General features: G+C 36.5%; 1 long non-coding RNA gene across 1 annotated transcript; it reads left to right on the top strand.

Moving 5' to 3' along the window:
* The first annotated feature begins 67,834 nt into the window (after positions 1-67,834).
* On the top strand, positions 67,835-217,140 carry LOC134538258 (uncharacterized). Its single transcript, XR_010076113.1, has 3 exons — positions 67,835-67,996; positions 171,393-171,480; positions 216,919-217,140. It is a non-coding gene; the product is annotated as an uncharacterized LOC134538258 (long non-coding RNA).
* The last annotated feature ends 1,167 nt before the right edge of the window (positions 217,141-218,307 follow it).

The following is a 218,307-nucleotide window of genomic DNA, read 5'->3' as shown; positions in this document are numbered from 1 at the left end:
TAGTTGATACTTCTCACGAGTCAGCAGCCAATGAACAGGTGTCATTTTCCCGAGTATTTAGAGGACTTCGGATTCTATCCTAGAGGTCATTGAACCCGCGATTTTTTGGACTGTGCTTAGTAATGACTGCAAGAAGTTAATTTAAAGGGTTAGGTTTAGGTAGGTAAGTGACTTTTTGTGTCACTTTTATTAATAATATTAATAATGATATTTTATTTTAAATCTTAGGAGCGATTTTGTCCCATTTGGAGTTGAACGAACCTTTTAAGTAGGGACCGGAAAAATTCGCGGGTTCAATGACCTCTAGGATGAATTCCATAGTTCTACGTACACTCGGTCAAATGCCACCCACACATTGGCTGCTGTCTTGTGAGACGTTCCAGCGTAGCAGCCTGTGATTCGATAAAGCTTTGGTTGGGTGTTTCTCATTGGCCCAGAGTCACCCAGGTGAGTTGTGAGCCAATAGCAGAGGCAGCACTGAGGTATAACGATTTGTATTTTCGCCTATCGCGAAATGAATCCGCGAATTTTCCCGGTCCCTACTTTTAAGTCTCGGTCCAACGCCATGATAATTGATTATATTTTCTGTTTTTCGTTATTAATCTTTGTTAAGGGCTATTTCTAATACTTTAACTCGATACACTGAAAAAAACAATTTTTGTACCTTTCACAAGGATAGTTCTTGGAAACTCAGTTGCCAACAATATCACTTGTACAATTTCAAGGCAGAGCTTTGTACCATGTGAAATTTTAGAAAACTCTGCCTAGCAGTTTTACAAGCGATATCTGAGTTTCCAAGAATTTTCATTGTAAAAAGTACAAAAAAAGTTTTTTTTTACAATGTACCTCCCTTGTATTTTTTTTTGTTCTTGCACCAATAGTTTTATTTAACAGATATTGTCTTAGTGTCATATGAATGTGAGTGTAAAAAAAAGGCGTGCAAGTATTTGTTTTTACACTAAGTGAATATCCGTGTGAAATATTTGTGGCAGAGCGAGAAATGCAATGGAGATGTCGAGTGGACAGTTTTGGAATTAATCCTTAAGAAAGAGTAATGACGAAAAATAATAAAACAAAAAAAAAGAGGGTTGTCTGTAAAGTCGGTTTACGGACGATAATTTTACGTGATATCGTCATAGGAAAACATTGATGAACAATTGCATACTTTTGAATTTTCAAATATTATTTACAGTTTTTGCAAATTTAATTTAAATAATTTGTTTAAATATAATCGCGAACAATTAGCTAAAAAGCCCGCGTTAACCTGTTTGATATTATACAAGATTTTCTCGCACGGTGGTTGGCCGGTTCTTGCACGCTCGGCTCAGGCGGGACGTGACAATTTTTTCGTGCGTGCAGCCCGGCGTTCATCGATTTATAAGACGTTATCACGTCAAAAAAAAAAATTCTCAGCGTGGCGTGTGAGCTACCTAGGTTTTGCCAAGCCACAGGAAGGTCCATATCTGGAGAACAACGTCTTCAGACTTTCGGAAGGACTGGGCGCCTTCCGTATGCGGTGCATCTCACAGACTACCTACGCACACACAAAGCGCGCGCACAAACACCTTCACACACGTACCGTGCATCGATCTGTGAGACCCTTCTCCACTTCTTCCTTTTTTTCCCTTTCTTTTCATCCCATCTGCCTTCTCGGCGCCTCCCTCCCATAGTCATCTTCCTTTCCCCCTCGCACTCTTCTTCTTGATGTTTTTTTTTTACCATGTTGTCTGCCGTGGTCTCCGCGGGGAATTTCCGTGCCTGCATCTCATTTTTCCCGCCTGTGTGTGTGTGTGCGTGTGTGTGTGTGTGTTGAACTTTGCCCCCACACCGGCGCCCCGACAAAGGAAACACTGCAAGCATTATTACTTGGAGCGCAAAGTGTTTCAAATGCTAGTCCGGTTTCTTGCGGTGCCAAATTTAGAAAGAAAAAAAAGGGAAAAAAACATGATCGCATGGCCGTCGATACTTCGCAGATGGAGAGATAGCTATAGAGGAATAATAATGTGCCCATAGAAAGTGAGCCAGTATGCACGCGAGTGAGTGTTACAATGCGCAATTGTTAGGGACCGGAAAATTTTGCGGGTTCAATGACCTGTAGGATGAACTCCATAGTTCTACGTACACTCGGTCAAATGCCACCCACTCATTGGCTGCTGTCTTGTGAGACGTTCCAGCGTAGCAGCCTGTGATTCGATAAAGCTTTGGTTGGGTGTTTCTAATTGGCCCAGAGTCATCCAGGTGAGTTGTGAACCAATAGCAGAGGCAGCACTGAGGTATAACGATTTGTATTTTAGCCTATCGCGAAATGAATTCCCGAATTTTTCCGGTCTCTAGCAATTGTACAAGCACGGAAGTATGCAAGTACGCAAATATGCAAAGTGTTATATTAATATAAACATGCCGTTGAGTTTTCCCGCTCTAGATTGTTACAATTTGCGTTACCTACACTTTTCATTACGCAAAGTTTCCGTTACTCTGTTCAAAACTTCCATTTACTGCACAGCTCAAAGATAATGTAGCCCTATACCCAGCACACGTTTGAACGTTTGACAACAGTTCGTAAATTAACACTTTAGGGGATGAGTCTTACAAACTCCACATTTGATCAGTAGAGAACAGCAGTAGTCGGGTTATTATTTTTTTTTTTGGTGCCGGGCTATAATCCACAAATGTATGCGTAATCAAGTGACTGTGTTCATTGGCTGTTGCCACGTGTCACCTTCTCCTGGGTCGTACTTGATGCGGTCCGGTGTTTTACCGGGTGTTTATTCATTGGCTTCCATTCCCTCAGGGCGTGTTGAATAACCCTGTGATACAACGACCAGGGACTTTCAAGTGTACAAACATTTGCATTCTAGACCGACGCTAAATAATGATGTGGATTTTAAAGGTCTCTACTCATTCGGCCTGTGTCCAGTGTCAATCAGAAGTCACGTGTATATTTTTAACAACTTGATTGGTGTAGCAAGTTCTTAGAGATTGTTTGGAAGTAAATTTTTTTCAGAAATGCATGCACTTTCAGAATGAAGGACTTAAATATAACAGCCATAATAGTGAGAGAGAGAGAGAGAGAGAGAGAGAGAGAGAGAGAAAATAGTGCTTTGTAATATTTGAAAACGGCTGCTGATAGCATAAATAAAGCTGGAAACGGTTATAATTTATAATGCAATTTAACACCGTGGCTTCATTTCTCGTAACTTTTGTGGGCTCCAACGTATTTTCATGGAAGTGTTCCATACAAATCTTTGCATTCCGTTTCAATTTTGTGGAAATTAATCATATACTAATTATAAAATTAATTTAATATTTTGTCTTTTGTGCAAGATGCCAACAATTATTGACGCTTAGCCGTCAGAACTGAAAACCTGAGATGTTGCAAACATGGGCTAAGTATATTTGTTTGAGTATGATAGAAAAAATACACACGCTTGCTTTAAAAAAAATAATTTTCAAGAAGCTTATTTGAGACCGAACATATTTTTAAGTTGCTTATGTCAAGAAATGTATATATAACAAATTTTGAATTTGACCATGAACATTGAAAAAAATACTAAATGATTTTATAATCTCGACAAATCATCTGCTGAATAAGCCTCCATAAGTACTCCATGTGCTCATTAGCCACTGACTCGTAAGAACTGTTAACTATGGTGCTTCCGATCAAATACTTCTTTTGTTGGGGCTTTTTCATTGGCTCAGGGTCCTTCAGATTAACTGTGATCCAATCACAGAACCACAAAAAGGTAACAGTGTTTCGTTCTTTATATATTAGCCGTCTATGTTAGCATGTATGTACAGTAGAGTAAATTTGTCAGCTGGCAGTGTTTATAAGCCACAGTATTCTCACAGAAATACAAAAAAAAATGTAATTTATATTAATTAAAACTATATTTATTATTCTCTAATTACTATTTTATATTTATAAGTTTTTTTTACTTCAGTAAAAATAATTTTTAAAGTATTTATTTTCAATAAAGTCATCACATGTCACTAATTTTATTTATTAGTCATTGTACATAACATATGACATTAATATTGTTGTAAAATGAATTTTTTATTTAATTTAGCTGGCCCTCGGAAGAAATTTAAAAATTATATCTGGCCCCAAAAATAGAAGGAAAAAAAAACAAGCCACCACTCGTCTATGATATGAATGTTATGGTAATCCCTAAGCTATCACAGGTGTTATTATTAGAGACAGGAAAAATTCGCGGATTCCTTTCGAGACAGGCTGGAATCTAAACTCGTTTAGCTTAATGCTGCGTCAGTGATTAGACTGCAATTTACCTGAAGGACTCTGAGCCAATGGCAAACACTCAACAAAAGAAGTATCGAATCATAAGAATCGCAGTAAACAGGTGTCCCGAGTCGGTAGCCAATGACCAGGTGATAGTTGCCCGAGTACATAGAGAATCGTGGAGTCTATCCTAGTGGTCATTGAAACCGCGAATTTTTCCAGTCCCTAGTTATTATTAGAGACAGGAAAAATTCGCGAATTCATTTCGCAATACGCTAAAATACAAATAGTTTTACCTCAGTGCTGCCTCTGCCATTGGCTCACAACTCACCTGGATGACTCTGGGCCAATGAGAAACACCCGACCAAAGCTTTATCGAATCACAGGCTGCTACGTTGTGACGTCTCACAAGACAGCAGCCAATGAGTGGGTGACATTTGACCGAGTGTACGTAGAACTATGGAGTTCATCCTACAGGTCATTGAACCCGCGAATTTTTCTGGTCCCTAGTTATTATGTATTAGGAAAGCATTTACGTAAAGTAAAAAATAATTATTGCGGACGTAGTTTCCATCAAAGTAAAGAGCGGCAGAGGAGAAGGAAGGAGAAAACTCGATTAGATGAAATATATCGCCACTGGAGTGCCAAAAAATATTAACTCTGTCACGAAGCGGCTGTATATTTTTATTTATGATTATTAGTTCCACCCCTATATCATTATAGCTAGCACTGTAGCGTAGTCTGATGGTTTAGAAAACTGTCGAGAAGATACCCAAATAATAATTTATTTTTAATAAAGTAAGGAGTATACTGTAAAATAAGTATTTTATCTTCTCATTTTGTAGGGGTGACGACAAAAGTATCGTACAGTAAATTGGCGTGCGATAACAGAATTTATTTACAGCACTATTTGAAATGAACTTACAAACTCTCGAGCTAAGGGGGGGAAATAAACACCAAAGCTGCGAGTTTTTTTTTTTTTTTTCATTTTCATGGCATTATGTTTGTTTATGATATTACACTACACATAAGAATTTCACTGCGTGTTATGATGCAAAAATATTCGCCATTTTCATTTTACAAGCTAGCTGATATCTGCAAAAAACCAGTTAATAATTTATAAACAAAATGATTATTTCTAACTAATGACGTCATAGTCACTCTTGGAAAAGTCGTTTCCTCTGTTTCCGCAGCTGGCAAATAAAAATTCTTTAGATTTATTTTTTAAACTATTCTTTGCAAAATGCTTGAATAAAAAAATATATTTTACCAGTTTTCTGTGCCAGCCAAAATATTTTTGTCAGAATAGACACCACTAAATATATTATGATAATTAAAAAAACAATGTGCCCCTAAGTGGCTTGTTAGTGACAGAAAGTTATTGCTGTCATTTATAAGTGGTTTCGTTAAGGTTACAAATTTACTTTGCTGTCACAGCAAGACTTATTGGTCACGTATCCTACATTATATGTGTGTATATATAAAGGGCACAAAACTATTTTCATTCCACTGTGTGATTGGTGAAGCCTACCCAAGTGGGTATCTGTGGTTGTAAAGTGGATTGATAGGTGTGATGTCCTGAATTGTGGGCACGCAGTATTCTCGTAGTAAATAGGACAACTATTAAACTTTTAAATGCGTATAATTGAATCAAAGGCGTAACTGAAGTACCTATGGTGCTTTCAAGAATCTTTACGCAGAGTTATAAAACTAAAAAAAATGCATAGGTACATACTCTAAAAACTCCCGTGTTAGCCACTTTTACCCCCTCCGTTCCCAACAAATAGATCCTTTTTAAAAGCTAAACCCGAAAAGTAATAAAAACGACTATGCCAACCTCAATATTTTTCTTTATTCTTTTTATAACTAGAAAGTACTATAAACTGCAAATATTGCGTTATTTCTGTTTCCAGGCTAGAATCCACAAAAAAAAATGTGTTCGCAGATTCGGTCAGATGTTCTCCTAAGTGTTTGTCATTGATAGAGACCTGCAAAATTCGCGGATTCATTCGGTGATAGGCTAGAATTCAAACACATATACCTCTTAGATAATTTTGCTATTGTCTTACTGTTCATCTGGACGAATCTCAACCAGTTATAAACCCTCAACCAGAGAAGGATCGAATCACAGACAAACCAGCTGAGACGACTTACTAGTCGGCAGCCAATGAACTTGTGTCATTTGTCCGAGTGTACAGGGGTATGTGCAGTCTATCCTGAAGGTCATCGAAAACGCGAATTTTGCAGGTTTTTTAGTCATTTACTTATTAGTGCTGGTACAATAACCAGGGACGTTCAAGTATACAGATAATTGCAGTTCAGACTGTCGCCGAATGATAGAGAAAATATTCGCAGGTCTCTTGACATCACTTGTGTGTATCTCGAGCAGTTATTTCTGTGCAAACATCTTAGCTCTCGGCATATACGACATTTTGTGGCAGTAACTCCGTGAAAATGGAACGGAAGTCCACAAACGGAAATGTGGCACAAAGATGGCGGACCCACGCGTTGCAACATGAACCCGTATATGGTCACTTTCGTAAACATTAGAGACATACCAATTATATTGGTGTGCCAAATGACACTTGTTTATAGTTAAACTACATTGGAATGTATTTGGTAAACTAAAATGGTCATAATAAAAAGTAATCACACACTTTTAAAATACCTAAGAAACGTAGAATTACAATCATTATCATAAATATTCTCCTTCTATATTCCCAATGGGTATAGAGCGGGCATATTAACCTCAAGGGACGTAGTTCAGATCTCGTCACTGAAAAAACATTTTATATTTACTTTTTTAATTGCATTACGTATAGTATAATAATAAGATTGGATCATCTCAATAAGGATAAGGCTTGTTTGTAGGAAGTATTTACATAATTAATTATTTCAGGTTTTTAAGCAAAAACAAATATACAAACATATGCTTAGTGACATAACATGTGTTAAAAAAGGTTTCGGGTTAATATATTAGTAATGCCTAGGGGCAGGCACTTTTCGATAAAAGATATGAACACTTATTAGACTGCAACAAGGTATACCCGCACCTGTGGTTTCTTACTTGTGATTGGCGGCCGTCTGTGAGAGAAGTCGTTGCCTTGTTTGACCGAGCCACTCAAGGACGCGTTTACTTCCGCACTGAATCGCTGTGATTGGTGTTGTTACAATCGTCGTGTACCTGGGAGAAACTCACCCAATCACGAAACACAGACGGTGCTACAGTTTTTTAACTTTCATCGAGTCTCGAAATCTTTCCGCGAAATCTGCATGCCCCTAGTAATGCCATAAAGTATAACTTCCAACTTGTGCGGAAACTTTATGGTGTTAATTTTTTAGTGAATTTCAATAATAAGGGCAGTGTTTTAATGAAATTCCTTGTCGAAAATCAGGTCCAAAACCCGGAATTTTATCGGAGTCGTATAATAGTAGAAAATTTTAAAATTTCCGGTTGTTTCTGGCTACTAATTGCTATCTGCGTTAGATTGTGGCAAGCAACGTTTACTAATCAGGCAGAGAATTCTAGCGGCAGGCTCAGAAGGTATGTGGGTGATTCGCATCCAGAAATTTTGGTATCTGAAGAGCGACTATTTTATTTATTAAGTTCAGCGTTACTTTAAGGAAAAGTTTATTTGCAAAACGAACCAAAAAAAAACACGAATTTGCTTATTAACCTAGGTCACATGTTTTACAAGAATCACTGGCGAGTACTGAACGACGCGCTAAAAAAAATTTTTGTCGGGTTGATTTCGTGGAGCTCCGCACATTAAAGGTAGGCGAGACCTTAACGACGGAGATGATATCAAGTTGTGAAGTTTTTCTTCTGTCGGCGACGCCTTTTCATCCCCGTCAACAACTCGCAGACCGCGTCTTCTCTCGTTCCGCCGGCGAAATCGACGCCAGTTATAAATTTTCGGTCTTTTTTTTTTTTTTTCTTGCACAACCCTCATCTCTCCGTGTGGAAGGTCTTCAAGGGAGTCAAGAGGGGCGGGATGGGAAGAGGGGCGCTCTCTTCTACCCCTCCCCCCTCCTTTTCCCATTTTTTTTCTTCTTCCAGAAAGCCGCGTGTGTCTGCCGAAGACAGCGAGGAAAGAAGCGACGCGGAAGACCCTGTCTTTCCAGAGGCGGGCGAGTCGTTACCCGCTGATGGATGACTGCTAGATACCAGCGTCTGTTCTCTGGGATATCAAGGGGGGGGGGGGGCGGCGGAAAAAAGGGGGGGATGAGGAGTTTGGGGGAAGAAATAATATATATACGGAAAGGAGGAAGGGAAGTGTAGGGCGTCTCGGACGGCGAGTGATGGCGGCAGAGGCGAACGAACGGCAAAGAAGGAAGAAAGAACCGGCGAGAAATCTCTCCCCGGAGAGAACGACGCACCGCCGCCGGAGGAAGAAAGAGAGAACAGAACTCGGGAAGAAGGAAGGAAGAAAAAAATAACTTTCCCGGGGCCCGCTGAAGAGGAGGGAGGGAGAAAAATGAAGGAGATGAGAAGAGAAGGAAAAAAAATATATATATGTACATATAGGTGTGATTAACACCTTCTCCTTAGCCCGCGGCGAGGAGGCCCTGCGTCAACACCTTCAGCGGACAAACTTTTCCTTTCGCCGTTTCCGTGAGTTCGCGCCTTGTAAAGGTGCTTTCCGCGCCGACGTGTGTGCTTGCAGGAGCCTTAATTCCACGCCGAGAAGACGCGTGTGCTTGCAGGAGCCTTAATTCCGCGCCGGGAAGACGCGTGTGCTTGCAGGAGCCTTAATTCCGCGCCGGGAAGATTCGTGTGCTTGCAGGAGCCTTAATTACACGCCGAGAAGACGCGTGTGCTTGCAGGAGCCTTAATTCCACGCCGGGAAGACGCGTGTGCTTGCAGGAGCTTTAATTCCGCGCCGGGAAGACGCGCGTGCTTGCAGGAGCCTTAATTCCACGCCGAGAAGACGCGTGTGCTTGCAGGAGCCTTAATTCCGCGCCGGGACGATGTGTGTGCTTGCAGGAGCCTTAATCCCACGTCCGCAGACGCTACCGACGGCCTGTACACATCAGGAACTCGGAAAAAAAATTCGCGCTTTCGTTGACATCTATAGGATGGACTCCGCAGCCGTGCATACAGCTCGTTCATATACGTCTCCGCCGGGCAGTCTGTGATTCGACCCTTTCCCTCATCGGAGGGTTTCTCTCATTGGTCGAGCCAATAGCAGATGCAGCAGTACGGCTGTTGGACCTGATTTCCGACAAGTACTTTTATTAAAACACTGCCCCTCTTGTTGAAATTCACTAAAAAATAAACACTATAAAATTTCCTCACACTTTGGAAATTACACTTCTATGACATTACTAATATATTAACCTGAAACATTTTAAAACACATGTTATAACACTAAGTATTTGTTTGTATAATTGTTTTGTTCTTAGCTGACTGAAATTAGTCTGCAAATACTTCATACAAAAAAAACCGTATCATTATTGAGCTTATACAATCTTATTATTAAATTATATGTAATGCAATTTAAAAAAGTTAATAAAAATGTTTTGTTAGTGCCGAGATCATGTAAGTATTTCAAGTTCATCATATCGCAACAAAAAAAAAAAGAACCCGCCAATATTTCCTGTATATAATCATTACAAGCCACGGGGCAGCTAGTGACGCCCGGCGTACGGCGTGAGTGGGTTTCTCACGGCTAATCTCGAAATTTTTTTCGCAAAAAATACGTGCCCATAGTAATAGGTAAAAGGGTTGGCGCGGGGGCCTAACTAGGCATGGAGCCTTGCCAAGCTTAGGGCCTTGCTAGGCTTTGGACCCTGCTAGTCGCGGGGTCTTGCTTTGGACATGAAACACAGAAAATAATCATGGTGTCAACTAGCAAAACATTCAAAATTTTTGTTAAGACTCCTGCAGAAACATTCTAATTAATTCTACGAAATTCTGAAGAGTTAACTAGTCATATAAGGCATAAAACGTTTTTTTTTTTTTGGCGAATATTGTACGTGGATATCTCAGAAACTATGCGAGATTGCGAGGCAACGAACGGAGTCAATATTGTGGCACATTTTGCCAGATATTATTTTGTATAGAATCGTTTTATCACGAGGACGCATAGTTTTTCGAGATATAACGGAAACACAGAAAAAAAAGGACCTTGTATGTATTCTCCTGCTCCCCGCTCACCGCCTAGGAGTGGGGAAGTTTAGTATGTTTACCTCCTAACTAGTCCAAACAAAGTCCCAAATTAATAAATTGTGATCCATTTCCCTCTACAACTCCCTTTTGAGCATTCATGGACTAAATGTGTTCACCTAGAAAAACAGAACTCGGGAGTCGAAATAAGGCGTGGTTTGTACGAAGATTCAGGTGTATAAAATTACGAATAACTCAGTTTCTTTGAGGAGAAAAGTCGTAAATTTACTGTAATTTCTTAACAGTGCGGTGGAGACGCATCACATTTCAGTAGCCAATGAGCAGGTGGCATTTTCCCGAGTACGTACATGACTGCGTAGTTTATCCTGGAGGTCAATGAAAGCGCGAATTTTTTCCTGTCTCACCCATCATATAACTGCCTCTACACCATCTGTGGGTTATCGGTACCGAAATTTTGTTCCTTAAGTCATTCTTTTCGTTCAGAGAAAGTTATGGGAGACAATACTGTCCTAACCCCTACCTGCTCCATCTTTCTTTCTCTCGTTATCACCCACCCTCTCCTCCCCATCTTTCTTCTCACTATGTTCTCCTCCTATACAACGAAGTATTGTTTCTGAAGACTTTCTTGTTTCTGCTGCGATTACAATATTGTTGTTTCCAGGCAGCGCACAGACACTGCCCGAGGGCGTATCTGCTGTTGTTCCTGTTACTGTTCTTTTCATGCGGCCCTTTTGCTCGTCCGTTGTCCGTGGCTATTGTTCCTTCATCCAAGGGCTTATTCTCAAAGAGTGCGCGCGTTAGCAATGCTCCGTTCGCTTTCAACGTCTCGAGAAAGGCAAAGATGAAATGTCAGTGATTAAAGCTAAAAAATCTCTGGAAGTTTCCAACTTACATATTTTTTTTTTGTTCTCCCCGTCCTTTTTCTCATCAAAAATAAATGCTCCGTACGCATGGTCTACCTACTTGGTGGAGAATTCCTGCTGAAACAGAAATTTAGAGCATCGATATAATGATTATTTTATTTTATTTTTAGCAGAAGTGAGCGATTGATGTTATGATGGTTCCTAAGATATTTTGGCTCATTCATTTGAAGGACGCTTTTAATTAAAAATACAACACTGTATATGTACCTAAATTATTCCTCTTAAAGTGTATATTGTTAATAATTCAGCAAAGTGTATCGTTGACTTGGAGCCATCCCCGCAAAGTTATCTGTACTTTAAAGTTTCTTTATAATCCTTTAAAAAATTGAAAAATAAAATGGAAATAGAAATACAAGCACAATGTTTGAAGGAAAGTCACGAATCCAATGAAATAACCTTTAAGCATCTTAAATCCTTGAAGTTAGCTCATAGAACATTCAGAAAAATATTTACAGGTCATTTATGCGTAACTTAAAATGCGTTTATTAGCACACAAAATGATTGTAGCCTACTTGTATGGTAATAAAGGCTTTAATTTAGTCAGGCTTTAGCGAGATCGAGCACGAGTGTTTATTTATAAAAGTTTTCTTCCCGGTTTTCAAACAAGAAAATTTAAGGTTGTTAATTCTAAGGTGCTGATTAACAACCACTTGCGATAGATATTTCGTAGATCATTGTTGCAAGAATTACTACAATAACTAGAGGCATGTATTTTCCGCTAAAGTATTTTGCAACTAGCTGAAAGCTTATACACCGTGGCATCGTCGTGTTTCGTGATTGGATGAGTTTCTTTCAGCTTTCAGGTGCATGTCTACTGTCTGAACACCAATCACAGTAATAAAGCGCGGAAGCAAACGCGTCCTGAGTGGCCCGGCCAAATAAGGCGATTGATTCTCTCGCATACGGCCGCCAATCACAAGGCAGAAACCACTGGTGAAGACATGCCATAATGCAGTCTAATGAACATTCAGTTTTTCTTTCGCGGGAAAATGCCTTCATTCAATGATAATTCAGCACCCCTTATTGTTGATAATTCGATGGTTTTAGCAAAGAAAAAAAACAATGACATATTTAACACGTTCATTCAAGAAAGCGCTCTTAAACTAATGTATGTTCAAACTTAAAATGGTTTCTGACATATTAAAATTAAAGTTTTTAGTTCCGTTTTAACTTATAAGCTTACATGCCTAATTTGACGATGCCTTAACGATTGCACCCAGAAACCTAAAAACAACTTAAAACTAAAATTCCAAAATTTTGTAGACACAAGTAGTTTTATTCAAAATAGACCCTTGCTAAAAAAGAATTCTTGGTTCAAGGTACTATCAAAGTGTACATTAGAAAATTTCATGCAAGCATTAATCCTGCCCAATTGAATGCAGTCATTACGAAAATGAAAGAAGAGAGCACCCCACATTTTTAGTTATACAGAGATGTGGTGCATTATTCGGCTGTTGGATGAGAAACTTAATTATAATTTTATTTTTGAATTTCTAGTTTATTCAACGATAAAAACGAGTGTTTTTTTAGTTGTTAAAATATAATTTTTTAAAACTATATGTTTATTTTATTATTTATATTCTCAAAATTAAATGTCGCCAGTTGTCATTACCCATTTTGTACTTCAGTGTTTACCACAGGACATAAGCCCTACACACTACCTCGGAATTGCAGACATTAATTAGTTAATAAAAATTAAGACAACAATGGTTTTAGCTTGCCAGTTAAAAATTATTTAGAAATTAAATAAAAACCGTTTATGGTTTTGAAAAACTAATTTAAAGGTAATCGGATCTAAATTTGTGAATTCTAGGTAAAATGAAAGCTCTTTACGGGCTTTCAAGTACATGTATACAGACATGAAACTCGGCAGGGATATTCGGATATTCTTTATATTCATACACATTAACTGAGCACTGGGTTTTCATAAAATCAGCCTCCAAGGTGGGGTTACGGGAGGGTTAAAGATTTTGGGGCTTGCAACCCGCCCCCCCCCCCCCCCCCCCATGGCACATTTTCCACCATGAGCCGATCTTTTGGATCGGAAACACTTCAAATTGAAAAAAGCATTGATTTTTAAAAATTTAAAAATTTTTGCTTTTGGACCCCCTCCCCCCTAGGGGCACAGTATCATGCAAAATTTCAACACATTAGGACATAGAAAAGTGGGTAAAAATTGAATGGATAGATTTTATTTCATAGTCCATTCATTCATAAATACAGGTCAAGCAAATAAAAGCGTGGCAAAAATGTAAGACAAATGTTATCAAGCACCCCACGTTTTTAGTTATACAGAGTTGTGGTGTATTATATATCTCTTGAACAAAAAACCTAAACTTAAATTTTTTTTCAATTTTTAGTTAATTAAACGATAAAAGCAGTTTTTTTTTTTTAAATTTTAACTACAAGTTTATTAATATTAGACTTGACTTCACCAGGAAATATGTTATACGTTCCACTTGAAGCTTCGGTTGTGATGCAAATCTTCGCGTCTGACGTGAAGCTTTGCATTTGTTGCAAAAATGTTAAATCACTAGAAGCTTACGATTTTCTCGTGGAAATATTTAGTTTATTTTTGTGTGATGTATAATTTTGCTTGGATAAAGTTGGTTGCTTAAAAAAAATTAAAATAAGTCTCTCCGTTTGTATTTTATGAATTATCAATATTCATATGGTTCATAGTTATTTTATAATTTGATTTAATGATGTTATAAACAGAGGCCACTGGGAAATCACTAGAGACCGGAAAAATTCGTGAATTAATTTCGCGATAGGCTAAAATACAAATCGTTATAACTCAGTGCTCCCTCTGATATTGGTTCACAACTCACCTGGATGACTCTGGGCCAATGAGAAACACCCAACCAAAGCTTTATCGAATCACAGGCTGCTACGTTGGGAAGTCTCACAACACAGCAGCCAATGAGTGGGTGGCATTTGACCGAGTGTACGTAGAACTATGGAGTTAATCCTACAGGTCATTGAACCCGCGAATTTTTCCGGTCCCTAGTAATAGGTACAGCTTCGCCGAGAACAAAATTTGCAATTCGATTCGACTACGCAACAAAAAAAATTAATTAAAAATCCCAGTATTCGCACAGGCCTAGCTTGGCACAATGTTAAATCTAAAATGTACCTCGAAACATGAAAGCATTCACGTGGCGCGCTGTCACTTACACCCTTACGCCGTCCACGTTTCGACGCTCCGAACACGTATAACAGCTCCGGGTAGACATCAGGGCTCTTAAACGGTTCGAGCGCATCCCGGTACAAAGGGTTCGTTAAACACGTTTCCTGTTAAACCGATGGAAGTTTTCGAAATCTTCAACCTGCCTTAGAGCTTTTTATCACTTCTACCCAACGTAGAACAAAGCCTGCGTACTTTCAGTTTCATTTAAGGTCTACTCTACCTAACATAATAAGTAGAGACCGGAAAAATTCGCGATTTCAAATCCCTAAAGGATTGACTCCATGATACTCTACGCACTCGTGCAAATTACATCTGTTGATTGGTTACCGACTCGTAACACCTGTTGACTGGAATGATCGTGATTCGCTAATTCTTCTGTTAAAGATTTTTCATTGGCCCAGAGTCCTTCAGATAAACTGTGGCCCAATCACTGAAGCAAAATAATGTCAAAAGTATTTGGACTATATCCTATCGCAAAATGAATCCGCGAATTTAACAGGTCTCTAATAATAAGGGACCGAAAAAAAAATTAGCTGATTTCTTTTGTTATAGATAGGGGCGTGCATATTCCTCGAAAATATTCCGAGACTGGCTGAAAGTTAAAACACTGTAGCGATTACTGTGTTTCGTGATTGGGTGAGTTTCTTCCAGGTGCATGTCGATAGATAAAACACCAATCACAGTAGTTCACTCCGAAAGAAAGCGCGTCCTGAGTGGCTCGGTCAAATAAGGCAAAAACCTCTCTCGCAGACGACCGCCAATCACATGGAAGAAACCGCTTGTGAGGCTATGCCTTGTTGCAGTCTAATAGGCGTTCAGATTTTTCGCAAAAATTGCCTGCCTTTAGTTATAGGCTAGAGTTGGAAAAAAAACACTGACCTTTAAACTGCTTCTGCTATCGGTAAAGACCAGAAAAATTCGCGGGTTCAATGACCTCCAGGATAGACTCCAATATCCTCTACACACTCGGGCAAATGCCAACTGTTCATTGGCTGCTGACTTGTGAGTCGTCTCGACTGGGTGGCCTGTGATTCGACACTTCTATGAGTGAGGGTCTCTAATTGGCCCTCAGTCCTCCAGATTAACAGTGAACCAATTGCAGAAGCAGCACTAAGGTATAATCATTTTAATTGTAGCATATCACGAAATGAATCCGCGAATTTTTCAGGTCTCTAGCTATCGGGCATCAGTTGTCTCTGGGCCAATAAAAAAAAAACACCGAACAAAATAAGTACCAAATCGGAAGCAGCCCGGGAAACACGTAATTCCAGTCATTAGCAAATGAGCGGGTGGTATTCGTCAATGGTATTATAGTATTTTGAAGTCCATGCCCTCCAGGATATACTCCAAAGCCACCTGCTCACTGGCTACTGCCTAGTGAGACCTGTCACTGTGTTCCTTTTGAATAGAAACTAATTTCGTCAAGGGTTTTTCACTGGCTCAGAGTCCTGTGGTCCAATCACATACCTAATAAATTAAAAGGTAAACGGGTTTGGCTTCTAGTCCACCTCGAAACGTAATTTGATAATTTTCGGATTCACTTAGTGCCAGAATTTACACGTCTATATATACTCTTCCTCTTGGGTGTTTTTTTTTTTTTTTTTTTACGGTAGAACCTACCCTTCTTTGGAGTGGGTTGTTGTAGATTCTGACACTACTCTGCTTGCTGGTGAGTTGACTGCCCCACAGTCGTAGAGAAGGGAATGTCCAGTGTTGGCATTCTTCCTTGCAAGTGAAAGAATCCTCCTGAATTTTATCGGGTATCTAGACAGGTGGTTCTCAATTTTTTTTTCAGCCAGTAGAACCCTGCGATCGACATTTCTTTTGGCGGAAATTCCAACTCTTTCAAAGGAAGTTCTTTGAAAAATAATTGTGCCTTCTTTATGTGACATTCGTAGAGATCGGAAAAATTCGCGGATTCATTTCGTGATAGACTATAGTCCAAAAACGTTTGCATTTTTACTGCGTCAGTGATTGGGCCACAGTTTATCTGAGTGACACTTGGCCAATTAAGAACATTAAACAAAATAAGTATCGAATCACTAGCGTCCCAGTTAACAGGTGTCACGAGTCAGTAGCCACAATGAGCAAATGTAATTTTCCCGCGTGCATAGAGGATCATGGAGTATATATCCTACAGGTCGTTGAACTCGCGAATTTTTTCCGGTCTCTATAGACATTCGTCCCGACTCACGGAGCCCCTGTGAACATGCTAGGGAACACCTTTTGGGAACCGCACAGAGAAAAATGTTTTTGGTTGAATCAAACAAATATTTGTTTATATATGGCGAAACAAATATTTACTTGGTGGAACATAATATTTTGTTAGTTTAACCAAACTCGGTAAAAAAAAAAAAAAAAAAAAAAAAAAAAAAATAATTCGTTACACCTAACCAAATATACATTTGAGTTAGTAAAATTATTTTTTTTTGGGACAACAAAATCTTTATCTACTAAAAAATATTTGTTTGAATTAACAAAATATGTTTATTTCGCCATATCTAAACAAATGTTTTGTTGAGGCAAACAAACATTTCTCTCAGTGCGCTGGTCTGGAGGCATCGCTGGGCGGGTTTGGTGGTACGTTGGTCGTCCCGCCGTGTCAGGGGTCGAACCAGAGACAACCCCTACCCCCCCCCCCCCCCCCTTCTCCACGATCCTGCGAGGCCGGTCAGGGATCCGACGGCCGCCATGACCTAGTGTCAGGGCCCGACGATTGCCCATAAGCAACAAAAAACGGTTTTTAAAGAGGCCGGAGGGGGGGGGGGAGTTCGTTTCGCCGCCAGGGGGTGGCCAATGGCTCTCATGGCCGCCCGGGCATTGTCGGCGCCGTCGAAGGGTCGTCGAACAATTGAGTCTCTCTCTCTCTCTCCCCTCCTATTCTACCCCTGCTCGGTGACGTCATTGGCACGAGTGGACCAACGAGGCCACGCCCAACTTCCACTCACTCTCCTTCCCCCCATCCCCCCCCCCCTTTTTTCACAAAAATCCACTATTATTTTTTTTTCCGACCAAACAGTTCGTCGACTTTTTTAAGACTCGTTCTCACACGACCTGTAAATTCATTTCGATTTCTCTCTTGCATTTGGTTGTTGGGCTCAAGAGCGTATCCAGCTCAAAAAAAAAAAAAAAAAAAAAAAAAAAGGAGGGAGGATATTTTGAAATTAAAAAACAAAAAAAAAATATTATTTTTAATAAACATTTTTCATGGAAGTGAGAGGTCCGTTGTGTCATACAATAACGAAAAGAGCATAATTTATCAGTAAATAATATTTTCAACAATAGTCCGCGGCGATACGTTACAAATATTTTCTATCTACAGCGCTTTGCTCCTTGTTTTATTTATTTTTCGCCACCTGGGAAGCAGGGTTGTTTTTCCCCTTGCCCTCCTTGGTTTAATCACACGTCTTATCAGCAAATATACAATAGAACGTTATTTGCGAGGTGTGAAAAATTGCGTTAAGTTATCACAATAATTAATACTTAAAATAATTTTTACTGCTAGACCTTTAAAAAAAATAGTAAATACATGTTGGGAAAATTTAAAACGAAAAAAAAATAAAGGCTATAGAATTATAGTGTTTGATTGATTAAAGTAATGACAGAAACATATTAAAAATAAACAAAATGGCGTCTGAGGCCAAACCTTAAACCGTTTAATGCTAAGTGATTCGTCACTAGAGATGCGGAAATTTCGAGCATTCATTTGGTCGCAAGTTAGAACGCAAACCTCCACACTCCCGCACTGTGCTCGTGATTGGACCGCTGTTATTTGGACACGCCCCTTCTGCGACCGTGATCCAACAATGCCCAGTCGGGAGAGAAGTAAGCGAATCTGGCAGTGCCAATTAACAAGGATAAAAAAGATTCTCGTTTATAAATCAACCAATGGGAAAGAAAACATGGGTTTAACACACACATGACTTTGAAATCTACCCTGAGGCCAGACGAATCCAAGCAATTTCCGGGTCTCTATTAATTGCATCCATTTCGGAGACCACGCGAAAAATTAGCAGTTTCGAGTGAAGGAAAATAATTTTTTCTGCTGGTCCATTCGCTTGGTTTAGTAATAATAATACGAAGAATTAAAGTAGGCTATTTAAAAGTGTTTCATAAATGTTTCAATCCACTTAATCATGCTTTAAGATAATAAATAAAATAAAAAGTTTGATTTTAATATCTCTAGTAGTTTTCTACAAAAGTTCACAAACATTATTCTAAAGCCCATTTACATTTGTATTTTAACGTAAAAGGTACGGTACACAAAATTACGTTTAACTGGTGAAGTTTAAAATGTAGCTATAGTTTTAATTTTAATGCAAATATTTTTAAAACAAATATAATATAATTTAAATACTAACTAAATTGTGGGGAAAAAAAACTTTGATAGCGGGATTTCAACTGACACAAAAAAGAAATATTGTATAGTAGCCTATGCATTTAGGTTTATGTAAAATTACTAACAAAAAAAATGTCCTCAGTTTTTTTTTATTTCCTCAAAATACATAGCTATACATGCAATAATACCATGTTCTTACTCTAGAATTTTATATTCTAAATATGCAGGTACATACAGGCAATGTTACCATTACCCAAAACGTTATTTTTATAGTTCTCTATTTAAAGAAAAACAACCCTCTAAGTTGATAAAAGAACAAAAACGCTTTGAAACAAAATAAATTTGACCCGGAAATGATAAAAACTACTGATAGTAGAAACATTAATTGAATACAAACGCTAAATCACACATATGAATATAAAATGACTGACAGTTATTAATACAACAGCATGTGACAAACCACGGTGATTATTTCTGGGCTTATAGGGCGCTTGAAACATTAGTACGGACATGCGTGTATTTTTCGCCAAACCATTTCGAGACTAGCTGAGAGTCAAAACGCTGTAGCATCGACTGTGCTTCGTGATTGGTTGAGTTTCTTTCAGAAACAATAATCAATCACAGTAATTCAGTGCGGAAGCAATGGCTTCTCTTGCAGACGGCCGCCAATCACAAAGGATAAACGTCTGGAGTGGGCAAACCATATTGCTGTCTAAAGGTGGTTCAGAATTTTTTTTTTTTTTCGCGAAAAATTCCTGTCCCTCAAAATTAGATCTTAAGAACTTTATGACTGCCACAAATATCTCATTTAAGCATATCTCATTTAAGCACAAAGTCTTGCACAAATCAGTGATTCATTTTAAATGTTGAACGTGATTGTTAAACATAATTGTTCTACGTAAAAGCGGATTATTAGGGCCATGCATATTTCGCGAAAAGATTCCAAGACTGGCTGAAAGTCAAATCACTGTAGCATCGTCTGTGTTTCGTGATTGGATGAGTTTATTTTAGGCATATGTCGTTTATTAAATCACCAATCATGGTAGTTCAGTGCGGAAGCAAACGCGTCCTGAGTGGCTCAGTCAAATAAGGCAACAACTTCTCTCGCAGATGGCCGCCAATCTCATGGATAGACACCTGCAAAATTCGCGGATTCATTCGGTGATAGGCTAGAATTCAAACACATATACCTCTTAGAAAATTTTTCTATTGGTTTACTGTTCATCTGGACGAATTTCAACCAGTTATAAATAGGGACCGGAAAAATTCGCGGTTTCGATGGCCTTCAGGATAGACTGCACATTCCCCTATACACTTGGGAAAATAACGCAAGTTCATTGGCTGCCGACTTGTAAGTCGTCTCGTCTGGTTTATCTGTGATTCGATCCTTCTTTGGTTGAGGGTTTATAATTGGTTGAGATTCGTCCAGATGAACAGTAAGCCAATAGCAAAATCATCTAAGAGGTATATGTATTTTAATTTTAGCTTATCTCCTAATGAATCCGCGAATTTTTCCTGTCTCTAGTTATAAACCATCAACCAAAGAAGGATCGAATCACAGACAAAACAGCTGAGACGACTTACAAGTCGGCAGTCAATGAACTTGCGTTATTTGCCCGAGTGTACAGGGGTATGTGCAGTACATCCTGAAGGCCATCGAAAACGCGAATTTTGCAGGTCTCTACGTCATGGAAGAAACCGCTAGTGCGGAGACACCATGTTGCAGTCTAATAGGCGTTCTGATTTTTTTTCGCGAAAAATGCCTGCCCCTACGGATTATAAACATATTTACAGATGCTGACCTCTGGGATTCACTGCGCAATACCTAGGGACGGGAAAAATTCGCTGGTTCAATGACCTGTAGAATGAACTCCATAGTTCTACGTACACTCGGTCAAATGTTACCCACTCATTGGCTGCTGTCTTGTGAGACGTCCCAACATAGCAGCCTGTGATTCGATACAGCTTTAATTGGGTGTTTCTCATTGGCCCAGAGTCATCTAGGTGAGTTGTGAGCCAATAACAGAGACTGCATTGAGGTATAAGTATTTGTATTTTAGCCTATCGCGAAATGAACTCGCGAATTTTTCCGGTCTCTAGCAATACCCTATAAACTCGGGCAGATTCCATCTGATCAACTGATCATTGGCTACTGACACGTGAGAACTGCCACAGAGAAGCTAGTGATTCGATACATGTTTTGTTGAGTGTTATTCATTGGGTCAGAGTCCTTCAGAACAACTGTGGTCCAACCACAGAAGCCACAAAAAAAAGTTAGACCTATCGCAAATTGAATCCGCAAACTTTTTCGGTCTCTGTACATTAATATTTTTGATTTGAAAACAAAAAAAAAATACAAGTTTATATTATAAAGTATGCCTGTCAGTTCAATTTCTGATTTATTTTCAGTCGCCGAGAGAAAAACTTGTGAAACAGGAGTGCCTTCGCCAATATTGGAATTCTTAGAAATGTTAAAGCTGTTTTGAAGTAGAGATGAAAAATATGTATATTTGTGTGTGTGTATATGTATATTCCATGGAATCATTTATTTTCAGTCTGTTGGTATTCGTAAAAAATTGTATAAAACATCATCTGGCAATGTGGATTAATATATTCAGTAAAAGTCTCTTTTCCGTAATGATTCTCGGAGGAAATATAAACGAAATAACTTTCGACCTGAATCGACCAATTTTGCTCGAGAACGAATTGGAACTTTCCATAACACAAATCGTTTGGCTTGGGTGTGCTTTCACTTACTAGAGTTTGACTTTCAATCACTTTTAGTTTCATAAGCAAAGCCTCTAACAAATTTCTTTATTTGGTTATTATATTTCATTCTGTGATTACTGGCCATTTTTTTGTACTCAAATTCCAAATAACCAGGCCAAAATCGTGCACTGTTATTTAAATTTCCTAGCCGAATATTTGATATATTTTATGCTTAATTTTATGGATGCAAAAAAAAGTAATTTAATATAGCATAACAAGTCGAGGGTTTGATATTTAGTGTATTTAATTAATTATTTAAAAATAGGATTTTTACTACAAAATAATTAGAATAAGCACTTTTAATATTATAGTGGGGCGTTTATTTACAAATTGCCGTGACTGTATATCAATAAATGGCTTCACGCTCTTCTGATCAGAGCGTGTAGTAGGCCTATGTTAGTACAAATTCAAACGATTTCTCAAAATTTGTAGCGATTTCGGTACGAAACAACGCAACGAATTCTCTTGTTTTCAACAATGCTACATGTCGCCACCAAAAGAAAAAAAAACTACAACTGAAAAACTATCAGATTTGAATTATACCAATTATTAGAGACCTGCAAAATTCGCGGATTCATTTCGTGATATGCTACAATTCAAATAATTATACCTTAGCGCTGCTTCTGCCATTGGTCCACTGTTAATCTGGAGGACTGAGGGCCAATTAGAGACCCTCACTCATAGAAGTGTCGAATCACAGGCCACCCAGTCGAGACGACTCACAAGTCAGCAGCCAATGAACAGGTGGCATTTGCACGAGTGTGTAGAGTGTAGTAGAGTCTATCCTGGAGGTCATTGAACCCGCGAATTTTGCAGGTCTCTACCAATTATTAATGTCATGAAGTGGTATTTTACCCCGTGAAACACATTTTCAGCTGAATTTAAAACAATTCACATTGTTATTTGACATATATAATTTGTTTTAAGATACTGCAGAACAACAGTGTCACATTATACATTACGTATTGTACGCAGGTGGTCTGCAATAGTAGCTTCTATTGCCCATAAATGCAAGACCTACCACATATATATATGTGTGAAGTATTACATGACCTGAGTTTCACACGGATTAATTTCACGATACGCTAGAATCCAAATACTTTTTTTAGCTGCTTCAGTGATTGGGCAACAGTTTAATTGAAGGACTCTGGGCCAATGAAAAACCGTCAAAAAAGAAATACCGAATCACGAATACCCCAGTCAATAGGTGTCACGAGTCAGTAGCCAATGAGCAGACGTAATTTGCCCGAGTACATAGAGGATCATGGAGTCTATCCTATAGGTCATTTAAATAGCAAATGTTTCTGGTCTCTAGCGTTTACAGACTTTTACAGAAGTAAGGCAAATATATTTATCATAAAATTATTTGTTTGATAAAAAGTGTCATTGTCACTTACTAGAAGTTATTTTCTTTGGTTTTTCACCACCAGTTGACAGATACAAAAAAAAATTGTTTGCATGGTCTCATTTCCGATTTACTTATTTATAAAAAAAATCCGTTAAGCATGCGAAGCCAGGTATAAGATGACCACCTGACTGGGCTACCAAACGGCGTTTTGAGTTCTATGCGTCAAGACACCATTTACAAATCCGAACAATAGTATAACTCAAGGGTGTCTGATTACAGATAGCTAGAGACCGGAAAAATTCGCGAATTAATTTCGCGATAGGCTAAAATACAAATCGTTATACCTCAGTGCTGACTCTGCTATTGGTTCACAATTCACCTGGATTCCTCTGGGCCAATGAGAAACACCAAACCAAAGCTTTAGCGAATCACAGGCTGCTACGCTGGAACGTCTCACAAGACAGCAGCCAATGAGTGGGTGGCATTTGACCGAGTGTACGTAGAACTATGGAGTTCATCCTACAGGTCACTGAACCCGCGAATTTTTCCGGTCCCAACAGATAGCTTATAAGAGCCATTGCAGTTTCCTATACAATAATCGTTCATTCTATGGTTTCGTACTGACATGTATCTTCAGCACAATGAAAAAAAGAAAGAAAGCTAAAACGTGTGTTTTCACGAGAACATTTTTAGGTAAAAAAAAATTGGTACACAGTGTTGTGAGTAGTACTGGGTCATGTTTGGAGCACGTGTGTATCTTTAATGTTACTCCATATGATTGTAGGGTCACAGCTTAAAGTGACATTGAGCGGCTTTACCGACAGAGTCGAAAAGTCGTGCAATACGCCAACCATTCTCGCTCTTAGAGCTTTTATATTCTGTGCACTCGGCCAGGTTGTGCCGAAAAGCGTTCGTTTGAATCGCTAAAAAAACTAGTGATGGGGGAATCCTAATTTTCTCGAATTCGAACCCCAGTGAGTACCTCGAATACGCCCTTAGAATCCGAATCTAAGTGTGAATGGTCGAAAATAAAATAACGTTTGAATAAATGAAAAATACTAACTAATTTTTCTAGAGACCGCGAAAAATTCGCCGGTTCATTTCGCGATAGGGTACCGCTTCTGCGATTGGCCATCATTCTATCTAGGGGGAACTGTGAGCCAATGGGAAAACCTAAACCAAAAAAGTGCCCAATTACGGACAACGTAGTTGAGAGTTTTTACGAGTCAGCAGCCTACGAACGGGTGTCATTTTTCCCTGTTATGCAAAGGGCTGTGGAGTCTGTCCTATAGGTAAAGCCACTGAAATTTCGCGGATTCATTTAGTCGCAAGCTAGAATGCAAACCTCCACACTGTCGCACTGTGTTCATGATTGGACCGCAGTTATCTGGACACACCCCTCTACGACCGTGAGCCAACGATGTCCAGCTAGGAGAGAAGTAAGTGAATCAGGTAGTGCCAAATAACCAGGATAAAAATGTTCTTGCTAATAAATCAACCAATGGGAAAGTAAACATGGGTCGAGCACACCTATAACTTTTAATTCTATCCTGAGGCCAGAGAAATCCGCGAAATTTCCGAGACTCTACCTATAGGTCAATGAACACGCGAATTTTTCCGTTCCCTAATAATTAGGGGTAGGAATTTTTCGTGATAAAATCTGAACGCCTATTAGACTGCAACAAGCTGTTTCTTCCATGTGATTGGCGGCCGTCTGCGAGAGAAGCCATCGCCATGTTTGGCCGGGCCATTCAGGAAGTATTTGCTTCCGCACTGGAGGGCTGTGATTGGTGCGCCGACAGTAGACATGCATCTGGAATAAACCCAGCCAACTAAGAGACACAGACAGTGATACAGAGTTTTGACACAGCTGGTCTGGAAATCGTTTCGCGAAAATTACATGGCCCTATGCATTCCCCTACGCGTTAGAAGCTTCTCTTCTTTTTTGGGTTTTGTTTCGTTTCATATTACTGGCTGAGAGTCATCGAAGGCGTGACAAGAACATTGCGGACCAATCGTACGAGAGAAACAGATGTGTGCGTGCTTCAAGTCCACCTTGCTACCCAATTAATTCCCGAAATACACGTGCCCCTAATGTTTGGAAATATATAAAATTCTCGTTTTTCTGTTAATCAGACAGGACACCAAAGCTATGTGATATAGTCGTTTTTTTTCATTAATGTTTAACGCCTGTTTTAAAATTTACCACGTTTTACATTTTACCAATGCACACGATTCGATCTCATAAAACCTTGCAATGTCAGATCACGTAAATTTACCCGCGAGCTAACTGTACAGCGGTGTACATTCTACCTCGTCTCTTTAAACTAACTTTAATTTTGCGGGTTCTTGCTTAATCATCGCGTCGTTAACATTAGCCACTTAAAGACTCCTTAACTAGGCAACCGCTTGCAAAAAAAAAAGTGGAAAGGAAGGGGAAAAAAGGGGGTGGTGGAGGAGGGGTAGCGGACAGAAAAGATGCGTGGCGTGCGCCAATTTCTTTATTTCCTTGCAAGTGCTTTTCTCTCTTTATCCCTCTCTCTCTCTCTCTCTCTCTCTCTCTCTTCGCGAATGCACGTCGCCGGTTGCCATGGAGATGAAAATAGATTTTGGCTGGCAACGTGTGAGGCGAGATCAATGTGGGAGCGAAGCTGGCGGTAAAGAAGAAGAAGAAGTCTAGCCTCTTCCATCTCTCTCTCTTTCTCTCTCTCTCTCTCTCTCTCTCTCGTTCTCCCTCGCGCCATCTCCTTTCCTACCGGCGGCCGTAGACTCAACGCTGTCTTAAAGAGCAGGGTTCGTAACGAAGGCCGCGTTTAGGCTCGTCGGGATGCGATTTTTGAGTCCTGAAACGCGCTCAGAAGGACAGAAGAGAGGGTTGATGGGTGAGGGACCTGAAAAAATTCGCGGTTTCGATGACCTCCAGGATAGTCTACACAGTCCTCTGTATACTCGGGCGAATAACTCCGGTTCGTTGGCTGCTGACTTGCGAGTCGTCTCAACTCCTTTGCCCGAGATTCGTCACTTCTTTGGTTTGAGGGGTTTCTCATTGGCTCATGGTCACCCAGACGAACAGTGAGCCAATAGCAAAAGCAGCTTAAAGGTATATGTGTATGAATTTCAGACTATCGCGAAATAAATCTGCGAAATTTTCCGGTCTCTATTGATGGGTGTGTTGAAGACGGGGGAGGGGGGGGGAGGTACCATGCTAAGCTCACAAACTCAGTAGTTCCCATACTTACACGCCCCACATTGATCATTATTCCCCCGTCATTACCATTACTGAACAATTTCAACATGGCGTGTGCCTCCCTTGTATTTCTTTGTCTTGCAACACATATTTTCGAAACGATTTTTTCACTAATCGTGAATATAATGGGTGTAAAAAAGTCTGGGAAGTGATCGTAATTATCATCAGGTGCGCGACTTTTGACACCTTTTGTCATATTAGTAGAGACCGGAAAAATTCGCGAATTCATTTCGCGATAGGCTAAAATACAAATCGTTATACCTCAGTGATGCCTCTGCTATTGGTTCACAACTCACCTTGATGACTCTGGGCCAATGAGAAACACCCAACCAAAGCTTTATCGAATCACAGGCGGCTATGCTGGAACGTCTCACAAGCAGCAGCCAATGAGTGGGTGGCATTTGACCGAGTGTACGTATAACTATGGAGTTCATCCAACAGGTCATTGAACCCGCGAATTTTTACGGTCCCTACATATTAGACTTATTGAACATCTGTTCAAAATATTGGTAACAGGCCAACAAATGCATGGGGAGTATAGTGATAACATTTTTTTTTTTGGAATTAAGGAATTTATACCAAATAATTTCAGAGAAATCGTTTTACGTATCGAAAAGTATTGCAGTGGTTGTAGCAATTTGTTCATTTAAGCATTATACAGATTCTTAATCACACCTACTTTTTAAAATGAATTTTACATTATATTAATGAAATACTTGTTTAGCTCTAATTTCAAAGGCCTATTTCAGCCTTGTGAAGCACATATAAACATTAATAGTGGCAGGCATTTTTCGCGAAAAAAATCTGAACGATTATTGTACTGCAACATGGTATATCCTCATCAGCGGTTTTTCCTTTGTGATTGGCGGCCGTCTGCGAGAGAAGTCGTTGCTTTATTTGACCGAGCCAACTCAGGACGCGTTTGCTTCCGGATCGAATTACCGTGATTGGTTTTAGCGACATTAGACATGTACCTAAAAGAAACTCACCCAATCACGAAATACAGACAATGCTATAGTGTTTTAACTTTCAGCTAGTCTCGGAAATATTTCGCGAAAAGTGCATGCCCCTAAACTTTATAGAGACCTGTAAAATTTCCGGATTCATTTCGCGATAGGATAGAGTCCAAATACTTTTGACATTATTTTGCTTCAGTGATTGGGCCACAGTTTATCTGAAGGACTCTGGGCCAATGAAAAATATTTAACAGAAGAATTAGCGAATCACGATCATTCCAGTCAACAGGTGTTACGAGTCGGTAACCAATCAGCAGATGTAATTTGCACGAGTGCATAGAGGATCATGGAGTCTATCCTTTAGGGATTTGAAATCACGTATTTTACAGGTATCTAGACATTAATTATGGATATACATATATAAACTGGAAAAATTTGTTGTTTGGTGACCTTCAGGATAGACTACACCTTTTTTTGTATACTCGGGAAAATAACGTCAGTTCATTAGCTGCTGACTAAAGGGTTATCTCAACTAGTTGGCCTGTGATTAGATGCTTCTTTGATTGAGTGTTTCCCCATTAGCCCGGAGTCGTCCAGATTAACAGTGAACCAATAGCAAAAGCAGCTTAAAGTTGTATGTATTTAATATTTTAGCCTACCGCGAAATGAATACGCCAAATTTTCCTGGAATCTACATATATATGTGTGTATGTTATACACATACACATATAGATATTAGGCCAGATTCAGATTCATCCGGCATGCTTAATATAATTCGCTATTTTAAAAAAAAATGCCAATTTTTATCGTGAAAAATAGTTTTGCTTGATCAATACTGCCATGGTCTTCTCTAGAAGTTTATTTTATGGGTATTTGTTGCTGGTAAACGCTTACAAAATGTAAATAATAGTCTCATTTTTAAAAAGTTTCCTCGTACAAATATAAAATTGGCAATAATTAAAGAAAAATTGATCTCTTGTAACTCATTACTAGAGACCTGCATAATTCGCGTTTTCGATGGCCTTCAGGATGGACTTCACATACCCCTGTACACTCGGGCAAATAATGCAAGTTCATTGGCTGCTGACTTGTAAGTCGTCTCGGCTGGTTTGTCTGTGATTCCATCCTTCTTCGGTTGAGGGTTTATAACTGGCTGAGATTCGTCCAGATGAACAGTAAGCCAATAGCAAAATTATCTAAGCGGTATACGTGTTTGAATTCTAGCCTATCACCGAATGAATCCGTGAATTTTTCAGGTCTCAACTCATTACACGTGATAGAAGTGAAACTTCTTTGGAAATTCAAACCTCGACTCGTAAGCTTATATCGTAAGGGGTAAAACGGCAGAGAGAGAGAAAAAAAAAGAGAAAGAAGACAAGTTTCTAAATTAACATGAAATTAACGAAATTATTACTCACTTCAAAATAAATGCTCAGGATATTGAATATTACTGATCAATCAATAGTGACTAATTAACAAAAAATATTACTCACTGTTCAAATAATCACACCATAAAATGTTATATTAAGATTTTCAGGATGAAAACGATTCTAACTACAATTTTAAAACGTTTTAAAAAGTAAATCAACTTCGATAAATTTTATTCTCAACCACATTTGTAATATTACTTAGTATTACTCAGAAAAACCATTTATACAATTTGATAACAAGATAACACAGCGTGGGAGTTTTTGAATTTCATTTTTTTCCCCGAGTATTTAAGAATCCTAACATTTGCATTTATTAGAAATTTTATGAAAATAGAAAATAAATTTATAAACATGAATCAACATAATTATTATTCACGGGAGGAAGCGTGCGATGCGCGAGCCAGTGTCGACCTTAGAGCCATGTCAAACCTCGCGCACCCGCGGCCAGTTGCTCTCGCTGTCTTCACTGAAAGAGAAAGAAAACGGGTAATGAATAGGGGCAGGAAATTTTCGCGAAAAATTCTGAACGCCTACTAGACTGCAACAAGGTATACCCACACCAGCGGTTTCTTCCTTGTGATTGGCGGCCGTCTGCAAGAGAAGTCCTTGCCTTGTTTGCACGAGCCACTAAGGACGAGTTTGCTTCCACACTGAATTAGTGTGATTGGTTGTTGTAACAGTCGACATGCACCTCAAAGTAACTCACCCAATCACGAAACACAGACGATGCTACAGTGTTTTAACTTCCAGCTAATCTCGGGATCTTCTCGCGAAATTTTCATGGCCCTAGTAATTGAATAGAGACCTGTAAAATTCGCGGTTTCGATGGCCCTCAGGATAGACTGCACATACCCCTGTTCACTCGGGCTAATAACGCAAGTTCATTGGCTGCCAACTTGTAAGTCGTCTCAGCTGGTTTTTCTGTGATTCGATCCTTCTTTTGTTGAGAGTTTATAACTGGTTGAGATTCGTCCAGATGAACAGTAAGCCAGTAGCAAAATTATCTAAGATATATGTTTGTTTGAATTCTAGCCTATCACCGAATGAATCCGCGAATTTTGCAGGTCTCTAGAAATGAATAGAGACCGGAAAAATTCGCGGTTTCATTTCGCGATATGCTAGAATCAAAATGTGTTTAACCTTTCGCTGATTCAGTGATTGGACCACATGTTGTCTGAACGAATCACAGCCAATGAATAATCCTCAACGAAAGAAGTATAGAATCAAAAGCATCCTAGTTAATAGTTGTCACGAGTCAGTAGCCAATGAGCAGATGTAATTTGTCCGAGTTCATAGAGGATCTTGGACTCTATCCTGTAGGTCATTGAGTTCGCGAATTTTTCCGCTCCCCAGTAATGAATAAAATAAATATTAGTTGTTTACTTCATATATATATATAAACAGAAACGTACATATTTTGGTCAAACTGTTGCGACTACTAAGCCTTTGCCATTCTCAGGTGCTATCCATGTTCAAAATCTCCATTATCAGTTTATATTTCAGCATGTAAGCATATTAAAATTTCCTTGCTACATGGACGTTTAAATTGCCATACGAATGTGGGGTGAATTCAAACAATACAAGTAATATAATTTCACGTTATTCCAACGGAAAGTACCTACAAATACTTCAGGAAAATTCCGTAATAAGTCAAATATAAAATGTCAACACAACATTACATAATCAACAATATAATCACCACCGCGAGTCATTTTCGCTGACCACCGAGTTGAATACAAATATAATAACTAGGCAACGAAAAAAAAAATCGGATGGGCTAGAGTTGAAAATGTTTTCCTTTGTGCAGCTCCTGTCGGGTCACGATTTCTCTCAAGGTCACTGAGCCAACATAAAACAGTGACCACAAGCAGTATCGAATCACTATAATATCAGTATAACGGTTATAGCTTGGGACCGGAAAAATTCGCGGGTTCAATGACCTCTAGGATGAACTTTATAGTTCTACGTACACTCGGTCAAATGTCACCCTCTCATTGGCTGCTGTCTTGTGGAGGTGTCCCAACGTAGCGGCCTGTGAGTAGATACAGGTTCAGTTGAGTGTTTCTCACCGGCGCCAGAGTCGTCCAGGTGGGTTTTTGAGCCAATAGCAAGAGGCAGCACTGAGGTATAACTATTTGAATTTCAGGCTGTCATGAAATGAATCCGCGAATTTTTCCGGTCTCTACTCATTTAACTACTGACTCGTGACACCTGTTAACTGGGACGCTAGTGATTCGATACTTATTTTGTTTAAGGTTCTTAACTGGCCAAGTGTCATTCAGATAAACTGTGGCCCAAATCACTGATGCAGTAAAAAGGCAAACTTTTTTGGATTCTAGTCTATCACGAAATGAATACGCAAATTTTTCCGGTTTCTAAGTATCACTTATATATATGAATAGAGACCGGATAAATTCGCGGATTCATTTCACGATAAGCTATAATCCAAACAACTGTACCTTTATATTGCTTCTCTGATTGGCTCACAGTTTATCTGAAGGACTTTGAGCCAATTAAAAACCTTCAACCAAAAAAGTATCGAAACGAAAGCGTCCCAGTTGACAGGTGTCACGAGTCAATAGTAGAGACCGGAAAAATTTGCAGATTCGTTTCATGATAGGCTAGAATGCTATCTAATGTACTCTTCGTTGCTATTGTTATTGGTTCACAGTATGTGTCGCGGACATTGGGCCAATGAGAAACCCTCATCCACTTAAGTATCGAATCACAGGCAAGCAAGTTGAGAACTCTGAAAAGTCTACAGCCAATGAACAAGTGGTATTTGCCCGAGTATGTAAAGGGCTATCGAGTCCATCCTAGAGGTCATTGAACCTGCGAATTTTTCCGGTCCTTAGTCAATAGTCAATGAGCAGGTGGCATTTCCCTGAGTGTGCAGGGGGATTGTGGAGTCCATCCTAAAGGTCGTCCAAAGCGCGAATTTTTCCAGTCTCTATATATGAAGGAGTTGTCTGCCAAGAACCAGGGTTTCGCGCCGACGCCGGGCCGGATGAGGTCGCCGACGACTGTCCCTCCGCTGTTCCACCCCGGGGCCCGACAGCCGACACATAACCTACCCCCATCCCTACCCGCGCCTGCGCCAAGGGGTTGACACCCCTCTTCGCATCGCCACTCGAATGTTGGCGTGTGTTTGCGCGCCATCCGTTCCGCGCTGCGACCGCCGACAAAGGAGGACCCGGGCCAGGCAGGGCCTCGCGTTTCGATAAGGTGTCGAGCGCGCCGAAAGAGCGAGGCTACCCCCCTTCCCCTCCTGCTTACCTCCGCGCACCGTCCTCCTTACAATAGTTTCTGTTTCAGGCATAAATTACCGAGCGGCGGATATATATGCGAGGCCGCGAGTATGTTTTGCATACGTATGGCGGCAGCGGGCCCCGCGGATGCCAAGGGGGATGATAAGTTGGTAAGGGGGTAAGGGGTGGTCCGCGGGTAATCGCAGGGGCGGCGTGGCGGGGCAGGTAGCTGAAAGCTTCTTTTCCCACACGTGAACACACCCGAGCTTCTCTCTCTCCTTCTCTCTCTCTCTCTCTCTCTCTCTCTCTTTCTTGGCAAGTCTCGCCGCTACCAGACTTCCAGTCGTTCGTCTCGGAGACTGCCTACATCTCGGCGGTCGTCGGAGATCAACCCGCTTTATTATTATTATTTTTTGGGTTTGACTAATGTCGCGCCAATCAAATCATTATTATTCGAAGGATGTAAGAGGAAATAAAGTGAAATAAATAAAAAATTCAACACTGATAACTATAGACCTGCAGAATTCGCGGGTTCAATGACCTCCAGGATAGACTCTACTACACTCTACACACTCGAGAAAAAGGCCACCTGTTCATTGGCTGCTGACTCGTGAGTCGTCTCGACTAAGTGTCTGTGATTCGACACTTCTTTGAGCGGTGGTCTCTAATTGGCACTCATTAATCCAGATTAACAGTGAACCAGTGGTAGAAGCAGCGCTAAGGTATAATTATTTGAATTGTAGCATATCACGAAATAAATTAGCGAATTTTGCAGGTCTCTAATAATTAAAAGGTGTTATTTTCCCCAGTACTTAGACGGTGGCGTTTAACTTTGAGGTCAATGAAAACGCGAATTCTTCCAGGCCTTACTGATAACTAGGGTCTGGTAAAATTCTCTCTTTAATTGTTCTCTAGGGTGGACTCCACAGTCATGTAAGTACTCGGCAAAAAGTCACATTTTCATTGTCTATTGTATTATGATACTTCATCATTGGGAGATCTGTGAGGCCTCCACACAAACGGCTAGCCAATATTAGATGCAGCAAATTGGTATAAGTATTTAAGTTTTAGCATGTCTCGAAAAGAATCCTCGAATTTTTCCTGTGTCTGCTGATAACCTCTAAAGTTTACTAGGTCAATTTTTCTTCTTCTTCATACCTATCCTGTTACCATGACCCAAGATATTGTACTTCAAACAATAAGTATTTGTGGCAAAGTTGAAGCATCGTGCCTGGAGATAACCGGTATTTCAGCTAGAAAGTATAAGAATTTGGTAGTCATCGACGCAGTGTGTTGATGTTTTGCACAGTTGGTTGGATATTTGGCAATGGTCGACAAAACGTGCTTTTTTTTTTTTTTTTTTTTGCAATTTTCTGGACCATCATAACTAGGAGCGTGTATTTTTCACTATTTTTTTTTGTGAACTCTTATTAGTTTGCAAATCAGTATTCCCACACCAGCAGTTTCTTCCTTGTGATGGGCGACCGTATGCTACAGACTTTATTGCCCTTTCTGACCGAAGCACTCAGGGTGCTTTCGATTCTACACAAAATTCCTGTGATTCGTGTGTTTGAAGAAAGAAACTCGACCAATCACGAAACACAGATATTGCTAAAATGTTTTTTCCACACAGATAATATCAAAATCTTATCGAGGAAAAATTTTGGTCCTAGCCATAACAATAACAAAAAGGTACAGAGTTTTGAGGAATATGTTGATGCAAAAATTTCCTTGAAATTCATGTATCTCTAATCATACGTTTTCTTTCACTTAACACATTATTTTTACATTTCGCCGTACAGCCATAAATGTTAATGTTCAAGTACCAATATTTATTTTGTTTCAGGCAGTGGAATTAGCTGAAGAAGAGTTGTAAGTAGATAGTTATTTTTTCATGAAATAAATCAGGAGAGAGAGAGAGAGAGATGTATGATCATATTTCACAGCATATTTGTAGACACGTGCATTTGCATTTTGCAATTTGTATGAACGCAGAATAATAAAACGAACGTTTTGTGAGCAGTTACATACATTTCAGCTAGACGTCATTGAAAATATGAGTAATATCACTTTAACTATTCCTTACACATCATGGTCAACCTATGCCATTGTATGCCGTTGGGTAACTTTATCTTAACACAAATAAAAACTGCAGTACCAGCCGTTTGCCAGTATATAATTATTCGGTTTGTGTTTCAATATGTTAATATGCATTCAATCACGCAATGGATTATTTTTCAGTATCCATACCGGTATGGAAAATAAGCGACATTCGAAGATAATGTAACTGATTGGAGGTTAAGTTTAAAGAAAATACTAGTCCAAACCCGAATATTTTTTTGCATTACTGACCTATAGCAAAATTAAACATTATAAGTTAATTTTATTCAATTTTATATACGTGATGTGACGTGTCGGTGATGAAAGCCAGAAAAATTATTTATGCGTTAATTTTAGTATATTAGATTCCAACTACCGAATATAATTTATTTTTATAGCGATACAGATGTAGGAAAGTAAAACAATACTTAGGTGAGTGTTAGGAAAAGCAAATTATTATTTTTTCTAAACAACCGAAATCTAACCACACAAAAAAGGTGAGCCTCATCCGGTTCAACTAATAATCAAATCTCAGGAATCTTCTCGGAGTCATTTCGTGTCAGGCTTAAAATTCACATGTCTTACGTGTACTACTCTACCCACTTTTGCTTTCTTATTGGTAGGGGCAGGCATTTATAGCGAAAAAATCTGAACGCCTATTAGACTGCAACAAGGTATACCCGCAACAGCGGTTTCCTCCTTGTGATTGGCGGCCGTCTGCGGGAGAAGACGTTGCCTTATTTGACCGAGCCACTCAGGACGCGTTTGCTTCCGCGCTGAATCACTGTGATTGGTTGCACTGACATTAGAACATGTGCCTGAAAGAAACTCACCCAATCACGAAACACAAGACAATGTTACAGTGTTTTAAACTTTCAGCTAGTCTCGGAATCTTTTCGCAAAAAAAGAACATGCCCCTACTTATTGGTTGAATTATTAATGCAGAAACTCCCCATCTTTGGAGTGGGTCGTTGCGATTCTAACACCCCACTGCTGGCTAGTGGTTGACTGGTCCACAGTCGTAGGAAGGGACTGTCCAGACAATTATTGTCGTCCGAATCATCAAGGCTTGCAGTCTATACCTAGGGACCGGAAAAATTCGCGGGTTCATTGACCTCTAGGATAGACTCCACAGTCCTCTACATACTCGGGAAAATGACACCTGTTCATTGGCTGCTGACTCGTGAGGCGTCTCAACTAGGTTGACACTTCCTTGGTTTAGGGGTTTTCCATTGGCTACCAGTTCGCCAAATAAAATGTGGGCCAGTCGCAGAAGCGGTGCGAGGGTATACTTGTTTGAATGTTAGCCTACCGCGAAATGAATCCGCGAATTTTTCTGGTCTCTATCTATACCTCGCGACCAAAAATATTCCGCAAAATTTCTGGGTAGGGGGAGGGGTAAGGTGTTTCTTCCAATAAAATATGCCGTGCCACACTGGCAGAAGATTTTGACCGGGCACTTACGTGTTAAGGAGGGATCTTAAGGGGCCTCCCTAGTAAAAATGTTTAGCGCGGTGGGCCACTGGCCACGTGCTAATGCCAGTGGTTGGGCGTGGCGATATACCTGAGCCTGTCGCCTGCGCCGCGGTGGAGGGGGGAGAGGGCGTTTCAGCGAGGGGGGCGGAATAATGGGAGGGTTGTCATTGTGTGGACTTATACCTGCGTTATCTGCGAACAAGATCGTGGTAAGAAAGGTGACTGTTTTTCCCTTTCGCTACATTCAACCAAAAGATAATGTTCTCATATTGCCTTGCTTGCTTCCTGACAGTGTTTATTAACTTGAAACATTAAATTAGTGTTGCGATCCAGTCCATATCCATTAAATGCAAACAATCGTCAATTCTGTTTAAAACATTTATTTTTATTTTTTAATTATGTTCTACATAATTAATAGATTTACATACATTACAAAAAATTGTCACCAAAAATTGATGCGTTAGCTTGTGTTTTCAGAAAAAAAATTGTAAAAATTGTTATAATTAAAAAAAAATTTACAACGTTATACTTTAGAACTGACATTTGTGTGATGAATGGTTTTGCACGAACATTATGCTTTCATTCATAAAAGTCTTCCGCACCGCGACGAGAAATCACGTCCTACTAATAGATTGAGTAATAAAACTGGGAATAAAATGATGAAAATAATATTAAATATTTTTACTCTTAGACACAAATCAACTTTTGAAATCGCAATAACGACAAACAAATTTTTAACTTACTTCCTGAAGAAAAAGTGCATGTCAAACTCACTTTAAAATTCTGTAGAGAAAAAAATGTCAGGAACAAACAAGTGATCCCACCAACGACACATCGTCAACTTTGTATTCTAGGGTTCACGTCGTATTTAGTTACACTAAATATTACAGCATATTATTATTTTCTGGCACTTATTACATGTTTAGCATTTTATTTTTTTAATATTTTTTAATGACTTTAACGTTGCATAATATGATGAATAAATATACACGAATGAACTGGAATCCCGTTCCGAGTTACATACAGACTGTTTACGAGCAGTGTAAATTTCTTAGCTGTTGCAACAGCGGCCTACAGGTGGATTCAGACTGCAGGCTTAGTCAGTCATGCTGAATCCACCTGAGTTCAGATTTTATCGAAGACAAGTGCGGGTGGTATGTAAGAACTCAGTGTGCACTGACTGTTGTGCTCAAGGTGTCAGTGAAATGTATAGCTGGAATCACGGGCGAAAATCTGTAGGATTCCCTTGAGGCCCGCGCGATAACGTGAAGATTTTGCAAATCCAAGCGGGCCCCCTCCGATGGGCTTTTTTTTTATTTCAGGGAGGTTCGGGCCACCCTGAGATTCTCCCCTCCTCTCGGAATGTACACATGCAGCTGGAATTAATTTTTAGCCAAGTACGTCATTTGGTGCTGAATTTAGGCTGTCAAAGAAGATACGAAACATGGCTGCTTTGATAATTGACGATAACTCCTTTTTATTGTGAAATAGTACCCATCTACAACGAAATCCCTACATATACCACCACTACTGTTGGGGATTTTCTATACAAACTATCAAAATAATTTTGGTTTCGTCACTGTCACTAGCTGTTATTGTATCATACGAAAACATGTTTGTTTTGTGTATTAATTTACGGTATTCATCTCTGTCAAAAAAAATCCTTTTCGATAATAAAGTGTAAGCAAGGTAGAATATAAGGCTAATTTTAAAATAAAAATTTAATAAAGTATTTTTTGCTTGCAGTAGTTCAAATTTTTGAATTAATTTTGTTGTTTGTTAAAAAAACCCTTCTAAAATCAAAGAAACTACCTACTTCCTAAATAGTTAAATAGCGCTTTAAGAGTTCACACGCTTTTATAAATATTTAAACGCCAACATTTCAAATGTAGGTTTCACATAATGATAAAATCTTATCTATTTTCATGGTTACGCCTAATGGAAATAATACACAACAATTCGTCATAAATGTGTTTTATGCTTTTAATAACTACTCTACACATGAGCAAATTTCGATATACATAAAACTAAGGAACTCTGCATTACATTTTAAATCTGTGTACGACACTAACAGAAATTGAAGCATAAAATAACATTTTTATTTTTTAATTAATAAGTATTTCATCAACGTGAGCTATGCTTTCATCTCAATGAAGCCACGCTACATAGAGGAAGTGCACATGTATTCAGTCATAACAACAGACCCTGCGGATCACCGAGTAAACTAATGAATAGAATTCATAGCATTACCAGGGTTTTAAGACATATTTTCGCTTCTACTCAATCGCAACATCTCACTTAGCATGTATAATGATATTGTTTCAGTAAACATAACATAAGACATATTCGCCCCATGTACAGTAGAGGAAACTAAAATGTTTGGAACACTGTAAACTAATTGTATTGTCATTTCTGTAGTCGCTCGAAGCGGCAAACTATGTATTATTGTTCAATAAAACGAAATATTGAAACAAACAAACAATAACATTACGTTCAGACAATTCGTTTCGTGAAGTGAATGTAATAAAATACACAAGACAGTTTCTTATAAATACACACACCATTACCAACACACAATCCCATAAAAATCATATAATATTCCATGTCGACTTAAAATTATTATCTATTATTCACCATGATAATTTCTTGCGGGTAGCCAGCAGCAAAGGGACACAATTTTTATTCATTTAATTAACTTTGACCAATCTTGTAAAACCTGGCATGAGCAAAGTAAGCTAATTCACAATTTTATTTTGCGTCACAATATTAAACATCAACTAGTAATGAATTAAGAGTTTGCTTCGCTTGGTAGAACATCAAGTTTCTGAACAAGTTGTTGACTTTCCTGATGATCCATCGACAGTTCGTAAACGGTCTCATCGTCGGGATGTCGATCTTGGGACCTTTTTCCTCACCATAGACCCGTGGTCTGTTCTACCATTCGCACAGCTATCCCAACCTATACAAATAGCCGAGTGCTACTACTCCCGTTGCTTCTATCATGGAGCTCGCCCGCAGTCGTACTTCCCTATCCAGCCTGCGTAATACACGCGTCCTACCTGCTAGCCGCCAAGAACGCGTCCATTTGTGAAAAAGCCTCACCCGCTAACAAATACTAACTCATTAATTATAATATGCAAAACATAAAAACATTACATATGCGATAAAACAAAATTTGCTGCTGTCATAAGCCGAAGAAAAAGAATCAAGTTGAAATACCTATAACATAGACAGATAAATCTAAAATAGAGTTATCGATAGTAATGTATGTCATATTACACTAAATACGTGTTCTTACTAACAACCGAATTTAAAAATAATATAAATTACTTTTTTTTCTTTTTCAACCATAACCGCATAGACGAAACAATAATTTTGATAAAACATTTTGTATAATTATACGACAGGACTAAAAGTACATTGTACGTAATAAGTATTTGCTTATAGGAATTAATGCTGCAGAATATACTAATAGATTCAAATGCATAGAATTTAATATATTTTGGAATTTATTTGGCAATATGCATGTACAAAAGATTGAATTTGAAATGAATTATCTATTTTTAACTACAAATATAATTTTATCATTTCTCACTTTCATTCAAACTTCAGAGTGTCATTTTCAACAACAAAATAGCCACAACTTCACTTAAAAATATTTTAACTTGATACTTATATTGTATAACTTTTGATGAAATTAAATGTTAAGAGTTTCATTTAAGTTCGAAAGGAAACATAAATATTACGTTCAAAATAAATAACAAACGTTTTGTCTAGTTAGGAGTTCCGCGTCATGCAAATAAAGGAAAGTTAAACTTTTCAGTATACGGCTGCAATAATTATAGAGGAAAATGCTATTTATTCATTACATTTAATTCCCGTTTGAAGAAGAATAAATCGAAAAGTGCTATACCGAAAGTATAAAGTTGAAGTTCAATATTGCTTGTCAAGTAAGTTCAAGATCAAAATAAAAAAGAAGAAAATTTGTTTTCTTGAATATATTTTTTTCAGAAAAGTATACATACATACAATATTTTTTAAAACTAAAATAAACGTTTTTAGTCCTTGAGTATAAATTTACTGAAATATTTTTTTAGTTAATTAATTTTTTCATGCGAAGAAATATTTAATTGTTAAAATCACGAGAACATAATTTATTACGTTTATGTATTCTAAAGCTTATGTTAAAGATTGACTATATGCTATTCAATTTGCCCAAGAATTTTACTGCAATAGGAGAGCATTGCAAAAACACAATTTAACTAATAGGTAGGCCTATTATCACAATAAGTTATGTTCATAAACTATATTAAAGCGAAACAAATATTTATCATTTAATGATATGCAACTTTTTCCTTTGAGGTAAAAATTGAGGTATATTTAATGTAATAAGTAAATCCTCTCATAAAATTTACTGAAACTAATATTCTTCATTGTCCGTCATATTATGATTCCAAACAGTTCAAATCAACTGAAACATGAAATAAAATAGTAAGGTTAACCATGAGGTGTGGAAGAAATTAGAGAGTGCTTTGTAAAAAGTGTTAAAAATTTCTTATGAAATATTGTAATTATTATGTTCGTACATAATGTAATAAAAAATTCAATACATGAAATTCAACACATGGGTACTTTGTATTGCAAGTTATTAAACATACCTATATTTTAAAAACACATGTGCGTATCTAAGTCGAATTGTTATGTAATACATGATGAACAATAACATTACCAACACAACTTCCCTTCCAAATAACTTTCACACAAAGATAAGGCCGCGGACAAATTATACACACTGGTCGCACGAGGAGCTGAAATAAGTCTTATAAGAAAGCCGGCCGGAGTAATTCTTTTCAAGCCAAAGCTGAAAGTAATGGATGTTGTTTGTCTAAAGCAGGCAGTGAAATTACATACAAGTTTACAGAATAGCCATATAAGATCTTTGACGCTTCTTATCCCGTCAGTGGACTGTACGCGAAGAACCAACTGCATCATGGCCCGCCGCCAGTTATATACTTACGTATGAATACACTTGTAAACGATGGTTTGTATACTTATGTAGGTTGCCGACATCGATAGGTATTCTTTGGCAGCTCGATGTGGATTCATTCGAACACGTTTGCGCTAAACACGACATATTTTTACATAAGAGTGACATCGCGCACTGAAAAAAGTTGCAGGTCTGTAACGCAACAGTGATGCAAATATTACATAGTTCGAACATTTTCTGGAGCACGACATTCACTTTGGGTAATGCTAAGCTACTTGATAGGTACACTTTACCCGCTTTAAAAGTGATAGCTTAAAAAAAAGTGTACATGGAAGCAGACTCAGCCATATGTTTATTGCTGTTGTGTTTGTCATAAACCTAATAAGTTCAATACGGCCTGTAAGTAGAACCCATGTTTTTTTACGACTTGTGTACAAGCTGTGGTTGTAAAGCGAATTTATATTCTTAGTTAACAAACGTCTATCATAACAAATTTGGAATAAGGCTACCTTAATTTTTTTCTAGAACGAAAATATCTGGAAATAAAAATCAAGGAAAAAAGCATGAAAGATTACGGATTTTTTTTCCAACAACAAATAATTTATGGTTTAACTGCTTTGTGTACTATATAAAAACATAACAAGATTTCAAAATTTTACATTTTTTTTTTACTATCCGTTATAGTTATGTTTTGTTTTAACTCATAAATATTTAAGTTGATTGCCAACGTCACGAGTGTACAATAATTTATGTCACACTGCTCCGGGTTGCAGGTAAAGTAACAGGCGTGAAATTTGATTAGAAACGCGTTCATTTAATTCAGGCCCTTTAATTGGGCGTGACGGACAATGTGCCAAATATGTAACAATTATAAGTAGGTGAAGTATTAAACAAAAAGAACTTGAATGCAAAATAATGCATCTAAAAAAAATAATTTGCAAGGTTCTTTCATGGATGTTGTAATGTATGGGCAATATTTACTTAATTTTTGTTTTTGGATAAATTAATTGTGGTTTGTAAAATTTTAATAATTTTGAATAATTGCTGTAAAAAATTTATTTCCTGTCCTTATTAATTAATCGAGCTGTAGAAATAAGTTTATCTGAAAATTTACGTCATCTTCATTAAACATTGCCACTATTTATACTTTTTAACTTCCAAATGGTTTTTGAATTTTGTAATTAATAACGTACCATCCATTATTACATATGTGAGCGATCGGTCACTGACCTCATCTTCAATACTCCTCGTGACTCCTGCGCCAGGAGGAACATATATATACTCCTGACTAGCTTATTTAATATAGATCTTCCCTTGTTTTTATTTTTTATTTATCATTCCATGAACATTTTTAAAACAGAGAAGACCATCAGATATCTATCTAACCAAAAAGCATAGAAAAATAACATTTAGTTTTCAAAATATGATTTTTCTTTTAGTTTAAGATACATTTTATATAAACCTACATTTTTAAGTATGAAAACTTTTGTAAATAGTTAACCATTTGGTTAATACCAGTATAAATTTTTCTTCAGCGTTGTAAGATGTGTAAGATCATTTTGGAAAACTAAAATAATTAAAAAAAATATTGGGTAGTATAATAATTGTTTTTTGAATATTTATTAAAAATAGAAGGAAAACACTGAAGTGTATGTTCATGTTAAAAGTTAAATAAAATTTTTGTCGAATTAGCTAGCGAGACTGTAAAGCCACCAATAAATAGTTTGTAGGACAACTTTCAATGTGTTGATTGATTAGTTTCAATACTTTATTTCGTAATACATGATCTAGTATGGTAAGCTTTAGGATATTTGTAGTTTAAACAAAAGCAATGTTTTAGAGATACACGAATATAGTCACAGAGTAAGTCGAGCACATGGTACTGTGGCGAGGCACACTAAAAGCAATTCTGAGAATTTCTTTCGGTCATGGGATTATCTTTTACCGGTGCCGGTTGTGGGTTGTCTCCCTCTCACGCACGCACGCACACACAGGTAGCCTGCCTCCCCCCCGGGCCAGGGTCCACCACCACGCTACCTGTGCTGTGGCTGCGAGCTGGCTTCGCCGAGCGGCAGCACGAGACGGTGGAAAACTTTCAAGATTTGCAGAAATTGCGGAAAAGATATCTCGGAATTCAAAGCGATGACTATATGTTTTAAATACATGAATTTCTTCAGAAAAAAATTACATTTTTTTCTAGACTTGTACTTTTTTTCTGTCATTCTCCTAAGCAGTATAAAATGGCCCCAAAGTTGGACAAGTTGGTGATTTTTTATTTCATATTTTGATAGAAAAAAACATAAATGTAAAAGTATACAGACATTTCGTGTAGTATCTTCTCGTGGGTGAAAAATTTTCAGATTCGTAGTGTCGATCAATAAAGTCCCATCATTATTTAAAAAACATAGTGTTCCGCTAACTTCTGAAGCTACTAGGGAGGCCCCTTAAGAGCGTACACTCGCATGACGTGTTCTCTCTCCCCCCCCCCCCCAAACAAACCTTTGCGATGGAGTGCAGGCATGTTCCCCTCCCCCTAATTACACAACACTATGAAACGGCTGCAAGCAAGACGATCCGCCATGTTGCCTGCACACACGCGCGCGCGCACACACACACACACATATTCGCGCGTATAAAGATTAGGGTGGTTGGAGAGGGGAGGCGAATGTGTGCCGTATTGATCTGACCCCGCCCCTCCGGCTGCTGCGAGTCTCGCATGCCCTCCCGCGCTTTCCCGCTCCCCCCCCCCCCCACCACTCCTTCACCCTCCTTCTCAAGCCGCTCCACCCCCCCACCTCTCCCCCATCTATACTCTGCCACTCCCCAGCACAACATCCGTGGTTTAGACTCAAATCCCCCCTCCCCTGACTAACCCCCTCCTCCTGCAGTTCCCGTCACTTCCTGCATCGGCAACACTGCACAGCAGCCGCATCCCGCCGACGCCGCAGTTTGGGGCGACAGTCACGCACAGCCTTAAGATCGCTCCGTGGGGGCTTTAAGGTCGACGTGGCTGAGCGCGAAAAGTACACACACGCGTACACGCACATGTAAGACGACCAGCGTGGACCAGCAATGGCTAGAGACCTGTAAAATTCGCGGATTCATTTCGCGGTAGGATAGAGTCCAAATACTTTTGACATTATTTTGCTTCAGTGATTGGGCCACAGTTTATCTGAAGGACTCTGGGCCGATGAAAAAATTTTTACAGAAGAATTAGCGAATCACGATCATTCCAGTCAACAGATGTTACGAGTCGGTTACCAATCAGCAGATTTAATTTGCACGAGTGCATAGAGGATCATGGAGTCTATCCTTTAAGGATTTGAAATCGCGAATTTTTCCGGTCTCTAGCAATGTCGTTATGTCCTTGAAAAATTTTTTTTGATCAACTTTTATTCACCCGAGTGTGCAGAGGAATGCGCAGTCTACCCTGAAGGTCGTTTAACACGAGGATTCTTTCAGTCTCGACCCACGCTGCAGAGATAAGAGACCTATATGTGTATATATGTATGTGCGTGTGTTCTGAATTCCACCGACAAACTTCTACTGCAGTTTCACCACGACCAAATAAGTTAAAAAACTCTCGCAGCTGCTATACATCTTTGAAGTCGTAGCTAAACAACAATTTAAAGTAAATAATAGAAAATGCATTTGAGATGGAGCACTGGGCGTTTGGAAAATGATTTTATCCCAGGAAGTTCAACACCCACCACGAATTTGTGTCGCCACAGCAAAGTTATTTCATTGATATAATTTGGGGGTGGTAATACGCCAGAAAAAAACACGTGGAAAATAGGGTGTTAACCCCCAACAATATTCAATTGAAATGATTTTGCTATAGTGAAAAAAAATCGCGTTAATTCTGTTATCTAGGAGGCTCGTGATTCGATACTTCTTTCGTTGAGGATTATTCATTGGCTCTGAGTCTTTTTGATTAACTGTGGTCCAGTCGTAGAAGCAAGGTAAATCTTATTTGGATTATAACCTATCGCTAGGGACCGGAAAAATTCGCGGGTTCAATGACCTGTAGGATGAACTCCATAGTTCTAGGTACACTCGGTCAAATGCCACCCACTCATTGGCTGCTGTCTTGTGAGACGTTCCAGCGTAGCAGCCTGTGATTCGATTAAGCTTTGGTTGGGTGTTTCTCATTGGCCCAGAGTCATCCAGGTGAGTTGTGAGCCAATAGCAGAGGCAGCACTGAGGTATAAAGATTTGTATTTTAGCTTATCGCGAAATGAATTCGCGAATTTGTCCGGTCTCTACCTATCGCAAAATTTATCCGTGAATTTTTGCAGTCTATATATATATAGGCCTACACATAATTATATTTTTAAGTTTTTTTTTCTCTTTGAATAGCAATGCTCTGAAATCAATAATTCTAGTTAATTTGAAACGTTATATGTGTGCTATCTTTAAATGATTCATGCAACGGTGAATTTTGATTTGATACAATTTCTTTGATATATACGCCATTTAAGTTTTTCACTGTTTGTCATGGGAAAAAATTTATAAATGTTGTCCGTCTGTATTTACTGTTATTGTGGAAACTGTCTCTTCATCGTCAGCCCATTGCGTTTGTTTGTGCTGTTGTTATTTTCTTTTCATGACCAAATTTCTTACACGGAATTCTTGGAGGTGTCTGATATGTAATTTTAAATGTGTTCGTCTGTGATGTGGTTGTTGTGTTGTCCGTATTACCTGTTTAGGTCCATCGTTGGGTTTATCTGTTTGACATCAGTTGATTTAGGCTTGTTTTCTGAGGGTTAATGCTTTCATTTTTTTTTAATTTTGCATTTATGAATTTTTCCCATGACACTGTGTGTACTGTGTGTTCAGTTTGTGTAAATTGCTTGTCATGTGTGTACTATGTGTCCATTGTGTGTTTTCTTTTTTTCTTTTTATGTGTGTCGTTTCGTTAAATGTGCGTAGTCAAATCTGTAGTAGCTCGGAATATTTACTCGGTTCAAAAACCTCTTGGTTACAGCACAAAACTGCAATGGCGTCTGTCCAAGAAATGGTATTAAATCAGCAATGTGTGAGCGCTGTTGCAGGTCCAAGCTCGGAAGCCGCGGATGTAACGATTCGGAACGACCAGAGGCACTCGTTGGTCTGGTGACGTATCTTCGCTGAAGACGTATCTTCGCCTGCCCGAATCTGATCCTGCAACATCCAGACCATCATCACGAGAACGAGTTCGCCAACGAAGCCAACACTAATACGCTAGGGCCATGCATATTTCGCGAAAAAGATTCCACGACTGGTTTAAAGTTAAAACACTGTATAGCATCGTCTGTGTTTCGTGATTGGGTGAGTTTATTTAAGGTACATGACGACTGTTACAACACCAATCACAGTAGTTCAGTGCGGAAGCAACACGTCCTGAGTGGCTCGGTCAAAATAAGGCACTGGCTACTTTCGCAGACGGCCGCCAATCAACAGGAAGGAACCGCTGGTGTGGGTAGGCCCTATACCTTGTTGCAGTCTAGTAGGCGTTCAGATTTTTTCGCGACAAACGCCTGCCCCTACCAATACCTGATCAGCGGGGAATTGCGGAATCTGTATTATTTTTAACAGACAGGAAAACTTCGTAGATTCATTTTGTGATACGTTAGACTCCAAATACGTTTGTCTTCATGCCGCTCCAGTGATTGAACTAAAGTTTATACTTGAAGGAACCCGAGAAAATTAAAAATTAAAATCCTTCAACACGAGAAGTATATCAAATCACAATCATCCCATTCAAATGTTCTCACAATTTGCTATTTGCTAGATTATATAAAGTCTGACCGACAGAGGTAATTGAAACAGCGAAATTTTCCAGTCACTAGTTATTTTCCTCATGCCATGATGGAATTCACAAACGTGTGTCCATTGGCTGGTGTTGCGTGTCGCCTTCAATCCGGGTTGCACGTGATTCAGTCAGATGTTTTCTCAGGTGTTTTTGTCATTGGCTCCTAGATCTTAATGTACGTGTCAGATAACCCCTTGGTAGAATGATCATTAGAGACCTGCAGAATTCGCGAATTCATTCGGTGATAGGCTAGAATTCAAACACATATACCTCTTAGATAATTTTTCTATTGGCTTACTGTTCATCTGGACGAATCTCAACGCAGTTATAAACCCTCAACCAAAGAAGGATCGAATCATAGAAAAAACCAGCTGAGATGACTTACAAGTCGGCAGCCAATGAACTTGCGTTATTTGCCCGAGTGTACAGAGGTATGTGCAGTCCATCCTGAAGGCCAACCAACCGCGAATTTTGCAGGTCTCTAATGATTATCTAAGATATATATATATGTTTGAATTCTAGCCTATCACCGAATGAATCCTCGAATTTCGCAGGTCTCTACTAATTATCATTGATCAGGGACGTTCAAGTGTACAAAAATTTGCAATCAAGACTGTCACCAAATAATTATTCAAATGTTGCAGGTCCCTTCCGTTCACCCAGCGGGTCTTCTGCGTCCATTGAAGACCAGAAAAAAACTAAATTGTCGAAGTCAACGTTGAGTGGTGGATACGAAACGTTTCGCCGTCCACAACTAGGCCTACCTTTTTTTGGGACGCAAGGTTTACGTACAAATCAGTTCCCGATGCCTGCGCAACCACTGTATGACATGTTACGTAACAGCTCGGCGAGATGGACTCTTGTTTAAAAAAAAGGGAGGGGGGTTGAATAGGTGGTTGGCGTTTTTCGATGTAAGTTAAGATTAACGTTCAGGTATAAGATGAAAAGCGTCAAAAAGCCCAAGGTTAGTATAATGTAATCTGAACACATACCTATATTGTTGCAAGACAAGTGTCCAACCTTAAAATTTTTACCCTAAAAAAAGTGATAGAATATCAAATGATCATCAATCTACTGTTATTTATTTTGTTTGGTTTTATGTTCCATCCAAAAACTGAAGGCCATTAACAGAATAACAAAAAATAAAAAATGAAAAAAACACTGTAAAATGTTATCTTCGTAAATTCACCTACATTGAACATGGATATACAAGAATAATTTTGGCACACTGACAAAAAAAATTCAAAAACTGGTTGAGAATTCAATAAAAAGACTCTTCTTTGTCTCACTTATGTGTTTGCCCTGATTACAACGAAACGCATAACTTAGAACATTCTACACTTAACATTCAACCGTTTTTACGTTTGTTTGCGAGTATTTAAAATGCCTCCGCCGATTGAGAATCCCGCCGACTGTGAAAAACGCGTTGTGATTCGTTTCCTTAGAGGTAAAGGCGCGAAAACGGCTGAAATTCCTGAAATTCATCGTCAGATCAGTAAAGTGTTCGGAGCAAACTTCAGTGCAGGCTTCCTGTCAGCCATATTGAATGCTCATATCGCCTCCTGATGGTACCACTTTAAATTCCAAACAATCAGTTGTAAGAGGTCACCGCATTTAAAAATAAAACAAAAGGTGCTAGAAAGCAACACTATCTGCAATGCAAAAGATATCCCCTAGGAGGCGACATGCATGCACAAGATGCATAAGAAATTTCCTTGTTAAACAAAAGTCCTTATAAAAATATGCATGTATGCTTAAAGTGATCGTGGCAGCTCAGTTTTATAGGCATAGACTTTTATGTTCAGTAAAACATATACTAATAAATATATTATGGGGTTAGGGGTATAAAAGGTATAGTGGTACATGTTTGCTTATAAAGATAGAGGTTATAGACATACTATGTCTATGAAGTACGCTAAAAATTTATAGTAATATTTATAATTATAGTGCTAAGTCGGAGCTGTAGGCATATAATTTTATTAAATATTTATAACTGTCAGTTAAATTGTTAAAAATATACACAGCCTACTTATATATAGCTGCGTTATGCATACTGTCTTAATTAAACATTTATAAATTTAAATTTATTCATAGTAATACAGTAATACCTATAAAGAGAGCACTTTGTTATAGGCACACTGACTTTATTAATTATGTTATTTTTTATTTCCTGCTAAATATGTATTCATAGTATTTTAAGAATGCTTATAAGAAGAATTTTAGATTTTGGTTGTAGGCATACCATGTTTATTATATAGTGGTATATAATAAATACTACTGCTGATAATTACAAAAACCAATGCTGGCTGAAACAAGGATAGAGTATCAAGCACAAGTGGCCAGAATTTATTTTGTAATAATTTATTTTTTTATTAAAATTCCTTAAGATCTCATGGCTGCCTGCATCAGACACGTCTGGACAATTAATAATAATGAAAATGGCTGTTGGTTTGACTGGCATGTTATACCAGTGGCTGCGAGTGTGTAAGTGGTATTCAGGCAGCACGAATCCCAGTTCGCCATTGGTTATGGAGGAGTGGGGATATGTTTACTCTTCTTGACTGATTCACGAGTTCGGCGAATATTCTTGAATATTCGATGGCATCCATACCAGTGCGTGAGTGTGTGTGTGTGACACAAGACTGTATCGTGTTACACATCAGTACGATGTGTGTTGCAGTCGTTTTTATATGTTTCGGGAACTTGGTTATGGAGGAGTGGGGATCTGTTTACTCTTCTTGACTGATTCACAAGTTCGGCGAATATTCTTGAACATTCGATGACATCCATACCAGTGCGTGAGTGTGTGTGTGACACAAGACTGTATCGTGTTACACATCAGTGCGATGTGTGTTGCAGTCGTCTTGGTACGTTTCTGGAACTTGTTAAGGCATGGCGTAACATGTAGTATTGTGGTTGCGCAGGCATCAGGAGCTAATTTGTAACGAGGCGACGTCAGACACGTGGCGCGCAAGTGAGTAGAGAATTCAAGAGTGTTCGGGAACAGGCTGCCCGGATGAGGACAAACAAGCGAGTGAGTTAGGCTGCTGTCGAGTCAGATTACAGTGACAGGCGTGAAGAGTAAACTGATTTCAGGACAGAGTATTAGTTTTTTGGACAGAGTATTAGTAGGGACCGGAAAATGACCTGTAGGATGAACTCCATAGTTCTACGTACACTCGGTCAAATGCCACACACCCATTGGCTGCTGTCTTGTGAGACGTTCCAACGTAGCAGTCTGTGATTCGATGAAGCTTTGCTTGGGTGTTTCTCATTGGCCCAGAGTCATCCAGGTGAGTTGTGAACCAATAGCAGAGGCAGCACTGAGGTATAACGATTTGTAGTTTAGTCTATCGAGAAATGAATTCGCGAATTTTTCCGGTCTCTAAGTATTAGTATGAAATATAGCAACAATATGCTTGTGTGGCAATTGGGCTATCCTCTAAAACTCGTAACAACATGGTTTTCAGACTCGGTTTAACGAGACATGCAAATATTCCGCATTGGCGTGGAAAATATATTTCAATATCACTTTATCGTTAGGTTTTTTTTTTTTTTTTTTCAGTGCATACACTCTGAGGTGTATGAACGGCTCGTACACATTTCGCGTGCATTCTTCATCGCTGGCGGAAGGCGGGCCTCATTTCCCCCCACCACTGCTCATTTATTTCACTCGGGCTGCGAGTTAATGGGGTGCCGCAGCGCGACTATGAAGGAGGGGGGGAGGGCGTAGAAAAAAAAGGGGGGTGCAGCGAGGAAATAAATGGCGCGGGCGTAAGGAAGACGTATCCGGGAATGAAGACGCGGCTGATTGCCAGCGCATCCCTTGCGCGCAGGGGTGCCAACCTCGGCGGCTTGAAGGGAGGGCGAAAGGAAAAAAAAAATCCGTGAGGCCCGGGACCGAGTTCCGATATGCACAATTCACATTCGTGCGCTCTGTGAGAAGAGATAGGCGTTCTGTAACTCAAATCCAGATAGGTACTCGTTGCTAGTCCTACTTCATTGGACATTATTAGAGACCCGTGAATTTCGCGGATTCAATGACCTCCAGGATAGACTCCAATATCCTCTACACACTCGGGCAAATGCCAACTGTACATTGGCTGTTGACTTGTTAATCGTCTCGACTGGGTGGCCTGTGATTCGACATTTCTATGAGTGAGGGTCTCTAATTTGCCCTCAGTCCTCCAGATTAACAGAGAACCAATGACAGAAGCAGCACTAAGGTATAATTATTTGCATTTTAGCATAACAAGAAATGAATCCGCGAAATTCACGGGTCTCTATACATTATTAAACATGTGTTAATGTATATATATATATATATATAAATATATATATCGGACTTTTTAAACGCAGATTCCACAAAATAATAAAACACCGGATGCTTCACAGTTCAAGATAGACTAACTGGACAGTTTGATAAAATAGTCATACTCCAAACTCCTAGATACGTGGGAGAAGATATATAGAGAATTTTTCTGCTATAAACGTAGCAAGTCGATTCATTGCAAGTTCATGTGCAAAGTAATTTAGCTCAATGACCATAAATTCACCGAATATGTGCATACATTTAACACGACACTCGCATGATTAAAAAAAACAAGGTTTCTTCTTAAATTTGGCGTGAAAAATTTTCACAGTGTGATATCAAGGGTTTTACCAAGTAAGGTACAATAGTGTGATCAATACTAAAAAATATTTTAAAAAAAATTGCTCAAGTCGGCCTATTTTTAAAATCTTTGAATAAATATTCTCATAATGATAAAATAAATGTTACAATTAAATTACGCCTTGAAAGTTAAATTTTGTCTTGCAAAAAAAAAACCTGTTCTTGTCACGAGTTTTATTTAATTTTAAAGTAAAATAATTTTCCAAGGATTGAGGTTTTTTTTTTTTTTTTTGTGGTGGGAACCACTGCTGGGTAATTATGACTTCCTAGCTTCCATAAATTTATGTAATAGATATTTCATGATAAAAATCTGGAAATAATAATAAAAAAACAATTTTATAATCGCCTATGATACTGATACTTTAACCCGATGACGATGAGACATGGGACGAACGGTTACTTGTGTTTGTAACATGCGAGTGGTAACTGCAGGATGAACTCAATACTTTCAGTTTGACTTTTTTTTTGACCCTGAGTCCAGGTGGAGAATGATATATTGCATGTCATTCTACTTGTCTCTCGAATTTGACAACGTGAAACAACGGTGGCAGAATTATACGCAGACCATTAGTGCTACTTTTGATATCTGTCAGATTTGAGACAAGTTGAACTAAAATATATGTGTTTTTTTTTTCTAAATGAAACAGACATATTCATGTATTAATTACAAATATTTGTACATTTGTGCATTTACACGAGAACAACTGTTATCACTATAAAATAGTGTTCGCAGTAATACTAAGTTTGGATTCTTAACCCGAGCATTTATGCTTTGTGTTGTCCCAGTACCGCCAATAGTTATGTATTTTTAGAGACCGGAAAAATTCGCGAGTTCATTTCGCGATAGGCTAAAATACAAATAGTTATACGTTATACCTCAATGCAGCCTCTGTTATTGGCTCACAACTCACCTAGATGACTCTGGGACAATGAGAAACACCCAACCAAAGCTGTATCGAATCACAGGCTGCTATGTTGGGACGTCTCACAAGACAACAGCCAATGAGTGGGTCACATTTGACCAAGTGTAAGTGCAGAACTATGGAGTTCATCCTACAGGTCATTGAACCCGCGAATTTTTCCGGTCCCTATGTATTTGGAAACCGTTGCAGTATTAACCGCTCGATTCATAAGCACAGTAAAACCAAATAAAGTCAAATTATTCAATATTCGACTTTATTTTCTATGATTTTAAAAAATTACGTTCGAATCACACATGACTTTAAAAAAAAATTATGCGCCAATATTAGTAAGAAATAACCAGTATTGTCTCCTAAAACGTATTATATATATGCATATATATACCTATAATTGCAAAATTACCTTAGCCATGTGTTCTACAATGTTACAATATATTTATTGCAGTAGGCTATTTAAAACTATTTCTTGGCAACTAGTTTACAAAGGACAACTTTTGTAAAAGTACAGAAGTTTTTTTTTCCTGCGTACATGTAAGAGAATGAATTAATGAACGAATTTGCCAGAACTGCTGCCTTTCCGCAAGTCATATTCTGATAGTTTGTGGTGCGACGTTTAACACACGTTCTATCGCTGTGTAATCTATAGTTCCCGGAAGATGCCTATCGCTCACTCTAATATATATATATATATATATATATATATATATATATATAGTTAGGGACCGGAAAAATTCGCGGGTTCAATGACCTGTAAGATGAACTCCATTGTTCTACGTACACTCGGTAAAATGCCACCCACTCATTGGCTGCTGTCTTGTGAGACGTCCCAACGTAGCAGCCTGTTATTCGATAAAGCTTTGGTTGGATGTTTCTCATTGGCCCAGAGTCATTCAGGTGAGTTGTGAACCAATAGCAGAGGCAGCACTGAGGTATAACGATTTGTATTTTAGCCTATCGCGAAATCAATTCGCGAATTTTTCTGGTCTCTATATATAGTTCATAAAGTTCATAAAGTTCATATAGTTCATAAAGTTCCTACACACGTTATGGCAGATATTAACCTCATAAATTGCACGGGGAATTAATTTACCACGGCTTTATGATATCTTCAATTTAATAGGCATTTTTAAAAAATTATTTACTCTAATCTGGGAGTTACGTTTTCCGTACCTTATAACTAGAGACCTGCAAAATTCGCGGATTCATTCGGTGATAGGCTAGAATTCAAACACATATACCTCTTAGATAATTTTGCTATTGGCTTACTGTTCATCTGGACGAATCTCAACCAGTTATAAACCCTCAACCAAAGAAGGATCGAATCACAGACAAACCAGCTGAGACGACTTACAAGTCGGCAGCCAATGAACTTGCGTTATTTTCCCGAGTGTACAGGGGAATGTGCAGTCTATCCTGAAGGCCATCGAAACCGCGAATTTTGCAGGTCTCTACTTATAACGTCCATACTGTGTTAATGGATGGTTTAGCTATTAATAAAATGGAAAAAATTTTGGATCTGGTTTCTGGAAAAAAAAATAAGGAGAAATTTCTTGTAATTGTTACGGTTAATATCCCATACATTTTTATTGGTTAATAACTTCTTTTTGGTACATGCTTAGTAGAGAACCTAGGAATTTTGCGGATTCTTTTATTTTGTGCCAGGCTAAAATTCATAGTCTAATGTATATACTTGTTTTATTATTGACTAATTTCTTGTGAATGTAGAACTTCCCCTTCTTTGTAGTGGGTCGACGTGATTCGACGACTCTGCTGCTGGCTGGTATTTGACTGGCCCGAAAAAGGTAGAGGGGATGCTCAAACAATTATGAATCAATCATAAAATCAATGCAAAGGTATACATGTTTACAGTCTACCTTGCGACCAAAAGAGACCGCGCACTATCCGGGTCTCTGATGCTAGGAAAAGTTACCAAACGTTTATAATAGCGCTGTACTGTACTGTACTGCACTGAACATCCCAGACAGAAGCATAGTGGGAAGAAGGAACCAAAAAATAAAGTAATTTCCGTGACTTTTTACCAATTCGCAAAAAAAAAAAAAAACGTTGTGTAAATATCTGATGTCAAAAAAACCTGCAAATAATAAAAAAATTAATTAGAGTTATAATGATGAATTCAAGTGAATATTTATTAAATAAAATCAACGAGGGATAAAAATAAAGGAACAGAAATGGCACGAGGAACAGAGTTTTGGAAATCATGCACTGCTGTTGATTAATTAGTAAATAAAATTATGCATAATCATTACGTCCGCTGCAGAGAACGAGCACTTGGAAACCATTTCGAAAAAGAAAAAAAAACTTTGTTTGAATCAAACAATTTTCATATTAAACAATAATTAGTGACTGGAAAAATTCGCGTTTTCAATGACCTCTAGGATAGACTGTGGAAGTAATGTAACGTACCTACTTGCGAAAATGTCACCTGTTCATTGGCTACTGCCGGGAGATACATCTTCCCCGGGTGGTCTGTGATTCGACACTTTCCTGGTCCAGGGTTTCTAATTGGCTGAGAGCCTCCTACACCTTTGGCGAGCCAATAGCAGCAGCAACAGTAATACGGTAAAAGTATTTCAATATTTTGCTATCGCAAAAAAAAATCCGCGAATTTTTCCAGTTTCTAAAGATTATACCTAAGAAACATATGAATATTGCTAGCAACAAGTTTATTTCAATCATTTATATTCACAGCTAATTGACTTATGACTATGTTTTTCTTTATAGCAATACTAGGTTACGACTTCGTTAAAGACGATGCAAGTATACTTACATGTTAAATAAAATTTTTGGAGCAAGGTTAACTTAGCAGTGCTGTCTCACTAAAAAAAGGGGGGGATATTTTTTTCCTTTATGTTGCTATCAAGCCATTCGCTGTGACGAAATAAAGAAGTTGTTTTATTCGCGAGGTAATTGCGTTGTTCAGGGGTTTCCCCGTTCGGTCGTAGCCTGCAAACATTTAAAAAGACAGGCGTTAATGGGTTGTTGGGCGAATGAGGAAAGAAGGAGTGGGAATTGTGGGTTGTGGGGGGGGGGGGGGGTAGGGGAATAGAAGTTCGTAGTTAAAGGATGAGTGGTTTTGTCGGTAGTATTTGCAAATCGCTCGCACCAGAGTTTCCGCGGGTAATGAGAGAAGTAATGAAGCAATTGATGGTTCAGACGCGGACCACTATCTACTGGTTGTAATACCTCACGACCCTTTTACAACCTTTCCTGTTCCCCCCTACCTTTTTTTTTTACTTTCCCAAAGTTTCTCCCCCCCCCCCCACCCCCCGAACCGCACCCAAACCCCTTCAAGGCGTTGTGTCTCGGGTCATCTGCCTTTCTTTCCTCCCCACTCCTTGCCTCCACGACGAGATGAACTCCAGTTTTAAATAAAAATAAATTAAGGCCCCTCCCCTCCACCCACATTCATCCCCTGACGTAGAAAGTGGAAGGAGGGGGTTGGGGGGTTGGAGAGGGAGTTTGCCAGACAGTGGAATAAAAAGACGTCGTACAAGACGCCCATTATCGCACCTGAAATGAAGTGGAAAGTCGGTCCTCGTTAAAACAAAACAAAAAAAAAACCTAAAAAATAAAAATTATAACGAAAAAAAACTCCGGGAGCGCAATTTTCATCTAATTCCGACAGTGTGGGGAGGTTTTTTTTTTTGTTTCATCAGCTGGCATTAGCGGCGTAAACGCTGCAAGCAAAAGTGATTTAAAACTCCCACTTCATTACATGGTGTGTTTAAAATTCCCGTGAGATTATATTCCCTTCTCCCCCCCTTCCACGCTATCCCTAGGGCACATTATTATGCTTCTCCCACCTTATTACTTATTCGTGTATTTTTTTGTGGTCATTAAAATTAAAAAGAAATTTAACAGTAGCATTGTAGCAGTATATAGTTCAGAGAAGAGTACGTAGCATTCATTTTCGTAATGTGACCACAGATTCTCATTTACGGAAGAGTAAATTTAAAAGAAAAATAAACTGAAGTAAATATTTTAACAACAAAAACAAATGGGTATAGACTTAAAAAACAGAATATATTTAAATATTAAATTTAATGTATTTATACAAATATATATTGGTTTATCAAATATCACATATTTATTGCATATGTACAAGTTATACTGAAATGTAAAATGATTGTGCAATACGAATGATTATATATATTTGTGTTCCGATTTTAGCCATGTTAATCTTTCAAGAGTATAGTAAAGGACATAAGACACTTTATACAAATAAACAATATTTTTTTCCGAAGGTCAAAAACCTGATATTGGTATGTATGATCGTCCGACTGAGAGTTTGAGTAGCTAATATGAATTAAATTTACCGCGATCTGGAGTTTCAAATAAGTAAATTAAATAATTTTCCAATCTAATACTGTAATACCGGCGGTCAATTCACTATTCAATTTTATTTTGTCACCGCCAAGTAATACTTAAACTTTTTTTTAATTTTTGAGGTTATGTGTGTTTATTTTCTTCGGTTGATGGTTGTTTGGACGTTGATGCTGAAGGTTATATTTTAATTTCAAGAGAATTTTGTAATTTAGTAGAAAATTATTTGGATCTTATTACTCATGTTTTCCCAGACTTGCAAAAAAAATTTGAATAGTGATCAGTGGTTGTGAGCAAGAGCAATATGGGCGCCAACAAAAGATATCGTTAATAAAATCAACACTTATATTTTAAAAGAGGTGCAAGGGGAAATGAAGGAGTATTTGTCTATAGATACAATCATGGATACAGAACAAAGCACATCATATCCTGCGGAGTTTTTAAATTCACTCGAACTTACGGGTGTACCCTCACATAAACTTCAAATGAAACTAAATGTTTCAAGGTTATATACCAAGTTATGCTCATACGAAATCTAGATGCTCCTCGACTATGTAATAGAACGAGGCTTCGGATCACACAATTGGGGCAGAATATACTTGGTGCCACTATTTGAACAGGTGTCGGTAAAGGGGAACGTTTTATCATACCTCGAATTTCAATTATCCCCTCTGATCTACCGTTCCAATTCAAAAGAGTTCAGTTTCCTGTCAGGCTTAGTTTTGCTGTTACCATCAACAAAGCGCAAGGGCAAACATTGCAGGTAGCAGGGGTGCATGCTTTTCCCATGGCCAACTATATGTAGTCTGTTCGCGTGTGTCCAATGCACGAAATATACACATATTTGCACCGGACAGAAAAACATATAACATAGTATACAGGAGCATCCTAGAATAATACTCTGATTTAAGCTCTTTTTATAGAAAATTAATTTTATCATACGTTAATACTTTTAACTTTTTAAAATGTTACTATTTAAATTTATTTATTTTTGTAATAGTGAAACATATTTTATTAAAGCATGTTTTCAGTTTTTTAAGCTAAATAGTAGCTATGTTAGAATTTTTAAATACTGATGATCCCAGTCACGCAATTAAAAAAAAAAGTTGAATTCCGGAAAAATATCCTCCATTTAATACTTACTCCTTTGGAAATCAGGAATTCTGTCATTAAATGTATCAACACATACATCAATTATAATTTTTAACAAGAGTGCAATATAATATTATGAAACAATTTTGAGTTTATACTAAGAATTATAGGTAACCAGAATAAAAAAAATATTATTAACAACATTTAAAATAATCATTAAAACATAAATATACAGATTTAATCTCGTGTTAAAGAAAATATGAAAATAATATACCTATCCATTGAAAATTAAGTAATAAGTACTACATACGGTAAATAGTCTAACTACAAACTTGTTGGTATAATTGGGTGAGCACAAAACTAGAAAATACCTCAATCAATATCTTTCATAAAATAAATAATTGTCTACATCATCAATGTTGTGCACACTAAAAGTACTTAACTATTCACTGATTGAAAAAAAAAATTGTTGTTGGCTGTTCTGCACACACTTAAGACAATAATAATCTGTATAGCTGGCTCACTCGTTACCCTGTTTAAAATTTTCACCTCCAATTTACAAAGAACGCTGGTTACAAATGATCCAGGGATATTCGTAAATTTCCGGCCATCTTAGTAAATTTACGGACGCTGAGTTAACTTATTTTGAACATGACTGGCGGCGGAGTGAGTGGTCAGTGTAACCATTCACCACCAGGGGCGCTTGCGTCCCTGGTCAAATATTCCAGATACAAATAAAATTCAAAGCGTACCACGAGTCCAAGTGCCCAACCCCCGCATGGTAGACTCTTTCTACTCTGTCCAACACTTCATCCAGACCATCCTCTGTCTCCTGTAAATTCCTTCACGTAATGCATGCCAATTTGCATCCCGCATGAATGTGCCCAGGGTTTTCCCTGTGTCTATGCAGGTTTTACCTGGGCCCAACATATTTCTAGTTATAGTCTAGATTTAAGAGTGAGGGGAGTAGTCATGGCGCCAATCGCTGCCATGGCTGGCCAATCCCCTCCTAGCACATGATGCATGCGACCCTCTCCCTGCATGGCTAATCCCAGCACGACCAGGCGTATAGGCTTCGGCCTGAGACGCACCTAGGTCCCTCCCTAACCCGGACCCCTCCAAAATACACTTAGTTTTAGTTAGGTTAGGAAAAAAATCTTTGAACATGAATCCAAAATAATACTCTTGGAACATTAACAAAACATAAAAAAAAAAAACTGGTGAAGTCTACAGCGAGAACATTCTTCTTTGTTAAGAACGAAGCATATAACTTGGATGTCGCAATACGACAATGTTTCTACGAAACTCAGTTATTTAAAATCAAGAACACTTCGTTTATTTCAGGTGAATTATTCTTTGGAAAGTCCGTAAATTTACAGTTATTTCTATCAGTGTACAACTCTATTTTTTTCGTTTTAAGCTGGATACGTTCCTGAATAGGTGCTCATGTGGGGTTGTTTTGTTTGGTTTCTGTCACGAGAACGAGACAAAGCATAATTATTCTGTTAGCCTTCGAGGCTTAACCGTCGCCCATCCACACGTAAGCTCAACCACATGTAAATGGTTTACAAAAAAAAATCTCACAAAAATAATAACAACCCTCATACAATATACATCTCTCGCCACCAGAGGCTGGCTTTGCATACATTGTTTCATGAATACACTGCAAAAATAAAGTGTAATTTTACACGAAATCTATGTGGCAGCAGATCTTTTCTGACGTAGGTGTACACAGTAAAATGTTTTTTTTTTTTTGTACTTTTACTAGGATAGTCCTTGGAAACTCAGATGCCATTAATATCACTTGTAAAATTGCAAGGCAGAGCTTTGTACCTACCATTTGCAATTTTACAAAGCTCTGCCTTGATATCGTTGGCTACTGAGTTTTCAAGGATTGTTCTTGTAAAAAGTACAAAACATTTTTACAGTGTAATTTTCTACCTACATACAATTTTTACTAAAAAATAAAAATACAATAAAAACGGTTGGCGTATTTTTTTACTCTTTGACATAAATTTACATATTTACCACGTCCGTTAATTTTACTGCATCTTTGAGTAAATCTACATTAACAACAGCTTGAAGCTGTTAGTGAACAATGTGTACTTTCAAGCGACTGTTAATGTTATCACTAGAGACCTGCAAAATTCGCGGATTCAGTGACCTCCAGGATAGACTCTACTACACTCTACACAGTCGGGCAAATGCCACCTGTTCATTGGCTGCTGGCTTGTGAGTCGTCTCGACCGAGTGTCTGTGATTCGACACTTCTTTGAGCGAGGGTGTCTAATTGGCCCTCATTACTCCAGATTAACAGTGAACCAATTGCCGAAGCAGCGCTAAGGTATAATTATTTGAATTGTAGCATATCACGAAATGAATCTGCGAATTTTGCAAGTCTCTAGTTATCACTTTAATTGAACAAGTGAACACGTCTGACCCGAGCGACATAACAGAATATCTATCCGACGAATTTATGGTTGTTGGTCTAGCGACTTAACCTCTCGTCCATTGTGCGCACTTATAAATATTTCTGTAATGGGCATAACACTTTCGCAAACAAAATATATGGGGATTTGTCCGTATAAATTGATAGTTGCAAATTTACCCTGACAAATATTTCGCACTATTACGATGATGCATGTGTGTGCCTAAGTATAGATTAGACTACTGACAAAAAAAACAGGACACTGATTAATTTAACACTTGTTGTAGGTGAAATTTTATCTATACATCCAAATGTATAATTCAACACATAAATAACACGTAAATAATTGGTATACGTTTGTGTATTGAAGCATATATCATAAGTTTTCAGTCTTTTAGAAACTACTTTTTTTTGTAAAATTACACCAACTCTACTAGTATTTTTTCTCTTCAAAACTACACAGCAAAAATATAAAATTTCTAGGGATTAGAAAAAAACCGTGGGTTCAATGACCTCCAGGATTGACTCCACAGTCCTGCACACTCCAGCAAATGTCACCCGTTCATTTGTTGGTGACTTGCGAGACGTATTCACTGGTAATCTCTAATTCAACACTGGTCTTGTTGACGGATTTTCATTGGTCCACAGTATTCCGCACAAAATGTGAGCAATAAGCCCAAGTAGCACGTGTCTGAGCTTGCTACAAGCTTGTCATATGACTTGAATTAGGCTTGCCGTGCAAGTTTGTCATGTGTAAACTAGTTATCTTGAATGAAGCTTGATTCAAGCTAACACACCTATCGTGGCAAGCTTGATTCAAGTCTATTTTGCTATCTGTGAACAGACTCAGCACCACTGTACCAACATTTCCATTCTAGTCTATCGCGAAATGAATCCACAAAAATTTTCTGGTCTCTAAAAATTACTAAAACTTTGTATAGGCCCTACGTAATTTTACGAAAAACATTTTTTACAGTGTACTGCATGAAGCCGCCTTTTTGATCCAGCTGATGGTCCATGAGATTTTGTGGGACACTGATATGCAAAAAAAAAAATGGATTTGAAATTATATTTGGTTAAAATATATAAACAGGTTATTTAAAATACTTATATTTGTAAATAGCTGATTGCAATCATTTAAACGTGTATTTGGACGAATGTAAAAACACCATACACGACATAGTAATTGTTTCTGACCTTTAGTACACTCACATCCACACATAGCGACTTTATTCATCAACCACTATATATGTTCCATGTATCTAATATACGTGGAGTTTAAATAGCCTCAATGAAAATATAAACATGTATATAGGACTGTACTAAAAATTGATTTTATTTTGCGTTTAAAATATAATTTTGAAAAATTTAATCGAATTAAAAATAATATTTAAACTTAATGTTCTCAATTATTTCTGGAGAAATAAGGTTGAAAAAATCGTTTTGGTATAACCCATAAGAAGAATGCTTATTTTTTGACACTTGTGGTCCAGTTGTAATAATTGCGTGCAAAAAATATTGTTGGTTTTTTAATAACTTAATTGCAGTCACTTTTAAAAATATTTAATACAATACATAATACGTTATTTATTTCAAGAATCACATACTGATTTGGTAAACAACAATTACGTAACTTCTAACTGTAACAATATATGTGGCCAATGTAGACCTATAGCATTTATATGTCATTACAAAATAGTTCCAAACATCTTAGTTTTCAGTGTTAAGGAAATTCTATTTTATTTTTAATTCTGTTGCTTTCAGTAATTAACGTGTTGCACGATTTTAAGTAAGCAACTCTACACCTGCATGTAGAAATTTTCACATGCCTTTTATATGTATTTTTGTTTAATTCAAAATACATTAAAATAATATTTTTCTTTAGAATTTTGGATTTTAAAATAAGCATTGCCTGCCTACACGAGAAGAGAATTAAGTCCACTTTAACTCTATACTTCTGTTTTTTTTTACTACTATTCAAATTGCTTGAGAAGAAGGAATTAATTAATTTTTATGCTAATGTTTAACAAGGCGGGCTACTATAATATTTAAAAATAATATTTAGCTAATAGAAATAATAAGAAAGAATATGTACTTTTAGAAAGAAAAGTAATGGCTCAAAAGAGAAATATAAATAAAAATTTTCTGCGAGTGATGCCAGATACCAGCAAAATAAACTTCATAATATGAGAAATGAAAGTATTAATTGAAAATTAACATCCTCTACGGTTGCGTGATATTATTAAAATGAATTTTTTATCATATTATTTAAAATAATTTTTCGTAATTTTTTATTTGCGTTACGATTTAATTTTTTTAACTCCATTTATATTTCATTTCAAAAATATTTAATTTTGTCACGTTAATTATCATGCATACCTGTGTGAGATACACAAAGAAAGAAAACAAAACAATGTACTTAATTAAATACCAAGTAGAGACGGTTCATATTACCTTTACAGTTTAGTGTTTCAACTGAATCACCGTAGCCAAACAGGGTGGAACAGTGTTTCTATAATGTGACACCAGAGGCGCTCCTGAACAGCGAAGTAAGTGAAGCTACCCGTTTCACCCAGCAGGTAGCAGTCTGTGCTGGGCAACAACATCGGAGACTGGCAGTATGATTCCAATAGTCCCTGTCAAAACATGTACAATGGTACAATGGAGTATGCCAGGGACGAATATCTATAGGATTCACTAGGGTCATTTATTTATTTATTGTTTATTTATTGTTGTTGCTAATAGCACAGTACTAACATAATCACATAAAAATAAAACATAGGTTTCATACATCCAATACTGACAACATTATAACATCGTATACATACAAAATCACCTTGGTATACATATATACACCATCCGACTTATAAGTTGGTATTCAAGTCATTGCTGTCTTTTGCATAACAAATAGTTTCGTAAGTGTTTCCTGAAAATTTTTAAATGTGGATATTCTCTAATGTAAACTGGCAGATTGTTGTATTCCTGGAGACCTTTAGCATAGATTGACTGTTGAGCTGAAGCAGTCCTCCTATATTGGAAATGGAACTTATTGCAATTGCGTGTGGCATAAGAATTTACATTTGAATTTTGTTCTAACCTATTGCTTAAATATTTTGGCAAGACTCCAATATTAATCTTAAATATAAAAATCATACAATTGTAATAAAGAAATTCACGGACACTTAGCAAACACAATTCCTCTAGCATAGCATCAATTTTCTCGTACCTATCTTTCAACAGTATAGCTCACATTGCCCTGTTCTGTAATACTTGCAATCTGGCTTTGTAGCTTTGATCTGCAAAGTGCATGGCAGAAGCACAGTAGTTTAGATGAGGTAGTATGATGGAATTATACACTGTTAATTTACTTTGCCTAGTTAACTTATGCTTCAGCTTCGTTAATATGCCCACCTTACATGGGTGTCGCAAGGATATATTTTTTTTGGGGGGGGGGGGGGGGGGGACTTCAATTGATTTAGTTGTTGAGGAATATCCATCCCCTGGAGAAAAAAAAAGCAGGGGGTCCGGGGGTCTCCCCCGGGAAAATTTGGGGTTTGAAGGTGCAAAAAGGTGGTTTTTAGGCATTTTTCTTTCCTAAATTTTCTGATTATAGTTGGTTGCAATATATAATTTATTTTTTATAAAAAAATATTTTCAGAGAACACATTTGTAAAAACACAGTTAACATATCTGCTGGTGCTATATCCACACAAAATCATTAATTTAAACATCAGGAGAAACTACGAAACTACGAAACTATGTAGGGGACGAAATTGAAGACTTTTATTAGTGGGGGGGACGTGTCCCCCCCGTCCCCCCCGGTTGCGACGCCCATGCCACCTTACTAGGTGTGTGTGTGTTACGGAGGAGGGGGGGGGGGGGGGGCTCGTGGCCCAAGAGTTTTGCGCGTGGGTTTAAACCTGACACAGTCATCTCTGAATAATGTGCTCGTATGTTGAACACTGCCCATATATGTTGGCCTGTGTGCATGCAATAAGAAGAAAACTTTAAAATATACAGAATGTTTTCCGTTACCCACAGTTTTTTTTGACATTTGAATTTATCAACCCCGTTTCACAGTCAGAATTTTGCAAGCGCAAGCGGACTTCCTCAGGGAGGGAGAACTTATTTAAAAACCAGGGGGGGGGGGTAACCTCCCTTGCAAACCACCCCCCTCCCCCTTTACCAGATCTACACCCATGGAGTATGCAGCTCGCAAATTTTGTTGTTGACGTAAGATTTTTTTAAAAGCATACATTCTATTTTTATTATTATATGTTTGTTAATTCCCCTTAAAAAAAATTCTGGATGAGCTACTGATCACGCGTATTGTGATAAATTAACTCGAACTTGGATGCCAAGTTACAAAGATTGAAGTGCTAGTTAGCACTAATTTTTTTATATTCGACACAAGTCTATGTCCAATAATCATAAGGTAATCTAATAAAACTTCGTAAAAAAAAGTCATTTGCTCTACTATAGAGGGGTAATGAATGTGATATCGCCCACCTAACCCAAGAAAAAAAACAACTAAAAACTGGAGTGATAACAAAAAAAAAATATTATGTGGAGTCCACGCGCGACATGTCCAACTTATTCCTTATTAGTAATAGATAGAGATAAATTACTACTATTTTTTAATAGAGAATTGAGAATAGTCAGGATGCGGGTATGATCTCAAATGAAATAACTCTTTTCCACACAAATAAATAAATTTGTAGATTCTTTGGATGAAAAAAAAATGTACTAAATTTATTTTCTCATACATTTAAAACAAACTTTGATTTTAAATAATGCTTAAACTTGAAACTTGCCGATAATTAGGTAGTTAATGCAACTTTAACTAGTTGTCCAACTGGACGTGTGTAGACTGAGGTAGGTATCTGGCATGTGAAAGTGACAACATGGCACACGAACAGGACCTAGCTCAATGCTTACTTTGTTAAGCCACAGTCACCCACAGCTACTCTCAGATTGAGAAATATTCACGCCTCTTAGTTTAACTTAACATATTCACACACACGTGGGCTCGTAGCTAGAATACGTTGTATGATTTAGCTAAATCAAATATTAATTCGTGACAAATAATTACCCATGTTAAATAAAGCGTGAAAAACATCATACTAACAGAAATATTAAAGTTACACAGCTAAAACAATACTCACTTAACAGTGTTTAACAATACTGATTTACACAAGTAATTAAATAAATAATACAAACATGAAAGAACAATTTTTATTCTTGCGAATATGGCCCGTGGCACGGTTTACAACAATAAGCTCAAACCCCGTTGTGTTGCCCTCTGCTCAAACACTCCCCTTACTAGATGCCAGCAAGTCGTGGTGGCGTCAGACGCAGGCGGGTCCCTACTACTATGACCCGCCTATCCCTGCAGCATGGCGGGGTTCAACCTGAGCCGCACGCCGCCACGTGGAGCCCGCTCAAGGCTGCTCCAGCGATCGCCGCCCGCACCAACGGCCCTGGAGTGGGGATACGCCCGCTCGACACACCACCCCCAATGAACAACCGCACATATATGCAAGTGCGCATGCGCGCGATGGCACGAATGCTCTAATGCACGAGTGGGCAAGGGCGCGAGGTGTAAGGGCGTGAGTGCGCAAGACGGCAAGAGCACACAAGTATGCTGCGTCATTTCTATAGGCCTACCTATCCCTGCCGTCTCCTCTGTCGGTTCCCCCACCACGTACCTAACTATTCCCCTCCTCCCCGGTTCCCCCCACCACATACCTAGCTATTTCCCCTAATGCGATCGGAATTTTCGTAACGCTCGAAAATTGCAAAGAAGTTTCACTTCAAAAATATCTACTCTAGGTCCCAAGATGCGAGTTCAGTATTTTTTTTGTGAAAATATAATTGTGATACTTGTTAAAACATATGTATTCATGACGTCAGAAATGCATTAAAAATTTTTCTAAAGAAATGCTCATATAATAAATTTTCAAACTTCCCGTTAAGGCCAGTTCTAAAATGGCATGGAAAAGGAAACGAATCTCTAGTAACATTTCACTATCGCGTTTGCCGCTTCCACAATGCACGTAAAAGTAACAAACGACAACCAATGAGATTGCATTTCAAGGTTACGGACTATTAATTTAATTTTTTTTAAAAAATGCTTCGAGATCATAGCACGGGCCGCAGAATTTACACACATATAAAAACAATAAACTACAAAGTAATAATAGAACACTAGAATATTCTTGTTCTTGAAACAATTTTTTCATATTTAGAACAATAGTAAACATGGCTACCAAATACTCGGCTTCTATTGGGCGCACGGAGCGATGTAAACGGAAGAGATCAGCAATGATAGGCTAATCCGTACGCGTGCATTTCCGTCAGCGTGCTATCGCAGAAACTCCGTCCCGTGTGATCCGTCTCCTTTTACGTGATCCGTCTCAGTTTCCGTGTCATTGTAGAACGTTGCTAAACTGGGAGGTACATCACCCCAAAACACACAACCCTCTCAAAACTCGAAGTTGAATCTTTCACTGAACGAAGGCTTACATCGTATTAATGTTGTGCTGCATTCTCAATAGCACGCGCACAGCACATCAGACGCACGGAAGTTGAATATACACAAACATATAGAAACAGGCACATTTGAAAATAGCACACGCACGCCGAGCGCAAAGATGTCGAACTTCTTAATGTTCTCTGTGCTGAGCGCCGATTTCTCTTAACGGTTACTACGTCAGCGACATTTCAAAAGTAAAGAATAATACTAATTAGAATATGTATTTATTTACGAGGAAATTCGTAGTTTATTATTCCGAAACGTTAAACGTATTATTTACAAACGTTAAAAACACAACGGTGAAATTAAATGCTTGGATGTAGGCGAAAAAAAAAAACTGTTGCTGCTGACAAAATTCTAACATTTGAAACTGAAAATTTCAGCAAAGTAAATGAGGGGAATATATGTTGCAATAATTCGAACTGCTGTGCTGTGTGTGATTGCAGCTTCGACTTCTGTGCTATGCGTGTGCAACGGTGCTATTTATATTCTGTTTACCTGTAATAGCTAATGTAGCCTAGACTTGGTTAAAGGTTATAAAAATACACACATATTATTTTAGAATAAAAAATAACATGGATGAGGTGTAAACAATATGTAAATATTATTGAAAAGCAAAATCATTCGTGACACTCTTAACTTCAATTGTTTCATTTCTGGAAAATATTTCTGTGAAACATAACAATTCCAAAAAAGCAGTGGCGTAGCCAAGGGGGGGGGGGGGGGTTAGGGGTTAAACTCCCCCCCCCCCCCTTAGCACCAAATCTTTAATTTATTTCTTATTCATCACTCAAACAAATATCATATTAAAATTAATAAAAAATTTAACCTTACAATATTTAAATTTAAGAACCGAAAACTGCTAAAATAGCACTATTTTATACCTTAAAATCCAAATTTTCACGGGGGAGGACCCCCGGACCCCCCGCTTTAATACGGGGCATGCTTCTTAACACCCCCCATACAGTAATCCTGGCTACGCCATTGCAAAAAAGACATTAAGTGGCCGTCAGCGTAAAAGCATCAAACATTTGTCCGTCAGCGAGTTTACAGCAGTTATATCCCAATCCGTGAAATATAAAATCATAAACACGGTGTTGGTGTCCAAGTGGTTCATACTAACTATAATCTTGAACATAAAACTTAAAATCTTAGACCCCTTTACCCGATCCCAAGACTGTAAATAGGTAGGCTACATAACCAGCCATAGCCGCAAAATAGTCAAATAGCCTAGTGTTTTGGGCGTATGGTCCGCACAGAGACTTCCGAAAACAAACTTTGTTATTAGGCTATGAATTTTATGAAGGCGTGTATAAATTCTTATGTTTATCAAGTTTTGGTTAACACTTATATGAAAAATTCAACAACGCTACGATTGTCTTGGTTATGCGCAACGTGAAAGTATGGCCACAACCATACAAGAAAGTCTATTTAAATTTCACGTATTTTTAACTATTTGTATGATAAATATTTATGTAAATAATTTCCATTTTACATTTGGTACTGTTTGAACGTAAAAGTGTAAATAACATACATGTGTTTGTATTGTTGTAAAGTATGTTATGACGTCACAGGCGTCAGTATCGTTAGGCTGCGTTTAGAAAGCAACGTAAATTTAAAAAAAAAAGTTCTTCCCTGACCAGTGTTATTGTTGTAAAGGTTAAGTGACGCTCCAATTACGTACGGCTATTAAAATAGTTTAGCTAGGCATCCTTAGGTTTGAGACGGCCTAGCATCGTGCCAGAACCCTAGTCATTAATTAAATAAGGAGGTATCTGACGGTACCTTAAGCAGGAGTGTTGTTTTTAAGTAAGCAGATTCGGCTTCTGTGGTAAGTCATACCATATCCTGTTAATGGCTGTGGCTTAGTGACGCCATGTTAATTAAGTAAAAATATGTGTAGACCAAAATAGATGTAATTCCTTAACTTTGAGTACTTTTCTATTGATTACTACGTGATCTGAACGCTCAGGGTAAAAGTAAAGATTTAAATAAGCATAGCGATAACTTTTTCAATCTAAGTATTTAAATAAAGTTGTATTATCTCTTATTTATCTTGGTCATATATGTGTTAGTGTGTGTTTCGTTCTATGTTATCGTTTCAATTCATATTCAACGCTAATTCAACATAGATTTTAATGTATTAATATTTTTATTGACTGAATGGATTTTTTTTTTTAAGAATTAGTAGTTTTGTGTGAGAGCTACGCATCTATCCACTTACTAGGAAGTATTATATGCCTGCCTATACGTATAGGTAGTACACAAAGCTGAAAAAATATAGGCATACAATTTAAAAATAATATCAATGCTTCCTCATAAAGATATCTGGTTTGATGAAATAATATCTTATGATTCCAAGAAAACATATACTATAATATTTAAAACTTATAAATTACAATAAACTAATACGTTGTCAAACTCCTACTCGTGATCGATTATCCTTTCGCTTTCGCTTTAAAAACACGCTTGCAGCACTATCTACCATGAGGAAAACCAACTAAATCAATACGCCGACAAGCTTCGCTGAACGTACGGGCAAATATTGTCAATGTTTTAAATAGTTGATTAAATCTTAAAACCCAACGTATGCTTTTGAAAGGGAATTTGTGTAATTTATGTTTTACAAAATACGACTGTTAAATATATATTAATTAGCGAGTTTTCTAAATAACAATTAGCGACATTAGTCAATTAATGTTGAACTCTTAGAGAATGCCAATACTCGAGATTCTAAAGAATCATTACCTAATGAAAAAGGTGGATTTATAACACAAATCAGTTTGAAATATTATGTACTTAGTATATTCACATGTAGACAGTTCAAAATAAGTTCCGTTCAATCCTTTTTGCAACTCTTTTTAAATTACAGTAGCTGAATATAAAATACAAAACTTTTTTTCTAATTTGAAGTAGAAACGACATTTAATTACTTGAATTAGCATAAATAAAGCTTACCAATTATATTTATAACTTATTGTATTATATAATACGTACCACTCATACTTGATGAATAAAATAACATTATTGTTGTTTTAATATAACATTTTTAAAACAATAAATGAAAATCTATATTAATAAAAAACAAAATGTTTTAAAAATGACACGGCATTAATATATTTCATTAGACTTATAAATGATCATTTTACTGTAAAAGTTAAGTAGGCTTTAAAACATTGATGACACCTATTTTTTAAAAACCAAAATATTTAAATAGTTTTGAATAATTAGATTTACTGGAGATGCTAAGTAGGTATTAAAGCATTGATGAAACATTTTTATTTTTTATCAAAATAACTTCAATAGTTTTTTTTAAATTATTACCTATACATTAAAGACAGATACACATTTTTTCCTACAAAATAAGTATTTTCTTCATTGGTTTCTATAATCATAAGAAACTTTCTAAAAAAAAACTCATTAACCAGTTTAAAATGACTGAATTATGGCCACTGGTTATGCTAAATTAGAGAATAGCCTCCTCTATATTCACGTAAATCATAATCATAAGCAGTGGAATTGTATGGTTCTACCTTTTATATGTGAAACCTTTTATTTAAGAATTTCAGGTTATGGAAAAAACACGTAAGGGATCTCATACAACCTAAAAACTTGTTTCAAAACATAATTTTTTAAAACATATCCTGGGATAGAGTAAAATCTCCCCCCCCCCCCCCTCCTTCCTTTTCCGAGAACCACAGGAACCGGCCTATCCGAAATATGTGCTTATGGCTTAATTCGGCTCCCCCCCCCCCCCCCCCCTCGTGCTTTCATAAATCCTGAAATCCTGACTACGTCCATTGAACCTTTAAAATATTGAAGAAATATTCGATATTTACAGGTGAAATTTCCTTCTCATATTTATTCTGATATCTATTTATACCTCACTCGCAGAAATTTAAGGGTAATAATAGTGTGTTGTTAGTTTCAAACATCCTTGAATGATGCAATAGACACAATAAAATGTCAGGTCTTTGTAATTTTTTTATTTAAAACAAAAATGGCACATAGGCCTATTTATTTATTTTTAATGCGCATTACAGATGCCAGTTGTTTGTATATCTCGTTTTAACCTTTAATAAAATTACGCTTACCTCCTTTTCACTCCAGCAAGGAGCAAATTAAAAAAAAAAACGCGAAACCACATGCTTCTTTCTTTTAGATATTGCCAACTTTCATATAACCCTTCCCTTTACCACATCATGCAGAATATAATTTGAGGAAATCGTTAAAATGCACGTATCTTTATTTTAAATGTAGCTTATAAAAATTATTATTTTTTTACTTTCGTATCGGTGGATATGAGACATGTTAAGACTTCATTAGCATACTAAAAACGTCTCACAGCTACTCTTTTTTCCCGCAAAATATGCAAACAAAAATTTTTCGTGTTCATTTTTTGTTAAAAAAATATATATAATTATGTTAAAATCCACACATCTCGCTAGAGTATTCAAAGGTACCCGTGTCCTAATAAGACAAAATTCATCTCGTCTTTACAAAATCTCAAAAACTTCACAAAAATCAATAATTTACCTATATTCAATTTAGATTAAAAAAGTTATTTTTCTGATCTCATACTTAAGTGGATTCTGATATAAGCTTAGTTTTAGTTAAACTCCATCTATGCCCATTTCACTCATTAAGAATTAAAAATGAAAAAAATTGTCACACTTAGAATACTTTATGTGATCCATCTTGTTATGCCCACTTTCTTTCCTCCCACTTAATCAATTGTTTTATATTATTTTCTTTACTAAACCTAAATTACCCCATTTTCCCATTGGAAAAAAAATGATGAAAAGATGGTGGTAGATTTTTTTGTTTAGCATTGCTACCTAAAATCTTATATCCCACTTTTTTAGCTTCTAAGATGTGGTTTATTTTTTATAAACACGAAACGTAACCACTCTTCACCTCATTACCAAAATTATTTTCAAAATTAAAAAAAAATATGTGTAAATAGGTAGTTGATGTGAATATATTATTCACACAAAATCTTCTTCTTGGTTAGCTACGGGCACATATTTTTTTTTTACTTTAATAAAATAATTTGTTTGGTTGTTTATTATTAATTGCCAGTATTTTCCTCCTGTTAAATTAACATATGATGATGTATTGTATTGTAAAACCGAATTTAGTGAAACCGTTTTTATACATGTTAATTCTTCATTCTCAATAGCTTCAAGACTGCTTGATTAGCTGCGGTGAATTTTTTTTTTTTTTTAGTATAAAACCACATCCAACCCGTTTCCACGCCTTTATATTATGTGGTATTACAAAAAAAAATATCCTTTCCGCACAGTCTACATGCGTAGGTAGATTTCAAAGTACTATTTATTCTGAAAATATTTTGGAAACTTCTATAAACTCCTGGAACTTAATGAAGCCTAAATAACATCCTATATGTTCGCCAATATTAAAAAAAATTCCATTTAACATGTTCTCATAGTCCAGGCAGCGAAAATATTTTGAATGTTTTTAACTTAATGCATCCAGCATTGACTGTTTTTACGAATTTCATATTATGACTACTAAGGTAGCTATGCAATTATTTTTGACTTTCAGACATTATTTTTCATCACTTGCACTAATACGTAGTCGTATAATTTTTTTGACAAATGTTTAAATTAATTTTAAGATGGTTATTAATTAATTCCGACGAATTTGATGCTTAGAATTTTTTTTTTTTTTTTTAGTTTTAACGATAAAAGTTTGTTCGTTTCATCAAAAGTAGTTTCAGCCAAAGGTTTTAGACAAAGTTTAGGAATTTAACAATTGATATAATGGATTTGATAGTATATCTATTTAAAAAGCAATGCTATTTTTCTTCCTACCCTTGTTATTTCCAACCCTTGCAGTAATTATTTGTTATATAAAATATACTTAAAACAAAAGTTTTAAAAAATATCTGTAAAAGTTAAACAAAAATAAACATTAATTCCATAGAGTACATGGCAGCGAAGATTTACTATATTTTTTCAACCCCAGGATTTTTTAACCCTTGCAGCAATGGTTTGTATTTTCAAAAACTGTTTCCGACAATATATTTAGGTAAACATTATAAGATTTACAAAACAATTGAACGGATTTGATAGTGTACCTACTAACGGAGTAATTACTTTTTTTTTAATTCCACCCCTCATTTTTTCAACCCCTTACAGCAATGGTTCGTCTAATCAAAAATTGTTTCAGACAAAATTTTTAGATAAAAATTATAATATTTAAAACTAATTAGAATGAGTTTGATGGTTTGCCTAAGAAGAGATTTATGCTTTTTTTTGTCATCCAAACCCCGTTTATTCCTCCCTAGCAGTAATGGAGTAATGGTTGGTCGTATAAAAAATATTTCAGACGAATATTGTAGATAATAATTTAAGATTTTACAATAAAACAGATAGGATTTAATAGTGTACATGGTAAGGCAAATATGACTTGATGCACTCCCATTGCACAAATCTCTCAAAGATAATAAGGCAAATATGATTTTTTAAAAATAAATCCTTTAATTTTTTTAACCACTTGCAACAATGGTCCGTCTTACAAAAAAAATTGTTGGTTATATTTTTAGATAAAAATAAAATATTAACACACAATCTGTACACATATGATGTGCCTATGAAGGGAGTTATGATTTTTTGTCCTTGAACTCATTTTTTTCAATCCTTTGCAGTTATGCTTGGTCGTATCAAAAACTTATTCAGACAAAAGATTTTGGTATTACTCCTGCGAGTTATAATACGTTGAAACGAATGTGATATTTGTCAGATTATGGGAATTACAGTGATTTTTCTATTTTTCAAAAAAATATTTTCCCATTTCTACCCCTTTGGTCGGAATTTGCCCATTAAAGAACGCAACCGTAATTTTCCATTACTAAATTTTAAGCATCAGTTTGGAAGTGATTGTGAAAAATTGCGGCATTTAACGTATCATATATATATATATATAACTTTATATATATATATATATATATAACTTTAGAGTTGACGATGGTTTTGGGGTCTATGGACCATAAAACGAAAAACTATATAAAAAATTTTCCGTAAGTCACACCATGGTAACGGCTACAATAAGTAGTATTTCTTTGAAATATACCTAAGAAAAACTTATAATAGAGTTTGGAGTGTTTAGTTGTTTATAATTCGTACCCTACACATAACCTCCCAGTTGATTACCTACAGTGAGTAGAGGTTGAATTCAGAAAATGCAAAGAATACAGTATCGTAAGTAGGCCTAAGTCTGTGTGCAATATTTATATGCTGAATTTCTTACCTACTTCTCTAGTAGATTCAAGGATATTATTTTTTATCCATAAATCCAATGTTGTCTGTTTTACACTCCTGGGGTAGAATTTCAAAAAAAAATGTAAACAGAAGTTAGAATTTTATGTATGAGTCTTATTTATAGCCTATATGATAACTTATGTTTTATTAGCTTCGGAGATAAGATTGATTAAATGATTAGAGGTATAATTTCAATGAAGGCTTCAATAGCGTTTAAGTAAGCTAAGGACATAACTAACAAAAAAATTTCATAGTAATCCGTTTATTACTTTTTGAGTGACGTCGGAACAGACAGTTAGTTGAACGGACACAGTTTTTGAAAAAAAACTAATTTAGTCCTACATAAGAAAAATAGTTAATGTATGCTTATAAATATAATAGGCTATATGTATACACACAAATATAAATATACACATTAATATATATATATATATAGTTTTTATATACACACAAGATGAGTCTGAATTTGACCGACACACTTCATCACGACAAACTAAGTTGAAAACACTTTATGACTTATGGTAAGTGTTCCTCAAGGCTGGCTGGTATACGTCTTTGAAGTAGTGGCAGACCATATTTTATATTGTAAATTATATATACATATTTTTAAGATTGGTCATTGATCATCTGGAATATTTTTAATTGAATTAAGTTCTACAGCCACCGTGGATTTTGATGCCGCAAAAAAATTATTTCACAAAAATGTGTCACAAAAACATCTGGAAAATAAAGGTGTTACACCCGATTATTTCAATTAAACAAATTGGCTGCAGCCACAAAATTCCTCCGCTGAAGAAATCTAATATATATATTTATTATCTAGTTTAAAATTGTAAATAAGATTAGAACTATTTTAGTGAATGATCCTATAAAGGTGCCATATTTGAATAACAAGAGGGTTTTAAGTATTGTTGTTTATGTGAGTTTACTGCTTATGGATAAATCAACCATAAAGAACGTTAAATGAGTGGAGTATTTTATTTGAACCACGATTGGAAAAAAAAAGGTGGGGGGGGGGGGGGGGGGTTGCTGTAACACGCTCCGTGTGATTTAGCGTTTGCGGGGGGAAAATATTTGCGTAGTTACAACTTCCTGCATAGCCCAGAGAGCTTTGAGAGCATTAGAAGAGCAACGTGAAGCCATATGACAATCCGCGCGTGAACTTCGTGCTCCACGGAAGGAAAGAGCAGTGCGCGCGCTTGAAATCGGCTACAAGGCGTAGGTACATTATTATACAGCGTTGTATTTAGCCACGAGGCGAACATTATTATACAGAGTTGTATTCAGCCACAAAGCGAACATTATTATACTGCGTTGTATTCAGCCACAAGGTGAACATTATAATACAGCGTTGTATTCAGCCACAAGGCGAACATTATTATACAGAGTTGTATTCAGCCACAAGGCGAACATTATTATACAGCGTTGTATTCAGCCACAAGGCGAACATTATTATACAGCGTTGTATTCAGCCACAAGGCGAACATTATTATACAGCGTTGTATTCAGCCACAAGGCGAACATTATTATACAGAGTTGTATTCAGCCACAAAGCGAACATTATTATACGGCGTTGTTTTAAGCAACAAGGAGAACATTATTATGCAGCGTTGTATTCAGCCACAAGGCAAACATTATTATACAGCGTTGCGAACGCGTTGAGGTGAGAAGCAAATGAGATTAGGTGTGTGTACTTCACAGAGTTTCTTTTGTAAACATGAGTGGTGAATTATTTTGCTCACAAGATTTTTTACATTTGCAATTTTTTTATGTAAACTGTGTTAAACCTTTGTGTGACAAATTGTAATATTTTATAAAAGAAACCATTCCTGCAATTTTGCTCCTGGTAAGGATAAAAATAAATTATCTGTTATGTAAATAATATTATACCATAAGTGCCCAATGTAGCAAATATGATACATACCTGGATTTTATAATTATAACGATGTAAAAATTACCAAAAAATTTGAAGTTACACTTTTTTTTAGCTAATAAAGAATATATGCATTAAAAAAAATTCTTATGCAATTTTAATACTTTTGGGCAGCAAGGGGTTAAGAGGCAGTCATTTAACAAATAATACAATAAAAAACTCATAAGCATTACTCTTATAAATACAGTATAACATAAACTTAAGACGACAAATATAAAAACATGATTATAATTAAATAATAATTTAATTTCATTGATTTTTAAAAACAGTGTTAATATTTTTATACATCTTCAACATTAAACATAATTTATTAAGTCTTTAATTGATATCTTTCGTTTAGTTAAAGGGTGCAGATATTTTTTAACAAGCGTTAGAATTATTTGTACAACGTTTTGTCAATTCGTGACTTCTGTGGCTGGTTCGAAATAACTGATGTGTCCTGTTTTGTTATAGAGAAACTCTCAGTCGAATATTTCAAAACGTTCATAGATGTGGAAAACATTAAAAAACAATTCATAACATAAACAGCATCTATCACTTTTCTTCTAAACTGCAGTGTATGTCAGAGCATCAAGGGTTTTGTTACAGTCGAATTGCTCAGTGGGGTGTTTATTAAAAATGTGGTAAACAGCTTTTTCTGATAGTTTCAAGTCTATTTGAATCATTAATGATTAAGGATTTGCATATGACTGAGCCATATTCTCATTTGTTCTTAAGTGAAATAGATACTTAGTATAGGGTCAGGAGAATTGACCAAATAAGTAAGATATGATATTTTATCAGCCCTACCGTTTTTTTTCACACTAGCAATTATTCTATCACCATGACTTTGAAAGTAAAGTTTCGAATCTTAATAAACACAATAACGCATACCTTGCGTTCATTGAAGCATATTGTTATTAATTACATAAATATTTTATAGTATGCGTCTTCTGGGAATACATTATCTAATCTTATCTAAATTCAATTGCATTTACTTGTTACGCATCATTCTGTTACATTATTTATATCACATTGTATGAACATACTTGTTATTCTTACAGCTGTGTAGACTTTTAAGTCATAATCCTAGAGCAAAGCTTTGGAGTACTGAAGTACACTGATTATGTCTTTAAGGAATAGGTATATCAAATAACATAGGTAATATGTTTCCACCTTTAGGTACATCTGAGGGTGCACTAAAGGAAGACGAAGAAGTGTTCCCAATCATTACATAAAATGGCATTTCAATTAAATAAATATGAAATCAATTAATATAATCTGCACTTAAACTAAAATTAGTTAATTTATTTACTATTAAATATGCTTACATGTGTGAAAAGTTGTCATATTGTGTGTTTTGCTCGAATCAACAATTTTCAAAAATATGTGGGAACATTAGATGTTTTCTTCTCATTATTTTCCTTACTTTTACAAAAATTAAAAAAAAATGTTGAAAGTTTACTTTACTTAAGAGAACCGGTGTTACACATAGTGGCAAATAACAATAGTTATTTAACAATAAATACCAAAGTTTGGTATTTATAAACTGACAATTTTAGTAAGAGGCATATACTCAAAGTTCATATAATTTACTTTCAAAGAAGTGATAAAATTGTTTCTCAATTTTTGAAAAATTTTCAGTCTTCAGTGATAAAGATGCTTCAACACATAAAAAATGATATTTGTATTTATTTAGCCAAATGAAACCAATATTCACTCTCTGTTTTGGTCAGTTTACATTCACAAAATATGTCTTGTTGAAAAACATATCTCAATACTTTAAGGTGAAAACTAAAGTGCTTCAATTAATTTCTCTTTTTTTTCACATTGCAAAATCCCGGCTGAAGTTCAGTCCTTTGTTCATCCAAAAGTACAAAATTTTGAGGAATAAAATTAGCTTTTGAGAAAGTTAACTCATGTATAATATGTATTACAAGTGCTATAAATATTACAGTTTGCAGATTTTTCATGAAAGTAATGTGGTAAGCAATTTAATTTTGAGCGTCAACAAAACAATTTCCTGTGAAGAATCATACAACCGATATTTTTAATTAATCTTATTAAGTATTATTTACTTCTCAATTCCCAAAACTCTATAAAATATTAAACTTCACATATCAGTGACATCAACTATACAACAAGACTTTTTTTTCAGAGTTATTTCGCTGTCAAATGAAAATTTGTAAGAAATTGTAAATGAAAAAATCATACACATTAATCAATGGAATGTTTTAAATAGTACCTGTAAAGTCACACTGTACGGAAGTTAATTGGAGACAAAATTGTTTGAGATTTTTGTAGTTTGATTGCATTATACTTTTTTCACTAGTTTATTTGTTTGGTTGTTGAATGTTCCCTTAGTTTTATGTATTTTTATGAGCTGAAACACATACTGTAGTACAGTATGTATTCCTTTATTTATAATTTATATTTATAATTTATTTACTACGCCATTCTCTTGCTGCAGTCCGCTCCGAAAATGCACCTAGAAACTTATATAGCGGCCACTAGCATGCTTTTAACTTCGCAACCTACATGATACCCACAATCAGTAATGCGTTAAATTATGAATTACAAGACGCAACATGCTATTGTTATTACTAACGATTCCTATCAGTGAAATATACTTTTTTTACCATGTTGTGATCGGAATGATATCGAATATTTGACAATATCATTTACTTAAAAATTTATCTTTATTATTAAAAATCAAACAACTATATGATTATTGTTGTGTTAAAAATTGACAATAAAATAAGCTTTTCTGTAAATTTTGAGCCGAAAATTTAGTTATTTTCATTAAAATAGTTTGTGCTGTTTTCGAGAAATAATTTACAGCAGCAAGAATGGCTGATACTAAAATAATTTAGTTGGTTTTGGCTCACTTGTTCATGCCAAACCTTCAAATAATAAAAAAAACACTGTTCATTCTATTGAAAAGCTATCAGTTACAATATCGGTGTTACCGATACTAGGCAATAAATAGCCTTCTGTTCACTCACACGGTTTTGCGAGGTTGGTTATAGACTACAGTTAAAGACATACTGATACTGACTTTTTCACTATATGTAGATAGTAGCTGGACAGAAAGTGCAACAAAGTTTCAAAGTGCTGTTCCACGATAAATGCTATTTTCGATACCTTTAGAGATACTGAAAATAATATGTATTTATTATTTTAATTATTTAATATTAATTAATTAAAAACTCGTCTCTACCCATAATATCACAATATATTTCGAGCAAATGTATAAACTGCAAAAAATTAATTATTGTTTTATAACTTAAGAAGAATATGTATATTTTTATTTGAAACCAGGTTATTGTCAATATACTGCAGATTCATACTAAAGGTATATCCAGAAGCTAGTTAAGATAGAAAGGGAGCCTTTTTAATTATTGAGGTTGATTAAACCCAGCAATCTTTGTTTTCAGTATTATCATTTAAAATAAGAATTTTTAATATAAATGTTTGCATGACATGGCATAAAGAATACCATACCATTTTTTTTTTACCTCGTACCACCCTAATGTTTTTTAACAGGTTACCGTCTGAAAATCACCTGTAGGAAATTATTTATCACGTCACGGGGGGCAGCTAATACTGTCATAATTATAACTTCAGTTCACTAGTGTGCTACGTCTACAGACCTGCGAAATTCGTGATATTTTAATTTAGAGAGAGGCTGGAATGGACACCAGTGTACACTTTAACCACGCTCTTGTCGTCTTGGCCCGTAACTGTGTGTCGGGAGCACAGCAAACGTCACGGTGATGACGGCGGTGACGTCCCTATGCTTGCCGAAGCAGGATGATACCGCTGTGGTTGACCGTTGCCTTCCGCCGGATGAAGAAGGGTGACTCACCCAGTCCTGAACCCCAGGGGGAAGAATTGAAGGAAAAAAAATCACCTCCCCCAGCCGGGAATCGAACCCGGGGCCCGCGAGACACGCCAGCCACGAGACCAAGTGTAACAGACAAAAAAAAAACATCAAAAAAACACACAAAAAAATTGGTTATCTGTAAAGTCGGTTTACGGACGATAGTTTAACGTGACAACTTCATAACAAAACATTGATGAAATGATTGCATACTTTTATGAATAAAATTGAATCATTTTTATTTTAATAATAAAATAATAAACACTTGAAATTATACTAGTAATCAGATTTTTAAAATGCAAGAATATTTAGCCTTTATTGCCGAAATTGTTGTTGTAATAAGCAATGAAAAACACATTAACTTTTCACTTCACTTTATAAACAGTCGACAAAACAGTTCACGTGTAGATGACTTGTAGTTAATTTTAAAAACTGGCGTTTAGCTATAAAGTTTCAATATAATTATGAACAAGTTTTCATATGAATATACTGTAATCAAATATCTATCATCAATTATATGAATCACCATAATTTTTTAGTCAATTGTAACATAACCTATTATTACTGCACTCGCCGGCAGTGTAACAGAACACAGCGTAACGGAACAATGAGCGTAACGGGACACAGTGTAACGGAACTATGTGCGTAACGGGACACTTTTTCGTGCGTGCAGCCGGCGTTCATCGATTTACTAGACGTTGTCACGTCAAAAATCCCCTCCCCCAGCCGGGAACCGAACCCGGGGCCCGTGAGACACGCCAGCCACGAGACCAAATGTAACGGACAAAAGACTCCATCAAAAACACACACAAAAAAAGGTTCTAATGACCCAATCACATGCTATTCGGCCGAAAGGTAAAAATGGCTCAGCAGCCAAATACACAATCCTGATGCCTAGAAATAACCCGAATTACGCATGTGTCTACTATGTAATATTGAGCCCCAGTTTTTTTTCCACAGTAGGTTATATGTCGTTTCATCCTGTGTGAGATCCTGATCAGAAGCAAGAGGGATGGATAGCATCGGATCCTAATCCCCTCCCTCAAATTTCTTCTACCTTGGATCAGCCGCCAGAAACAATGACGGTTCTAATGACTTAAATATTTGCAAAAGTTTTTTTTTTTTTAAAGTAGGGATGGCCGTTTATGTAAGTAGTTTAGATAAGGTGGTTCTGGCCCAGGAGTCAAGAAGTGGTTCTGGAGAAATTACAATTTATTTTCAGAGTGAGGCCTACATTCTGAAAAACTTCCAGCTTCTAAATGAAGATTGAATTTGAAATAACCACTCCGATTTATCTTCTATCTGATAGCCCTAAAACTACTATTATCACATTAGAGTTACCCAACTTATATTATAAAGTTCGTACATTCGACCCTGAAACTTACTCAATCCAAAAAAGAACTTTTTTTATGTAAAGCAATGCTAAAGTGAGTTGACTAGATTGGAAATGTTTGTAATGTAGTCAGTGACAATATTTATATCTACCTTATAATTAGGGACTGGAAAAATTCGCTAGTTCAGCGACCTCTAGACTAGACTCCACAATCCTACAGCTAGAGTCGAATGCTACATGCTCAGTTGCTAATGACTTACGAGAACTGTTTACAGGCATACTTATTTTGTTCAGTGCTTTCCATTGTCCCAGATTCGTTTGGATAAATAGTTGCCCAATCACAGATGCTGCACAAAGGTAAATATTTTAAAATCTTTTAAATTCTAGCCAATATGAAATAAATCCGGTCTTTACTCAAAATTAATAAAGTATTTGATAAGAATTAATGATCCAGCTATGTTTTATTTTAAAATAAACATTCCTTGTAAATTACTCTATTAAACAATGACGGTTCTAATGAATTAAATATTTGCAAAAATAAAAAAATTATAGTAAGGCTGGACGTTTATGTAAGTAGTTTAGTTAAGGTGGTTCTGGCCCAGGAGTTAAGAAGTGGTTCTGGAGAAATTACAATTTATTTTCAGAATGTGGCCTACACTCCGAAAAAGTTCCAGCTTTCAAATGAAGGTTGAACATGAAATAACCACTCCGATTTATCTTCTATCTGATAGCCCCAAAACTACTATTATCATAAATAACCTTATAGTTACCCAAATATGTTTAAAAATTAACATCCAATTTAATGAACAAGGTGGTTGGCAACAAGGAAAAACGGAAAACTTGGAAAAGGCAGGGAAACTCAGGGAATTTCTTGGCTAATAAGAGGATAATTTAAATGGCCATTTTAATTGCGAGGTTTATAAAAAAACAATGTTATAGCAAATACTTATTTTTGATTTGCACTGGTCCCACGTACACAGACTTTCTTCCCCCTTACCAGTCTGTATGGACAATGGAGCGATAAAATAATTTATTTGTAATTGTCTGATGCAATAGTGGAGAGTTGAACGCTTACGAGTCATGATTTTGAATTTGAATTTTTCATAGATATTGGTAACTAAATAACTTTAGTGGTTAAGGAAATTTTTTTAAAAAAAATCTTGAAGAGTCAGTGAATTTTTCATTACAGGTTTTGCTAGCCAACCTGAATAAAACTTAGCATTCTCGTGACTATCCTTGATATCAGAGCTGGGTGTTTCAATCTTTCAGTCGGCACTCGTATGCTATACAGACAGCAACTTTCGTTTATTTTACTAAGATTTTTTGACGTGACAACGTCCAATAAATCGATGAACGCCGGCTGCACACACGAAAAAGTGTCCCATTACGCACATTGTCCCGTTACTCTGTGTCCCGTTACGCTCATTGTACGCTTGCGCCGCATCTATCACACTTCCACTCGATTGGAACAACCATCGATTTGACTTTTTCGAGGCACATTATTAAACTTGAGAAACACTCCCATTCGTTTCCTACTTTTCCTATCATCGTCCTATCCTTAACAGAATAGACGTTAAATAGCAAACATGTATCAAAGTTATAGTTAAAATGATGTCTTCGTTAAAGTAATAAACATATTTGAATTAATGAGTGCAAATAAAATTAAATTTATCAATTAAATTGTAGACTTCATTTCACTCATTCTTTGTATCCATACAAAAGAGTGATAATTCAATAAAAATGATTCAATTTCATTCATAAAAGTTTGCAATCATTTCATCAATGTTTTGTTATGACGTTGTCACGTTAAACTATCGTCCGTAAACTGACTTTACAGACAACCAGTTTTTTTTTTTTTTTTTTTTTTTTAGATCTGTGACTGGACAGAATAAATTCCAAGCATTCTAACCACGCAGCGTGGTAGTGCATCGAAGTAAACATACGTGGGTCATTCTGCAGGTAAAGAACGTTTTCATGTAACGAGCCGAAAAATTCTCCCCTCCCCCCCCCTCCCAACAAGGACCAGCCCAACCATTCAGCCAGTGTGACGCTAACAGCGGGACTCTACGGTAGTTTTCAGTTCGTAGTGTGACTTCGAAAACGTGTGACCCCGCGCCAAGTTTGAGGTTCCTAGCGTGATACGCTTTTGCGAATGCGATTAAAGTCCGCCCTTACTAAATTTACAGACAGAAGACAACCGAGGTTTGTGGTAATGTGATGAATGAAGCTTCAGTTGAGACTGACGGAACTCAAATCAAGGATTGATGGGGGGAAAAAAATTCGTTAGGATGGACAGGAACCAGTACGAGAGGAGAACGAACTGAAATAGAAAGTTAGTGACCGGCTAGACAACTTCAAGGCCTTCTACTAACCTTGAGACAACTTGGCAGGTAACTGAGAATGCAGAAGGCATAGGAAATATTGTGGTATGCTATCACAAATGTTAAAATTTGTTTGGCGACTACGTCGAAAAATATATATGTAAGGTGTCATATGTGAAGTAAAATAATTTTTGTTTCACTATCTAAAATAAAAATATCTGGAGAAAATACGTTCTTTTATTTTTAAGAATCACCCATATAAATCAGAATAACTACAAACTCTTAACAGCATAAATAACAGTTTAAACCGATATAATGCATGCCTTGCAGTGCCAATAATTCGGATCTATAATCCGCAGTAGATGAGGTTTTGGCAGAAAAACAAATTTGTTAAATCCCAGATGACACGGTTCAAACACCCTTAATAAGATTTTTAATGAATCATATGTCGCAGGGGGACAAACACTTAAATAGAAAACAAATAGTGGTGTTACTCCGGTTCACTATTGGTTATAAAAAGGTGTCGTAGATTTTAATAGATTAGTTCCAGAAGTTTTTTTGATAGCGTAAAAGAACCTGCTAGAAGGGATCTTAAAATTTCATTTGTGTAATGAAGATTTTTAACAAACATGATAGTAATTCAGTCAGAAATCGTCATTCAACTCCCGTTTGAAGAACGTTTGTTTTGCTTTACAGGTGAGGTATGGACGTTTTCATCTGGATATCAATTATTAACATGGCTAAGAAGGTGCATACCAACTCCATAACTTCTTACTTCCATGAAAATCGAGTGGTTATATATATGTATATATATACACATACATACACACACATATATAATGTTTTGATGTGTAACCTCTTAGCTCTCGGTATACAGCATTTGGTAGGAGTAATTTAGTGAATGAAACGGAAGTCGCATGGAACGGAATTGTGTAACCACATCTGCCATCTTTGGCGGATGGTGAGAACTAAAGTTCACAAAGCCAAAGGAAAATTTTGTAGTTTTAACTGTTTAATAGATTTCAACAAGATGGGCAATATTTTAATAAAATCTCTTGTTGAAAATCAGATACTAAGCCAGGGTTTAGTATTTTCTTCAAGTCTTCTTCGCTTTTATTGGAGCCTTTTCATTATAAAGTTTAAAATTTCGCTCTGCTAATATAATAATAACTGCTTAGGCAGCGAAATCTAGTAACAGGTACGGAAACTGCGTGTAATTGCATCAATAAATGTAGTTGAAAAATTTTTTCGTGTATTTATCACGCTTCACGCTTGGCTTTATTTTAAAAAATTAGGCGTATAAATTTCGTGTCCGAGTTTTGTAATTTAGGTGTTTTGCAACTTGTTGCACTTTACCGAGGTTAGATGTATCTGGCCCTCACATCTTTTTTTTAGTACATAAACTACTACATACCCTCTTGTATTGATTATTTGATACCATTTTTGCTTATGAACTAACAGAGGTACAAGAAACATAACTCTGCTTCAGAAAAATCGACTCTCTTGTCCAGAACAACCATAAAGTATAGTCCGTAAATTAAAATTTTTGCAAGGCTGTATTATCTTGTTTGATTTCAATATATTTAGAAGTCGAGTAGTGGTTTTCTCTTACACAATGTAGTCCAGGTCATGAATTGTTCATCTGTGATATAATGGCATTATGGAAATTTTACGCTAGTATATCATATTTTAAAAAAAATGCCAAGAGTTGACCAACAAGTGACGATGATTTATAAGTCAGGCGTTTAATACCACTAATATTATAAATGTGAAAGTTTGGATGGATGGATGGATGGATGGATGGATGTTGGTTACTCAATGACGCCAGAACGGCTGAACGGATCTGGACGAAATTTGGCCTACAGCGAGCTCATAACCTGGATTAACACATAGACCACATATTAATATGAAATTCCATCCCTAATAGAGTGAAAAAGTGATAATTTCATTTTATAACAGAAAAAATCATAGGTCATAGACATACAAATAGTGAGTGAGTGTCATTTCTCTATGTCTGACACACGATCACACACATGTAAGGTCTGGAAAATTCATATTTTTCTCCTTGGTAAGACCAGCCCGCTTAGTGGAGCTCGAAGCGGCTAGAAAAATAAAGGCGGTAATAATAGTTTTGCTCTTAACTTCGTCAATAGATAGAGTTGCCTTGAATTTTAAAAGCACCATCGTTTGATGCGTTTGTCATGTCTTTAATTTTCGTTTGTTTGTGCCGTATGCGTACCTATACCATTCATCCGATTGCGATGAAATTTTGGTGAGTTGTTATTCGCATGCCCGTGAAGGTTTCTGAGACGGTATGAATATTTTGCAATAGTTGGAGCACGAATCGTTTCCAAAAATGTGTTTATTTCATATTATATAGCGGCACTTCATCTATTTTTGTTGTATAACTGCGCACGCATGACACAATTTATTTAAATATAAAAGAGAGACAGAGACAGAAAGATATATATAGAGTGAGATAGAGAGAGACAGAGCGATAAGTTGAGATACAGTGAGGTACATAGAATGAAATGGCTTAGATAAAGAGATATATAGATGTATACAGCTATATAGAGATTTATATATAATATAAGAGATAGAGATAGTGGGAGGTATATATGTATTTATAAAGAGATAAATAGAGATAGAGAGATACATATATATGTAGATAGAGATAAATATATATTTAGAGAGATGGATAGATGATTTGTATATGTGTAACTACTTCAAACATATTACAAAACAAAACTGAATGAGGCATTGCAATGCATGCCGAGCATTAGCTAGATAATGGAATCTTTTCAATATTAGTAATCTCTTATTTTTCAGCTTTTTTCTATAGTGCTTTATAGAGTATAGATTACACACAGACCACCAATTTTTAGATGTATACAGGTAAATAAATATACACTGGCAGAACAACGTCTGTCGGGATCTGAAAGTGATATAAATTATTTTGCACACTTGACATTCAAATTAAGAAGACAATTACTAAGTACATCTGATTTCGAAAAAGGTCCCCTTCACCCTGTGTTCAGCCCGGGCAACGCCGAGTACCGCAGCTAGTGTATTCATGTAGCCAAATCATTCCATCTTCGTAGCTTTATTAACAATTTCTAGTCTTGTGAAATTCGCGTTTTTTTCGGGTGCCAGGCTATAATTCACAAACGTATGGGTAATCAAGTCGATGCCGTGTGCTCATTGGCTGATGCCACAATTCCCCTTCTCTGCGGGTCACACAAGATTTGGTCAGATTAATAGCCTTCTAGTCCTACAGGGAGTGACAAAGAATCCGTGAACCAACAAAAAAGTTTATTCTGGTGTAGGCACGCTTGCATTCTAGCCTGTCTCCAAATTATAACGAGAATTCTGATGGCACCTACAAATTTATTAAAAGGTAGCACAGATGTTTCGAGAGTAGCCTAGTGTGGTAGTTTATATGCATATAGTATTTTACTAAGTAGAGACCCGGAAATTTCGCATATTCATTTGTTGTCAGGCTGAATTTCATATTACTTTATATACTATACACATATATGATTTTATACTGGCTGATTTCTTACTGAAGGCAAAAGCTCCCTTATTTGTGGTAGGTCGGTGTGATTCGGCCGCTCCAATGCTGACTGGTATAGTTGACTGGCCCACAGACATAGAGGGGAGGGAGTGTTCAAACATTTGTGATCCGATTATCAAAACAATGCAATAGTAAACATGTTCGCAGTCAACCTCGAAACCAATATTTCCGGGGTATCTAGTACTACGCTTCCGTAGTTATAAAATACCGCCAGTTGAATAATTGTTTGTGCTGCGTAAGTGGCGGTGTTAAATATGCACTCAACTCTTCATCCAAAAGCGATATTAATAGCCAACATGTGAACAGCACAACACTGGTGTTCAACAAAACACGTTCAATGTAAGTTATTAGCAGATCCACTTTTGCAAAAACCACTTATTTTTTAATTTGGTGACAGCATAGAATGCAAATGTTTGTACAATTGAACATCCCTGGTCGTTAATAGGGACTGGAAAATTCATCGACCTCTAAGATGGATTCTACAGTCCTATAAGTTTTCAAACAAATGACACCTGCACATTTACTACTAATTTGAAATACTGCTTTTATTAGAATTTGTAATTGGCCCAAGTGCCTTGAGATAAATTGTGGCCCAATTGCATAAGCACCACAGAGTTAAACTTTTTCAGACTATAATGACACCAACAGAGGGAAGGGGGAATAAAGCCTACCTGTACCTACTATATGGTATTTCTAGAGGGCGGAAAAATTCGCGAGTTAATTTCGCGATAGGCTAAAATACAAATAGTTATACCTCAGTGCTGCCTCTGCTATTGGCCCACAACTCACCTGGATGACTCTGGGCCAAAGAGAAACACCCAACCAAAGCTTTATCGAATCACAGGCTGCTACGTTGGGACGTCTCACAAGACAGCAGCCAATGAGTGGGTCACATTTGACCGAGTGTAAGTTGAACTATGGAGTTCATCCTACAGATCATTGAACCCGCGAATTTTTCCGGTCCCTAGGTATTTCTTACATCCTATCCCAGAAACTTCTATGTATGTTTCACTACATAATAATAACGAACAATAAATCTGGAATACACATGCATGTACTTATAGCCAACTTAACAGCTACAAAATACAAGTGACCAGCAACGACTCATTGTCAGATACAAATATTTCTCTTTCGTCGGCCACAATGTGTCTAGAAATTTAAAGCACATATTGTAACGAAATTCAGCGACCTACCAGAAATGATCCTCAGACAGGAACTAAGCATGTATCCCTGAAAGAATAAGGCGAGGACTCTGTTTTGAATAATCTTTCTCCTCTTACCCCCCCCCCCCCCCCCCCCCAAAAAAAAAATATAAAATCCCGTACATGAACTCATTCAAGATTTTTACAGATGAAGATATTTTTTACCCTCTTTTATTATTCGTCATGTACTTTTTTGTGTAGCGCAAGGAACGCCCGAGTGTAAGGAGTTATTATTTCTAGCGTCGGTGCTTTTGATTCACATCCTCGGATTCATTTGGGGACTGGCTGCGTGGCGGACTGTCCCATGGGGTCAGGACACAGGACCAGAGCGGTCGTTGTTTCCGAGTGCCCTTCGACCCGTGTGTCGTCAGGTAGTTGACATAGCCGCCTCGAGCTCATTTGCATAAAGGTCGTCATTCTCCCTTCCCCCTCTTACCCTCCGTTTCCCTTACTCTTCTCCTCGTAACTCCTGGAAGAGAGAGAGAGAGAGAGAGAGAGGAAGGGGAAAAAAATCATTTCCCTTTACAATCATCGCGCACATGTCCTTCGGCGTCCCTGCGATGAAACAAAAGACGAGCCGCAGAACAAACAGGCGAGCGAGGAGATGAAGGGAAAAAAAAATATCAAAACAAAAGACGGCCGACAAGAAACATTTCAATGCGAAAAAAAAAAAATAGAACGTCCGGAACTGCTGAGAATCACATATGCAAATACGCCCGGCAGTCCCGGAAGGGTGGGAAGGAGGAGTAAGGTTTGTTACGTTGAAAGGATGGGGTAGGGAAAATTTAGGGGGTTAAGGTTAAGAAAGAGACATGTCTGTATGCCCAAAGCACCACTCTTGCCAAACAACTACCGAAAGCGGGTTCAAATCATCAACCGAAATCCAAACGAGCAAAATTTGAATGAAAAAATAAATAAAAGGAAAACGGTTAGATGTATAATTACACAGTTTAAAAAACAAGTTTTAATTTACCAAGTACATTGGTGACAAATTGTCGAATCATCTTCTTAATATTTGCGGGAAACTCAACGCCAACTAGTAATACTGAATTGACCTTCTATGTACATGAAATAATAAGAATAATGTTAGAGGATTAACAAGACCTTTAAAAATAAATCTTGGTTAACTTACAGCAAAAGCCCTCTCCTTTTGAAGTGCGTGTTTAACTTGTTTACAAACAGAACTCGTCAGATGGAAATCACAATCCAGGAGTAGTTTCTGTGCGTTGTGATCGATTTATTTGAAAGTACGAATAAACATTCGATTATTTTGTGAAGTCTTTAAATTTACCAGTATGTTGTCATTATTACTCCTGGGAAAGTCATATTCCACTTCTACCTAATCTTCAAATGCTTGTACCACATCTGCGAAAGTGCAATATAAACTTTGTTTATCAAAGTTACTTACTTAATGTTATTTTTCCAATATCTTTGTACAGGTTTGCCAATTTAAGTTTAAAAAATAACTTGTCGGACCGCAATTAGTGCAAAGAGGTTTGGTGTATGATAAAAGTTTAATAGTGCAAAATTATTCGAAACACACGCCTCTGAAGTTGAAGCTGAACTAATAAACTGTTGAAAATAATTAAATCTTTAAACAAAACTTGAAGAATCTGAGTACATTTTTTTTTTCAACCACTGCAAAACTTGTCGCTGTGTTAAGGCTGTTCAAGAGGTCCAAAAATCGTCCCTACTTCAGAATGACTTCAAACTGATACATCACTCACAATAGCATGAAAACTGATGGCCGAACACACTGACAGCGCTGTATAAGACTCAGGGTCGCGCCGCTGGGCATTCAGTGGCGAGACAGCCTCCGAAGGGGGAGGGTGTGTCGCTCCGCTCCCGAACAATGGAAAGACGACGCGCGTATGAAAATGGACAGTATCACTCCTAGCGGAGGGAAAGCTAACTGCTTGTAGGCTGGGAGCAGGTAGTCGCGCTGGCTTGTGGGAGCGCCCTTTGGCCCTTTGGGGTGGGGGAGGATGTGACGATGTGACAGACAACAACTCGGAGCTCAGAGCCCACTGATCGCTGGTCGCCTTGTCGTGTCGTGGCCCGGCGCCTGGCTCGCTGGCCAGCAGTACGCGGCTTCACACGTGTTCCAGCTCCACACCTGCCATCTCGCATATACTTCCTAGATTATTTTTAATGATGCTTCATCCACACGCATACGGCCTGTGCAATATATAAGCTTATATAACTTTTATAGTTATAGGCGTAAATTCTTTATTTGCTTTTTGTCTACATTCAATATTACAGAGGTGTCATCGCATTTAGCCTAGGTGAGCAGGGTGACGCTAATACATGTAATGACATTTTTTTTAAAATCATGTTTTATTAACGTTACCCGATTTATGCAATAACTATTTTTAGAGGATGGCGCACAAGCTAACACGAAAATACATTACATATTTAATGTAATAAGGTAGTTAGAGATATCATTGATGTGTCAGTCAGTTACACATAGCACGCCGACATCTCTCCACGGCAATCCGGGTTTCTGGACAAATACCACTTGAGATGTTTGGTGTTTGAGAGACGCGGTGAACGCCGTGAGTCTGAGCGGTGACGCATCATTTGCATCTCGCCGCTCGTCAGCGCCGTTTTGAAAATATTAAAAGTACTTTGTAGTTGTCACTACAACACTAATATAGAGTGGCACATTGACAAATATTTTAAGTAAGAAAATATATTGTAAATAAAAAACAAATGCACCAGACAATTCAACATTTCCCCTCTGTGATAGTTGTGCTGCACACGGAAAACCGGTGATCATACTTGCAAAGTGAGGTACTGATATTTTTCCTGCTTATTTTGGGATAACTGGCAAGATAAATCTTGGCCGTTTTCTTCAGCAATTTTTTTTTGAACGCCTGCTGCGTTCATTTTTGCTGTCAGATATTTTTCCCAGGCCTGAAAGTCATTAATATCAAAGTAAAAATGATTTCAGTATTGAAGGAAAATATAATGCTGTTGTTGGCTAACTACATTTATTTAAGTTCATATAAGTACCTTATGCTTATTCTTAACGTTCATAATATTCGTGTTAATTAGTGTGTCGTTATTTATTAATGCTGAGGCTATTACACTTAGTAGTTTGGTGATATTTGTTCTACAATATAATGCAATGGAATGTAACCTGGTATTATTTCTTTCATGGAAACGCAAAGTACGTGCGCAATGCACTAGGCAAAGAAACGTAATCATCATTGATAATAATAATTGTAACACCTGTTCAATTGAAGTTTCGTGTTTTCAAAATGTCTCATGTCATAACGGGAGTGTTCATAACGGAAAATATCTCTTCGAGTTGACTGTAGCCAATTCCAATGGTCACACCTCCCCAAACAGCAGCATCATTGATATCATCAGCCTGGTTTTTATTGTCAGAAGTTATGTGTTGAACTTGGTCGCAGGATGCACATACAAATTGCCATGTATAAAAAAAACCGAACGGGTTTCTTTGTGGAAATTAAATTTTCCCATGGTACATTCCTTTTTGTGGGATTTAAGTGATTCCATTTGTTATATTATATGTGCAATATCGACACATCTATTACCACACAGCTGTTTGGTGACAGGAATGTGATAGTCGTCTTTTTCAACTATCAACTTAGGTAAGTCACCATCAGACTCCTCAGATAAGTCATTGTGCCCATTTTCTGTTGTGTCACCAATTTCTTAGCCGACATCACGAGTAACAGGCGATTTGCCTAACGGTGGTTTGCCTAAACATGAATTCGTTACGGCGTTTTGCCTAACGGCGTTTTGCCTAAACGGCGTTTTGCCTAAAATTAGGCAAAACGCCTTTAGGCAAAACGACACATGCCCGACATCACTACTGGATAGCAATGGCTCAACTAAAACATCTTGTTTCCTGCATGGCCTGTAAAAAGAAAGTAATAGATATGAATATGCCAATATACATGTATTTAAAAGATGGTTTTGTTTCATGGTAAGTAATTTGTTTTAGAGCTAAGGGTAGCTCCACTAAGACAACTTCCGGTAGTTAAATATAGCCTGTGACAATTCTGAGTTGATGAGCATGCAACGAATCCATGAAGGAATAAAATATCTAAAAAGTAATATGATTTATGTAGTGCTTATTATTAAATTGTACGAACATATTACCATTGTTATGCTGCTTCATTTAAAATATTGCAGCATATTTTTACAGAGAGTTAATATTTAACTGAACTATTAGACCTCGTTGTTCTAAACAAATGCGATTTCTTGTAATTATCTTGTAATTTTTTTAAGCATCGCATGCGCAATGATACTAATAACGATATTTGTAAATGAGTTTAGTAGTTCTTTAGATCCTGTTTTATTATTTTTAGGGAATAACTCAAGTACATTAAAATGTTTTACGCGATATGTACATATGTACATGTGGAAACTGCTTATTACGTAGAAAAACTTTGATAATAACCATTAGTACAGCATTTTCACCTCAAACCGCATAATTCAAATATGGCAGAAACAACACAGATAAAATAATAATCACTTATTTATTTATTTATGATATATGGTGCCATTGAACAGCGTGAGACAAAAAGTGCCTCCCACAATGCAGATAACATAAAGAAAAAGAATGAAAAGAAACACCCTACACACAAGATGTACTACAAAACGCTATTACTGACGTCGAAGAGACAAACAAGAGATAACAAATGTAAAATATATATATATATTATTTATCAAACACACCAGACGTATTTAATGTTATTTATGTGTTGATTCCAGTTAGAATTACATTTGTCAGTACTTTATTAGCATAGGCCTATATAGCGTAAGTTATTTAACTTAATTAAATGTAAGTAAAATGTCAATGTTACATGGCATGCATGATTATGTGCAATGGAAAACGATGGGACCTACAATACTGACCATCACTGAGAGAAAGAAAAGATTTCGAGGATCATAATTTTCCCTATCAACAAAATAATACGTTGAATTGTGTGAAATAAATATATGGCTGTTTAAATTAAATTATGATTTGCCCCAAAAATGGAATGTTTGTTTTCACACAGCTTAGGTGATGTTTATGGCTGCATTCACAAATAATTTTATGCTCATAAAATATTAAGGATTTGAACATGGCCATACATGTTCGTACACAGTGTAAAATAAACCTTATATGTTGCATCACTATAAAAATAAACTGTAGGATGTTTAATCGAACTTCTAGTCTGGGACCACGTGTTTAGGAGTCAGTTTATAAGAGATAATGCCGGTTTAAAATGCTTATTAAAAATTTAATGTTATTAATGGATGTATATTATCGCTTAAATGGTATTAGCGTGTGTACGTTAATCCACGTTTCATTTATTATCTTATTTTCGTAGAAACTATATCATCTTCCCATTTTATTATTTAATTAAGTTTAAATAAAAACATCGACAAACACAATAAATAATTTTTAAATAAATAAACAACAAATAATTTTTATTTACACAGAAGTTCCGAACAAATCTTCAATGTGTAAAGGCCTATCCGAACCAAGATACTCAAAATGACCAATACTATTTCCATGTAAATGCAGGCCGGTACTCATAAAACTGATTTGGTTGTCACCAAAACCTCTAAACAGGGTGCTTCGTTTATTTACTGAAAACAAAATATTTATTTGCCTCTACCACGATGTACGTAATTGTTATTGCAAAGATGTTTATTACGCGCATGTATCTGTCGATGATGTAGGAACAACCAAACAGATGTTTGGATAAGGAAATTATTTTAAAATATTTTATTTCGTACAAAGGAACGGACAGAACAAACACATGTTAGTGTGTGAAACTAGGTATTGTTTGAAATTAAAAACATTCATTTCTATATATATATATATATATATATATATATCCAATACTACTATAGAACTACGTATTTATATCTGAGCATCCTATTTTGCCCTCCTACCACATTAATGTGGCAATAAAAAAGTGACATGGGATAATGAATAACATGGCACCACTAAAAAACAAACATCCTTTCTAGAAAAATAATATTTTACGCGAATTGTTTTACATTTTAATCTTACCTCTTCAATTGAAGATTCGTGAGATCAAAATTTTTCTTCAGAAATGTTAGGCACGTCCATCACAGATGGTAGCTCTTTGATTAGGCTGTGTCCAATCCCTATGGATATAGCACCCCAAACCAGAGCATCATTGATGTCACAATACTCCGGTTCGTGAGATGTAATTTATTTGGTTTGGTTGCATGCATCACACTGGAATGTCCAAGTCGAAAAGAGGCCACTGCGACTTTCTGACATGAAAACAAATTTCCCTAACGTACATATTTTCTTATGGTCTTCCAGTAGAGCCATTTCTTTCATTAGATGGGCAATATTCACACATCTGTTTCCTCGAAGCCTCTCTTCCAAGAAAATGTAGTTAATGTCGTGCTCAACAATAAAATCAGGAAACTCGCTTTCTTCACCACTACCTTAGAATATATATACTGTATAGAAGTCGCCAGCCCAGGTTAAAATTTCTAATACGGTTTTGAGGTAGTTGGTTAATTCACCGCCGCAATCGCCACCATCTCTATGGCATCGACTTGTGGTGGTCCCTAGCGGACAAGTGTCAAACTCTTCAAAAACCCCTTCCCCCTCATGTTGAACGACCTTGAGCTGCAGTGAATGATGCATGGGGGGTGCGGGGAATGACAGCGGGCGACAGTGCTGCACTCTAACGTGTAAATAACAACTAAGACGATACAGGGCGTTACGGCAGCGCACTGCAGCGGTGAAGTTCCCAAGCTGCTCATCATACGCTTCTGAAAAACGTAGAGTAAATCCTATCCACTCGCGACTTCTATACAGTATATATATTCAAAGCCACTTCTTTCTAGTAAACTCAATTGATTATCACACGACTGCTTTTGCTCTTCAAGAGAAACTTTTGTAAGTGACAAGATTGTTTCTTCGCTGCGTAATTCTTCGTTTGACCTGTATAGTGATAAAAATTAGTAAGTTAATATAAATGTGACAGAAACGGTGTATAATTATTCAAGCGTTCCAATAAAAAATTATTTCTAGAAAAAAGTACATTCCAACATTGAGGTAAAAAAAAACAACGAAAATTTGCGTTATTCATTTATGTGCGTGTTAGGCTTCAAAATTCTTACAGCAACCATATGAGTGTGGCTTGCCTTTTTACAGAGGCATATAAAAGCTTTTTCTTTGGGAGGACACAAAACCAATGAAGTTACGCAGTTGATGATACACACTTACGTACAAGTACATTATATGCTGCAATTTAACCTTAAAAAAACAAAATCAGAAAACTATTCTGTGTAAAGGAATGCAGTTAATAGAATAACACAAATATTTTAAAAAATAATCTAATTGCTGGGTATAAACAGTAACAACGATTTCGCAGTAATTACTACAATACAAACTACTGCAAGAGTGCAAAAATAAAATGTTTTAATAAAAATGATGTATTTATTACACTTTACCAAATACTTCGGTTTAAATTTGAAAATCGTCTTGTAGTTACAGCCTGATGCGGAGTCTAAGGATGCAGTGAATGGAGGTTGGCACGTTTGTGAGGCGGGCCGACCCACGCGAGGAAAAGACCTGCAGCTTCCAGCCAATCGTGAATAATGCCCGAGATGGTCGAGGTGCACAGGGTGCGAGCGCCGTAACGCAGGGACAGGGAACAGGCATATCTCCGAGAAACCCCGCCGACCAATAGCGATTGCTACATGCGGAAATCCGTGTGACCAAGCCGCGACGGGAATCTAACCTGGATTGCATAGATGGTAAACCTGCGTTCTAGCGCCAGCCAACGCGGCCTTTTTATTATTTTTTGTTCACCATAATTATTTTATTACAAAAGGATAAAGGGGGGGGGAGGGGCAATCCGATTCATTAGCAAACAACGCGCACCATAATAAGTAACGAAACATCAAACGATGCCAAGAAAATATGCAGTATTTACTTTTATTTTATAGTTTCAGGATAATTTCGTTTCAAGCTAAACAGTTCTAAAGATTCCTGTATTTATACTCAGTAGTGTAACACAATAATTCAAGACAAAGCCGCCGCGCCCTCCCCTCCTCCCCAAAACTCCTTTTTTCGTTGTCATGAGACGAGCAGAGCGCATTTTGGTGTGAATATTTCTCCCGCACGAAACTTTTGCAACGGGAGGGGTTAGTAATTCTTGCCACGGTGACCTTGAAAGGTGGTCCGCCCAGCCCCTACCCGGCGTCAGCTGATATGCAGGTCATTCACGCCGCGGAGACCTAGGCCATTACGCGTTACAAGCCAACCCACAGCTATATTATGAGACTGAGTCGTTGGCCAAGGGAAATTTGACTTGAATGATGGACGAAAAATTCAAACGAATGGCTAGGCAGTTGTGCAATTTCAACCACACATGACTGTAGTACAGTGGAGTGATTAAAATTGTTATCCTTACACCAAAAACTAAAAATAGAAGTACACATAATAGTACTTTGTGTTGGACAGATTATTCTATAACATGGATAGGGTATCTTGTATTGCGTTTACATACATTATTTCTACACTGACATGAAAAATACATTGGCATTAAATGGAGCAGCAAGATTAATTCTTTCAACTGTTGCACATGTGCCTTGTAATGGGTCGCGAAATTTCAGTATCACCTTAGCTGCAGCTGCAAACTCATTATCTTCTAGATTTGCAACCTGAAGCCTGGATTTTTCTAAATTGTATCTGCTTGTGTAACGAAAACTGTGCAATTTTGTATTTTTTTTTTCAAAATCATTTTTAGACCATTTTTAGTAAAATGTCAGTTTATTAAACTCGAAACTAGCGCTTAATTACTAAATTTACATGCATTAAAAATAGTTTATTCACGTTCGTCTAAGTACGATACCCATTCACATATGAAATTTCGATCTGATCTGATAACGTTTCAATACTGTCGTCCAATGTACTGATTCTTCTGTTTGTCACGGTTGTATTTTGTTATCTACGACAGAAAATGACGTGAAACTTCAATAATATTCAATAATATTCAATAAGTATCTATTTTTAAATTATTTTTAATGGCTAAAGGTAAATCTTTTACGCAAAAAAATGCACGCGTTTAGTTTCAAAAGGATTTCAATACGATAACCATATGAGTTAGGTAAATTTAACACCCTAGTCGAGATGGTATTGACTCATTTTTGGGATGCCCGACTTTGACTGTTCGATTTAAATAGGTACTGTATACATGAGCGTATTCAATTCGAAAAGTGTTTCGAAATCGTTTAGAAAACGAAATGGAAACATGGTAACTGGATACCTCATACGAGTAACTTTTTGTCCAGTTTTTTGTTACGTAACCTTGACCCGAAAAAGTTAGCAGAGATTATAACGCGATTTGCTAGTACTGTCATAATGAGGTAAAAAAAGATATAACTGCAGTTTACTCAATGAATAAATTAATTATTTATTAAGAGTAATTAGATAGTGAGATTGTGTTATAACTTAAAGGTAATTTTTCTACAATTTCGGTAGTTACAAGCTCGTATTCGGAATATTTCCAAGTTTCTTTACATCTTTCTTAAAATATAATTTTTTTAAATTTCGAATAATTTATTTTTCTTATTGCATACAGAAAATTACGAAATATAGCATAAACATTTCCAGTTTCTCTTTTTTTATATAATTTATAAACTTCCAAGTACGATACACCTGAATCACAGTTGCAAAAGAAAATTAGGCTATTGGCTGAGTAAACTTTTTTTTTTTCAAAATTCATTAGCATACTGAAACCCTGAATAATGTATGAATAAATATACACCTCAAAACGAGCGTATGACTTAACTCGAATTTGTAAAACATGTTCCGGTTTCGGCCTTGGCTTTTTTCTTCTTCCACAACTGCCGCATGATTTTAGATTTCTTACTTTTCTTCAAAATGCTTCTCGGCTGCCTTTTTCTGTTGGACATGTTTTACAGTTTCAGATCCACTCTGCTTACAAAACCACTTCGTACGACTCACACTTCACAAAATGCGCGCGAAAGTGGAATTTTTTCCCGGGAGACTGGCTGCCCACGCGAGAGCTGGTAGTAGTTTCAAGACATCTCGCTTGGAGCGCCAGCGTACAGTCACAGGCTGACAGGTCGCGCGCTGGTAACGGAGGCGATTTCCAAGTCTCGCGCGAGACCCAATCATGCCTCCGGTTATTCGTGGACCACAACTACGTTTTCACTCGTACATTTACAAACCATATACCACTGGAAATTATACTTTCGAGGCTAGGGCAATGGCTAAATATTAATTGGAAATAAAACTCAATTAATTTTATAACATAGGTTGAATATAGCCCAAACTTTTCTGTAAAAAATTATGTAACACTAAATATGATGCCAAAAATGATCTAATGGCTTTTACTGAATACAAATTTGACATCACCCTCGCAAACAATATCGTACACCAGATTCTATTTTCTTGTCATCTGAAGTTAAATATTTTTCTTCATTTGCACGAATTCAATTACAGAATTGAAAATTTAATAAATCCAAAAAAATTAATTTTATAAAAATTTGAAATTTTTTAATGCATATACCAAACAAATGTGTGTCATGTATACATCAACTAGGAGTTCCATACTTTTTTATTCCATGAAATGATTTAATGTCTTGACCAGCCTTAATACGTATTGTTATTGAAATTTGATGGGATAACATTATTATTTACTACTAACGTGTTTCACACCCTAATTAATTCAATTAAATCATGATATATGCAGTATGGCGGCCAGGGTAAAAGTCACCCAAGATGGCGGCTGGGGTCAAGGTAATCCTAAATAGGCGCCGTAACGTAACAATCTAAGATGGCGGCCTGTCACTGACACCATCCTCAATCCTCAGTCTGAAGCATGTACCAAACTCTCCATTTATATACTAATTAGTAATTCGTTTCCTTGTGACTGTTTTAGAAAAACAAAATATACCTATGTATCTATTTGTTCTTATCGCTGAAGAGAAAGTTTGTTCATTTGTATTTTTCGTGAGCACCTATGAAATATGAATTTGAAAACTGCCCCTAGCTATAAATACGTAAATGTTTATGCAAGGAATTCCTGCCACATTTAATGAAATAATTAAAAAGTATAAATGTAGTGTTTTAAGCTCGATCATGAAATTCGATAATGAAAAATTCGCTACCTTAATTTTTTTAAATTGCTAGTTTATTTTGGATTTTGTTTGTGTACAGTGGAATGAATTAGCGAAATAAAACCAGTGCCATAGTTTCAGGGTCGACATGGGATGCAGTTAAGACTTTTTAAGACGTCTCAACTGGCAAGTAGGTGATTAGACACGCTTTTCCTGTTGAGGATTCTCATTGGCCTAGAGTACCCACATCAACGGCGAGTGAATGGCAAGACACATGAGAATAATACATGTACTAAAATTTTATCCCATTGCAATGTTTCTCGGTTGTGAGAATTCCATTGAATTGCATGCTTTGAGGTCTTTAGTAAATCCAGCAAACTTATCGTTGCTTGAATCAATGTTTATCCATCGTTGGACTGATTCCGGCAATTGTTTGGCCTTTTTTTGTTTGTTTGCTGAGCTTTGCGAAAGATCACTTTATTTTCTTCACTTTGCCTGTTTCAAAGCGTTTCCAGTATTCACGCTCGTGCAATCACACATAGTAACGGAACCCACTTTTGGCGGATTTTCTCATCGATGCCTTCGTGTTAACAAGGAAACGTTGGCTGGGAATGGGCTCCCAGGGCTAAGAGAAAATAGGTTTAGTGACACTAACAAGGGTTTCAGAGAGAGAAGTTAAATATAGTTGTGTGCTCATTATGTAGTGAATTTAACTATCATAATATTCAACGTTAGTGACAAACATTTCCTCTTTCCCTGAGAAAGAAATCCTCCATAAAAGTGTTTTTACTTAGGAAAATTCCAAAAGCTTACGGCGTGGGAAATTCGTGGTCTCTTAGCTCAGGAGGTTCTTTTTTTCACGCTTAGTAATTATTTAAAATTATTAAAAATTATATAACTGTATTTCTTTATAACTTTCACATTAATAATTGCTGGTTAATCTTCATTATTCTTTTAAATTATTGATTATTAATTTATTTAACGTATTAATACGTGGTGAAATTGGTCAATACGTCTTACCTTACACTTAAACACATTTGTAAACATACTACCGTTGCATTAGCTATTAAATATATTCAATTTAACATAACACATAGTCGATAAAAAATTAAGGCGCTGTTTAAATGTTCGAAAACAAGAGTTAAACATAAAAAACAATTAAAAGCATATTTACACATAAATCCACATTAAATATAGGCATACACGTGTTGCAAATAAATCGAGGGCAAAAAAAAATCACACGTTGCTAATCTAAGAGAGAAAAGAACAAGTAAATTGCATTACATTAAATCCAATCGCGACCCTTATTTGACGCTCATGTTCGTGCTGAGTGATCATGCTGAGTAGATTTGTTCCAAAGATGCTTTTCCAGCCTGTGTTTGAAGGAAGCTAGAAATTTTAGATTGCCTTGTCGCCTTGTCTCGTTCGTTCCAGAACATCCTACTCGTGGCTGCAAAATAGCCTGAATAACATGTACACCATAAATGGTTTAAAAAAAAAAAAAAAATGAAGCTGTAATGAAATACAAATGAATGCGTATATTTTATAAGTATTTTCTTACCGCAAAACATGCCAATGTTACCGTTCATCGGGAGAGAATGCGATACATTATCTTTCTAATTTTCATAGTTTCGGCGGAAGAAGAATGGCGTCACGTGATCGCGTATCGATGCGTCGGTACGGGAATAGGTATTTCCACGCGGGGTCGTCGAATTCAGATCGTCGAGGAATCTGATACGAAATTTTTGAATCACGCAATCCACTCTTGTAATTATTTCATATACCGTTTACAAGCAGTAGTTTTTTTTCCCACATTAATGTTATTTTATCGCGCGAAATATTTGCCTGTAAGCATCCCAGGGACAGCCAATCACATTCGACCGCCGAAGAGGGCTGGGGTGATGGTTATGAGAGAGAGAGGTTAAGGGGTTGGAGAGAGGAGGTTGGAACTGCGGGGTGTTGTGGAGGACATAGTTCTTCCCTAATACCGCGGAAGGGAGGGGGCTGCCGCAATTTATTCCGGCATTTCATTTTGCGTGGTGCGATTGGGGGGTAGGGGAGGGGGTGTTTCGGGCCCCTGGATGGTTGGGGAGGGAATGGCGCTCGTAACCCTCTCCCCCCTCTCCACAATCCTCTCTTCACTTCCCCCCCCCCCTCTTCACCCCTACTGGTTCCCCCTCCCCCGCACAAACCGTTCGGGCCATCGATCCAGCAGCATCTACCGTCCGGTCCGGCAGCTTCCCCCTCCCCTCCCCTCCTGTACCTACCCCTCTCCTCGCGCGAGCTACATCCCTGCCATCTAGCGTCGAGACGAACAACTCACCCGGCGTTGGCGCTGCTCTTAAGAGCGGGGGCAGCCTGGATGGACATCGCAGTGCATTTACGGACTCTTCAACGGAGAATTCAACAAAAAAAAAAATTGGTTGTCTGTAAAGTCGGTTTACGGACGGTAGTTTAACGTGACAACGTCATAACAAAACATTGATGAAATGATTGCATACTTTTATGAATAAAATTGAATCATTTTTAATTTTAATAATAAAAGAATAAATACTTGAATTATACTAGTAGGTAATCAGATTTTTAAAATGCAAGAATAATTAACCTTTATTGCCGAAATTTTTATAATAAGCAATTAAAACCACATTAACTTTTCACTTCACTTTATAAACAGTCGAGTGGAAGAGAGATAGATGTAACGGTACACAGCGTAACGGAACAATGTGCGTAACGGGACACTTTTCGTGCGTGCAGCCGGTGTTCATCGATTTATTAGACGTTGTCACGTCAAAAAAAAAACAAAGAGTTCGTAATTTAAAATAACTGGATCTTCATAGAAACTATCCTGTATTACGACTCCAGAGTTGTATGTTTCGTTCTAAACAAAGTTAAACTCACACACAGACAAAATAAGAGTGTTCTTAATGTAGACGTCACCAGATTTTTCTTAATGTTTTGTCAAAATACCAAGAATATTTTTTTTTTTTTTTTAGGATTTTTGTCAAACGTTAGTGAACCCAGTGTTCGTAAATTTTTCGAAGTAAAATTAACGAAGATCCCTGGATGATTTTGACCGGCGTTCTTCGGGAAACTGAAGGTGAAACATTTTCAACAGTATTGAAAATAGGCTCTGGGGCCCCCTTACACGTACGATTCAGACTGGCAGACCAATCTAGTCTCCTCAATCTCTCGACCTAGCCGTGCGCTCTCCAGTAACATGCTGCGATTGGAAATGGCGAATCTATTTCCCGGTTCTCGGAACCCATGTTGGGAACTGGTAACAGTGTCAGGCATGTAAAATACCCATCTTTCTCCTAACCAGGATAACGCCCTAACGGGATCATATGCCTGGGGGAGTATTGATGAATTTATGAGGTGTGAACCTAAGTTACATGGCAGACCAATCTAAGACAGTTCCGCCTTTCCTGGCTTCTCCCCAAACACCCGTATTTCGGACTGTTAGTCCACGGTCATCAGCCCATCTTGCTACCTGGTCGAGTGCACACGCGTTGAAAGATTTCGTGCGGAAAATGTCACCAGTTGATTCACAGAAATCGTATGCGTATTGAAGGAAAAAAAGCAGAAAACACAGCAGTGTGGAGTAAACGCCCACATAAAATTACTAGATATATTTTTCAGCACTGCCTCCTTGTTTGTCAGTTTATTATTTTATTTTTTTTACTTTTTCAACAAGTTTGAAATATGAAATATTATTTTTCAACCGCGACTGTGTTAGACTTTTCTATTATTAATTTTGCATAATGATGGATGACATCTGACTTCCTGTATAAACTCTGCTAAAAATATATATATTTCAACCATGTAGCCATAGTGCTTATAATATAATAGCGGGTATAATACGATGTTTTCTTTGCACGAATGTAAAGAATTATTAAAACATATTTTTTTTTAAACAGCTATTACCTGTTTTAAAATAACAAATACAACGATACTACGAAACAAATACCATCTCTAAAGAGAAAGCTAAAATTGATTTTATATGAGAAAACGTGTGAACCTCAGCCTTAAATGTTCCTAGTTTATGAAAGAAATACGACTCTACGAAGCAGTAATATAATTAGCCTCTTTTAAATATATTTTCTCAAATTAAAGAACTATTGTAATTTTTGTTTTGGTGTGTAAACATCTTAGCTCTCGGTACACTGCATTTCGTAGAAATAACTTTTGTGAAATTTGAACGGAAGTCGGTGAACAGAAATGTGTCACAAAGATGGTGGACCCACGTGTAAAACCCAAACCCGTATATAGTTACTTTCGTAAACATTAGGGTACACACCAAACGTATTGGTGTGCCAAATGAAACATTATAATAGTGAAACTACCCCCGGAATATAGTCTAAAAATTAGCCGTAGTAAAATATAATCTTAAGTTTTAAAATACCTAATAAAACTGGCATTACAATGGTTATAATACATATTTTCCTTGCAATTGGTAGCACAGTAGATGATAGCCCTTGTTAACCTCATGGAAAGTGACTTGACGTATGCTTTTGGACATACGCCATTGCTAAACACATGTATGTCTATAGAAGAAAACTACAAAAATCACGTGTTTTTTTTGTCTCGTTTCAACTGTTGTGCTGAATTTTTTTTTGGGTTCAATATTGTTGTGCCGTCATCAGTTGTGGGGGGGTTTTCGTTCTGTTAGTCCATTTTTCTTTGTTTTTCTTTGTTTGTTGACCATATTCCTGTTATGGAATATTATGTGGTGTTTATATCATGTTGACAACAGCAATTTTTTGCTTAATTTGTGTTTTTGTCTTTTGTGTTTTTTGTAGTTTTTTTCTACAGACATACATGTGTTTAGCAATGGCGTATGTCCAAACGCATACATCAAGTCATGCACTCCCATTGCACAAATCTTTCAAAGATAATATCTCATGGAAATCTTTCAAATCTCGTCACTGGAAATATATATATTTTTTTACATTTTCTAATAAAATTATATTATAATAATTTTGAATCCGCTCAGTAAGGTTAAGATTTGTTTGTGGAAATTATTTACCTACTAATTTCAATCGTTAAAGCAAAATGTGTTTTAAAATGTTCCGGTTAATATTTGAGTGATTCCATAGACTTATTATAACTTCAGAGTATGCGGAAACTTTATAGTATTAATTGTTTAGTGAATATTTTTTTTACAATATGGGCAGTATTTTTAATGAAATTTCTTGTCGGAAATCAGGTCCAAAGCCGGGGTTTGATCTGAACCGAATTTTTTTTGCGTGTTGCTAATATTGCTATCTGTGTTTGACGGTGGCGGTGCAAGGGCATATCGTGGTTTGCCGCTCATACGCTTGTCGCACTTCAGGGTTCATGTGTTTCCGCCCCCCGTCACAGGTGTGCGTAGCGCGCACACGGGTCGTTACCACAACGCCGAACGCACAATAACGCCGAATACCATTACGCCGAATGCCAAATTGACCGCAACACCGACAGCTAGAAAACTGCTGTGTACCACAACGCCGAGATACAGTAACGCCGAGAAATGTTCCTGCAGGGAGGGGGTGGGGGCACAGGAGCAAAATGAAAAACAACTGAATGAATTTGTGTGTTTCTTAAATGTATCTTAACGCCGAAATACAACAACCTAACCTAACCTAGGCTAGCCAAACCTAGGCTAACATAACCTAACCTTACCTAACCCCTAACCTTTGTGGCAGTCCTGCAATGACATTTTTCGGCGTTAATGTATTTCGGCGTTGTGGTACACAGCAGTTTTCTATCTGCCGGCGTTGTAGTCAATTTGGCAATCGGCGTTATGGTTTTCGGCGTTATTGTACGTTCGGCGTTGTGGTATTTCGGCGTTGCGGTGCGTCCCCCGCGCACACGATGGGATGGTCGCGTTGACGCGGTGGGCCCGGCGAGCGACTTCGGACCACAGTCGCAGCCGTCTTCCGCGCAGGTCGGGGCTTGTTCAGCAGGATCAGGCTCCACGGGCTGTTGGCGCAGTTCGCGCCCAGGAGCAGCTTTCCTTGGAGACACCGCCGGAACATGGCCGGGTAGAGACCGGAAAAATTCGCGGATTCCTTTCGCGATATGCTGAAATGCAAATAGTTTTACCTTTATGCAACTTCTGCTATTGGTTCACTGTTAACCTGGAGGAGTGTGGGCCAATTACAGGCCCTCAGTCAAAGCAGTACCGAATCACGAGTCCCTCAATTGAGACGCCTCACGAGTCAGTAGCCAACGAACAGGTGACGTTTGCCCGAGTGTGCGCAGGATCGTGGAGTATATCCTGGAGGTCATTGAATACGCGAATTTTTTCCAGTCCCTAGGGCTGGGTGTACCAACCACCCACACCCCTTCTTGTCAATGGAGCCCCACGCAAGGTGGAGTCATGTTCCCCTCCAGGTTTCAGCCCCGCACCCCGCGTCTCAGTCGACTTAGCAGAGCAGCCTCTGGAGGGAAAGCTTTTACTCTCTTGGAGGTATGAGTCTACTAGTAACTACTTCTTACCTCCGTCTGTATCTGTTTAATACATTATGACATCAACATTATGGCAACGAAAATAACTTTATCTGTTAAAAAAAATTTTTTTTTAAAAATAATTATGCTGATGTAGCCTATGTGGGAAAATCACCTCCCTTCTCCCCCTCCCCACAAGTGCTTTTAATTCCCTAAAAAGAAATTTATCATGGCACAGTTAAAGAAAGAAAATATAAATAGCAGTACAATCAAACCAGATTGAAATACATTATTCAATAAATAATTTCCAAGTAGGCCGGTTCGTTGCTTGTGTTTGCGATCAGAATTGGTGGATGGGACAGATCACTGGTCCATCTGAAGAGTTAACAAAATATAACATACTTAGAGACCGGAAAAATTCGCGATTTCATTTCGCGATATGTTAGAATCCAAATTCGTTTAACCTTGTGCTGCTTCAGTGATTGGACCACAGGTTGCCTGAAGGAATCAGAGCCAATGAATAATCCTCAACGAAAAAAGTATCGAATCAAAAGCATTCTAGTAAATAGGTGTCACGAGTGAGAAGCCAATGAGCAGATGTAATTATTTGTCCGAGTGCACAGAGGATCTTGGAATCCATCCTGTAGGTCATTGAAGTCGCAAATTTTTCCGGTCCCTAAACATATTATAAAATTTATCTACAGAATATTGTGCAGTCACACCTCTTGCCACACCGACCCGTGCCATCATGGGAAGCTCTCCTCAAGGCTGAACATCCGTACCACGAGGCCGAGGGTTTCTCGAGTACTAACGAGGATATTATCCTCGGGTCATCTAGAGAAAGCTGTCGGACGGTTCACAGCTTCGAAGAACAAGATGATTACCGCGGTGATTCGTCTGCGAAGAACCAGGGACACATCCAGCGCGACATCCAAGAGAGAAGGACCACGCCGCGATGACAGGATGTGGACAGGAGAAGAGTCTAAAGGCCCGTCTACAATAACAATGTCCTAAACTGTGTCCGAAGGACACTCGTCGCTGATTGGTCCACGTGACCCTCTGACGTCATGCGTCAAGTGGGCGAAGGTCCGAACCCACCTGGTCCGAAGACATTCGTCAATTTGAACTTTTTGTCCCAACCTGTGTACTTCGGACACAGAAAAAGAACAGAACACTCACGATATTTGAATTTCCGGTTCCCGTTTGAAAACGTGGTGTTTGTTTTTGTTATTGAAGGAAATGGAAGCAGGTGTTGTAAGTCAAGAAGAGCAAGACGACATTTAAATTAGTGCTGTCCGATTGCTGTGATATGAGTTCATTTTTTAGCATTTACATTTGCCACTTTGCCTTACTGAATAAATATATAAAAAAAGAACTCCCACAACTTTCAAAAGTTCAATCTCAAACTACAAAGCATCGAAACAATAAACAAAAACATTTGGTTTGGCACATTTACTGCGCTCTGGTAGCAACGTTAGAAATCAATACATTCTGACATCGGACATCGCAATTGTGGCCAGGGCAGTTTTCGGTGAGACAAGACAATGTGACGTCACTCACATTCGGATAAGGACACGGACCACGCACAGGTTCGGACTATTGTAGACGGGCTCTTACTGGTTCGGAGGACACGGTACTTCCACTTGTCGAGAAGGGGGGGGGGGGGGCGTGTCCAGCTAGACTGCCCGGACCGCAGGGAGGACACCGAAGGAGGAAGGACAAGCGATGCGGGCAATGCGATTAAAGAGGGTGACAATTCTCAGGTTCAAGGAGCAGGAAGTCGCCTAAAGTGTTCTGCGTGCCAGTGGCAAGGGCATGTCCGATGGATATATGCCCGGGAACGGGAACGTGCCCAGTGGGGTCGCCTGATGTAAAGGGAGACAGACGCCACGGTATACTAAGTGCATAAGGGCGAGGTCCGCAGTAATCACAGAGTTGACCTACGACCCCAATGAGTCGGAGGACGGCCGCGATGTTACATCCGCCAAGAAGTGGGCCTTATCCAGTACATGACTTGAGGTAAGATTTTGGACATACGCCATTGCTAAGCACATGTATGTCTGTATAAGAAAACTACAAAAAACACAAAAGATAAAAACACAAATTAAGCAAAAAATTGCTGTTGTCAACAGGATATTAACACCACATAATATTCCATAACAGAAATATGGTCAACAAACAAAGAAAATCAAAGAAAAATGGACTAACAGTAGTTTTTTTTTCTACAGACATACATGTGCTTAGCAATGGTGTATGACCAAAAGCTTACATCAAGTCATGCACTCCCATTGCACAAATCTTTCAAAGATAATATCCACTACAATCGCCAGATACATCAGGATGGCTTCGCAGCATGGACAACAACAGCAACACAATGTTTTATTATGTTCGGAATGAAACGGTTTAAGAGGGGGGAGCAGTGTTACGAACGCGGGAGACAAGTCTGTGACGCGCGCCAATTAACGGGGCGGTCTGCCGGCCCCGCACGGCCGCTGACGTCACGCGCGCATACCTTCGGGGATTAGAGAGGCCTAGCCTCGCCACCCACCCGCTCTGGCCCCCACGCCCTCCTTCCACGGCGCTGTTTGTTTGTAGTGAGTTTTTTAATAAGTCGCATGCGTTCTGCTGTTTGACTTTTTTTTACCTTTGATTACATCTTGACAGTCGAGGTTTTAAAGACATTGTACATTGAGATCGTACAGCATCTGGAAATGACATCTTGCACTATATTAAAACACTAAATCAAAAAGAAAGTCGAAATATATTGGATGAAGTTGAACACTTCAAATAAATTCATGAAATACGGGGACAATGTCTTTTGGCTATTCATTTACATATTTTCCATGAAAATACATTCCATTCCAACAATACAAAGAATTTTTGCTTTCTTGGACAACTGTCAAACAAAAACATGTTTTAACAGCTTTAAAAGCCAATTATATGCATATTTACTAGATTATTATAACAAAATAGATGATATGGGGAAGAACTATGTAGTGTGTGAGAAAATATCTATCCTCCGTATAATTTTAAGTTAGTTTGCTATCAAATCTTTCAGGTGCGACCAGGACTAAGTATTAGCCGACTTAAGGTACATATTTTGATTTTAATTTGGAAATAATTTTCTTGATATTACTCAAAATATCTTAATTCATGTTTATAGCCTGTGCGTGCATAGTGGTTTATATTCCCTCTTCGAACTGATAAATAATGCTGATTTTTTTTCTTTCAAAATTTAAGTGTGCAGACCAATTTTTTGTATAGTCTTTTATAGTAGTCAGTTTTATCTACGGCAAACTTATAAAATTTAATATAAATTATTTAGTTACAAAAATATTTCAGTGTTATCGTTTAAATTTCCAGCATGTGATTCTACTTTGTAATTTTAATATTAAAACGCATTAATGTTGAAAACAAAAATTTATTGTGGATTTTGATGTTATGGCATTCGTTTAGTATAAGTGAACAATTTTCTTGTCCTTTATGCAGCACGAGTTAATATATTTTGATTTTTTTACATTTTATGCTCCAAGTGATAACATGAGAAAATATTGTTGGGAATTTTGCATTTGTTCCTTAATAAGGCAAAGAAGGGTGATTAGAATCCACGGCGATTCTTTCTGTCTCATATTTTCCTTCTTGTCTTAATTTAAACTTCGTCGCAGGATTAAGGCGGTGCTTCGCTCCCCTGGGAGAGAGAAGAAAAAAAAAGTTGTCCAACTTTTTTAATCAGCCCCCGAACTTTAATTATGAACAGGGCGTCCCTCATTGAGGGCCTTGTTGACTCTCCTCTTTGACGCTCTGTTGTTCAAGTTTATTACCGCATCCCCGCGAAAGGGCAGGCTTGAAGGAGGCTAAGAGCGTAGCAAGAACGGCCCTTCCCGTCGTAACTTGCATTACGTCCTATCTCGCGCCTTAATCTCACGCGACGGACTATAAACAGCGCATCGAACGCGAGCGTCCATCCAGGAAGTCAGCGCGCTAAGTCACTGATATTATCTTTGAAAGATTTGTGCAATGGGAGTGCATGACTTGATGTAAGCTTTTGGACATACGCCATTGCTAAGAACTTTTTTCTGTAGAAGAAATCTGAAAAAAAAAAAAAAAAAAAAAAAAGACAAAATAAAACACAAATTAAGCAAAAAAAAATTGGTGTTGTCAACAGGATGTGCGTCTCTGCCTGAGGACGGGAGCAGATAGCAGTTCCCGAAACGTCGCTTGTTTTCTGTTTTGGAAAAAACTATTGTTTGTTTCGTCTTTTCGTTTTGTCGTGTGTTTTTGTCTCGTTTCAACTATTGTGCTGAATTCTTTGGGTTCAATATTTTTGTGCTGTCATCATTTGTGGTTTTATTTTTGTTCTCTTGGTCCATTTTTCTTTGTTTTTCTTTGTTTGTTGACCATATTCCTGTTATGGAATATTATGTGGTGTTTATATCCTGTTGACAACACCAATGTTTTGCTTAATTTGTGTTTTTTGTCTTTTGGGTATTTTTTAGTTTTCTTCTACAGAAAACGTGCTTAGCAATGGCGTATGTCCAAAAGCTTACATAAAGTTATGTCACTGATGCCTAGCGTGATAGACATATGTACGCAAATAGTGTTGTTCAACTACATTTCTTGACGCGAATCCCAAAGTAGTTTCCGCACCCGCCGCTAGATTTCCCTGCCGGTTGCAGCTACAGCGACTGTCTCTTGAGTTAAGCACTTATTTGCCTGCCTTTCCAAGACTTATCTTTAGTAATGTGCACATGCGCTATTCTGTCCTATGTCTTCGTGTAGTAATTAAGGGTCCCACAGAGCAGATCTTTAAAAGAAACAAGATTTGAAAACTGCTCAAGATATCCGAGTGGTGTCTTTTTACTAAAAAAAAAAAATTAAGAATACGCTGACGGTGGATAAGTTGTTCCGTTTCCTTATTTCTAGAAGAGTGTAAATAGCTTAAATGCGTGTTTTTAGAATAATTTTGGGGTATGAAACACCCGGTACAGATTCTTGAAAGCACACGAAGGACTTGCATTACACCTTGACCTTTATCTTCACTTCTCCGCCATATAATGTTACGGTTTCAGCTCACAAATAATAGTTGTCCTGTGCACGAAAGAGAAGACTGCGCGCCAATCCACAGCCTTGCGATTAGAGGCGACACTGCGCTAGAAGCACCAGCGAACGTCGCACTTATCATTCAGCCAAACTAACAAAAATACATCCCTGAGTACATCCCTTAAATACTATTAAATGAGTCTCGTTAAGGTGCTAGCTAGCGCGAAGTAATTTTGTAGGCATTAAATTTTTTGTGCGCTAGAAGATTTTTGAACTTACGAGCAATTGCCATCCTCTGAAAGAAAAAAAATGTTACTGGTATTACTTCCATAAGCACGTGCGTCGACAAATCCCAATAACTAACGATAGCTTACACTGGAGACATCGATTAAACACCCCATTTGTCTAAACAGTAGAAACTTTAATTAGTAAAACGTCAAAGAAAAAATGCTAAACGGTTTTGCTTGCAGGTTTTATTCAAATGAAGCGCGCGACCAGGCATTTCCTTTTTTTTTTACCGATTATCTTGGTTGAAATACTTCCTTAAAAATCCCACAAAACTTTCATGCCTAACCAATAGTAAGAGTTAGCGATGCATATATCAACGTAATAAAAACCCTGAGAGGGGTGATATTTCAGTTTATTTTGCACAGGCTGCCTTTAAGAAACAATAATACCAACTGTTAAATACTAAGCTTGGAACTTTTTGTAATTAGACTCAAAGCTCATAATTGTGGAGTCATGAAAGATTGTCGCTACTGGCGACGATTATGCTAGTATTGATTCTTTGTTAAATAGTTTCAAAAACAAATATCTAATACAACCTAAAGTTAATTTATTTTCTTCAATGAACTGATGGATCGTTTGTATTTCCTTTAATGAAAACATTAATCAACAACTTAAGTTTACGTTCATGTGTGTGAAATCAGTGTTAAAAATATAAATACAGTCACGAAAACTAAGAAAAAAAGGAAAAATAAGGTAATTTATATAATTAACCATTAAAAAACACAAATTTAAATATTATTTCCAATATTTTTCTTTGGAATTTTGGGGCTTATTTGATTCAGCAAAATTCAGCCAAAGATTCAGTTATTTTTCTTGGAATCTCTATCTACCAATAAACTGCACTTAATTTTAGACTGTAGCCGATCAAAAAAATCTATTCGTAGTGTTACCGACTGAATTTTTTTTACAAAAACTATATTCACAAAAAACTTGGTCCTCATTCCATTCCTAAGTTAAGAATGCGTGGGACTTGTTTCTTTGGATATTACATCACTTTAACAAAATTTAACATTAATTTAAGGACATTTGGATGTTGGTTTATTGCTTGGGCCAAGTATTTTTCGCGAAAAGATGATGAGACTAGATGAGAGTTAAAAAACTGTAGCATCATCTGTGTTTCGTGATTGGTTGGGTTTCTTACAGGTGCATGTAAGAATCACGCCGAATAACAGCCATCCAGTAAGGAAGCAAACGCGTCCTGATTGGCCCTGTCGAATAAGGCAATGGCTTCTCTTGCAGACGGCCGCCAATTTTAATTAAGAAAACGCTGACATGAGCACACCTTATTGCATTATAACGAGCGTTCAGATTTTTATGCGAAAAATATATGGCCCAAGTTACTGCATTATTTTATAGAAATTTCATGGACAATTTTATTTTATAGACAATTTCTACGAATGTTCCACTATAGAAAAATAAGCTTCGTACTTTGTGTTCTGTAGCAAAAATTTTGTCACCAGATACATACCGTTTGCTATCTACCATTTTTTTAAAATGTCAGAAAAATATTCATAATCAGAACATTTGCCTGACTAATTACGTCGTGGTCTCTGTTTGAAATTTAATTTTCTGGAATTCCGCAGCAGGGCATACATACAAAATTGCTAGTGTATAATAATTTTCTAAACATGGCTTCATAAAAATCGGCCACTAAAAACGTCTTACACAGCTGATCAAGCTGAGCCATAACGGACAGGGCCACGTTTTCTGTCCAAACAATCAAAATTATGAAACATCTACGCTTCTCAGCAAGATACCTAATAATGTTTTTTTAATGATTTCTGCACTGGGAAATATTGATGTAAGTATAACTGCAAATACAGGAAAATTTCGCGGTTTCATTTCAAGATAGGCTAAATTTAAAATACGAATACCTTTGAGATGTTTTTGCTGTTGGTTTACGGTTTATCCAGAGGACTCTGGATCAGTAAGAACTCCTCAACCATAAAAGTATCGCATCACGGACAACCCAGTTGTGACGTCTCACAAGTCAGCAGCCAATGAACGGGGGATGTTAGTTAATGTACGCAGAAGACTTTGGAGTCTATCCCAGTAGTAATTGAAACAGCGAATTTTTCAGGTCCCTATGTTTAAGCCTAAATAATCCTGAAAAATTGCATCGTAAAATGTGTCACCCATTTTTTTTTTTTTTTTTTTTTTTTTACCTCACACATAGATGAATTGATCCTTACAAAATAGCCGATGCAGCATTTCGTGAAAGGACAGGTCCCTAAATTCCCTGCATGCATTCAAGTCCCCTTAGAGGAGTTTGTGGTTCTATTTTTCTGGTAAAATGTAACGATAGTCTGTTGTTTACTCTGCTGTCTACCATAAGCCATTTTATGTTCATCTATTGTTGTCAAATGGTTATCTTGAACGAAAAAAAAATTAAAATGTAAACGTAAGCAAGTGACTTCCTGGAAGTACATCTTTGTTGATACACGGATGTGTCGGCGTCAAAAGGAATCGGATATCCTTTCGTGCAGGAGGAGTAGGGGGGGGGGGGGTGGAAGTCGGCATGCATGCATTACATCATGGATACTGCGTAGAGCCGCTTTTTGTGCAGCTGATAGTCCGCTCCATGTTTGAAGGCAACCAAAACATTGGGTTATGTATTTTATGTCAGTGACTGTGTTAACCGACAGAATTTATAATTCGTACTTCCTAATTATTATCAGACTTGGTTTGGCACCTTTACCGAAATGTTTCGGTAAACTGTAAAATAAAGTGTTATTTTGCAATTATGTAAGTAACAGCTGTAGCTCAAGCGATGTATGTGTATTTTTATCCCATGTATGTGTTTATGCGTGTATTTTAACGTAAAGACACAGTTTATTCGCGCAATTACGCCAACGAAGAAAGTGTAAATAGAAACTTCATTGACATATAATTAAACCATGAGTAGGGGGAGAAAGTATGTTCTGGGACACACAAAGTATATGCAAATTAGGGTAATCATTTACTGTCACCCCCTCCCCCTTCCCTAAATTAATCAATTTTTTAAATATTATTCTCCCTCTTCCCCCCTTTCACCAGCTACACATATCTTTCCCCCTTCCTCTCCAAACCTCTCTATAAACTTACATAAAGACTTTTTTTTTAGTTTCCCTCTATCCCTTCTGAAAGTAGTTTACAAGTTATGCAGTAGGTGTCAGTAATGTGTTGTCGGCCATCCTGAATGATGTCAGGGGTCATTTAATGTATTGCTACGAGGTAGTAACAGAGTTGCTAATTGTTATATTGATTTTATATAAGTCCGAGTTTGGTGGCTGGGGTTCGATCTATGATCACATATATGATATCGAGGTTAGAAAGCGCATATATTATCCATTCGCAAATGAGCTTAGTTAAAGATTAAGGAATTAAAAAAGGTATATAAAATAAGAATAGAGGGAGGAAGGAAGGGGGAGGAAGGAATGGGGAGGTGCAATAATCAAGGGTGAAATTAAAGATGTTGACATTCAAATTAATTGGGAGGCTGAGGGTAAGGTGAAGGTAGAAAATAGTTAAAGGAGGAAGCTGGAAGAAGTTAGTAAAGGTAAGTGGAAGGAGGAAGGGGATGTATAATTATGAAGTATAAAATTAATGATGTTGGTATTCGAAATAATCTGGTGGAGGGGAAGTTAGTGGAGGTGAGGTTGAACATGTCATGTTGAAAGTATCTACCAGGAACACTATCATATTTAATCCTAGAAATGAAGGCCTGAGTTTGCCATATGTATTGTTAAAAAAAGTTTCAACTAGGAGAACAAGTGATGTTTATCTTTAACTAACAAAAATATCACTAGACATCCGACATACGAATACTAGCTTCCAAATAACCAAAATATCACGAGCTAAAAGGCCTTTACACCAGATGCGACAATGTCCCTTTGCATGTGTGTGTGTTCTGCTCCCCTCCTCTTATGAGGCATACATCAAACTCCACAAACTCCATTATGTTCGCTCATTACACTGCAATAAGATATGTCTTTACTATTTTTCTGTTTCCTTATGATTGATGGCCATCTGCAAGAGAAACCATTTTGGTTGGGGGCATATAAAATGCATTTGCTTTTGCACTGGATATGCTGGCGAGTGAGCCAGGGTTATGGATTCTAAGTACAGTTTGTCCATAAAAGAATGTCGCAGTTATAAATTATAATAGTATCAACTGTAAGCATTGTAAAGTTTTGGTTCAAGGTCACAATTAAAGAGTTAATCGAACAATTTTAGATATGCGCATGTGTGCAAGTACTGCTTGGTTGTTTTTTTCACTTACAGCAATATCTATGCAAAATGGCAACTCCTGAGCTTAAAGTTTTTTGTGTTCTGCGATTTACTAAGAGTGAATCTATAATTTCAGCCCTATTATAAAACTGAAATATCTTTGTATCAGAGTGGTTGAACGTCGAAGTCGCTAACCGCTGGATTGCTCATAGTTGTTGTGATGACAGAGCTCTTTTCGCTGGCCTCCACGTTCACCTCATATAACACCATGCCAATTTTTCCTATGTAGCTTTATGAAAGATTGTGTCTACATTCTGCTGCTACCTATTGATTTGCCAGAGTCGAGACACAGAATTTAAGAGTCTATTGCCTCCATTACTCCGGATGTGTTAACCAAACTATGGGGAAAATTTGACTGTATGTTGGATGTGAGCTGTACAATTAAAGGTGCACATATTAAAGATTTGTAAGAAAACATATGTATTTAAATTTTCTCAAATCACAATCAGGAATTTCAAATGTACAGTAATTGCAAAAATCAGGTACCATTAGTATCTAATTATAGCATTGTAATAACCACAAAAATGTATGTTACTCAATCCCTTAAGTGAGACATTAACAATCGTACAACCAAAATATTAAATATCATCACAATAAATGAGCCTCTGCGGTTACAATTTTCAATACGTTAATCACTCACTTGTGAAATTGCATATCAATTCACAAAGTTTTTACAAAAGATTATAAACATATATTTCAAGACAGTACATATTCCTTATGTAATCAATCCTGATATCTAGGTGGGTTTCACTAAACCTCGAAGTAATATAGTGTATGATATGTACCAGCACAAGTTTATTCATCAAAAACATAGGCTGTTTTATATCACACATATAAAACAAAATTCTTGCTTCACAAACTTCTTATAATTTCTGACTGTTTCTATTTGCTGGTTTACCAGGCAATGTGGAAAGCGATACTGTAACAAAGATTGCAGCATTAATGTATCTATTTTGCAATAGAAATTAATGAAAAATTATATGCCTGCACTTTACTTTATTGCTGTGCACTAGAATCAGTAATTAAATTATCATAGAGCCTACGAATATTTAAGAACCAGAATCCAGCTACAAAATTTACAACAAAACCAAATGAAGCTATCAAAACAAACACCAATAATTATTTACAAGTTAGCCTTTATAAAAAAATATAAATAATACACTACACAATTATACAAATTCTTTAAATAATTTTATCGTAGTAATATTTAAGCTCAGAATATTGTTTATGAAATCACAAGTTAGATGTGCACTATCAGGCACCTGCCTAAGATTGTACTGTCATATCTCATCAAAATATTAGAAGAAAAATGAATTTACAGTTATTATGATAAAGGTTACAGTGCTTGTTAAAGTCGAAAAACTGAAAGGCCGAACGGGTTATCATCATTGATCTTCAGCGGCTACCAGTAAGGAGCGATGCTTGCCTTGCGATCCGCGGCTTGACAGACGAGTTGCAGAGGTTGGATCGGGGTGGATGGTCTCCATCCGATGATACCTTCTCCTCCAGCAAGGTATGCAGCGAGTAGGTAGCGAGTTGACGGATCCTCTGCAAAATCGCTGGGGACTCGTCCGTGTCGTCCCGCGATGTCTTGCCTCTGGTGGGCTTAACTGTATATATGATATTAGTAGGGGACCTGGTTGCATTAACCCCTTCAAAAATTCATCATAGCAAATGGTGTAATCTCCATCAACCATACGCTCATCGTTACACCACTGATAACAGAGTTCAGTACATGTGTTCCCCTTGAGTGTGTCATTATATGTATCTATATATCCTATCGTAAACACAAATATGCACTTTCAAATTTCTCCAATAAATGGTAATTTGCTTGTTTTCCCCTTCATACTAGGGCCATATCATCACAGTGGTGTTTTAGAAAAACGTAACCGTAAGTGTGGTTACATACAACATAGTGCTGTTATCTCCACTGTGAAAAGTCTAAGTACAAACCAGGAAGAACACCATCGACAGTCACAATGACCGCTGACAATCTCGGTGAACAGACACCACAATAGTCCCCATAAGCCAATCATAAAATACGCTAACTCCCCACATACTTGCATATCATAATTTTACAAGTACCAAATGGCTATCGTGCAAAGTTAAAGTTTGTTCGGGACTTTGAATATTTTCCATCTATGGCTGAGTGACTATCACCTGAAAATGTTCTATCACCAAGTCGCTTTCCTTGAAGAAGTTCTAAGTTCAGTACTGGACTTAGTTTATGGTTGACATACCAAGTATCGCGTGGTGGCGATGACGGGTAGTGCGACATTCTTCATGATCGGAGCATCAGGGTGGCATCGCAATGACCACACGAAGAGAGAGACTACGGGGTTGCATCCTTCTGTCATCTGGTTGGGTGACCAGCCATCCCGGTCTAGAGTTGGTCCATTGCTGATTGCAGAAAGGAGAGGGAAAGAGAATGTATGCGTGAGGGAGAGAGTGGGGAGGAAGAAAGAGAAGAGGAGCATATGAGAAAGAGAGGATGGAAGAGGGGGAGAAATGTAAAAGTGTGTTTCCGGGGGGGGGGGGGGGACGCGAAGAGAGAAGAGGAGAGGTGTAGAGAAGGGTTAAATGATTGGGGAAGAAGAGAGGAGAGTTATATGTGGATGAGTGTGTGAGGAAGAGAAAGAGAGGAGACGAAACATGAAGGAAATGTTGAAAGATGAGAAGAGGAGGAGAGAAGAGGTATTTGTATGCATCTGTATGTGAGAGAGAAGAGGAGGGAGGGCATATGATGACATAATAAAAAAACATACAAGTCTCTATGCATGCATCACATGCACTGAATGAAGGGAAAAAAATAGAATACTTTGATGTGTGTGTGTGTGGCAGAAATTGTAACATTTTTTTTTTTAGTTTAATACGGATGCTACAAGCACACCTAGATGATACTTTCAACATTACATGTGACATACTCAGGCCAATATTTCTAGGATAAAAGATGGTAGCACTCTTGGTAGATACTTTGGAGTTAACCTCAGAGACACAACAATTAATTATAACAAAGATTACAATTTAAAAAAAACTTATTAATGATAAAGGGGTGGGGCCTCAATAAGTAGTGGGAGGAGAGTGTAAATAGGAAGGGAAAAAGGGGCATGTCCTCTGGTAAAAGGGTTTTGTTGGAGAGGCAGTGTATCAATTTAAAACAAAGTGACTTATTTGGGGGAGGGGGAAGAGAGGGTGACAGTGATTTAACACCAAATTTTGCATCTACTTCGTGTGTCCCAGAACATACATGCTCCCTCTACTACCAATCTCATTAAAATCACACATACACGCAGTACGTAATTTCACACAGTTTAAATGAGTAATTATGTTCACATACACGATATACTTAAGGATACAGTCTATTTATGTGTAAAATTTGTTACTGTTAAATAACACCCACTTCACAGGATGACATATCCTTTCAATGCTAGTTTCTCCCTTATTGCAGCATTGATGTTATATTTATAACACCTTTTAGTTAGGACTGTATCCGTGGAGGACACATTCTTTACTGTTTGGACTCGGCACGGGTCTTGGACTTCGCGTTGTTATGTTTTCACGGGAGCATGTCCTGCTTGATCAAATATACTCACCCGAGGGGAATGGAATAAAAGTTTTTCGATGAAAGACAAGGGAGAAATTACATAAATTGAAACGTCTTTCTCCTCAGGGGCGAGAGTTGCTTTGAACTTGGAAAGGATCGAGTGTAGGGTTTGGTGTGTGGGGGGGGGGGGGGGGGAGTGGAGAGGGGGTGTAGCGAGGGAGTGGGTTTACAGGAAGAGAGAGTTTCTGGGGAAGCAGAAGAGGAAAGGGATTTGAACGACGGAGAAGAAGGAAAAGGACGAAGGGTTGTTCAAGACGAGCTGGGCTGTGGAGAAGAGAACGCGAGCCAATGCTTTGAAACCGTGGAATAAATAAAGATGGCGGCCCTTCCTCAGCCCTTTCTCGCGAACGAACATCGATTTTTCCATCCCTTTGGCACAAACTCGAGATCGCGTTAGCATTTTCACCGTGTATTCAAGAAAGGTACCGGTCATAATTTATCCAGAGGTATTCGTGAATCTACATGTAAAGTGTTTATTTACATCGCACAATCACTCGGAAGAAATTTCTGAACGAAATTTCATTCTTCGGTGAAAAATTCGTAACTTTACAGTAATTTAAAACACGTAACGTGTGAGGAAAAACAAATTCAATAAGTCACGTGAATTAAAGAGTTTCGGTTGAGTTTAAAACCGTAAAGTTGTGTACGATAGACTAAATGTGACAGGAAATCCATGATTGTAGTATAATATTGTTGATTACGTTGAAGGTTTGGGTAGGTCCAACTTTTCTCCCATGTACCTACTTAACGTCTTAGCACGCAACGCATTATCGAATTATTCTATTTGCTTTAAATGGTTGCCTTTCACCAATTCATGCATGACAAAGATATGTGCAAGGTAATAAATTAAGTTAAATATAAATGCTAGAACAAATTTCCAAGGAATTTAGTTTATTTTATTATTATTGTTATTATTCTTACCTTCAGGTAGAGAGAAGGCAGTTTCGGTTCTAAGAAGGCGGATCTTTGAATCCACTGAAACAGGAGATACGCTTTGTGAATTTTTACTACCCTTTTTTCTCTCTTTAACGTGGAATACCGATAAACTTTCAGATACTTATATTTTCCTTTTCGAAGTTATACTTCTATATGTGCGTTATGAAAAAATGAGTGAATTTTTACAATGCGTACGCACCATGAAACTAAATTTTCACAGGTTGAAAAAAGAAACTACATTCAAAAGTGGTTTCATACAAATATAAAATTTATATGTGTTTTTAAATCTTATACTTAGTGATTGATATTGAATACTGGTTCATATCATTAAAACATTTATTTATATTAAATATTAGTAATAAAATTGTGTTTATAAACTTTTTCAAGTGTATTTATATACCTAAGTGAGGTTATTATTTTGTCTGTATAATTTGTTTTCATTATAAATTATTACAGTATCATTTAAAAAATAAATAAAATAAATAAATTAGAATTTTTTTTCTTTATTAATTAAAATTTATTTTTATTATTTTACCTAATTAAAGATTTTATTTTTCCGCGTATTTATATTCATATTGAATATTGAATATTTATTTTAAAAAATTAATTTGATTGAATTTATACTTTACCAACCGTATAAATCATATCACTATAATGTTTTTATTATTTTATTTATATTAATTATTTGCATACAAAATTAAAGTTAGTTTTAATTACACCAAATATTGATGTCTTCAAACGTGTGTACATAAATACACAACCATATTTTTTAAAATCAAGAATTCAGTGGTATGATTAGCATTTATAAAGTCAAACCTATCCATTTTTACAGAATTTTGGAATATCCTTTCTTAAATAGAATAGTAAAACAAGGAAATTTTTATTCACAGTATCTAATAATTTGGTGCAGTTTGGTATTTTAAAATATTTGTGGGAAAATGCATATAACTGGAAAAATTCTACACTGATTATTTTTATCTACAACCATCATTTATTCAACTATCTCAGATTGACTTTGAGTTTTAGGACATTCTGTGTACTATCTATAGGTAGGGACTAGAAAAAAAACGCAGTTACAATTACCTTTAGGGTAGAATCCACAGTCATTTATATCTCGGGCTAATACCTACTGCTCATTGGCTAATGATTTGTAACACGTGTTAACCGGGATGATTGTGATTCTAAACGTTCCGTGTTGAAGGGTTTTTATTGGCTCAGATTCCTTCATATTATTTGTTGTGCAATCACTAGAGACCGGAAAAATTCGCGGAATCATTCGGCAATAGGCTAAAATTCAAATACATATACTTCTTAGATGATTTTGCTATTGGCTTACTGTTCATCTGGACGAATCTCCACCAATTATAAAACATCAACCAAAGAAGGATCGAATCACAGACAAACCAGCCGAGACGACTTAAAATTCGGCAGCCAATGAACTTGCATTATTTGCCCGAGTGTATGGGGAATGCGTAGACTATCCTGAAGGCCATTGAAACCGCGAATTTTTCCGGTCTCTAATTATAGGGACTGGAAAAAGTCTCGTTTTCAACGAAGTCTAGGATAGACTCCATAATTATTTATGTGCTTGGACAAATTACACCTGCTCATTGGCTGCTGGCTCATGAGACTTGACAATTGGGTTGCTTGTGGTTCTATACTACTTTTGTCAATGATTATTCATTGACCCAGAGTACTTTTGATTAACCGTGTTCCAGAACAACAGAAGCAGAAAAACGTAAAATAGTTTGGATTATAACCTTTCGCAAAACGTATCGACGAATTTTTCATTCTCTAACTATTTACTAAGAGCTTAGAGATCATATTACTAGACATTGGAAAAATGCGTGAATAAATTGACCTTCAGGATGGACTACAAAATACTATAAGAACTCGGACATATACCACCTGCTTATTTTCTAATCGCATGCGAGACCTGTTTACTGGGATGCTTGTGATTTGATACTGCTGTCGTTCGATGTTTTTCATTGATGCACAGTCCTAGAGAAAAACGGAGGCCCAATCGCAGAAGCAGTTTAAAGGTAAACGGTTTTTCTATTCTAGCCTGTACCGAAATGAATCAGCGGATTTTTCTGGTCCTTTTTGTGGCAGCAGCAACTAGTTCTTACTTTTTGCTTGCTGGACTGCTCATACCTTATGTCAGTATCTATTTATGTTAGGCTCCTTGTTCAGCAGACGTAATTCTCTGAGTGTGCTATACTTATATATGCACAAAAAGTGAATGTGCCATTCATTGATGGGTTTGAGCACTGGATATGTGATAACCAACCAAATATAATGCAAATACACAATATCATGTATTACTATTATCAGGTAGACAGGTAGACACAATGAGAAAGCTTTGTTTGGAAGAACTAGGCAATAAAATTCTATATGTTGTTAAGAAAACATCGTTACAGATACCTACACACTTTGTATAGCAATAAAGCATTAAAAATATAACTTGACTATTGGACAACTCATTTAGATTGAGAGTTTATTTTAGTATTGAAAATAATTTTTAAACAGTTCAAACCAGGTATAAACACTTTGCAACTATCAACTTGTTAAAGTTATGGATATATGTTGGGCATATTTAATCAACAAGAATTCGTAGCAATGTTCCAGTTCCAAAAGTAAAATCCTTATAGCACAACACTTTCATTAATTCACTGATTTATTAAGGAGTTCGCTCCAGCTAGTGGAGATCAATGGTGAGCTGAGAAACGTGCTCATAAGACCATTGATTTTGAGAGTCTTTAATGTTTGATATTTAATTTTGACAGGACATATTTCACTTGCGTTATAATCATATATTGTCTTAGATTGGCTATCACTAGAGATCGGAAAAATTCGCGAATTCACTTCGCGATAGGCTAAAATACAAATAGTTATACCTCAGTGCTGCCTCTGCTATTGTCTCACAACTCACCTGGATGACTCTGGGCCAATGAGAAACGCCCAACCAAAGCTTTATCGAATCACAGGCTGCTACGTTGGGACGTCTCACAAGACAGCAGCCAATTAGTGGGTGGCATTTGACCGAGTGTACGTAGAACTATGAAGTTCATCCTACAGGTCATTGAACCCGCGAATTTTTTAGGTCCCTAGCTATCACGTCTAGTTTATTGGACAGTTTGTTTCATTTCAATACGATAATTAGTTTTCAAATAGCACCCTAGTCGTCTATTAACGGTCGCTTCTTGGCTGGCAATATGGACTTATAGCAGCAAGTTATATTTGCATAATTCATTCCTATTCAAAACAACTTTTGAGCGTTTCCCTACACCACTGATTAACTACACTTTTTAGATTGATCTAAACATCAAGTTATAGAGTTTAAATCTCCCGAATCATCAAACCAAGTAGTAACAGTATAAATTGGTGATTGCACCGATCTTGCCGAAGCAAATATGATTACAACGGTAATCTGTAGAGATGCGGAAATTTCGAGTATTCATTTGGTCGCAAGTTAGAACGCAAACGTCCACACTCCCGCACTGTGCTCGTGATTGGACCGCTGTTATTTGGACACGCCCCTTCTGCGACCGTGATCCAACAATGCCCAGCTGGGAGAGAAGTAAGCGAATCTGATAGTGCCAATTAACAAGGATAAAAAGATTCTCGTTTATAAATCAACCAATGGGAAAGAAAACATGGGTTTAACACACACATGACTTTGAAATCTACTCTAAGGCCAGACGAATCCAAGAAATTTCCGGGTCTCTAGTAATCTGGTACGCATGAACAGTTTCAATTCAGCTTTGGAGACGTGATTTGATTTTAGGTACCAGTGCATTCGAAGCAAAATCAGGTACAGGATTTCAGCGGCGATTTGAGTCCAAAATTACAGACGGAGCACATACCTGTTCAAACGAGCGATGGAGGGGTGAGAAGGGACTTGGAAATCCCGCTTGATTTCTGGCGCCAGGCTGGAATCCACAAACTGTGTGTATAACAGAGCAGATGTCGTGCGTTCATTGGCTGCTGCCACACGTACCCTCTCTCTGGGTCACACAAGATTCGGTCAAAAGTTTAACTGGGTGTTTTGTCGCTGTCTCGTAGTCCCTCAGAGCGTATAGATAGGGGCATGCATATTTTGCGAAAATATTCCGAGACTAGCTGAAAGTTAAAACACTGAAGCGATTACTGTGCTTCGTTATTTGGTGAGTTTCTTTCAGGTGCATGTCGATTTATAGAACACCAATCGCAGTATTTCATTGCGGAAGCAATCGCGTCCTGAATGGCTCGGTTAAATAAGACAAAAAACCTCTCTCGCAGACGGCCGCCAATCACAAGGAAGAAACCGCTGGTGTAGGTATACCTTGTTGCAGTCTAATATGCATTCAGATTTTTTTCCGAAAAATGCCTGCCCCTACGTATACAACAAACCGTGATACAATAACCAGGGACGATCAAGTGTAAAAATATTTTCATTCTAGACTGTCACCAAATAATAAAGCGACATTTTGCAGGTACGTACTGTGATGAGTTAAAATTACAGGTAAACTGGTATGTCCATTCTTGTCAAGTCTACGCCCAAGCAGTTTCTTGCTAACGAAACCTTAACCAACATCATTTACAGATTTTGTTTATAACCCGCAACTTGGCGTTACCTTATTACACTGAAAAAAAAATTCTTCTGTAATTTTACAAAAAGATTCCTTTGGAAACCAGTTGCCAATAAATAGTTTGTAATACTGCACGAAAGATATTGTAGCTTTGTACAACACATGGCTTTGTTTATTTTTGCATATATGAAATACGTTTTACGGGATAATACTAAGTATTTCTGACGAAAATCGGTTCATTATTTTATATTTTAATTGCTGTTTCATTCAAGCATAATTTTTTAAACCGTGGAAAAGATAATCTAATATTCAATAATATTGAACTTCATAAATTTTTAATGGCTATTAATATGTGCAACTAATACTGGAAAGCTATTCAGAAAACCTTTTACAAATAACTTAAATTATTGGAGTTACTGAGACAATATAAAGCACAAATTCCCGGGTAAGAAATACTGCGAACACTTTGTTGTAGTGATAAAGTTTTTTTCATGTAAAATTACAAATTTACAAATATATGCAATTTTGTAAATATACATATCTGTTTTATTTACGAAAAGAAATACAGCGTAGACGCATGAAAGTCTACCCTTCCGGTAAACGAAATAGTTTTTGCGAGAGTTTTACTTTTACGGAAATTTAACGTTTTAATTATGTAACAGATCTAACATAACTTAACTTTACTTTTACAACAGCAAAAAAAATAAAAAATTAAAAAAAAATCTGAAGTTTTACGAACGCGAATTGTTAGGACGCTGACTCGCGTTCAATGAATCTTAGGTTTCCAGTTTGCTGCGAAAAGTGTCTTGTTTTCAAGTGACGACATGAAGACGTATCAGGCGATTGTTTCGAATGATATTTTACTTCATTTTTTTTTTAAATGTGCACCTTGTGGGATTCACTGTAATATGAGAGCTCAAATATTGTGAACTATTTTAAACAGAACTGATGTCTGGAGCTATTACGATTGACTAACCGAGTCACGGTTTGAATGTCTCGAAATAAGTTACAGCAATATTTTCAAACGACTCGATTTGACAGTGAACTAAACATGTATCGACCAGAAGGAAAAATTGTTTGTTTTTTTCTCAGCAATAAATTTCTACCAGACCATTTGGAAAAAAAAAATTTAAGATTTTTACAAGACCTTGAGTCATGACAAGCAATGACTATTGGGCGAATAAACATTTAAGAAACAAGCTTCGATCACAGTAATATGGTTATTTGATGTCTCAAAGCCTATGTATATATATTTTTTTCTATTGCGTAATTGGTTCAAGAAATTTCGTGAGCTAAAGTCTCCACAAATATTTTATTTTCGCAATTGGATTCACGCTCGAATGCTCAGTTATTAATTAGAGTGTGTTCCGATAATGAGGTGGCGGAGGGTGTGGAGTTTGGGGGAGGGGTGAAGGCCACGCCGGCGGCTGCGATTGGACGTTGCCGTAGAAACAGGAGGGGTGAAAAAAAAAAAGGGGGAGGAGGCCAGCAAATGTTGGCGCCGCCGCGTCAGAAAGAATTGCCATGGAAACGGGCGATATTGAATTTTAAAAGGACGATGGGAAACGCAGGGGGAAAGGAAGCGAGGGGGGGTTGGAATACGAAAATACACAGCAGGAAGAAAACAGCCCTCCGTCTTTTATATACACTTTTTTTTTTCGCCACCATCTTCCCGGAGAGAAGGAAAAGAAAAAAAATTTTTTTTCCATGTCTCGTTTTAGAGCGCACACTCGAGAGAGTATTTCTGAAAAACGGGTATCGATTTATATGTGTCGTTCGTTCGTTTCAGGGTCTTGGCCCGCTAGTGGGAGGGGCCTATACAGTCATGTAAACTTTCCCATCCAATCCGACAGTGCTAGGAACCAGTAAAAAACGAACGACGTATTCTTTATTCTGTCGGCAGTGTCTTTTTTTTAAACAACTTTGAGTGGCTGTCAACAGCAGCGGGGCCCTGGGCTTTTTCTTTTCTTTTTCAATTTTATGGAGGCTCTACCCCTGAAGATTTGGAAAATTAACTCTACTATCAAACGAAATTTTAATCCGATTTGGAACTCAAATTATTTTGACCGTAGTTTTGCTCATTTATCTTAAGAAATATTGATATTCTCACCTGGTAAATTATCTTCGGGTCAGTTTTGTAAGTGCTTACGATCAAATCCCGGCGGTATCTCTTAATTGCACGTGGCAACAAAATATTTGAATAAAAAGAAATTTGTGTTGACCAGTTCAATTTAAATGCTATTAATTTTTTTAAAATTTTATTTACTCATCAATGTCTATATTTAAAAAAAACACTAGACAAATAAGTGAAGTAAAAAAGGAAAACTACGGCGAGTGTTCCTGGGCGATTTCCCGGCCCTAAAGTCCATAAACACACGTCACGTGTTGCTTTGGAAGCTGAAGTTGGGGCATGAGTATCCACTGGTAATACTTTTCAGAACAGTTAAATTTAAGACAAATTACGTGTAACAGGCTATATACCGAAACCTATCCCAGATAGTAAAAAAATAAATAATAAAAAAACATTCTTGGTAGCTCTTTTGTTCGAATTAAATAAACCCAATTATAAATCAAGGACTTTCATTTTAAAAGCACATTATTTTCCATATGAATACAAATGTAAATATTCATTCGTTCAAAATCTTAAATCTCAGAATGTTCTTCACCGATTGCTTTGAAATGTTGGTACAACGTTGCATTCGAATACGCGCGTGTTTTTATACATTTATGTCACATATGTGGTGAAAAGATAGATAAAAATATATTTAGACAAAAACATAGATTTTTAATATTTTCATTGCTATAGAGTGAGTTTCATCTTTATATATATATTTCTTGTGTGCGTGTGTATGTCACTGAACTCCTCCTAGACGGCTGGACCGATTTTGATGAAATTTTGTGTGTGAGTTCACGGGGATTCGAGGATGGTTTAGATTCACAATTGGATATTTTATCTCGATTCTGAGTTTTTAAAAAAAAAAAAAAAAATCACGCTTTAAAAGCAAAAAATTGCAACGCATTATTAGAAGCCATTAATTTTGATATTGTAAGGAACTAAGTAGAGAGTAAGAAAAAAATAAAAATCCTGACAGTTTATAGCGTCGCCATATTTGTTTCAATTTTCAATACCCTTTTTGTATATTACAATTTAAATTGCAGAAAAAAAATCATGTTTCATAGCCACACAAATAGTGAGGATGGTTTAGATTCACAATTGGATATTTTATCTCGATTCTGAGTTAATAAAAACTAAAAAAACACGCTTTAAAAGCAAAAAATTGCAACGCATTATTAGAAGCCATTAAGTTTTGCTGTTGTAAGGAACTAAGTAGAGAGTAAGAAAAAAATAAAGATCCTGACAGTTTATAGCGTTGCCATATTTGTTTCAATTTTCAATACCCTTTTTGTATATTACAATTTAAATTTCAGAAAAAAAATCATGTTTCATAGCCACACAAATAGTGAGGATGGTTAAGATTCACAATTGGATATTTTATCTCGATTCTTAGTTAATAAAAACTAAAAAAACACGCTTTAAAAGCAAAAAATTGCAACGCATTATTAGAAGCCATTAAGTTTTGCTGTTGTAAGGAACTAAGTAGAGAGTAAGAAAAAAATAAAGATCCTGACAGTTTATAGTGTCGCCATATTTGTTTCAATTTTCAATACCATTTTTGTATATTACAATTTAAATTGCAGAAAAAAATCATGTTTCATAGACACATAAATAGTGAGCGTGTGTCATTTCTCTATGTCCACGAGGTCTCGCCGCGTCAATTTTCTCCTTGGAGCGAACCCGTCCGCTTAATTAAATAAACAGCTTTTATCGTTGAATGATTTCATGATTTATTTAATGAAAATATTTTCTCATAAAAAAATTAGTTAGATAGACATTCAATAGGTGTCTTTCTCTCACTCTCTCTCTCTCTCTCTCTGAAATGTATGTAGCTTGCTCGCGGGTCAGTAATGCAGACAATCTTTACATTCTAGCTCGAGACGGAAAAAACAGTAAATGTGGTTTACAAAGACATTTTATGAAGTGTCTTCCCGTCATTACATTTGAAAGTAGAAACATATTTACTCAAAATTTAGGTAGTAACATATTTTTATTGCAAAGACTGAGATAGAGGTGAGAAAAATTATCATTTGTGAACATAAGAAAACTACTACAACTGTATCAACTGTTATGTTATAGTGTTTAAATTTCTAAATGGTGCAAGATAATACAAAATTCCACGCGGAAAAAGTCGTGGGCAGCAGATACGTATAGTTATAGGTGTGAGGCTATGCATGCTGATTTTTCATATACTGCATGGATGCGAACATGTAAGAATAATCTATCTATCTTACTATAATAAAACAGTACTTTTTCTGTCTGTCTGTTTGTACGCGATTTTGATCAAATTTTGTGTGTGAGTTCACGGGGATTCGAGGATGGTTTAGATTCACAATTGGATATTTTATCTCGATTCTGAGTTAAGAAAAACTAAACACGCTTTAAAAGCAAAAAAACTAAGCATTGTTGATAATTAGCCTCCATGGCAACGGGCTTTTGCATTGTTGTTGCCTTCTGCGTAACCATGGGAAAGGTTTTTGGTAACGGCAGTGGCGTGCCCAAGAGGAGGGGTATGTATAATGAGAAGATACAAAATGTCCAGCGTAGAAATACTTACCGCCATATCCATATCTCACAAAAAGTACATTTGGGCAGGACAATGTCTGTCGGGTCCGCTAGAAAGATATATAGAGAGATAGAGATATAAATAGAAAGATAGAGAGAGTTATAGAGATATACATAGAGAGATAGAGAATTAGAGAGATAAAGAGAGATGCTTAGTATACGTTTAAAAAATTACAAAAAAAATTGATTGAGGCATTGCAACGCATGCCGGGCATTATCTAGTATATATATATATATATATATAATGTATTTAGAGGAGAGAGATATAGAGGGATATATAGAGAGATATACAGAGAGAAATAGATATAGGTAGATATACCTATATAGAGATATAGATATACATAGAGTTAGAAATATGGAGTTAGAGAGAGATAGACAGATGCTTTGTATTCGTGTACCTACTTCAATGAAATTACAAAAAAAAAAAAAGATAGAGGCATTGCAACTATGATCGAAGCTTGTTTCTTAAATATCTATTCACCCAATAGTCATTGCTTATCATGACCCAAGGTCTTGTAAAGATCTTACAATTTTTTTTTTCAAAAGGTCGCGTAGCAATTTATTGCTGAGGAAAAAAAATGCCGGCAGGCATTAGATAGTTGCTAATAAAATAATATTTTAAACTTGGTTTTCTTTAGCGTTAATATTTATTTGTCCTGAAACACTAACTTCTTTTTATAGCTACGGTAAGTAACTCCGCCATTAATAACGTGGTTACACAATTGTAGCAATGTTAGGTAGCAAAATAATTTTTCAGCTGTTCAAACTTAAAATTAAAATTAAATGTTATAAAAACTATATTTTTTTTTGGTAGCAAAGAAAGTGTTCATATATTGTGATTGATTTCTTTCCCGGTGAAGCCAGCGTTTCATACTTGCCCCAAAAGAATTTTAGTGCGTTCTTTGAGTGATTCACGCAGAGGAAGATTAATAAAAAAAAAATTGGTTGTCTGTAAAGGCGGTTTACGGACGATAGTTTAACGTGACAACGTCATAACAAAACATTGATGAAATGATTGCATACTTTTATGAATAAAATTGAATCATTTTTATTGAATTATCACTATTTTGTATGTATACAAAGAAGGAGTGAAATGAAATCTACAATTTCATTGATAAATTTACTTTTATTTGCACTCATTAATTCAAATATGTTTATTACTTTAACGAAGAGATTATTTTAACTATAACTTTTATACATGTTTGCTATTTAACTTCTTCCAATCTGTGTTATTCTGTTAAGGATAGGATGATGATAGGAAAAGTAGGAAACGAATGGGAGTGTTTCAAGTTTAATGTGCCTCGAAAAAAATCAATTTTTTTTCCTGCTCATTTCTTCCAAAGAATTCTAAGTGCCTTCTGTAAATTTAACATGTCCATCAGCTGATTTTGGCTTGTTTTGTGTATTCATATTACCTATATTTTACTCAATTTTCACAGGGTGGGAAAAGGTTAGAGGGGAACATTGCCATTTTTTCTGCTGGGTATAGGGAAAACCCAGGTTAATTTCTTAAGTTTCGACTTTAATTCTCTCTCCTCCCAGATAAATCACACCCCTCCCCCTTCATTCGAAACGGCTCCAGATGTAGATAGTATTAAAGCTTTGTGGACTTCCACCCACAAATTAAGTGGGGAGTGCTAAGGGTCAAAATCCCAATAATTTGCCTTTTGTGAAAGAACCCCAAGTATTTGTTTTCTCCATAAGACCAATGTATTTTATTTTTTGTTCCCAATGCTCTACCTCCCTGGTCCAACCTTTTAAGAGTCTCTCGAAGCAGTCTTGCCAACTCCCCCCTCCCTTTTTCCTATTTGGTTTGTATGTATGTGTGTGTGTGTTTTTTTTTTTTGGGGGGGGGGAGTAAGAGAGAGAGAGATTTTAGTCCCAAATTTTCTGTATCAGAAAATTTTTTTTATAGCAATGGCTAGAGACCTGCAAAATTCGCGGATTCAATGACCTCCAGGATAGACTCTACTACACTCTACACACTCGGGAAAATGCCACCTGTTCATTGGCTGCTGACTTGTGAGTCGTCTCGACCGAGTGTCTGTGATTCGACACTTCTTTGAGTGAGGGTCTCTAATTGGCCCTTATTACTCCAGATTAACAGTGAACTAATTGCAGAAACAGCGCTAAGGTATAATTATTTGAATTGTAGCATATCACGAGATGAATCCGCGAATTTTGCAGTTCTCTAGCAATGGCGTGTGTCCAAAAACTTACATCAAGTCATTCTAAGTGCATCCTAGGATTTCGGACACCCTCGAACCACCTTTTATTGTGGGCAGGGGGAGGGGGAGAGCACGTGGCTCCCCATTTTTTGGACACTGGGAAATTGACATATATTCATTTTTAGGTGTTTTCAAGGCATTCCGACACCTTCGGGACAATTTTGGTACTAAATAGTGTTCGCAGTAGCACTGGGTTCGGATCCTTCACCCGGGCATGCTTTGTGCTGTCCCAGTGCCTCCAATCGTAAAAGTTATTTGTAAACCGTTCCCTGAATTGCTTTCCAATGTTAACTGCGCAACATTAATAAGCACAATAAAAATAAAGTCTAATTATTGAGTATTCGATTATTTTATACATGGTTTAAAATTATGCTTTGATGAAACTTTAATTAAAATATAAAATTATCCGCCAATTTTTGTAAGAAACATTTAGTAGTCTACTATCGCGAAGAAAACGTCTTTAATAATTGAAAAAATAACCATAGCCATGTGTGGTACAAAGTTACAATATTATTTCTTGTAGTATTTATTTTAAACTATTTATTGGCAAGTGGTTTACAAAGGAATCTTTTTGTAAAAAGTACAGAATTTTTTTTCTACTGTGTAACGCGGGGCTTTCGCATGGTGGAATGTATATTCAAAAATATTTGATCAAAAATATATATGTTATATTTGGAACTTTGCTAACAAAGACACATAGAGAAGTTTCAAGATCAGTTATCTGCACAAGCAACCTCAAGGATAAATAGTTAATAAAAATAATCTTAACCCATAACCTAGAAATTAAGGAACGACGCATAACACCGACGTAAATAATTTGTTGTCCTCACAGTCTAGATTTAAAACGACACCAGAGCAATAGGGAATATTAAATTTTTAATAAAACATTATTGATTTCGTTAAAACTTTATAAATGACCAAAGCTTATGGGTAGAGACCTGCAAAATTCGCAGATTCAATGACCTCCAGGATAGACTCTACTACACTCTACACACTCTGGCAAATGCCACCGGTTCATTGGCTGCTGACTTGTGAGTCGTCTCGACTGTGTGGCCTGTGATTCGACACTTCTATGAGTGAGGGTCTCTAATTGGCCCTCAGTCCTCCAGATTAACAGTGGACCAATGGAAGAAGCAGCACTAAGGTAAAATTATTTGAATTTTAGCATAGCACGAAATGAATCCGCGAATTTTGCAGGTCTCTACTTATGGGAAACAAACTAAAGTTTCAAACTTTATAAAAAAAATATTTGTACCTACTCGTAGATAAATGTATTTGTAATTTAACGGAAATTTAGAGTACATTCATGAAAGTGGGTGCAAAAATATTAAATTTGAAATAAGAAACTGTTTCTCATTTTACGTATCTGCTGGAGTCATATAAGAACTTTGCGGAAGCTAAACAATTCATTATTCGCCTTTTTAAACCAGAAAATTGTACATAGTTGTCTTCCGAACAACCCTGGCAAGATGACAACTTACTGATAACAGATTACCTGATTTAATTCAAGGGGAGTTCTGAAGCATTTAAAATCTTAATTTTGGAAACATTTTTTTTCCTCATTAAATTTGCAAACTGGTTGACCATGATATTTTCCCTTCATTAATAAAACGTGGGTGATTTATAAAATTACACGTGAAAAGTAATTGTCACCTCTATTTAAATTAAATAAGGTAAATGATACTGTCACAATTTTTTCAACAGGTGCAAGATCTTTACTACACCTAACAGCCAATTTGTCGCTTAGTGGTTTTCCATACGTAATATAATTAATTGTTCTAGTATCTGAGTTTTTATGGCGTACAAATGTTTAAATAATTATATTTAGAGTAAAGGTTATGAGTATGTTATCGTCAATGAATTTTTTTGTTGCTGTTCGTTAGAAGTGCCTGTTAAAAGGGGGGGGGGATATATACTTTAATGCCTTACTAACGCACATGAACATGTAAATGGGCTGCATTAAATTATGAAATTACTCGGAGGATCTGCAATTACGTCACACAGGACGGTATTCGGGACCAATCAGCGCAGTTGTGGTCCTATGGGTGGGAAGATTTGAAGGGGGGGGGGGGGGGATAATCTCTCCTCCCAAAGGGAGCAAAAAAACCTGGAGCGATAACAAAAAAATAATTTCTTCGCCAGGCTGCACCTGATCTTTTGAAGTGGGTTCATTGTGACTTTTATATCTTTCGGTTAGTTTAGCTTCTGTTAACGTAGTGTCAGAAAAATGCGTTAAAAATAGTCTTTTAATAGGAAAGGACAAGATTAAGATGTTTTATTTTAAGGCTAATTTCGTTTTTAAATCAGGAGATTTCGGTGTTATTGTTTATATTACTTTTTAAATTTTCTGTTGATTTATAAATGTGGCATATTATTAAACAATTATGACACATGATTTCGGTTATTACATATTGCACAATTGCAATGTAATAGTTTTTAATTTGCATGTTTAACTATTCAGAACAATAAAAATAAATTTGCAAATTATTCGTGTGTTTGAAAAATGCACCACTGCCATAATGTAAAAAAAAAGTTACTTATAACAGTTGCAAGATTAAAAAAATTCTAATTTTTTTTACTACATACCTTTTGGTACAAGCTTTTCTGCTAGATAAATCACATTAATTGGATTTATTATATCAAAAGATTAGGTTTGTGTGACTCGAGGAAAATTTTGATTAACGATACTGATGAATTTGCATATTAGTTTTGCATTTCGGTGTCTTAAGGCGTATAAACACAATTTTTTTTTATTGGCGTTATTTTGGTTTTTATCGCAGTTCATCATATTATCTTGTCCCTGCAATAGGATACAATCTTTTAAATGTGGTACATAACACGTTACGGAAAGCCCGTCGATCATTCGCCCCCCTTCCCTGCTCCCTTCCCCCACCCCTGGGACCGCTACTTTGACACGGGGGCGGGGGGGGGGGTCACGTGTTCGTGTCAGCAGCTGTAAGTGGCCGGGCGCTTGGCGGACACTCCTCGTCGACAAATGAGACTGCAACTTGCGCCCTGAATATTCATGACCTTCCAGACGGACTGGTGCGGGGCGTCTCCTTCGTGCGCATGCTGCAAAAACATTTGATCGCGTATAGCACACCAGAATAAAAAAAAATTAGCCTGATATAGAGACCGGAAAATTTCGCAGATTCATTTCGCTATATAGTCTGAAATTCATACACATATACCTTTAAGCTGCTGTTGCTATTGGCTCACTGTTCGTCTGGGCGACTCTGGGCCAATGAGAAACCCCTCAACCAAAGAAGTGACGAATCACGAGCAAACCAGTTGAGACGACTCACAAGTCAGCAGCCAACGAACTGGCGTTATTTGCCCGAGTGTACAGATGACCGTGTGGACTATCCTGGAGGTCATCGAAACCGCGAATTTTTCAGGTCCTTCGCCTGATACAATCAAATGGTATTGATTTTTTTTTTTTTTAGGCGAAACTTACTTTACGCCCGGTAGAATAATTCGATGTGATCAGAACTTAATGAGGGGAAAAAACAACTGGACATTTAACGATCAGGAGTGGGGCGCTCGATGGTGGAGAAAGTTGAGATGGGCATGGGTGATAACGAGTAAAGTAGAGGGTCAGACAACTGTAGGAAATTTTTGCAAGTTTTATGTCGCCATATTTTCGTGACAATTGTGAGCCTCCAGTTCGGACTTTCGTCGAGTAGCCTACTTCATTGATTAGTTTTCATAGTTCAAGTGAATGACTGAATATTTTGGTTCATAGTTCAAGTCGATTACTAAAGTGCGAAGTTTCGCCTATAACGGGAATGGCGTCCACGCACATTTTTTTTTGGTAATCAAACGATTTTTAAATATATTTTTTTATATTTTTTGGTATGTATTAAATACATTTACGCGAATTAAATAAAATCCGGGGGTGTGAAAAAATTAATTGTTTAGTTTTTATGACATTTCAAACAACTTTAAAATCATCTATACGTAAGATACAATAAATTTTTGTAACAGAATAATTCAAACTTCTTTTTAACTTTCCAAAGAAATTTCGTCATTCACTTACATTTAAATCGCAAATTTAATTATACTGTTTTCAGTAGAAATGAGAAGGTTTGGTTAGTAATAGGTCTATATCATGTAATATATTTACAGCTTGAAATGTTTAATATTTTAATCCATGAATTATTTACTCTTCTGTCACCAGTACTGAATTTATATAAAAAAGTTCAATAAAAAATAGTAAAAAAAGTATATCGCAACCGCATCTGATTTTTTACAGGCTTAAACTACCCTCACACTGCTCTTAGTTTATTCGAAACCAAAAACTAATACTAAGTACACTTTCTAAACGCGTAAAGCTATTAGTCAATAGAGTGGGTATCTGTAACCTTGATTAGCAGTAAGTTAACAAAACAAACCGAAGCTATGTAGTGCTAGAAGTTTATTTAATAGCTTGAAATGAACTCGCTACTGTAGGGTAACAGTTATTAATATCCTGCATACTTATAGGGGCCTACCCCCCCCCCCCCCTTTTTTTGAGTGCCAAAATATACTGTAGTGTACCTATCCACTAGTTGCTCAAAAAAGCTGCATGTATATACGCCGTTTTGTGCACTTCAGATTATTCTATACTATTAGCGCATTTGTGTTGTGAAGATTAAAATACTAACTACCAGCAATACCTTCAGGCAATAGTAACTTTCTGTGAAAATAGCAACACATGTAACTTCGAATCAACATGACTTTTAACATTAAATTAGCCATATGTTGTCTCAGTTAATGCCTTTCAATTGTGCATTAACAGAACACTTGATTTCATTAACACGAGGACATATGACATTACACGTAAGATGGCACAAATAATCTTAAAGTAACAGATAAATTATACGATAAAATATTTTAACACAAATATTCCAAAAGTAAACTAACTATTTAAAAAAGAAAGCGTTAACTTTAAAGTGGACACATGATACTTATACAAATATTTCGTTTAGATAATTTTAAAAGTATCTCAGGGAATTTTAATTTAATTTAAATGTTTTTTGTCCAGCCTAAACAATTGTGCTCTCTGGACCACTGACTTCTTCTTAAATCTTAATGCAATAATGAATTGGCCAAAAATTCAAAATTCCCGCTGTTAATTGCTCACATGTTGGTTGTTATGTTAACCTGTTCAAATACATACCACTGGCATATGAAACTCTTAGCTATAACATGAATAACCGTGTAACATTCACAATTAAAAAATAAACATACTGAATAATACATATAGTTACACTAAATCGGTCTTTTTAAATAATTATTTTTAATCATATTAGTGTTCAAAATTCCGATTTACTGCATGAAAATATAGTGGAATATATAAAAAAAATATAGAGAAAATATACATCACAGCTAGAAGTAGGAAAAAGTAATACTATACAGTATTATATAGGTACATAAATACTTAAATGTCACAGCAACAAACTCTGTGCACTATGTTATTGTTTCGTGAACATTACGGGACGTAACAAACTTATTAGTATGCCAACTGAAACTTTATGATAGCGAAACTGCCCTTCAATATATATGGTGAACAAAAATAGTCATAAAAATATTTAATTTCAAGTTTTTAAATGTAAGAAAACAGCATTACTATGTTAATAACTCATAGTCTCCATTAATATTTTCAAATGTCTCGGCAGCGCAGTGGCAATAATTTTTTTCTAATTGCTATAATTTTTTTAATACATAGCTCAGACCATCTGTTTTATTATTGTATACCAGGTATGCCTATATCCTTTATTTTTACATAAATAAAAACTAAATGATATGTTCAAAAGTAATTTAAACACAATTTTAATTCTCTAATTAAAACACATAAGATTATTAAGAAACGAATTCCCACAAATTATTAATGAATAAACTAACATTTCATTGAAACTGACACTTGTTAGCCTAAATAAAAATGCGAGATGGTTTCCCTTCACTTTAGATTTAAGTTTGTTGTGGGCAATATGTGTGTTTCATCGTCTTAATTGGGAACAAAAAATTGTAAGTTACAATTTCTCAAAGTAAGCTGTATAATAAGTTAAAAATGAAGTAACACATGTACAAGGTGACACATAAAAACGGGAACTTTGGGCGAACAAATATGAAATAGAATACATGGAAAAAAAAAGCTCAAACATTTTATTGACAGTAATTAAACCATTGCAACTTGTCTTTCAAGGTACTACAGTCCAAATTATCAATTATATTTATCGGTGTGTGATTTATTATCTTGTGAGGCTGCCTCAGGAGTCGTGTGGACCCGACTCCGCCAAGGACTCTGGATGAATTGAATAAAAGAATTGAAGACGAAATTCGTGGCATCCCAGCTGAGATGTCGCAGCGATCAATGGCGCAACTGAACAACAGATTAGAAGGATGTATACGTAGGCAAGGACGCCATTGGCCAGGACGTAATTTTCAGAAACTGATAAATTTCTATTGTTGTTATTTAAAAGGCAAGTTGTAATGGTTCAATTACTGTTGGTAAAATTTTGTGTAATTGAATGTGCATCTATTTTTTTTTGCCAAAATTTCCCGTTTTTCTGTGTCACATTGTTAAATATGTGAATCTGCAGCATTTTTAACTATTCAAATGAATGTACCACAGTTAAAACTGTAAATTATGTACATGAACTGTTTAATTAATGTAATATTAAAACATTATCATATATAAACTGCATTAAAGTAAATCCAATTTTCCTTGCATTCTTTAAATTTGACATTACTTAAATTTTAAAACAAACTTGACAATGAAAATTAAATCTTCTTAATTTCAAAATTGCCTTGTATTGGTTTTTAAAAACTAAACCAAAATTTTTATATTTTTTTGCAAGCGAAGTATTTTTTTTATCAACGCAATGGCCAAATTAATACAAAAAATTTACTAGCTAAAATATGAAGGTATATTTATGGTTCTTGTGTACGATTCTTGTACAAGTTTTTTTGTCTTTGGTTATTTGAGTACATTTGTTGGAAATAATCTTATTTATATATAATATAAAAGTAAGTTTATTATTCAAAAATTAAGTGGTTAGTAAAACGTCAAATTAAGTAAATTTATCCTTGCTACTTCTATTTTAATCATGGTTTTATTTGCTGTTTTATTATTACTTGAGCTATACCTAAGAGTGTTACCTAAAATAATGCTAATACAAGCAACACAATATTTATTTTTCCTGGTTGTATTAGCTGCAAAATATTTATAATTGTATCAAAAAAGTATTTTGTCATTTATCCTTTACCTTTCGCAAAATCATAGTGTAATATCTGTATTAGAAACTTGTTTAACCGAAAATTTATTTTAATAGTCTAGATAATTAATCTTTACAGGAGTAAAGAGCAAAAACTTCAATTCGTGAAAAAAAAAAAAAAAAACCGACCCCTTAATACCTCACAATTAAAACAGAACGCTAACTCAGTGAAACTTACATGTTAAAAGACATTTAACGCTGCTTCTCTCTCGAACAATGTGGAATGTAAAATGGTGTTAGTTTCCCTCTGCTGCTAAAAGGTTTATTGTCTCCTTTCACTTTGCACTTAATCATCTTTGGAATTTTTGGCAAAGATTTGAGTGAGGAGAAGGCAGAGGCAGAAAGGACTCTGATAATGACACGCGCCTATATGCTTTTACATGGTATTACGATTTTTAATGAGTATGTAAATATAAATAACATAGAATTTATGTCCTAAATAAATTTCTAGGTATTTCTTGCATGTTTTTTTTGTAACAAAATTCTCTTATGTTCAATGTATTGAAACAGTTAAAATATACTAGTTACCACCAATAATATCATAATAAATTATTTCCTTAAAAATTATGGAAATTGCTAAGCTTTTGATTGTTTTACCTACGGTGAGAAACTGGTGGACATAATTGGGAAAATACATAAATTGGCAACAACTGCCAGTGTTTAAACATAAGCTTAGTCGATAATTTTACTTATGGTCGCGAGATGAAGCAGTGGCCATTTACAAAGTATATAAAAATAAAATATTTTTGGCTACTTCAAAGACATCATAAATGGTTGAGCTTAATACGTGCGTAGAAAGCAAGTTGATAATATGCTGATATAGTACACGAAATCAGTTGGCTACTATTAAAACTGTAAAACTGAGTATGTTTAGCAAAATTGAAATATTCTTTATTATGTAAACGATGGCAGTTTAAATTTAAGATATATTATAAAGCCTTTTTTCATCCAAGAGAGACCCATTTTGTACTATGGATTTTTTTTTCTGTTGAACTATATGCTGAATTATACTTTAAAACATTTTCTGTAATAGATCAAAACTGAAGAGTAGTAATAATGACTGACAGTGGGTTTAAAAACTATAATTTACATTTTAATAAATCCAATGATCTTATTTATAATATGTACAGTCCTCAGTTGAGATTACTTATGCACATGCCTGGCAAGACAAACTTAAAAAAAAAAATTAATATGTATTCAATAAACTGTTTGTAATAAGCTCACTGCGCAAGTGAATTTTTTTTGTTGGTTTAGAAAATCTTCACATTCAAAATTTAAAACAAATAACTGTAAGATAAATTAGTAATGAGTCAATAGAGATGTTGCAAAACAATAAGTATAATGTCATAGGAAGTATTATAACAATAACCTAATTCATGCATATTTTGACAAAATAATCGTAGAAGAGAAAAAATTCCTTTCGGCACAGCATCAGGTGTAGGTAGATTTCGAAGTACATATTTGTTCTGTAAACTGCTATAAACTTCTGGAAGATTTTAAGAACTGTTATTTCCACCCGTTGAAGTAATTTTGGATACATTAAAATAAATAAGAATGGATTCGATAGTGAACGTGGTACGGAATTTTATTGACGTTTTTATTTCAGCCCCTGATCTCTTAAACTCCCTACAGTAATAGTTTGGCTCTTCAAAAAAAGTTTCAGAACAAACTTTAAGATTATTTTTAGAAGATTTACAAGTAATTGTTATAGATTTTTATAGTTTTCCTATAAGGGAGGTTTGAATTTTTTTATCATGTAACCTATTTTTTCCCCATTCTTTGCAGCAATGGTTGGTTGTTTAGATAAAAATTTATAAGATTTACAAACAATATGAACGGATTCGATGGCAAGCCTAATATGGAAGTTATGAAAATTTTTTGTCATGCATTTAATTGTTTCTCCTTTTTTTTGCAGTTATATTGTCAAAATAATTAGTTTTTTAAAACCACGTCTTAATTAACAATTTTTACGAGCAAGAAACCCCCCACGTAACTGTAAACTAAATTAACATGGTTTACACTAAATATGTGTAAACTTTTTTTTTTTTCAAAATAAATACGTCAGAAATCATACTGCCTAAAATATTTTTAACATTTCGTACCATCATGATTTTTTTTAAATAAATGAAAAAATTAATTTAACTTATTTCTACTGTCAATAATTATTTCCTATATTTAGAATATTTATAAAGCAGCCATGAAATCTTATTCCATACGATTTTAACCCGTGATATAATTTATATACCGACATTTGTTCTGTTATGACTCTTGCTTCGTTGAAGCCTTCAATGAATAGGTATATTAAATTACTTGTGTTTTGTATGTACACAAATTAACTTACTTTAAGTAATACTATTTTACGAATTAGCTTCTTATAATTTTTTCTGACTGAAACAATTGCTCGGACAGTACAAAAATATGTTGGCATGTCCTAGCTATTCTGCTGTTTAGAATTTTTTTTAATGGTAACAGTTGATGCATGAAAAAACAGTTGACAGTGAGATCTAAGAAATTTTTTGTTGATGTGAATGGATCAATGATGCTTAAAGTAAGTTCTTGAGCCAAAGTTTCCAAACGTTGCAATCCATTTGTAATCGGTTTAAAATCCCTTGCCAGGTTAACTCGATCAGGGTAAAAGTTTAGCTTAGCCGTTCGGAAGTTTAACAAGTAGTGTATCCGTGTTGGAAACTGAATCGATGTAAGTCGATCCTTGACTCGATTATTTCAGATATACCCCTGCGTTATTGCAAAGTAAGTCGAGTAAAGCAGACGCTAAACTAAAATAAAAGCAGCGAATTTGTTAGAAGACACTGTGGGGAACATTAATGAAATTCAAAAAAGTACAGTATTAAATAAATTAGTTTTTTTTTAATTTTGGATGGATATGGTATTTTTTATTTTTGGTTTCGTTAAAAAAACACAGGCCTTCAACATTTAATTGCTTAAAACAGTCTTCCAATTTAACTGTATGTTTTTTCTAACAATTGCAAAATGTTAAATTATTCTCGTCTTTCGACTGCTGCCGTTTAATAATTAGTAAGAAACTACACTCGCATGGAAATTTTCATGCTCGAGTGAGCTCCATTACGTCACAGAGTAAATCAAGGAAAAACCCAACGTGTATGTGTTTTCGTAAGAACCTTCAGTTGTTTACGAACGGTGGTGAATCATGTCCTGTCAATGCTGCATTCGGTAAGAGATTATCCGTAAAGGAATATACTGATTTTTTTCGAAACTATTCGAAACTATTCGAAACTAACGTAAAGAAAACGAAAACGGATCTGGGCCCGCAAGATATTTACGTTTCCTATATCCGTCTGTAGCTTCTAAAATGCACGGAAACGTAAGAGAAAAAAAAAACAAATGAGATTGAACTTCATGGTTAGAAAAAAAAAATATTTTGTTAAAAAAAATAAAAGAGAGATCCGAGAAAAAAATACTGTCAGTATTTACATATATAATAAATAATAAAACACAAAGCAATGATAGAACACTGGATATATTTTTTTTGGTACTTGAAACACCGAAAAATAGGCTCCTATTGGTAGCACGGAGTGACGCAAACGGAATAACTGAGCATCGCCGACGTATTCCCGTATGGGTCCGTGTCCGCATGCGTGTGCTCCGTTCCGTGAGATCCGTCTCCGTTTACGTGTTTTGGTGGAGGCAGGAGATGGACGAGAAAGGAAGGGGGAAGGGGAGGGGGGCTGTTACGAAGGGAGTCTTACCTGGCATGCGCGTTGCGGCGGTTCGATAAACGCAGGTCAGTCCTCTTCTGCAGCCTCCGGGGTACTGGGCACACAGCTGCCCCCCTGACCCCCCTCGTACCATTAACTTCCACCCCTTCCCTACCAGGCAGCTGGTCAATCTTACCCCCTTCCACCCCTTTGCCCCAAACCCCCCTTCTATTAATACCTATCTGCACCTCGCTGGCTGCAAACCAGCAGACACAAACTCGTTTGCGTTGCGTCACGTTTTATAGTGTCTTGTGTCCTGCACCTTATATATATATATATATATATATATATATATATAATTCTGTGCTTTTACAAAATATTTATTCGGAAACCCGTTTCCAAGAAATAGTTTGTAATGCTACAGGAAAAAAGTTGTAACTTTGTACAACGCATGGCTATTGGTAATTTTTCATTGGCGCATAATTTTGTGAGAGAATCGATTTTTTTTTTCATTCGAGCCTAATTGTTTGTTTTATTTTTGCATCGTGCATATTACGTGCGAGGTTAACGCTGGATATTCAGGGAACGTTTTGCAAATAACTTTTTAAACTATTGGCTGTACTGGAACAGCACAAAGCGTAAATAATGCCCGGATAAGAATCCGAACCCGGCATTACTGCGAACACTATTTTGTAGTTACAACATCTGTTTTCATGTTGATGTACAAATATCTGTAATTTTACATGGATATTACTGTTCTATTTTTAAAAAAAATATTGAAGTGTGGGTGCAGATAACCCCCCCCCCCCCCTCTTTTCCTTGTTTTCCCCTTCCCCTTTTAGTAATCATCCAACAGATTTTCGCCTCTCTAATGAGCACAGACTGGACATTTATGTGGGTTTTTTTTTCTGCCACGAACGCATGGCGCAACAACCAATGAAAGCAGAGAAGAGTTAGTGAACTGCTTATTTGTAGCCATTATTTGGTGGCAAGAAAATTTCGAGGTATATTACATTGCTCAGGTGGTTCATGCATATAAAAAATAATCATCGTTATACAGATTAGGAACTCCTGAGAAAAGTGCACAAAAATACTAAAAAAAAAAAAATTGCTCCTAGGTTCTTTCACTATTGTTCAATAAAAATGTTGAATAATCCTATCATAATAATATAATATAACTAGCTAAACCCGGCCACGCTTTGCTGTGGCACAGTTTAATATTAATTCATTGTTTAATTTAATATTTTACTGTGCATGGCTGTGGAATGTAATAGAAGAAATAAAAATGTGTTTAGCTTAAATATTTTTATTGTAAAGCTAATGGAAGGACTACATTCCTTGTTTTCCCATTTTTTGCATAAACATATAGATCAGATGGTTTACCGACTCTGGAGCACCCGACATATAACTGTCCATGAGAGAAGCATTCATTTTCTAAATTCAAACCGCACACTTGCAAAGATTGTCCTTGTGCTTTATTGATGGTCATAGCGAACGCAAGGCGTATTGGAAATTGAAGTCGTTTGAACTCGAACGCCATATCTGTCGGAATAAGTGGCATTCGTGGAAGTAATACGTCTTCACCTTTATGAAGTCCAATCAAAATTGTTGCTTCAATAAGATTATCCATTAATTTTTTAACTACTAATCGTTTACTTTCAAATTAAATAAAGTTTTTTATTCTTTCTTGAAATATATATATATACATATTTGTGTAAATTATAGTCGTCAAGGCACAATGGTCGAGTAGCCTGATGTGCTTGAACTTCGACAATATGGTACAGCATCGTCGAGCGTGGTCACAACTAAGTTGGGTGACCATGATATTTAGTTATAGAAACTTTTTTTTCCGACTTTTCCGGTGGATTTTCCCAAACTTTTATTTAATATAAACACTCTTCTGTTAAGATGCAATGTTCTGTAAAAATTTCAATCCAAACCATTGTATACTTTCCGAGTTTTGCGGCCAAATACATACGGAAGCTAAATTTTTATATATATAGACTAGCGACCCGCTCCCACTTCGCACGGTTGCAATGCTGATACTAAATATACTACAGAATGTCTTTATATACAACGTTCACAGCATTTTTTGTCATTAGACAATACAAACATGTTTTCTTTAGAGGTTACTCTTGAAAGAGCGACATATAATTGGCCATTTGAAAAACACTCAACTCTCAAATCTAAGCCTGCAACGTTGAAAGTTTGACCCTGCGATTTATTAATGGTCATTGCAATATAGGCACGCGCCGCCGGTACCCCGGCAGGTACCGCCGCAACCGCTATGTCCCTGCATTTTAAATATGTAATATCTTCGAAAATATGCATTTAAATTACATGCTGTACAGGGCCATATTTATCTATATTAAATGCACAATGTATTTAAGGTACTTAATTGGATAAAGATTAATGCTGTATTGCTTAAAATCGCTTCGTAAATGAGCCATTATTTCTCATATAAAGTAAAGGATAAAAGATGGTTATTGTGGGTTATCCCTAAGAGATAGACGTATACCATCGCGGACGTTTTGTTGTAGACCTATTTAAGGTGTACAATACTGTAGTGTATTATTTTGAACTATCTCGTAGGGTTCAGCCAGCGTTTGCAATGTAAGAGCAAAAAAAAAATGTATTTTTTTACGACATCACATTAGAAACCTCCAGAATTATCAGTGTGTCTCTACTATATTATGCATGTATTATAAATATAAACCTTTCTCTTGAATCACTCTATCTATTTAAAAAAAAACGCATCAAAATCCGTTGCGTTATTTTAAAAATCTAAGCATACATAGAGACAGACAGCGGGAAGCGACTTTGTTTTATACTATGTAGTGATAGTGATTGATCAGTTGCAAAAGAGTCTGCTGTTTCAGCTGTCGTGTTTACTAAAAATTGCATCAGATGTTAGATCATTGCGATGTTTCATCGGCTAAAACTTACGCATACGAATTCAATTGTGAATCAATTCCACACAGGTGGTGTGCACAGTTGTGTGCATGACCTGTAATGCACTCGCTTATGTGATTTTTTTTTTTAACTTTGAACCCAGCTTAACTTGTCTCATTTTTGACAGTTCTCGTAAGTAGTACCAGTGGTATACGTGTCCTTCCGCCACTGTTTTTCGGTCAACAGTGTTTGTAAAATATTCATGTAATTATGTGTGTTCGTAAGAATAAAAAAAAACTGTACTTGTACAGAAGATTCCTTTGGAAACCTGTTGCCAAGATATAGTTTATAATACTAGAAGAAAGAAGTAACTTTTTGCAACTCATGTCTATGGTTGATTTTGCACGTATGGAATATTTTTCAAGATAATACTGAGTATTTCTTACGAAAATTAGTACATAATTTTATATTTTGATTCATTTTTCATTCAAGCAAATTTTTTTTAAACCAATGGGAAGATAATTGATAGAGACCAGAAAAATTCGCCAGTTCAATGACCTTTAGGATAGACTCCAATATCCTTTACACACTCGGGCAAATGCCAACTGTTCATTGGCTGCTGACTTGTGAGTCGTCTCTACTGTGTGGCCTGCGATTCGACACTTCTACGAGTGAGGGTCTCTAATTGGCCCTCAGTCCTGCAGATTAACAGTGAACCAATGGCAGAAGCAGCACTAAGGTATAATTATTTGAATTTTAACATATCGCGAAATGAACCCGCGAACTTTTCAGGTCTCTAATAATTGATAATTCAACTATTTGATATTATTTTTCTACCATGGTTTTCATGTGCTACTCAACACTGCAAAGCTATTCAGCGAACGGTTTACAAATAAATTTATTAATTGGAAGTATTGGGACCACACAAAATAAATGCCCGGGTAAGAATCCGAGTCTAGCATTACTGCGAACACTATTTTGTAGTGACACGGCTGTTTTCATGTAAATGTGCAAATTTACAAATAACTGTAACTTTACATGAATTTTTCTGTTCCATTTACAAGAAAAAATATTACTGTGAAAACAAACATCACGTTAACCTTTGCAAAGTGGGTGACTACTCGCGCTACTTTTGGGATCCATCGAATTTGAAACAAGTTACGAGTCACAAAATTTACAAACGTCAAAGTGAGATAATTTTTTTATTTATTTGTGGCAATCAGCGGAGATAAATATGCACAACAGAAGTTTAAGTTTTCAGTATTGCCCGTCACAACAGAGTTTTTTGTTTATTCTAGATTATTCTCAAAGACATGCTTCCGAAATGAGACTATATAAATACAAATTGTTGGCAATTTTTGCCTAGCTGTGTAACAACAGTCTGTTTCCTTTTAATTAGTTGATTATTTTCGTCAACTATGGATAAAGTAGGTGAATGCCTACACGGGCAAGTACACGCCGTGCAAAGCTTCAGAGAAATTTAGGCAGTTATGGGGACTGTCGACAGAAGTGAAAACTTAAATTTTTTTTCTTAAATGTGTGATATGACATCATTTCTACGTCAAATGTACGTAAGAAAATGATTTTGGTATTATATCAGTATAATGTCAGCATGATATCATTTATCCTTGCATAATTTTTTTAGTCACAATAGATGTCAGTGATGTGTCAAAATTTCGTAAAAATTCATTACCTAGCTATGTATGACCCACCAGTGATGTCAGACCTAGGTCATGTGTTCACTGGGCAATGCACAGTATACAATAATTAAATTTTTCACGTGGTAAATTTAATTTCACTTACTGGTACTACAGCATGTCGGTGAGGCGAACCCGCAAGATTTTACCCATCCAAAAAAAGAGTCCAACACGCACATGATACAGTCGAGTATATATGTACAGTGTATTAGTGTATATATGCGTATAAATGTCGCCAGTCTGGCGCAACACGTCACCAGCATGTCGGTGACGCGAACAAATAAGTTTTGCCCTTACGAAAAATCGTTCATCGCGGCTAAAGAAGTTTTTCACTTAAAAAATTTTTTTTTATCGAACCTGTTTTACTGTTTATTTCAATTGCTGACCAAAGTATGGTACAATAGAATGCCACAACTATTTTAAAGTCGTGGTACATGGTACACGAGGCTAGAATATGGTACCGAGTACCATAATAATGGTATGCACATCTTACGACCCGGTCGGAAGAGACAGATGCGTCGGATGCCGTATACCGCCGAAGGAAATTGTTTGATGATGAATGAGAAGGGGTGGGGAGGGTACAGCCTCGTGAGAAAAAAGGAAGGCAACGTACCTGACCTTGACCTCCACTGGCCTCTCTCCCCGAACCGTCTCTCGGAAAAGGTATGAAGGGCAGAGGAAGAGGAAAAAAAAAAAAGGTGGTTGGAGGGTTGTTGCGCACCGCTTCCAGTAAATCAAGTCCTCGGAAGGCGCGCTTACACGCGACTGTTCACGGGCAAGAGTGGCTCAAGTGCCGTTTACACCCCTTTCATCAACCCTTTTTGCTGCTTATCCGCCGACTAGATTGTACGTAGTCAAGGAAACCAATACATAAAAAAAATGTGTAATGCATTAACGACATTATTTACTACAACTATAGGTGGATGTTTATACATGGTTCTATAAAATCAACGCGTGTTTAGTTTGATGTTTGGAAAAACTCTAATTTAAATAAACGCTATCGCAAACTAAGATCATGCATGTGAAGTACAGTATCGGGATGTTCGTAACCTTTATAAACACTCCATTTTTAGGAATTCATTCAGAAAAATTTTAGGGTCTAAATTTTCCCAATGTCTGGGAAACGTAAGAGTCTCAAGAGTTCGGGATGAGTTATGAATTGAAAGCTAAAATTTAAAAATTTCAGTTGATATAAAACTTTTTTTACATTAACATGTTCACGATTCACGTTAACGTTGTAATATAAATCAACCTTTAAAGTCTTCAAAACGATTAAATAATCGCTTATTGACTTGATACAGCCATGAAATAATAATTAAATAAGGATTTTTTTTTTGGGGGGGGGACGAAATCATGGGCATAAACACGATATTAATAAGAACTAAATAATTTAAGAAACCACGAGGTTAATATATTCTTCACGAGTCATTGTGGTTACTTTGTTAGTACTGAAACTAAGATATCAACATTAATTTATTTAACGTATTTGCAGGTAGCAAAGTTGAGGCGATACTCACTCACACACCTAACCACATTTGTAACTAAACTACCGTTGCATTAGCTTAAAAAAACAATTTAACATGACAAAGATAGTTTTGATGATACTAAAGGTAGTTTGCTGGAAAACAAAACGCAGGTTTGTCGTTGGCTTATAGTCCTTCATGGCGTGCACAAAAACCCATGGCGCAATTACCAGGATGTTCACTTGTACAAGAATTTGCAGTATAGACTGTTGCCGAATAATATTATACAAAACATTTTCAGATTGTTTCCGTGCTTATCCCTGTAAAGCTGTAAAAAATCACTCATACTCATAATGACATTCACAACGGATTAGCTGTGATTAATTATTTATTCAATTACAAAAAAACCTTGATACAATTACGGATGGCCGAAGATCCCTCCTCCCCTAAACAAAATCAAATGGCCCCTCTCTGAAGGGAAGCTTGTGTTTGCTAAATCGTAACTGTGAAGTGGGAATAATAAACGTTATCCTAAATATTTTCACCCACGCAATTACGACAAAATTTAAAGCAACCAGAAGGTTATTTCCCCGACTAAACGTTACTCCAAGCACCCAGAATTTGGTGAGAAAATTTTTTGTAGCTTGAAATCCTTATTTTTGTAACGCAACTGTAAGTAAGGGTGTGAGTGCGTGTTAGTATGTCGTATATTCGAACATATTGTTTTGTGATAAGTTCAGTAATCTTAAACTAATAGTTTAATGTCGGATATTTTTAGGTTTCTAATGCCACAAATTGAAATTACATAAGTGTAAATTTTGTAAACATATTTTTGTTTCCTTTGAGTTTTTTCTTCTATTTTTATATCAGTAAGAAATGAGCCCAGTATTTGTGAGCACACATTGAAATTTTTTTAAACTTATTTTTAATACTTTTTAGTGTAGTAACTTTTTAATGTGATATATTCTTTTAACTAAGTCACTTTCAGACTGCTCACTAAGTTTACAGTTTTTATGTGATGTTTGTTTTTATTTGATTATTTTTTCCTGTGGTTAAGTCGTAAATCAGCGTGATCAGCGCCTTAACCTCGCCACATACAAACAAGAGCGTACTTAGAATTTCATTTGAGGCGCAAGAAAAAATGAGAGGGGGGTTAGAATTTCTTGGTCTTCTGTTTATTTTCAAATTTTTACTTATTTTAGTGAGAATGGCAGTTTTTTTTTATTTCTTAGAATTTCGGGAGAGGGGCATATATCCCCCCTCATCCCCCCTTGCGTACGCCCTAGCATGAAAATATCAGACGAATAAATACAATATAAAACAATACATTTGGCAACATTGCACGCGGGTCTCACCACCGTCCAGCTTCTACGTTATATGCACAGAAAACATTGTGTTTTGTACTTTTACAAAATATATCATGTCAATAAATAATTTGTAATACTACAAGAAAATAACTGTTAATTTTTACAGCACATTTCTATGGTTATGTTTGCATAAATTAATTATGTATTTGGAAACAATGCTGAATATTGACTGTCACGCGGACGAAAATTTGAGCATATGTTTGATTTTTTGATAATGTTTTATACAAGCGTAATTTTTTTAAAACACGAATAATTATAATAGAATTTCTATTTATATGTCTGGTGAGGGAGATCTCGTCGAAACTTTTGTTCAGAAATGCTGCGCGGAACAAAACAAAAAGCGAGGTAAATATTTCAGATTAAGTAATCAATATATGTATACAAGTAAATTGGTCTTTTTGTATAATCTCGGTTTTCCCCACAGCGACTCGCTGTTTTCCGCTTGCGGTTGTGGTCGAAGTTATCCTTTGGTCTACCACCGAGTCTAAACTGTATTTTTTTTGTAAGTGGTTTCAGTAAAATAACAGATATTTGTAAATTTCTACACTCACATGAAAAAAAAAACTGTACAACTACAAAAAATAGTGTTCGCAGTAATACTGGATTCAGATTCTTACCCGGGCATATTTATGCTTTGTGTTGTCCCAGTACCTGTAATAGTTAAAGTTATTTGTAAACCGTTCCCTGTATAGCTTTCCAGTATTAACTTCACACATTTATAAGCATAATAAAACCAAATAAAGTAATAAATACTGAGTATTATCTTGGTAAACGTATTTCTTAAAATGCAAAAATAACTAAAGCCTTGTGTTGCACAAACTTACAACATTTTTCTTGTAACTATACAAACTATTTCTTGGCAACTGGTTTCCAAAATAATCTTTTGTAAAAGTACATAACTTTTTTTCTCTGTGGTAGAAGTATGTATGCGTCTTTGTTTTGATTTTCTTTTTTATAATTTAATTTTCGATCACGTTTTCCCAATAATCTCTTTGGCAACAGCTATTCATATTTTATTGCGGAAGATGATAATTAGAGCCACGGAAATTTCGCGGATTCATTTAGTCGCAAGCTAGAATACAAACCACCACACTGTCGCACTGTGTTCATGATTGAACCACAGTTATCTGGACACGCCCCTCTACGACCGTGAGCCAACGATGTCCAGCTAGGAGAGAAGTAAGCGAATCAGGTAGTGCCAAATAACAAGGATAAAAATGTTCTCGCTAAGAAATCAACCAATGGGAAAGTAAACATGGGTCGAGCACACCTATAATTTTGAATTCTATCCTGAGGCCAGAGGAATCCGCGAAATTTCCGGGACTCTAATGATAATATATTATTACCCGGTCTACGCCGAGTATTTCAGGTAGGTACTGTTGATTAAATAAATGCTAACTTGAAGGCCCTTAGAAAACTGTCGAAGCCAATATTTCTTTATTCTATTTAATTTCTAACAATTTTTTTTGGTCCATGAGTTGATTTTCAGAACTCCATTTATTAATTTTTAATTTGGTTTGAGGACGTACCAGTGGCGTGCCCTAAAGAAGGGGCATTCCTGTTTCATCCAAACAATGCATCCCATCGCTATCCCATCTTATTGTTTCACACCTCGTCCGTCTTGAATAGGCCTAGCATTGTCAAGGTTGCGTTAAATCTAAATTTATTCATTCATTTAAGTACCTTAAATTAATGTCTCACATTAGGTATCTACTAAGCATGTGACAAGAGAAAGCGTTTTTTTCCCCCTTCAAAATTTTCAAGTCAGACAAAATCAATAATTTTTGGTAAATTATTATTTTTTGTAGCTTTGGTATTTTCTCTTTATTAATGTAGTGTACAAACCAATGCTAACTTATTAAGTTTTGTTTCGTAACAAAATCATCTAATGTTCTTAGACTCTAACTCAGTTGAATTTTCTTTGCCTACATAACATCTCTATGAATAATAATACAACCCATGCCTGCTGCATAAATTAATTACAGTAGATTCTTAGCATTTCATAGAATAAAATAAATAATTAAATTATTCCATAATTATAGCAAAATAAATTTGTAAACGAAATTTCTTTTGTAATATTGGTGGTATTCAAACAAACAAATACCAATCAGTATGTGTTATATTGCCAGGAAACTAGATTCATGTACATTTTCATAGTATTATTTATTTATTTTAAATTATAGAGCCAACTTAACTTCTAAAGATATCCTTTGGCAATCGTGTTTTTTTTAGGTAGTGTCGAAGAAAGACTACCTATTGTAGTCGATACTATGGTACTACTTCCAGAAATTGTTTTCATAGTTTTACCTTGCATGGTACATAGGCACTAAAAACCATTGTAATCTCAAGTGCGTGTGTATATATACATATATACCTCTAATCACTATATTTCGACACGATAACTGCCGTATTTTTTTTTTTTGCAGATAGCAACTCCTCTTAAATGACAAAAATTGCAATCCTTAGGCTGGTTCCAAAAACCTATAGCTAGAAAAAAAAATTATAACCATTTAATGTTTGAATATGTTGTCAGCTGGGACGGTTGTGAGATATGTAGCGCAGTCACTGACAGGAATGACTGTAAGAAGTGTAATTTATTTTAATGCATCTTGCAACGGGAAAGATTGAGTTTAATTATTTTTTTCACATAAGTAGAGACCTGAAAAATTCGCGGATTCATTTCGTGTTATGCTAAAATTCAAATAATTTTACCTTAGTGCTGCTTCTGCCATTGGTTCACTGTTAATATAGAGACCCTCACTCATAGAAGTGTCGAATCACAGGCCACCCAGTCGAGACGACTCACAAGTCAGCAGCCAATGTACAGTTGGCATTTGGCCGAGTGTGCAAAGGATATTGGAGTTTATCCTAAAGGTCAATGAACCCACGAATTTTTCTGGTCTCTACACATAAGCCATCGATGGTTACACTGCATACCATAAGGATGGGGGGGAAAATTGGATGAATAGCTAAATCTCTCTGAACTCATGTAGTAGACACACGATCAATTCCATTTGGATTCTTTGAAAACCTTGTGTTATCTCAAACTTTTGTTTGGAAAACAACATTTGTTGCAACCAGCAATCGCTGCATAGGGTGGTAATAATACAAGAGTTGACAAAAAAATTTCATGACATTATTACTACGTACACTATCAGATCCATTTGGCATTTTGTTTCAAACGCATTTTTGACTAGATCAAATATTATTGCAATGGATGGAAAAAGGCGGTTGAAACACAATATGTTTATATGTATGTATGTGTGTGTATGTATGTAAATTATTTATTAGGCACGCACTCAAATCCGGTAAAGTTTATTATAAACATTTTAATTATTATCTAAAAATTTTATCCGACACAATTTGTATACAATCATTAATAAAGGCAAAGGGTGGCATAATGGTTGAAAAACAAAGACTAGTTCCTAATTCCTTTAGCAGGCGTGGTGAAAGTTCGCTCTTAATCAATGTAAACTTTCTTATTATTATACAAAATATTTTATCCGAAACAATTTTTGATACTGTAAACCATCACTGCAAAGTTTGGAAAACAATAAATCTAAAAGAAAAAAAAATCTTACCTATATAAGTAGGTACAGTATAGAGCGTTTAATATTTTTTTTTTTTGTAAATCTTGTAAGTAATACCAGTTTTTTTAATGTTAGCGTATGTGACCTAATGGCTATTTTATCTCCTTGGGAGTTTTCACAAGCAGCATAGAAAAGAACCTATCTACTTGCGCCAGGTTAATTCCAAGCTCTGGTCATTTTTATCGATGATATTCTATATATTTAAGGAAAATATATTAAATGCATTGAGTATAAAATATTCGAAACATTTTGGCTGCGTGGAATACGTGAAAATGTTTGAAAGGTACGTTTTGGCTGACATATAGAATGGTTTGTACATTAAGTTTTGTAAATGTTCCACGAGTTTCTAGAACAGACAATAATTTTTCCAGAATGTTCCAAACAAAAATTAGAAACTTAATATTCTACTTGCACCCGTAGGATATTCCAAACGTTTCGTTTTGAATTTGCGAAAAATTATTTTAGTGTCTGTGTTGATTCTGTATTAAATCAGCATAGCTAAAATTTAAAAATTAATTTCATAATTTAGCTTATAGGTAGAGAACACTTCTATGGTTTTATTTATAATTTATTTTACTACAAATGTTGTATTAGCAAGCCTAGTTGAAAATATTGGCCTGTCCGGCGGAAAGTTTTAAGGTGTGCTATAGGCCGCCATATTGGATTATGATGTCACGGCGGCCATCTCAAACGACTTTTTCCTTTGAACTTGACCTCCAAAATTTTCCAAAAATGACTCCAAAATTCGTTAAAATTTTCAGTTTTTAGAAAACAAATTCCGCCAAAAAATAATAAAAAAACAAATCGGAAAAAACCCTATTTTGAGGGAAAAATTCCCGTTGTTAGGTAAAAGTCCCTTTTTGTCCTTAAAACTTCCAGTGGCTTGAAAAGTCCCAAAAGTAACTTAATAGTCCTAAAAGCAAGCCACCTCAACCATAAGGATGTCATGGACACAATTTTGAACTATTATGTAGGCGTTGCAATTTTTTTACGGTCGCCATATCAAAAATTTGTATTATGCTAGAAAATCGGGAAAAATTCTTAAATTAACAAAATAATTACTTAATAACGATTAATAAAACTAAATTACGATATTTCTAAAATATCCCGCCATCTTCAAAATCCGTAATTTTCATCCAAAAATAGGAAAATATATATATATAATTTAATTAATAAAATTTATTTTAAAAAAGCACACTTACGTCATGGAGTCTTACAAAGCATGAACTGAAAGCATATACTTAATCAACCGATCATATGGTTTATAGTTCTGAATTAACCATTTGTATGTAGGCTTTGTTTACTTTTGGGATTTAAATGATACATTTGATTCTCTCTAAGCCTTGAAAGACACAGGTTTTCATGATTTCGAGACTAACAAAATTTTAAGTAATTAAGGGTCATTATTTTAATTGTACTTTTAAAACATTTAAACTTGTAGACTTTTAGAGTGGCCGAACTTTAACAAAATGAAAAATGTATGTATAGTGTATACTTGTTGCATATTTTTCAGATAAAGTTTAAATTTTAAAATTTTTGTGTGCAGTATGGATAAGGAGAACCAAATGGAATAAATAACTGAAATCTTTTCTATTGAAAGGCAATGCTGATGACGACTGCATGGTAAGGTTCAAAATTCCTTCAGTAAAATTTATTTAATTTTATCTAGACTTAAAGTCATTAAAATTATGTTGATTTTCAAAAACAAGTAAAATTAGATTTTTTCTGAAAGTAATTAAACCATATCATATTAACTATTTTGAATAATTAATTTATCAATGGTGTTAATGTACTAAAATAGTGTTTTAATTTTTCAAACCGTTAAATCATATATTTTTATTTCCATCCTAGCGTGAAAAATCTCATCTCATCATGGTTCATACAGATGTGGGTTAAACGTTTCTATTAAGCCTTGTCGTAAAACTCTTAATTTTTCCATATTCGTCATTATTTATATTTATGTTACGTTAAAGTTGTCGACTTGTTGAGTGGCTGACCTTCTACATATATACCTAACTTTATCGCATACTTTTGGCATAATTTTCTGGCAAATTTGCATTTTTATCTTTTTTGTGCGGTATGTATAAGGAGAATAAAGTGCTATATAAAACTGGAACTTTTTAGGTTTAAAGTCAATGTTACTTTCTGCTATCAAAATCAGTTAAGATATTTGGTGGGAACGCAAAATTGCATTTGCAGTATGTTCGGGAAACTGCCTATTTAATACTCCCACCTACCAGGGTAAAAATAGGTGTGGAGAACTTCAGATGAAAAAAAAACCACGTTATTTAAAAAACTACTCGAATAATCACAGTGGTGTCGGTTTAAGGGTGTGCCTCCCATTTCAGGTTATGATTTTATATTTATATTAATCACTGATCAACTTTTAGACCTTTTTTAATTGTTTAACTTTCACGAAATGAAAAATATACCTATACAGCTCATACGTTTTTCATAATTAGCTGCCAAAGTTACATTTATAACTTTTTTGGGTTGTACAAATAAGGAGAATTTAATTTATTGCAGAAATGAAACTTTTTAGGTTTAACTACAATTCCACTGGCTACTTCATGATATGGTTTTGCATTTCTATCACAAAAACTCATTTCATGTTTCTTGGCTGTCCAATCGTAACAAATTTGAGAATTTTGAAATGCCAGGTAAAATTAATTAATATTTTATGGAAGAAATTCAAACCATTTCTTGAAGTAGCCAGTGGCATTGCAGTTAAATATAAAAAGTTTCAGTTCTTCAATAAATAAAATTCTCCTTATTTGTACAACCCAAAAACGTTATAAATGTAACTTTGGCAGCTAATTATGCAACAAGTATGCGCTGTATATATTTTTCATTTCGTGAAAGTTAAAAAATTGAAAAAGTATACAAGTTTATCTGTAATTACTGTAATTATAAAATCTTGAGCTGAAATGGGAGGCACGCCCTTAAGGAAATCATCTAAGAACACACTGAGGGCGGATGTGTGGTTCATTTTCCTTATTTAGTTTGCTTTTTTAAACTGTAATTTTATAAGAGTGAGAATGGCTGAAACGCGTGTTTTTTTTCCCCTTCAGAATATTAACTTGCATCACTCACACCCTTGTGTTAGCCACCTAAAGCTCAAATCTCATAGTGGTCCCCACGAGAAGACTGCGCGCCAGTCCAGAGGAGACACCGCGCTAGAAGCACCGGCTATGGCGTCGCGCTTATCGTCCCGCCTCGCCGACACAAGATAAACTGCTTCCCTCGCAACGATCCTTCCCCCGGCCTAAAGCAGCAGGACTTCCGCCACAAGGACCTCACCGACGGAGGCTAACAGCGCGGCGATAGGCATAGGTCACTCTCGGTCCTCCTGCTGCCACCCAAAGAAGGGGTCGACCGCACGAAATGAATATTTTTTTTTTTTTGGCTCGGCCTTTATTATTCAGCGTTGTCCGAAAAAAGGTCCAGCCATCTGACAATTATCCTTCCGGATGGTCCGGGCAGAGTAAAGCTTTATTATTTTTTATTTTTTTTTACAGGCGGGGTCCAGGTCAGGGGCATGTGTGTGTGTGTGTGTTGAAGCAGCTGCCCAGCCGGACATTGTTTGAGGAAGACCGTAGCATTGTCGACCGGGCAGCTGGACATAAACCCCCCCTCCCCCCTCCCCCCAAAAAACCAAAATCCCCCTTCACCCCCTCCGTCCATTCGGGCGTTACCCCTTTTTCGGGCTAAAGACTCGCGCGTCCCACCCAGAGCTAAAACCCTCCAGACATTGTCTTTCTCCAGTCCTCCGTCGCGGGGTGGTTGGTGGGGGGGGGGGGGGAGGGGGGGTTTGGGCCTTGCGCGCTCCTGCCTTGCTGGCCACATCCTTCAAGGGGAGGAGAAGGATCTGGAAGGGGAAGCTACCGCATGCATATTCACAGGATGTCCCTTTTTCTTCGCCGCCGGGAACAGACGATCCAGTGCCAAGGACGACGGAAATTTTTTTATTCTCTCTCGCTCTTCGACGGACGGCTGGACGGCGTACGCTCGCTTGGACTGTTTGTTCACTATAAACCCCCCCCCCCATCCCCCCCTCCTTTTTTTCCCTTCACCCTTCTAAAACTTTTGCATCTGCCCACCTCCCGATTAATCACCCCGTTAGTAGGACCTTCCGCGAAACTTGTGATGTTCGAATTCATCCACCGTGTTTGTTTTTTTCTTCCCCCGATGACCACACATTTTCACGGGTCTGTTGAAGTACAATGTTCACCTCTTCCGCTATCTTTTGGAAACTTTATAAAATGTCTTCTAGCGAACAGGAAAAAAAAATTATATCAATAGTTGCTCAGCTATTTTTAACTTGTAGAATATATATAAATATATATGTATGTATATATGGCTCCAAGAATGATAGCAAACAGTAAAATGCAATGTTATAAAGTAGTTTTTTTTATGAAAAATTGAAAACATAATAAAACAAAACGTATATTGCCAAACTAACCTAAATAAAAGTGATTAGACATAACAACAAATTGAAAACACCTTTCCAAGACTACATTACAATACAAAATAAATAAAATAAATACTATCAAGTTAAAGAAAATTACATTTGTATTAATATAACGTACTATAAATAGTTCGGAATTCTGATTACAAACAGAATTTTTTTAATGTTGATATTGTTACATACTATTAAAATATTTTATACAGGAAAAAAAATATAAACCATTTAATACTATAATTTTAACTTTAATAAAACCTTTTTTATATAGAAAATTTAGCAAGGTCATAACTATAAGATTATAAAAAATATATAGTTATGGAACCAATCACTAAAACATATTTAAAATAAAATTATATCATTTAAAAGTTCTTTAATTACAAAAAAAATGTATTTTGTGTTATTTCAAGATGACATTATGAAACTCTTTCTACTTACATTTTTTTCTGAACATGATATAAATTAAAACTACCTAGTAAATATTTTTGGCAAATATGGAAGCTTCTTCAAATAAATATCATCATTCAATAAAGCGCAGAGTTTAAATTTTGTTGCTGCGGTGATTTTTTTTGTCGTCAAGAAATAACAGATTTATAACGGGAAAATAATTAATGTTTTTCTAGGTTTCACAACAATTATTAAACCTATAAAATATGCAGAAACATTTTTCAGCCAGGCAAGCTTTATTCTGAAACAATCGTCATTGAAACATTTTGTTTCATTTAGTTTGTCAAGAATTTCACAAGACTAAGTTTTTTAATGAACCTATGTAAAACAATTGATAATAAAACTATTATGTAACATGACATTGCTTATACCAGTTATTTTAAGCATCGGTTCTAGAAAAGAACATTTATCAAAACTTTACTATATTTTTTTTTTTACAGAAAAAGAGTACCTAAGTGCTTATTTCACATGGATGCACACAAAGCATAAGAAAAATAAAAGTCATGTTCATTTATAAATGCAGCAAATAATGTTGGATGTTACATTTAACATATAGATATTTTGGGAATTTTAAAGGAAAAAGTAAAAATCTACTTTCTAATAAAATTGTTTAAACCAAGATAATCAAATATTTCATACATGAAAATAAGTATGAATTATTAAAAATTATGTCAATATTGTGGAGTTAAGAATTATTTAAATAAATGCTAAACCTTTAAGTTGCTATTAGCTATTACATTAATAAATTTATTGGCATCTTACGTTTGAATATTCTAAAAATACATTAAAATATTCGAAAATTGTAGCAATAAAAACATATTGGAAGCGTATATTTATTTCAGTACATATTTATTAAATAATTTAAGATATAACGAAGTAGTCGTTTACAGTTGGAGTAAAAAATATTGTCTATAGAGCTGTAAAAAATCCCAGTATTTTTTAATTAAATGCAAATTTTATTCAAGCTACTTAATGAACAAATGCGCAAATTTTCTGAGGAAAAATTTAAAAATAATAATACAATAACCATAGCTATTTTTATTGAAGACAGAAAACACCAAAAACATTTTTCATAATAATTTATTTTCCAAATGTAGCCAAATGGAAAAAAAAGTTTTTTTTTTCACGAAGTACATTTAATACCCTTGAATGACAAATGTTGTGTGGATTGAGATTGATGAAATGGTGAGTGACAAAAAAGGTAACACAAAGGGTTCATAAATATCGAATGGGGATTGCTTTATAATGACAGTGAAACAACAGCACAAGTGAGGGAGTTCCAGTTAGGTGTCGACTACACCAACAAGTGACATGAAATTATGAATCAAAGTAAATAATTAACGATGAGACGTAAAAACTGACGTCAAAATCTGTTACGTTCCTTACTTGGTTTCCCACGGTATTTTGAAGGAAAAAAATTCAGGTTCCGGTGGATTTTATCTTGATGAGAAGTATTGAAAATTATAAAGGCCAAGTAATCATGAAATCTTAGTAATGCTACTGTACGAAAATAACATCTCAAATCATACATATTTATTTTTATTGGTTCTTTATATCAGCAGACAGTAAATAAACGTACACTTAAAACTTTTGGGATCCTTTAAGTCGATGGGTGGAACTGAAACATAAATATAAATGTATGTTTTTTTTTTTTTATATTACCGTACTCTGGCATAGTCTTGCACGCCTTCAACGACTTTGAAACAATTATAATAAGTCAGTTTTGTCTGTAAATTGTATTGAATTTTATAGTTCTCGAAAGTAGTACCAATTATGGGCCTTACTACCCCCCCCCCCCCCCATCCTTTTCAGGGGAATTAAGAAGCCTTTCACTGAGGGAAGTCTGTCTGCACTTACAAAAGCGTGACTGTGAAACGTGTTTGATGTCAAAGCCATGTCTTATGGAAATATTTCTGTATATTTTAAAGTTGTATGCTTATTGCATGCATTTAGGCCACAATATGGGCAGAGTACAGCATAGGGGCACCGCATCCAGAGATGAGGTGTCCGTTAACTCCACTTGCAAATCTCTCGGGCTTCGTTGTCCCTCCTTGAAATTTCCGTGGGCCACCCTTATGGATCCTACATATTTCCGCCCCCCGGTAACAACGGTCTACATATACTTCCGCTACTGTTGTCCTTTCGACAGGGTTTGTAAACAATTTGATGTTATTGTCTGTGCCCTTGATCCAGTTTTAATGTTTTTGCAAGTGTCAGTTGAGAATTGGGCATCAAAAGTGTGTACAACTTTTGTGAACTTTTTAATGTTTAGAAAAGTTACGTGACACAGGCTAAAGAGGGGACAGGGAAATTTCGCGGATTCTCGATATACTTATAGAGACCTGCAAAATTCGCGGTTTAGATGGCCTACAGGATAGACTGCACATACCCCTGTACACTCGGGCAAATAACGCAAGTGCATTGGCTGCCGACTTGTAAGTCGTCTCAGCTGGTTTGTCTGTGATTCGATCCTTCTTTGGCTGAGGGTTTATAACTGGTTGAGATTCGTCCAGATGAACAGTAAGTCAATAGAAAAATTATCTAAGAGGTATTTGTGTTTGAATTCTAGCCTATCACCGAATGAATCCGCGAATTTTGCAGGTCTCTATCGATATATTTTGTTGCAAGATAAACTAAAAACATGCACCTATACCTCTCGATTGATTTGATTATTGGAACACAAAATGTTTGGACATTCCTCTCTACGACTGTGGGCAGATAGTCTACCAGTTATCAGTAGAGAGGTTGAATCACATCGACACATTCGAAATAAGGGAAGGTTCTACAGTGATGAATCAGCTAATGGGGAAGCATATGTGAGTAGATTTGACATAATAATGTGAATTTCAGCCTAACATATAATAAATCCGCTAAATTTCTGGGTCCCTTGCTCTAAGACAACTACCGCAGCGCGGTTTGAGTGGATTTGGAATGCATAGTAATATCAAGTTCAGCCTGACACCAATTAAACCCGCGAGGTTTCTGGGTTTCAATCATGTGCATTTTAAGAAACTGTAATTACGTCGTTATCAATGAAAATGTTTGGTACATTTGTGTGAGACTCAATATATTTAATTCAAGGAAGTAAATAGTAAATGGCAAAATAATAACGTTTAATTTCATTTATCCTGTCCACGAAGCGAAAAGTAACTAACATGTTAGAACGACGTCGAAATAAACTAATAATCGAAATAACTTCATACAAGAAAATATGGCAAAATAACAGAACAGTTTCCAGGAAGGTCAAAATAAGAAAGGTTAAACTACAATATTCTGCAAAATATTCAAATTTGCCAAAACCGCACTCGAGTCTTAAGATTCTTTGAATGATTCTTGCAATAATTTCATGTAAAAAGACCATTTATGATTTACACTGGTTGCCATAGAAACACCTCAAAACTGAACAACCAAGATGAATACTACACAAACACTCGCAGAAAAAGCCAGTATCAGCAGATGCCAAATGTTAACATGCCTACACTGTCAAAAAGGTTTTGTACTTTCACCAATAGTTAGATACCTGAAAAATTCGCGGATTCATTTCGTGTTATGCTAAAGTTCAAATAATTATACCTTAGCGCTGCTTCTACCACTGGTCCACTGTTAATCTGGAGGACTGAGGGCCAATTAGAGACCCTCACTCATAGAAGTGTCGAATCACAGGCCACCCAGTCGAGACGACTCACAACTCAGCAGCCAATGAACAGTTGGCATTTGCCCGAGTGTGTAGAGTATATTGGAGTCTATCCTGGAGGTCATTGAACCCGCGAATTTTTCCGGTCTCTACCAATAGTCTTTGGATACTCTGTTGCCAAAGATGTGACTCGTAAAATTGCAAGGCAGAGCTTTGTACCATTTTTTTAAATTTTTACTAAGCTATTCCTTCAAGATTTACAAGTTATATCGTAGGCAACTGAGTTTCCAAGGATTCTCCTTGTAAAAACTACAAAAATATTTTTACAGTGCAGGGAATTTAGTCAGAATAAAAAGTCAGAGCACAGACGAAATTCTATGCCATTTATTGTAGACAGCAATGGTGCATGTCCATGAAATTATTTTGAATCGAGAACAAATTGATAAAAAAATAATTGCTTGATAAATCAAACCATATAAGTAATTTAGAAGAAAATTTACGTGTTAAATAAATAATTCACTTTTAATTAAGTAAGATATTCGACTTGCAAAACATGACTTTAAAACTTTACCAATTGTTTTATTAGCTTTCGTTTTCTTAACAATTTATTTACTTATAATTGTTAATATTTTATTGCTAGCTACAGATTTAAAAAAAAAAAATTGTTGAAATATATTAAGAATGGAATTTCAAAGAAATACTACCTATTGTAGCCGTTACCATGGTGCGACTTTCGGAAAATTCTTTATATAATTTTTCGTTTTATCTACAACTTTCGTCCGAGATTATATGTTTGGAACGACTAACCATTAATGCAAGGGATGGAAAATAACAGAGACTGAAGACAAAAAAAAATTCATTTTTCCCTTATATGCACACTATTAAATCCGTTCGAATTGTTTGTGAAGTGTATACATATTATCTAAAACTTCATGTTGAAATAATTTTCCATACGACCAACCAAACTGAAATGGGTGGAAAAAAGGATAAGAATTAAAAAAAATTATAACTCTCTTAGTAAGGACACAATCGAATCCATTTGAATTGTTTGACAATATTATAATTTTTTTCTAAAACTTTCGTCTGAAACATGTTTTTTGTTAATATGAGCCATTGCTGCATGGGGTTGAAAAAAAAGGTAGCATTTTTAAAAATTCATCATTTTCGTACCATGTACACCATAAAATTCGTTCTAATTTATTGTAAAATCTTGAATTATATTCTACAACTTTTGTCTGAAATAATTATTTATATGACCTACCGCATGATTGTAAAAGGTGGAATAATCAGGGGTTGAATTAAAAAAATATATAATTCCTTTAGTAGGCACACTATCAAATCCTTACAAATTGATTATAAATCTGATAATTTTAATCTAAAAATTTTGTCTGAAACACTTTTTTATAATACATACCATTATTGAAAGGGGTTGAATAAACCTGAAGCTGGAATGAGAAAATAAATAAAACTTCCCTACCCGGTACACTATCGAATCCATTCTAATTTTAGTTTAACTGTCTAAATATTGACTAAATCTATTCTTAAAAAAAATAGTTTACCCAACCGTTGCTGCAATATGTGGAAATAACAAGATTATACAGTAAAAACTAATCATTAATCCTTTTAAATAGATATACTATCATATCCGTTATAATTTATTGTATGAATCCTAAATTTGATTCCAAACTTTGGCTGAAACAATTTTTGATGAAACTAATAAATACCGGAAAAACATGGGCCGAAATTAAATAAATTCAAAACTTTCTTAGTATAAAATTCGTTTAAATTGATTTTAAACCAGCTTAGTATTATTTTAAACCTTGGTGCAAAGAAAATTTTTATACGATCACGTTATTAGTGCAAGGAATAAAAAATGGTGTTTGATGGTCAAAATAAAATTAAATAATTACCTTAGTTGCGCCCAAAGATTTAGTTAAGCCAGATAAACTAAGTCCATGTATATTGTTACGTGTTGGTATTAGAAAAAAAATATATTTTGAAATAAATTAATTACAAGTTCGTTCTTGGTCGCCACCCGTATATGGAGGTTGATCTAAAAGTACAGTACCATTGAAATAACGGTATTTTTCTCTCTTGTAAATTTGCTTAATTGTGACTTACGCTAGTTTTTTTTCTGAGGTACAGTATTAAAAAACTAATTGATATTCTGTTTTGACAACCATTCATGTTACGGAAATTCAGCTACGATTCGTGATTGTAATCAACAAAACACTAACGACGGTAGTTTAAAAAAAAATGTAAGAATTGGTTGTTGAAGGAATTTGGTAGGGAGAGAGCAAAGAACAAAATAACATAAAAGGGGAAAACAACTATGGCGTAGCTACTTATCGTTTCGAGTTGGATCTAACTCAGGAATAGTTGAGTGAGAAACAAACAGGTACAGTATCACGTCACAAGTATTTACAGGGTTGGGAAGAGGGGGGGGGGCTGAAGTGTAAGTTACGCCAACTGCCTCCTCCCTTGCATTCAGCTCTGATGAGCCGTCAGAGCTACACCTAGAGAGTATATCCGGGTCCGCTGTAGCGCCCGGGTCCTGGCTTCAGGGTGGGATGAAGGAGGGGAGGGGAGTGTGGGAGGAGAGGGGGTGGCAGCCAGGCGTCGGAGGGGAATGGGGAGCTGACGACGCCTGGGCGTCCATCTTGCCCTCCGCTGCCCCGCCAATCAGGGCGCGGCGTCTCTCTCTCCCCCCTTCCCCTCCTCTCGTTTCAAAACACCCCGACCAGCGGGGAGGGCAGCCGGGGGGGAGGGGGAGTCGGTTGTGGGGGCGGCCTGCCATCGCTGAAAGTCGCTCTCACCCTTCTCCCCTCCCTCTCACCCCCAAGCATCCGTCGCGACGAGCGCCCGTCAAACCCCCCTCCCTTCACGCGTGTGAATCATTTACCGACCTTCGTCCCCACATGCGTAATTATCCGACGATACGAACTGGTTCAAACCTAACTCTATACAGTTAAATAAAAACACTGGAATTTAAAAAAAAAAATACATTGTTTCGAAAATGGTTGTCAAATTTGTTACGATTTTGACAGCCAAGAAACATAAAATTGAGTTTTTGTGATAGAAATGCAAACCATATCACGAAGTAGCCAGTGGCATTGCAGTTAAACCTAAAAAGTTTCAGTTCATAAATTAATTAATTATGTGAAATTAAATTCTCCTTATTTGTACAACCCAAAAACGTTAAAAATGTAACTTTGGCAGCTGATTATGCAAAAAGTATGCGCTGTATATATTTTTCATTTCGTGAAAGTCAAACAATTGCAAAAGTCTAAAAGTTGATCAGTGATTATTATAAATATAAAATCATGACCTGAAATGGGAGGCACCCCCTTAAACCACAAGTAACACAATTAGTCTAAGAGCCCGTGGCTGCCAGACCTTCGTTATTTTATAAAAGCTGAAATTTTCTCAGCGCATGCCCCTAGCACAGGTAAGAACGGTGGCTCACTATGAAATTTAGATAATGGTGGCTTTGGCAGGTAACAGGTAATTTTAGAATCTCTTGGCCTTCTGTTTTTTTTTAATTTTTATTATATTTATGTACGTACATTTCAAAGCACATTTTTGCGAGACATACAACACGTAGGTTTCTAATCTGTATTTCTACGTTTATCTCAAACACAAAATATACAGTCAGTTGTACTTTCTTGTTCAAATAAAGCATTATAATTATACATTCATTTAGTTCCCAGCAGTGTATTGTAGTGTTACTAATAAATTTTGTTTTGAAAGCTAGTTAGTTTTCGAATAATTTGTTTGTAATAAAACAATTATTTGTCTACTTTGTCAGCCCAAAAAGAAATATGTGTCGCCGATCGATAACATTCTTAAAACGTGCGCCAGATTACAATATGTGAATCATTTAAAACATTTTTTTACAAAAAAGATAGCAGCAAAGTGTTAGCAAAAAACTATGAACTAAAAAAATCCTCTCATATTTTACAATATTGTGTATTATAACATCTAGAGAGTGATAACATCCAAGAAAATTTAAATAGAAATTATCCAGATGTTAAGAACCGCTTGAAAGGATTGTTTTATTTTTTTTTTATACAATATGAAGAAATAATCATTTACTTTATACACAACACTGGCTATGATAAATTTTCAGTGCTACGGAGAATTTTTTTATCGTATGCAGTGTGCATCATGAAACACATTATTTGCTTATATAAATCGCTTAGTGAACTGGAGATATGCACTACTTTGTAAAACACTCAGTGTAGTTCACACGTAGGGTTTTGGGAGTTTGCATGATCCACAATCATTTAAATCAACTAAATAAAATTGAATTGTCTATGATTTTCCAGTTATTTCATTAGAATTTTTTTCTATTGGAAAATTAATCACCCAAAAAATTATAACATTAAAATAATTTTTATCAGTCTGTACGAAATGGTTTATCTCAAAACGCTGCTGGTATTATTGATTTGAAACATTGAAAAAAATAGGTAGTAACCCCAGGATAAGTATAGTCATTTATATTTTTGTGATATCTCACAAGGTTGTGAAGATATAATGATAATTATTATGTACAAAATTTTTATATTGTTGAGTTTAAATATTTTGGAAAATGCTAAATCAATTCCAAGCAAAAACTTGATTCATTGTGGGAATATTATTTTGTATAAAATTTATTTTTACGTTGTTTTTAAAATTGGTTCGGTTGTGTAGTAAACTTGGGAGTATAATGTAGTGTAGGCCTACATACCATGTTCTCGAGTTAGTTATTCCACTAACTTCCATTCTCTTCTTAATGCAAAACAAAATAACAAAATAATATAGTTTACAGGGAAGTTTAATGTAACTTTAACTTAAGTGTACGTATTATTAAACAAAAAAATTTATCAAACTTGTCTATCTGAACGACCTGTGTGAATTATTCCATCCACGCTAACGAAGTCGCAGGAAAGCTGTTAATAATGAAGTGTTAGCAGTCGTAACTGTCGGTGTGGAAGTGTGTGTAAAGGCGGTTGCCAAAGAGTCGGGAAGGGGGTATAAGAGAAAATGACCCATGTGGTAGCTTCCGGCAAACTCTTTGTCTCTCCCTCTCGCCTGCGCGAGTCGTCGCAATCAAGTTGGCAAAACTGGATGATGGGATGAAGGAGAGGAATGTCAATTATTCCTCGAAATTTTCAAGCCAACTAGAATGCTCTTCCTCTTGCAAATACAGTTTCCGAATACTAAGGGTGTGTCTTTTCAGCTGCAGTCCTTAATCATAGTTCTCTTTCGTCTTAAGGGGTATTAGGCCGAGCCATATTGGATATTTCCATCTTTTTTGCTATGAATATAATTTCTAACCATTTATCCCAATTTTTTGCTTGTCAAGTCATAAATAATATCTCCCAGACCTTCTATACCTTGTTACAACTACACGTTTACTAATATACTCTAAGTCTGTAAGCGCTGCGAGGGGATATCTTATTATTTCATGCGGGCGACTACAACTATCATGACTAGAGACCTACAAAATTCGCGGTTTCGATGGCCTTCAGGATAGACTGCACTTACCCCTGTACACTCGGGCAAAAAACGCAAGTTCATTGGCTGCCGACTTGTAAGTCGTCTCAGCTGGTTTGTCTGTGATTCGATCCTTCTTTGATTGAGGGTTTATAACTGGTTGAGATTCGTCCAGATGAACAGTAAGCCAATAGCAAAATTATCTAAGAGGTATATGTGTTTAAATTCTAGCCTATCACCGAATGAATCCGCGAATTTTTCAGGTCTCTAGTCATGACAATCACACCAGTTCACAAGTGTTGACTTCAGAAAGTAGCCAACGCTAAGTCCTATGCCAAGTCAAATTAAAAAATTTAGCACGGAAGTTTTATTGTAAGAGATACCAAAATATTTGAAATTGCAAGATGGTGAGGCCTAATCCGCTTTAAGTTCAGTGCAAAAATTCAGTCGAGAAATAATATCTAAATTATTTCAAATCTAACACAATCTGGTGTGTCAACAAAAAAAATATGTTTCCAAAGGTCATGTGTTTCATTTCTCACATTTTAAACACACTTTTTCATTTGGCTAAGCAAATGGAACATAAATATTCATAAAACATTTACATTTACATGAAAAAAATTCTGTATCGCTACAAAATAGTGTTCGTAGTAATACTCATTCAGATTCTTATTCGAGAAATTAAAACTTTATTTGGCTCTACTCCTCCAGTTTGCAATTTTAACTCACGCACTCTTCTTTTGATTTACCCATCCTATATATAAAAAAAATCACATCGATTCAGGAAATTATTTGTTTTATAATTAATTCGTTGATTTCAAATGTGCCAATTTTAAAATGATTAATTAACACAGCCTTTAAAGAAATGAACTAATAATTTTAAAACATTTTAATATCAATTCCAGAACTTATTTTTTAATATTCACTTTATACAAATAACCTCCAGGTATGATTTCGTCTGTATTAACACAACACGCATTTAAACAATCCTTAAAATAAAAAATTGGTTGTCTGTAAAGTCGGTTTACGGACGATAGTTTAACGTGAAACATCATAACAAAACATTGATGAAATGATTGATCCAGAAGAAAAGGAAATATCATATTCGGCCTGAGACTGAGCCGTAATAGGTTTTTGCAACCAAACCATTTAGGCAATAAAAATATTATATTATTTTAGGAAGAATTTTTTTTTAATTTTTCTATCTTTTGTATGACAAAATCTACCTCTGCATACTTTTATGAATAAAATTTAATCAATTTTATTGAATTATCACTATTTTGTATGTATTCAAAGAAGGAGTGAAATGAAATGTACAATTTAATTAATAAATTTACTTTTATTTGCATTCATTAATTCAAATATATTTATAACTTTTGAAATGTTGCGTGCGCCTAATTTATTATTACAAGTACAAAAAAAATTCGCACCTGCCGAGATTCGAACCGATAACCTTTGGATTTGAAGTCAAATTCAAATTCAAATTCAAAAGATTTTTATTCTACGTTTACACTTTACAGTTATTTGTCAATCACACGGCCACAAGACCATATTGAGAATAATTGTTTCAGATGGTATAAATTAATAATATTCCACGCACGATATTTGTTTAAATTTATTTTAACTAGCATATTCTCTGTTGGACTCGAAATATTTACACGCTCGTGGGCTCATAACTATAATACGGTGTGTGATTTAGTTGATCAAATAATAACTCATGAAAAATAATTACCAATGTCAAACTAAAGCGTGAAAAGTATCATACCAGCAATAAATATTTAGTTACACAGCTAAAACAATACTCATACAACACTGTTTAAATATACTTATTTACACTAGTAATTAAAATAATACGTACTTGTAAGAACGCCATTTCCTTGCGAATATACTTTCGTGGCGCGGTGCACAACAATAACCTCGAACCAGTACGCCGCCACGTGCCGGCCGAGTTCTCTGTACCGTCCGCTACATACCAGAGAGATGCCACGCATGCGTAAACACATCCGTAGTGGGACATCCGTAGTGGGACAATTTTTCGTGCGTGCAGCCAGCGTTCATCGATTTATTAGACGTTGTCACATCAAAAAAAAATTGGTTGTCTGTAAAGTCGGTTTACGGACGATAGTTTAACGTGACAACGTCATAACAAAACATTGATGAAATGTTTGCATACTTTTATGAATAAAAATGAATATTTTTTATTGAATTATCACTATTTTGTATGGATACAAAGAAGGAGTGAAATGAAATCTACAATTTAATTGATAAATTTACGTTTATATGCACTCATTGATTCAAATATGTTTATTACTTTAACGAAGAGATTAATTCATCTACAACTTTTATTCATGTTTGCTATTTAACTTCTTCCAATCTGTGTTATTCTGTTAAGGATAGGACGATGATAGGAAAAGTAGGAAACGAATGGGAGTGTTTCAAGGATTATGTGAAGGAAAATGGCTTACCCAACACCAAGATGCAGTTAAAAATAATATATTTGCGCCACGGACTCTGCAGCAATGCTAGGAGGTACGGGTTAGCAAAGAGCAATGAAAATGTTACATTGAAATGCATAAAAATAGAATTACGCCACGGACTTGGTCGCAATGCTAGGAGGTTCAGGTTAGCAAAGAGCAATATAAAATGAGCGTAACGGGACACAGCGAAACGGGACACAGCGAAACGGGACACAGCGAAACGGGACAATGTGCGTAACGGGACACTTTTTCGTGCGTGCAGCCGGCGTTCATAGATTTATTATATGTTGTCACGTCAAAAATGTTGAATTTATATAATATAGTTACAATTTTATTATTTCACAGCGCATTCATAACGTGTTAGGATAGACAGGTGGTCAATGCGTCACGCTGTTCGAGACTAATGTTAGCGGAGAAAACGGTGAACAGCTGTGTCTTCTTTCTCTTTCCTTCCTTTCTCTCTATCTCTCACTTCTCTGACGCCGCGGAAGTGTCTTCGCTCGCCGACTGCAGGCCGCGTCGCGCTCTTCTGCCTGCTTCCTGTTACACGTTTCCGTCGCATTCACACGAAATCACCCCAGCCAAGAGCTCAGATATTACACATCAAAAATAACGACGTGAAGACGTAATAACTAGGGCCATGCATATTTCGCGAAAAAGATTCCACGACTGGTTTAAAGTCAAAACAATGTAGCATCGTCTGTGTTTCGTGATTGGGTGAGTTTATTTCAGGTACATATCGACTGTTACAACACCAATCACAGTAGTTCAGTGAGGAAGCAACACGTCCTGAGTGGCTCGATCAAATAAGACGGCCGCCAATCACAAGGAAGAAACCGCTGATGTGGGTATACCTTGTTGCAGTCTAATAGGCGTTCGGATTTTTTCGCGACAAACACCTGCCCCTAGTAATAACCCAATGTGGCGAGTGTTGAGGATTGTGCTCAGACATACATGATTTCCCAATACTAGGCCGCAACTTGCAGTGCATCTTGTTTATTATACTTTATGACTGACACGGCGTTTGACTCAGCAGAGGCGAATCCAAGAGTAAGGAGGGGGAGGGGGGTCCGTACACGGGTAATTGATCACCTCTCTCCCAAAACTGGAAAGAAAAAAAAATGCTGTTGATGAAGATACTTCTGGAGTAAATTTTATATTAAATACTTACGAAAGACGGATGTATAACTATTAGTAACCTAGTCTGGAAATCATGTCCAGACTAAAGTAAGTTATTAGTATCTACTTATAGTATTTAGTCTCACTCTCACGATTTTATTTGTGTAAGGGCTACTCAGTTCTGGTGTCCCTTCCAGAAGTCGTTCCAGTATCCACTCCTGCGACTCGGCTCTGGGAATTTTATCGATGGCAACATTAATGGGCTGCCGAAACAATAACAATTACAAATGTCGCTTCATTCCCCCCCCCCCCCCAAAATCTGTTTTCTGGTAGAACAATATTTTATTTAATAAAGAATGCAGGCTGTCGCGGCCATTGTCTGAAGAAGCTTGGCTTCTGATTTGTACCCTGATGATATCGACTGCAGTGTCGACAGAAACGTCGCTGGTATATTCTCCCTGGACCCGGCTACAACCCAGAAGCCAAGCTACTTCAGTAATTTATTTGTAGGCGTTTTAATGTAGTCTATTAGTAAACATAACGCTGTAGGGTCTGTGTCATTCTATTTCTCAAATTTAACAGTTCTCAGAAGTAGTATCAATGATCTACACATCATTCTGTGAACAGCATTTGTAAACAAGTTCGTATGATTGTCAGCGTTCCGTAAACAAACATCGTGTGATGCTATGCAAATAACATTTTGGAAATGGCAACAACTAAATTACTTTCAAGACAACTGACCGACTAGATAAATATGTTACTCGATATCACTAAGTCTACCATGGAGAACTTATTCGATGCACCTTATGACTACAGTACCTATCAAATGTTTAAGACCACAAGCTTTTTTTAATATACAGAGTGAGCACAAAAGAAGTATACAAATTCAAAAATTCATAAAATATAAACGGTACAACATACGGGCTTCAAACCTTAAATAGTTCATAGAGAATCTCTGGAACTTATTTTTGACGTATAGACGCACTTCTTTTGTTGCAGACTGCCGCCGCCAGACAGTACTAGCGTAGAAAATGGCTCCTACACCGCAACAGAAGAGCTGGTGTGTCCTGCAGTTAGCAAAAACGGGGTGTGTAACCGCTGTGCAACGAGCGTTTCGTTTCGTTACCATAGTTTTAGATCATTTAGTTATAATTGCATGAATATTTTGAGAACAGTGCAATCTATAAGACATCTATCTACCTAGAAAGCATTATGATACGTAATTTATTTTGTGTTGTTGGGAGACAAACGATCACACCACTTTTCTTTTTTTTATGTGTAACATCTTAGCTCTCGGTATACGGCATTTGGTAGGAGTAATTTCGTGAATGTTACGGAAGTCGCATGGAACGGAAATGTGTAACCACGATGCTGGCGCCTGTGGCGAATCGCGCGAACCAAAGTTCACAAATCCAAAGGAAAAATTTATAGTATTAACTGTTTAATGAATTGTAACAAGATGGGTGGTGTTTTAATAAAAATTCATTGTCGAAAATCAGGTCCAAAGCCGGGATTTAGTATTTTTTTCAAGTATTTGTAGCTTTTGTCGGAGTCTCATCATTATATAGTTTAAAATTTCGGTCTGCTAATCAAATGATTCAATAGTTGACGTAGCTGTTCCGGCAACGTATTCTGGCGGCGGGTGTGGAAACTACGTGTGATTCGCGTCCAGAAACGTAGTTAAAAACACAATTTGCGTGCATATATATCAGGCTCTGCATTATTTTAAAGAATTCTACGTGAATTTTCGTGTCCGGGTTGCTTATTACTAGAGACCTGTAAAATTCGCGATTTCTAATCCCTAAAGGATAGACTCCATGATCCTCTACGCACTCGTGCAAATTAAATCTGCTGATTGGTTACCGACTCGGTAACACCTGTTGACTGGAATGATCGTGATTCGCTAATTCTTCTGTTAAAGATTTTTCATTGGCCCAGAGTCCTCCAGATAAACTGTGGTCCAATCACTGTAGCAAAATAATGTCAAAAGTATTTGGACTCTATCCTATCGCGAAATGAATCCGCGAATTTTACAGGTCTCTACTTATCACAGGTGTATTTGAAACGTGAGAACACATGAATTTGCTCTTCACCGAGGTTTTACACATATCTGGCGAGTACTGGTAGACTAGCTCACATTTTTTTCCTTATGAATGTGAGGTTGTTGGGAGATGGGAGCGCCAGAGAGACGATCAGGGCAACACAAATTGCGTCTCACCTGAGAGTCGAACCCAGAGCCGCAGCACCGTAGCTACAGACTGACGCCACTCGACCACCGCACTCTACTGCGTGTACGTAAATTTGTTAATTTTCTTTAAACATGTAAAAAAAATTTCCTCAGACATACTTAAGGACACCTGTATTTCGCGAATACATTTCATGTCAAGGTATTTCACAAAATACTGTAGCTTTTCTCCTGTGGTTATTGGCTGAGGTCGGTGAGAGGTGTCGTCCCGCTCTTGACGGGGCCAATGAGAATGTGGTCACCGTACTGCTGCACCCTCACAATTTGCCATGACCCTTAGAAAAAGCTACAGTGTTTTGTGAAATACCTTGACATGAAATGCAAATCGCGAAATACAGGTGTCCCTAGACATACTGAACATTAAGCACTACGCTCCAAAACCCCATCACCATATATTTTTTTCTTCACAAATTTCTATATAAAGTTGTTTTCGAGAGGCCGGATGAATTAGTTCTGTTTCCGTTTTTTTTTAAACTGTATTTTCAAAAGAGTGACCACTGAAAAATTTCCTAGTTGTTCTTTGCACGACGAGAAGACTGCGCGCCAGTTAACAGCCTTGGGGTTTAGACGATACCGCCTCACTAACACAAAGCAACACCTGACCAGGCGGGCTCCTTAAGGGGGTACCTACGTCCCGTTCCAGATCATTGTTTTATATTTACGTTTAACAGGTTTAAACTTGGAGATTTTTTGAGTGGCATAAATTCAACTAAATTATATATACCTATAGCTAGAGACCGGAAAAATTCGCGGACTCATTTCACGACAGCCTAAAATTCATATAGTTACACCTCAGTGCTGCCTCTGCTATTGGCTCACAACTCACCTGGACGACTCTGGGCCAGTGAGAAACACTCAACTGAACCTGTATCGAATCACAGGCCGCTACGTTGGGACACCTTAACAAATACAGCAGCCAATGAGAGGGTGACATTTGACAGAGTGTACGTAGAACTATAAAGTTTATCCTAGAGGTCATTGAACCCGCGAATTTTTCCGGTCCCTACCTATAGCATACGTTTTAGCAAAATTAGCTGGCAAATTTGAATTTCTAACATTTTGTGCGGTATGAATAAGGAGAACCAAATGAAATAAATAACTGAAAACGTTTGGGTTTAAAGACTATGCTGGTGGCTACAGCGAGGCATGGTTTTAATCCATTTTAGAAAAAAAATTATATAGTCTTTTACAATCATAATAATTCTGAAGATTTTAAACGGCTAGGTAAAGTTAGATATGTTTTTTTAATCATACCATATCACGTAAAAACAAATAAAATTGAATTTAAATTTTAAAAAGTCCCGATTTTATATTATATTATATTTTATTTCATTTTCTTGATCCGCACTTCACTAATATGTTAAAAATTCAACTTGACCAGCTAATTATTAGAGACCGGAAAAAATCGCGGTTTCATTTCGCGGTAGGCTAAAATTCAAATACATGTACCTCTATGCTGCTTTATCTATTGGCTGAGTGTTTTATCTGGACGACTCCGGGCCAGTGAGGAACCCTCAACCCACAGAAGCATCGAATCACAGGCAAACCAGTTGAGACGACCCACAAGTAAGCAGCCAATGAACTAGCTTTATTTGCCCGAGTAAACATAAAACTGTGTGTAGTCTATCCTGAAGGTCATCGATACCGCGAATTTTTCCAGTCCCTACTAATTATGGATAAAATATGCGGTATTTTGTTGTTGTTGATGTTGATGTTGTTGTTGATATTGTTGATGTTGTTGTTGTGGTTGTTTTGTGGAAGTTCAGGCACTCGGTAAGTCGGCAGGTTTAGCCGCGTGGAACGCTAAATATAAAACAATGGCCTGGATCAGGACGTGCAGCCTTAAAGCGCCCGGCAAGGTGAATGAAGGACAACACCCCCCCCCCTTCCCCCGTGCAAGGAACGTCCGGAAAAGTGCACCTACCCGCCAGTGGTCAGACTACTCACCCTCCTTCGGAAAAAAGAACGGAGTTCGAGCCCCGGGTGGAACCGGTCTGTGTGTGATTGTCCGCGCGTCGCCGCTGTGAGAGACGGTGTACATATATGTGCGACCTGACCTGACACCCGCTTCGATCTTGTTTCTGCCGGTATACGGTCGCGGAGAGATCGCCAGGGGCAAAACCAGGGAATAGGGGAAGGGCAAGACGTGAGCCACCTGCACCCCCTTCCCCCCCAAGCCCCCTCTCAAAAATTATGAAAACATTCTGTAGTTAGAAAATCTTTAAATAATCCTCAATAACTACAGCGTAATAAATAAATAAAAAATTCGCGGATTCATTTCGCGGTAGGCTAACATTCAAACAAGTATACCCTCGCACCGCTTCTGCGACTGGCCCACATTTTATCTGGCGAACTGGTAGCCAATGGGAAAACCCTAAACCAAGGAAGTGTCAACCTAGTTGAGACGCCTCACGAGTCAGCAGCCAATGAACAGGTGTCATTTTCCCGAGTATGTAGAGGACTGTGGAGTCTATCCTCGAGGCCAATGAACCCGCGAATTTTTCCGGTCCCTAGTCATAAATTATGTTCTTTCTTTTATTTTTATTTTTTTTAATCCCGCAATGGACCCTCCTCCTGTGAGGTTGAATTCCGAAAAATTACTCACCTTCCCCCCCTCCCCTATTTCTTTTCCCGTTTTGAAATTAATACGCTCTTGGAGGGGACAGCTGTTCGTTTCCAACCTATCGCCGCTTATTTTACAACAAGAGCTCTTCGGGAATAACGTCACGATATAAAAAAAAATGCAACATCTGCGTATTGTAATCTTTCGATGAACAAAATTGTTATCCACCCGAATTTTACTTCACGACGAAAGAGATGACCTGTTTCGATGATTTCGAAGAACCTTATTCAAAGTATCGACGATATCGCAAATCTCTGCTATGGAACTACCAACGGTTTCATTGGAGTGAGTGAACTATATTTCCAAATTATAGTGTTTTCTGTTCCTCTCCCCCCTCTCCACCTTCCCGTAATCACTCCACCAGGTTAATAACTGGAGTGGTTCTTTACTTTAGCCAATGGTTAATTCCTTCGCCAACACTGAGATATTTTTTTTTGTAAATGTAACTAAAATAGTTATGTAAAACTACATATATTTGTGAATATGTTCATTTACATGAAATATAATGTATCTCTACATATAAATGTTCGCAGTAGTGCTAGATACAGATTGTTTCCAGGGCTTTCTTTGTGTTGTTACCGTACCTAAATCAGTCAAAGTTATTAGTAAACCGTTCCCTGAATAGATTTCCAGTATTAACTCCACACATAAATAACCATAATAAAACATTCGGTTATCTTTCCCATGGTTAATAAAAAATATGATTTTATGGAACATCAATCAAAAGTAACCATTTTCGTAACACAAGAAGTTTCAGTTTTGTTTCCAAAAACGTATTTCATATATGCAAAAATAAGCATAGCAATGTGCTGTTAAAAAAATTTATCTCTTGCATGTATACAAACTATTTTTCGACAGCTGATTGCCAAAGGAATCCTTAGTAAAAGTACAATACAATTTTTCCGTTGAAACTCTAAAAAGGAACAAAAATACACGTAATTTAACTGTTTTGCAAGGACACTGATATTGGTATAATTAAAAATAATATTGTGAATTAAGTATATTTAAAAAGAAAAGTATGATTTTTTTCTTTGGACACTGTCGTTTGATTGAATATCCCCCAGACAAACTAACGCTCTGTAATGCGAAATTGTATGTGTAGAGAACCTGAAAAATTCGTATTAGTACAGATGAAGAAAAAAAATCGTAATCATTTTGCGTTAAGCTATAATCCAAACTCGTTTAACTTTGTCCTGCTTCTGGCCTTGGCTCACAGTTCGTCCGCAAATATCTGGGCCAATTACGAAATTTTCTCACCAAAAGATTAACGAGTCACAGGTTACCGAATTTAATTATTCCAGTCCCTAAGCGTTAGTTTCCATCACCAGATGGAATCCCTCTTCTTATACAAAATCAGGACGCACAGAAGAAAAAAAAACTTGTGTACTTTTACAAAAAAAATTCCTTTGGAAACCTGTTGCCAAGAAATAGTTTGAAATACTACAAGAAATGTGTAATTTTGTACAAAAAATGCCTATGGTTATTTTTGCATATATGAAATACATTTGGTTAATAGTTTTATTTTTAATTAATATTTTACTAATGCATAAACTTTTTAACCATGGAAAATATAATTGAAAATTCAATAATTTGACTTGTTTGGTTTTATTATGCATATTAATGTAGCGGTTAATACTGGAAAGATATGCAGGGAATGTTTTGCAAAATAACTTTAAATATTTGACTGGGACAACCCGAAGCACAAATGCCCGGGTAAGAATCCGAACCCAGTATTACTGCGAACTCTGTTTTGTAGTGATGCAGTTGTTTTCACGTAAATATACTTATTTACAAATATCTGTAATTTCACGTGAATATTTATGTTTAGAGACCGGAAAAATTCGCGGTTTCATTTCGCGATAGGCTAGAATCTAAATGCGTTTAACATTTTGCTGCTTCAATATTGAACCTCATTTACCTGAAGGACTTTTGAGCCAATGAATAACCGTCGACGAAAGAAGTTTCAAATCACAAGCCTTCCAGTTGACAGTTCTCACGCGTCAGTAGCAAATGAGCAGATGTGATTTTTCCGAGTACATATAGGATCGTGGAGTCTATCCTAGAGGTCATTGAAACCGCTAATTTTTCCAGTCCCTATTTATGTTATATTTATAAAAAAAATTACAGTGTGGGTATGATTTGATTAGCTTCTGCCACACCTTCTATCCTAGTTCACACGAATGAGGAGGCACGTATTTCTGAATATTCGTGATTAGCTTCAAGTTCTTAAGAGGGTTTGAAACACTCCATTATTAAACACCTGCAAAATTCACGTTTTTTATTTTATTTTTCCGGCGCCAGGCTAGAATCCAAAAACATGTGTGTAATCAGGTCGATGTCCAGTGTTCATTGGCTGTTGCCACATTTCAACTACTCTCTGGGTCGCGCGTGATTCGGCCAGAAGTGTCCCTCATTTGCTTCCAGTTCTTCAGGGGCGTGTCAAATAACCCGTGATACAATGTCCAGTTAGGACTGGATAAATTCGCGGTTCCAACGACCTCTAGGAAAGATTTCCACAATCCTCTATGCATACTCGGGCTAATTACACCTGCTCATTGCCAAATCACTCGTGAGACCTATTAACTGGGAGGCTTTTGATTCGACATTTAATTTTCGAGGATTTTTTTTTTTTTTTTTAATTGGCTCAGAGTCCTTCAGGTAACCTGTTAGCCCAATCACTGAAGCAGCATCAAGGCGAAATGAATCCGCGAATTTTCCCGATTCTCCGATGACCAGGGGTGTTCAAGTATACACACATTTGCATTCTAGACTGTCGCCGAATAATATACGCGAATTTTTTTCAGATTCCCATGTGTGTTAAATGCGCCATCAATTGGGACTGGAAAAAATTCTCGGAATCAGTGACCTCCAGAATAGATTCCACGATCATCTGCGTGTTCGGACTAACGTCACATGTTTATTGGCTGCTGTCTCGCGAGGCGTTTCAACGGGGTAGCTCGTGATTCGATAACTCTTCTAATTAGGGTCGTTAACTGGCCCGTGCTCCTCCAGATTATCAGTGAACTAATAGCAAGTCCAGATAAGCAGTGAACCAATAGCAAGTCCAGATCATTAGTGAAACCAGTATCAGTCCAGATTATCAGCGAACCAATAGCAAGTCCAGATTATTAGTTAACCAATAGCAGTCCGGATGGTCAGTTAACCGATAGCAGTCCAGATTATCAGTGAACCAATAGCAATTCCAGTTTATCAGTGAAACAATAGCAGTCCAGAATTTTAGTTAGGCCTAACAAATAGCAGTCCTGATTATCAGCGAACCAATAGCAAGTACAGATTATTAGTTAACCGATAGCAGTCCAGATTATCAGTGAACCGATAGCAAGTCCAGTTTATCAGTGAAACAATAGCAGTCCAGAATTTTAGTTAGCAAATAGCAGTCCTGATTATCAGTGTACCGATAGCAAGTCCAGATTATCAGTGAACAAATAGCAGGCCAGATTATTAGTAAACCAATAGCAAGTCCAGATTATCAGTAAACCAATAGCAGTCCAGATTATCAGCGAACCAATAGCAGAATCAGCACAGTGTGTAGTTATTTTGATTTGACCGTATTACGAAAAGTTTTTCCGGTCTCTACAGCCATCGGTGGCCGACAGAACCATGACGAAATAAAAAGGGTGAGACCGAGAGGTGGAAGCCGTTTTCTGGCAGCGACCCAGGCCGATACCCCTGCACTGCGCTTCGTGAATGAGGCCTCGACCGGTTTGAACTTCGCGTCTGCAAGAAAAGAAAAGAAGGAAATCATACATGCATACGCATCCTCACCACCTGCGCGTGAGGTTTTGTCGTCCACTGCTGGGAACTGGTCTTGAAAATATTTTTTTTTTCCATATACATCCCCCTGCACAGGCCCTAGAGTCTAGACGAAGAACTTCAAGTATGTCCACAGATGTTCTTAGAAGATCCGCAAAGAAAATCTTCTTAATGAAACTCTAACACCGACTGACTGTCAAATAACGCACAGCTTAAACTAGTGGTTCTAGAATCATAAAATTTTGTATAGTAGTTCTTTTTGTAACAAAGGTGAGAACTAAGAAAAAAAAATTGAATATTCATTCCCTAAGGGGGGTTAAATAGGGGATGGAAGTTATTCATTTTTGAAGTTAGTAACATGGAAACATGTTTAGGCTTCTGTTTATAAATAAAAGTCAGTTGTATCGGCTTTTTTGGTAATTCATCTAAAATGCGGATCAAATACTTTTCCATCGAGCACAGGGCTAGTGTAACAATAAATATGTAGGATTTTCATTAATCATACGTTCTTTGAACGATTCTTGCGATTTCCGAGTTTTGATTTAAATAATTAATTTAGACATACGCCATTGCTAGTTTGCACCCGTGGAAAGAATTAGTCAAAATAAATAATAGTTAAAAATACTAAAAAAAAAACACTTTTTTTATAGAAAATCCAACTAAAAAATAGGAAATAAATTTTAATAAATATTAATTAAGAATAATGTAAATAAAAAAAACGTATTTTATTGTAAAAAAAAGCTTGGGGTGCTTTTTAAGATATTATCAAAATGATAATCCTTCTACTCATATCTGTCAATAAAATGTTTATAACTATTGACACCATTCACCCCACGCTTTTTTACAATAAAATACATTTTTTTCTTATTTACACCATTCTAATTCATATTTATTAAAATTTATTTTCTATTTTTTAGTTGGATTTTCTATAAAAACGTGTTTTTTTAGTTTTCGTTAACTATTATTTATTTTTCATTTTTGAATCGGATTTTCTATAAAAGCGTGTTTTTTAGTTTTTTTAAACTATTATTTATTTTTCATTTTTTAGTTGATTTTCTTTATTACATCAATTTACTATTAAAGTGAGTTTGAGTAGATATTGTCTGCTTTTAAAATATGTATTCGATATAGCGTGTTGAAGAACTATAGTACACAATATTGTCAATATCCTAGTATGAAAATCAATGATTTTCAATAAAATTGGGAAGTCCTTGATGTTTATTCTAAGTCAATAACTTATCCGAGAAATGAGCAATTTGGGCGTCTGCTGCCTCCTTTGGATGAGATAGCTGGTTCTCAGGTTCCCTCTCCGAAAATTTCATCTTATTCTAAGTCGGTAACTTATCCGAGAAATAGGTGATCGGCGCGCCTGGTAGTTTCCCTTCATGGTATTGGCGCAAAAACATTAGGTACCAGTTTAAGGAAAACAAAAAATCGCTAATCCTGATAATCCTAGTAAGGATAACGGGTCTAATTGTTTAAAATACTGACTTGCCATCGGTCCTTCAGTTAATCCGACGTTTTGAAGGGGGTCAAAATCATGTTCAAAGTTTCCGTTACATACTAACATACATACGTATGAAGCCAATAAAAGCGTGTTAAAAACATCACAGAACTGACGAACACAATATGCTTCCAATTGACAAAACAGTAGCGACGTTTCGGGAACTGAGATCTGTTTCCGTCCTCAGGCACAAACAGACTTTTGTTTTCTATGTGTTTTTGTTCATTCGTCTTGCTATTGTCCGTTCTTCGGGTTTTTTTTTTCTCTATGTCATACAGTGCAAACTAGCAATGGCATATGCCGAAAAATATGTTTCATTAAGCATATTGTTCATCGGATACACTTTCATTTATAAACTGTGGAATCATGGTGGTTATAAGTTCGGGGGCAGGTGTTTGCAATCTTTTCCATGTTAATAATTGAATTAAAATAAATTAGAACGAACCCACATCCCCAATTCCTACATGCCATTTGTACAGCAAAACATTATTATTTGTTGTAATGGAGTTTAAAGTTAATACAATTCTGGTGTGTTTGTTTACAATATTCTTTGAAGATATTCAATTTTCGATGACATATTTTTACGATACTTTCTAGTCAGTTCCTTTAAATATAATGAACAAACTTCTAATGTTAGCTTTTACACAGCTACGGTTAGTTGTGCTAACCAGAGTTACTTTATCTATTAGAAGAGTCATCCGCTCGGTATACTACTAATACTTCTTTGCAGAAAACTGACAGTTTTTTCGTACAAACATAATTATAGCGTCACATCTCAACCTCCACACTAAAAATGCTTCAAAACTCATTTCATTTAAATTTATTCTCAATTTTAATATCAAGGAAAGTTATCTATACTGTTAAAAATTTTAACCTTAAATTTTTTAAGAACACTGATTACGCATTATCCAAGGATGTTCGTAAATGTATGGTTATCTTGGTAAGTTAATGGGTATTGAGTTCACTTACTTTGATCATAAACCCACAAGAATAATTTCATTATTTTAACAAAACCTTCAAAATACTATTTAAGTATACAACAAAAACACGCGTGGGTTCATATTGTTTAAAAAAAAACATATAACTCGGATTTCAGAATACGGATAGGTTTCTACGAAGATTCAGGTATGTGAAATTACGCTTCGTTTAATTCAGTTCATTTCTTCGTTGGAAGGTTCGTAAATTCGCTGTAATTTATAGCCGTGTGAAAACGCGTAACATCAAGGGCAATTTCTTGATTTCTCATACGTAGGCTCGGAATTCCCAACTACCGGCAGATGAAAAAAAATACGTTGTTGCGTGACTGCGTTAGAAGTAAACTTCACATACTGTGGTATAATAATGTATAATAATGGGAGCAAGTATGTGAGTCTAGGCATAAAACACATCATCTGTTAGTATTTGCTTCAAAACAATATCAGTTGTCAAAACTGTGAATGTTTTGAGCTGAGGCGCAGTATTTTAACCATATAATATACGACTGAGATATTCGACACAGTGTTTATACAAATTTAACTGGTTATCACATTATAGCAGGTCTATTTCATTAAAAAATATATTGTAAATTTAAAAAAATATATTTTTAAAACTAGTTGCAAAAATAGTTCTTTTAAAATTATAGAGTAGCAATTTAAAATGTACAATACATAAACTACACCCCGAACGTTTTTACCATGAAACCAAATTTTTATTTTTCAGGAAGGCAAGAAGTTTATGATTTGTTAAAGGAATTTGTTTATGAAACTTTTGACACATTACCCTTGCATTATTAGATAAGAAAAACTGGTTTCGAGATGATGCCAAATCTATTTCATGTAAAATGGACATAAAACCCTTTGCCTTTGGGGATACGGAACTAAAACTAATGGTTTTCTTAAGTTGGTGAGCACTGTAGTGTCTCAAATTACGATAAAAGGGGGTTACAGAATATATATTTCGCAAGTCTTAAAGGAATATGGTTAAGGATGTACAACTTTTCACTTGTAGCACGACAGTAAAATATTTTGGCAAGATAGTTCCTTAGAATTTACTTTCATATAATTTACAAAACGTTTATAGGGTAGATTGTGGATTGATTAATACAAAACCAATACATTTCTTATTTAATTCCTCACCTGTGGTAATTCTCTTGAATTCCTGTGACTTGAGTAAAAAGCTGCATCATCAATTTCTTTTCCCAAGAGCATGTCCTCAAAATGAAAAAAAAAAACGTATTTACATTATTTAGAAAAACCTATTCACATTATTTAGATTAGAGTCAGGAAAAATTCGCGAATTCTTTTCGTGATAGGCTAAAATTTAAATACTTATACCGTACTGCTGTATCTGCTATTGGCTCGCCGTTGATACATTATTTATATTAGAGTCAAGATAAATTCGCGAATTCTTTTCGTGATAGTCTAAAATTTAAATACTTATACCGTACTGCTGCATCTGCTATTGGCTCGCCGTTGATGTGGAGGACTCTTCGTCCAATGAGAAACACTCGACCAGGGAAGTGTCGATTCACAGACTGACCGGTGGAGACGTATCATAAGTCAGTAGCCAATGAAAAGGCGGTATTTTTCCCGAGTAAATACATGAGTGTGGGGTCTATCCTAGAGGTCAATGAAAGTCCAAAATGTTCCCGTTATTATTTTGTGAGCTCAGAGATGGTATAGCCGAATCTTTCGTAGCTGATTGTAATATTGTCAGTAACAAAATATTCAGCTTTAATGTGTAACATGAACGTTCTACGTTTGCTCTTACGTTCTTGCGTAATGCAACGTTTAGCAAGTACATATTTCGTAAAAAAAAATTTTTTTTGATGTCGCGAAATAAAGGAACTTGAGAATAAAAACTCCTTCACGTAGATATTATTTCTGTTCCGTGTCAAAGTCAGAAAGTAAAATTATCAGCGTTTTATTAGTTTCTTAAACATACCCTCCCCCCCGTTTTACTGTCCAAACGGCTATTAAAGACGTCGCTTTAATGTCCCGTTTCGCGATACATCTTGCGACGTAATTGGAGCAGGTCTATTTATATGGAAACCAGCCCCGGAGGAGGAGGGGAGGGTAAGTTGGCGAGGGGGGTGTTTTGTGCTCCTCACTCGAGACGCTGAGGGTAATTGTCTTCAACCCCTCGCCTCTGAGACATTCCCGCACGCCTCGGCTGCAGAGACAAAAGACGACCGATCAACCCAGGCGTACGACACGGCAAGCAGAATTAAGACGGTGCAGAGTGATCTTCAACTCCTGTCCATGATCTTCGTCATCACCCGCGGAATATACCTGCCTAACCATTCATTTATGTTTGTAACACCGCAAAAACATTCTTTTATTTATTTATGACCACACTATGGGTAGAGACCCGGAAATTTCGCGGATTCATTTAGTCGCAAGTTAGAATGAAAACCTCCACACTGTCGCGCTGTGTTCATGATTGGCACGCAGTTGTTTGGACACGCCCCTCTACGACCGTGAGCCAATGATGTCCAGCTAGGAGAGAAGAAAGCGAATCAGGTAGTGCCAAATAACAAGGATAAAAATGTTCTCGCTAAGAAATCAACCAATGGGAAAGTAAACATGGGTCGAGTACACCTATAACTTTGAATTATATCCTGAGGCCAGAGGAATCCGCGAAATTTCCGAGTCTCTAACTATGGGATAAGGTATTTCAGTAGAGTTCAGTATTATATATAAATATGTGTATGTGTGTGTTGGGTGCCAATGAATGTTTAATTCTTATACATTGAAAGCATCAAATAAAATAATAAACAGTAGAAAACTTATCTTTCTGGATGTTATCGGGAGATATATTTCTGTACATAAGACCACTTTTAATTAGAGTAAATGTATTTTTTTATTATCATATGCTCTTGAAAACGTATTTATCCCAATTAAATATGGTTCTTCAGATTATAGTATTATTTCATAACTATTTTATCTGAAAACATTAAAATATTCCAATGGAAAAAAAGCTTTTTTTGTTTTACTGAGATATGTTTATAGTTACATCCAAAAATGAAAAAAATGAAACTAACACTAGAAAAACAGTACTTCTTACAAATTTAACCAAAATACTATTATCCATTAAACTTTTTTCTTTTATAATACTAAATAAACTTTAAACATCAAATTGTACACAATAGAAAGCTACACTCACCTGATGAATAAAAAGAATACTCAAAAATTTGATTTAACTAGTGAGAAACGTTACATGTGGCCTGTTACAACGAATCGTATCGTACTAAAAGATTCAATAAATTTTAAAACTAAAAAAAAAAATCTTGAAATAAAGTTTGATGTATTATTTCATAATATAAAAAAGATTAAACTTATATACCTGTGTACTTATACTGCAAAGGAAATTTAAAACATCACAGTGTTAAACTAAGGAACACTTTTATAATACCTAAACCTTAGGAAAATAAATAAATTAGGCAAGCCCTAGTGTTTTTAAAGACACAAATGAGAAAATAAATTTAGTAACTGTATATGCACTTTGTTTCAACAAAAAGAAAGTTTTTTAAATTTTTCCCTAAAAATATTTTATTACGAAATTTAAATTCTTCTGGCAGATAGTTACAAATACAGCAAGAAAGGTAGCTGATTTTTTTGTAGGAATAACATTATAGTAACGTAACTCATTAGTTTATTACTTTCCGCGAGTGTTTTGAAATTTTTGGAATGTAATTTTTTTTATGTGTAACATATTAGCTCTCGGTATGCGGCATTCGGTAGGAGTAAATTAGTGGATGATACGTAAGTCGAATGGAACGGAAATGTGTAACCCACGGTGCTGCCATCTGTGGCGGATGGCGCGAACCAAAGATCACAAAGCCAAAGGGAAACTTTATATGTTGGTGAATTTTAACATGGGCAGTATTTTAATGAAATTCCTAGTCTAAAATCGGGTCCACAGCCGGGGCTTAGTTAATTTTCTTTCTTTAATTTTTTTTTCTCTTTTATCGAAGCCGTTTCATTTTATATGTTAAGATTTCGGTCTGCTAATCAAATGAATTAATAGTCGACGTAGCTGCTCCGGTAGCGACTAGTGTTGGTTGCGGGAACTACGTGTAATTCGCGTCTGGAAATGTAGATGAAAACACAATTCGCGTATACTTATCACTAGAGACCTGTAAAATTCGCGGATTCATTTCGCGATAGGATAGAGTCCAAATACTTTTGACATTATTTTGCTTCAGTGATTGGGCCACAGTTTATATGAAGGGTTCTGGGCCAATGAAAAATCTTTAACAGAAGAATTAGCGAATCACGATCATTCCGTTCAACAGGTGTTACGAGTCGGTAACCAATCAGCAGATGTAATTTGCACGAGTGCGTAGAGGATCTTGGAGTCTATCCTTTAGGGATTTGAAATCGCGAATTTTACAGGTCTCTACTTATTACGCTCGGCATTATTTAAAAAAAAAACTCTACGTTAAATGTCGTGTCCGAGTTTCGTATTATAAGTGTATTTACAACAAGATAACACAATAATTAGCTCGTTGCCGAGGTTAGATGTTACACATCACTGGTGAATACTGAAAGACTCGTTCTCATTTGTGTTTATCCTCCCAAATATGACAGAGAAAATTTGCGTTTTCAGTGTAATAGTAGCTAATATTACCACTATTAGGCTTGAAAATATAATAGGGTTTATTATATCAAAAACCGATTAACTTTTGATGCGTATTTTGAAGTGGTCTTTCAAACAATAGATAGCGAACAAGATACTTTTTTAATGTAATTTTTTTTCCATTTTTTTATATTGTAGAAGGTAGGGTTGCGCTCAACTTTAAATTTAAATATATGTTCTTTTTTTCTTCCGTATATTTTTTTTCTTCGTTAATAGTTATTCCTGCTACTTATCATTTTTTTTACAGCAGTACTAATGGAGTATTACCGAAAATAACACACTACGGTTGAGGAAACAATGACACTTCCGAAATCCATCCCGACAATGGTCGGTACCAGAATTACCCACAATTAACAACAATTATGTTTCTATGAACGACATATTTGAGAGGTTTTACTGAAATTAATATTTTAAGAAATTAACTGGCATTGTTAACCGCTTATTTCGATAACTTATAGATTAGAAAGAGCTTAAAACATCTGCCCAATATGCGAGATGATAAAAAAAAATTTTGCTGTGAATCTTGACTGAAGAAAATCTTTGCAATCGCTACAGTGAAGCGAAGAAGATAACATATGTGCACTTGTTATAATTTACTTTGAGATAGCTTTTAAATTACTATTTTGTTCTACCTATGGCATAATTTTTTTCTTCAGCCAATGCAAATGAAATATCTCCACCATGAGTTATCAAGAGAATTTTTGATTTTGGTGAAAACTGTTTAAGGGATTGATTCCTAAATTATTTTGCTTTATGTTTTGATTGATTTTAACAGTAGGCCTATTGGTTAGGTTTTACACATTGTTTTATTAATTTAATAAGTGATCATTAAATGGTTTTAGAAAGCTCAAAGTTCAATTTTGATTTTCAACCCTAGCATTAACTGAGATTGTATAATCATGCGGTATCCAGTGTAGATTATCCGTTTGTATGTAGACCTCACAATAAAACGGTTTAGTTTTTTTAATGTTATTTATAAATAAATGTTACTTTAATACAAAGTTTACATACAACACTGTATGCAATATGATTACATTTTCTTAGTTCACGCTAGTCTGAAGTACAAATGAAAATTTATATAAAGGATACAGATTGTATCATTGGCAACATGACAAAATCATGAAAGCTAAATCATTTAGGAAACTATTTCCTTAAATATTATTTTTGTTATATTATAGGGCGAAGCTGATAAATGTATAACATAACTAAAAATATTTTAGATCAATAGTAGTTATCTCCTTGTGACAAATATTTAAACGCTACTTAGTGTAGACTTGTAGGATATTAGCAGGTTATAAACGAGGATAACAAGGGATATATATATATATAGCATTAACGGTGGTTTTTAGAGCACTGACGCCTGAATCGATCTAAGAACGTTTAAGCAGAAACGTTAGTAAAGCACAACAAAATAAATTCAAATTCCACTATTCATTACCTACAAATCAATATTTAATCATTTGGTTTTATCTGTGGTAACACCTAGAAACCTGTAGGACTTACTAGGCTATGGGATCCATTCTATACCTACTCCTCAACACGATATCTTGAAAGCGAGAGCTGCAGCTAGCTGCATAAAATTTAACGCATATGTCTTATAAACTGGGTAGAATTAAAATAACTAAGACATTATAACTTCTTTTCCTCAATTGTTAAATAAAATATTGGCATTCGTTCGTCAGTTTGCAAATTTCAAGTATTTTAGTCATGAAGCCTGTACTTCTACTAGAGTTAAGGTCAAGCAATTTTGACGTGCGTGAAACTATCTTTATGCATACTTTTAAACTACATGCGGAAGTATTTACAGCTACATACCAACCTAGTAGAAACTGTTTGTTACAATAGAATCAGCAACAAATTGCTAAAGCACAGAATCACGATTTATTTTCTCATGTCGTTACATTAATGAGTTCGGTACCTGTATTTAAATAAGCATGTGTTTGTATATGGAAATAAATATTCTAATTATAAAAGTTAATACAAAACTTTAGTACTTTTTCCATTAAAGGGGCACAAGTAAAGCTTAATACAGAAGTATAATATTGCGCATCGTAAAAAACGTTTATGTAGTAAATTATTTTTAAGATTGGCAAGTGTTAGGCCAAAGTATAACTTTCCTTACACTTAACAAGTTTAAATGATAAATATTCAATTCATTTACACTATAAATACAATAAAAACATTAAATTACAAAGTACAAACTGTAAACATTCGACATAAATGTAAGATGATAATAGACTTGCTTAGTGCAAATGTGTTCAACAAATAAACTTTGGTTAGATGAAGGAAATTTATACGAAACGACTTAAAATTAATGTGGATGAATAATTACATAATAATTAACAAAATATATGCTACCATGCGTAAATACTCATTTGCACATTAAAAAAGTTATTTGGAGACTATACCTATGCATAATGTTTTCTTTGAACCCCTGCAAGTAGAATATCGCTTATTTAAAAAAAAACCATACGTATATGTGAAGCATTAAATATTTATCATTTGTGTTCACTATTTTCATAAAATTGGATACAGTACTTGTTTTTTCATAAAAAGGTTGTACATAAATGTCTGTCATAATGTCATAAATGTAATCACTCAACTTGCTTGTTCAGATAAAAAAAAACTATTATTACTCGTTAAAGAGCAGATAGTTGTAACATAAAATATTACTCTGGTTTACTTGTTTAGGTAGTATATAACTCAAGTGCGTAAGTTTACGTTTCCGCGAATGCGTCATCTTATTATAAATAAAAATTATATAACATAATATTATGTAAATAATTATGTTTTATTAAAAAAATTGTTATTGATTAAATATATATTTTAATAAAGATTTACCTAATTTTTTATAATATATTAATATCATATTCTATATTATATTAAGATATTAATAATATATAAATTTATGTATAAACTTTACCATGCATATTATTCAAATGTAAAACGTTTGAATGTATATAGGTACATAGATGTATGCCTGGCTTATGTCCTTGGATTCCGTAAAAACATGTAAATTTTGTTTGAAAATCACTAGGATCCTAGAATACTTTATTCTTTGTTTAAAGTTACCGAACAGTTATCTAACTGTTCTTGATTTTTTTTTTCGTGGTATTTATAGATGCAAGTTTAACAACCATTAGGGAATGAAAATTTTAATATCTTTTGTTAAGTAAGTTTTATCGACTTAGTGGCGTAAGAAGTGTGTTTTATCGTTCGTGTTCCAGCAGAGCTGCAGGTTCAAGCGAATAATAGAGTTTCGAGAAGTTTCTTGGCTCGTGGGTTTCAAGCCACGGTGAAGATTAGGCATGACGCTGCTTTTGCAGTGCAGAGGTAAATCACGCTGTGAAGATGGCGACTGAGATCGCGACCGAAACTTTGGGGAAGCCTAAGATTCACAGACACCCCTTTCCTCCCACCCCCTTTTTCCCCAAAGAAAAGTCCTTGAAAATATTCCAAATTTTTCCACTCGTTCGTGCAAATTCGTGGTCTGGAATAAAAAGAAAAAAATTATATTTAACACATTTCACGATTAATGAGCACCGTAAAACCCATTCAATAAAATCGCACTTAAGTAATTTCCTTCATAATAAGGTTTAAAACATTTTAGCACTGAACCTTATACACTCTTAAAATGTTTCACCTTAATATTACAAAGAACGCTGGTTCGTAAATTTATGGGTTTATGATTTTATTGACCTTGAATATGATCCACGAAAATAATCTTGGTATACTAGCAAAACATTCAAAAATTTTTGTTAATACTCCTGAAAAAAAACACTCTAATTTCTTCTAAAAAAACAGAACTTGGAAGTCGAAATACGAAGTAGTTTCTGCGAAGATTCGGTTACATAATAATACGACGATATCTTCGTTTATTTGAAGTGAATTCTTCGTTGCGAAGTCCGTAAGTTTACTGTCATTTCCAAGAGTGTAAAAACATACAATTTTACCCTTTTAAAAAAATTTTCATTTTTATAAGTCCAAATTTCTAAGAACCTTTAAAAACTTTTAACAGGGATTTACTGTATTTTAAAATGTCATTGACCAAACCTAACCCAAATTTAATTTTAGTTACTATCACCTAGACGCGTGTTAACCCACCCTTCCCAGAAATAAACAAAGAACAAAATTTTTGCGAGAATATTATTTGCATGACAACAAATATTGTAATAGGAACAATGTGGGTAAACTGGTAAGAAATGCGCGAGACATGTGATGTCAAGCGAACCTGGTGGTGTGGAGTGTGGAGTGCGTGAAACTAATAAACAGTAGTGGCATATAGCGGCGTGGAGTGCAAAATAGCTTGAAAACCATGCAATTGAGTGACTCGCACTTCGCCGATGCTAATTGGTAGGAGCAGGCATTTTTCGCGAAAAGATCTGAACACTTGTTAGACTGCAACAAGGTATACCTGCACCTGTGGTTTCTTTACTTGTGATTGGCGGCCGTCTGCGAGATAAGTCGTTGCCTTCTTTGACCGAGCCACTCAGGACGCGTTTACTTCCGCACTGAATCACTGTGATTGGTGTTGTTACAATATATATGTACCTGGGAAAAACTCTCCCCATCACGAAACACAGACGATGCTATAGTGTTTTAACTTCCATATAGTCTCGAAATCTTATCGCGAAATCTGCAGGCCCCTACTAATTGGTCAGAGTTTCTCGTATTGTCCTATCACGATATTTGGTAACACGCCTAACCTTTTTACCTTTATAACAGGAAAAAAAAAAATCCTAAGATGCATGCAGCTTGCAGGTGGATTATTCGAGGTGCCTGTTTCGAGGGTCAATGAAGGGTAGAATTCACGAAACTCTGGTGAGCAGTGAAACACAGGTGCAGCCTTATTTTCACAGACGAGAGAGCCAAACGCCCGATCGTGCATCTTCGTTTTTTTTTGGTTCATTGTAAATATATATGGCGGTGTTGATAAAAGGATACTAATGGTCAATTAGGTTAGCTACATTATAAATACTTTAAAACAACATTGTGGACGGTTGAGTTTGTTAGGATAGCTACATTAAAGATACGGAAAAAAACATGAACTTCGGAGAACTTCGGAATTTGGCTCTCTCGTCTGTGAAAACAAGGCTGCCCGAAACACAGACAGGTTGAAACAACAAATACAAGCCTGCCAACTTTTCGGAGTCACGTGGAGCCCGCGTCGTGAACATTATAGGAAGAAATTTACCGCCGGGAATATCTGGACCGTGCTGCCAACGCTGTTAAGAAATGACAGAAAACTTGAACGGACTCCCCACCGAAGAACGTTCCTCGAATAAACGATAGACTGTTCATGTTTTCAGAATAACCGGATCCCGAATCAGTGCTTTGTGTTTCGTTCACAGAAATGAACTTTCTGTGCTTTTGCAAAAGATTCCTTCGGAAACCAGTTGACAAGAAACAGTTTGTAACACTACAAGAAACATATTTTATTTCGTTCAACACACGGCTAGGGTTAATTTTTTTTTGCATACATCAAGTATTTTTGTCAATTCAATGCTGAGTATTTCTTACGAAAATTGGTGCATAATCTTATATTTTAATGTATGTTTCATTCATAAATATATATTCAAAAAAACCTGGAAAAGATAACCGAAAATTCAACAATTTGAATTTATTTTATTTTCTGAAAACGGTCCATAAATAACTTTAACTATTAGAAGTACTGGGACAACACAAAGCATAAACACCTGGGTAATAATCCGAACCCAGTGTTACTGTGAACACTATTTTGTAATGATATAGTTGTTTTCATACAAATGTACAAATTTACAAATATTTGTAAATTTACATGACTATTTCCGTTCCATTTACGACAAAAATCTCTGGTGTTGTGTTGCTTGAATGGGATAAGACTTGTTTACTACAGTCTTAGTAAGATTATAACAATTTCTTTTAACCTAGAAACCATTAAATTATTTCTATTTAAAGTTCAAAGTAAGTAGCCTAAAGTTGGTATTAATATCTCTGGTTTATTTTTAATTGAATTTTTTTTTCACGTTTATGGGAAATATTTAGAAATGTTCACGAAAATGTACGAAGTTGCCACCCAGTATATTTATTCTCTTGATGGACTAAAAACCACTCGACTGCGAAACATCATGTTTTTTCTCACTTAAAATAAACTAACTCTTGTTAGACGACATGTTTTCCATACGTACCTAGTAACACTGTGTTTCACATAATGTGAATATGTTATTTCATGACTTCTTGCAAATTTGTAGTTGTGTTGTGTCACTCGCGTGATTTACAGTGTTAAAAGGGTCAAAAAGGTTGAATCATTATTTTTTTTTTTCGAAATAAACTATTACGTACGTCAGAAAGTGGGTAAGTAATGCCATGCGTAAACTTTTTGTGTTTCAAAACATCTGTACCCGAATTTATGATTGGTAGCAGTCTGTTGTTAGCTCTTCAGTCCAATTTATGGTTGCCGAATGTGTCAGGTGCTTGAAGGAAAATTTTAAGCAACTTGGGCTGCCTCTGGATTCCGGAGCTAGGGGAGTGCTTCGTTCGATACGTGGTCGGTTTGGGAGGAGGAGGGGGGGTTGGTGTAAGGGTGGAAAGAAAAAAAAGTTGGAAACGGAGGCTCTGTCTCAGGGTAATGAGAGAGAACTGTCATTGCTTTTTATTTCCACTGCTTACTTTACCACGAGTCTTCTTTCCCGCTCGCGTTTTTATGCACGGCCATTATCTCTCGATCCTGCACCAGCCACGCCTTGAAGGGAAGGGGGAAAAAAATTCCCCCTCCGCTATTTTTTTTTGTGCATGTACGTAGTCTTGAAACTTATGGGCCCTAAAACCCACCCTCTACCCTACCCCCATCCCAACCTTTTTATTTAAAATTTTTATTTCCTGAGTCTGCCCCTCGACAACCTAACTCTCCCACCAAGATGCTATTACTTTCATCAACATTTTCACTTATTTAATATGCTAAATATGGGTTCCTTTCAATAAACGTCTAACCCCACTCCCCTCTTTCCCACCCACCCCCTGACCCGACTGCTACGGCTCATCCCCCCTCCCCTCCCTCCAATTTTTTTTTTCCTTCTTCGAACATGAGTGCCTGTCTTCTCCACGTTTTCAGCCTCACTCGTCATTTCCTTGCTTGCCCGTCTCCGAATATCTGGTCGAGCGAACGTCCCTGCTGTTAGGCAAATGAAGTCGCAAGGGCGTAAAAAGACTGCAGTAGACATTCGACACGCACTGCCTTCGAACCAAAGGCAGGACTGAAATCAATACGCGTTTGATAAGTTTTCGAGTAATTAAATTTTTTTTAAAGACTACTCGCATTTAAACTGTCTATATGTCAGGAAAACATTATTTTTTTTTTTTAAATTGTGCTTTTATAAATGACCTCAAAACTCACAACCCAGCTAAGGCTTCGTCAATGACCACAGACCTGCGAAATTCACGTAGTTATTTGGCGACAGTCTAGAATGCAATTTTTTTGTACTGTTTGAGCGTTCCCGGTCATTAAACCGCTGGGTATTTGACACAACCCTTGAAGGACTTTGAAGCCGATGTATTAGATACCCGGAAATTTTCCGGGTTCCTTCGGTTTGCAAGGTAGACTGCAAGCATGCATAGCTGCGCATTGCTTTGGTGATTGGATCATAATTAGTAGAGACCTGCAAAATTCGCGGATTCATTCGATGATAGGCTAGAAAATAAACACATATATCTCTTAGATAATTTTGCTATTGGCTTACTGTTCATCTTGGTGAATCTCAACCAATTATAAACCCTCAAGCAAAGAAGAATCGAATCACAGACAAACCAGCTGAGACGACTTACAAGTCAACAACCAATGAACTTGCGTTATTTTCCCAGTGTACAGGACTATGTGCAGTCTATCCTGAAGGCCATCGAAACCGCGAATTTTGCAGGTCTCTAATAATTAGAGACCACAAAAAAATTCGCGGATTCATTTCATGATAGACTAGGATCCAAAAAGTTTGCCTTTTTACTGCATCAATGATTGGGCCACAGTTTATCTGAATGACACTTGGCCAATTAAGAACCTTAAACTAAATAAGTATCGAATCACTAGCGTCCCAGTTAACAGGTGTCACGAGTCAGTAGCCAAAGAGCAAATGTAAATTTTTCCCGCGTGCATAGAGGATCATGGAGTATATCCTACAGGTAATTGAACTCGCGAATTTTTCCGGTCTCTAATCATAATGTTTGGACACTCCCCTCTGAGACAGTGGGGTCTGTCGACTGCCAGTCAGCAGTAGAGTGGCCGAATCACGTCGACTCACACCGAAAAAGGGCAGGTTACGCTCTAAGAATTCAGCAGATGGGAAAACATATATGTAGGGGCAGGAATGTTACTCGAATAAATCTGAACGCCTACTAGACTGCAACAAGATATACCCGCACCAGCGTTTTCTTCCTTGTGATTGGCGGCCGTCTGCGAGATAAATTATTGCCTTTTTTAACAGAGCCATTCAGGACCCGTTGTATTCCGCAATGAATTACTGTGATTGGTGTTCTATCAATCGACGTGCACCTGAAAGAAACTCACCCAATCACGAAACACTGACGATGATACAGTGTTTTAACTTTCAGCTAGTCTCTGAATCTTTTCGCGCAATATGCATGGCCCTACATATGTGGGTAGATTATACATAGGGCTGTGAATTTTAGCCTTACACCTAAATAATTGGCGAAATTTCCGCGTCCATTCCAACCGAATCATTCGCGACCCGGAGAGAAGGTGAAATGTGACAGCAGCCAAAGAACCAGGACCACGTTTGTGAATTCTAGCCTGGTACGAGAAAACAACGCTATTTACATATGGTGCCTTACTACACCATGTAAGTGAAGTGTATTTCTAAAGAACATTCAACATTTTACATAGCTATTTTTATGATGGCTGCTATATGCTTTCCACAATTGCTTATGAATAGGGACAGGAAAAACTCGCGTGTTCAATGACCTGCAGGATAAACTCCATAGTTATACGCACACTCGGTCAAATGCTACCCACTCATAGGCTGCTGTCTTGTGAGACGTCCCAACGTAGCAACCTGTGATTCGATAAAGCTTTGGTTGGGTGTTTCTCATTGGCCCAGAGTCATCCAGGTGAGTTGTGAACCAATAGCAGAGGCAGCACTGAGGTATAACGATTTGTATTTTAGCCTATCGTGAAATGAATTCGCGAATTTTTCCAGTCTCTACTTATGAATTATTCGTTTGAATTGGGGGGAGGGAATGCATACCTTATATTAAGTTATAATATACAACAATGTAAGTGGAGCGTATAGCCATCAAACTGACTGTCAGACTTTTAGAATCAATAATGATTATTATCAAATTAGAAAGTATTATAAATCTAAAACCACATTATAAATTTGTATTGTTTAAGTATTGGTAGAAAATGTTATATGTTCTAATAGTACTCAGATAAATTTATTGAAATAATGTTAGTTTATTTTAAAATCTAAACAGTTTTTACGAAAACATATTCTTAATGTTTTTTTTCAAAACATTGGTTAACTTTTTTTACCCTTCAAAATTTCCGTAGTAAAGTTTAAAAACATAGATTGTGATTAATGAAAGATTTTCTTCAAATGAGATTCTGAAATTATTATCAAAAGAAAAAAAACAGGGCTAGCAAACGGCTTTTATTTCAGGAGTGTATTCAATCTGATCTTAAACATGAGAATGTATGTGTGAGGTGAACAACTATCGTGAACCATGTTAACAAGCACCTGAAAATAATCTATTCCGGATCCCAACGATTGCTCGAAATGGGACCTAGAAATTCCTGGTTTTGTTCGTGGTGCGTGGTACCGCCGATGTCCGCCATCTTGTATTTTGACGTCGCGAAAGCCATCTTGGATTAGTTTGACCTTGACCTTAACCATTGAACTTGAACTTTGACCTTTACCGTGAATTTCTCCATATTGTCATCGAGCGCCCCAATCCCTGAATGTTGCAATATTCATTACGGCAACCAGAGGCTTTTTTTTATCCGCCATTTTATTTCTCCGTTTTTAATTCCGCCATTTATCACCTAACTCCCTAGTGTTGTAATTTTCGTTACGGCTACCATCTAAAATCTGTAATTATTATCCGATTTTATGGTCAAAATTTAAAAAAAAATTAATAAAATTTTAATATAATTCACGCTATGGAGTCCTTGGTTCGAACCTGGTGAGAGCATCACTTCCCCTGTGGTGCCTACTGCCAGACTGACCCCCACCACGATTTTCCAAAGCATATATAAACAACCTCCCTCCCCCAATTTTTTTCTCTCACAACCATCCCCCCCCCCAACCACTCAACTATAGTTCATGCTATAAATACCGGATCGCTAGCCCGGGACCCCTTCAGTTTGCTACATTTCCACTCTCTGCCCCATTCATGTACCTGGACAGGCATAGCAGTCATCTTGACCCTTGACATTAAACTGTGACCTTGACCTTTTACCTTTCCCTTGAACTTTGACACTGACCTGGACCTCGACACTGACGTTTGAACTCGATTGCAATCATGTATTCCGCCATATTGAATTCTACCATCACGACATTAATGTTCCACTTTTCGTTACGGTAACATCGCCATCAATAAAATAACGGTCAAAATTATGGAAAATATCTTGGTTTCTTGTACTTGAATTTTAACTCGCTACAATGTTAAAGATTTTGCAAGGAAAATCCTTTGGAAACCCAGTTGCCAGCGATATAAATTGTAAAACTGCACAGCAGAGCTTTGTAAATTTGCAAATGGTACAAATCCTTGAAATTTTGCAAGTGATATCGTTGGCAACTGAGTTTCCAAGGACTATCTTTGTAAAAGTACAAAAAAAAATTGCATTGTATTCATCAATACCAGAATGAAAAAGGTGTGTGTGTGGGGGGGGGGGGGAACTAGGTTTTTCCTACACGGTGAAGTATATCTTGGCATAAGCCTTAACTCGCTCTATAACTTTATTCACTCTACGTAATAATCATTATAAAAATGTTCTTGACAACTAAGAATGCTGTAGGAACTGCTGTACGGTACCCTAAAATCGTTATATATGCCAGGGAAAAAAAAATAGTGGTTTAAAATTGAGACACTGAAAAGCTTTTCTTTTTTGCTTACAAACTAACATTTTTGTTGTTTTTTTTTTTTTTTTGACAAGTGCTTATATTTACAGTAAACGCAAGCTTTCACTGTCGTTAAACTAAGGCATATATATTTATTAGTGACGAAGTTAGTGCTCTTTTGCTGTAAAGAAAATTTTGTATTACATGCCTTACAAAAATTTGGCTAGTAAGAACAAAGAAACATTAATGTCCGAATAAACCAAACGTAACACTTAAATTATTGTTAGCAATAATGGTTATATGTACTGTTGATTGTATTTCTATATTTTTAGTTTGATCAAACCAACTCTCTGCCGGGCACACTTACAGTTCGACGGGGTTGTCTTGCGGGGACTTGAAGTTCAGACCACACAGTGGATAATCGATCCTCTTCCCCCCCCCCCCCCCCCCCATCCTCACGGCTCCAAACCCGATGCAGAATGTGTCCGAATTCGACCTACAAACATAGGCTGAAGGCTCGCCGTAGAAAAAAAAAATTGAAATAAAATTCTTCCCAATACTGGTCTACGCCTTTGAAAACAGAGCTGAACAGCTTTTTTTTTTTTTTTTTTTTTTTAGTAATAGAAAAAATATGTATATATATATATATATTAGACTGAACACTGAGCTCATGGATATCGAGAAATTATTTTTCTATGCATTTTTTTTCTGGCGTGTTGTTACTTCCGGTTATTTCATTTAAAAAATTTGGACGATCGAAAAAAAATTTACGGTGGTTGTAGAACTATTTTATTTTTCTTCTGTCAAACGTCAGACAGACGATTAGAGAACCACATTGAATACTTTATCAGCTGGTAATGGCTTCCGGATTGTGGCCACGTGCTCGATAAATGCTGTGACACGCCCGACGTTTCGGCGAGACTCGTTGCAGCCATCTTCAAGGGCGACTCGAAGATGGCCTGCAACAAAGGCACGCCATGTCAATTTACGAGGACGGTCGTGTAGTTGGTTTGACGGAAAGCCCGGCGATCTGCTATCCGCAGAAGACAAGTACATATTTGCAACTCGAACTTCCAAGGCGTATGTGTGTCAGTCCGTCGAAGCTCTCGGGAGCGTATCTGTGTTAGTGAGGCGGGATGATAAGCGCGACGCTCGCTGGTGCTTCTAGCGCGGTGTCGCCTCTGGACTGGCGCGCAGTCTTCTCGTCGTCACAGGATAACTTTGAAATTTGAGCGGTGACCGTATCACTATATGCCGGATAAATGAAGATAAAGGTGTAATGCAAGTCCCTTAAGTGCTTACAAGAATCTTTACCGGTTGCTTTACGTCTAAAAAAATTACTCAGAAAACATGCGTTTTAGCCATTTTTTAACTCTTCTGAAAATACAGTTTAAAAACTTAATCCGAAATCGAAAGTACTTTTCGGCCCTCAGCGAACTCTTAAAATGCTTTTCGTAAGCAGAACCCCGCACGGATATCTTGAGTAGTTTTGAAATCGCGTTGTTTTTTTTTTTTCCTGAAAGCTCTGCGCACCGTATGTGGGTCGTTACCACAACGCCGAAATACCTCAACGCCGAACGTACAATAACGCCGAATACCATAACGCCGAATGCCAAATTGACCGCAACGCCGACAGCTAGAAAACTGCTGTGTACCACAACGCCGAAATACAGTAACGCCGAAAAATGTTGCTGCGGGGAGGGGGGGCCACAGGAACAAAATGAAAAACAACTGAATGAATTTGTGTGCTAACCTTACCTAACCTAACCTTTGTGGCAGTCCTGCAATGACGTTTTTCGGGGTTAATGTATTTCGGCGTTGTGGTACACAGCAGTTTTCTAGCTGTCGGCGTTGTAGTCAATTTGACATTCGGCGTTATGGTTTCCGGCGTTATTGTACGTTCGGCGTTGTGGTGCGTCCCCACCGTATGTGTGTCCGGGTAGGCGGAGCCCTTAAGACCGTTGTCATACGTTTTTTAAACGACTTTATTTTTTTTTTTCTGACGAGCCTGAAGTTTCGTTAAGTCATTTTTCCGGACACGTCCCTCGCCGCGGCTGTCGGCGCCCGCCGCGGATACGAACTCTCCCGTCGAGGGGTTGCAACCCGTGCGTCTCGCCCGACCAGACTGCGTGCTCGCGAGTTACCAGAGAACCTCACCGGTCGCCGAATCCCGGCCCGAGCAAGCTCTTGGCCGCCTCATTGTCTCAACGGGTGAACCACCCCTTCCCCCTTCCCCCCTTACCCACACAACGACCCATTCATCGGAGAGAGACGTAAAAAAAAAATTTTTCGTCCGCACAAAACTTAACCCACCCTTCTCCACCACCACCTCCAGGACGACGTCATTTGCATGCGTGCATACGTAATGCGGTGTCGCATCAGGTTTTTAAACCTCCCGTACCATCCCCCCCCCCTCTTTATTTTTTTTTTCGCATTCCGCCCATATAACATCTCCCTTCTCCAGAAGAGCTCTTTGTCCTTCCCCCCCCCCCCCCCCAACCATGCTTGGCCTGCTGACCGGAGCTGGGGCGAAGAAGAGACCTCTTCACTCTTCAGCGCGAGAAGACGTGAAGACGGTGACAAGTGGTGCGGACGGACTTGTGCCCGGTTGCTTATGACCACATGTTAGGAGACCTAAACAAGGAAACATTCCTGCAAAATAAGTGCGGTGATTTACCACAGAAAAAGTTTGTATGTCTGCAATGTATCACCTTACTGGATCCTTCTGGTTGAAAGAAAAAAAAAATTATTTGTACATTCCTCGAATAAGCCGACGAAAATTCAGCGGCTACATTACAGCATCATTGAGATTTGAAGAAAACTGTTGTCTTCCTATCGCAAAAAAAAAAAAGTATTTTTTTTAAAAACCATAATACTTAGCACAAAAAAAAATTACAATGTTTTGAAAACTATCTTGACGCGATTAATCGAAGCGTGGATCCATAATTTCGTTCGATGTTCTTAGGGGAGGGGGAAGAGGGAACCAAATTTCATAAAAATGTTCCATCTTACAGAAAATGCATTCTGGTTTCGTGATGTGTGTGTGTGACCGAAAACTGAGTTATTAGTTATTTATATCGTTAATTTTTAAAAATTTAAATTTATAAATGATTTTTTACCAATGACAATGAAGATAAAATTACAGCTAAAATACTAAAGAATCTTTAAAACGAGGAAGTTTCCAAAATTTTGTATTGACTCCACAGCTATAGCACAATTATTTATTTATTGTTTTTAATTAGGGAAATTTTGGTTTGCGAACGACAGCGTCGCAATTCTCAGCGTTAATAATAAAAAAATAATTCCTTAAAATTAATATTTTAAAGTGAAAATTTCAGAACATAGTTTGATACTTTAAAAAATATTTATTTCCACTTTAGAAATATTTTAAAACCATTTATTTTATAGATAGTCACATATTTATTACATTAAGTGGACTTAAATTATTTCGCTTCTTAGGGTCTTAAATCATAATACGTATATATTGATCCAGTTTATTTCAATATAGTTTAATTTCCTCTTAAAGCTATTACTTTTAATAAAATTAAAATGTATTGAAATGAACTTGTAAACCAGACACTTTACTATAAAGTGAATGCTTATTTTCTCAGTGGTATCGATATAAACATGTAACCACACTTTTGCTTTAGGCATTCACACTTACTATAACGAAAGCGACAAAACGATAACTGCACTAATATTTTCTTATTGTAAAAATACATGTTTGGATTTTTAAAAAAATTGAGAAACCGAAGAAAAAAATTTGCGTTTCGTGGCAGTACCGCTATTTAAATCACCCAAATTTCTGATCTGACTAGTCAACACGCACAACATTTACATCTGACAACGAGTAAAGCATGTCCATAAAAGAATGTCCCAGTTATAAATTTTAATTTTATGAACTGTAAGTTTGGCAGAGTTTGGTTCAAGATCTCAATTAAAGAGTAACTCAAACACATTTAGATAAGTGCATGCGCGAGTACTGCTTTGTTGTTTTATCACTTACAGCATCGACCGTGCAAAATGGCGATTAGTAGAGGTTAAACCTGTAAACTTAATTTGGCAACAGGATGGAGACCCTCCCCAATGGAATCTGTTTGTATGAGAGTGGTTGAACGTAGAAGTCCCTGACCGTTGGATTGGTCGCAATGGTCAAGACGACAGACCTCTTTTTCGCTGGCCTCCACGTTCACCTGACATAACGCTATGCGATATAAATATTTTGTTTTCCTTTGGAACTTTAAAAAAGCTCGTGTATACGTTCCGCCGCTACCTGATGATTTCCCAGAGTTGAGACACAGAACTGAAGAGACTATTGCTTCCATTACTCCGGAATTTTAAACCAAATTGTGGGAAAAATTGTACTTTAAATTGGATGCGTGCTGTATAACTGAATGTGTACATATTGAACATTTTTTAAGAAAAACTAGTTTGATGTATGATTTTTTTGTAAATAGTTTCGATTAAACTGTTGTAACCTACCACTGAAACTGAGGCATTCTTTTTTGGACATCCTGTATATTACGGGCCTAATATCGCCTAGCCCGAGTGACGTCACCATGGACGGAGAAAAGTGCCTCCAGCAACCTCACCTTATGCTGGAATGTCTGGAATACGGCCGCGGTTATAAAGCTGGATGCACAATTGAAGAAGAAAAAAAACAGCAAAATGGTTTTTTTTTTTTGCGCACAAGATTTTACCGCCATGTTTTTTGAACCTATTGATTTCAAAGGATGGCCGTTGTGCGTAGGAAAGAGCTCGTGTGCATGGGGGGGGGGGGGAGTGAATATATTTTATTTATTCTTACAGCCAATGAGAGAAGAGTATGATGCCATTTTGGCGGGACTAGAGAACTTTTTATGTTTACCAATCATACTGTGGTAAGAAACTGTCGAGATATATAACAATGCTCAGGTGTAATTCCTGCTTTAAGAAATTAATTAAATGTTTTTTTAGTTATAAAAAGGGTACTGGCAATTAATGTAAATAAATAATTTTAATGTTTCGTGGTTAGAATGGTTAACAAAATATTTCACATAACCCAAATTAATTTATATGTAAAAAAACTGTCACGGGATAGACATTTTGTAGTTTGTATATTTATTTACTAGCACTGCCAACATGTGTCGAATACATCGCGAGATTTCATTGGCTGAAAATCAACAGTAATATTTCCATTTTGAACGCAATTTCCGCACAGGTCGTGTTCACAGCTGTGCACATGGCCTGATACGCACACGCTTATGTTTTTTTTTTTTTAATTATGAACCCAGCTTAATGGAGTCACATCATGTCCGTCTTGGACAGAGTGAAAGGGAAACATTGCGTAGGCTTACTATAAAATCTACCTACGTCTGAATTTTGAGACTTTTATATTTTAGATGACTTTTGTGTATAAATTACAAACACACAGTCATGTAAAACCTCCAAAAGTCGAAATCCGAATGCAAGGTCATCTATCGCGGACTTATTTGAAACTTCCTATGTCTTACTTTTTCTTCATTTTATTGTTCAATAACTACTATGTATTAAAAAAATTTAAAATAACGTATGCAAAATGAATTTTCTTTCTTCATAATTAAATATTACTACATTTTAACGTTTTTATTTATTAGAGCATATATGAAATTTTTCATTATATCCCTAAAAACAAATGTTTTGCCTCTCCTGTAAAAATTTGTGTATTAGGCTTAGGAGCGTTTGGTAGTAAGCCGACGAATTGTACTTTGCTGATTTACATTTTATTTAACTCATGTTCGGCGAGTTCTGTGAGTTCATCCATTAACTCTACCAACGAGAGCGCACTACCTTCATCCCTATCACTGTCAGCACCGCCTACATTTGCTATAGCTGTCAACACCGCCTACATTTGCTATCGCTGTCAACACCGCCTACATTTTATATCACTTTCAGCATCGCCTACATTTGCTATCGCTGTCAACACCGCCTACATTTTATATCACTGTCAGCACCGCCTACATTTGCTATCGCTGTCAGCACCGCTTATATTTGCTATCCTTGTCAGCACCGCCTACATTTTATATCACTGTCAGCACCGCCTACATTTGCTATAGCTGTCAACACCGCCTACATTTTATATCACTTTCAGCATCGCCTACATTTGCTATCGCTGTCAACACCGCCTACATTTTATATAACTGTCAGCACCGCCTACATTTGCTACCGCTGTCAGCACCGCCTACATTTGCTATGGCTCTGTCCATATCGAAGTAGAAGTGCACCTCTGTGTTGTGAACGTTGCCACGTTAATAATTATTAAAACGTAAAAATCGCGTTAATTCGCCTTTCAGTCATAGCGCTTATAATCAAAAAACTGCAAATTAGCAACTAATAAACTTTTTTAAAAAAATTTTCAGCTAATTCAAACGCCTACTAGTAGTGAAAACAGGAATACTAAAAAAAAATTACTCCCCAAAAACACATGATGTATTTTTTCCGATATGTTATGAATTAGAATTAGAAAGTTTTCATTTTGTTTTACAAGTATATGACTTTTAGTTGAAATATTTTCTTTTCAGGATTTGTCCTTTTGGACTTAAAAAATTCAAACCAATTGGACTTTTCTGTAAACAGTAAGAAATTCAGCCGAAGCTTAGAGGAGGGCAGTCACACCCATTGCCCGTCCTCTCTGGATTCGCGCTTTTTTAAATCATCATCTCTTATTATGAAGTTGCGAAATAAGTTATTTTCTTTAATTTTTGTTTAAATTTTCACAAAATAATTTTACTGGTAGGTAAAAAAATCGCTTTGGAAAAAAAAATAGTTCTACTGTCCTTCTGGCTGTCTATCTGAAATGTTTGTTGAATTCTCTCTCCATGAACTACTGCTAATATTATGGGCTAAACATATTTAAAATCATCGCCCTAAATCATACTGTAACGTCTCAAGGTCACATTTAACCAACAGTGATAACGAAAAAATAATTTCGTTTTAAGATCAAAATATTCTGGATTATCTGACATTTACGTTTCTCCGTGAAACATAGCCAATCTCGATTTTTACAGATTATTGAGTTAAATTGTATTAAAGTGATATCAAAGAGTTTATCCTCGCTTGAAGATATTTTGAATTCAACGCCGAGATAAATTTCAATAATTTCCAGCAAAAGATCGCTCACAGTGAAACACGCCTAACCTTCATAGATATAAGAATCGATGTTCAAGTTCCTATCTCGATTTTCCCAATTTTAAAAGGTGTTGGAGAAACTTGCCCTAAGTTCTATACAGTACACATCGTTATCAAGTCATCTGAAATAAAAAAAAAATAATAATCAAATTTGGCTCTTTAGTACTGTGTGGTTGAATAAAATTTGCATTTCGGACATTTACATAACAATACTTTTTAAATGGTTTAGCAATATTATAACCTATTATGTAGTATTAATTATGTATAATTTATAAAAACATTTAACTCTAATGGTGTACTAAATAACAACACATATCCAGGCAGTATAAAACTCTAGTAATTATTTGCAATTTTTGTTTGTAATGTTCTGATAGTTTGTGAGTTGTCAGTGCCAATCCGAACGGTATTCTGTCGGCGTCCTCAAACTTGACGAATACCAGTACAATTCAGCGAACAGTTTTTTTCCGTCATTACATATTGCGACAAAACGGCCATAAATTCAAAATTCGAAAGGATTATTATTATACTCTGTGAAACACGAGCAAAACGCTTCCATCAAATCGAATACGGGTGCTTACTACCTGCTCTCGCAAACAAATTTCCGTAGAGTAACGAAACACGTATACTACAGAGTAACAGTAAGAATGTGTCCTTAACCAAAGGACAGGTGTGTTTTTTTCATTTTAAGGCTGCATTCAGTGAGAAACTACGCCGAAAAATTGTCCTGTACTTTTACAAAAAAATAATTCCCTTTGAAACCAGTTGCAAAGAAATAGTTTGTAATGCTACAATAAAATAAATATTGTAAATTTTTTACTATACGTAGCTACGTGGCTATTTCTTTGCATATTTGAAATACTTTTTTTTTAAGTGAAAACTTCTGTAGCCGCGTTGAGCGATTTATGATAGGGGAAAAACTTATGGGTTTGCGTCACCGACATGCTAGTGACGTGTTGCGCCAGCCTGACGAATCGCAGCGGCCTATGTACATGTATACGCATGTATACATTGTATATACTCGACTGTATCATGTGCGTGTTGGACTTTTTTTTTGGATGGGTAAAATCTTGTGAGTTCGCATCACCGACATGCTGTAGTAGCAGTAAGTGAAGTTAATTTGACCATGTGAATACATGATCTAGGTCTGACATCACTGGTAATTCATAGCTAGGTAATGAATTTTTACGTAATTTTTACATACCACTGACATATGTTGTGACTAAAAACTGATGCAAGGATAAATTATATCATTCTGACATCGTACTGATATAATACCAAAATCATTTTCTTACGTACATTTGACGTAGAAATGATGTCATATTACTAGAGACCGTAAAAATTCGCGGCTTCAATGGCCTTCAGGATAGTCTACGCATTCCCCCGTACACTCGGGCAAATAACGCAAGTTCATTGGCTGCCGACTTGTAAGTCGTCTCGGCTGGTTTTTCTGTGATTCGATCCTTCTTTGGTTGAGGGTTTATAATTGGTTGTGATTCGTCCAGATGAACAGTAAGCCAATAGAAAAATCATCTAAGAGGTGCATGTATTTGAATTTTAGCCTATTGCCGAATGAATTCGCGAATTTTTCCGGTCTCTACACATTACTAGGGACCAGAAAAATACGCGAGTTCAAAGACCTGTAGGATGAACTCCATAGTTCTACGTACACTCGGTCAAATGTCACCCACTCATTGGCTGCTGTCTTGTGAGACGTTCCAGCGTAGCAGCCTGTGATTCGATAAAGCTTTGGTTGGGTGTTTCTCATTGGCTCAAAGTCATCCAGGTGAGTTGTGAACCAATAGTAGAGGCAGCACTGAGGTATAACGATTTGTATTTTAGCCTATCGCGAAATTAATTTGCGAATTTTTCCGGTCTCTACACATTACACATTTAAAAACAATGTTTTAAGTTTTCAGTTCTGTTGACAATCCCCATGACTGGCTAATTTTTTTTTTTTTTTTTTTTCCTTCTTTTGGAGACAACTGCGGATGTTTCTCGTGGTGGTTGGTTCTCGGCGCGCGGTGCAGGGTAGGCAACCCCTCGGAGCTGAGTTCCCACGACCCTCCAGGCCCGGGCGGGCGGGCCTGCAGACTGGTTTCCGCGCCGAAGGGCTCCCGCCATTGTCTTCCGGCGACGCTCTTCCCCGCTAATGGGCGAGCCCTCTCCCCCCCCCCCCCCTCCCGCCATCCACGATCCACAATCCTGCCTGCCTGCTAATTCGACACGCACCGTATGCAAATCAGACGCAGACGTAAAAACTGTCCCCTCCTCCTCCCTCCTACCACGGGAGCCTTCCGCACTCTTTCAATGGTAACTTTTATCGTCTTGCATTGTTTTTATTATTTTTTTGCTCCCTGGCCAGTCCGTGAAAAGGTTTGGCAGCAGCGACGCGCCACGACCCCTGTCTGCATGAGGACGAAGCTCGTCCCTGGCATTTCATTTTTGAAAGACTATACACAGTGGCCGTGCACAAGAGTTTACTTTTTTTTTTTTTTTTTAAGGAGGGTGACGTGATGGGTTTTGAAGAGGGTTAAAAAGGCGCGAACCTATTCCCTCGTGGAAGGGTGCCAAAAAAAAAAATATTAAATCGAAAACAATAATATGGAAAGAGAGAGAAAGAAAAAAAATTATTAAGAATTAAAACATAAAAGTTTTTTCGCGGAGTGAGTGCGGCATTGTTTCATCTCTAGCGGCGATGTGTCTTTTCCGGCCCGCTTCGACGACGGTAACCGCTCCCGTCCGCTCCGACGGGGTCCCCTGACGACCAACCGGTCTGCGACAACGGGGGCCTCCGGTTCTCCGGTTCTCCGGTTCTCCGGGTCTCCGGTTCTCCGGGTCTCCGGGTCTCCGGGTCGCAGGCGGATAATGTGACACCGCGTGACTCCTGCTGCGCGCGGATGTTCGCGGATGTTGGGACCAGGACAACCCAGGTGCTCGCTCTCTGGTTCTCCTGCATCTCGTGCGTCCTGCCGTCCGCGGCGGATGGAGCGACGAACCAAAGTTCGCAAAGACAAAGGGAAACTTTATACTATTAGCTGTCTTATGACTAGGGACACCTGCATTTCGCGAATACATTTCGTTTCAAGGTATGTCACAAAACACTATAGCTTTTTCTTAGAGTAGTAACGGCTAGGGGCATGCATTTTTTCGCGAAATAATCTGACTGATTATTAGACTGCAAAAAGGTATACCCTCTCCCAGCGATTGTTCCCTTGTGATTGTCGGCCGTCTGCGAGAGAAGCCATCGCCATGTTTGGGCCGGGCCATTCAGGAAGTATTTGCTTCCGCACTGGATGGCTGTGATTGGTGCGCCGACAAGTAGACATGCGCCTGGAATAAACCCAGCCAACCAAGGGACAAAGACAGTGATACAGAGTTTTGACACACAGCTGGTCTGGATATCTTTTCGCAAAAATTACATGGCCCTGGTAATGGCGAATCGTGTGCGTGCAGCTGTACGGTATCCACATTCCCATTGGCCCCGTCAAGTGCGGGAAAACACCTCTCGCCAAGAAAAAAACTACGTTGTTTTGCGATGTACCTAGACACGAAATGTATTCGCGAAATACAGGTGTCCCTACTTATGACTTTTAACTAGATGTACAGTAATTTAATACAAATCCTTGTCAAAAAAATCAGGGCAAAAACGGTGTTAATAAAAAAAAAAATTTTAAGTCATTTTCGCTTTTATAGGAGCCGTTTCATTGCACAGTTTGAAATTTATGTTTGCTAATCGAATGATTCAATTGTCGACGTAGTTTCCCCGGCAGCGAATTCTAGCTGCGGTTGCGGAAACGTGGTTGATAAAACAATTTTTCATACATTTATCAAGCTCAGCATTATTTTTTTTTTTTTTTAATTTCTACGTTGCATTTCGTGTCCGAGTTCCCTGTTAAGAGTGTATTCGTAACATGAGAGCACATTGATTTGCTTCGTTACATCCAGGTAGCTATCGCTGGCGACTATTGAAAGACTCGCTCACGTTACTTTTTTTTTTTTTCCTCCGTGCGGCAAACTCTGTTCTTACACCCCAACTTCCATCTCTCGGAAATCTCATGAAAAGTATGCATTTTCAATCTGTTTATAGCGCGATGACTGAGTGGACTGTATACGATAATGATTATAGATGCCATTATAATACAAAACGGTGAGGCTACACCATAATACATCTCACCGCCATGATGAAAAATACAACTGACTTCCGGCTGTAAGTTCAGGGCTGCCAACTATTGGCAGAGGATGCTGAATAATGGTTTCCACCAGGGGCGCAACAACTAAATTTCTAAAGGGGGGGGGGGGCAATATACCTTATAAAGAATCATCGATCCCCCCTATTGAAGCGGGGGGTCCGGGGGTCCTAACCGGGAAAATTTGTATTTCAAGGTGGAAAATGGTGCTATTTAAGCAGTTTTATTATCTAAAAATTTATTACACAGCACTTTCTTTGCCCCCGTTTGCCCCCACTTCAAGGTTTCAGAGGGAGGGGGAGGGGAAATACACTTGCCCCCCCCCCCCCCTGTTGTTGCGCCCCTGGTTGCCACTACAGAGCAGCGCGGGAAATACAAACTTGAAGTATTCAGAGACTTCTCAGAAGCACTGATTACGTTGAGGTCTAATCAATGTTACTAACACAAAATTACACACACTAATACACAGTCTGAACACAATCACTAGCGAGAAAAAAGTACAAGTATTCATGTAGGCCCAAGTACTGTTTAGTTAATTGATCATAGTTTACAGGCAACCCATAACAATTCCAATTAATTGTCTATAACTTATGTTTTAAAAAAATCTAAATCATAAATTAACATTTTTTACACCAAAAACATAATGACTCTAACAAATATTTCGTAGTATCAACAAAACCTCTACTAATTTCTTTTTTTTTTTTCAGTACAAAATATTGGGGGGTGTTTATATGGACAAAAAAATATGAATGCCACTGGCATGCATCATGCACAGAACAGAAAAAAAAGTTCTGTACTTTAACAAAAGATACCTTTTCAAACCAGTTACCAAAAATAGTTTGTAATACTACAAGAAAGATATTGTAACTATGTACAACACATGGCTATGATTATTTTTGCATACGTGAAATAGGTTTTTTCGATCTAATACTGAGTATTCCTTACGTCAATTGGTGCATAACTTTATATTTTAATTCGTGTTAATTTCAAGAATGATTAAAATAAAACCACGGAAAATATAATCGAATATTCAATAACTTGACTTATTTTGTTTTATAGTGCCTATTAATATGTGTAGTTAATACTGCAGTTATTCAGGGAACGGTTTACAAATGACTTTAACTATTGGAGGTACTGGGACAACATAAATGCCCTGGTAAGAATCTGAACTCAGTGTTGCTGCGAACACTATTTTGTAGTGATAACGTTGTTTTCATGAAATTTTACAAATATCTGTAATGTGACATGAATATTTCTGTTTCTATTTTTTTTTTGACGTGACAACGTTTAATAAATCGATGAACGCCGACTGCACGCACGAATATGTGTCCCCTTACGCACATTATCCCGTTACGCTGTGTCCCGTTACGCTCATTGTACGCTAGCGCCGCATCTACCTCTCTTCCACTCGATTGGAACAACCATCGATTTGACTTTTTCAAGGCACATTAAACTTGAAACACTCCCATTCGTTTCCTTCTTTTCCTATAATCGTCCTATCCTTAACAGAATAACACAGATTGGAAGAAGTTAAATAGCAAACATGTATAAAAGTTAGGCCTATAGTTAAAATAATCTGTTAGTTAAAGTAATAAACATATTTGAATTAATGAGTGCAAATAAAAGTAAATTTATCAATTAAATTGTAGATTTCATTTCACTCCTTTATATCCATACAAAATAGTGATAATTCAATAAAAATGATTCAATTTTATTCATAAAAGTATGCAATCATTTCATCAATGTTTTTTTATGACGTTGTCACGTTAAACTATCGTCCGTAAACCGACTTTACAGACAACCAATTTTTTTTTTTTTTCGTTTTCGTGTTCCTTGGTTGGGATAATTTTTTCTAAGCAGAGCAAGTGCATGTGCTTAAATCACACTGTCTACTTCACCGACAGCGTTATTGTATTATGTGGATTACAACTTCATCCATTTAGCAGTCGCGCCACGTCACACCCCAACTCAGTTGGGGGATGGAACTGATTCGACGGAGATGACGAGTTTTGGAAACGATCTCGGCTGTTCCGCTCTCAGTTCAGCGACGTCTTCTCTCTCAGAGGGTCCTATCCCTCCGTCTTTTGTCTTCCCGGAGCGTTTATCTGCTGTTCAAGGGGGCCCGTCTATCAGGGTCGGCGAGGCGGGATGATAAGCGCGACGCTCGCTGGTGCTTCTAGCGTGGTGTCTCCTCTGGACTGGCGCGCAGTCTTCTCGTCGTGCCTAGGAACAACTAAGATATCTGAGCGGTGACCGTAACATTAAACGGCGGATAAAATGAAGGTAAAGGATGTAATGCAAGGCCCTTAAGTGCTTTCAAGAATCTGTACCGGTTTTTTTTTACGCCTAAACATTACTCTGAAAACATGCGTTTTAGCCATTTTAACTCTTCTAAAAATTACAGTTCAAAAATTTAATCCGAGATAAAAAGTACTTTTCGGCCCTCGGCTAACTCTTAAATGCTTTTTTTTAAGCAGACCCCACTCGTATATCTCGAGTAGTTTTCAAACCGCGTGGTTTCTCCTGGAGCTCTGCGCACCGTGTGTGTACCCGGGCAGATGGGGCCCTTAAGGGGGACTAAGCTCCGCCATCTTTGTTTTTCCATATTTTTGATATAATTATAATTTTGAACCATTGATCTCAATTATTGGCATGTCCAGTCATAAATCATAACTCTCAGACCTATGCCTTGTTGCAAACATTATAATAACTAACAGGCTCTAGTAGTCTGCAAGCCCTCTGCGAGGAAATAACTTGTTATTTCACGTGGTTGACTACTACTATCGAGATAATCACATCAGTTCACAAGTGTTGACTCTAACAAGCAGCCAAATCTAAGTCCTATGCCACGACAGTCACACCAAAATAAAAAATTGGTTGTCTGTAAAGTCGGTTTACGGACGATAGTTTAACGTGACAACGTCATAACAAAACATTGATGAAATGATTGCATACTTTTATGAATAAAATTGAATCATTTTTATTTTAATAATAAAAGAATAAATGAAATTATACTGGTAATCAGATTTTTAAAATGCAAGAATAATTAATCTTTATTGCCGAAATTGTTGTTGTAATAAGCAATGAAAACCACATTAACTTTTCACTTCACTTTATAAACAGTCGACGAAACAGTTCACGTGTAGATGACTTGTAATTAATTTAAAAAAACTGGCGTTTAGCTATAAAGTATAAATATAATTATGAACAAGTTTTCATATAAATAAACGGTAATCAAATATCTATCATCAATGATATGAATCACCATAATTTTTTAGTCAATTGTAACATAACCTATTATTACTGCACTCGCCGACAGCGTAACGGAACACACAGCGTAACGGAACAATGAGCGTAACGGGACACAGCGTAACGGAACAATGTGCGTAACGGGACACTTTTTCGTGCGTGCAGCCGGCGTTCATCGATTTATTAGACATTGTCACGTCAATAGAATGGAAGCTTCATTGTAAGCTGTAGCAAAATATTTTGAATTGCAAGATGGCGAGGCCTTGTCCCCCCCCCCCCCCCCCCCCCCCCGCCTTAACGTTTTCCGCAATTCGGAACCTTCATCACTTCCCCTTCTCTACCCATCAGAACAATGACTAACCACAGTCAAGCAGGAAACTAACAAGTTCTTGGACCCGGGTGGTCAGAAGGGTGTGATAAAGTCACGGAGGCGGGATTTGTCAGGAGAGAGCAAGCTGTGGTGTAGTGGGAAACCTAAGATGTACATCACGTTTTGTCCCTGCCCGAACACGCCCGAATATTCACCTTCGGCCAACCTCGGGATTTGTTTTATTTTTGCGCAGGAAAAATGAATTCAAATATTAAAAGTGGTCGGTTAGGTTAGCTATACATTAAAACACTTTAAAACAATATGGACGGTTAGTTAGGTTAGTACAGCTACATTAAAATAAACAGAGAAATATAAATATATATAAATAAACCCGAGGTTGGCCGAAGGTCAAAATTCGGGCGTGTTCGGTCAGGGACAGAACTTGATGTACATCTTAGGCTTCCCGTGGCGTAGTTGGAGTCACTTTATACCTCGCCGTCACCGAATCGCAAACATCCGAAACATTACCGAAATTGTGTTTTGACACTGGGGAACCAATTACCTTCACAGGCATGAAAGGCACACCCGAATAGTTCCGGAAGTTTTCTGATCGCTCGTGAAAAACCACCATGTTGCAAATATGTATATATTTTACGGTCATAGAGTGTTTTAGATAACGTTAACCTAACATGATCAATAGAGACCGGAAAAATTCGCGGATTCATTAGGCGATAGGCTAAAATTAAAATACATATAACTCTTAGATGATTTTGCTATTGGCCTACTGTTCATCTGGACGAATCTCAACAAATTATAAACCCTCAACCAAAGAAGGATCGAATCACAGACAAACCAGCCGATTCGACTTACAAGTCGGCAGCCAATGAACTTGCATTATTTGCCCAGTGTACAGGGTAATGTGCAGTCTATCCTGAAGGCCATCGAAACCGTGAATTTTTCCGGTCCCTACTAATCAATCTTTCGTTTTAATTACGATAACCTAAGCTAACCTAACGTTCCGGGGGGGGGGGGGGGGGAGGAAGTATTATTTATTACAATGGCTGGACCCAACTTCACAATTTACTTCGGTAAATTTCGAAACTGTTTGGGTGATTCAGATTTTTTGTTAAGATTAACATATTAGCTTTCGTTATACTGTCTTTGCTAAGAGTAATTTCGTGGATGTAATGAAAGTCGCTAGGAACATAAACCAGGTGCGTCTGTTCTAAAGTTGGAGTCACTCTGCTACGCCATTGGATAAAAAAAAAACTGCTTGAAAGTAACGCACTAATAATAGTCGTAAAAATGCCATCATGACGTGAATATTGTTAAACAAAGATGTTAACGACACACTAACAATTCATTGCCGATAAACTTCATTATAACAAAAACAAAATGTTTTGCCATCTCAAAGTCTTTATTTTAATTTTGACTTCAATTATAAACTAGGCAAAGATTGGACCCACCCACTCCCTGACTTATTACCCCCATGAAACAGGCAGACACATTTTCCGCAGTGGTAAGGTTATATATTGTTGGATACACAATTTCAAAAGAGGCATAGCCTATCTCAAAAGGAAAAATGCATCGAAGTTACCCACTACTAATATTTTGATTTAGAATAAAAAATTTATCTTGAATTCCATACAAATAAATTTACCTCAATTTGGCTGAATCGTACAAAACAAATGTTTTTTTTTTTTTAAGAAGAAATTTCCATGTTGGATTTCGCTCCCCTCCTTTTAACTCTCTTTTTTTTTAGTGCGCATGACATCTACGCATCTGCGACCGTTGCGAACAGGGGGTGAAATTATTGAGCGGACTCTGTTCTGCAAAGATTTCTCCCCTCTCTTCCTTTTAGAATTAATGGCTGACTTGACATTTACAGTTTACTGACAGTCGCGAGGGGCGGAAAGGGGGTTTGGGAAGTTTGCAAGAGGGAAAAATTCTCCAGCTCCTTCCTCCCCCCTTTTTTCCCCCACTTTTTTTTAATCTTGGTATCTTGGTAACAAGTGATTCAAACAAATGTTCTACCAGGTTCGTGCATTTTATTTTTACAGAAGCTTCAAACGCTTAAAAAAAATATATATATATTTTTTGACAAAGACTTACAGGTCTTTCTCTGTTTTCACTTTAAAGCTACTTCCATTAAATTAAGAAATTTTAGTTTCTTGTAGGAAATTAATTTGGAATTTTATGTATTGTTTGGCAGGCCTTTCTTGGCCCACTGATTCAAATATACCAGGATAAGAATTTCCTCGTTTTACTGAACATCTAAAATATTCTCGTTTTTACGAGCAGGCCCGTGCCGAAAGGGGAAAAAAACACACACACACTTTTATTTTTACGTTGAATGGGTGATTTATCTTTGGTTTTAGAATCTCGAGCTATAACTTAGGAATAATTATTTTATTTATCCTATTGTGAACTAGTCCTTGAAAAGTCACAAGTTTAAGCGAAAATTCCAAATAGTGTAACACTACTTAAACGTATACTGAGCATCAACATTTATTAATTTATTAAATCCTCAATGAGGAAACCCTTTTACATTTTCAGTAAACATTACAGTTAAATTTCTGAATTAGGCCTAATGTAAATATGAAACAATGGCGTTACAGGACGAATAAATTTATTGTTTATGTTTTACCGTAAATTTCGATTTGAGATCAAATATTAATGAATCTACTTTGGTGAATAGTTAGCAGTTGTTTTAGGGATTTAAGTTTTTGTTGTTATTTTTAGAGCTATTATCGCCGTCATCAAATTTAATGACGGTGGTCTTGGTGAGAGATGGCTTTCTTAAAGCTCGCCTATCAACTTTACTGTAATTAGTCTACAGTCAAGTTGTGAAAATAACGTGCTCTTATGAAAACTGAGCCCATTACCGAGTGCTCTAGAAAGCCCAGTACAACACATATATACATATATATATATATATAGTTATGCCTTAGTAAAGATTCGTATGAAACAAAATTTTTACTATTTTATATTTTTAAAGGAATAATTGCTAAATTAATAAATTTTTAATTATTTGTGTCATAATGTATTAATATAGAATTTTAATAGTTATTAACATTAATAAAAAATTCTACTATAAGTTAATAACCAAAGAATCTACTAGGGGTTTTAAACTTTAGGTGTAAACTGTATGCCTCAACCATTCAGCTGCAAAGGAATGCGCTTGTACCATCGCATCGCCACTTAAGCGACAAAATGATTTCAAAACAAGCACTTCTTTGGATTGAAACTCCAGCTGTCAAAATGTCGCCGAATTTGGTGTTGAACGCTTTTCAATGGGGAAAAAAAAGTTTCCTACCCTAATTCTATCTATGTGACGTCAAGCTTGGCATGAAACAATATAGTTCTTAAAATAAAACAAAACGTGCTATATTTTGTGTTGGACGTTTTATTCTTTGTGGAAATTGCGCTGAATTAACCCGTGAGCCGAGACCCGTAGCGCAGTCACCCCATGTGAGGGGTTCTGGGTTTGAATCCCGGGTAAGGCAAGCGTATAAAATTGTAGTTTTTTAATTCTTATATAATTGTCTATTTATACGAGAAATCAAACGAATTAATGCCAACAACAAGACCAAAAATGGCTGCCTTGTTGGTGATGGAAATTATCAACTTGCTAAAAGTTTTCTTGTAAAATTTAAAAAAAATAAATGAACAATTAAAAATAAAGAATCTTATTTTAAAAATAATAAAAATTTATGACACCAAAAAGGTTGGCCTAAATTGACCTTGGGTGGTTTCCGGATAAGGCGACGATTTTTATTTCCCCCCACTATTTCCTATTTTACTTTCCTTTACGTATCCAGGGATGGGTGTCATGTTGTCTGTCTGTTTATTTCTCTCTTTCTCTCTCTCTCTCTTTCTCACCAAACATATTTTTATTATTTTCCATAACTGAGGGATGCTGAGACCAACCAGCGCCAAATCGCTTTGACTTTCCGCCCCGTGAAAACGCCAGATTCGTCTCTCCAAGTTGATTACTGGGTATAGTCTGTGTCAAGTAACTCGTCTCAAAATTTGACCGTTCTCGAAAATGGTAAAAGCGGTGCCCACATTTCCCAAACTGTAGCTTGCAAAGTGACACGTTATGTTTGTTCACGAACCCTGACAACTACACGAAGTCATTCCCAAACACTGTTGATGGAATATAGGTGATAGAAAGATACATAGACCATTGATACTACCTCTAGGAATTGTCAACTGTGAGACAAGTTTTACGAACACACTATACTTGCAACCAGACAGTCGACTATTCAGCCAATCAATTTATGGTTAAAATGATTAACTTGTGAAGATAAAGCAATTTTGTATATAAATACATATATATATATCTACACGCACGCAAACACATACCATCACACACTAACCTCGAAGGCATAAAATACTATGTCCAATTTTAAGCAAAATGCACTTTTAACGATAAACTTTTCCACCGTTTGACGTTTCTATTGGCATACAACACTAAGCTCTACGATATGCCTAAAATTCACATTTTTGGGTAGAAAATAGTTGAGTATATGAGTGGGGCACTATTTAACATTCTTTAAACTGCTCTCTTGAAAAATATGGTTTGTGTTTTATAGTGTACTATTATGCCTCCGAGGTACATATAAATATATAGGAAGAGAAAGGGAAATAGGTGTTTTATATCTAGATTAGTAGTAGAGGAGACTATATTTGTAGGTTTACTGGTACCATAATGACCAATTTTATAATTCCAATAATTTTCTGCAGCCAGCACGGAATCTACGTTCGTATTTCTGTTGCAGCATCCTGAAAATTCTAATGCTGGAACTTTTTTGTTTCAGGACTCCAATCTCTACACTACTGTGGAAGATTGCCATGAAAATTATTAAAAAAATATATAGGAAAATGAATTGATAAATAAAGGACTCGATTTGCCACAGTTCAGCAAAATAATGAACTATTTTGAAGGGGAGGAAAAGCTATAATTTAGAAACTTCAGAAATTACATTGTTATATAATTAGGGACCGGAAAAATTCGCGGTTTCGATGGCCTTCAGGATAGACTGCACATTCCCCTATACACTTGGGAAAATAACGCAAGTTCATTGGCTGCCGACTTGTAAGTCGTCTCGTCTGGTTTATCTGTGATTCGATCCTTCTTTGGTTGAGGGTTTATAATTGGTTGAGATTCGTCCAGATGAACAGTAAGCCAATAGCAAAATCATCTAAGAGGTATATGTATTTTAATTTTAGCTTATCTCCTAATGAATCCGCGAATTTTTCCTGTCTCTATATATAATGAAAAAGTATAATTTAATTTTTATATATGTGTGTATTGAGGTAAAAAAAAGGGAGATACAATCACATTTCCTACCAAAACTTTAGTTCATTAAAAAATAGGAATTCGAGTTGGTTTATTTTATTCTTGTGTAATTAACCAACCGCATGCATGTCATCAGTGCAACGTTTCCCATATAATTCCCCCCCTCCCCACCAAAAATCGTAAACTAAAGATCCCCGCTATTGTCTTGACATTAAGCTACTCCATTCATTAATTCATTCGTGAACATTTTTGGACGAGTCGTGGTAAACGTATCGTGCGAGACTACGTTGAAATTAAAAAAAAAAAAAAAAAAAGCATTTTCTTGCGGAATTAAAAATAGCTACTTGATAAAAAAAAAGCTTGTGCAGGAATATGAATAATGTCTCAATACTCAGGAAAAAAATCTCTGGAACATTTATAAATATTACTTTGGAAACCAGTTGCCAAGAATTAGTTTGTAATACTACAATAAATATATTGTATCTTTGTACAACACATAGTATATGAAATACGTGTTTCGAGATAATACTTATTACGAAAATTGGCGCATAATCCTATATTTTAATTGATGTTTCACTCAATCATATTTTTTTAAACCATGAGAAAGATAATTGAAAAGCCAACAATGTGACTTTATTTTGTTGGATCATGCGTATTAATTGCGCAGTTAATACTGGAAAGGTATCCAGGAAACGGTTTGCAAATAACTTTAGCTATTGGAGGTACTGGGACAACACAAAGCATAAATGCCCGGGTAAGAATCCAAACCCAGTATTACTGCGAACACTATTTTGTAAGGAAATAGTTGTATTCACGTAAATGTAAAAATGTACAAATATTTGTTACATCTCTAAGTGATGATTTCTCTCTTACTGAAATATCTTATTGCAAAATGAATTAATATTTT

This window comes from Bacillus rossius, chromosome 13 (assembly GCF_032445375.1).
Source record: "Bacillus rossius redtenbacheri isolate Brsri chromosome 13, Brsri_v3, whole genome shotgun sequence".
Classification (NCBI taxonomy): domain Eukaryota; kingdom Metazoa; phylum Arthropoda; class Insecta; order Phasmatodea; family Bacillidae; genus Bacillus; species Bacillus rossius.
This window is presented reverse-complemented; position numbering and strand designations above follow the sequence as displayed.